Raw genomic sequence first — 288,358 nt, forward strand, 5'->3', positions numbered from 1 at the left:
TTTATCTGTATGGATTGCAATTTATCTTTAAATACTTTAGAAAAAAGTTTTGCTTGTGCAGAATACTTAGTAATACTATTATTTCATGCAAACAATTTTGCTCTGAATCAACACTAAATCGTCCACATATAGCATAACGATTATGATTGCACTGGCACACAGCCAATCTTAAAGGAGAACGATCCATCTGCATTTGGGGTGTTCCGTATTATAAGGAACAAAGGCAAGTTTCAACTGGAACGGCATTCCTTAAATACCCCTACTTTCATGTAACCTTCTACCTACCGTATATACTCGAGTATAAGCCGAGTTTTTCAGCACATTTTTTGTGCTGAAAAAGTACCCCCCTGGCTTATACTCGAGTGAAGTGTAGCGCTGACCGGACGGAGTTCGGTCAGCGCTACACAGCACAAACACACAGCCGCCGGAGCCGGCAGCTGCGTGTTTGCTGTAATCATCAGCCGCTGAGAGTCTGTCGAGACTCTCAGCGGCTGCTGCTGCTCCCACTGCGGGAGCAATCTTCCGGCTCCCGCAGTGGGTAATGGGAGACACGTCGTCATGACGACGTCTCTCCCATGCAAAGCGGCCGGAGGAGCGGATAGGGGCGGGACCAGGAGCGGGAGTTTCAGGTAAGTGATTTTTTTTTATTATCACATCTCTCTCTACTGGGGGGGGGACTACCAGGGGGCGATTACTACAGGGGGCACTAAAAGGGGGGATTACCACTGGGGGAACTACCAGGGGAGGATTACTACAGGGGGCACTACCAGGGGGGGATTACTATAGGGGCACTAAAAGGGGGGATTACCACTGGGGGTACAACCAGGGGGGGATTACTACAGGAGGAACTACCAGGGGGGGATTACTACAGGGGGCACTACCAGGGGGGATTACCACTGGAGGCACTGAAAGGGGGGATTACCACTGGGTGCACTACCAGGAGGGATTACTACTGGGGGCACAACCAGGGGGAATTACTACTGGGGGCACTACCAGCTGCTGCCATTTCCCACACTAGGCTTATACTCGAGTCAATAAGTTTTCCCAGTTTTTTGGGGTAAAAGTAGGTACCTCGGCTTATATTTGGGTCGGCTTATACTCAAGTGTGGTTACTTGATCTGTTCTGAAAGGGTATTGTTTATTTGGCCATACAAGTTAGCTTTAAGTTTAATTTAAATGGGCAGTAGTCTTATATCTATTTTACCCTGTGCCCGTACATATCAGGGACTTTAGCAAACATCTCTTTAGAATAGACTTTCAATGTTGACAACATTAATGAGATCTCTTGATGCGTGTTACTTGTAGAAATTTTTCTAAAAAGTCTTGGATTGGAAGCTAAAATCGCTTCCCCATCTTTGTATTCTATTGTGGCATTTTAATGCTGACAATAGATCTGCCCCTATCAGATTAAGTGGGCAGTCATCAGAGACTATTACACCATTATTTACAATAATCTGCAACAATGGATTTGTCTTTTGTAAATTCTGTATTTGACCATCCAAGTTAGTGGTCGGGACTATACAGGAGGTCAAATGTTCTGGTGAGATTACTTTGAACTGAATAACATTTTTAGCAGCCCCAGATAGATACAATATATTGCGGGACTTTGACTGATCACATTGAGAGGTAGATGATTCTGAGGGCTACAGTATCTTCCTATGATCGTTTGGCTATGCATGTTCTATTCTAATACACATACACATAGGTTTACTGAGATGAGGACAATCCTTATGTTATTAATATTATCTTCTCAATAACTTACATTTCAACACTTATTGTTAACACTTCAATGCTACAATCTAACTTACTCATTATGGGTAACATATATGTAAATAACAGTAGCTTAATAAATCACTTGTGTAGGATCAAGGAAGAGGTGGACAGCACACTGTCCCCATAATACCATAACCATACAACACTCTGTTTAAGTTACTTTTAATCAGGTGTTGTTCCATAAAAAGTAATATAGACTCCAGTCCAGTATACTTAAGAATTTGTCATTTTATTAATTAATTAAATAGATCAAGCCCTTAACTGGGAGAAATAATGTATTCCCCAGGGTTAATGCAGCAGTCAACAACCATGGACATTGTCTCACAATATTTATACCCTATTACAATATTCAGGTAATACGCCCTCCTTATACACCCACTAACATTATCAGATAGACAAAGCTTGTTCTTGCTAGCTCCTCCTTGGCAATCAGAATCGAAACTGAATTCTTTTAAGAGATACTCATTGCTTGGGGTATCTCTATATTTGGTCCGAGTGTTGTTCTCAACACAAGCATACATATATGGGCATGCTCTTGTTCACTGTGTTAGATAAACAGTTTTCCTTGGGAGTGGCCTTAAAGACACACACTAATTTCCATTTAAATGTGAGCTTGGACAGAGAAACAAAATGGACGTACATATGCCCTATTATATCTCATGAACTGCTTCATTATATAGCATAAAGCATATGTAAAGACCTGCGTTAAACCGAGGAAAAACAGAAGGAGAAAAAAGGTCCATCACGCAACAAACCCCAACAATCTAAAGACTCAGACTACAACTGGACTCCCTGTACAATCACGGCAAGAACACTTCTAATGCTATTAATAATGCTGGCCTACTGATTCTAGCATACAATTCAATGCTTATCGTACTTTTCCCCATGTCAGTTTATATCTATCAACTTTGAAACGCTGTCCTTTATCTCAGCTCTCTTGCCTAGCCTCACATCCTCTGTCTGCTTACAATCTGCGTTATTTTTCACATTCTGCACACTTTAGAACCCCACTTTTATTTCTCCCTATAACAATCTTGTTAATCTGCATACATATTGATACACTGTTCTTTGATACGTCACTGTTTTCTTACTTGCATTCCTACAAATCTCTTGCACTCATATCTCATTTAAATTTCCAAATTTCTTTCCTCTTGTTTACTTATAAACACCATGACAAGGTTTTCGTCAACTCCCTCCTTCCCTCTGTCTCTACCTAATCCTCTGTTCTGCCCCCTGCTTCCACCTTTATCCTTTCCCCCTTATCTCTTCCACCTCCTCCTCCCCTTCTCCCCCCTCCTCTGTCTGCCTACTCTTCACTCCTCACCCATTACTCCACTTTCTTCCTGTTCTACCCCCCCTCTGTCCTACTACCCCACCACCAAACCCTCCTCCTACACTCCTCTCCCTGTCACTTCACCCCACTGCCATCCACATCTCCCTCCCTGCCCACCTCCTATTGGTTCCCTTTCCAGCTCAGGTGCCCGCACCATCACTAAACTCTATTCATATCGGTCCCCCAAATTAATCTCACCTCCACGTTACAGCAACCCGGACAATCTCATTCACATCTCCCCCACAAATGCTATCTCTCTATCCTGTGCCCTCTGGAACGCCAGGTCAGTCTGTAATAAACTGGTCCCCACCCATGACCTTTTTATCTCCAACTCTCTGAATCTCCTAGCCATCACTGAAACTTGGATCTCACCCTCTGACACCACTTCTCCTGCTGCTCTATCCTCTGGGGGCTTTGCCTTCTCCCACACCCCCCGGCCTGGGGGTCGCCATGGTGGTGGAGTTGGGGTCCTTCTATCCACCAGTTACTCATACCAGCTAATACCCTCTGAACCATCCCTTACATTCCCCACATTTGAGGTTCATGCTATACGACTCTTCCAACCAGTAAACCTCAGAGTAGCTGTCATTTACCGTCCCCCTGGCTCTCCCTCCAAATTCCTTGACAACTTCGCTTCCTGGCTCCATCACTTTCTCTCCTCAGATCTTCCCTCCATTATCCTAGGTGATTTTAATATTCCTATTGACATTCCCACAGAATCCTCTGCAGCTAAACTCCTTACCCTCACCTCTTCATTTGGTCTCGCCCAATGGACCTCCTCACCCTCCCATGTGAGTGGGCACTCACTTGACCTGGTCTTTACGCACCGTTGTGATATTTCTGATTACTCCAATTGCCCATTCCCCCTCTCTGTCCATCACCTTCTCTCTTTTAACCTATCCCTCTCTCCTTGCCCTCCTCTAACTCCTAAGGCTACCATTACTAAGCGTAATATTGAGGCTATTGACACTGTTGCTTTTTCCTCCCTGCTGGACTCTCTTCTCTCCCCTATCATTTCTCTCTCCTGTCCTGAACAAGCTACTTCCCTGTACAATTCCTCCCTTGCTTCTGCTCTTGATTCTGTTGCTCCAGCAATAACCACTCACCCTCGCAGATCCACACCACAACCCTGGCATTCCAAATGCACCAGATACCTACAAAAGTGTTCAAGAATTGCGGAGCGTCAGTGGAGAAAGTCACGCTCTAAGGCTGACTTCCTCCATTTCAAATTTATTCTCTCCTCCTACAGTGCTTCCCTGTCTCTCTCCAAACAAACATATTTCAAGAACCTCATCTCCTCCCAGTCCTCAAACCCCCGGCGTCTCTTTGCCACTTTCAACTCCCTACTCTGCCCTTCCCCTCCTCGCCTTCCCTCCTCGCTCTCTGCCCTCGACTTTGCCACCTACTTTACATCTAAAATTGACTCCATACGTGAGGACATCATATCCCATCAAACCCTTAGCACTCCTCTCCCTCCTTGCCCTTACCACCCCTCCCCTTCTGTCTCACCAACTCTGACATCCTTCTCCCCTGCTTCTGGAGAGGAAGTCTTGGCCCTCATCCGGTCATCCCCTCCTTCCACCTCCCCTCTTGACCCTATCCCTTCCCGTCTCCTCTCCCACTTGTCTCCTTCTGCCTGTTCCCATCTGGCTCACCTCCTTAATCTTTCCCTATCATCTGGCACTGTCCCTTCTGCATTCAAACATGCTCTTGTCTCCCCCATTCTTAAAAAACCTACCCTTGATCCTAACATACTTTCAAACTATCGACCCATCTCTCTTCTCCCTTTTGCTTCCAAACTCCTTGAGCGTATTGTCTACAACCGCCTTACCACCTTTCTTTCCTCCCACTCCCTCCTTGACTCATTTCAATCTGGCTTCCGATCTCTCCACTCCACGGAAACTGCCCTCACGAAAGTCAGCAACGACCTCCTTGCTGCCAAATCCAAGGGTCACTACTCTCTGCTCATTCTCCTTGACCTCTCTGCTGCATTTGACACTGTAGACCACCCTCTCCTCCTGCAAATCCTTTACTCTCTCGGTTTACGTGAAACTGCCCTCTCCTGGCTTTCCTCCTACCTCTCTGATCGTTCCTTCGCTGTGTCCTCTCATGACTCCTCTTCCCCTCCACTTCCACTAAAGGTAGGAGTTCCCCAAGGTTCTGTTCTTGGACCTCTCCTTTTCTCCCTATATACATCCTCTTTAGGTGAACTCATTAACTCCTTTGACCTCCAATATCATCTCTATGCAGATGATACTCAAATTTACCTTTCCACCCCTGAGCTCACCCCTGAGCTCCTTACCCGTATCTCCAACTGTCTCTCTGCTGTCTCTTCGTGGATGTCCCAGCGCTTTCTTAAACTTAACATGTCTAAGACTGAGCTGATCATCTTCCCACCCTCTTCCACTACATCACTTTCCACAATTTCGTTATCTATTGATGGCACAACTATCTCCTCTAGCCCCAAAGTGCGCTGTCTTGGAGTTATCCTAGACTCCTCCCTCTCCTTTAAACCGCACATTCAGCACATCTCTCAGTCCTGCCGTTTTCACCTAAAAAATATCTCCAGGATTAGACCCTTCCTCACCCAGGATGCCACTAAAACCCTCATCCACTCACTGGTCATATCCAGATTGGACTACTGTAACCTTCTCCTAGCTGGCCTCCCAGTCTCTCACCTCTCTCCACTACAATCTGTTCTCAATGCTGCTGCTCGGCTCATCTTCCTCTCCAGACGTTCTATATCTGCTTCCCCTCTCCTTCAAGCCCTACACTGGCTCCCCTTCCCCTTCAGATGCCAATTCAAGGTTCTTACATTCACCTACAAAGCCCTCACCAAATCCTCTCCCGCATACATTTCTGACCTTCTCTCCCTTCACACTCCCACCCGCCCACTTCGCTCAACTAATGCATGCCGCCTCTCTTGCCAACTGATTACTTCCTCCCACTCCCGCATCCGAGATTTTGCCCGTGCTGCTCCCTACCTTTGGAATGCTCTCCCTCTCCCTATCAGACTCTCCACCTCTCTACAAATCTTCAAACGGGCTCTCAAGACCCACTACTTCATCAAGGCCTTCCAGCACTCCTCCTAACCCACCTCATGCTCTTTCCTTCCTATCTTCCCCTTCTGTGTCACGCCTGTCTGTCTGCCCCTCCCCTTAGAATGTAAGCTCTCATGAGCAGGGACCTCTTCCCTCATGTGCTTCTCTTTACATTTTCTTCTACTCTCTACTCCCCATTAGGGCACCTAACACGGGACCGCCAACTCCCGGCAGCTTATTGTGAGTGCTTTAATCACTATTTCAGCAATGTATATAAGTTGTGTCCCTGTCCTGCACTGTAATGTACTGTAAGTTACTTGTTTCTTGTTCACTTATTAGTTCTATGTACTATGTAAGGCGCTGCGGAACACTTGTGGCGCCATATAAATAAAGGATAATAATAATAATAATAATAAATATGGAATTATGTAAATTAGTCTTTGACAGCTCCACCCTTAGATAAACACATTAATTAGATGTGCTATATCTCATCTCCATTTCTTGTATGTTTTCATTTTTTTTTTTAAAGTAGCCATCTGAATACAGGATAGGCCAATTACAAAAAAATCAGGATTACGATTCAAGAATAAACTTTGTCTGTATATAAAATATGTTAAAAAAAACATTTCTAAACCTGAAAATCAAAACTAGTATCTAATCATGATCATCATAAATCACTTTAGAGTCTTTATCATAATATATTCATAGAAATTCTTCTTTAATAATATAAGCCTCATTTATGTAATTGATAATAATGCCTTCTTCATCTGTAGTATCATTGGTCAAATAACTTCAACATTGAATTCCAAGATTTGTATAAAAGTTCGATAATATCCTCCAGTCTGTACAATCAAGCAATCAATTATGGGCGGTGTTGTAGTAACAGTTCATTCCAGAATATTTTAGTAAATGTCCAACATATATGAATGTCTTATCATATAAATTCCAATATCATTGTTAATAAATTTGTCCAGTTCAATAATTTCATGTTGATTATCCAAATATCCCCAATTATCATACGTAGGGACAGTGTCGGACTGGGGCATGAAGGGCCCACCAGGGGAATGCAATGGCAAGGGCCCGCAGGGGCATGACCAGCCATTGGGTACATGTGGTCATGAACTAGAGGGGCGTGGCGATCCCACAAAGGACACAACATAGTCTTAAAATAATCTGTGCCCTTTTAGTCCACTAAATAATATGTACCCCCTCTATTAGAAAAGTAATCATATGTGCCCCCTTTAGTTTTTAAACATAACGTGCGTCTGTATCAGTGTAATACACATGTTCTCAAACTCGGTCCTCTGTCTGTCTATCTATCTCATATCTCTCATATTTATCTCTCTATCCATCTCATATCTATCTACTTTATATCATGTGTCTCTCTGGGCAGGATGTACTAACACTGTGCGGTACATCCCGCCAGTAACAGCATCCTTACTGATCGCATATGTACTAACATATGCGATCAGTACCACAGAGGACAGCTCTTCCGATAAGAGCTGTCCTTTGCAATCAGCGCTGCGCAGAGTGATGTGTGGCTGCAGGGCTTGCTGGGAGGGGGGTCTGATCGGATCCCTCATACCAGCGCGATGCCGAAGAAGCCCATAGGCGTCGGATCCCCAGCTGCCAGCCAATAGTACATATGGAAAATGCAGTAAAACCATGAAAACAAGGGTTTTTATTGCATTTTCATTTAGTACATCCCGGCATATATCTCATCTCTCTCCCTCTCTCTCTCTCTCTCTCTCTCTCTCATATATATATATATATATATATATATATATATATATATAATGCACATTTTCACCTGCAATTGTAAAAATTAAGTTATCGGGCCATTCATCAACAGGGTAAAGCAGGAGATATCACAGATATCTCCTAATTACCTTCCTCTTGCGGACTGGCCCGCTGTCCCCATACACTAGTATGGGGACAGAATTCATCAAGCTCCGAATATATAATATTTTCAGAACTTGACTGTGGGAGCACTGCTGCTCTGGGCTCGAAACCCGCTCCTTCCCTATGGTAAGAAGGTCTGGTTTGCGAAGAGGGATCCTTTCAGATCCCTCCGCCACTCTCCGGCTCCTTCCACCGAACGTCGGGCTCTTTTGCGCATGTGTGACCTGTAGGTCGTGCATGCGCAGTCCCGTCACTGCTCCTATATGAGCATTGAAAAGATTCACAAGTCGCTTGCGGGGACAGCTGATTTTGGATCAGCTGTCACCGCGCCAAAGCAATGATGAATTGCTCCGGTACCCACGTGAGTTAGAATGTTAATTATCGAGGTCTGTTCGGTCCACGATAATTAACATCATGAATAGGCCTCTCTCTATCTATCTCTCTGTCTACCTATCTTTGTAGTAGCTTTAAAAATAATAAACTCACTCTGCCGAACCACCACTAGGACATACTACCCTGCTCACACCCATGTATTATCCCTTGCAGCACATGGAGTTACTGAAACAATCACACATAATGACACATGTATTTATTACTGTATAGCAGGGTGCACACTGAGCACTTTAGATGCAAACGTGCATCCGCCTGATGTCAGTGTGAGTGTGACCGCCACGGCAACTGATTAAGGCAGTCCCATGGAGGAGGAGGTACTGAGATGGACAGCAAGTAAAAATAAGAGGTAAAGGGGAAGAAGACATAGGAGCCCATTTATTAATGATCGCATTTTGAAACGCGATCAGGGCATGCAGTACCGCTCATGATCGCATTGCAAAATGCAATCATAGCGGCCGGATGTATTATCCGGCACATGCAGGGTGACGGGCTCCGAGGAGCCCGTCCCTGCGATGTGGCCAGACTGCATTCGGGGCCGCTGCGCATGCGCAGTCCCGCGGCCTGCACATGAGCGGCGCCCATTGCCAGCGGAGGGATCTGGGAGATCCCTCCGCCGGCTGATATGCGGTAAGTTGCCATAGACAATGGCGGCTAACTCTATCTTCAGATGGCGTTAGCTGCTGGGGCCAATATCGGGAATGAGCATTCCCGATATTGATACATTTGGCAGCATCGCATCCCCCATAGAAACCTATGGGTGAGGCGGCTGCCGGCGGCAATGGAGGGATTGCAGCAGGTATCGGAGATAGCTGCTGTGGTCCCTCCTTCATACATCCGGGGGATACTTAGTATTTGAGGTAAACCCATGAAAACGTGTGTTTTCGGGGATTTTACCTCAAATATTGAATGATAAATGGGCCCGAGGGGCAGATGCAACAGAGAGGGACAGGAGCAGCACTACAGAAAGATAAAAGAGAAAGGGGGTATATAGAGACAGTGTAGCTGGAGAAACAAAAGTGAGGAAAAGAAATAGACAAAATGGAGAAGAAGAGAGGGATGGGGAAGAGCTAGCATGGAAAGACCAAGTACAACTGCTAGTATAGTTAAAAAAAAATGTAATATCTGCTCCATTTTTTTGTTGTAAAACAGTACTTTTAAAATATAGTACTTCAACATATAAAAAATAGCATTCATAAAGGCACATTGTGTTATGTAACTACCCTAACACATAAATCTATTCATAAGTACCAAAACAAAAAACAATTAGCCAGAGTTGCATGAAACAATGACATAACTTCAGCCCCTGCAGTGCACCAATAGCAGCACTATTACAGTATACAGTATATTCTTTATATAGTCCCCTTTAATAATTGTTTAACCATATTTCTGTAGTGTAAGGAACTGAACCTTACCCCCCTCCATCCATCCTCTTAAACCCCCTGCACTTTTTTATATACCTTAGGCTTCTCTTGCTTGTTTCCTCAGCCTTCCAGTTTGTCCCTTCCTGGCAGCTTCGTTCTGTGACAGCTCCTCCCAGCAGGTCCTGCATCCCCGCTGCGCCCACATGCAATCTGAGACTGTCACTCTCAGCTGTGTGTGGCTGAAGGGGATCACACATCAGGTGAGGAGATCCAGACATTACCAGTTGCATAATTTGTGATCCGACTGCAGATCCACAGGCTGCTAGGTATAACAGGCACCCTGTTGAATGGTGATTGCCAGGGCTGTGATTTTTAGGCCAGGCTGTATGTTGTCTGGTGGGGCGGAGCTTAGTCTCCGCATGAGGAAGTGGACTGTGCCGGAGGGAACTGGGAAAGTGAATGTACAGGGCTCCTGCCTGCCCCCACCCACCACCAGCCGAAGGAGTCACACTTGCTGGGACTGTCATGCTCTGACAGTGAGTGGCCCAGAGAATGGATGACAACAACCCCCCACCCCCGCTCGCGGCCCGCTAAGCCCCGCCCCCTCGTGGAAAGGGGCGTGGCCACAAAGCACTGGGGCCCACCAGGGAAATACCCGATTCCCCGGCAGCCCAGTCCAAGCCTGCGTAGGGATGTTAGCAAAGGTGTTTCCAACATAATGTCTCACTGAAGTATCAGGGAAATTTATTTTTATTCACTGGATCAATATCTCTTGTAAAACATCTGGCATCCTGCAAAAGAACTTATCACAAATTATTATGAGTTATAACATAAAATGGTAGTATCATTTTGCCTAAAAAGGAAATATCTTCTGAATTAATTGGCAATAATTTGTAAGCATACTTTCCTCATAGGTAATAAAGATCATCTGGTAACAAGAAAATAACATCAAACCCAAATATCATGGTAGTAACTAACATTCCTAATATGTCTGAACTATATGATCTGTATCACTATTTGGAACACTCACTATTGGAACTAATCCCTAGCAGTGTATAATCAAATGCCTCATTGTAAAAATATATTGTACATTAATAAGCATTTAGTCCTTTTAAAATCTTCCTTACATTGTTCAGTATAGCAAGGAACTTAAGGTTTGTACACAGTAAAGATTTCTACTTGTATTGGACTAGTAACCTTTCCTGCAGTTATTCAAATCTGATGTGTAGTCTGCTTCATTTCATATACTTTCTTATTAAAACAAAATGGAATACGTTCACTTACATATGAAAATAACATAATTACTAGTGGTTTTGTCAAGTTATAGTTATCAGTAACCCCTTTTCCTTTTCAATTTTTTAATTACACAATTCTCACATGTTTTTATGTTAATTATCTTAGTATTTTCAGTATATTTCAACTCAAGAATGGTAGCAATGGTAATACTTTACCCATCAATTAATATTTTTGTAGAATTGGATAATCTTTTGAATAATATCCATACACCATAGTATGCATCTTTCTTCTGGTTTAGTACAGTAAATGCAAATGCACTTTTTAATAGATGATAAATCAGATTTCTGATACCGATCATTTTCCCTGCTTAGAAAAGAGGAAGGAAAGGACTTATTAGAATAACCCCATCATCTCAATGTTCCAATAAACATGATTGTTTCCATCACGCAGCTAAGAAAAATGTAAAAGTTTTCTTTGTCATCAGCATAGTCTATTGTAAACAATAATCTCCATCTTGATTGAAGAGTTCTCATAAATGCAACTTAGTCTTATATCACAGTATTTATATCAGCACTTGAGTCTGAGAATAAGTCCCCTTTAAGCTCGATCACTCTCTGACCTTTTTTTCAATGCGAGCCATGGATCCAGGTGTCCTTCTCAGCAACCTTTATAGCTGTATCTGTTGTCAGCATCACTTTGCCATGCCAAGGACCATTCCATTGATCTGTAAGGGAACCAGAATGTAACAAACTTCTCATCATACCATCATAGTCTCTAGACTGTATTTCATCTTCTGCATCAAATGCTGATGTTGGTTGAATATCCTGTTGAGCTTCCCCGAAAGTCTTCTTGTTGTAGCTGCTTAGACAATTGTATAAATATTGAACAGTCAAATCATGTTGTAATCTCAAATCAGTCTTTGGTTTAGTAACACATCTTGATTGTAGTTAAAAAAAAACAATTAATAAGGAGAGAATGAGATAAAGCTCAGGTGTGATTCTATTACTATGAAGCACCAAATATAGGCCTTCAGACAATGCCATTCCTGTCTCTTTTGTAAGTTTAAACCATTTGTTTTTTATAACACCATTGTGTGTAACTTTGATTCTATTCCCATCATTTCACTTATTTGAAAAACTTCCCCTGTAACTTTCATTAACACTTACAGTAAGCAAACTATACCTTACATACAAATTCCTCCAAAATCTCTTCTCTTAGCATTACGGAGCTATGAATTCAGTAAACTCCAAAAACATGCTAACACCATATTTTAAAACATCCCGAAACCTTAACAAGAACATACTTTAATCCTCTTTTTAATCAACATACTTCAATCCTTTTTTAATCAACATACTTCAATCCTTTTTTAATCGACATACTTCAATCCTTTTTTAATCGACATACTTCAATCCTTTTTAATCAACATACTTCAATCCTTTTTAATCAACATGCTTCAATCCTTTTTTAATCGACATACTTCAATCCTTTTTAATCAAACATACTTCAATCCATCTTTTTTTCTTCATTGGTAACTGAATAAAATCAATTATCAATAGTACTTTGAAAATGTTTTAGTAGGTACCATTTTCTCTACATTATTTATCAACCAAATTACATAAACATTCACATTTTCACTTTATCTCTGGCTCGAGCATACCAGTAAGATTGTACAATGCGATTCATATTGTCTGCTCTTAAATGTACTAACCCATGAACAACCTCTATAAGGCTTGTAATAATTTCAATTCCACTCAAATACCCATTATCATCCTCTCTTGTAACAATGCTTTAATTTCCAGACATAGGCCCTGATTCAGAGCCGGACGCTCTGACCAGAGCGCTCGCTCTGAATCAGGGCCCACCTCCATAATTATGGAGCATCCTCCTGGACGCTCGTATAGCTGTGGGTCACCACCCACAGCATATACGAGCGTGCAGGTTGATGGTCGCGATGGTCTTGACCATCGCAACCATCGAAACTGCGAGCCGAAGCCTGCGGTTGAGTTTCTCAACCGCAAGGCCCGGAGTGATTTTGGCTCTATCAGAGCCAAAATCACTCCCACTGACATCACTAGTGATGTCAGTGGGGCCGGCTTCTGACGGTAGGCGTTCCCTTGGGAACGCCCCCGTCTGGGAGGCACGCCCCCGGCATGCCCACCAAAGGAGGCGTGCTGTCAATCAACATCGACAGCACACCCCCTTTGATCAGACACAACGAGCGAAGGAAAGTCCTTCGCTCATCGCGTCTCGCGCATGCGCACCATCGACCCACTTGCGAGCGGACAGCCGCTCGTGAGTGGGTCTGAATCAGGCCCATTGACCTCATTGCGAGAAGTATTTTCCTGATATTGCTTTAATTGGTCAAATTGTGATATTCTTAAACAACATCAACTGAGTTTCTATAACTGGTTCATCATATGTACTTAAAATTACCTTTCATACTACCCTGTAATATGTTACCCATGAAAATAATATCAATCTCTTTAGTTTGTGCCCAACACTTAACTACTGCAACTTATTTTTAGTAAACATATTGCTTCTTTCAGTTCTTTAACTGTTTGTACATGTAAAATTGTAGTTCCCAGAAGCTATGCAGTAACCCCTATGCTTACAATTGCTATAATCAATACTGTACATTACATCCAGCTAACTACATTGAATGTGGTAGTTACTGTAATGCATACCCTGTAACCAAAAAAAACATTATGTATCTGTCTGAAAAAGCTATCATCAGTAAAGAGAACTAAGGCCCTCATTCAGAGCCGTACGCTCTGACCAGAGCGCTCGCTCTGAATCAGGGCCCACCTCCATAATTATGGAGCATCCTCCTGGACGCTCGTATAGCTGTGGGTCACCACCCACAGCCTATACGAGCGTGCAGTTTGATGGCCGCGATGGTCTTGACCATCGCGACCATCGAAACTGCGAGCCGGAGCCTGCGGTTGAGGTTTTCAACCGCAAGGCCCGGAGTGATTTTGGCTCTATCAGAGCCAAAATCACTCCCACTGACATCACTAGTGATGTCAGTGGGCCGGCTTCTGACGGTAGGCGTTCCCTTGGGAACGCCCCCGTCAGGGAGGCACGCCCACCAAAGGGGGCGTGCTGTCAATCAACATCGACAGCACGCCCCCTTTGATCAGACACAACGAGCGAAGGAAAGTCCTTCGCTCGTCACGTCTGGCGCAAGCGCACGACGGAGCTCCCGCCGTCGTGCGCATGCGCAGTGCACAACATCGACCCACTTGCGAGCGGATAGCTGCTTGCGAGTGGGTCTGAATCAGGCCCTAAGTCAGGATTATCTAATGAAACTTTCCATTACTGAAAAATAATATTTTTATATTTTCATTATTGCAAACATATTCATTGTCTTCCTTTTCCTCACCATTAACTATTATCAACCATATTCCCCCCTGTTGAGGATAAAGAAGATCAATGTAGCACAAATGAAAATATGACATATGTAAGATTGATATGAGTCTAAAATATTATCCCCCCTCAAGGATAATTTTTAACTTTAGCATTATTAAACATCTGAATAACAGTATGTAAAACAAATAGATGCAATTCAACTTAATCAAATAATGCCACCCTTTAAGGATATAAATGTCTTCGAGCTGTTGGAAAACAACGTCCTGTATATTTAAAATTATCAGTATACAGTTGGATTTTGTCCCATTAAACTATTAACTTGCTTCTGCGAAAGAAACACAATTGTTAATATTTCTTTTTAAAGTTTAAAATAACTTTGAATATAACCACAGCGCACTGTTAGATACGGACCGAGTTATCTGTAAGAACAAAAACAATTGCAGATTATTCATCATATTTATGTAGTATCACTAAAACAAATGTCTATAGCAAAAATAAAAACACTTTTTGAAACAAAACAAAGGCTCATATTAAAGTAAACACAATTGTGATTTGCTTTCTGGCTGGTGAAATGACAAAACTCAGCATTCACGGAGATTTTGCACTGAGCTTTTTTGTGAACAATTATGTCATACTTTCAAATCTTTGAATATCTCATTAACATCATATTTAAATGTCATTGAATATACACCTTAATTTATGTATCTTCTACGTTAACTACGTATTAAGATCATTAATTCTCATCTATGGATTTTAACATTTTGTTTACTTTTCAGCATTTTCATTCTGTACAGTCCTTGTACATTACAAGCTCACACCCCCTCCCCCTCCCCCTCCCCCTCCCTTCAGAATGTTTTAAAAGGAGACAAATTAAATTCCCAGACAAACAATAAGCAAAACTTCAGCATCTGATTTAAAATCAATTTCTTTTAAAACTTAACCATTATATTGTATGGACATCCCCAAACACATAGGATTACACTGAAATATTTTAGCACATTTCTGAAATCTACCTTTTGCAATTTGTACATGCACTTATCTTTACATTTAATCGACAATTTAATCGAGGATTTTCACATTTCTATGTATTTTCTAATCTTTGGTATCTTTTCTGGGATCAGTATATGATACCTTCAGTTTATAAACTGAACAATTTACAGCATCACAATCCAAATCATCACATGCTTTATAGTCTATATAAAGACATAGCTACTTTTAGCAATATTCTTTACCAAACAATTTAGACCTACTGTCCTTACAGATGTTACTTCAAAATAATCCCTAAAGTACATAGAATTAATTTCTTTTGACTCTTTCTTTAACAAGATCTGGGTTCACAGTTTTAGCTAATTCAAAGTTACTCTTTATGCAGGAGCCATGCAACTTACGTATCTGTTGTAATTTTAATCGGATCAAGTGTGCCATTTCCATTCCTTCTGTCACCCCAGGAAAACTCCCCTCTGTGTGACTTCTACAAACCTCTATCCTGGTAGGTTTTACCAAAACTCTACAGTGGGTTTATCTAAACTCCACTCTGTACCTGGTAGGTTTTACCTAAACTCTACCCAGTGGTTTTATCCAAACTCCACTCTATTCTTAGTAGGTTTTATCTAAACTCTACCCAGTGGGTTTATCCAAACTCCACTCTATACCTGGTAGATTTTATCTAAACTCTACCCGGTACTCGGTACTTCTATTTAGAGGCAGAAACCAGACACAGATTCTTTTATACCATTTCTGTTACTAAGGTGGGTCTCCTTAGTAGTCCTGGGCACACTATTACCGTACGTTTGGGATGTAGATTGAATGGCAAAATTGTTATAAACAAATCCCAATACTATAGTCTGGAGATCATCTCCACCAATATGGCAACCTACTAACAAATAAAATGTACTTCTATGTCTATTCACTCTGGAAGTATAAAGATCACAAGATGAATCAAGGGACAATACTTATGCTAATCAGGTAAACAAATTATCAGACTGTTAAACACAATAACACATTTACATTTCTCATATGTAAATCTATAAGGATTATTAGCTGTATACATTTTTAAAGATTCATTGGACATGTCATTTCATAAAATAAAACCTAAAACAGAAAACAAAATCAAGAATCTCAGATACACAGATTTCCTTACCTTAATCCCCAAACAGACACGGGAGTTTCCCAAAAAAGTGCAGTCCAGTCCATGGATCAGGGTTAGAAATCTCGGAATGGGACCTCCAAGTGATAGATCAAAGCTAATCTATTGTGATGAATCACCAGCCCAAGTTCATTAGACTCTTGAATTACTGAGACTCAGGAGACAGAATCACCTCCACCACACTTGGCTTCAAGATTCTCTCTGGCTATATTTTGTGTAGACCATAATTAAAAACACAGCATTCATTAAATTGCAACATATCAGAATATTCACATATTATATCTCACTATAGCAGTCTTTGTTAGCACTATCTGTACATGTGGGAGTGTTAGGGGGGTTTAGGAATACACAGTCTTGATTCATAAGCTTATCTTACTAGGACACACCTGCTGATGCCAAGGTCTTCTAAAACTCAGACTAGTAAAATCATTCTTTGTGCAATATTACATTTAAAGCGAGGAATATTATTACAGGCTCAGATCATCCATCTTGTTACAAGATGGAGTGTTATGTGGATAACAGATTCATCAAAAGTAAATATCTGAAAGCAACCTTAAATTATATATTGAATAATTTGTCAGTAACCATAAATGTCTATATAATCATCTGGGTACATCGATCTAATATTAAAGTATTGAGTCCAGTAGTTACCAGACAGGACCGCAACCAAGGTGGTGTGACCTGTGGCCTGGTACAGGGCACCGCAGGGCAGGGGGAGCTGTTTGGGCCTGTGTTTCTTAACATTCTCACTTGTATCTTCCTCTTCTTTTATCCCCAGGATCTCCAGGCCTCCCCTATCTCTTCCCTGGCCCTTCCCCATGAGGCCATGGCCCTTTTTGAGATGCACTATCTTATGTCCCTATTTAAATAATGGGCTGTGGGGGTGCCAATGCTCTCTCTGGCACAGGGCGTCAAATAGTCTAGTTATGGCTCTGTTCCCAGTACTCTTGTCCCTAAATAGAATTACAATAAGTAATTTAAAGTAAGCAGGATTCTTATGAACAGTGCAATAAATAAGTTTATATATTTACCACTGTGGGGATAGTTTTGATCAGCTGGAAGTAGAGGTGTGGCTATTAAATGATCCACTTGTTTTCCTAATATGTCAGTTCCAGATGTAAAGAGCTGGTGCTGGTATTCGGCCGTTCTCACTCACAGAGGGTTATCTCTACCAACTATCTCCCTAACTCCTTGTTAGGCACATTCACTATGGTGAGAAGCACCTGCTGCAGGTAAGGCTCAAATTCTAGTGACTGCATGTAAGGAATGTAGCTGTTCAATGTCATTATACTGGGCTGTCTCACAGATAACAGCCATGATAGTCTGATCGTGCTGATAATAACTCCCAGCTGGCTGTCAAAGCTGCCTAGCCTGTCCCTGCAACCTATCGACTCGGGACCCACAGACTAGTCAATCTCCCGAAGCTAATACCCTCTATCCAGCGGAGGTACTTCTGCCCTTCTCGAACCGGCTCTGGGACCATCAGCTCTTCTGGCAAATGCCAGAAGTGTCAGATGGCCAATCCGGTTATATATATATATATATATATATATATACTGTATATATATATATATATATATATATTATATATATATGTATATATATAAGTCCAGCACTCCCTCCAGCAGCCTGGTGCCTTTCTAAGTGTAATGTAAATCCCAGTGTATAGGGATGGCACCCGGGTCTCAGCAATGTTAATAAACCACACACAAAGCAACGCCAGTATTGTAATGGTCAACGTTTCAGAGCTAGAGCTCTTTTATCAAGACATGATGTTGCCTGTGTTTTATTAACATTGCTAAGACCCACAGTGCCATCCGTATGCACTGGTGTATATATATATATATATATATATATATATATATACATATATACAGTCAGGTGCATAAATATTGGGACATTGACAGAATTTTCATATTTGGGCCTCTATTCACCACCACAATGGCTTTGAAATGAAACAAACAAGATGTGCTTTAACTGCAGACTTTCAGATTTAATTTGAGGGTAATTACATCCAATTCAGGTGAACGGTGTAGGAATTACAACGCTTTCTATATGTGCCTCCCACTTTTTAAGGGGCCAAAAGTAATGGGACAAACTAAACAATCCTAAATCTAACTTTCACTTTTTAATACTTTGTTGCAAATCCTTTGCAGGCAATTACAGCCTGAAGTCTGGAATGTATAGACATCACCAGACGCTGTGTTTCATCCCTGGTGATGCTCTGCCAGGCCTCTCCTGCAAATGTCTTCAATTCCTGCTTGTTCTTGGGGCATTTTCCCTTCAGTTTTGTCTTCATCAAGTGAAATGCATGCTCAATCGGATTCAGGTCAGGGGATTGACTTGGCCATTGCATAACATTCCACTTTTTAGCCTTAAAAAAACTCTTTGGTTGCTTTTGCAGTATGCTTCTGGTCATTGTCCATCTGCACTGTGAAGCGCCGTCCAATGAGTTCTGAAGCATTTGACTGAATATGAGCATATAATATTGCCCGAAACACTTCAGAATTCATTCTGCTGCTTTTGGCAGGAGTCACATCATCAATAAATACAAGGGAACCAGTTCCATTGGCAGCCATACATGCCCACGCCATGACACTACCACCACCATGCTTCACTGATGAGGTGGTATGTTTTGGATCATGAGCAGTTCCTTTCCTTCTACATACTCTTCTCTTCCCATCACTCTGGTACAAGTTGATCTTTGTCTCATCTGTCCATAGGATGTTGTTCCAGAACTGTAATGGCTTTTTTAGATGTTGTTTGGCAAACTCTAATCTGGTCTCCCTGTTTTTGTGGCTCACCAATGGTTTACATCTTGTGGTGAACCCTCTATATTCACTCTTGTGAAGTCTTCTCTTGATTGTTGACTTTGACACATATACACCTACCTCCTGGAGAGTGTTCTTGATTTGGCCAACTGTTGTGAAGGGGTTTTTCTTCACCAGGGAAATAATTCTTCTGTCATCCACCACAGTTGTTTTCCATGGTCTTCCGGGTCTTTTGGTGTTGCTGAGCTCTCCGGTGCATTCTTTCTTTTTAAGAATGTTCCAAACAGTTGATTTGGCCACACCTAATGTTTTTGCTATCTCTCTGATGGGTTTGTTTTGATTTTTCAGCCTAATGATGGCTTGCTTCACTAATAGTGACAGCTCTTTGGATCTCATATTGAGAGTCGACAGCAACTGATTCCAAATGCAAATGTCACACCTAGAATCAACTCCAGACCTTTTACCTGCTTAATTGATAATGAAATAACAAGGGAATAGCCCACACCTGTCCATGAAACAGCTTTTGAATTGATAGTCCCATTACTTTTGGCCCCTTAAAAAGTGGGAGGCACATATAGAAACCTTTGTAATTCCTACACCGTTCACCTGATTTGGATGTAATTACCCTCAAATTAAATCCGAAAGTCTGCAGTTAAAGCACATCTTGTTTGTTTCATTTCAAAGCCATTGTGCTGGTGAATAGAGGCCAAAATATGAAAATTCTGTCAATGTCCCAATATTTATGCACCTGACTGTATATATATATATATATATATATATACATACAGCGATGTCCCCGGCACTCTAGTACAACAGAAATTGGTCTGCACCGGTGCCCTCCATGGGTATGGCAACCCCACATATGCAGCAAACAAATGGCGGGACTCCAGGCATCTTTCAAAAAATAAAAGATGGGAATTACAGCGCTTTAGATTATTTGTTGGAATCTCTCTAGCTGCTCCACTTATAGAGATATCCTGACCTCTTACGGAAAACATAAACTAAAAATACAATAGTGGTGTGCTCTGGGGTTTTCCTAATTCGTGGTGTGTACTGTTATATGTATCCGTCAATATTTGTGATCAAGTATTGTCCTGTACCCTTAACAGCAATCCTGAATATTATTCTGTAGGTAGGGTGTTCTTAAAGAATAACCATAAAGTCTTAATATACCCCTGTCCCTGAACGGGAAATGTCTCTAAATGTGTCCACAATTGTAAATAAACCCTTGTGGAGAAGGGATCATGGATAGTCCCAGCAAAGTGTTCTCGTAATGGCTGTAGGATGGGTGTTCTGATGTAAATGTTATGGCTCTTTGTTCTCCTCTCCACCTCAAATATAATACAGTAGCACAGTATCAGGGACTTGGTGAACACGATATTGCAGGATAGGTAAGTAATGGCTTGTACTTACCAAATAATGTGGTTTGTTCCTGCTGGTTCTCCTCGTCCCGATGCTTGCAGAGGTTGTAATGAGGAATGATATGGGGGTGATATTACTAGTGCTATACAATATATGTGAGACTTTGGACTCCAGTCTGATTCATTACTTTTATTCTCAAAATATAAGCACTGTGACTCATCAGAGTCTTAACCATAACTATTAAAATATCCTAATAATGGTAAAAAAGTATCAAGGTGCAGCATGCACACATAGGGCCTGATTCAGACCCGCTCACGAGCGCTGAGTGCTCGCAAGAGGGTCGATGTTGCCCAACTGCGCATGCGCACGACGGAGGCGGCTCCATCGTGCATTTGCGCGAGACCCGAATAACGATGGCCAAGCCGTCGTTATGGGTCTCGCACCAAAGGGGGCGTGCTGTTGATGGTGATTGACAGCACGCCCCCTTTGGTGGGCGTGCGGGGGCGTGGCTACCCAGACGGAGGCGTTCCCATGGGAACGCCTACCGTCTGGGGCCGGCCCCACTGACATCACTAGTGATGTCAGTGGGAGTGCTTTTGGCTCTGATAGAGCCAAAAGCACTCCAGGGCTTGCGGCAGACGAGACCCTACCACAAGGGTCTCGTCGCAAGCCCGATGGTCGCGATGGTCTTGACCATCGCGACCATCATTTTGGCCGCTCGCTATAGCTGTGGGTGGTCACCCACAGCGATGCGAGCGGCCAGGAGGCCGCTCCAAAAAGTAAGAGGGACGGCCCTGATTCAGAGCGAGCGCTCTGTCAGAGCGTCCGGCTCTGAATCAGGGCCATAGTCTGTTATAGCAGTCCTGTATATAAGGGGGTGATGAGGTGAGTACGCCTTGGGGATTATTGCCTTGTTATTTATTATATGTATAGATGTTTAATGTTCAGAGTGTTGTTATTCCTGATGACGGGCATGAGCCGAAACGTTGAAAATAAATTAGAGCACATTTTGCATTGTTTGACAGATGCCTGGAGTGCCACCATTTGTTTGCTGCATGTGTGGGGTTGCCATATCCATGGAGGGCACCGGCGCCGATCAATTTCTATTGCACTAGAGTGCCGGGGACATCGCTATGTATGTAAGGAAACCATTCCGTTTTCTATCCCAAGTCACCAAGAGAACTTATCGGGTAATTTCTTATCCCTTGCACTTGGCACTTATAGTGCAGATTTGGACTATAGTGCACTTATAATGCAGATTAAGGAACCGCTCTACGTTTCTGATTATAAATATGTCAATAACAGAGGATATACCAGAGTTGGGCAATCCGTTTATGCACATTGATACTGGAGAAACATTCAGTTATTCTGACATAGGAGCATAAGCTATTCTGTTCAAGGAGAATTTCAGCGAGGATTAACTAAGGATGAGTTATATATAGAATGGCTCAAATTGAAGAAAAGAGAGCTCAACTATCTTTACCATGGCATTACTCTTTCAACATATTATAAGCATAAACAGATACCTAGGGGTTTCCGGATTCGGAATATGCCCACCATTGGCTGCCATAGTGTCCCTTTTTGTCGCCAATGGGTGGGCATATTAAATAAATGCTTGATGGATCTAATCCTACTTGTAGTTGAAGAGTCAGCAAAGGAGTTGGAAGAAACAAGAAGTAAGATCGGCATATTTGAGCATACACATAAACCAACATTGATTCAGGATCCTAATACTAAGTGGTAGAGAAACTGCAAAAACAAATAGAGCAGTATAAGACTGATCTTGTTAAATTTAAGAATATTTATCCAACACAGAGTATATCCCTGGTTAAACGACACTAACAGGAATAGGAAATACCCACCACGCTCTTTTAAATCTAGAGCGCCTTCAAGAACACAAGATGGATCCAGTACGTCATACAGTGAATCAGAGAGTATTCCTTCAACTTCGAGGACACGCCAATTACCCCCTTTAGGAGTGATAACAAGAGCTGCCAAAGACAGCCCCATACCAAATATACTAGGGAGGGGCAGGCAAAAACAAATAACCGCCGCACAAGAGATAGGAAGTGATCTAGTCTTCAACTTATCCAGCAGTTCCCTTTCGCAAATGGAAACGAAGGTTTTAGGCAAAGGCCTTTCTTTCATTCCAACTAACAAACCAGATACATTCCAGTGGCAGGTGAACTCTTATTGATTACAGCAAAACCTACGTTTGAGAGACTATTTTGGTAAGAAAGCCGATGTTGTAAATAAGAATACCACATTTACAGAATTACCATCACAATTGAAGAAATTCAAAGCCAAATCGAAATTTTACCCCACTACAACAAATCCCTCTATCAAGACTTTCTTGACACTTTTTGACCAAAAGGTGACTAACTCGCCAGCAGATACTAAATATGCCAACAATTTGACACAGGAAGAATTAGAAGCCCTTAGAGACCTTGAGAGTAGATCTGATTTAGTTATCAGGAAAGCTGATAAGGGAGGAGCTGTAGTAGTCCAAGACCTTACTAAGTATGATCAAGAATGTCTAATGCTGGGTACACACTGGCCGATCAATTGATCGGCCAATTTATCGTGCACCTGTCAGCCAGTGTGTACATATGATATGTCTGTGAACAACGTCGTTCACAGCCATATCGCATTGGCTGTGCTGCACAGCCAATGAACAGATATGTCTGCAGACATATCTGTCCATCGGCAAGTGTGTACGGGCGATCAGTCGATCGCCCATACACGGGGCACCGAGAGGGGGGGGGAGCCACGAGCGGGTACTACTTACCTGGGTCCGGCACAGCTCCCCATCTACAGCAACCCACGCTGCTGTGTGCTAGGCTGCACTGAGAGACTGTCCGAGGCTACCAAAGCAGCAGCCCGAGCAGTATCCTAAGCCAAAGGGGGGCGTGATCACGCTGATCACGCCCCCCATTGGCTGTGCGCCGGGCTGTGGGGCACACAGCACCCCCCCTCCCCAGTGCGCAGCGTCGCAAATGTTTTTTGTGAAGGGGTCACGCCTTCCTCAATTAGGCCACGCCCCCTACCTGCCCCCAGTCCAGCCTGACCTGCTGCAGCATGCAGATGATGGTTGTTCAGTGTGTATGAATGACCATCATCTGCAGATATATCTGCAGATCACTCGATCTGTAGATATATCGCTATAGTGTGTTCCCACCTTAACACAATTATCTAATTCAAATATCTATGAATTGCTTCCTAGGGACTCAAGAAAGAATTAGATTTAATATTATCGCAGGCAGTTCAAGAGGGATTAATTTCCTCAGAGTTATTGCAAACTCTTACTGTACAATTTCCTGTAACACCTCTTTTTTATACTGTCCCTAAGGTTCACAAAACTTTGTTTGAACCCCCTGGCAGACCGATTATTTCTGCCAGGGGATCACTTTTTCAACCGATTTCGGTATTTTTGGATTGTCATCTTAATCCTTGTGTACAGGGCACCAAAATCTTAAGGATACCACTGACTTACTAATTAAATTACAGAATGTGGGTATGTTACCAGGTAATGCCATCCTATGCAGGGCAGATGTGAATAGTTTATACACGAGCATTCCGCATAGTGAGGGTATTAAGGCAGTAGTGACCCTTATTGAAGGTAACCCCTTATACAATGGACCACCGGTATCTTTATTTGTGAAGCTATTACAATTGGTATTAACAAGAAACTATTTTGTCTATGACAATAAGTTTTATCTTTAAAAAGAAGGTTGTGCGATGGGGTCGAATGTGGCCCCATCGTACACCAATGCGTACATGTGCATGGTGGAAAAATCTCTGCTCTTTGATAGACCAGAGATTTCTAAAAACCTAATTCTGTATTCTCGGTTTATAAACGACCTGTTGTTAATCTGGTCAGGATTGGAGGTAGATCTTAAACACTTTTTGAAGTACACAATGTAACAGGTCATCCAGTTGGGTTCACTTATACTATTAAAAAGGACCAGGTAAATTTTTTGGATGTGGCCATAAATAACTGTGAGGGTAGATTGGGAACTACGCTGTTCATTAAAGAAACAGGTAGAAATACTTTCCTAAAATATGACAGATTTCACCCTTTGCCACTATGTAAGGGATTGCCATACTCCCAATTCTTGAGAGTAAGGTGTATAGTTAGTGACCCTAAAGATTTATTGATGCAGATGAATAAGATGTTTGAGAAATTTGTTAGATGAGGTTACCCAGTGGAAGAACTGGAGAAAACTAAAGAAAAGGTTCTAACTATGCCGAGGGAGTGGACATTTAGTTCTGTCCGGAACCAGCCGCCACAGAACCAGTAATCCCATGGGTTAACAAATTTACCACCAATAGCATACATACCGCCAGTATTGTATAAAAACTGTGTCCGATAGTAAATTCTGATAATGAATTGCCACAATTGCGCAATTCTAAGGTTATGCCATGCTATATGCGAGGTCGCAATCTTAATGAGAGAATGGTTAAGCTGGATATAGGTAGACTTAAATCCAAATATAAACCTAGCCATTTTTTAACCCAGAGCAACGGATACGACCGCTGTTTGGGTTGTATAACATGTAGGTCAGTGATTGTAGGGAATAGATTTACTCATCCCTACACAGGTAAAATCTTTCATATTACACATCCGGTCTCATATAGTACAACTTTTGTTGTGTACCTTCTGTCTTGCCCGTGTGGGTTGTATTACGTGGGCAAGACAGAGAGACAGTTCAAGGAGAGGGTGGCTCTCCATAGATTGGCGATCCGGGCAGCATTACAAAGTTGCTCGAGTGATCAACCGGTAGCACATCACTGTTTACTAATGAAGCATGGAGTACGGGATATACGATCTAAAATAATCGACCATATCCCTCTTAATATAGGTGGGGAAATAGGCAGAGACAATTGCTCCAATCAGAATGTAGGTGGATTAGCAAACTAGACACATTGTCACCTAAGGGGCTCAATGAGTCGCTAGGCCTTCAATGCTTTCTGTAATAAATATGTGTGTGATCATTCTAATATAATATATTGTAAAACATATAGAATACTATAGGCAGCTTATCAGGTTCTCACATCGTTATAAGTTTATTTGAGTAAGAGTGATAGATTCCTTAGATTTATGTCCTTTTAAAGTTTTTTCCTTTGATGATGTAATTAATAATTTTTTATTATTTGTTTGCTTGGTTACCTAGGTAACCGCCAGGGCCGGGTCACGCTGGCTCCATGAGATGACGCGCCACACTTACGTCACCGGTAATGCGATGCCTGAGATCGTAGGCGCACATTACCGAGGACGACTTGTGGAGAGCGGCGTCTCGGGTGAGTACGCCTTGGGGATTATTGCCTTGTTATTTATTGTATATATAGATGTTTAATGTTCACAGTGTTGTTATTCCTGATGACGGGCATGAGCCCGAAACGTTGAAAATAAATTAGAGCACATTTTGCATTTTTTTAAAGACGCCTGGAGTGCTGCCATTTGTTTGCTGCATATATATAATATATATATATATATATATATATATATATATATATAGGCTTGCCATATCATATCACCTATGCATTACACTTTCTGTGGCTGGCTGACTTCATTCACCCTGGTTTTAATCAGCCACAGAATCTGTGTAATATAACAGGTGTCCCTAATTAAAATTAAAAGGATGACATGGCAAGGCTGTACATAGGAGGTATGAAAATAAACATGCAAGCCTATATGTGGGCCCTTTTATTTCCACTGTATTACATGAATGAATATATATATATTTATATATATAAAATGTCCAGTGGACCGGCACTCAGAAGGCTGTGCTGTTGCACATAAAATGCTCCGGTGCCTTTCTTTAGGGTTTAGCAAAACTCCAAATACTTATCCAGGAAGGCGTCACTCAGAGACTTCAGATCAAGGTGAAACAGTCTTCAGTTTTAATGAATCGACGTTTCGGAGGATGAACATCCTTTCTCAAGACACTGACATATGTGGGAGCCACGGGGTGACTGACCATGGTCACCATTGGTGGTTAACCTCGATGGTAAGAAACCATTGATGAGGAACCATCGATGGTTTTGCCCACCGATGGTCATCCCTGCTCTCTTACCGGGCAGTGGGCCAATCAGAGTTGGGGCAGGGCTTTGCGGGGGACACGTCGGGGCCGGAGCTTTGCAATTCATGGCGGTGAACCACTGGATCTTTGCCATTGATGGCAAAACCATCTAAAATCGGTGCTTCACCATCGATGGTTGCAGCACTTCCATAAATCAGTATGAATGTCCTGACTATGGTACAGTCTTCAAAATCGGGACAGTCCCACCAAAGGTGAGGTGGTCAGGAGATATGTAGTTTGCAATCCCTTTGGAAGTACTGTACTGCACTCTGGGCCTGATTCAGAGCCACTCGTAAGCGGCAGCTTGTTCGCTCCGAGCGATGTTTGCCCAACTGCGCATGCGTACGGATCGTTATACGCATGCGCGAACCAGTCAGTGCAGTCGAAATTCATGTGCTCGCAAAATAGCGAATGCCTGCTATTTTGAGTGACAGAATGAGGCGTATGTGGGTGGTAACAGGGGAAGGTGCTTGAAAACGGGGAGTGGAAATCCGATCGCAGGCGTGCTTAAAGGTTAAAACGGGCGTTTTAAGGGAGTGCATAATTAATCCAGCAGCGTCATTGAGCACGTCACTTGGTTTTTTTTAGGGATGTGCAGGCTCGGATAGGTTCGAGTTTGCACGTGGAGTTCGGATTTTTCCCTCCAAAAAAACGGAACTCAGAACGAGGCAAAACGTCATCTTACATGGACGAACATCATCATTCCTGGTCTTTTGTCCAGGAATGATGATGTTCGTCCATGAAAGATGACGTTTTGCCTCGTTCTGAGTTCCGTTTTTTTGGAGGGAAAAATCTGAACTCCACGTGCAAACTCGAACCTATCCGAGCCTGCACATCCCTAGTTTTTTTTAACTCAGAACTGCTCGCAAAATAGTGGTTGAAAAAACCAACCACAAGAATAGCGAGCAGTTCATACGCTGGTCGATGTACTCGATTAATCTAATAAATAGCGGACATGACGTATGGTGCGAGCGGCCAGGGGGTGTATTTTTAAAATTTACGTTTGCATGTTTTGCTCGCTCGTTCAGACTTAGAGGCGTGAACAGACCGCAAAGTGCGAACGGTTCATTTGAATAGTCACCCCTTTTTAGAAAACGAACGACCGCAAATAGCGAGCGGCTCTGAATGAGGGCCTCTGTCAGCAACTCTTTTTATGCTGTGTATAAGCTCCTTGGATCTGACCCCCTTACACAGTGAGCACTGTCCGGGTGTTCCAAGTCACTTCTGGTGAGGTAACAGCATGAAACAGAAATTAATCTGGTCATTAAGGTGCAAGCTATCTCTGGTTTTAATATCGTTTGCATATGCATGTTCTATGTGATCACATTGAATTTGGGAGTTAACTTTAGCATTAAAAAATGAAAACCTTATTAGAATTGAAATGTGTCTCCTTCACAGTATTGTATGCTGATGGGTGTGGTCACAGGAATACAATGGTAGCCACACTCAACTACCAGAGACAACTTTTCAGACCTGCGAACAGAGAAAACAGGTAGGTAAAAGTCATTAAGTATGTAAAATGTCACTCATTATTAGTTAAAAGACCTAAAGCTAAATATTTAAGGTACATTCTACCAAATGTTAGTTCTCAAAGCACAATTATATGTTTGGGTTCCAAGTAAAATCAGACACATATGAACAAAGTGGACATGTTTCAGATATATTCTGTATATTAACATACAGTATTTTATTTTATATATGTTTGGTTCTTAATAGCTCATTTGGCAACTGTGGTGAATTATATTTATATTGATGAGAGCGGTCCATATTTTATCTGAATACTTATAAAAGGTTAAAATGTAATCGTGCAAAATTTAACATGCCCTTATTTTCATATATTAATGCATGGTGCTGTCTAAACACTTTCATTGTCATTACAAAATCAAAGCATGTTGTAATCTACAGTACTATTAGCAATGTATAGTGTTGCACAATATAAGTCACTGCAGCCTGAATACGTTTGTACCAGCTGATACATGAGAACAGTGATAAGTGGCGGATTTGCTGCATGTAACTGATGTTTCAAACTGATTGGCAAAGGTTGTAGGTCTACACAGAGCTGGATTAGGAAGGTTGATTATGGAACTGCAGTTCCAGGCTTCCTTCAGACACAGGCCCATGAGGGGAACAGTGCACTTAAAAAAAATAAATAAATAAATAAATTTGGCATAGCTGGTGTTGGGGGGTGGAAACAACAGTAAAAGTCTGGGAGTAACCTTTGTACCTAGCTCTTTATTTAGTACATATTTGATTGTCTTCCTTATGGCAGAATATTTGAAAAGATGCGGGCAGGGATTGATGACAAGATCTGCATTGTCAAGTGGGCAGGGCAAGGTGTATGATGTAGTGCTGTGTGACGACGTTGGAGCAGGAAGATGGGTACCTGCACCTTTCTATGTAGCGAGATGGAAAAGGCGCAGCGGGTAATGGGAGAGACGTCATGACGTCTCTCCCAACCCATAGTGCAGAGCGAGAGCGAGCCCGGAGGCGTGGACAGCGGCAGACGTCGGCAGGAGCGGGGAACAGGTAAGTTGCTTTTTTTTTTTTTTTCTGTGTGTTTTTTTTCTGGCACAGCACAGGGGGGGTGTGTGTGGCTACTAGGGGGCACTGTATAGGGGTGGCCCCTACTGGGGGCACGTTATGGGGGGGAATGGCCACTACTGGGGGTAATGTATAGGGGGGACTACTACTGGGGGCACTGCATAAGGGGGACTACTACTGGGGGCACTGCATAGAGGGGAGTACTACTGAGGGCACTGCATATAGGGGACTACTACTGGGGACACTGCATAGAGGGGACTACTACTGGGGACACTGCATGGGGGGGACTACTACTGGGGGCACTTCCTGAAATTATGGGGGGAGGGGGGCACCAGTCCATTACCTTGCCAGGGGCAATCGGATCCCTAGATACACCCCTGTGTGCCGCCCCCTCAGCCTTGAACCCTGGGCCGTTGCACACCCCTTGTTATGGCCCTGGTGTGAGGTTGCAAATTGCATAAAAATCAAATGACAATCGTAATATATATGACTTCTAATAATGTAACTGAGCTGGAGTGGCAAATTCACAACCAGCCAATCAGAAGAGACTAGATAGTAGAGATGTGCGCTGACCCCCGTGTTTTGGTTTTGGATCTGTATCTCCCTTGGTTTTGGATCTGGATTGGTTTTGCCAAAACCTCCCTTCTGTGTTTTGTTTTTTGGTTTTGGATGTGGATTTTTTCTTAAATTATAAAAACAGCTAAAATCACATAAAATTGGCCTCTTTTTGTTCCTACAGTATTATTAACCACAATAACATTTATTTACACTCGTTTCCAGACAAGTTTGACCACCTCACAGCTCACTATATTGTTTTCATCCAGCTTAGGCCCAAAATTTGCACCAAGCTAGCTGGCTGACTAAGCTAAGTGGCAACAGTGGGCTGGACAAACACGTTGCAGTTTAACTTCCAACATGGCACATCAGGAAACAAATGTTTTTATTATTCAAAAGAGGCCTGAGGGAGTTGGAGTATGTATGTAGTTGAAGGCAAGGACAGGAAGGGTTTGGTAGTAAATTTCATTTATTATTTTTATTCCGAAGTAAATTTATGAGGAAGAAGGGGAGGGGAGGCATTTACAAAAATATATTTTACTCATTCACATCAGTCCTTGCCCCAGAAGAATCCTTGAGTGCCATGCCTGCTGCTGGGAGAGGATTTCTCATCCCAGAAGGGGACCAGAAAGACTTCTAGTAGTGCTTTCCAAAACAATTGACTGTTAAATAATCCTTTGCATAGCTTCCACATGAAAAAGCATTTCCCAACCTGTACAGGGACATTAAAAAAACTTAGTTAGTGGCCTCCAAACTGCCACTTCACTTCAAAAACTCTCACTTTAGTAAATTACATTTACCCATTAAGGTCTTACGTTGTGTCTTTCTTGAGAATCCTGCGCTTGCTTCTGCTGCTAGGAGTGGATTTTCATCCCAGAAGGGGACCAGGAAGAGTGCTACTGCTTTCCAAAACAACTGACTGTTAAATAATCCTTTGCAAAGCTTCCACATGAAAAGCATTTCCCAACCTGTACAGGGACATTAAAAGCATTTATTTATTATTTATTACCAGTTATTTATATAGCACACACATACTACTCAGCGCTTTATTTGTCCATTCACATCACTCCCTACCCTAGTGGAGCTTACAATCTATATTCCCTACCACATGCTCACAGTTTTTGTCCATTTTCCGGCGTTTGGGAGCAAATTGCTGATTGTCATTTGCTTTCATACCTTACCAGATTTTCATTCCAACCAATCAACTAGTTAGCTGGTTGGACAGAAAATCTTTAGGTATGTACCCAGCCTAAAGGTGCATACACACACAATGATTTTTTTAATGATTATCGATAAACTATATAGTTATCGTTCAATCGTTGAAGAAATTGTTCACTTTCTGAGTTAAAATGATGAACGATTATCATTCATGCGTGTTCACATTTGTAGTTTGTAGTTCAGTCAGACTGACCAACTTAACGATTTTCAGTAAGGGAATATGCAAAAATCGTTTGTAGTTAAAAAAAAAATCGTTCATTACATTTAGTAAATGAACGATTTTAGTAAATGATTTTTGTTCATTTTTCCCTTGAAAAAATTAATGAAAATCGTTTACTAAAATCATTCATTTACTAAATCGTTGTGTGTGTGTGTGCAGCTTTAGTCTTGCGTTGTGTCTTTCTTGAGAATTCTTGGGCACCATGCCTGCTGCTGGGAGTGGATTTTCATCCCAGAAGAGATGGAGACATTGTTTAACCTTCCCAATGGACACAGATCTGAAGAGATGTAAAGAACTACTAGCAGGAAAAATAGGCAATTTGTAGGCCCTTACACAAACTGCCTTTGCTTTACTTGAGCTGCCCACCTTCCAGTGTGTACTCTGAAAGAGTTTTCAGCACAGCAGGGCACCTTGTCAGTGATCGGCCTGAGACTACATCCCCAAAATTTGGAAAAAGTGATGTCCATCAAAATGAACTACAAATTCTACGAGAAAGACCTTTACCGTCAACTATGTGCAAAAATTACAGAGGCACCTGTAATGGTGGATTCCAGCGGGGACAAATTAATATTGTGTGAGGAAGATGATGTATAATCCTACAACAGCTGGAGCTAGCCTACAACAGCTGGAGCTATATATATATATATCAATGTGTGTGTGTGTATATGTATATATATATATATATATATATATATGTGTGTGTGTATATAATATATATATATATATATATATATATATATATATAATATATAAGTGATGGTTCCTGGATGGCGCTCCATATATTACCCTGAATTGTTTCTTTCGGTGTGAGTGTCTTTAGGTGAAAATGAAAGTTCCAACACCAGAATCCTTCTAATAAAAGGAGGCAGCTGTCCTTTCCATGTATCTGAATACAGGGGAAGGGGAATATACAATGGATACATAAAGACAAAATTAATAGGAGATATGAAGAGAGAAATTGCTTATCTGCAAAGGTAGTAGCCAAGGTCCATATAGCTAAGGCTGGCAGTGTATCCATTGTATATTCCCATTGTATATTCCCCTTTAATAAAGCCCCCTGTTTTAAAATACACCACTGATGATGGGTCTTTCTTTGAATCAAAAGACCACCATCTAAAAACATGGAATACTTTGGGGTGAGAGGAATACAGGAGTACAGACGAATAAAGAACCTACCTTTACATTCCTATACAAGACTCTAATTGGTGCGCACAATAATTATTAGCCACGTATTGTGTACTAGACTTACTACACTATATTTTCTCTCTTCTATCTGGCTCTACTATGAGCCTTTTTCATTGAAGGTCCCCTGTGAGGCACCAAATATCCGGATACCGCTATAACCGCATCCGGCTGACAATTCCACCCAGATAAGCATTAAAGAATTTATTTCTGGTACGCACAATTCCATTTGAGCACAGATACGCTATCTTGTTTAAATTTTAAACACTATGTGGCGCATGCTCTTTCCACCCCACTATATATATATATATATATATATATATATATAGATATAATTTATTATTCTAATACAATTATATTGAAAAGGGTCTCCACAAGTTTACTGCCCTGGGCACCCAGAAACCTTAATCCAGTTCTACATGGCAGCAGCCGGTCTTGTTAGCTGCAGCCGATGCCTATTATCCCCACCCCACTATGACTCAGCAAAGACGCATATCCAAAGCTCTCCTCCTCTACTCTCTCCTCCTTCCCTCTTCCTTTGGGGAAAGGAAACATGACTGATTAAGAGCCAGCTGCCAGGCTGACAAAAGTTTGCATTATGATTATAGATGTGCGCCCACCCCCGTGTTTTGGTTTTGGATCTCCCCTGGTTTTGGATCTGAATCTGGTTTTGGATTTTTTTCCTTGGTGTTTTGTTTTTAGGTTTTGGATCTTTATTTTTTCAAAAAAATGATATAAACTGCTAAAATCACATAATTTGGGCCTGTTTTTGTTCCTACAGTATTATTAACCTTAATAACAATCATTTTCAGACATTTCTAGGCATTTTTACCCACCTCACAACTCACAATACTGATTTCACTATTTTTCACCAATATAGGCCAAAGGCTGCAGCGAGCTGGCTGGCTAAAGTAAGTGACAGAGCAGCGGCACAAATGCACGGCAGTTTAAAAAAAATATTGGACCTCTATGAAACATTGCCACACAGCAGTGCAGACAGGATGGCAGTTTAATAAACTATAATAATGTCAGTCGGCAAATGCCCCAAATTGTGCCAAATGTAAAGGAAAGAGGTGCAAGATGGAATTGACCCTCCCACCCACTCTTATGTGGGATATTAAAAAGGACATGCATAGTTTAATAAACCAAGCACTTTAGCCACTAGAACTGACACTTTTGTGGCGTGGTACTAATGACAGGCGTCTAAATCTAGACGCCTGTCATTAACCAGACGCTGGAAGACTGACGCCCGGCATCCCGATCGAAGTGATGCCAGGTGCGGACAGCCGCGGGGGGGACTTAGGTTTAGGGCTCCCGGGGGGACTTAGGTTTAGGCACCCCCCCGGGAGGTTAGGGTTAGGGGGGGGATTAGGTTAGCGTTACTTACCTTAGGGACGATCGGGATTTTCACCCTTGCCGGGCTGCCACTGTCGGTATTTGAATAATACCGACTACACCCGGTAGCTGATACTGGACCGCTTGTTACTAATTTACAAATTATAATTTTGTTAAACAAATTGCATGAACTTGCTGCAAATGACGTAACAGTGAGGAGGTGCCTAGAAGGTTAACGTCCTTTCCTCTGCTAACTTTAGCTTTACAAATGGAACAGATGCCAACACAAATGTTGTCAGAATTTAGATTAAAATAATTCCACACCCGAGACGTTGCTTTTTTGGCTTTCTTTTTATCATTAGCAAGAACTGCTGCCACTGGTGGCTGATTTACGCAAATCACATCCTTATCATCAACATCCACATTAGTATCAGATAGGACACAAATTTCCCCCTTATCCTCCTTTTGCACTTCCTCCACACTATCATCCTAATTTTTTATTATTTCACCATCTAATACTAGCACAGCCGTCATGGCGTCAGTGATCCGCTGTGAAACTGGGTGACAGCTGTTATACTTACTTCCTCTATCAAAGGACTGTTTAATAGTCAATTGTTTTTTTAAATTACTTCTGATCACGAATGAGGATGTTGATGATGATGATGATGATGATGCAGGTGTTGGAGATCAAAGGCGCTTGGATTCCACAGAGAGGGAGCAGGTAGGTGACACTGAACTTGTTACGTTTTGAGTTTTGGAACTTGGCGACATACACTTTGATATTTGATTAATGCGCTCCAAGTGACGTAACAAGGATGAGGTTTCTAGGTGGTTTAGGTCCCTCTCTCTACTCACTCTTGCTTTGCAATGGTTACATATGGCTTGACAACTGTTGTCCGGATTGGGGTGGAAATAATTCCACATGGGAGAAGTGGATTTTTTTTGTCTTTTGCCGTGGCATGACAACAATGGGCTTTGGCTTTTTCAATCCATGGGCAACAGCTGTTGCCTTACTTACACAAAGGACATCCTCAGCATCAACATCTTCATCATCAACATCCTCACCATCCTTAGCACCTTCAACTACCAAAATATCCTCCTCCTCCATGTGCAATTCTACAGAAGCATCCTCACTGACTGCGTCTGCAAGATGTTGACTGCCTTCCCCACATTTACAGAGGTCACACAAATGTTGGAACTTAAAGGATCCTCCAGTACACTAGTATTTAGGTCTGGCTCACACATGGCAACCGCAGACACACTTGCACTCTCCTCGGGGATTTGTGATTTCGATTTCTCAGGGCACACAGTTGTTTTTTCGAAGGGCTATCAGAATCAGCAGTCTTCCTAAAGAAAGGCCAAGGCCTTATCCTTTCCTTGCCACTTTGTGTAGTGAAGGGCATATTGCCAATTTTTTGTTTATCTACAGGCAAATTTTCTTTACATTTTTTTATCTTAACTTCAGTACAAGTAGCTTTACCATATCGATGGCGTGACTTAAGCCCTGGGGCATGGGCCTTCATAGAGGACGAGGAAGTTGACGGCCTTGCACTGCTGGCGGCAGCTACAACATGTAGTTCTTGGCCTTGCTCTCCTGTCATGTGACAGCCCTCTATATTTTCTGTGGTATTGAAGCAGTGTCACAAGCACCAATAGTGTAGCCAAGGTGCGGTTCACACACGTGCAGTCGTGCACACACACAAAAATATTAGACAAAAAAAAGACAATTGATTTTTTTTTTTTCAGCTCCAGAACTTGAGCCCAGAGCACCGATTGATTGCGACTGGAGTCGGGCAGCACTAGGTTGCAACTTGCGTTGCTGGCTGGATCTTGTACAGTTAAGCCTATTTTTTTTTTGTTTTTTTTGAGTCCAGAACTTGGGCCCAGATGGTAGCAGCAGAGCCCAGATGTATTCTGCACCAGCCCAGATGGACACAGCAGACAGCACAGTAGCACCACCAGCTCAGGACACAGCAGACAGCACCAGCCCAGAATGGATCAGCAGTGCACCAGCCCAGGACACAGCACAACACCAAACAACACCAGCAACTCTCCCAGCCCTACACTAACCACCCTCCCTGTTCAGTCTCCACAGCCGGATTGAAATGGCGTCTGCCGCGTGGTCCCTATATACTACATTGATCATAGAGACATAAGCTCGTGAACTGCGAGATTTCCGACTCTATGGTTTTGCCTTTGTTTTGAGATCCGAGTCAGGCGGGAAACCCAGGGCCTGATTGGATCTGACTTGGATCTGCTAAATTCAGGTGGGTTCGGATCTCTGAAATCCGAACCCGCTCAACTCTAATTATGATACTGTGGACCACAGCCTGTGATGATATGTACTTGTGCAAATGTAACTGTGTATGTGAATATATGTGTACCTATGGATATCAGTGTATGTGTACATATATGTACCTATGTATATCTGCTATCTGTATATGGATATATGTGTACATATATGTGTGTGTGTGTGTGTACCTCATATGTGCCTACCTTTTTAATTTTATATCTCCGGGAGAAGCCTGGGGAAGAGAAGCAGGTGGGCGGCAATGGGGGCGGGACCTGATGTGTTGTGTCGTTAAGCCCCTCCTCCTTGCTGTAAAATACTGTGAATAGCACATATTTAAATAGGGGTGGGGCCAAATGACGCGATTCTTATAGAATTGTCAGTAAGCCCCACTCCCTACGCCAGGACCCCGATCTCCTTTAAAATTCTCCCCAATTCACTAGGAAGTGGGCAGAAATGCAGGAGAAGTGCCTACGCTACCAGGGGTGCGGGGTTTACCCGAGAAATTGGGAGCCTCCCGCGACTTCCAGGAGAGTAGGCATGTATGGTGTACCTATATGTTTATCTGGTAACTGTATATATCTGTACCTACAGAATGTTCATGTGTGTATATATAAGTACCTATGTATATTGATATGTGTACCTACAGTATGAGTGTGTTTATGTATGAGTATATGTGTACCTATATAATGAGTGTACAGTATCCATTAATAAACAAGCGGCAGCATGTTTTCCACTATAAAAGGAAATATATACAGTTTGTATATGAGTCTCTGTGTTTCTATTTATATGAATGTATGTACCTATGAATCTTAATATATAGTTTATATGTATATGAGGATCTGTATGTTTATCAATGTATATGAGTGAATGTATATGAGTATACTGTATGTGTCCCTATGTAATAAGCATATAGAGTATAATAAGAGATAACATGTGTTCCAGTTCAGATGTTTACTGCAATACATATGAAATAAGCATGTACAGTATAAATAAGAGGCAGTGGGCAAAATTTACTAAGCAAAGGTTTCAAAACCTCAGCGGTTTGGCGGCGGCTTTTCTATCCGTAGATTTAATAAGGCCAAAACTGCCTTCAAAACACATTAGAGTTAGGGCTAAAATTAGTAGTCGGCGGCTTTGGTGTCATTTAGAAACCGCCACCAAAACGCCGGGGTATAGAACCTGTCGCTTAGTAAATTTTGGCCAGCACGTTTTCCAGTTCAGAAGTTTACCGCAGTATATATGTAATAAGCATGTAGTGTATAAATAAACAAGAGGCATCATGGTTTCCACTTCTGCAACACTCCGCCCCCAGTCGCTGGTGCGTGCGCTAATGTAAGTTTTCATATGGCTTCAAACGTTCACAGCCACAACTGTTGTCATCCTCATGCTAGGTACAAGAGATCCATCAGAAGCAGGCTTCCCTTCTCTATATGCACAACCCAGAGCAGCACGGACCTCTAGCTACACGCCCAGACACTGGCACAAGACCCATCTATAGTGTGTACACATAGACGCCGCTTAATGGCCACCCAGTATTAATTCCACCTTACAGGTTTATTAGGCACTGCTATTTTTTTAATAGCTTATACATAACTCCCACAACATATTTGTTTACCCACCACTCACCACCCCATGTTTGTGTCTTGTCAGTATCCTTTGCCCACTTTCCCATTTGTTTCACTTTCTCTAATGTTTCTCTCTCCTCCCTCTGTCTATGGAATGTCTGCTGCCAGCTTTCCCCTGGGCTTTAGATTTTTCAGACTCTCTCCCCTCCGCTTAGTATAGTGATGTTTTACAGTCTGGTGTAACGTATAGTGGGGTCAGTAATGTAGTGTAGGGTATAGAGGGGTCAGTAGTGTAGGTTATAGAGGGGTCTAACAGAGTTACAGTACAGATTTAGATGCACGAAGTGTCTTAGAAATGTGTTGGGTGGTTACAGCGTGTTGGTTAATCAGATGCTAACCCTAACCGACACCTCCCACAGCCTGACCTTAACACCCCCACCCCCGCCCCGCTCATCAAACACCCTACCATGTTTTCATACCTCCCCTTTACATCTCCCACGGAAGGGTAAGAAGACCATGCAACAAGAGTGTTGCCATTGTATAAATTACACTTTTTTTTTACCTTATTATGTAACTGTTTACTGCCTATATAAAGCAATAATCATTTTATTCTGGATGTTTGCTGGGCAAATTTTATTTTATACATTTTTTTTATTTTACATTTTGCCCCTTGTTTTTATTATTATTAGAGATGTGCGCCGGACCATTTTTGCTGGATTTGGATTTGGCTCTGATTTGTTGTCTTGCCAAACTGCCGTTACTGGTTTTGGATTTGGATTTTTTACAAACATTTACAAAACAAGCTAAAATCACATAATTTTGGCTTTTTTTTGTTCCTATAGTATTATTAACCTCAATAACATTAATTTCCAGTCATTTACAGTCAATTTAGACCACCACACAGCTCACAATATTGTTTTCACCATTGTTGGCCAAAGGCTGCAGTGAGCTGGCTGGTTACTAAGTAACAGAGCAGCAGCAGAAACACCGCAGTTTAAAGCACATCTATGAAACATTGCCACACATCAGTAGCAGAAATGAAAGGTAGTGCAAGATGGAAATGTCCTTGGGCTCTTCCACCCACCCAGTGGGGTATGGCCAGTAGAGTGACAGTACTTGTATACACAGTGGGCTACAGCCCAAGGAGTCACAGTGCTTGTATACACAGAGGGGTACAGCCCAAGGAGTCACAGTACTTGTATACACAGAGGGGTACAGCCCAAGGGTTCACAGTGCTTGTATACACAGAGGGCTTCGGCCCAAGGAGTCACAGTGCTTGTATACACAGAGGGCTACGGCCCAAGGAGTCACAGTGCTTGTATACAGTATACACAGAGGGTTATGGCCCAAGGAGTCACAGTGCTTGTATACAGTACATAGTGGGATACAGAAAAAAAAGTTTTTTTTAATTCTTATTAATTTTTTTTACTTTTTTTTTTAAGTACTTTTTAAAAAAAAATATTTTGCTTTTTTTTTTACTACACTGGAGCAGATGGGCATGAGTACAGCGCAGCATACATCAGCATCCCTTGCACACACAGCCACTTGTGAGTCTGGACACTAATCAGCAGCAGAGTATAGCGCAGCACACATCAGCGTGCCGTGCAGTGTACCCCCCTATAATACAGCACAGCCACTTGTGAGTCTGGAGTCTGGACACAGGCCACAGCCACTTTAATCAGCAGAGTAGCGCAGCATACATCGGCGTGCAGTGTGCCCCCCTATACACAGTCACTTAACAGCACAGCCACTTGTGAGTCTGGAGTGGCCCCCGGCTACTACAGCCACTTTAATCAGCAAAGTAGCGCAGCATACATCAGTGTGCAGTGTGCCCCCTACAGTCACTTTACCAGCACAGCCACTCTGGAAAAAGCCACTTTAACATATGCAGAGACATTGCAGAGCAGTCCGCAGCATGTAAGTGAACAGTGAAATTGCGCAGAGTCCCGGTCACGGCGCCTTATATAGAAACGATGTTTGGAGTGGTTCAGATTCCACATCTCTTATTATTATTTTTTATCCAACAATTTTGATTTTATTGCTAGAAATATCAGAAAAAGGAATACAGTACAATAGTCTCTCAAAGAGGATTGTAAAATCTATACAGTTCCATAGGTATAAATAAAACGAAAAAATTACACTCAGTAGAAAATGAAGGTAGCTTAAAGAGGAAGATTAATATCACTCAAGTGTTCAAGCTGACTAGACCTATAGGAACATCTATGATGCGAACATCTGAGATTAATATTTATTAATATTATTATTATTATTATTATAGCTCCTTTGTTAGAACTTCAACATAATGTACTGTACCACAATTATTACTGACTCTGGCTCCACCTAGTGAGTAAAAACATAATTACAGCTATAATTGCCAACTGAGTACAGTAGATACAAACGCACAATACTAAAGCTGGGTACACATTAGACATTGAACTTCCGGATCACCTATAGTTATTACAGGGCAATTGGAGTAGAATTCGTAAAATTCTACTCCAACCCCTAAGTATCACTTATTTTTAGTAAGCAGATCGCATTTCCCATAATTGTAATGGTAAATGTGATCCGACCAAAGTTACTAAAAATAAATTGGGAAAAAAATACCGGGGAAAGCCCTATGATAATAACGCCACCTGGAGGTGGCGTTATCCAGGGTCTCCCCCGGTTAAAGGACTCCTACTCTGCTCTAAAAGGCAGAGCAGAGCCAGGAGCCGTTCCCAGTGATCAGCTGTGTGGTCTGAACAGACCGCAAGCTGATCTCTGCTAAAAAAAATAAAATAAAAAAAAAATTCACCTGATTCCAGGGACCGGTGGTGTTCCCCTTCCGGTCAGCAGGTTTCCCAAGGTGCACTGCGGCCCGGTCATCAGGTGATCGGGTCCCAATGCATTATGGGATATCAGCTGACCGGAGGCATGGAAGACATCACCGGAGCACCGATGACTGCAGGTAAGTGCTATTAAGGGAGGGGGGTCCGCGATCGCGGGGCTTAATGACGTGGCGGGGCTTAGCATCGGGGGTAGCAGCAGCGGCTGGTCGGTGCATGCGCGGGCACTTTGTCACGGTATTTTTTGGGAAAATACAGTGACTAGTGTGCGTAAGGGATTCGCAGGGACAGAGCTTTCTCGCAAGCTCTGTCCCTGCAAGGGACTTGTAGTAAATCCCTGTGATATTGCCTGAATTCGCAATGCGAATTCAGTCGATAATATCACACTACAATCTGCATTACAAATGCGGATTGTAGTAAATTGAGCCCATAGAGTATACACACTGTGCAATCTAACAATCGACGGAACGATCTATATCGTCCATCATTTGGTGGCTTAGTGGCGGGATATACTAAACGGAAAATGCGGTGAAAACCCTGTTTACTGCATTTTCCGTATGCATTATTCTCCTGGCCGCTGGGCTCCGATGCAGAGGGTAATGCCAGCTTTTGCTGGTTTTACCCTATAGAAGCCTATGGGCTTCTGCCGCATCTCGCTTCTATGAGGGACCCGATCAGATCCCTCCCAGTATGCACCGGGGCCGCTGTGTCACTCTGCGCATGCGCAGATGGACTCCCGGGTCATAAACCCAGAAGTCCACGGCGCAGGGCAGATCGAAAAGGACAGCTTTTATCGGAAGAGCTGTCCTTTGCTGTACTGATCACATATGTTAGTGCATATGCGATCAGTACAAATGCAAAGCATGGCTGTAAGTGGCACACTATGTTAGTGCATCCCGCCCTAGATCTTTTACTATATAATGTTAACATATTGCCTGGTCGTTCAGTAGAGCATTCACACTGCACGATGTGGTAAAAAAAAAAAACGTTAACGAGATCCTCAGATTGAGCAGCATGTAGGGAGCCAAAAGACGAAACGAACGTCTCACAGAAGCGCGCAATAGTGCGTACACACTGGACGATTTGAACAATTTGTCGTTCCGAACCATCGTAAATCATCCAAAATATCACTTAATGTGTATCCAGCTTAACACTGCAGGTAACAGTCTAATGATGTTTGAACGTTTCTTACTACAGCTACCAACCCTTATTTATGTATTTCCAAATTGTATCCAAAAGCTGCAATTATGGAACCATACAGAGCCAAAACAATGTGTGTGCTGAATGCTACATTGACATTTTACTTTAACTCAAGTTGTTTCATACTGACAGGCACATGTCTGACTCATTGTGACACACAGTAGTGCCCCTTTTACACAATGCACTCATTAGTGCCCCTTATACACATGCCCACAGCAGTAGTGCCCCTAATACACAATGCCCACAGTAGTAGTGCCTCTTATACAATGTCCACAGCAGTAGTGCCCCTTACACATAAGGCCCAGTGTAGTGGTGCCTCTTATGCAGTGCCCCCAGTGGTAGTGCCCCTTATGCAGTGCCCCCAGTAGTAATGCCCCAAGTAGTAGTGTCCCCATTATTAGTGCCCCTTACACAAAAAGAAACACAATACTTACCTTAAGCCCCGCTCCTGCGTCCACTGCTCCTCGGAGCTATGGCAGAGACGTCCCTTCAACCACTGTGGGAGCTGGAAGGTGGAGCTCAGGAGTGAACTCCAGCTTCCAGCTTACACTGTAGGGTAGGAGCCGGGCGCCCGCTGGTAGCAAAATCTCAGCAGGTGCCCAGCAAATGGAGTAACCCATGCTGTCAGGTTAGTGTTCTGTGGTTGGCTGGGGCATACAGTGTGGGGATCAATGTGTTCTATTTTTTTTCCTGTAAGGGGCTAATGGATTTGTTTTTTCTGTGAAGGGACCATGTGTTTTATTTTTTTTCTGTGGGGGCTAATGTGTTTTTTTTTTTTTTTTCTTGTGTAATATTTTTTGCCAGCGCATGTATCTAAGTTGCACCATGCATACATCCCAATGGTGTTTGTACAGAGTTGCAGTGCAGATTTGAACACACGCACGAAGATGTGTATTAGAAATGTGTTGGCTGTTACTGGGTGGTTACAGCGGGTTGGCTAATCCGACACAGATGTAATGTAGTATGGGAGTGTTAGTTTGAGTGGGGAGGCCCTAGCAACCCACAGCCAGGCCGCCGCCAGCACGTGCGGAGACATGATAGACCAGCTACCCCATCAGCTATCACTGCACTGTCGCCAAATAGATGCCATCCAGCATCCCCGGGAGTGCTAGATACCTTCCCAGATTGATGTATATTCAGGTGTACCCTGAGGCCACGCCAATTTTTTGGGTTCTGTTTGGTGGCGTTTAGGTTGAAGACAGGACCAGACTTTCCTACTTCCAAGAAATATTTCCCTTCTATATCTCATTCAAGGCATACAGCACACTCTGTATATGCCACTCTGTATATGGCTGTATGGAGAAAGAACTGTTGTAATGATCCTGCACCAGGTGGTCGCTTTATCTTCTCCTATGCTTTCCAGTGAGACACATGCTGGCACGCACACATGTAGAGTGCTGAGTGACTCAATTGTAAAATCCCCCAAACAGTGCATGTTTTCCAGGTCTCCTCACAGAATCACAAGGGGAAAAATTAGCTCCACCAGTGGATCTTTTTAAATGTGTAAGCGAGTAATGAATACACCTGTGCACCTGCTAGGTGACCTACAAAACGTGACCTGTGTGGTCCTGAGGACCGAGTTTGAGAACCACTGCTATATACTAAACCGATAACGGCTGATGTTACACTGGTTCTATGAGTGCTAGTAACTCCTTATGGTGTTCCCTTGTTTAAAAGTGAAATAAATTGATAAACTGTTCATATTTCGATGCACCGTATACATTTGTATAAGTACCAACAACACCATGATCCCTTATGTGAAGTTCCTATATGAGTTGTCCCTAATATAAGAACTTTACAAAAGGGCTCAAGGTGTTGTATGGTACTTATACAAATATATACTGTACATCTACATTTGAAAATTGTATAAGTTATCACTAGAATAAGTTTAACTGCTAGAGTATTTCTTGGCCTTGCACTTACTGCATTAATTTATGTATATAACAATAGTGCACTCTTTATCTGATTCCCCCAGACATTGATAACAATGTTATCTGGCTTCCTAGTCAAGCTGAGCTGCACAACTTTCAGGTGGGTCCCTCTGCCATGTTACAGGACAGCTCCTACTGCCTAGGGATGGTTTTGCCACCAATGGCGGAGATCCAATGGTTCACTGCCATCAATGGCACAGAGCCTAGCATTGTTTTTTTTTTCCTTTATGTGCCAGGACACATAGCTTAGCTGGTATGCAGTCGGGAAGCCGGCAAACCTAACCCTGACAGTCGGCTTCCCGACTGTCATATCCCGGCAAGGGTCTAAAGACAGATGTCAATGTGCCAACGCCTGTCATTAGACATACGCCGGGAGCCCGATGCCCAGCATCCCGATCGAAGGGATGCCGAGCGCGGATAGCCGCGGGGGGTTAGGTTTAGGGTTCCCGGGGGGGGACTTAGGGTTAGGCACCCCCCCGGGAGGTTAGGCTAGGGGAAGGGGAGTTAGTGTTAGGCACCCCCCTGGGGGACTTAGGTTTAGGCAGCGGGGAAGGGGGGCGCTGGCTTTCATTTCAACCATATCCCATTCCTGCAGTATGTCCAGTGGGGCTGGTGTGCGCCTTTGAGCAGATGCATGGCGAACGGGGTGGGGTATTGTTGATGCATGAGGATGGATCCCTGGTTACGAAATACCAGTTTTGTCATGTTTTGAAGCGTTGTTTGGCATTTTCAGGGCTCGAGCCGGGTGAGTTCGGTACTCACTCATTTAGAATAGGAGCTGCTACATCTGTGGCTTCTGCTGGCTTATCCAATAGGGATATCGAACTCCTTGGTCGGTGGCGTTTTGCTACCTTCCGATTATATGTTCCTCCGGGTTTAGCTATTCTGCTCCAATGTAGCTAACCGGAGGCCTAACCACTCGTTGACCTACTGCGGGAGTCTATAAGGAATATTTTCTTTTTCCCCGGGGCCCAATTGGCTTCTGAATTATATGATATGGCGTGATGGTTAGTTTACTCTGGTTTTTTTTATGTTTTTTGCCTCAAGTCTGGTCAGCTACATTGTTCCCCTCCCCCTTCCCCCTTCTTGTTACATTTCTATGTCTTGTCGATATGGTGTGTCTGTGGTTCGCTACTTTGTGGTTTTTCTTTCCGTGTTATAAAGTGCTGCATCTGGGTGGGAATGATTTAGGTCAGCGCACTGTGTTGGATTTGTGCTCTATTGTCATTAGATCCATTTGATAGCAGAATGCCTTCCTGCAAGTTGTTGTGGTCCTTCATTGTCCATAGGAGTGTTTGGAGGTATACTGTTTCTGGTGCACGGTTGGATGTGGCTAGGAGGAAGGTCAATACTGCAGCGGTGAGGTACATGTTGGAGAATGGTGGTGTTGTAGTGGAACATGTGTTTATTCAATTCTGGGATGCACATTTGTATCATGGAGATGGCATGCATTTTAGTCCTGTGGGTTTGGCTATTTTTTCTGAGAGAAATTTTTCTGCTGGTTGAGTTGTTTCTGGTTACAGGGTTAAGTTATGGTGGCGGCGCATCAGTTTAGGCCTCGCTTGGCGGAAAAGAACGGCACTTTGAGTTACTTTATGTTATAGTTAGACTTAGTGGGTACGCTCTACTTGAAGTGGAGTAAGGCAACAGCCAATTGTCCTGGATGGGAAATGGCTATACCACCTGGACCGGTGGTTGAAGGTAAAGGAGAGTTGATGACCAATGCTTGGCTTGTGTGTGTGTTTGATTGAGCTGTTTGGTTGTTATAGTCCTGTGCGTTCTTTTTGTGCCATCACCATTATTAGTATTAACTTATAGTCTAAAATTTAATGACTTTTCAAAAATAAATTGACAACATTTTTTAAATGCCAACACTGTTGTCTGTGTCTTTATTTTTAGAAGTTAAGTTACATTGTATTTAAGAAGGTTATTATATGGTAACAAGATAATACACATTAGTGAGTTTAGATCTTTGGACATTATAAGCACATTTATAGTCGCATGCTGCATCAATTTACAGGCTCTATATCCACAGCCTGAACCTATATTGGTAAAGCTGTTTTTTCATTAGGTACTTTATGACTCAGGAAGGATCAGATCATGAGACTTTCATGGGACTTTTTATATGTATTCATTACTGGTGTATATTATATGCATACTTGCCAACTCTCCCTGATTGTCAGAGAGACTCCCTGAAATTGTAGCAATCTCCCTGACTCCCTGAATAGTCTAGCAATCTCCCTGATTGTACCTTACACCCATTATGAAGCTGTTATATAAAAGAAAAAACAGAGATATTTACATTCAAATGGGATGATTAGTATCATTTACCTGCATTGGTCACAATGATCCCTATGGCTACATGCATTTTCTGAAAAGTATCAATGTGTTTTCATCAACAAGTAGATCTTACTAACTGCTTTGGGGCTCGTTTACATTTAGATGTAAGTCAGTATTATGACACACCTCTCAGATGTAGCAGGACACGTCCACTCTAACGCGCGCACATAGGTGGAGCTTTCACAATCTCCCTGAAATACTTTTTCAAAAGTAGGCAAGTATGATTATATGTATTTATGCTGTCTAATTTTTAAATCTTTATTTTCGTTATGAATGGAATATAATGCCGGTCAGGCTTTTTTTAATCACTAATTTATTATTTGTCATATGAAATATAAATTATCATCTATACTGAGATGGAGAATCTTGCTATTTACAGTACATGTATTCTGAGCTCGATATATTTAATACTATAATCTGGTTAAATAAATATTTACTGTTTTTAAATAATATTGTTGTGGCTGACCTTTTACGGATCCATACTCTGTCTACCCCATGTTGTCCCCCAACCCCTTTTTTTCTCCCAAGAGATAGAAGTAAGCGCTGTGAACTTTCACCTTCATATTTACCAATAATCTAGGAGAGGTAACTAGGCAATTCGAAGCTGCAACCTATTTCTTTAATAATCATTGGAATTTGCGTATATTGACAACACAAAACTCTCCATGTCTGCGGCTGCCTGCCAGTACGCTGGTGACCTGCAACAAATTCACCTGCTGATGGCACAGAAGATGCTGGATGAACACAGGGGGGTGAAAGGTTATAAGGGGCATTACTGTGTGTGACATAATGTGTAAGGTGCATTAGTGTGGCATAATATACTGTGTGAATGAGCTCTGTGTGGCATAGCGTGAATGGTCTCTGTGTGGTGTAAGAGAAACCGAAAGATTGCATAAGAAAAGAGGTGTTTTAAACCTCTAGGATGGGGGCAGGCATGTATGCAAATTACTTGTGGGAGTTAGCCTATGGCAAGCAGGGGCGGGTTTGTAACAGGAACATTATATAGTGGGATAAAAGTGTGGGCCAAAGCCTCTTTGTTCCAGATTCCTCCAGGACAGGGAAGTGCATTTTGTCAGTTGTCACTTTCCTTAATAAAACTCTTAGTGCTTCTCCTTCTTCTCCTTCTTCTCTCCTCCTTTTCCTTATTGTATTTAGTCTCTTTTCATTTACTTCATATCATTGCTTTTACTTTTCCTTTCTGTCCTCAATCACTGTCTTTTCTGATTTCTTGTTCTGCTGGGGGTGGGTGTAGCTATGTCCTGCCTAGTAATGAGCCTCCCCAGACCCTGGTCCCTGGCTCCACAGTGCCCCCATGTTATTAGGGGCTGCAGGTGTGGTTCCCCTATTGATAGTTCTATCCCCCCTCAGGCTGCTGCAGCAGCTTTGTGGAAGGTGTGCCAGTGCGGGGGAGGGGTGCTTCCCTTCAGTCCTTAATGCCCCTGGTCAATATCATCTTTGTGGCTGCAGTGGCCAGCACCATAGGCAAATGCAGGAGGGGTTTATGTGCCTTGCCTGAACCCCCCCTCAGCACACACCATGATGACTACAATAGAAATAGCATATAATACTAAAGTTGCATGTTTTTTAGGATCCCCTCAGTGTCACAAATGAAATAACTAGCACTACAGTCCCTGTTGATCTTTTAAATGTGTCAGCCAGTAGAAAAAGTTAAAAGCCAGTAATGAATATTGTTGTGCACCAACTAGATCTGGAAAACATGCACTGTACGGGGTGCACTGATATGGATCACCTATTGGATCAATTATTAATACTGGATAATACACCATCCAGTACATAAGGGGACCAATCTGTGCATCTATGTCCAGGACAGTGCATGGTTTCTTTTTCTGCCCTCTCCCAGATTCCCCAACTTGCTCATATGATCTGTAAAGGAGCCTGCACATGAAATAAAAAGATTCAGCTCAGATAGGATGGCTCTACTTCTACATATAATTGCTTACTGTGTCTGCTGGTCCTGTATATGCCAGAATTATATCATTCAGTACATTCGTATGATGTATTTTATAGATGGTCTAAGTGCTGATTATGCCCTATTAATGGTAGAAAACAGTTGCAGCAAACAGTGTCAGTATTATGCTGGGCATTGAGGTATCATTGGGGGAATAGAATGCTTTATTGATGCGTTATCTGACAGTAAGGGGTAATGGCTTTGACACTGCTTTATTTATGTATGGCACCTTAGATCTAGCTTTTATCTCCTTTGAATCATATTATCAGTCAATAGAGGAGATTGTATTATATACTGTATTCTGAGCATTTAACTTACAAAATAGACAGAATACATGTGCTACAGTGAATTTCTACAGGGTGCACAGCTTATTATTGCAATCACTGCCCCAAGCAGCTATCACCGGGAAGCTCCATTCTCAGCTATGCTCCTACTTCGACAAATATACATTGCTGGAGGTCACGCAGCCTTCGCGTCCTGCCTATGAGGGGTACAACGCGAGCAAAGCAGCTAGTTCAGTTCGTCAGGGCTAACAGCAGGCGTCTGGGGAAAATGCTTCGCCTTTAATAATTCCACCTGTACGCAGGGACGAAAATGTCATTTTCGTCACCTCTGCTTGCGATGTGGTGGCAATCACCCAGTTGCCAAGTGTTTCAAGGGGGGTGCCCAGCAGCAGCCTGCACAGCCAGCAAAAGGCACAAGTGCTAAGTAAAGTTCCATCCCCTGTCCGTGTCACAGCTATAGCAAAATGGTTGAGTTGGTACCCGGTTCTGCAGGACGCAGAATTTTCGTTAAAAGGCTTCAGTTTTGGTTTTCGTTTACCTATTTGCAGGGATGTCGACACATATTCGCCTAGAAATTTGAAGTCTGCCTTTGAATTGCCTCACATTCTTAGGGAAAAAGTGGCTGGCGAGGTTAGCGTCAGGCGCATTGCAGGGCCTTTTGCAGAACCCCCATTAGGGATCTTGTGAATTCCCCGGTGGGAGTGGTTCCCAAGAAAATTCCAGGAAAATACAGGCTCATGCAACATCTGTCTTATCCGCCAGGCTCGTCAGTAAATTTTGCCATACCAGTTGAGGTTTCCTCGGTGGTGTACCAGTCTTTTGACGATGCTTTGGATGTCATTAGGTGTTATGGTCCGGGCGCACTGATGGCTAAGATAGATGTTGAGTCAGCTTTTCGTCTACTTCCTTTGCACCCAGAGTCATTCCAGTTTATGGGTTTTTAGCTTGGACAACGGATATTGCATAGACAAATGCTTGCCTATGGGGTGTTCTGTGTCCTGTGCGTTTTTCGAGCATTTTAGCACCTTCCTACACTGGTGCGCGGAATTTATTTATTTAATTTTTGCGGTAGTCATGGAATAGCCCACTATCTCGATGACTTTCTGTGTGTCGGCCCTTCCGGTTCAGGCAGATGCAGTTATCTTTTGTTTTCTTTACGAGCGCTGTTTTTTCATTTGGAGTTCCCGTTGCTGCGGACAAAACGGAGGGCCCTTCCCCTTGTCATTCCTGGGTATCGAGATCTGTACCTCAGCGGGTTCTTGTCGCATTCCTCTCGATAAGCCTGTCAAGTTGCGTAATGCCATAGCGGAATGCACGGCTTCCAGTAGAATTACCCTGCGGCAGGCGCAATCCCTCCTGGGCCTGTAAAGTAATTCCAATGGGCAGAGCTTTTTCACGTAAATTGGAAAGGGCCACGGCTGGTGTCACTAACCGAGACATTTGCTACGTTTATCCTCAGAGATTAAGCAGGACCTCTCTGTCTGGGTCTCGTTTCTTCGGGATTTTAATGGCGTTCGGTTGTGGATGTCTCCAGCCGCTGACAATTTGCAGCTGCAGCTGTTCACCGACGCAGCAGGCACCACAGGGTTCGGATGTTACCTTGATGGCTCCTGGTGCGTTGGCCGTTGGCTGGAAGAATGGGTGGGAAAGGGTTTGACTAAGGACTTACTCCTTCTCAAACTCTTTCCCATAATGGTTTCCTTGGAAATCTGGGGGGAATGGTTACGCAATCGCAGCATCATTATCAGGTGTGACAACCTGGGCGTGGTCCATGCGATGCAATCAGCAACATGCGGCTTCCCTGCTGGTTTTGCGCTTGCTAGCGCAGCTGTGCTCACATGTTTGCGCTGTAACATCATGTTTAAGGCAAGACACGTTCCTGGGGTGGAGAATGAGATAGACGATGCATTATCACGTTTCCAGTGGGCTAGGTCCCGATCTGTGGCCCCTGGTGCTGACGTTGTGCTTTGCCCCTCTTATGTTTGGCAGGTGATCGAGCCGGCATGGAGGGCTTAGCAGAACAGTCTTTAGCCCCCTCCACGTTGCGAGCATATCGGCAGGCATGGAATGAATGGGAAGATTATTCCCGTAGCAGCAAACAGGCAGATAAGAGTCAGCATCGTTCGATGCTTTCTTTTATTTGGAGTCTCCATTTGGCTGGCAGATCCAGGGCTTCTGTTGCGCGCTCTTTGGGGGGCATTGCATTTTATTGTAAATTGAAGGGCCAACCTGACTTTACTAAAAGTTTTCTGATTGTGAAGGCTTTAAAGGGTTGGGCACGGGTCTCCCGGCCAGTAGCTGACCTTAGGAGACCTGTGGACGCTCATCTGCTTCCGGCAGTATTAGGGGCGGTTCTCGGAGTGGCTCTTACTGCGTATGAGGCGGTCCTGATTCAAGTGGTGTTTTCAGAGGCTTTTCACGGCACCTTGAGGGTATCGGAGCTGGTGGCATCATCCAAATGGGTTGATGCCGCCATGCTCCTCTCGGATATCCTGGTCAGTGAGAGGTCTGTTCTCTGTAGGATTCGGCGGTCAAAGACCGACCAGACTGGTAGGGGTGGGTGGATCTCGTTGGGTCCATCTAGGTACGAACAGATCTGCCCCGTGGCACTAGCTATGCGGTATGAGTTATTGCGGCCGGATGTTCCTGGTTCATGACTCATGCATATGGACAGGACTCCGCTTACCAAATACCAGTTTGGTTGGTTTTTGAAGAGGTGTGTATCAGTTTTAGGCCTCCCGCCTCAAGATTTTGGTACACACTCGTTTCTGATCGGAGCCGCAACTTCGGCGGCAGCTGCGGGTTTCTCGGCATCAGAAATTAAGGCCCTAGGACGTTGGAAATCGGATAGTTATAAAGGTTACATTCGACCTAGGCGTGAAGGCCCTTTGTTTTAAAGTCATTTCACAGTCTGTTCCGGTTACGTTTATATTTTATGCTTGCCTGGTTTTTGTCTTGTCTCATGTACTGTCCTGTCTTGTCTGTTACCCCTGTCCGTCCTACTCGGGATTAGCTACTCGCCATTGCTGGCAATGGGAGTCTTGAGGGATTTTACAATTTTTACCTGAACTGACGGATTCAATTCGGCTATTCTCAATCATTTAATTAGGCCATAGTCCATCCCTCAGCAGGTTTTTATTTTACCTCTTGCCGAGTTCACCTGTTTTTTCCCAATTCCCCCCCACCCATTCTTCCCCTTTGTGTCTTCTGTTTGTCTCAGCCACTTCAAATAGTAAAGTCGGCGACCAATAGAAAATTTTTCTTTTTGGCAGATACTCACTTATGTTCTATCAGATCCCACTAATACACCATAAAATTTTATTGTTTTATGACAATTACTAATTTTTTATTTACTGCTTTCCTCCACCTTTAGGATTGCTCTTTGACACGCAGGAAATTTGGGTTATAGGCCACTCATATATTTTCTGGGCTGCTAGGTTTGAGTTCAGATCAAGCTCCAATTTTTGAATATTCAGCTAGGGTCCGTTGCATAGGTTCCAGAGGTATGAGATGGCATTCCTTTTGTCCTAAACTGTTAGAGTATGCAAGGCTTTTTGGTAGGCCACGTATTTTGGTGGCTTATTTAGGAGGCAACGACTTAGGGCAGAGGTCCACTGTAGAATTACGAGTTGATATTGTCAACGATTTGGCGAGGGTGCTATCGGCCTGGCCCTTGTGTAAATTAATTTGGTCTTGCATTGTACCTCGACAGGTCTGGCGTGGGGTTAGGAGTTTTCCTGCTACTGACGAAGCTAGGAAGAAACTTAATTTCGCAGTTGCCAAATTTGTGATGGCCAATTATGGCCGTTTCATTTACCATAAGAACATTCAATTTCGATTTAGTTATATGTATAGACCTGATGGAGTTCATTTAACAGAGGAGGGTTGGTCATTGTTTATTGGGGATCTTTTTGAGGAGTTGGCGTTATTGGGGTAGTACTTGGTATGGTGGCGGTGCAGCGGTTCTATAAGCAGAACCTTGCTGTGGCGGGAAAGAACGGCAGGTCGCCAGTCCGGGTGCAATTATGATTTAAGGGCGCTCCCTTCGTTGACTGGTAGTTGGCTGTACCAACCTAACGGGGGGCAGTATCACCACCTAAACGGGTGGGAAGTCAAGATGGGGGTGAGCGTTACCTTTTGTTGATGATATGAGTTACATGGTTATGTGTATGCACTCTGGGCGATCTACGCCTGCTATGCCTTTTGTTGTTTGTGTGTGGGCATAGCAGATCTGGCTGATTTCTGGCCGTCCTTTCTTTGCCACCATACATCCTTAAATAAATAATAATTATTGTTGCTCCAATAAATCGCCATCAAGTTATCTGCCAAATCCACGTCTCAGTGTCTTTATTTTATGTTAGTATGATAAGTGGTTTGCACACATGACAACACCTCATCCGATAGAAGGTTTATGTGACTAAGGAACACTACTGTGCAATGTAATGTGACAAAGGGGCACTACTGTATGGCATCATTTAAATTGGAGCTACTATTGAGTGGTCGCGCCCCGTCCGTGCGAGGCCACACCTGTTTTTTTTTTCCAGCGTGTGCAAATACTTCAGTTGTATATGGCAGTTACAATACTCTTAATGTACACAGACACCAAATAGTGTAGTTACTGCTCTGCTTTAGTGTGCACATATGTGTAGTCCTCTGTGTTCAGCACCCCTGTCCTAAAAAAATCCTACAGTGATCACTATCTAATCCTCTACAACTGCTAAGCTAGGGCTTGGTCAATTGGAAAAATGCCTTCTCTTTTCTATGTGTGTGACCTAGACCAATGTAGTGCCAGCTTTACCTAACAGAACCAACCAAATACCAAATGTTTGACTATGGCACATGTTTGAATCCCCTGCAGGATGGACCCTGTTCAGTGTTATTTTAAAGCAGATAATGATGTACACTTGTATGTTGTTCTAATATTAATTATATTTGTAAGAGCATATAGTAAGGGGAGGAGTATATGCCATGAGCCAGGTGCTGACACAAGGTGGGTCTGTTTGGTTTAAATGCCAGGGCCTATTTTTAGTCCCAGTCCGGTCCTGGAAAGCCCCATAGAAAATGTTTGTAAGTGCCCTTATGTACCACCCAATGTTGAGAAATGTATATAACACTTGTAACTTTGACAAAGAAGATGGGCCCCCCTCAGCTCTGGGCCCCAGAGCAGCTGTGCCCCTTGCACCTATGGTAGTTATGCCCAAGCTGTCACCTATAAATATTTAAATGACAGTCCTAAAATTGTATATTGGTTCTTCTGGAACTTATCTTCCGGTCCACACAGATTCTGGTTCAGCCTCTACTGGTTTCCTATAAAGATCCTCTGTCACATGTTGTTCCAGCTACCAGTCTAATCCTAATATCCCATTTTATGTTCTGTTCAATAGAAATGCTTATTTTTGTTTTTGCATTGACACTTATGAATATTTATTTAATTTTGGTGAGCACTTGTGTATATACAGAGTGTGTATTATATATATATATATATATATATACATACATACATACATACATACATACGCACGCACACACACTTATTTGTATTTTGCAGCAGGAACTCCGCTCCAGAACCTCTCATTAATTATGCCGTAATGTCCTCGTCCAAAATGTATTTTCAGTAAGATAAACTTTATTTTAAAGTCTCCTTTGAGTGCCTTCCTTTCTGAATGCTAATATAGATATATATATATATATATATATATATATTATATATAATTTATTTTGTTTTTCTACAGCTCCACCCACAGTTCCTGAACCTATTTTTCCAGAAAAATAAATCTATATCTATACACAATTAGGGTCCATATACATTTGGACGCTGACACAATTTTTGTTATTTTAGCTGATTACCAAAAAGTAGTCAAGTTACAGTTGCATAATGAGTGTGGTTTTATTTTCTTATTTTTTTGATTAATGCAGCAAACCCGTGGTGTGTTTGATAACATCAATGTCCCGGGCACTGTGCATGTTCTGATGGTCCCGCTCTTGAGCACGAGTTTCAGCTGCATCTTGATTCATCTGCCGCGCTAAGGGATCTTGTGGAGGACACATACATGGTTACTATCCACCTCAAATGCAGCTGGTTGTTTCTTTGGGACAGGGACTATGGGAGGGGGGGGGGCAATTTATGCTGTGAACCTGTGGTGCGGCTCATAACAGCACTGTCCTGGGCACTGTGCGCGTTGTCCTTATGGTCGGGCTCTGGGGAACAAGTGTCTTTTTTTGTTTCCTCTGCTGCCCTCAGTGGTCTTGGAGGGGACACAGACACGGTTCCTTTCCACCCAGGTCTTGATGTTCTTGGCCTTGCTCCCATAGATCAGTGTGCTGCGAGAGTCTTCATACGCACTGTCCGCAGGGCTGATGTGTGCGATCATGACAGTTCTGGTGTTGCCTCTCAGTGTGCCCTTTAACAGCCAGGTCAACTTGCTGTCACGATAGTTGATATGGCTGCCTGGTTTCTCAATTAGCGCCATGATGCAATTTCTGAGGGTGAGAAGGGAGCAGTTGATGTAGCCACCTTCTTTCATGGTCTGGCCCCTGTTCTTAGTCTAGCTTGCTCATACTGATTCTGCCAGGTCTACCATGTACAGCCTGCCTGTGCACACTGCATCATTGCACATCTGCTTTACGGTGACCTGTAACACAGCATGGAAGCGGGATGAATTCTTATTGGTGGCTGTGGCTGCTTGAGATCGCCACTTATTTCCCTTCTTCAGCAAAGCCATGGCCTCTTCAGGACTGCTAGGGGAGAAGTCAGCAATCCCTTCTATTTTGGTATTGCCATAGGGATCCTCTCTAAGGGCCAAAGACCCAGAGGACCGTTTTAGCAGATCCCTTACCGTTTCATTGTAGATCTCAGCATAAGACAATGACACAGCAAAGTTCTCTGTCCTTCCAGTCTCCTCAATGGCCTTGAATATGTCCTTCAGGGTGCGAAATATTACTCCGGGCTCACGATCCTTACCCATCATAGTAAATGTCTTCCCTGTGCTTGTTGGACCATAGGCAAATATGGCAGCATTGTTGCCGGAAATCATATCACCCACTAAGTTCTTCAGTGAGGAATGATGCACATGCTCCTGGGTAGCTGCTTCATTGAACACTTCGTTAAACATAAATGTTCTTTCTCTTGTCCTGTTTGAGCGCAGGACGTCATAAGGATCCTCGCCAGGGTCCTGCAATAGCACTGTCTGCTGTCCGAGCTGGTGTGTTATGCATCGGGCGCTGTTCTAAATCTCTGTCCAATTAAATGGATGTATGCGCAGAGCGACAGTCATCTGATGTTCTGTAACGTGGTTATTTTTCTTCTTCTTCATCTTATCTCCAGATCCTTAGCTCAGAAAAGGGGGGGATCCGTATCTGTGTTGGCACTAGTCTAGCAGTATCAGATATAACCAGGGCGAGACTGGGACTAAAAATAGGCCCTGGCATTTATAGAAAACACAGGCCCACCTTGGCGTCAGCATCTGGCTCCTGGCATAGACTCCTCCCCTTACTATTTCTGACTCCTCCCACTTGCTCTTACAAATATAATTAATATTCGAACAACATACAAGTGTACATCATTCTCTGTATTAAAATACACACAACAGAGCTCATCCTGCAGGGGATTCAAACATGTGCCATAGTTACACATTTGGTATTTGGATGGTTCTGTTTGGTAAAGCTCATTGGTGTAGGTCACACTCAAAGAAAAGGGAAGGCATTTCCCCGCCTGACAAAGTCCTAGCTTAGTAGTTGTAGAGGATTAAACAGCGTTCACTGTAGGAATTTTTAGGGCAGGTGTGCTGAAGACAGAGGACGACACACCTGTACACACCAAAGAAAAGACATAACTACACATTTGCCCTGTTTACATAAAGAGCATTGGTGCCCCCCGCCACACCCGAAGGAAGGGAAAAGTGCGCCGTAAGCGCGCTTCGAATAAAAAGGGTGTAGTCTTGCTGGGAAAGGGCGTGACCACACAATAGTACCTTTAATTCAAATTATGCCACACAGTATTTCCCCTCAGTCACATTACACTGCACAGTAGCGTCCATTAGTCATATTGCACCACACAGTAGTGTCCCTTACACATTATGCCACACACCATAATGGCCATTACACACATAGGCAAAATTAGACATTTGGTAATGGATGGTCCCAGCAGGGCTGCCAAGACACTCAGCAGGCCCAGGTATGGTGGGAAGGCATGACTACATGGTAGGGCATGGTAACACCCTCTCATTTATAGCAAGATTATAGTGTGAGATGCTGTGAAGCAGAGGTGTGAGTTGAGTTGTGTGTGTGGTTGCTGCATATTGGAGACATTGGTTACACATCTCCTGTAGTCCCATGCCCCTAAAGAGACTTAAGGGGTCTATTTACTAAGCTGTGTTAGGAGATAAAGTAAACGGTGATAAATTACCAGCCAATCAGCTCCTAACTGCCATGTCACAGGCTGTGTTTGAAAAACGGCAGTTAGGAGCTGATTGGCTGGTACCTTATCACCGTTCACTTTATCTCTTAACACAGCTTAGTAAATAGACCACTTTAGTACTTTGTACCCATCCTCCTGGGTCCCAGTTCCAATCCATCACAAGAACTTTTGTTACCTGGACAGTTTGCCACCCTGTCTTATGACCATTACGTAGGTAAAGTTTTCTAGCTTCAACTGTAGTCTCTGCGAAGTGTTATGCTGGGCATAAACTATACAATTATCGGGGCGATCCACCCAATACCAGCAGATCGTCCTGATAATTGCACTGTATGGGCTGGCGATCGAGGGTAAAATATCGATTGGTCGGGCATGGGCCCCTGTCATTATCGGCGCTGCTATCTAGATAGTAGCGCCGATAGGCAGGGCTATGTATGAACGGTCAGTTCGCCTGACCGTTCCGCCCGCTGCAGATATCGCTATCGACAGCTGCAGCCTGGCGATGCCATATTCCTATAGCAGGGACAGCACTGTCCTTGCTGCATGGGCTGCCGGCTCCAGGGCTGCACGCGGGATCCAGGGCTGCACGTGGGATCTCGCGCATGCTTAGTGGAGCCGGCCGGGACTGAGACACAACGCATTATCGCTAGGTGGATGTGCTGTAGTCTCACCATGGTAAAGAGGCGAAGCAGGAAGCGTTATAGCAACACGATAAGTGCCGCTATAATACATCTCTCCACCGTTCCATACCACAGACACGCTCCACACGATACATAGATCCACCAATTATACAGTGCCTTGCAAAAGTATTCACCCCCCTTTGCATTTTTCATGTTTTGTTGCCTCACAACCTGGAATTAAAATGTATTGTTTGAAGGTGGGCATCATTTCATTCACAGAACATGCCTACAACTGTGAAGTTGTGTTTTTTTTAATATTGTGAATCAAACAACATTTAGGACAACATAACAGAAAGCTTCAGCATGCATAACTATTCACCCCCCTAAAGTCAGTACTTTGTCGAGCCACCTTTTGCGGCAATTACAGCTGCAAGGCGCTTTGGTTAAGTCTCTATGAGCTTGCCACATCTTGCCCCTGGGATTTTTGCCCATTCCTCAAGGCAAAACTGCTCCAGCTCCTTCATGTTGGATGGTTTCCGCTTGGAACAGCAAACTTCACGCCTGACCACAGATTCTCAATTGGATTGAGATCTGGGCTTTGACTAGTCCATTCCAACACATTTAAATGTTTCCCCTTAAACCACTCGAGTGTTGCTTTAGCAGTATGCTTCGGGTCATTGTCCTGCTGGAAGGTGAACCTATGTCCAATTCTCAAATCACAGGCAGACTAAAACAAGTTTTACTCAAGAATATCCCTCTATTTAGCACCATTCATCTTTCCCTCAACTCGAATCAGTTTCCCAGTCCATGCTGCTGAAAAACATCCTCACAACATGATGCTGCCACCACCATGTTTCACTGTGGGGATGGTGTTCTTGGGGTGATGGGATGTGTTTGGGTTTGCTCCAGACAGAGTTTTCCTTGGTGGCTGAAAAGTTCAATTTTAGTCTCATCTGACCAGAGCACCTTCCTCCATACATTTGGGGAGCCGTCCATATGCCTTTGGCAAACTCAAATCGTGTCTTCTTATTTTTATCACTAAGTAATGGCTTTTTTTCTGGCCACTCTTCCATAAAGCCCAGCTCTATAGAGTGTACAGCTTATTGTGGTCACATGCACAGATACACCAGTCTCTGCTGTGGAACTCTACAGCTCCTTCAGGGTTACCTTTGGTCTCTGTGCTGCCTCTCTGATTAATGCCCTCCTTGCCCCGTCTGTAAGTTTTGGTGGGCGGCCCTCTCTTGGCAGGTTTGTTGTGGTACCATGTTCTTTAAATTTGATGATGATGGATTTGATGGTGCTTCGGGGGATCATCAAAGATTTGGATATTTTTTTTTTTATAACCCAAGCCAGGATTGTACTTCTCCCTGACTTGTTTGGAGAGCTCCTTAGTATTCATGGTGTGATGCCTCTTGCTTAGTGGTGTTGCAGCCTCTGGGGCCTTTCAGAAAAGGTGTGTTTATACTGACAGATCATGTGATACTTAGATTTCACTAGGGGTGAACGGGTTTGGATTTCTGAAATCCGAACCCCCCCGAGCCCCCCCGATATGAAGCCGATCCGAGTCAGGCTCGACTTTTCCCGCCTGACTCGGATCTGAAATCGAGGCAAAACGTAATCATCCCGCCTTCCGGGTCTCGCGGGTTTTGCATCCTATATAAGGTACCCGCGTCGGCGCCATTTTCTCACTCGGCTGTGGACAGTGAAGAGGGAGAGTGGGAGTTAGGGCTGGCTGGGCTGTGTAGTGTAGTGTAGTGTAGTGCAGAGTAGTGTGTCCACTACTTCAAAGTCCATAGGGGCTGGCTGTGTTGTGTTGTGCTGCTGTTGTTAATAGGGGCTGTGTCCACTACTTCAAAGTCCATAGGGGCTGGCTGGACTGTGTGGTGCAGTCAGTTGTCCATAGGGGCTGTGTCCACTCCAAAGTCCTATGCAGTGTCCCAGTCCTAAAGGGGTGCTGTAGTGTTGTCCAGGGGGTGCTCCCCCCAAGTGCTAAAAAAAAAAATATTTTCTGTGTTTGTGAATTGTGTGCGCAGTAGCCGTACGTGCATCAACAAAGTAGTGCCAAGCGTGCGCCTGTGTCATAAGTAAAGGGCCGGCTGGCTTGACCGTTAAAGGGTGCTGTAACCCCCAAAGTACACTCCAGTCCAAACCGAAAAAAAAATTATTTTCTGTGTTTGTGAATTGTGTGCGCAGTAGCCGCACGTGCATCAACAAAGTAGTGCCAAGCGTGCGCCTGTGTCATAAGTAAAGGGCCGGCTGGCTTGACCGTTAAAGGGTGCTGTAACCCCCAAAGTACACTCCAAACCAAATAAAAAAATATTTTCTGTGTTTGTGAATTGTGTGCACTGTGGCTGCACATGCATCAACAACGGAGCAGCGCCAAGCGTGCGCCTGTGTCCCATAAGTAAAGAGCTGGCTGGCTCATTTCTTAAAGGGTGGTGTAACCCACAAAGTGCACTACTCTCCAGCAAAAATAAAAAAATATTTTCTGTGTTTGTGTGCGCCTTAGCCGCACGTATATATCAATATAACATAAATGGAGGACCAAACTTTCTCCGATAAAAATAAAATAGGGAAAGATCAAGAACCACTTCCTCCTAGTGCTGTTGCTGCTGCTGGGAGTTGTTCATCATCCCAGAGAGGAAGTAGGAACACCACTACTTTTACTAAACAATTGACCCTCCAACAGTCCCTAGCGATGAGGATGAAGTACGACAGCAGTCATCCTGAAGCAAAATGTATAACTGAGGCCTTGACTGCTATGTTGGTGTTAGACGTGCATCCGGTATCCGCCATTAGTGCAGTGGGATTTAGACAATTGATGGAGGTAGTGTGTCCCCGGTTCCAAATCCCATCTAGATTCCACTTGCATCCTCAAAGCAGCAGCGACAAGATTGCGTCTGTCTGTTAAAGGGTGGTGTAACCCTCAAAGTGTGCTCCACAAACAATAAAAATATTCTTCTTTTTTTTTCTGTCTTTGTGAAATGTGTGGGCTGTAGCTGCACCTGCATCCTTAAAGCAGAAGCGACAAGCGTGCGTCTGTCTGTTAAAGGATTACATCGGTGACAGCATCCAAGTAGGCATGTCAGACAGTCCGTACCTGTACTGGCAGGAAAAAGAAGCAATTTGGAGGTCCCTGTACAAACTGGCTCTATTTTACCTGAGTTGCCCCCCCTCCAGTGTGTACTCCGAAAGAGTGTTTAGTGCAGCCGGGAACCTTGTCAGCGAAAGGCGTAGGAGGTTGCTTCCACAAAATGTGGAGAAGATGATGTTCATAAAATGAATTATCAACTCTTCCAGGGAGACCAGCCTCCAGAACGTACAGAGGGACCTGTGGTTGTGGATTCCAGCGGGGAGGAATTAATACTCTGTGAGGATGAGGATGTACACAACACTGAAGAGGGTGAGGAATCGGTGGATGAGGACAACATCTTGCCTCCGTAGAGCCAGTTTGTGCAGGGACAGATTAATTGCCAGCTTGTTTTGTGGGGGCCCAAACGAACCAATCATTTCAGCCACAGTCGTGTGGCAGACCCTGGCGCTGAAATGTTTGGTTTGTTAAAGTGTGCATGTCCTGTTTATACAACATAAGGGTGGGTGGGAGGGCCCAAGGACAATTCCATCTTGCACCTCTTTTTTTTCCTTTGAATTATGTACTGTTTGGGGCCTAGTTTTTCAAACTGCCATCCTGTCTGCCACTGCAGTGTCACTCCTAGATGGACCACGTGTTTGTGCCGCCCACTCGTATCTCTTAGCATAGTCAACCAGCTACCTCGGTGCAACCTTTTGGATATAAAAACACTATTGTGAGGTGTTCAGAATAGACTGGAAATGAGTGGAAATTAAGGTTATTGAGGTTAATAATAGCATAGGAGCATAAAAACCCACAAATTCTGTGATTTTAGCTGTTTTTATGCTTTTTTTTTGCCAAAAAATCCAGATCCAAAACACAAAACCCAGAACCCAAAACACGGAAGAGTGGTTTTGGCAAAACCAATCCAGATCCAAAAAACGAAGAAAGATCCAGATCCAAAACCAAAACACAAAAAGTGGCCGGTGCACACCCCTAGATTTCACACAGGTGAACTTAATTTCACTAATTATGTGGCTTCTGAAGGTAATTGGTTGCACCAGAACTTTTGAGGTGCTTCATAGCAAAGGGGGTGATTACATATTCACATGCCAATTTTCAGAATTTTATTTATAAAGATTCTTTTTTATATATATTTTTCTCATTTCACTTCACTAAATTAGACTATTTTGTGCAGATCCATCACATAAAATTCAGATTACAACCTGTAATTTATTTATTTTAATTTAACAAAAAAGGTAAAAAGCCAAGGGTGTGAATACTTTTGCAAGGCACTGTACTTGAAAGTAGACAAGATTTAGCAGTCCTTTAATATTTAATAATATTTATTAACATAAACAAAAGGAAAGACAAACCGTTACCAAAAAAAGAGACCATATTATGAAGGAAATGAAAAGATTAAACTAATTGCATTGCCTGCAGGGAATACATATCAGGTAAGTCACCCTCTGCAGCACAGTTACAGAGGGAACAGAACACTGCATGGCTGCATATGCTGTGCTGAGAACCTGCACACAGAGGCCCCGATTCAGAGCCGGACGCTCTGACAGAGCGCTCGCTCTGAATCAGGGTCGTCTCCAATGGGAACGCCTTCGTCTGGGCTGCCACGCCCCTGGCACGCCCACCAAAGGGGACGTGCTGTATCTCAACATCAACAGCACGCCCCCTTTGGTACGAGACCCAGAGCGACTGTTTGCCCGTCGCTAGCCAGGTCTCGCGCATGCGCACGACAGAGCCGGCTCTATCGTGCGCACTGGGCCACCATCGACCCGCTTGCGAGCGCTCAGCACTCGCAAGCGGGTCTGAATCAGGCCGAGAGGACACTATAGTGCACATGCTGTGCTGGGAACCCACTACACACACCACTGAAACCTGCCTAGGGAGAGGCAATGCCAGTCCTCACCTGCCAAGTTATGTGCACCCTCTGCACGGCCATGAGAACCCTGAGTGCCGTCATTGTGGACAGCAAGCTTCATCTTTCCCCCTGCACTGTGGGGGCGTGGTATAACGACAAGCAGCCAATCGTGCTGCGCAGAACACTGCTGACCACAGCTGAGCTGGGCTGGCCTGGCACCTTGGGTGCAGGAGGTGGCCCAAGCCCCATAGCAGCCACCAGTGGCGTAACTAGGGTATTTGGAGCCCAGGGCAAATTTTAAAATGGAGGGCCCCCCCACTATGTGCACGCACCGCAGACGTACGCAGCGAAAAATGGGCGTGGACACAAGGGGCGTGGCCACTAAAAAATGGGGCATGACATGCCCCTTTCTTGTCACTGGGGACATTTCTTTCCATTTGCACCTTAATGCAGGCCCCCAGTAGTCCCCCTTATATAGTACCCCCAGTATACAATGCCCCAGTAGTGGTCCCTCTTATGCATGCCCCCAGTAGTGCCCGTTATACACTACCCCCAGTAGTGGTCCCCCTTATGCAGCCCCCGATTAGCTCCCCTTATACAGGCCCCCAGTAGTGATCTCCCATATGCAGTGCCCCTTACACAGTTCCCCCTGTAGTAGTCCCCCTTATGCAGCACGCCATTAGTTCCCCTTATACAGTGCCCCCAGTAGTGATCCCCCATATGCAGCCCCCCAGTAGTGATCCCTATATGCAGTGCCCTTTATACAGTGCCGCCAGGAGTGATCCGCCCTTATGCAGGCCCCCAGTAGTGCCCTTTATGCAGGCCCCCAGTAGTTATCCCCCCTATGCAGTGCCCCCTGTAGTGGTTCTCCATTTTCAGTGCCCCCTGTAGTGGTTCTCCCTTTTCAGTGCCCCCTGTAGTGGTCCCCCCTGTGCAGTGCTCCCAGTAGTAAGCCCCTTATATAGTGCCCCAGTAGGAGTGCCCCCAGTAGTGGTACCCCCCAATGCAGTGCCTCCAGTAGTAGTCCCAACTATAAAGTGCCCTTTATATAGGGGCTGCCCCAGTAGGAGTCCCCCTTGATGCAGTACCCCCTGTAGTAGTCACCCCCAATGCAGTGCCCCCAGTAGTATCCCCCCAGTAGTAGTCCCCAGTAGTGGTCCCCCCCCCAATGCAGTGCCCCCAGCAGTGGTCCCCCCCAATGCAGTGCCCCCAGTAGTATCCCCCCTAGTAGTGGCCCCCAGTAGTGGTGGTCCCCCCCCTCCCTATAAATATACACGGGGGAAATGAAACAAATAAAATAAAATTCTTACCTGAATCCACGCTCCCGCCTCCGTCTGCACGTCAGTTTTCCTGGGCTGGCGCGCTCTGCATTATGGGAGAGACGTCATGACGTCTCTCCCATTACCCACTGCAGGAGCCAGAAGGGAGCCGGCTCTTGCAGTGGGCGCTGCGGCTGCAGCAGTCAATGAGAGTCTATCTGACTCTCATTGGCTGCTGTTTAACACACACATCGCCGCCAGCGCTGGCGGTGATGTGTGTGCAGCAGCAGCCAATGAGAGTCTGTCTGACTCTCATTGGCTGCTGGTTAACACACACATTACCGCCAGCGCTGGCGGCGATGTGTGTGTTAGCACAGCCTGAGCCCGCCTGCCTGCCACCCTCCTCCTGGCGCTATTGGGCAAGCGCTCAGGGGGAGGGAAGGGGCTCAGCTGAGCAGCACAGGACCGATGCTGGGAAGCCTAGCGCTGGTCCTGTGTAAATGTGTAGTGCTGACCGCACTCACTGCAGTTAACACTACACTGGCTAACTAGGGCGGGCCGGTACCGTGGCCAGCGGCGTACCCCCGCTCCGCCGGTCCCATGGCACCCAGGGCACGTGGCCCGCACTGCTCTAGTTACGCCACTGGCAGCCGCACCCCTGCAACCTACGGTAGTTATACCAGTGATCATAGCCAAATCACTTTTCCACAGGGCAAAGGCAGATGGTTTATCATTTGATTTTACACTTTCAGCAAAGCATTTCTAATAGGGATGGGTATACTAAAAAAACGTCCATTATTATTCAGCCTTCAGTGGACCCTTAACTAATGTGTGATTACCTCTTCTCATACACAAGGTATGATAAAAATGCACGATATGAACGATAACGATATAGATCATATCGTTATCATTCATATCGTGCATTTTTTGGCCCCTTTCAACCCCGTAACGACCTGCGAGGCGCTGGCACGTGTGGACAATATCGATTTCGACCATTGCCGTGCATGCAGACCAACCTGGTTGATATCAACCAGGTTACATAGGGACCTGCGGGTCAATAAGACCCATGACCCACCTACCCCTGAAGCCAATTTGTATAGCCATGTCAATTAGTGGGACACCTCCCACATCCCAAACCAGGAAGTGTATGTGTATATTAGAGGGGATGCCCATGGTCCCTGCACAATGGTTCAGACTACAACAGTAGGTTAAACTTACTAGTGCCACCAATAACCAATCTCCCCAAAGGGTATTAAAGAGACAAGCCTGTAGCAAAATAGAGGGGTTGAAAGCCTCAGCTCCGCCAACTGGAAGTGCCATGTATCACTGCAGGAAGTGGCAAGGCAGACCTAGCTAAGAAAACAAAGTAGGACATTGGCTAGCGACATAGCGCTAGAGTCAGGGACGCCCCACAACTGCTGTAATACTGCACAACCTCAGCAGAGACATCGGAGCCTATCATACCAGCAATAGAATAGACAATATAAAGAATATATGTAACACAAAGGCCCAGCATCCCCCATAGTGGGAACCAAATCACAAATCGCAATTCACACAGTTGCAAAATTAAAAATAGGTGTCTAACCATTACAAATTATGATAAAAAGTCTAATCAAATCGGCTCAAAGGGAAGGGACACGCCCACCATAATACCATATGTAGAAACCATTATTTATACAAAAACACATATAGTTAAAAAAGAAACAAATAAACTATAATTCTAATAACAAATTGCGGAAAAATAAACAAAATGACAATAGAAAATCTAATAGAAAATCTACACAGTATATGTAGAAAAATCACTAAGTTTGTGCCAACATTGTCATCTTTACCCAAAAAAATATTATATGGATAGTACTCATTCAGGCCCCTTGGGGCCACGGTGTCCAGCTTAAAAAGTTGCCTGAATGAGTACCATCCGTATAATATAAACACACACACATACATATACTGTGTGTGTGTGTGTGTATATATATAATATATATATACACTTTTATATTTACATACTATGAAATCCTAATTAAATCTCCCTGTGGCTGTTGTTGCCAAGTGGCCCACCTTGCATATGGCGATACTCAAATGTGGATGCACAGTGTACGCAACGTGTGACGCATACGCAATACCTTCCCTTATTGTAACACCACCAGTATGTGTAATAGTCGCCATCTTCGTATCAAAACACAATGTGAATTACAGTGCAATATATATATCACAGTATAATAATCTTAGGTGAAAACAAGTGAACACACACACCAGTTTCTGTGGTCCAACACACAAAGGTAAATATTGTATTAAAAGGATATAACATTATTATCGCAAGTTATACAGTGGTATAAAACAATTCAGGAAAAAGGTCAGAGTTACAAACCAGTATACATACATTCGCATGCACTCCCTGGATCCAGAGTACAGTTGTCACCAGATGACCGGTAGAATACAGCTGCTACTCTGTGGACCAGGGGAGCCTAATTTATACAGTTAAATTATGGGTGTGTATAATAGCAGGCTGTGTCTTCTTCCATTAGTCCAGGGGCAGGATGTTTCCAGTTCACTGTGGGTCATTGGTTGGTTCAAACAGTAGGCGATGCCTAGGCTCAGGATGCTGTTGCAGATGTTCACCTCTGGGTTCCGGCTGAAAAGCTAGTTCAAATCAACCATTGTTATATGCTATATTAAACATAAATTCGGCATTGCTAATATCTGCTTGCCGCAATGTGCGACAATCTATTCACAACCAACAGCTTACTGCTAACACAATTCTGTACATTATGACCCCAAACACGATGTTATGTGGTCCTGTCCCTGGACTATATGTATAGCTGGTTTTCTTCTCTACAATTCTCTACATTTGTACTTTGGTGTAAACCATTGGTTGTATGTGTGACTACTATGTGTAAATTATTGAGTAGGAGGTAGGTTTGTATTGAGTGAGCCACGAAAGCCAGGATATATATAATACATTGGACATGTCACTATTAATTCTAATATAAATGTCTGATCTGTACTATATATACATCTTGAATACAACTTATAGTAAAATGTACAGATAATGGCATGCACAGGGTGTGTCAAACAAAATGCAGTCAGGAGCTACAATTAAAGATCTGCATATCCTTAGCATTTTGTATGGTATCTGACCTTCTTGTTTTTCACCAACAAATTCCAGTTGTCTAAGCTAACAATTGAAGCAAACATACGGTATTTACACTCCCAATCAATCCAAGGTCTATTTTAAAAGTTTTTGGACAGAACAATCTGATATTGTGTTTTAGGCCTATTTGAAATGTAAACTGGGATTTTGTTAAAGTCTGAAATATAAGGCATATTTTGTAGTGTATTTAATATTTATTACTTCAACAGTCCAAACCTTTGATAGTCTCCATAAACTATCAAACCTCAAAAAAAACAAAAACAAGTAAATACAAACACTAATTGATAACTTAGGTGTGTATATATATATATATATATATATATATATATATATATACACACACATTCCTATCACTATCTGATCATCATTTCAATTGTCGGATCATACGCCAAATCTGCCACATTTTCAACACTGCCCCTCCTCAGGCTCGTTAAATTTGTATTTCTGGTTGCCCACTTTTGCCGGGTCACAATTGGAATACATCTGAATATCAGGCCGATAAGTATGATGATACCTAGGATACAGAGTTGAAGTTTCCCTACATTCACCACCATTTCTTGTGCCCACTCTCCTAACCCAGAGAACCACTTGAGTGGGTTCAACCAGTTGACCCATCCAGTTAATTCCTTGCCCACGGCCACTAAAGTGAGGTTGTGCTTCTTCCTAAATTCCTACTTCAGCTGCAGTATTTTATCCATTTTCTGCTCAATCACCTCCTTCGGATCATCCATACTTTTGGTGATATAAGTGCAGCATTTTACTCCATACTGCGTTGCTAATGTTACACAGTATCCACTTGTTACAGCCGTGACATAGTTCAAAACCATCCTGTGTTGCACAAGCTCTTTCTTGTAGGCTTGCAACTCCCTACCAGTAAACCTGAAGGTGTCATCATACATCTCAGTGATATTATCAATCAAATTCGCCAACACTTGGATGTACCTATAATTTATAACTCCTCTGGCCATACGGGTGATATCTAAGACGATGAGAAATTGAATCCCGGTGGATTCCTGGATCAAATTTGAGGCTAAGGGTTCTCCCCTGTCTATGAGGTGTCTCTTATAAATGTGTTCATAATGAGTATGGGTATAAGGAGGGGGAGAGTTGTAGTGTATTTCTACCATTTTATCATGTGTAAGGGTCATGATTTCTGGTAGTACCCTTCCGAGATGGCATAAACCTTCAGAGTTCGGAGAGAGCCACTTGTACGCTTTACTTCCACATATGAAATACACCATCTGGGAGAACATAAGGAACAGAATGCATCATTATCATTGAACACATTATTTTGACAAAGAATCCTGTCCCCATCTCCCCCATTTGACCAGTACACGTTTCCGGTTGTATAATATTTGCACAGTACCCTAGTGATACTTTGCCAACCATTACTTTGTCGTATCTACGCGTGTACCTATACACTTGCAATAATTCTGCGTACAACTTCAGAATCGATAGGCTCATTATCAGCTCTGTGTGAATAGGTCATTGTCTGATTGTTCCAGATCACCTCCCAATTTCCTGGTTTTCTGAAATTGGTGAGGTTTAAACATACCAGGGATCTATCTACATGGTACTGGTGGAGCTTAAGACTTGGGGGTCTAGATATATTATATTTTCTGTCCACCAGTCTCCCCCCATGTAATTCAAGTACCTCTGCTAACTTTAATGGGTATGGCACTAATCCCGAATTACTCTGTCCTTGAGGTACTTGTGAGCACACCCAACACTCCGTTTGGTTGAGAACCTTACCCACTAATGAGTGGTAATCACTCAAAGGGTGTCTGTCAAATTCGACATTACTACTTGACTGACATCTTTGGATGCACTCATCCTCAATTATGGCTTGCAGTACTTACAGATACAGTATTCCTCAGACAATAGCCCATCACACTGTCTCCGGACTCTGTGACGACTAGACCTCTTACTTATTCCAGCTTTGATCAAAGTGATAGACTGATCCTGGGATTCTACTAAGTTCTCGTCTTCTCCATCAGAACCACCTCCAGACCTATACTCGACTTCTCGGGGGCTCTCACAAAAACAAAATGTCCTGATGAAAATAAAAGTTAAAAGGGAAAACAGGAACAAAACAATTCTTGATTGAAGACACTCCATCTTGAAATAACAGTCCTCCAATAACTCTCTGATACGCTCAGGTACAGTTCAATAGTGCTGCCTTTCAGTCCTCCCAGAACAGGTTCTCAAGCGATATTAGTGTGGATTCACCTTTTTCTACTTCACGAGTACTCTCCGGGTTAGCGACCTTCTTGCAATGGGAGGAGTGGACCCAAGTCTATCTCTTGGCTACTTTCAGTGATGTCGTGCTGGTCAACAAAACATGGTATGGTCCTTCCCACCTGTCTATTAGGCAACCTGAGTGTAGAAAATTTCTAATCATAACATAGTCCCCTGGTTCGATATCATGACAGTTAGTGTTTGGTAGGTCAGGTATCGCCAGCTTCAAGTTTATTTGCTGATTTCTCAACTGCTGGCTCATCCTGACAAGGTATTGTACTGTCACTTCATTGTTACACTTCAAATCGTCCTGGGGATCTATCATTATGTGTGGCTGTCATCCAAAACGGATTTTGAAGGGTGATAGGTTAAGTGGGGATCTGGGAGTGGTTCTGATGCTATACAATACTAGTGGCAGTGCCTCTGGCCACAATAATCCCGTTTCAGTCATCACCTTGCTCAATTTGTTCTTAATAGTGCTGTTCATTCTCTCCACCTTCGCACTGACTTGGGGTTGGTAGGGAGTATGAAGTTTACTATTAATGCCTATAAGCTTACACATGACCTGAAAGACTTCACCAGTAAAATGGGTACCCCTGTCACTTTCAATAATCTTAGGGATACCATATCTACACACAATTTCTTGTACAATTTTCTTTGCGGTAAACACGGCAGTATTTGAAACAGCAGGGAATGCCTCTACCCAGTTCGAGAATACATCAGTGCACACCAATACATATTTGGAATTCCTACAGGGTGGTAACTGCATGAAATCGATTTGTATTACCTGGAAAGGTCTGTCTGTACGAGGAATATGGGATGGCTCTGTTGCTTTCTTGCTCGCCTGAGAAGAGAACCCTGGCACACTCCAGTAAGCTCTTACCAATTTGCACATACCTTCCTTACCCAAATGAGTCAGACCATGTGCCGCCTCAGCCAAGCTTGGGAGATATGCTCTGGGGGCTACTGGCTTACCTTGTCTATCTCTCCATAGTCCTGAGGAATCTTGGCCATAACCATTCGCCTTCCAGACCGCCTTCTCCAGTAGGGAACACAAATCTCGTATTTCAATTAATTTCTGTGTGTCTATGGTATGAAATGTCATCAGTGGTGTATATGTTTGTATGCTGGTGCTTGCTGCCTGTTTAGCAGCTTCGTCTGCTCAGCTGTTACCAAGTGAGACCGGGTCTTGGTTGTAAGTGTGAGCCTTACACTTGATAACAGCCACTCTGTCTGGTTTCTGTATGGCCGTCAGCAGTCTTTTAATGTGTGACGCATGCGCTACTGGTGTGCCAGCTGCCATCATGAAATTTCTGAGGCGCCATAGGGCCTCGAAATCATGCACCACTCCGAAAGCATATCTAGAATCCTTGTATATATTAACTGACTTATCCTCTGCCAACTCACATGCCCTGGTCAGGAGCTACCAGTTCAGCGACTTGTGCTGAGTGGGGTGGCCCAAGGGGCTCAGCTTCTATGATACCTTCGTCATCTACAACTGCATATCCGGTGCACAGGTCTCCTGAGTCCATCTGTCTGTGACAACTACCGTCTGTATAGTACGTAAAGTCTGCTTTCACTAACGGGTTGTCACTTATGTCAGGTCTCGCAGTGAAGGTCTCATTTAAATATTCCATACAGTCTTGTGTATCAGTATCTGTACTAAATCCTCCCACCAGAGTTCTCATCCTCCACCCTTTGTGCATTACAAGGCACACTAGGCAAATATGTTGCAGGATTTAGTGTATTGCTCCTTTTTATGGTGATGTTTACTAGTGCCATCAGTGAGAACTCCCATTTCGTAAACCTTGCAGATGAGACATGCCTGGTTTGTGCTGAATTTAGCAAGGCTGATACTGCATGAGGTGTATGGACTGTCAAGTCATGTCCTAGCACTACATCTTCACTTTTACTTACCAGCAAAGCTATTGCAGCTACACTTCTTAGGCAAGTAGGGAGAGACCGTGCTACAGTGTCCAATTGTGTACTGTAGTAGGCTACTGGTCTGCTGGCATCACCATGTCTTTGTGACAAAACGCCTGCCGCACACCCAGCAGACTCTGTACTGTATAGGTCAAATGGTTTCTCATAATCGGGCATTCCCAGTGCAGGTGCTCTTGTCAAGCACTCTCTTAGTTTCTCAAACGCCAGCTCGGATTCTTCAGTGTGAGAAACTTTTTCGGGTTTGTTTGAGACCATTTCCTGTAGTGGTAATGCTAAAATAGAGAAACCTGGAATCCAATTCCGGCAACATCCACACATTCCTAAGAATGTACGGATTTGTTGCTGGGTTTGTGGCAGTGTCATGTCATGTATGGCTCGTATTCTGTCTGTGGTCAGATGTCTCAGTCCTTGTGTCATGCAGTGTCCCAAGTATTTAACCCTTGTCTGGCACAACCGCAATTTATTCTTTTGAAACCTTGTGTCCTGTCTGGGAGAGATGAAACAGAAGCTGTTTAGCGTCTGTCAGTGAGGACTCAAATGAATCAGAACATAACAACAAGTCATATTGTATCAGGACCGATCCATTCTCTGGTTGAAAGGATTGTAAGCAGTCATGTAAGGCTTGGGAGAAAATACTTGGGCTGCCAATTAATCCTCGGGGAGGCGGATCCAGGTGTACTGCACTCCCCTGTAGGAGAAAGCAAAGAGGTACTGACTGTCAGGGTGAAGAGGAACAGAAAAGAAAGCGGAGCAGAGGTCAATAACAGTGACATAGGTAGAGGTGGAAGGGATCTGCATTAGGATGACAGCTGGATTAGGTACTATGGGGAATTGGCTCTCAACTATTTTGTTTACCCCTCTTAAATCCTGCACTAACCTGTAGCCCCTCCCACCACTCTTTTTCACAGGGAAGATGGGACTGTTGGCTTTACTGGATGTTCTGACCTGCATTAAATGCTGCGGTAGACGTTCATTGACAGGATACACCCCTAACTCCACCTCTGGTTTCAGAGGGTATTGTGGGAGCTTTGGAGCTACTCTACCGTCTTTTAATTGAACATCTACTGGAGCTACATCTGCCATCAATCCAATGTCTTGTCCATCCTTAGTCCATAGGAAACCAGGTATTTGTGAGATCATTTCCTCTACCTGCGATGGACATGAATCTAGAAAGGTAGAATGCAACATTAGTCTTTGAGGAGTATCTAACATATCTTGCACTTCCTGAGCGTGATTTCCAGGGATATCTGAAAACACACCATCAGGTGTACAATATATTATACATTCCATTTTACACAAGAGATCTCTGCCGAGTAAGTTAGTCGGGGCTGCTGTAGCCAAAAGGAAAGAATGTTTGGTATGCAGAGGCCCAATCGTAACTTCTGCAGATTTAGTCAAAGGGTAATGTTGCATTTGTCCCGTTACTCCCATTGCCGAAATTGTTTTATCCATAGTTATTAAACCTAGCGAAGATATTCTAACAGATTTGGCCGCCCCTGTATCCGCAAGGAAAGTTTGTCTTTTACTGACCACATTAACTATGACCTCCGGTTCTTCTTTAAGGTCTCTAGTCAATCTAATCGGCTGTATGACACAAGTGTGACCTAGTCCCTATTGTTGGTTTATGTTTTCCTGCAGAATATTGGCAGCTATGCTATGTGGGGGTACTAACTGTGATGGTTCGGAGTCCTGCCAGTCTCTCCTGGGTGGGTATCTATGTGTTTCCCCTCTATGTAGTTCAAAGTCCCTCTTATGGTTTTCATAATCTCGTCTAGGTGGCTCATAGTGTTTTCTATGTGCTTGGTAGTTATGTCTAACTGGTTTGTTCGGTCACTGTCGGATGAAATGTCCCTCTTCGTTACACCTATGACATTTGCCTCTCTTTACTCCTTGTTCCCCATATGTGTTATTTTGTAGTGGTTGTGTGTGTGTGTTTTCCAGAGCCTGGATACTTACCGTCATTAGCCTCTCTGCTCTTTCTTCCTTGTGCTTACTTATGTTTTTATCATGTTGGAAGGCAGATTCCCTAAGGGCATCTACAGTTATACCCCTCAAATTGGGCAGTGAGGTTTGTACCCTTGTTTTCAAAGATTCTTTAAATCCATCCATTAGTACTGATACGGCTACTTCCCGGTGACGTATATCATCTTTTATGTCGGCTACCCCAGTATATTTAGCCATTCCTTGTAATGCCCTTGTAAAATAATCCATTGCGGTCTCATTATCTTTTTGTTTTATAGTAAAGATTTTCTTCCAGTCCACTGCAACTAGGAAGTATGTGGCCAGTTGGATTGTTATTTGCCTTACATTACTTTGGTTGTCTGCATCAGATAAAGATTTGTCCTCTTCCAGTCGACAATCTTCAATACATTTTTGGATGTCGATACTGGTAGGAAGACAAGCTTTCAGCACTATCCACCAATCTTTATTAGTATGCTCATCAGCATTACCCAAGTCCTTGATAAAAATTTTTGCAACCCTTCAAATCTTTTCTGGGGTCTGTAAAATCTGTGATAATGGACCGCAATTCGGACCTAGTCCAAGGGCAATACATGTCTACATTTGTAACAGGAATTACCCCATGCCTGTCCGCTTTCCCACTGGGAACTGTTATTGTGCGAACAGGGTATATTCCTGCTACTTCACTATTTTCCAAATTAATTCCGGGCCTTACCGTCTCAGTACTATGGATGGCACCATACTTACCTGCTTTGCTGGTCCCAGCCACTTCTTCTGCATCTGCTGAAGCCTCTCCTTTACTTTGGGAATATTGCCCTTCTTGGAAGCTGAGAGCATGAGAAATGGCCGAGACCAGGGTATGGTCATCATCTCTTCCTGAATAAAAACTTTCCAAATTAGTTAGTACAGGGTATAGGTTACAGTTATTTTCATTTTTTGTAGTTATACTGGTTGTAACTCTTTCTCCTCCCACATATGGTGGCGGTGATGCACTTGCTTTCACTCTTTCTAAAGTGACAGTTTTCTGCTCCTTACTCATTTCTCTTTGAATTTCCCATTCTCGTTGCCACAAGTTCAGACAATTATGTTTCATCCTCAAATTGCGTGATTTTAACAGGCGTATTTGATTTTGTACTATATGTAATGGATCAACAGGGGTAAGTGCGAGCACTCTGAGTTAGAATTATGGATATGGTTGACCAATGTTGTTTGTGATGCCAAAGGTCTAAGTCATGGGCATACGTGAGATTAATGAAATGGGGCGGGGGGGATTGGGGGAGAGATGGAATGTGTAAATCCTGGGGCGAACCACCGTGTAGACTGTAGGTAGGGTGTTCACTTAAACATCAGTTCAGTCACTTTGTAATCCCCCCCAAAAAAACCTAGGTCAGCAATAACTTGTGGCAGTATGTTCTTATAAGACCATCCACTGGTCTTTCTATGGACAGTTATTAATGGTATGTGATAAGCAAAAAAAGTTCCCTTTTGTCCACTGGTATAATGTTCGGTCTCCCGGCTCGCCTCCTCAAACGTTGCCCATATGCAAAGAAAAGGAGAACCAGAGCATCAGGTGCAGGCAGGCAAGAGTGGTGTAAAATATGGTGTATTGGTAAGGACTTACCCAGATTCTGCCGCGGTTCCGCTAGTTCACCTGCAGTCCTTGCTCGACGGTCCAATGTGTGTGGGTATGGGGGTGGCTGTCAGTCCGGCTAGACCATATATACACTATTACATGGACTCAATGGGAGTGAAAATAAAGTTTTTATTGCCTGTCCACATACAAATTGCTCCTTGTGGTACAGGTATATAAGGGTAATATAAAAATGACAAGAAACACATTCACTGGTGATGTGAAGGTTCAAGGTTAAAAGGTGGGTCGCTGTAATGTCCCCAACGCGTTTCGTCCCCTGTAGGGACTTTTTCGAGGGTAGGTGGTCTGGAGGGCACAGTAACTGGCTTTAAATACCTGCATTTAGCCCCACACGTGGTGAAGATTAAACCACTTTCGCGCTCTCCACTGCGCGTCAGTCACGTGACTAGAGTGTGCCTGACCTAGTACACAACGCGCTGACTGCGCATGCTCACTGTAGTGAGAGCGGACATTTCACTTTAGGTGATATTATAATACATTAAGGATCAATATATCTTACCAAAGACCAAGTAACTCAATGCAACCTTTTAAACTTTCCAAGTTTATTCCGGCAGGAAGGATAGCAGGATCATACATTTACATCTACTATGATCCCATATCACAAGTTAGGAGGTTGGGATTTGATTGAGGACTTTACTGATTATCATTATTGGAAGAGTTCCCCTTTCCCTTTCCCCCCCCTCCTCCATCTCCTCCATCCCCCCCCTCCCCCACGTTCTGCACGGCATTAGACAGAGTATCATATTAGTATGTATCTTACATCAGTAGATAGACTGATGCATTGTTAATGAGAACTAGCAATGAGGTATATACACATGTGATTACCAGGAACATCAATGTGATTAGCTTTAAAGTGTACAGTGTTCTTTCACTGCAAACACGTCTCTATAGCAGGATTACATTACAACAAGTCCTACCCAAAATGGCCGCCCACAGCATACAGACAGGGGAGACCAATTCAACTCTATTACTAACTGGGAGACGTACGGAACACCCTGATCACCCTACTTCTTTAGGATACCGTAGGGGATTCTTTCTAAGTACTCCCATAGAACTTCTTCCCGTCAATATGCAACTGACCGTTCTACAACAGGCAACGCATATAGCGGGGGTACCTACCTACTTTGGTTTATTTCCACTAGAATTCCGGATGGGAAACGTCACCAACCCATTCAGTGGACTTCAACCAGGACTTTTCAACCGAGAGAATCAGTGAAATTTCCTTTCTTTTACACAGATCACGCTTGCATATTATACTCTATGCATATAATACACAAACGTGCGGTCCAATCGCAAGACACACAGTTACTGGTTATCTATGTGTCTTCAATTACAGAGGCAGTTTAACTAGGACATGCCCCCTGCACCTGAGGTCTGAATAAGACAGCCTCACACCTGGAAATCGATTTCAAATAGGACACATTTCCTGCACCTTTCAACGTGTGGTTGCGATCCTTACACGCAACCGGAATCTCTCTTTGTTCAGCGTTTTACTGCAGTACCTTTCTGGTTCACACACTTATGCAATTCTCTTTCAACTGTTCACACACAAAAGAAACTATATTTTCTGTACAGAAAAATCACTTCACAGAAACAGTACTTTCCCAGAGGTTTTACACTTTGTTGTAAAATATTACAGTAATCCTGTTCAAATCGGATAGTTATTTTTGTCAATATACATATATATATACACATTCATTTTTTAATGTATTAACCCATTGCTAATAGTGCTGCAAATTTACGCACTCTCAACCGTACTTGCATTTCGCACCGCTTGTGCATCTCTACGCAATCCTATTCAAAACGATAGTTATTTTTGTCAATATACACACACATATATATATAATATATATAGATAGATAGATACATTAATTTTTTGATGTATTAACCCAGTGCTAATAGTGCGGCAAATTTACGCACTTTCAACCGTACTTGCGTTTCGCGCCGCTTGTGCCTCTCTATGCACCCATGCACGTACTGTTGCCATGTGTGTGTCTGTGTACGCATGCACGTGTATCGTTGCATGCCTGTGTACAAAACTATCACACGTTAACAATCAAATCTGGCAATAAAATGTAAACTGTATTCTTATTGCTGTTAATGATTGGTACTTTTATATGCTTCCACGTTCCCCATAAGCACCGGAAGTTACCCAGGCGGACAACTTCCGCTGCATGCTACCTAAATGTTTAGGCATGAACTGAGCTTTTGTTATCTCACTATGCGTAATTTCACACCAACAGACCAAAAAAAAAATAGCTTTTCTTTGTTGTCCCTTGGTTCGCACCAGCACCTCTGAGACTATACAAGACAGACGTGGTTTAACAACATTAGATAGTTTTAAAACAAAAATTGTTTTACCTTATAGTGACACGTCTCCACCCTTTGTTGTAAGACCAACATCTGAGTAGTCCTGTTAGTCCGCGAGTGTGAGATGGACTGGACAGAGGGCCCAACTGTGAAATCCTAATTAAATTTCTCTATGGTTGTTGATGCCAAGTGGACGCACCTTGCGTATGGTGATACGCAAATGTGGATGCACAGTGTACGCAACGTGTGACGCATACGCAATACCTTCCCTTATTGTAACACCACCAGTATGCGGAATAGTCGCTGTCTTCATATCAAATCACAATGTAAATTACAGTGCACTATATATATATATATATATATATATATATATATATATATAATCTCACAGTATAATAATCTTAGGTGAAAACAAGTGAACACACACACCAGCTTCTGTGGTCCAACGCACAAAGGTAAATATTGTATTAAAAGGATATAACGTTATTATCACAAGTTATACAGTGGTATAAAACAATTCAGGAAAAACGTCAGAGTTACAAACCAGTATACATACGTTCACATGCACTCCCTGGATCCAGAGTACAGTCGTCACCAGATGACCAGTAGAATACAACTACTACTCTCTGGACCAGGGGAGCCTAATTTATACAGTTAAATTATGGGTGTGTATAATAGCAGGCTGTGTCTTCTACCATTGGTCCAGGGGCAGTATGTTTCCAGTTCACTGTGGGTCATTGGTTGGTTCAAACAGTGGGCGATGCCTAGGCTCAGGATGCTGTTGCAGATGTTCACCTCTGGGTTCCCGCTGAAAAGCTAGTTCAAATGAACCATTGTTATATGCTATATTAAACATAAATCCGGCTTTGCTAATATCTGCTTGCCGCAATGTGCGACAATCTATTCACAACCACCGGCTTACTGCTAACACAATTCTGTACATTATGACCCCAAACACGATGTTAATATGTGGTCCCGTCCCTGGACTATATGTATAACTGGTTTTCTTCTCTTTCATATACTTGTACTTTGGTGTAAACCGTTGGTTGTATGTTTGACTACTATGTGTAAATTATTGAGTAGGAGGTAGGTTTGTATTGTGTGAGCCACGATATATATAATACATTGGACATGTCACTATTAATTCTAATATAAATGTCTGATCTGTACTATATATACATCTTAAATACAACTTATAGTAAAATGTACAGATAATGGCATGCACAGGGTGTGTTAAACAAAATGCAGTCAGGAGCTACAATTAAAGATCTGCATATCCTTAGCATTTTGTATGTTATCTGACCGTCTTGTTGTTTTTCTGCAGACCAGAGACAATTACCGCACCGGGTTTATTTGATCACCAACAAATTCCAATTGTCCAAGCTAACAATTGAAGCAAACATACGGTATTTACACTCCCAATCAATCCAAGGTCTATTTTAAAAGTTTTCGGACAGAACAATCTGATATTGTGTTTTAGGCCAATTTGAAATGTAAGCTGGGATTTTGTTAAAAGTCTGAAATATAAGGCATATTTTGTAGTGTATTTAACATTTTAGAGTTCGACAATACATATATAGCATTCCCGCTAGGCTGTTTCTAAAGGGCAGAAAGCACCATGACCTCTGACGCGGTGCCCCTGTGAAACAGCCTGCAGGTTTTGTCCCCACCAGCGGGTAGGGAAAATGGCGGTGCAGCGGTCACTGCCAGTAACTGGATGCCGGGCACCAGGCATCCATACACATTGACCACAGCACTTGGGAGCTGCCCAGCATGTCCTTAAGTGGCGGGCACGCACTCAAAAGTGACGAAAATGGGATGGGGTCATAAAGACACGCCCCCTTTTCATTGATCGCACCCCCTTTCGGGCGCGCGTGCACAATTGCCCTTTTTCTAGGTCTGACGCCCTGCCCGGCGCTGGACCTAGAGTGAATACTACATACATATATACATAATAACACACACACATATATATATATATATATATATATATATATATACACACATACATACATACATACATATATATACATATTAGAAGCTGCTGGTATAAGGCCACCTTCAGGGACTTATGCAGGTATCTAATGGGAGGTGCTTTATATAGCTCTAACACAGATAGATTGGCAACCAGACTATTGGTTGTGCACGTGTGATGTAACATCACTCTATACAGTCATAGACCATAATCCGGGTTTACAGGCCATAGAACATGTCCTCACGATGGACACCAAACTACACATAGACCAAAGAGATTTCCTTATCACAACTATTCAGTTTATACTTCAACACAACTACCTCTGGTTTGACAATCAATTTACAGACAGACGAGTGGCACCACTATGGGGACCAAATTCGCGTCAAGCTATGCGAATCTCTTCATGAGTACATGGGAACAAAATACCATCTGGTCTCAATGCGGGCTTGACGCGAATTTGGTCCTTTGGCGGCGTTACATTGATGATGTAATTTTCATCTGGAAAGGGGACGAATTGTCCCTACAGGACTTTATAACCTACATAAATTTGAATAACCTCAACCTGATTTTCACGGCAGAATACAGCCGCAGCCAAGTAAATTTCTTGGATATTACCATCTTTTTCCAAAATGATGTCTTATAAACAAAAAGTTATCAAAAAATAGTCGATGTAAATAGCTATATTCTATCATCTAGCGGACACCACCCCAATTGGATAGTCAACATTCCATTAGGTCAATTCACCCAGGTCAGATACAATAGTACCCAAGAGTCTGACTATAAAGAACAAGGGAGCAAAATGAGGGACCAATTTCTAGCTAAAGATTATGATCCCACACTGGTAGATAATGCTTTCCAGCAAGCACTTGCATTAAATAGAGAACCATTATTAGCTCCTGAAGAGACTAAACACTAGGCAAATTTGGATAACAAGTACAAAACCTGTATGGTCACCCAATTTAGCAGAGGGGCTAATCCATTGAGGAAAATACTGCAGAGACACTGGCTTGTCCTCCAACAAGATGTACAACTTAAAAATTTCCTTCCAAGCAAACCGAACCTGGTGTTTCGGAAGGCACCTGACCTTAACCGTACTCTTAACAAGAACCACATTCCACCGAGACTACAGATACAAAAAGCATTAACTAATCAGAGACCTCAAGGAGGTTTTTTCCACTGCAGACATTGCAAAATGCAGAATGAGCCCCATAACCACCAAAGGTATAACTTCTTTTACATCAGCAAGAACCAATAAACAATTCATTATTTAGGAGCATATCACATGTGACACAAGATTGGTCATTTACTTAGCAGAGGGAGAACCACTAGGAAACTACCCATAAGAAGTGCTGAACATGTAAGGAATATCCAAAATGGTTGATCACACATAATTTGTCAAACCATTTCAAGGTGGCACACAACGGTAACCCCGTGGGTTTAAGACTAATAGGATTAAAAACCCTTACACCAAACTGGAGAGGGGTGATCTAGAAGTGAGATTAAACAAAGAAGAGCTAAAATGCATCTTTACACTTAAAACACAGAGGGCCTGATTCAGAGCCGGACGCTCTGACCAGAGCGCTCGCTCTGAATCAGGGCCCTCCTACCTAAAAATGGAGCGGCCTCCTGGCCGCTCGCATAGCTGTGGGTGACCACCCACAGCTTATGCGAACGGCCAAAATGATGGTCGCGATGGTCAAGACCATCGCGACCATCGGGCTTGCGACGAGACCCTGTGGTAGGGTCTCGCTGCCGCAAGCCCAGGAGTGCTTTTGGCACTCCCACTGACATCACTTGTGATGTCAGTGGGGCCGGCTCCAGACGGAAGGAATTCCCATGGGAACGCCTCTGTCTGGGCTGCAATGCCCCCGGCATGCCCACCAAAGGGAGCGTGCTGTCAGTCACCATCGACAGCACGCCCCCTTTGGTGCAAGACCGATAGCGGCAGCTTGGATGTCGCTATGCGGGTCTCGCGCATGCGCACGACGAAGCTCCCTCCGTCGTGCGCATGCGCATTAGGGCACCATCGACCCGCTTGCGAGCGCTCAACGCTCGCTAGCGGGTCTGAATTAGGCCCAGAGCCCATTAGGCCTCAACATCGATAACGAGGTAAAATCCATTATAACATCATAAGATTACATACCATTAGTCGCATTACTACTGGTTAAGTTAATTAACAGAACATCCAGCATTAATTGGTTAATTACCTTAGAATAACTACATAATGGGTTTAGGCCCTCATTCAGAGCCGTACGCTCTGAGCAGAGCGCACGCTCTGAATGAGGGCCGCCCTCCATAATTATGGAGCGTCCTCCTGGACGCTCGTATAGCTGTGGGTCACCACCCACAGCCTATACGAGCGTGCAGTTTGATGGCCGCGATGGTCTTGACCATCGCGACCATCGCCACTGCGAGCCGGAGCCTGCGGTTGAGGTTTTCAACCGCAAGGCCCGGAGTGATTTTGACTCTATCAGAGCCAAAATCACTCCCACTGACATCACTAGTGATGTCAGTGGGCCGGCTTTTGACGGTAGGCGTTCCCTTGGGAACGCCTCCGTCAGGGAGGCACGCCTCCGGCACGCCCACCAAAGGGGGTGTGCTGTCAACCAGCATCGACAGCACGCCCCCTTTGATCAGACACAACGAGCGAAGGAAAGTCCATCGCTCGTCGCGTCTGGCGCATGCGCACGACGGAGCTCCCGCCGTCGTGCGCATGCGCAGTGCACAACATCGACCCACTTGCGAGCGGACAGCCGCTTGCGAGTGGGTCTGAATCAGGCCCTTAGTGCTCAAATTGCACACCTGGTTTTATGCACATTACTTATGTGTGACAAGGCTATTAATTGAGCCATGCAGTAGATTCCATAGGAGGCTGCACAAGTTAAACAACTTTGGTCAGGACTTGATTATGCATATTGCATATGTTGCAGCAGACCTCATCCATTAATATCCCAGACTATAGACCATTCCTATGGGATACAGGGCATACCCAATATAAATACACCCAATGCAGATATACGCCCAGGTGCCATTACGTCATCATGGGTGATGCTATATAAAGCACCTCTCATTAGATACCTTCATACGTCCCTGAAGAAGGCCATTATGGCGGCTACGCATTGGACACATTGGACTACGTTTCCAAGCACACCCCACGCCTCCACTTCCGCATTCGGCCTCCTGCATGAGGCGCCACACATCCAGCCGCATGGGGTGTAACGAGGCACGCCCCCGGATTGCATCGCCACGGACCAGTCTCCCATGAAGGGAGTCGAACGACCTGTGAGAGGCAGTGGACGGCGGAGGATCACGTGACCTCACGGGATCATGAGACTCAGACCGCCCTGCCGCTACAGGTGTTATCTGATAGAAGATTCTCAGCGGTTGTACCATCCATCTCGCAGGAGCAATGGAGAAGGGAGCAGAAGATAAGGGTAAGTTGTCAGACTGGAGGGCACGGGACACCACCCCTCCAGAGCGCAACACCCCAGACTTGTGTACAGCAGTTCTGCAGACATTTTTTACATATATATTTCCTGTTTATTGTATTTTGCATCGTTCACATACCCCTGGACTGTATACAACCTTCCGGTTAGGAAGGTGAACTTGGACCAATCCTGAACTATATCACCCCTATTTTTTCACCCATCCCCTTCCCCTCATCCAAATTCATGTGCCCTTTTGTAGATTCAGTGGGAGCAGGGTAGTACTGTGACTACCTACAGATCCCATTTCTGTCTGCTATTTACACCCATCCCTATAAAATAAATAATTTTCAACATTTGAGTTATACATTGTGTCTATTGCACAAACAACTTTCTGTTTATGTCCTGATGAAAAGGCCTATGCGCCTTGAAACGTCGACACATGTATTTGTTATGATGTCATTTATTTAATACATATTGACTTTATTCATCAATTGGAATGCCGCTTTCCTTTAATAGTGCTGGGTGTATACTCAGGCCTAAAGGATTCCTTCATACATTCATTTTTAGGATGGCACCTGCTTTGTAGCCAGATTCTCCTGAGTGCTGGACAAATTCTACTGTGTGTGTACCGTATGTGTGTGTGTGTGTGTGTGTGTAAGTATATATATATATATATATATATATATATATATATATATATACATACACACACAAAACTGAGCATTGAAGAAGGTTCCTACCTGCAGGTTAGTGCTGCTGTGATCATCAGGCGGGGGGTGCTCCTGTGATCGTGGGAGGGGCACTCACTGAGAGAGGGGCTGTTGTGATCCAGGGAGGGGGGGTACCCGCGTGGGGGGAGGATGCTGTTGTGATCGCAGGAAGAGGGGGGCACCCATGGGGGGTGGCTGTTGTGATGCCGGGAAGGGTGTACCCGCAGGGGGGAGGATGCTGTTGTGATTGCAGGAGGGGCGGCACCTGTGGGGGGAGGGGCTGTTGTGATTGCAGGAGGGGGGGAGGATGCTGTTGTGATCACATGGGGGGGCGCGAGGTTGTTGTGATCGCGTGAGGGGGGGCGGATGCTGTTGTAACCGCAGGAGGGGGGGGCATCCATGGGTGGAGGGACTGTTGTGATCGTGGGGGGGCCACCCACATGGGGAGGGGCTGTTGTAACAGCGGGAGGAACTGTTGTGACCCCTCCACCAGTGGAGGGGCTATTGTGATCGCGGGAGGGGGGGGGGCACGGGCTGTTGTGATCGCGGGAGGGGGTATTGGTGCTCTTGTGACCCCTAGGGGGTGGATGCACCTGTGATGAGCAGCAATAGCTCCGTCTCCAGCCGGGCAGACACTAGATTCCACCTATCTCTTTGGCGGCCATTTTGGGAGGGATTTTTCTATGTTATTTTATCACTTGGTTCAGGAAGGGAGATATGTGACTGCCAGAACGGCCCATCTTGGCATCGGCCCTTCTGGCATTTGCCAGAACTGCCAGATGGTCAGAGTCCGGCCCTGGATATAACCCAGGAAACAACCAGATGCCTGTTAATACCCATCACACCTCACAATTGTGGCATCATCACTTGCCACTTTGACATCACTAGGTGCCCTGTGGCAGAGGGACACTTATGTATCTCAGGCAGAACAGTGGGGTATTATAGTAAATACAATGTGATGAATACATGCCAGTAAATCAAAGCACATAATTGTGACGAACAGAAATATGCAATGTTTGTTGCACCGTGCATACATCCCAATGACATTTGTACTTAGGCGAAACTGAGGGGTGGTCCGGGGGTGCACAGGACGACCATTAACCCATTTCCGCGACATACCATTAAGTCAGCAGTGCCACGGGCGCTGTTTCACTATGTTATTTTTACACAACAGGTCTGCCAGACACGAGCTGTGATTGGCTCGCGGCGGCACCATGTTTGAAATGCCACCGGTGTGGCGCCGCTGTTTCACCGTGCCTGACTTGCTGCAGTGCAGCAGGTACATTTGTTTATACCCTGCCCCCTGTGCACCAACTGTCCAGCCAGTCCTGCCCTGCCGCCCCCATCATAGTCTAGTTCTTTTCTGCCTTTGTGCCCCCCCCCCCCCCGGTCCAGCCTTCCCTGTCTGTCCTGTAACCCTCCATTAAGGTCTAGCCTTCTACGGCCCTAACGGTGTGTAGTTTGTATATTCTCCCTGTGCTTGCGTGAGTTTCCTCCGGGTGCTCCGGTTTCCTCCCACACTCCAAAAGTATACAGGTAGGCTAATTGGCTCCCAGCAAAAATTTAACCCTAGTGTGTATGTGTGTGCGTGTACATGTGGTAGGGAATATAGATGGTAAGCTCCACTGGGGCATGGACTGATGTGAATAGCCAAGCGCTGTGGCATATGAAAAGATTGTGGCTCTCAAAACCACGCCCCCTATTTGAGTGACCACACCCTTTTTGGGGGAGAGCGCAAAAATAATTCCCTTTTCTCTAATAGACACCCTGCCCCATGCAACTCTAGATTATATATACATAATATGCTGAAACTGGGACCACCCATTACCAGATCTCTAGTTTCGCTATGGTCAGTGATGTAGTGTAGGGTATAGAGGGGTCAGTGATATAGTTTAGGGTATAGAGGGGTCAGTGATGTAGTGTAGGGTATAGAGGGGTCAGTAGTGTAGGGTATAGAGGAGTCAGTGATGTAGTGTAGGGTATATAGACAGTCAGTGATGTAGTGTAGGGTATAGAGGGGTCAGTAATGTAGGGTATAGAGGGGTCAGTAATGTAGTGTAGGGTATAGAGGGGTCAGTAGTGTAAGGTATAGAGGGGTCAGTAGTGTAGGGTATAGAGGTGTCAGTGATGTAGTGTAGGGTATAGAAGAGTTAGTGATGTAGTGCAGGATATAGAGTCAGTAGTGTAGGGTATAGAGAGTCAGTGATGTGTAGGGTATAGAGGAGTCAGTGATGTATAGAGGGGTGAGTAATGTAGTGTAGGGTAGGGTATAGAGGGGTCAGTAATGTAATGTAGTGTAGGGTATAGAGGGTCAGTAATGTAGTGTATGGTATAGAGGGGTCAGTAGTGTAGGGTATAGAAGCGTCAGTAGTGTAGGGTATAGAGGGGTCAGTAGTGTAAGGTATAGAGGGGTCAGTAGTGTAGGGTATAGAGGTGTCAGTGATGTAGTGTAGGGTATAGAGGAGTTAGTGATGTAGTGTAGGATATAGAGTCAGTAGTGTAGGGTATAGTTGAGTCAGTGATGTATAGAGGGGTGAGTAATGTAGTGTAGGGTAGGGTATAGAGGGGTCAGTAATGTAATGTAGTGTAGGGTATAGAGGGTCAGTAATGTAGTGTATGGTATAGAAGCGTCAGTAGTGTAGGGTATAGAGGGGTCAGTGATGTAGTGTAGGGTATATAGACGGTCAGTGATGTAGTGTAGGGTATTGAGGGGTCAGTAATGTAGTGTATGGTATAGAGGGGTCAGTAATGTAGTGTAGGGTATAGAAGCGTCAGTAATGTAGTGTAGGGTATAGAGGGGTCAGTGATGTAGTGTAGGGTATATAGACGGTCAGTGATGTAGTGTAGGGGTATAGAGGGGTCAGTAATGTAGTGTAGGGTATAGAGGGGTCAGTAGTGTAGGTTATAGAGGGGTCAGTGATGTGGTGTAGGGTATAGAGGGGTCAGTAATATAGTGTAGGGTATAGAGGGGTCAGTAGTGTATGGTATAGAGGGGTCAGTGATGTGGTGTAGGGTATAGAGGGCTCAGTAATGTAGTGTAGGGTATAGAGGGGTTAGTAGTGTATAGTATAGAGGGCTCATTAGTGTAGGGTATAGAGGGGTCAGTGATAAGGTGTAGGGTATAGAGGGATCAGTAATGTAGTGTAGGGTATAGAGGGGTCAGTAGTGTAGGGTATAGAGGGGTCAGTGATGTAGTGTAGGGTATAGAGGAGTTAGTCATGTAGTGTAGGATATAGAGGAGTCAGTAGTGTAGGGTATAGAGGAGTCAGTGATGTATAGAGGGGTGAGTAATGTAGTGTAGGGTAGGGTATAGAGGGGTCAGTAATGTAATGTAGGGTATAGCGGGGTCAGTAAGGTAGTGTAGTATATAGAGGGTCAGTAAAGTAGTGTATGGTATAGAGGGGTCAGTAATGTAGTGTAGGGTATAGAAGCGTCAGTAATGTAGTGTAGGGTATAGAGGGGTCAGTGATGTAGTGTAGGGTATATAGACGGTCAGTGATGTAGTGTAGGGGTATAGAGGGGTCAGTAATGTAGTGTAGGGTATAGAGGGGTCAGTAGTGTAGGTTATAGAGGGGTCAGTGATGTGGTGTAGGGTATAGAGGGGTCAGTAATATAGTGTAGGGTATAGAGGGGTCAGTAGTGTAGGGTATAGAGGGGTCAGTAGTGTAGGGTATAGAGGGGTCAGTGATGTGGTGTAGGGTATAGAGGGGTCAGTAATGTAGTGTAGGGTATAGAGGGGTCAGTAGTGTAGGGTATAGAGGGGTCAGTAGTGTAGGGTATAGAGGGGTCAGTAGTGTAGGGTATAGAGGGGTCAGTGATGTAGTGTAGGGTATAGAGGAGTTAGTCATGTAGTGTAGGATATAGAGGAGTCAGTAGTGTAGGGTATAGAGAGTCAGTGATGTGTAGGGTATAGAGGAGTCAGTGATGTATAAAGGGGTGAGTAATGTAGGGTAGGGTATAGAGGGGTCAGTAATGTAGTGTAGGGTATAGAGGGGTCAGTAGTGTATAGAGGGGTCAGTGATGTAGTGTAGGGTATAGAGGGGTCAGTGATGTAGTGTAGGGTATAGAGGGGTCAGTAGTGTAGGGTATAGAGGGGTCAGTGATGTAGTGTAGGGTATAGAGGAGTTAGTCATGTAGTGTAGGATATAGAGGAGTCAGTAGTGTAGGGTATAGAGAGTCAGTGATGTGTAGGGTATAGAGGAGTCAGTGATGTATAAAGGGGTGAGTAATGTAGTGTAGGGTATAGAGGGTCAATAATGTAGTGTATGGTATAGAGGGGTCAGTAGTGTAAGGTATAGAAGCGTCAGTAGTGTAGGGTATAGAGGGGTCAGTAGTGTAGGGTATAGAGGAGTTAGTGATGTAGTGTAGGATATAGAGTCAGTAGTGTAGGGTATAGAGAGTCAGTGATGTGTAGGGTATAGTCTAGTCAGTGATGTATAGAGGGGTGAGTAATGTAGCGTAGGGTAGGGTATAGAGGGGTCAGTAATGTAATGTAGTGTAGGGTATAGAGGGTCAGTAATGTAGTGTATGGTATAGAGGGGTCAGTAGTGTAGGGTATAGAGGCGTCAATAATGTAGTGTAGGGTATAGAGGAGTCAGTGATGTAGTGTAGGGTATAGCTCGGTCAGTAATGTAGTGTAGGGTATAGAGGCGTCAGTAATGTAGTGTAGGGTATAGCAGGGTCAGTAATGTAGTGTAGGGTATGGAGGAGTCAGTGACCTCACAACATTTGAAAAAAAACAAAGGTCCAATGCAGCGCGCCGGAGGGGATGTGGCTTACACGATCGGTGGGCATGGCTTATACGCTCAGTGGGCTTGTCTTGTTACACCCACTGAGTATCATGTAGCACCCAGTGGGCAGTCTACTGTTGTGTGTAGCATGCTAACAACCTTTTTTCATGTTTGGTCATACTGTCAACTTTTGGCTGATTGGAGAGACTAGGCTGTACACAATAGCACAAAAAAACTTTTATTGAACATATCAGAGATTATAATTAGCAATAGTGAAGATGGAATAAGGAGCAAATTATTCATGTAGAACAATAGAATGAGGGATGAAATGCTACTTTTGAAAATTACTTTGGAGGAGATTGGAGATGGGTGGTCTGCTCCACCCAAAGGACGTGTGTAGTTCCACCTATGGGTGTATATATTCCTATAAGCTCACACACACACTTGCATGAATAGATTCCCACACACACTTACATGAAGATTCCCACACATACACAGTCTCACACACACACACACTTACATGCATAGATTCCCACACACACACACATACATTCATAGACACACACACACACACACACACACACACACACACACACACACACACACACACACACACACACACACACACACTTACTTGAATAGATTCCCACACACAGTCTCTCACACACACACACACACACTTACATGAATAGATTCCCCCCCTCCACACACACACACACATCACTTGAATAGATACACACACACACACACACACACACACACACACACACACACACACACACATCGATCTCCCTCCCTCCTCCACGGCCCCTCCCTCCTCCACGGCACTGATATGAATAGTTCTGGCAGGAGCTACAGTGAGCTCTAACACTCGGGCCTATTCATCAACACTAAAATAACGGTTTTAAGGACATTTTCCTTAAATAACGTTATTTTGGTATTCATGTAGCCACTTAGCACTTTGCTAAATTCCCCTGCGTTAATTTCCACACTCCCCATACATTATTATGGGGATGTGGAAATTATGGTATTCATCAAATTCCGAAAATTATCAATTTTCGGCATTTGATGCAGTTACTATTCGCCACTGTGAGGTGGCGAATAGCAGAATCCACTTACCTGTATCAGTGTGTGCAGGTCCCCCGACGAGTCCCTCCGGCGCTCTGCTCCGTCCTCAGGAAGCAGAGCGCAAGAAAGTTTAGAAAAAGAAATTTTTTTTATTTTTTTTGCTCTAATCTGTCATGTGATCTGCTGGGAAACCACATGACAGACCAGCAGGACGGAGCCGGAGGCTGCTGCGCGGACAGGTAAGTCGGGGGGGGGGATCGGTAGGGGTAGGAAACTTAACGCATCTGTAGGCAGTGCTGCGCATGCGCTGGTTTTACAGATGTAACAGCACATGCGCAGCACTGTTTCCAGATGCGATAAGGTAGTGTAGGCAGGGAAAAGTATCTATTACCCGAAAAGCTGTCATCGCAAAAATGACAGCTTTTCGGAGTAGATACTTATAGAGAGGTGGAATGATGAATTCCACCTATAATTAGCTAGAACTCCATGAGAGTTCTAAAGCTAATTATCTCCAGAGAATTTTAATGTTTAATGAATAGGCCCCTCAGGCAGCTTCTCGGCTCTGTCTTCAGTGTCCACTGCCTGTCCTCCGGCGTTGGCTTCTCCCCCCTCCGTTATCTCAGGCTGGCCAGGGAATGATGGGAGCATCAGTCTCTCCCAGCAGCAGTCTGTGAGCAGGGGAAGGCGTGCCCATGAGACCTCCAGGCCAGTAGCAGCCACACTCCTGACTCCCTGCACCCGGTGAGTACCCCCTGCGTCCTAAGCTCAGGCCCCGCCCCCTTTGCCTCTGGACTTGCGCATGCGCAGTCCTGATTTTTATGCAGGGCTTTGTGAATGTGGGGGATTCAGCCTCCTTTGCGGGGTGGCGGGAGCTCCCACCTTAATTCGGGAGGGTAGGCAACTCTGATTTCAGTTTGATGAATCCAATTTAAGATCCTCAACAGTCTAGCATTAAGCAATGCTTATTATGTGTGTCAAACTTCTTGATCGAGATATCTCTTTGAGGTATATCAATTGATAGTCAGAGAAAATAACACTGAGACAGGACTCCTTCAGTGTAAAAGCATCTCTGTGTATTATTCAAAAGGTAAACACGTCTTATTATAACGTTTCTTACAAAAGAAGGTTGTTCAGGATAAATGTAACATGAATATTATCAATAATTACAAACATCTATTGTTCTACAAGGTTAATAAAGGGGAGTCTTGGTATGGGTGTGTATGGGAGACACAGGCACAGCCGTTTAGAATACATCCCCATTCATAAGCTTATCTTGCTAGACACCATCTGGTAAGCTCAAGGTCTACTGAAACTCAAAGACTAGCAAAATAATTTTTCTACTGTTCTGCATTTAAAGTTGTAAATACCTTACAGGCACACTCCATCTTGTAACAAAATGGAGTCTCATGTGTCTTATGTGAATTTGCTAATATCAGATTTCTCAATATGCATGTAGAAAATTAAACCCCAAGTCTGTTTGTGGCTGCCCCTGGACAGGCAAGGGTTACAATTGTTTGTAAGCTGTTTGGTAGTGAAGCTTCGGGCCATTTTATGTTAAAATAAAACTAGTACTACCTGTTATATGGAATCTCAATCTAAAATGCCAGCCAGAGCAGTGGTCGAAGTGGGGCGGTATACGGCGGTATGACATACCGCCACTTCCCGGCCCCACTTCATTTTAGCCACAGAAGGGAATGTACCAGCGCTGGGATCCAGAATGGGATCCCAGCGCTGGAACAGCGGCGGCAATGTGTAGAGATGTGTCCCGCAGGGGACACATCTCGATCAACTGAGGCGCTGGCATGTAGCAGCCGGGACAGAGCATTAGGTCCCGGCTGCATTGTAAGGTAACAGGCGCAGCATGCACTGGCCGGCTCGCTGGCGGCTAGCCAATTGCAGGGCTCACTGGCCGCCAGCCAATTGCAGGGCTCGCTGGCGGCCAGCCAATCAGCAGGGCTTGCTGGCGGCCAGCCAATCGGGGGGCTCACTGGTGGCCAGCCTATCAGGGCTCTCGCTGGTGGCCAACCAATGAGAAGCAGCCAAGTGGCAGCTTCTCATTGGCTAAGAAGCGTCACTGGATTAAACTGCAGCAACCAAGAAGACCCGATGCTCCTGGTGGCTCCTTTCCTGCAATGCAGGTCAGTAGCAATTAGAGAGAGAGGAGGGTTGAAAGAGGGAATAGGGGACAGACAGAGGGAAGCAGGTAGTTAGTATTGTAGGTGGTGAAAGAGAGAGGGAATCATTTAGTGAGAAGGGCAGGGTGCGAGAGAGGGGAGTAGGCAGGGAGAAGTACAGTGGGGGTGAGAAGAACAGTGGGGTGATATGGAAGCAGGGGCCGGAGGGGGGGATTCAATCTCCATATCTCCATACCCCCACCTCTAAATTCCCACTTCAAGCACTGAGCCAGAGAGTATACCGCATAGTATTTACAGCCAGCTCCAGTAAAGCAGAAGACTCTGCCACTTGCTGTCAAGCAACGGTTGGGGGCATGGCCGAGCGGAGGGTCTTCTGCATTGTGCGTTACGCTGATAGACGTGCCAAGCCCTATCAGAGCTGCTAGGTCTCCCACAGCATTCACTGCTGCTCTGATAAGTACAGCTGCAGTGACGGAGAGCGCCCACCCAGAACACTATGCTGTTAGGCAATAGTTGGGGGCATTGCCGGGCAAAACATCAACAGCAGAGCTGCCAGGCCGCCCACAGCATCTACCGTTAGGATTTGGTGCACGGCAAAGTTTCACTGCTGAGTGCGCTGATGAGCACAGCAGCGGTGACAGAGAGCTCCCTACCAACCTCCGCCTGTGGGACACTGCGGCCCACGAGTGGGACAGCTCCCAAAAAACGGGACTGTCCCACAAAAATCGGGACCGTTGGGAGGTATGGTGATGTAGGGTATAGAGGGGACAGTAATGTAGTGTGGGGTATAGAAGGGTCAGTGCCATGCCTTGCACCATGTGCAGGCTTAAACTGAGAGGTGTTCATTTTGTTTTATGGAGGAAGCGGGCGGCGCCAATAAAAAACAAAACACATTTTGCCCTGGGCTCCACTTGATCTAGAACCGACCCTGGTGGCCATATACTGTGAAATATCTCATAGTATTTGGCTACAATATCTGCTGGTGTCAGGTTACCAGATAATATGTCTGCCGGTCACACCTTTATCTATTAGTGTATGCCCAGCATTAGCAACCTGTCCAGTGCATTGCTGAGCAGTGTGAGCACTCCACTTCCTGCTTCAGTAACAGCCAATCTCTAATCAGATTACTCCCTGGTGTAATGTAACTGCTTCATAAGCAAGACAGACAGGAATATAATTAGCTGCAACATTTAGGCATAGGTGAGATTCTTGGCTGGGATGGAGGATGACAAAAACTCGGCTACCTTTTTATTCATGTAGTTTTTGCTGAATGTTGATAATTTGATTTGTGGCACCATTTCCAGACCCCAACGGGTGTTGGCAGCATGGCAGAAGAGTCTCCAGGAAAGGGGAGGGTTGTTGGAAGAGGCCTGTGCTTCAGTGTGCAGCAAGGTAGGGATGGCCATTGACCATCAATAGTTATGAATAATCGATGGTTAACGACTGATGGACGATTGTTTTGCCATCAATGGCAGAGATCTAATGGTTCTCTGCCATCGATTGCAGACTGGGAACTGATTTTTTTTTTTCTGGTTCCCAATGTCACGGAGCTGCTAAGCCCCGCTCCCAGTGCTGATTGGCCCGCTGTGCCCCACGGCAACGGTTGTCATCGAGAGGTGCAAACCATCGATGGTTCACCATAGATAGTGTTGTGCCATCAACGAATATCACAAATGGAACCATCGATGGTGACCATTGATGGGCAGCCCACCAATGTCCATCCCTACTGCAGGCATGCTTAACTCATACCTCCCAACACTGTGGGGAGAGGGGATGTAAGCTGATAGGGACTATGGGCCTGATTCAGAGCCGCTCGTAAGCGGCCTCTCGTTCGCTCCGAGCGATGTTTTCCCAACTGCGCATGCGTACGGATCGTTATACGCATGTGCGAACCAGTCAGTGCGGTCGAAATTCATGTGCTCGCAAAATAGCTAATGCCTGCTATTTTGAGTGACAGAATGAGGCGTATGTGGGTGGTAACAAGGGAAGGTGCTTGAAAACGGGGAGTGGAGATCCGAACGCAGGCGTGCTTAAAGGTCTAAACGGGCGTTTTATGGGTGTGCATAATTAAAACAGCAGTGTCATTGACCACGTCACTGGGTTATTTTATAGCCAGAACTGCTCACAAGATTGTGGTAGCAAAAACCAACCACAAGAATAGCGAGCAGTTCATACGCTGGTCGATGTACTCGATTAATTTAATAAATAGCGGACATGACGTAGGATGCGAGCGGCCAGGGGGCGTATTTATCCAAAAAACGACCGCAAGTTTTGTTCGCTCGTTCAGACCTAGAGGCGTGAACAGACCGCAAAGAGCGAACGGTTCATTTGAATAGCCACCCCTATTTTCTGGACGAGCGAGCGCTAATTGCGTCCGGCTCTGAATCAGGTCCTATGTGCGTGTCTAGTTCTGAAAGCACTAGGCTTCCTCTTATTTCTCTCTAGTTACCCTGCTATAATTTCTATGCTGCATGCACCAGTATCAGGAAGATGCGGCACCTGTTTACCACTGCTCTGCTATGCTGTGCAGCGCAAATGGGTCATACCTGCCGACTCCAAGGCAAATCCAAACAATGCAGGTCTAATCTTGACAGCTCTCAAATAAGCACTGTCCTACTGAAATTGTGAAGGTTGGGAGGTATGTTAACTGTGCAGACTTACAATCAATGTTGTGCAATTAATTAAAAGCTGATTCTATGTACTTCATATCATTTGATTGATGTGGCCATATGAACCAATAGGAAGCTCAGGGTTAAAGATGATGGGCATTCACCACTACCATAATTTTTAGTACTATATATATATATATATATATATATATATGTGTGTGTGTATATATATATATATATATATATACATACAGTGTGTGTGTGTGTGTGTGTATATATATCATACATGCCTACCCTCCCGATTCGTCTGGAAGCCTCCAGAAAATGTGGTGCTGCTCTTGGCCCCAAGAGAAAGGATGGCAAGCTCCTGGCAGCCGCCTCCCCCGCAGTTACAAGGGAAATGATGACGCGATTCATGCTGAATCAGGCCGCCTGCCTCAAAATACAGGTAATCTTGGCATTGCGTAGTGAGGGGCAGGGCCAAAATGATGCGTGGCCACACCCCGCTCCGCCCACAAATGCCTGGTAAGCTGTCCGGCTGCGCCCCCCTATGCCGGCCATGCCCCCCTGCTATGCCAATCTGGCTGCTCCCTCCCGGAAGAGGTGGCCAGAATAGTCAGTGTTGACGACGATGCTTGGAGCATCCTGAGGCACTAGGGGGGAGGTCAGATTTAGGCATCGGGGAGGGGGTCATAGGTTTAGGGTACGGGGAGGGGGAGGTTAGGTTTAGGCACTAGGGGGGAGGTTAGGGTTAAGCATCGGGGAAGGAGGATAGGGATTATGAAAATACTTACCAACCGTTCTTATGAGTGACGGGATTCTGGCTGTCTGGATGCCGCTGTTGGTATTCTGACCAGCGGCATCCCGACAGCCGGGATTTCATACCCAACCCGCTAAAAATGTGTGACTTTGCATAGTATGTTAAAAACTCAATGATGACTGCCATTTTAGTGTAGAATAAACAAAATAAATTAACATGCATGCCTCCGTTATAATCAAATACTTCAATATGGTGGAATACGCCCAGTTACACTCCAGGCCCCTTCAACAACTGATTCTCTCCCGGTGGAACGGACTGTATCATCTCATCCGGTCCCAGACAATCCTCCTCCCTCCAGAGGTTTGGCTTTCCCTCTCATGGTGGCTACAGACATTCCATCTGGACAAGGGTCGCCCCTTCTGGATTCCAGATTGGGAACTTCTCACGACAGATGCCACCCTTTGCGGATGGGGTGCAGTAATCGGTCATCAAACCTTTCAGGGACGGTGGACAACTCAGGAAATTCGTCTGCCCATAAACATTCTAGAGCTTCGAGCAGTGTACAGTGCACTTACTCAGGTGCAAGATCTTCTCTGGGGCAGGCTGGTCCAGATCCAGTCCGACAACGCAACTGTGGTAGCGTACCTTAACCATCAGGGAGGCAAGTGAAGTCGGGTGGGACTTCACTCTCACTTACCTGTTTCCTCCAACCTCCCTCCTCCCGAGGGTACTTCGAAAGTTCAAGCAAGAAGGCGGCACAGTAATACTAATAGCCCAGCCTGGCCCAGGTGACATTGGTTCACCAACCTATGGAGTCTCTCCATAGACACTCCCTTTCCACTTCCTAAACGGCAGGACCTCTTGACACAGGGCCCTTGCCTGCATCCAGACCTTCTTCAGCTGTCTTTGAAGGCATGGCTCTTGAGTATTCCCTCTTAAGAGTCAAGGGTTTCTCTCAGCCCGCATCTGTTACAGAGTTTGGCACTCTTACTTTCAATGGTGCTACCCCAGAGGCTATGGCTCTACTCTATTTCTTCAAACTCGATAGGATCCACAGGGCACCCACCCTGATGCACCTGGCCTCATTGGGTATTTTCTCTCGATCACTGATTCCTTCATCTTCTAGGAGAATGTTTTTGAGAGTAATGTTCTTCCTTCTCCTCTTTCCTGCTCCTGCCTTGGGCTTGTTTACAAGCTGTCTGCCTGTGGCTGGAGGCAGGGTATATGTGGAGGAGGACCAGTGCATCCTGGGAGCTAAAGCTTAACTGTTTGGTGCCTGGATTACTTCATCCACACACCCCATGGTATCCCTGTGGATCCTATGGACTTCAAAGAAATAGAGTTGACAAAGGTAGGTCTACCATAATTCTTAATTTATTTGATAATTCTGGTCACCCTGTAGTATGTAAGGGGGGGGAGGGGGCTAGGGCAATTTTGGGACATTTTTGGAAGGAATATTAGCCAGTTAAGTGTGGTTAAATGAAGATTCCCCAATTTCCTTGTTCACAATTTATTATTTACCTAAATTCACACAGATCTTCTTGTTAAGATAAACTGTATCTTTATGACACAAGTAGAATAATCTAAAGATGATATGACAAAACACAGAATAAAGAAAATAAATTAAAAACTAATATGGGTTAACACAAATGGTGATGGGAGCAGGCTCTCCTCATCAAAAATCTCAATTAAACAATCAGGAGCAACTGACAGCAACTCAGTACCATGCAGTAAACATGAAAGTCAGCGGACATGTAGAAATCTGTAGCAGGTTACACTATAGAAGTGTCCTCCTGTGTGTGGGGATCTGGTAAAACTGAAAGCGTGCCGTTAGCACTGTAAGTTTGTGCAGCTTGTTAGGCAGGTGAGCAGTAAGATTGCCAGTTGATGGTATCTGAATGGTGCTAATGGGATTCGTGAACTGTCAGTGGTTGCAGTGTCCCGCTGGAGAATAGTGATGGTTGCCCGGGATGCGTTCTTCCTGGGGTAGGAGTAATACAGGATTTCAGCCTGTATTAAAATGAATGAAATCTATCAGATCTGACTGCAAACACATCAGATGTCAGATATCGTTATCTGACAAACAAACGCGCATCGTTTATCGTTGCAGGCAACGTCAGATTTTCTTTCAGATATGAACGATTGAATGATTTTTAAAATCGTTATCGTTCAAATCTGAAAGAAAATCTGACCGTGTATGCACCATTAGACATTTTCAGTGCCTGATGGTTTCCATTCATCATAGCCTAGTGATTAATATGAAATAATGCTTGTTTCCCATTGTTTAGATTTCAATATAGAACCCATCATATGGTGGATGGTTTAAACGCCAGATGACTAGAGAATAATACAGAGCCCCTTCCCTTATTGTCAGTGTACAATAGTGCCTATTCCCTCGTGGTCCAGTTGGTCAAAGACTGGGTGTGGACACACTCTTGCCACTTGTTATTGTCATTTGCTTATTTGGCAGAGTCTAAATGGACTTGCGGTCTTCCAAAAGGGGGTAACAGACTTTGGAGCAGGATAACCACAGGCCTAATGCCTCAGGTTAGCCCTGCTATACAGCAAATGGCACCGCCTGGATGTAAGGGATGTGACCAGAGCCGGCCCTAACCAATTTGGTGCCCTAGGCAAGATTTTGGATGGTGCCCCCTAGCAGATAATCGCACCACACTACACTCTGCAGACACTCTCCCCCACCTCTTCATACATACTCTTCCTTTCTTTAGGAGTCTGGCAGAGGACATAAAATTGTGATTCATTTGCCCCCATTTTATGTATCTAGTACATCTCTCTCACTCTCTCTATAGATACATATATAGCTACATGTACACACATACAGTGCACACACTGATCCAGTTGCTGCCCATCTCATAGCACCCCATGCCTCATCCAGCACCCCACATCCAGAATAGCTCCACTTACCTCATTATGCACCCTTTATTCAGCTGTCAGCAGCCCTCATTCATATAATGCAGAGTGCGTTACAGTGAGGGTCATATAATGCAGAGTGCGTCACAGTGAGAGCCATATAAAGACAGAGAGTGTCACAATGAGAGCCATATAATGCAGAGTGCGTCACAGTAAGGGCCATATAATGCAGAATGCGTTACAGTGAGAGCCATATAATGCAGAGTGCGTCGCAGTGAGGGCCATATAATGCAGAGTGCCTCGCAGTGAGGGCCATATAATGCAGAGTGCGTCGCAGTGAGGGCCATATAATGCAGAGAGCATCACAGTGAGGGCCATATAATGCAGAGAGCGTCACAGTGAGGGCCATATAATGCAGAGAGCGTCACAGTGAGGGCCATATAATGCAGAGAGCGTCACAGTGAGGGCCATATAATGCAGAGAGCGTCACAGTGAGGGCCATATAATGCAGAGAGCGTCACAGTGAGGGCCATATAATGCAGAGAGCGTCACAGTGAGGGCCATATAATGCAGAGAGCGTCACAGTGAGGGCCATATAATGCAGAGAGCGTCACAGTGAGGGCCATATAATGCAGAGAGCGTCACAGTGAGGGCCATATAATGCAGAGAGCGTCACAGTGAGGGCCATATAATGCAGAGTGCGTCACAGTGAGGGACATATAATGCAGAGTGCGTCACAGTGAGGGACATATAATGCAGAGAGCGTCACAGTGAGGGAAATATAATGCAGAGTGCGTCACAGTGAGGGCCATATAATGCAGAGAGTGTCACAGTGGGGAAATATAATGCAGAGAGTGTCACAGTGAGGGACATATAATGCAGAGTGCATCACAGTGAGCCATATAGTGCAGAGTGCGCAGCAGTGAGCACCATAAAACACAGAACAGTGATCCGTGACCCACACATAACTTATAAAACAGACCCCTTACACACATACACATAAAATGAATATACCCACACACACACACACACACACACTACATTAATACACCATGACCATACCCCTAGATGATACTGGCACTTATCTGTCTTAAAAGAGGATGTGTGGTCCCTGCTGGGGCTGGGCTCCATGGCACAGGAGGAGAGGAAATAGAAGAGCTTGTGAGATGATGACAGAGAAGAGGCTGGAGAGGAAGGGGCGGAGACCTAGGGTTAGGGGGTGGGGTCTCTGGTAGGGAAAGCAGTGTGCATGTAGAATAGACAGGGGGCGGAGACCCGAGGTTAGGGGGCGTGGTCTCAGGCAGGGAAACGAGTGGGCGTGTATGTAGTATAGACAGGAGGGGATGGGGACTCGGGGGTGGTCTCAGCCATAGTGACAGCCTGGTCAGAGCGAGGATAAGAAGGAGCCACAGTCAAGACTGCCCGAGGCCAGCCGCAGCGCAGAGTACGGTAATGAGTCAGTGTGTGACTCATCAATAGTACTGCCGGCTGCAGGCCCTTTAATTGCCGCGGGACCCAGTGCATAGCACCGCTAACAGTACTGAGCCGCTGGATGCCCCTTAGGCATTTGCCTAGAATGCCTATGCCTAGGGCCGGCTCTGGATGTGACCATTCTGTTTTAAATTTAATCTTCTACCTACATGTTCCGATTCTAGTGTTTATCGTCAGCTAAGAGTTGTACTATGGTCTGTAGGGATGAGATGGATATTTAAAAATTGTAAAAGTTAACTTTTAGCTTATTTTATAGATCACACAATTTGTAATCTCACCAGCACTAATAATAATAATAATATTTTACAGCTTTTCATGACATAAAAAGCAAGTGTCACAAGTATCAGCTTGATATTTTACTTTTGTACAAAGCCCTGATGGTGATAGTTTCTTTCAAATAAGTAAAATGAACTTGGTTGTGTGTTTCTATTGACTTGGGGTGAATGTAAGATTTCAGCCTGTTTGTTTTCCAACCAGGCTGTCAGGTGTTTGTCTAGTATTTAGAATATTCTTCATGTACCAGTAAATCTAAGACCAGATTAAGGCGAAATAATGACTTACAAATGCAAAATAACAAGAAAGTGGAGGTAATTCAGATGTTCAAGATTATCTTACAGATGGAATGGACCTCCAACTAATGACAAGGATGTTGCAAAAATCTGTAAGAACGGTAGTAGTAAACCTCCCATCGTCTGAGGATTGACCAGTGCGGGAATCATTGACAATAAAACATACTCAATTGAAATAAAGACACAGAGACTTGTATTTGGCAGAATTGTTAGCTATTTTATTTAATTAACAGATAATGAATTAATTACTAAAATTAATTAAATGAATTTAAATATGGTGGCAAAGAAAGAACGGCTAACAGCCCAAGCCTAACACTATAAACACTCCAACCACAACACATACACTCAAGCCTTCTACCTTGACTACCCACCCGGAAAGGTGATGATGCTGCCCCCGGCGGGGTGGTCCAGCAGACTTTAACAGTCAACGAAGGTGAGCGAAACAAAAAGTAAACCAATATTCACAGTGCTAATAGGTAACCTGCCGTTCTTTCCCGCCAAAAGCAAGGTTCTGCTAACAGAAACCTTGCACCGCCACCATAGAACTAACGCACAGAAACCACAACCTCAAACAGATCCTCAAGAAAAAGAACCTAACCTTCCTTAGCTAAGTGTACCCCGTCAGACCGAAAAAGGTAAGTATACCTAAATTTAATCCTAGGATGTTTGACCACCGCCCCGCCATTTCTCAACACATATTTTGAAACAGCCAAGTTCACTTTTTTCCGAGCTTTATCAATGGCTCTGCCGTCAACCACACCACGCCAACAATCTAGGGAACATGAAAGCCCAGACTATTTTGCAAGATGGCCAAGCCATCATAATCTGACCCAAATCATCCACCACCGCCATAGGGATAACACAAATGAACTCGACCGGAGAGAAAATGTAAAACCTGCTGAGGGACATATAATTATCATAGTGAATCAAATAGTCGAATTAAGTCCGTCAGATCAGGTAAAAAAAATCAGCAAAACTCTCCAGACTCCCACTGAAATCAATGGTGAGTAGCTAATCCCCGAGTAGGAAAGACAAGGTAAGAACAGACAAGACCAGGACCAATGACATTTCGTAAACACATAACAAACCATATGTAACATGCATGCCCGACATTAAACCTCAATGATTTGGCCAAATGTAACGCTTATCACTGGCAGATTTCCACCTGCCCAAAGCCTGAATCTCTGACTCGGGAAAATCCCGCAGCGGAAGCGGCAGCACCGATTCGAAACGACTGCGTGCCGAATTGCCCTGGTGAGAGGCCCACGCTGCAAAGACATCGCCGCAGCATCCAGCTAAACTGAAATTTTGTCAGTGGAAGCCCATCGCAATGCATCAGCCATGAGTCCTCCGCTGAAGGTCTAACCGATGCATAACGAGTGGCCAAGCCGACCGGACAAATTCGACCATCCGCCGAGGGGACCAATGTTATCCAGCGACCCCTGCCTAGCTGATCAGTCTTAGAAAAGACGCAATCTGCACAGCATGGACCTCTCACCCACCTTCACATCCGAACTAAGCATAGTTGAATCCCTCCATTTGGAGGGAGCAACTAATTCTGACACCCGGAAAGCACCATGAAAAGCCATGGAGAAAGCTAACTCAAACAAAAGCGTTTCGAAACCGGAAACCGCCACGTTCTCAACTGCTCCTAGGATGGACGGTGACAAGGAAATGTCTATGGGCCGTCTTTTATCGGGGGTAACTGGCTCAGCGCGCGCCCATCCTTTCAATGCCTTTGTGATGACAAAACTCCTTGTAAGGTCAGGGATTCCCTTCAATTTAGAGAAAACGAAATACCTGCCAGATACCGTGAGATTACTGCTCTTGACCTGCCAGATACGTACAGCTGCCAAATAAAAGAAAGCATCAATTGATGCTGACCCTTACCACCGAGGCCTTGTCCACGGGAAAAAACTTCCCACTCTCACACGCAAAACCCGCAAAAACTTTGCTCTCTGACCATTTATTGCATGCACCACGCCCAGATTGTCACATCTGAACAAAATGCTGCGATTGCAGATGCGCTCGCCCCAGACCTCCAAGGCCACCATTATTGGGAACAAGTCTAAGAGCAGCATATCTCTTGTCAAACCTGTATGAACCCACTCCTCCGGCCAAGTTGCGATGCACCAGGATCCTTTCAGGTAGCAACCGAACCTCGAAGATCCTGCTGCGTCAGTAAAAAGCTGCAAATCCACATTGTCCACAAGAGGGGATACCAGACCCTGACCCCAGTAAAATTCGCCAGAAAGGAAACCCAAACTTTCAGGTCTCTTTTTATTTTTGATGATAAACCGATCAAATGGTGCGGTCTGGAAACCCCCGCCGTGGCCCTCTCTAGCTTTCGGCAAAGTGCCTGTAGAGTTATACCAATGAGTATGGCAAAGTTCATACAACCCAAAAGCGATTGGGCCCGCCGAAGACAAATTTTACGCGCAACCAAACACGCTGAAATGGATTTTCGCAATTTGTCAACTTTATCGCACGGAAGACGACAGGAGCCGGACAAGGTATCAATCCTGATACCTAAAAAACGACAAACACGAGAGGGGACCCTCTGTCTTCTCGTCTGCCATTGGTACAAGAAAAAAGAAAAAACAGCGCTCTCATGGAACCAAGTAGCTCGTTACAACGCTCTGAACCAGCGGGCCCCACGCAGAGGAAGTCATCGCTATCCCATGATCCCCACAAGAAAAATCCACGCACCAATGAAGGAAGGTGCTAAATTTTCAAAAAATGCGCAGGAAATCGAACACCCCATAGGCAAGCACTTGTCTATGAAGTATTCCCCCCGAATGTGAAAACCCCTGAACCTAAACGATTCAGGTCGCAAAGGGAGCAAACGAAAGGCTGATTCAACATCCATCTTAGCCATGAGGGCCCCGCATCCATATGCTCTAATGATACTGAAAGCATCATCAAAAGACTGATACCTCACTGAACAGTATTCAGGAGGTATAGCTTCATTAACCGAGGACCCCGATGGATAAGACAGATGCCGGATCAGCTGAAATTTTCCTGGAGTATTCTTGGGCACCACCCCCACCGGGGAAAGAATCAGATTCCCCACTGGAGGATGTGTAAAGGGACCCGCCATCCGTCGTAACTGAACTTCTTTCTCGATCTTTGCCTGAAGGACTTCAGGAAAAACTCGAGCAGATTGTAAATTCCTAGGTGAACAGACTCGAACTTTGCCTATAACGGGTAAATGAAAACCCAACTCGAACCCAAAAAACGAAAATTCAGCGTCCTGTCTATTAGGGTACCACCCTAGCCACCTGGACATAGCATCCAAACGGATAGGTGTTGGGGCCCTATTTAGCGCCTGTGCTACCTCCCGCTTTGGGAATAGCTCCTCCTCCCGACTTGGATCCCTGTTGGGCTGACAACCTGAAGCAATTAGAGGCGGGGTGCGATCCGTTGCAACGCAAGCAAAGGTGTCGAAAACGACACCGTTGGCCCTGGGAACAGGAGGCATTATTAAAGGCAAAACATTTACCTTTAAAAGGCGTCTGCGCAGAAAGCCGACCGGGGCCCGTCTGTCGACGCCCCGGGGAGGGATCAGAACTTGGGCGCCACGCCCCAGACCCCCCCTTATGAGTATCCCCGCCTACCCGAGAATCCTCCGCTCCACCTTTTGGTAGTTGCGTGACATCAAGCCACACTTCCACATCCTTGCACCCGAAATCTAAGCGTTTGGATCCGTCCTGCTTGCACCTAAACTCCCCATCAAAGGTCCTCCAGGCGTTGCCCCTGGACTTACGCTCCATCCCATGAATCAGGTGGATATACCGCATTACGTTCAGGTGCTCCCCTGGGCGGTCTTTCAGGTAGCATGCTGCGAATACGCAAAACCCAGCCAGCCAGTTATCATAAGAGCGAAAAGCTTCCACCCCCACACCACCTTTAAGCTTAGCTGCTTTAAAATCTTTTTTGGCTTGCTCAGTTAAGATAAACATGGCCACGTAATCGCCCTTCCTAATTTTCTTCTTGCAACAAGCACGCAAACCATACAAAACCGCTGTATTGTCGCAATACACCACACCTGGCTGACCCTGGCGCTACCTGGACTTACGCAAACTATTCCCCTTACGCCACCGTTTTGCCCTCTTATCGCGCCTTGCCGCCTCTCGTCGTGCATATCTAGCAGCCCTCTTCCGCGCCTTCATCGCGCTGCTGGCTGAAGAAACCAAGGAGGAAGAGGACGACGACAAGTCCGAAACAGAGGAGAAAGAGGAGGCAGAATCAGAAATATCATCATCAAAAAACCTCTGAGGTCACACCTGACGACCCAGCCTTGTCACCCCCGGAAGCTGCCGATGATGACGCCTCCTCGACGCTGTAATCCTGCTCCATAGTCCCGCCATCAACAGCATCTGAAAAAGACAGTAAAGCTGGCCCCAGGGCCGAAACCCCGGACCCAGCAAACACGGCAGGAGAATACACAGCAGTAGGCGCCGCAGACATCCCCGGACCAGCTGCCAACTGAGCAGCAGCGGCACCCATAGCCCTGCAAGCCTGCATGAACTGATTTACAGCAGGCCCCAGATTAGCAAGAACGGAACGCTGCCCTTGATCTACCCCCGCACTAGCTGCATAGTTAGGACCCAATGCCGCCACCATGGGAGCAGATGCCATAGATGACATCATGGCCGCGAATGCTGCAGGGTCGAAAGCCTGACTAGGAAGCCCACTACTGGACTGCATATCCACCGAGCCGGAAACTGCAACCGCAGGAATGCTTCTCCCGCCCCTACACGCTGAGCGCTGACCAGCAGCAGTGGATTCTGGCTGTACAACAGGACCTGACAGGCTGCTGCCATCAGAGCTGTGCACAGCCTGCCAATCATCCTCCATATTGTCTCCTAGCCCCTCCCCTCCTACGCCTGCTCCTACTGCCCTGTAATGGCCGCCAGCCTCCCTGCCTGACCTAGCCCTTACACTACTGACAGGGCCAGGTCTCTCACCTCCCTCACTACCTGAACTGCGGGGATGATCCCCGCTGCCCATCCGGGCACTAGCCCTACTCCCTACACCTCTATAGGAGCGTGCGCGCCCCTGTGGGCTCTACACCCGCGTGGAGCGTGCATCCGCTGACCTCCCTGCGGTAGCTCTGCCCTCCCGCGGGCTCACGAACTGCTGCTCGCGACGGCTCTGAGCCGCTGCGCCTAACCTCTGGGGGCGAGCAGTCGCCGGCCTCATTGCGGCGGCTCTGCCCGCCCACGGGGTCTCTTCAGGCTGCTCGCGGCGGCTCTGAGCCGCCGCACATGACCCCCGCTCACGGCTGCACAGCGCAGCCGCGCCTAAGCTTTGCCGCCGCAGTGGCGCCGGGGACTCCCCACTGGCCACCGCAGTACCATCCTGCCGATCAAGAGCTTCCACTATGGCGCCAGCGTTAGCCTTCGATACCCGGTAATGGGCGGGGGTCCGCGCTGCGTGCCTGGGGCGGGGCATGACACAATTGGGGGGGGTTGTAATTTTGGGGCAAGGAAATCAGGGTCACAAAAATAGGGAGCACAGGATATTCTTTTAACACGATAGAGATAGGATGTGGAATTAAAGAAAGAAAGAAACACAGGCAAATGGGGGGAGGTTACAGAAGTAGGACTATGATATAAACTGCCCAGCAACACAGAGCTCAGTAAAAACACTTACTAACTCTGAAGACAGGAACAAAAGAGGCTGACTCCGCCTCCAACAAACTCTAATATCCCTGCTACCACCTACAATCCTAAGAACCCATAGGCCCTAATTATCACATGATTCCCCACACTGGTCCGCCCCCATCCTAGGAGGTTTAATCCTCTCCACTCCTATACAGTCATTTCGTTTATCTTTTATTAAAACATACAGTATGTAGATAAGTATAATTACATTGATTTTTACCCTATCCCCAGTATTCAGGTTCAGTATGAAATAAATTTAGTTTAATTTTTTATTGATTGTGAATGGAAAGATATAAAAGAAAAAAAGATTTAAACAAAATGCTGATCTAGAGTAGATAGCAAGGGAAAGAAACGGTGATCAGGTGAAAAGTAATGGATCATGATAAAAATGTAGGTGAATGGAGGATGGCACATTAAGCCCATAGAACTGATGAACAAATTGTTAAAGATTAGGCAAGACCATACTCTTGCATATAAAAAATAATTATAGTATAGTTAAGAATATATCTCACTATATATATTTTTACATATGTATATGTATGAGATGTAGATATTTAGAATGTATGTATTAGATAGTCAGTATGCTGACAGCCTCTCTGAAACTAGCTGTCCTCTCACTACAGGCTGATATGTCACCTGATCAAAGACATCCCACTCACTTCATTCAGGTTCTGATTAACATGACGTCTGGAGCAATGGGTAAGTGGTACTTTGTCATCAGCAGAGCTGTGAAATTGTCTTTTATTATTTATATTATCCTCTATTTATAAGGTGCCAACCCCTTGTGTAAAATTGCACAAGTTGCTAGACGTTACCTAGTATTACAGACATTGACCAAGTAATACAAACCAACAGTAAAAGTTTTAATCTCCGTCTGTTTCATTGGCTGATTAGATGAATGGCTCAAAGTAATTATTAGCACCCAGCATACATAGAATGGAACTTATTGATAAAAGTATTGAATAATAGTATAATTTAAGCAAGGTAAAGCATGCTGGTACTTGTAGTTTCACAAAAGCTGGAAAGCCACAGATTGGTCAGGTTTGCTCTAGGTCATACTTGCCTACTTTTGAAAACTACTTTCAGGGAAATTGCAGATGGTAGTAGAATGCGCAGTGCGCCGCCAAGTGGGCGTGAACGGTTCCACCCAAAGGGTGTGGCTAGCTCCACCTATGGGCATATCTATTGCCACTATGGGGAGTGTCCTGTAGTGGAAGTTGAAACCTATAGTAATATGAGCAGCATGCTGCCAGAGCAGGTGTGTGTATGGGTTGTAACTAAGGACATATAAAAACCTGGAATTTATACATCAGGAATATTAAAGTCATAAGCATATAAGAATGTGTTTGCAATAGGTTCCAACCACAACTCTGCTACAGTATATACATCAACTGGTATCAAATCATATAAGCCTATAGTCTAAGTACTCAACAATAAAAACAGCTGGGTACACATTAGACGATGTGCAAACGATGTGATGGACATCCCGATTTCCCTTGAACTGAGCATTCTGAGAGACAAACAAGAGTGCATACACACTGAGCCATCTTCAAAACGACCAAACTATATATCTTGCATTGTTCGGTCTTTAGATCGTTAACTACAGTATATAAAGTTATCATATTTCCTGGCTGTCCGTTAGTGTGTACACACTGCACGATTTGCGGGAAATAGTTGACGCATGTACCGCATGTCTGAAGATGCAAAGGATGACACCCTTATGCGCATAGTACATAAACGATTTGAACAATTTGCCGTTCTGATCTGTCGGAAAATGACAAATCGTTTAAAAAATCGTCTAGTGTGTACCCAGCTTTACACCTGCTATCTAAAGGTGCCTACACACATAGCGATGTGCTCACAATCCCACGAAGTGTACGATTTCCCCCTGAACTCTCCCCGGGAGCTCCTCGGCAGTCGTGGGAACAATTTGGTCTGAAAAAGCTGCCAATGTGACACACGATCTATCGTACCTCCTAAACTATCCAGTGCATCGTGCCTTGAGATTGTCAGATCTGCCCTACAGCACGGCAGATCTGAAGATGCGATGTGTGACCTGTGGGGACGCGCATCGCATCGTGAGTGGGGACTCATGAATTGGGCATATTTTACGCGATCTGTCGCTTCAATGCGTAGGAATCGGCCAGATCGGGTAAAATATCGCCATGTGTGTAGGCACCTTTACAGCAGTTTATACACAACCAGTAACCCGGGTGTACCTACCCAAAGTCAGAAGAATAACAGCATATGAAAAGGGGTCCTGGTAAATGGAAGTATCGCCTAAGTCATTGCAAATCTGACACATGCCCCATCCCCTCCTCATTAAAACTCAGTTTCCAGATCTGACATCCCCTTCCTACTCAGTTTCAAATCAGACCCCACATCAGCCTCCCTCAATTATGATCATACCCCACACATGACAAACCCCCTCCCTCAACTGGAAACCTACCCTAGTCCTCACAATCAATGTACTCTACTCAATGTACTCTATAATCAGCTCAAACTTGACAACTCCCTCAATTAAAATCTTATCCCAGAACTGCCCCCAGACCCTTCTCCCTTAACTAATAGCATGTCCCAGCACTGCCCCCCCACTCATACCTGACAACCCCCCTTCTCCCTCACCTAATAGCATGTCCCAGCAGTGCCCCCCATACCTGACAACCCCCCCCAAGTAATAGCATGTCACAGCAGTGTCCCCCCTCATACCTGACAACCCCCCCAACTAACAGCATATCACAGCAGTGCCCCCCCATGCCTGACAACCCCCCCAAGTAATAGCATGTCCTAGCAGTGTCCCCCCCATGCCCCTCACCTATTAGCATGTCCCAGCAGTGTCCTTCCCTTACCTGCCACACCTCCCCTTTCACCCTCAATTAAAATCATGTTACAAGTGCTTTTAAAACTGATTGAAAATCACATTTTAAATGAGACCTCAGTACTCACCATCCTTCTGCTGCTGCTGTGGTCTGACTCCTCCCTCCTCTCTCTGACTCCGGCATTCATCCATTCAATGTGGCTGCCTGCACTGCAGCTTTCACTAATAGGTGGATAGCTCCAGCTATCCACCAATCAACGTTTAGATGCTCCTATAACTGTGATTGGTGGATGGCCAGCGCCATCCACCAATCTATATGCTAGCAGCCTGGCCCTGTAACGCTGCATGTCAGGAGGAATGTGGAAATGGCAGGACCCTGGGAGGCAGGCAGAGAATGTTGTTTGGCTGCTGCAATCGCGGTTGGGGAGCGTCCTCTGCCTGACTCCTAGTCGTAGCCCCATATCTTTCACAGTGTACCAGCCAGTGGGAAATATGCCCTACTGCCCAGCACGCTCTCTACTTACATTTATTTTTAATAAGATGGTGGGCAGGAGGGGCTTGGGCTGGCTGCTGGGGAGGAGAGACGCTACCGCTGCTGCCATCATGCAGATTCGGAGGGCAGTGACTCACTGAATGATAGTAAGTCACAGGGGCAGGGCTAGTCTGCCACCGCTACTAGCAACCCCGCAGTGGCCGGCCCATCGTATTACATGAAATGACATCACACGTTGTGACGTCCTCATGCCTGGGACCCGTTCCCGCTACAGCAGACTTGCGCATGCGCAGTATGTAGTTAAACTGGGCAGTGTGGAAATCCGGGGGATTCTTCATTCTTTCCGGGGTAGTGGGAGCTCCCAGCCCATAGCGGGAGACTCCCGCGGAATGCGGGAGGGTAGGCAGGTATGCTCTAGGTTCTGAAATGTAATCATGTTCTGCAGTGTGGAAAGAATTCATTCCCATGGTTACTATAAAGCAGTTCAAAGTTACAGCCTTAAATTCACAGTGGCTATAACACCCACAATACCTTTGTCAGGAATTACCAAAGATCATCACAAGCAAATAATTTATCTGTCCGGAGTCTGTATGGGAATTCACGGATTTCATCTGGCTCAAGGGCCTGATTCAGAGTCGGATACAATGTGGATGTTTTTGCAAATGGTTGAAGTTTTAATTACTTTCCATGTGTCTGAGCCGCACAGTGCATGCGTCACGATGGATTACTATTGTCGCTCACACTGAGGATTTATTTGCAAAATGATTGACAGGCAGGGACTATTTGTGGGCAGCAACAGGGGGAGGGGGGTAGCAGCTCAAACACAGGAGTGCCGTGACCATTTTCGGGACGTGTCTCAGCCTGCGACTTCGATCCAATGCGCAGTTGCAAAGAATCCTGCATCTCCGCTCCACCAGCCATTCTGTGCAACCATAGGGTTACTCAGAACTCTGATAATCTACTGGTCTGTGTCAGATGCTGTGTCTTGGCACACAGTCCGATTAATTTGCAAAGCCGCCCGTGGGCTCTCAGTACAAATCCTGGTGGCTGCGAAATTTAATATTGTCCCACAGTCACTGCATACAAAGACACAGTCGCGATTGGATTTGCGTACATCTCTGAATCAGGCCCTAAATGCACTAAGGACATGTACCTGCTCCGCTCCTGTCCTCAGGCCTCTTGTGATTCTGTGGTCGGTTTTATTCCTTCCTGAACCGCAAACTGAATGGTGAGGACAGACAACATGGAGGCCTTTGTTATTCCACTGCCAGCATGAAAACCCATACCTCCCAGACTACGTCCATTGGAGGGGGCCATGTCTTGATGATGACCATCTCCATCTGTTGCCTTAACCTTCTTTTTCCAAATCATCCATTATGGACTTCATGTCCAAAAAGTGTAAGTAGGATACAGAAAGAAGATCTAGATGTCCCTGATTACATTATGGAGAAAGAGGAGTGTCAGATGGTGGAACAGGGGCTCCCACCTATTTGGCTTCCCGCTAGAGAGCAGTGCTCTGGAGGTCAGAGCTAAAAAGTATTCGCTGTTTTTTGGTAAACACCTCTCAGGAGATGGCAACGATTACAATAATAAGTTGGCATCCAGCCTTATCCCTTAACAGCAATGAGGCCCATGTGGCTAATTCATAATATGACACCCAGTTTGCAACCTCCTTTCCCTTATGACACTAAGTTGCCATATTTGATCCATCAGACATGTGTGATCTACCAAGTTTTTGACCTTCTACGTTCTAACATCATATATAACATACAACACATAAAATATTTACCTTTTCTTACTTTTTTTGCATAGAAAGTTTTGAACAGTTTTAGAATTTGATGTTTGTAAATATATGTTTTAGTTTTCACCAGCATTTAACAGTTTACTAGCTGTTATTACATTTCTGCTATGTTTAAGGCAACAAAAATTGTTTTTACCCCATAGCTTTTAAAGGAATTTACATTGTAATGTTAATGACAGCTAAGACTGATATGAATAACCCAAAACTCTCTGCATAATATAATTTATATTAATAAATAAATTAAAAAAATTATCATGGATGACAAGAAAATGATAGTCCAGACTCCAGGGCTACTGGCACTAGCAGCAGACTTCCTATTTTTTGGCTGTATTACGTTCTCTTCCACGCTCCCTAGGTGTTCATCATGGGCATCTTCATCAGGAAGGACTAACAATAGGCATACTACCTGGAATTTTTTAAAACTGTGCATGATGCATGGGTTCCAGAAGGAAAGTTTTACTGCAGTGAAATTTGTTCTGGTGTATATTTTCTGCCAATAAAGTATTTAAGACCTGGACACCAGAATAAAAATGTAGAAACAGAACACGTACTTGAATGTATGTTCTCGTGTGTCACACAGAGAATCACCTTATAGAAAAGAGACACAACGTGGGGTCTTCCTGCCATAACCTTATCCAGCCGCAAACTGGTCAGCCCAGGGATGAAATCCCTTGTGAAGTGGGGACCTACAAAATATGCGGTTACCCCTCCTGTGCAGCAGAGCTGCAGCACAGTCTGACTGGGTCACTCCATCAAAACTGTTAAAAGTTTCAGGTTTGCTGGGACCTGTAGGCTGCCTGCAAAGAACAATATTAAGGGGCCTATTCATGATGTTAATTATCGGGGTCCGAACGGATCCCTATAATTAACACTCTAACTTGCCGCGGCCACCAGAGCAATTCATCGTTGCTCCGGCGCGGTGGCAGCTGATGTGAAATCAGCTGCCCCCACGAGCGCCTTCACTGCTCCTTTTCAGAGCAGTGAATCTTTTCACTGCTCCTGTCGGAGCAGTGACGGCGGTGCGCATGCGCGACCTACAGTTCACGCATGCGCACAAGAGCCCCGACGTCCGGCGGAAGGAGCCGGACAGGGGCGGAGGGATCCAAAAGGATCCCTTCTCGCAACCCCGTACCCTCTTCCCATAGGGAAGAGCCGGTACCGATCCATAAGCGGGGGTATTCGCCATCTGAAGATGGCGAATGCTCCCGCAGTCAAGCTCCGAAAATATAATCTTTTCGGAGCTTGATCTATTCTGTCCCATACTAGTGTATGGGGACAGTGGGCCATTCCGCAAACAGAAGGTAAGTAGGAGATATCTGTGATACTAGTGTATGGGGACAGAGAGCCATTCCACAAGAGGAAGGTAAGTAGGAGATATCAGTGATACTAGTGTATGGGGACAGCGGGCCAATCCGCTAGAGAAAGGTAAGCAGGAGATATCTGTGATACTAGTGTATGGGGACAGCGGGCCAATCCGCAAACAGAAGGGAAGCAGAAGATATCTGTGATACTACTGTATGGGGACAGCGAGCCATTCCGCAAACAGAAGGTAAGTAGGAGATATCTGTGATACTAGTGTATGGGGACAGCGGGCCATTCCGCCAGAGAAAGGTAAGTAGGAAATATCAGTGATACTAGTGTATGGGGACAGCGGGCCATTCCGCTACAGAAAGGTAGGCAGGAGATATCTGTGATACAAGTGTATGGGGACAGCGGGCCAATCCACTAGAGCACAGGTTCTCAAACTCGGTCCTCAGGACCCCAAACAGTGCATGTTTTGCAGGTCTCCTCACATAATTACTAGTGAAACAGTTAGCTGCACCTGTGGATCTTTTAAAACGTGTCAGTGAGTAATGAATACACCTGTGCACCTGCTGGGTGACATGGAAAAAGTGAACTCTGTGGGGTCCTGAGGACCGAGTTTGAGAACCACTGCGCTAGAGAAAGGTAAGTAGGAGATATCAGTGATACTAATGTATGGGGACAGCGAACCATTCCGCAAACAGAAGGTAAGTAGGAGATATCTGTGATATCTCCTACTTTACCTAATTAATGAATGGCCTGAATACTTAATTTTCACAATTGCAGGTGACAATGTGCTTTTTCACCTGCTTTTGTGACAATTAAGTGATGATGAATAAGCCCCTAAATCTTTCATTACAATTAACCATGCCCAGGGCTGGTTGTCCCTCAGGAGGGGGACACGATTTTTTTTAGGGTCCTGACTTTCCAAGGGATCTTTTTCCTGTCAGCACTGTCAGCCTCCAGCATATCCTGTGGGCCTATTTTCATGGGGGGCCTGGAGCTGCAGCTCCACTTGTGTCACTGTTAATCTGACCCTGTGAATTCTACCTTGTTAAAACTTGCTTTAGCTGGTGACATGGCTGGTCATATTTGTTTTGCAGATGGTGCTATTTTCTATAGGCCGTTGAGAAATGCGGAAAGCGCCCTGAATTTTACGGGCTATGGAGAGCATCTCCTGCACAGACCTCTGAACCACTAGATTTATTGTGTAAGCAAAGCATGGCATGTGTTTAAAATTGTCCATTAGAATTGCATGTAGGCTACATTATCAGATATGAGAAATCCAGAGGAGAGTTTTAGCAAGGTGAGCCATTTGAATATAATATTAAATTCTGCATCAAGTTTACACTGTCATGTGTCTTTGTGAAGCCAGCAATATATAAAGTAGCTTCCCTGTGAATGAGTTGGCTTTGTGCTAGCACTGCTGTGCTGACTGGATGCGGATGATGATGATACTACTGCTGGCACTGCTATCCAGTGGGCAGTCGCGAAAAGGGTGCATGACCTAATTACCATAGGCCATGCCCCTAAGTGACGCTAATTGCGGCATGCCCATACGGCACGGAATGTATTCCTCTTCTCCGGGATCGGCACTGGCCCGCAGAGCTGCGGTGGTGAGGGTGCCCAACCTCCAAACCACCAGCGGGCACTTCGCCCCGTGGGTGGAACAGCGAGGCAGTGTCCGAAAAACGGGACTGTCCCACTGAAAATCGGAATGGCTGGGAAGGGTGCACTCTCTTTGGGGTGGCGCCCCTGTTCGACCGCACTAGTCGAACATGCCTCGATCTGGCCCTGCATTTACTGCAGGTATTGGACGCAGATCAAGTGAAAATGTGACTGTCGTAGCTTTGGTAATGCCCTGTGCAACATGGTGATGGCTGTCATCCTTGCTTCCACTTTCAAATGATTGTTGGACAGACAATTGATGGAAACTAGTCTTACTCTGGGTCCCCTACTTAGATGATAATCTAACCCCAGAGATTCTTCTTGGGAATGATGGATTGCATTACAGGAGTCAGATTGCATTTGCTCTGATGTTACAGGACTACTTAATACTGTTGCTGAAGAGGCCAATGATGAGGGTGTTGGCAGTGAAGATTGCATGAGGAATGTAACCATGCTGCTGGTAGATGTTACTGGACTGCTTATTGCACGTGATTTCACTTTTTGTGATGAACCACTTGCAATTCATAAAAATAAAATGCCAAGGTAGTACCACAAACAATTGTAGATTCCTAGGTAATCTGTGATATAACTCAGCACACAATAGAAGTACAAGATTTTTTCAGTGATTTATTTTCAACAGTGTTTTGGGGGGGTAGATAAGTTCACTGACAAATACCAGCGTAATAGCACAACATTTTGAAGCTTTCTAGGCAAACTGTGATATAACTCAGCACATAATATAAGTACAATATACACTTTTTTATAACAGTTTTGGAAACATAAATTTAGAGTATTGGAGGAGTTGCTGTGGTTTTTGGATCTAAGGGCCTGATTCAGAGCCGCTCGTAAGCGGCCGCTCGTTCGCTCCGAGCGATGTTTGCCCAACTGCGCATGCGTACGGATCGTTATACGCATGCGCGAACCAGTCAGTGCGGTGGAAATTCATGTGCTCGTAAAATAGCGAATGCCTGATAATTTGAGTGACAGAAAGAGGCGTATGTGGGTGGTAACGGGGGAAGGTGCTTGAAAACGGGGAGTGGAGATCCGACCGCAGGCGTGCTTAAAGGTCAAAACGGGCGTTTTATGGGTGTGCATAATTAATACAGCAGCGTCATTGACCACGTCACTGGGTTATTTTATAGTCGGAACTGCTCGCAAAATTGTGGTAGGAAAAACCAACCCCAAGAATAGCGAGCAGTTCATACCCTGGTCGATGTACTCGATTAATCTAATAAATAGCGGACATGACGTAAGATGCGAGCGGCCAGGGGGCGTATTTTTTCAAAAAACGACTGCAAGTTTGGTTCGCTCGTTCAGACCTAGAGGCGTGAACAGACCGCAAAGAGCGAACTGTTGAATTGAATAGCCACCCCTATTTTCAGGACGAGCGAGCGCTAATTGCTTCCGGCTCTGAATCAGGCCCTAAGTTTTGACTCTGTAGAAGAAACAATATGAGATATGGTAAGAACTTACCCTTGTTATCTCTATTTCTACGAAGTCCATAGGGTTCCACAGGATACCTTGGGGTATAGGTGTGACGTCAGTCGCAGGGCACCAAAGAGTTAAGCTTTCAGCCTCCCAGGATGCACTAGGTCCCCCTCCTATACCCAGCCCCCGGGCCAAGGCACCTCAGTTAGTTACCAAGCCATAGGCCGGAGGAGGAGAAGGAAGAGAGAGAACAAAGATCTGGACACATACAAGAATCACATTCTCACCAGAGGGAGACGGAAAACCGGTGACCAGAGCAAAGCCCATCTGCAGCACAGGTGCGACAGGGCGGGAGTCCTGTGGAACCCTATGGACTTCGTAGAAATAGAGATAACAAGGGTAAGTTCTTACCATATCTCATATTTTCTACTTCAGGGTCCATAGGGTATCCACAGGATACCTTGGGGATGTCCCAAAGCAGTATCCTTTAAGGGTGGGGACGCTCCTGTGCAGAAAGGAGAATCCGCCGCCCGAAGGAAGCATCCTGAGAGGCGAAGGTGTCAAACCTGTAATACCTCACGAAGGTATGGACAGAAGACCACGTAGCAGCCTTGCAGATCTGAACTGCCGAGGCACCACGTCGAGCTGCCCACGAAGGACCCACAGACCTAGTGGAATGAGCCTTCAGAGAAGGAGGGACCGGTAGGCCTTCATGAAGATAAGCTTCAGAAATAGCCATACGGATCCAGGCTGCCAAAGTTTGCTTTGAAGCAGGCCAACCCTTTTTACGGAAGCCAAAGAGGACAAACAAAGCGTCCGACTTCCTAAACGAAGAAGTGCGGTCAACATAAGTCCTTAAGGCCCGCACAACATCCAAAGAGGCCTCACCCACGGAAAGACCCGGTGAGTTAAAGGCCGGAACAACTATTTCCTCGTTAATATGAAACTGGGAAACAACTTTGGGAAGAAACTCGGGCCGAGTGCGGAGCACTGCCCTGTTCCCATAAAAAACCAAGAAAGGGGGTCTACAAGAAAGAGCCCCTAACTCAGAAACACGTCTGGCCGAAGCAATGGCCAGAAGGAAAACAGTCTTAGCTGTTAGCCATTTAAGATCCACTGAGCCCAGTGGTTCAAACGGCGGTCCTTGGAGAGCCCTCAGGACCACAGCCAAATCCCAAGGCGCCACAGGTGGAACAAAGGGCGGCTGAATGCGGAGAACACCCTGCATAAAGGTGCGCACATCCGGGATTGTAGCAATCCTACGGTGAAACCAGACAGATAGGGCCGAAACCTGTACCTTCAAAGAAGCAAGGCGAAGCCCATGATCTAGTCCCGCTTGCAGGAAGGCGAGAATCCGAGACAGACGAAACTCCCGCGGTGCATAACCTCTCGGTCGACACCACTGGAAGAACGTATGCCACACGCGATGGTATATCCTCGCGGAAGACGGTTTCCGAGCTCGCAACATGGTACGCACCACAGAGCTGGAAAACCCCCGGGACCTCAGCATGGCCGTCTCAACCGCCACGCCGTCAAAGACAGCCGAGTCAGGTCCGGGTGAAGGCAAGGACCCTGAGACAGAAGGTCCGGTCGTAGCGGCAACCGCAGAGGAATGTCCACGGACAGACCCTGAAGGTCTGAGAACCAGTGCCGTCTGGGCCACGCGGGAGCTATCAACAGGAGCGTCCCTCCTTCCTGTTTGAATTTCCGGATTACCCGTGGAAGAAGGGAGACCGGAGGGAACAGGTATGCGAACCGGAACGTCCACCGGACGGACAGAGCATCCACCAGAGACGCCCCTTCGTCTCTTGTGCGAGACCCGTACACCGGCAACTTGTTGTTGTGCCGGGACGCCATGAGGTCGATTTCTGGAAGACCCCACCTGTCCACCAGTAGTTGAAAAACATCCGGGTGCAGGGACCATTCCCCCGGATGAACGTCCTGGCGACTTAGAAAGTCCGCCTCCCAATTGAGCACTCCCGGGATGAAGACCGCTGATATGGCCGGAAGATTGTGCTCCGCCCAAACCAGGATCCGAGAGACCTCTACGAGAGCCGCCCGACTGCGAGTTCCTCCTTGCCTGTTTATGTAGGCCACGGTGGTAGCGTTGTCCGACTGGACCTGCACCGGGCGACCCTGGAGAAACCGCTGTGCCTGCTGGAGAGCATTGAAGACCGCACGGAGTTCCAAAATATTTATTGGAAGCTCCGCTTCTGTCGGCGTCCACCTGCCCTGGAACAAGTGTGGACCCGAAACTGCTCCCCAGCCCCGAAGACTGGCGTCCGTTGTCAACAGGACCCAATTTGGAACCCAGAACGGACATCCCTTGTTGAGGTGGGTCGTCTGTAACCACCACGTAAGGGACAGGCGAACCTCCTGGGTGAGCACAATCGTCTGGGACTTCAGAGACTGAGTCAGCCCGTTCCACTTGGACAGGATCAGGTGCTGCAGAGGTCTGGAGTGAAACTGGGCGTATTCCACCATGTCGAACACCGACACCATGGAGCCCAGTAACCTCATCGCCGAGTGTAAGGACACCCGGCGGCTGTGCAGACAACTGCGCACCCTTGACTGTAAAGCAGAGATCTTGTCCTCCGTCACGAAGATCCTTTGCTGTCCCGAGTCCAATAAGGCTCCAAGATGCAGAATCCTCCGAGACGGGATTAGAGTGGACTTCTGCCAGTTGATTAGCCAGCCGTGCCGTTGCAGCAGTGCAATGGTCAGGTCCAAGTGGCGTAACAGGAGCTCTGGAGATCCTGCCACCAATAACAGGTCGTCCAAATACGGCAACATGCGGACTCCCTGCAGCCGCAGAGAAGCCGCCATGACCGCCATCACCTTGGTGAAAACACGTGGTGCTGTTGCCAGGCCAAAAGGTAACGCCCGAAACTGGAAGTGGTCGCTGCTGATTGCGAACCTGAGGAACTGTTGATGGCGCCAAAGAATAGGGACATGCAGGTAAGCGTCCTGTATGTCCAATGACACCAAGTAATCCCCAGGTTCCAGCGCCAGAATGATGGACCGTAGGGTCTCCATCCGAAACTTCGGGACCCGCAAAGACTTGTTGAGTGCTTTGAGGTTGAGAATCGGACGATATGACCCATTGGGTTTCTGTACCAAAAATAGATTTGAATAGAAACCCTGGCCCCTCTGGGAGAATGGAACCGCCACTATAACTCCAGCCTGGAGCATAGTGTGCAATACCTTCCGCAGCTCCGTAGCCTTGTTCCGGTCTGATGGGAGACCCGTGGTGAAGAAGCGAGCCGGGGGTCTGTGCCGGAAGGAGAGGGCGTATCCGTGAGAAACCACCTCCAGAACCCAAGTGTCTGTCGTAGTGGTCGACCAACACTGGGCGAACTGTAGCAGGCGGCCTCCCACCCTGGGATCCCTCAAAGGGAGGCCCGGACCGTCAGGCCGCAGGCTTGTCATCTGGCTTGGGGGCCGGACGTCTGGTACTCCATGCCTGCTTCCGGGGCTTGACCGATTTCTTAGGGCCAGCCTGTCGAGGAAACGACTGTGGTTTGGGCCTGCCCTGGGCCCTAGATGACCGAAAGGACGATGGTCCCGAACCAGAAGGAGCAGCGGCCGACGGGAGACAAGCAGATTTGGCTGCCGTCAGCGTGGCCACAATCTTATCCAGATCCGGACCGAAGAGAACTTCTCCGGTAAACGGCAACGCTTCCAGACCTTTCTTGGAATCTGCGTCCGCCTTCCAGGATCGCAGCCACAAGGTGCGACGAGCAGCTACCGCTGCTGAAGAAATTCTAGACACCAGAGTACTAATGTCTAGAGCCGCCTCGTTGATGTAGGTGGCCGAATCACGGAGATTGCCAATCAACTCCGCCTGATCGGCCGGACAGTCGGATTCAAAAGAAGCCTCTAATGAATCCGCCCAGCGCTCCATCGCTCTGGCAACCCAGCAAATGGCCATAGCCGGCCGTGCTGCCCCCCCTGCAAGGGAATAAGCGGACTTCAGGCAGATTTCTACCTTGCGGTCCGTAGCATCCTTAAGGGAGGACATGGATGGCATCGGCAATGTGGCACTACGGACAAGACGGGTCACGTGAGAATCCACCTGTGGAGGGGATTCCCACTTCGCAAAATAATTATCCGCGAACGGATAAGCCACCGCCAGGCGTCTCTGCGGCTGGTATCTTTTGCCAGGTTGTTTCCACGCCTCCTCTAAATGGTCCACCAACTGACCCGAAAGAGGAAAGACTGTGGCATCGCCCTTCACATCTTTGAAAAAGGCATACTTAGATTTAGCCGCTGGGGGAACTTCGTCCTCAATCACCAAGGCTGTGCGGACCGCCCGAATAAGCCCAGGAATATATACTTTGGACTTAGCATCAGCGTCCTTAGTATGGAGAGGTTCCTGATCGTAAGGATCTAGAATCTCCCCATCATCAGACGTCCCTTCGTCATCCTCATAAGGAGCGGACAGAGACGCCACCGGCCTTTTATGAGACCGCATCACAGACTCCCCTTGCAACACATCCGACAAGTGCTGTACAGAACTCGTCAGGGAGTTAACCCACGCTGGCTCCTGAGAACCCGGGAGCGGGGAAATAGGGAGACTGTGGGGTACCACCAATTGTCGTGGGAACCCCTGCATGGGTGACGACACCACAGACTGCTGGGACAAACCCATCGGAGTAAACGCGGGCTGCGGAGCTAACTGGCCCACTAAAGCTGTTAACGCCTGAGCGAAACAAGCCCAGGGCGGCTCCTGTACCGGTGCTGTAACCGTAATAGGCCGCGCCATGGACAAACACTGCCGGCAAAGGCCCTCCGCGCTACCCTCCCCCTCCGCTAACGGTACTTTGCACGTGGTACACTGTAGCCGGAGGGGAAAATCACTTTCAGACATGATGGCACCACGTATGTGACCTCTCTCACCAATTAAGTATTAAATAGGCGAGAGACCACCCTGCAGCACCGCACCGCAAGGGCTTTAGCAGAAAGAACAGGGACAGTAATAAAGCTGACAGTTTAGATGAAGAAAAGATTACAGGCAGCAGCGCTAGCACAGTCACATACAATGCAGAGAAATAACAATTCCTGCACTAACAGCGCTGATCACTCAACTACACAGACACAGGGCCTGGTAGGACACAGCGCTGCATACACAGACCTGACCACAGCGGAGGAGAGGTATGCGGGGGGACCCAGACCACGATGCTTCCGTCCAGCGCTTCCAGCAGCGTTCACCATGCGTTCTGGAGAAGATGGCCGCCGAGGAGCAGAGAGGAGGCTGGCCTGGGGGAGGAGCGCTGCCACAGGACCAGTCGGCAGCATGCAGAGAGGGCTGTGTGCAGCGGGGGAGGCGCCGGCTGTGAGACAGGGAAGGCGCGCTCCCCTGGCATGCATTTAACCCCTGGGACGCCGCAGCGCTACCGCTCTGCTGCGGTCCGCTGTCCCAGGGGGTAGTGGAAGCGCAGGTTGGTCGCCTGGCTCCACGCTGCAGCCAGTCCCCAGGGAGCCCCCTGCCTGGGGACTTAGGACCATGTGATCAGCGGGGACCCACCGCGGGACCCCGCTGCTTACCTCTGTCCCCCTTGAATCCGGCCATGGTCCGGAGCATCTGGGGTCACCGCTAGCTGTGACCCCAGACGCCCACCAGCATCCCCGGATCAGTACCGGCGTTCTGGTACCGGCGGGGTGTAGGGAAGACAGCATGGACGTCAGGACTGACTGTCCATGCTGTACATCCAGTTGTGCAGCCACAGCTGCATGAAGAATAAGCTTCAGGGGCTCTTCTAGCCCCCACTCCAACAGGTGCACCCGACTCCGGCCGGGCACCAAACTAAACTGAGGTGCCTTGGCCCGGGGGCGGGGTATAGGAGGGGGACCTAGTGCATCCTGGGAGGCTGAAAGCTTAACTCTTTGGTGCCCTGCGACTGACGTCACACCTATACCCCAAGGTATCCTGTGGATACCCTATGGACCCTGAAGTAGAAAAAGGGGGTCATTCAGACCCGCTCGTGAGCGGCAGTACGCTCGCAAACCGGTCGATGTTCCCCCACTGCGCATGCGCACGACGGCGGGAGCTCCGTCGTGCGCATGCGCGAGACCCGGCGAGCGACGGGCTCTCCATCGCTCCGGGTCTCGCACCAAAGGGGGCGTGCTGTCGATGTTGATTGACAGCACGCCCCCTTTGGTGGGCGTGCCGGGGGCGTGCCTGCCAGACGGCGGCGTTCCCATGGGAACGCCTACCATCTCAAGCCGGCCCCACTGACATCACTAGTGATGTCAGTGGGAGTGATTTTGGCTCTGATAGAGCCAAAATCACTCCAGGGCTTGCGGCAGCGAGACCCTACCGCAGGGTCTCCGTCACAAGCCCGATGGTTCCCAAAAAACTCCCAAAGCTCCCAAAAAACGGGACTGTCCCACAAAAATCGGGACAGTTGGGAGGTATGGTGATGTAGGGTATAGAGGGGTCAGTAATGTAGTGTGGGGTATAGAAGGGTCAGTGCCATGTGCAGGCTTAAACTGAGAGGTGGTCATTTTGTTTTATGGAGGAAGGCGGGAGGCGCCAATAAAAAACAAAACATTTTGCCCTGGGCTCCACTTGATCTAGAACCGACCCTTGTGGCCATATACTGTGAAATATCTCATAGTATTTGGCTACAATATCTGCTGGTGTCAGGTTACCAGATAATATGTCTGTCGGTCACACCTTTATCTATTATACCTCTTTTCCACCAAAAACCCAGGTCCGACCTGGGTTTTTGGACATGGTTCCAACCCTGGTCAGACCCATTTACACTGCACCTTTGATCTGGGTTACTCCCAGGTCGGCCCTGTTCACACTGAAATCAGGTCTGCCCTGCTAAACCTGTGAGGTCATAAAAAGTGGGAGGTGAATGCTCCACAACCACCATCCTGGGTCCAAACCTGGTAGCTACCTGGGTTGGATTGCAGGGTCACTTGACACAGGTTATTTTTCAGGGACCCTTTTACACTGAGCTGCGACCCGGGTAGACCCAGCAAAAACCCAGGTTTTTGCTCTGGTGTAAAAGGGGTATTAGTGTATGCCCAGCATTAGCAACTTGTCCAGTGCATTGCTGAGCAGTGTGAGCACTCCACTTCCTGCTTCAGTAACAGCCAATCTCTAATCAAATTACTCCCTGGTGTAATGTAACTGCTTCATAAGCAAGAGAGACAGGAATATAATTAGCTGCAACATTTAGGCATAGGTGAGATTCTTGGCTGGGATGGAGGATGACAAAAACTCTGTTACCTTTTTATTCATGTAGTTTTTGCTGAATGTTGATAATTTGATTTGTGGCACCATTTCCAGACCCCAATGGGTGTTGGCAGCATGGCAGAAGAGTCTCCAGGAAAGGGGAAGGTTGTTGGAAGAGGCCTGTGCTTCAGTGTGCAGCAAGATAGGGATGGCCATTGACCATCAATAGTTATGAATAATCGATGGTTAACGACTGATGGCCGATTGTTTTGCCATCAATGGCAGAGATCTAATGGTTCTCTGCCATCGATTGCAGACTGGGAACTGATTTTTTATTTTCTGGTTCCCAATGTCACGGAGCTGCTAAGCCCCGCTCCCAGTGCTGATTGGCCCGCTGTGCCCCACGGCAACGGTTGTCATCGAGAGGTGCAAACCATCGATGGTTCACCATAGATAGTGTTGTGCCATCAACGAATATCACAAATGGAACCATCGATGGTGACCATTGATGGGCAGCCCGCCAATGGCCATCCCTACTGCAGGGATGCTTAACTCATACCTCCCAACACTGTGGGGAGAGGGGATGTAAGCTGATAGGGACTATGGGGGTCATTCAGACCCGCTCGCGAGCGGAAGGATGCTCGCAAGCGGGTCAATGTTCCCCACTGCACATGCATACGACGGAGGGAGCTCCCTCGTGCGCATGCGCGAGACCCGGCGAGCGACGGGCTCACCATCGCTCCGGGTCTCGCACCAAAGGAGGCGTGCTGTCGATGTTGATTGACAGCACGCCCCCTTTGTTGGGCGTGCCGGGGGCGTGCCTGCCAGACGGAGGCGTTCCCATGGGAACGCCTACCGTCTCAAGCCGGCCCCACTGACATCACTAGTGGTCTGATAGAGCCAAAATCACTCCAGGGCTTGCGGGAGCGAGACCCTACCGCAGGGTCTCCGTCGCAAGCCCGATGGTCGCGATGGTCAAGACCATCGCTACCATCATCATGGACGCTCGCTATAGATGTGGGTGGTAACCCACAGCTATGCGAGCGTCCATGAGGACGCTCCAAAAAAAGGTAGGAGGGCCCTGATTCAGAGCGAGCGCTCTGGTCAGAGCGTTCAACTCTGAATCAGGCCCAAAGATCACTGCAGACTGTGGTGTTTAAATTTGTGGTGTGTCATTTACAGCAAAAGTTTGGATGGAATGCAGAGCTCCAGCCCATGGACATCTGTACTTAAAGAAAAAAAAAGAAACGCAGGCACAAATAATTATGGGAAAATTATGTTTTAACCTGCTTCACTTCGGTATAGGATTTTGCAAGATTTCTAGGGAAATGGCATATTGCCTCGTGACAGTCTTATTTTGGCACGCATATTCCAGTCATGACTTGGCTCTACTCAGTGACCCTAAATTCAGTTCTATTGGATTTCTCAGAGTCAGGGGCATATCTATAATGGGTGCAGGGTGTGCGGGGCAGGGGGACCCCGCACTGCACACCCTGCACCTATATTATACTTACCTCTCCGGAGTCCCACATCGACGCCAGTGTCTGCGCTGTAAAAAAAACAGCTGGAAAATGGCCACCGTGGCCATTTTCCCATCGTTTGTGCACGCACAGTACAGGGAAAATGGCCGCCATGGCCATTTTCACTGTGACCTGCACATGTGCTATAGACTCTGGGCACACTCTAGTGCCCAGAGTCTATAAGTGCGGCGCTGACCACGCACCACTCAGTGCGCTGCCGGCCGCAGACGGAGAGGAGGGGTCCCGTGACGGAGACTGCACACGTGCCCCCTCCTCTATAGAAACTCCCCTGGAAGGACTTTTATGCTAACACGTTCCCTCTGATCCGCCAAGTCTGCTGCAAACTACAAAGCAGGTACATTCTCTGACACCTCCTGCTTAAAACCCAAAAAGTCAGAAGGATCATGAGTTCAGGATTGTTTATATGATCCTGAAATCACCATTTCCCAATAGAGTTAATAAGAAGAAACCTTGGCATTTCCCATTGGTGCTGTAGTCCAATCTCGGCTGTGACTAACCTGCAGTTTTATCCTGAATTTCGAAAAAAAACTTCCACCTCCTACCATGGGTCAGACAAAAAATGCCCGATAAAGTTTGTGCATTAATGAAGTTCGTAGCCAATGAAATAACTTCTTATTGTCCTACTAGTAACAACATACCTGTCCTGCCTGCTGGCATGAAGAAACTATAGTATCTGAGATTTTGTCAGTTTTCTCTATACTATAGCATAAAATGTATATCCAATATATTCTCCGGCTAAAACTTAAATAAGTATAACAATTCTCTTTCTTAAGCTGCCCATACATCTATGGCCCCTATTCCTCGTTTTGCTGATCCCTGGATCGGCGGTAATCCCTGATTGGTGATCCGTCAGTGGATCGGGGAAATTCAACATGTAAAAAATCCCCAACTCGCAGTTTCTGACCATTTTCAGGTCGGGATTTGGGAAATAATATTTTTCAACATTTTGAATATCCCCGAACCCTGTCATCTGCAGAATGGGGAATTGCAGAAATCAGTAATCGCAGATGTACAGTATGGGCCTCATTACTGACTCGCATACGCAGTGGAGCTAAAAGCCCACATTTGGGCTCTCAGCCCCACTTGTTAACAAAAAAGTAGCAAAACAATTAGAAAATTGCTAAACTTTTTCACATTATATAAATAAAATTTAATAAAGCATTTTTCTTTAAATGATTTTCATATGGTAACCCTTTTATGTATAGGACAAAGCAATAATAAAAAGCCTATAGCTGGCCAAAATGGGTGTTTTCTGCCTTTCCCTCAAACAGCCTTTAATGGGGATATTTGGTTCTCAGTGATGTCCGTAGTGAAGCACAATCGGAGCATCCCCAACATCCCCTATTTTCTCTCCCACCACATAGAAGTGCTCAGAAAAATGTGCAATGTTGTGCTTCCATAATTTTCAAATACGTGCACAGCCAACCTAACCTCAAAAAATAGACAGCAAAGAACGAACATCCTAAAAATAGTTATTGCAATACTCACATGTACCACAAGATGTCATATGAGTACATATGTTCCAAATTCCATATTATACTACAAATAAGAGAATTGGGCTAATTTTTCAAATCCTCAAATCCTATGGGGCGAATTCAATGGTTCTGCCGGCGGCTTTTTTTTTTACGACACCCGACAGAGCAATTCAATTGTTGCTCTGTCAAGGCGCGATAGCCGCCGGCATTTCTACGCGTACTCAGGAGGGTGCGAGCAGAAATGTGTCTGAAACACCCTGGTTAGGGCGCGCTAACCGCAGATATCGCGCCCTAACCAGAAATTAAGATGGGTTTAGCCATTTTAGACGGCTAAACCTCATCTTTTAGGCAGCGAAGAGGGCGATAATTAATGAGCGCCCAGAACAATTGAATATCAAACTGGGCGCTCATTAATTACCACGCCCAAAAAAACATTTGAATCGCCCTTTGGGTACATAATGTACTGTACCTAGTATTACTATTTGTTACTTACATTTTTGTCCCTGGAAATCTTTCTGGCACTTCCCATGTCTTTATGTCTGGAATGTACTTATTGGCACCTGCTATTTTGCAGACTGCCTGCCCTGCATCACCGCTAGCAGGTTGCTTAGGATACCTAAGTTTTTTCCTGGCAGCCCCAGTTGCAGGAGAAAATGAAGAAGGAGCTGTTGACGTGTCAAGTTCCACTTCAGCTGACAGTGTTTTCACCAGCAGGTCTTTGCACCTCTGCAGGCTTGTGTCAGCCGGAAAGAGAGACACCACATAGGCTTTAAACCTAGGATCGAGCACGGTGGCCAAAACGTAGTGGTCTGATTTCAACAGATTGACCACCCTGGAATCCTGGCAAAGTGAATGAAGTGCTTCATCCACAAGTCCCACATGCCGAGCGGAATCGCTCCGTCTTAGCTCCTCCTTCACTTTCTCTAGCTGCTTCCGCAAAAGCCTGATGATGGGAATGACCTGACTCAAGCTAGCAGTGTCTGAACTGACTTCACGTGTGGCAAGTTTGAAGGGCTGGAGAACCTTGCACAACATGGAAATCATTCTCCACTGCGCTTGAGTCAGGTGCATACCCCCTCCTTTGCCTATGTCATAGGTGGATGTATAGGCTTGAATGGCCTTTTGCTGCTCCTCCATCCTCTGAAGCATATAGAGGGTTGAGTTCCACCGCGTCACAACCTCTTGCTTCAGGTGATGGCGGGGCAGGTTCAAGAGTGTTTGCTGGTGCTCCAGTCTTCGGCACGCAGTTGCTGAATGGCGAAAGTGGGCAGAAATTTTTCGGGCCACCCAAAGCGTCTCCTGCACGCCCCTGTCGCTCTTCAGAAAATTCTGCACCACCAAGTTTATTGTGTGAGCAAAACATGGGACGTGCTGGAATTTGCCCAGATGTAATGCCCACACAATATTGGTGGCGTTGTCAGATATCACAAATCCCCAGGAGAGTCTAAGTGGGGTAGCCACTGGGCGATGATTTCCCTCAGTTTCTCTAAGAGGTTGTCGGCGGTGTGCCTCTTACTGAAACCGGTGATACACAGCGTAGCCTGCCTTGGAACGAGCTGGCGTTTCTGAGATGCTGCTACTGGTGACACTGCTGCTGTTGCTGCGTAAGGTGATACATCTACCCAGTGGGCTGTCACAGTCATATAGTCCTTAGTCTGCCCTGTTCCACTTGTCCACATGTCCATGGTTAAGTGGACATTGGGTACAACGGCATTTTTCAGGACACTGAGGACACTTTTTCTGACGTTTCTGTACAGTCTCGGTATCGCCTGCCTAGTGAAGTGGAATCTAGACGGGATTTGGAACCGGGGACACACTACCTCCATCAATTGTCTAAATCCCACTGCGCTAATGGCGGATGCCGGACGCATATCTAACACCAACATTGCAGTCAAGGCCTCAGTTATACGTTTTGCTTCAGGATGACTGCTGTCGTACTTCATCCTCCTCGCTAAGGACTGTTGGAGGGTCAATTGTTTAGTAAAAGTAGTGGTGTTCCTACGGTGGCTTGGAGCGGCATGTAGTAGGAGCATACCTGCGTGCTCTCCTACTATCTATCCTTCAATAATCCTGCAGGAGCGGTTCCCCGGGCTTTTCACTTACCCAGGGGCGCCGAGAGGGGTGGGGAGCGGGTACAGATTACCCGGGCCCGGGCTGCCTGAGGGGCCCGGCGGGGGCCCGGTTCCGCTCCCCCTCCCTCACAGTAGCCCAGCACACAGTGGAGACTGCTCCACTGAGCAGCAGCCACAGCAGTCTCCTAAGCCTGTGGGGGGAGCGATCACACTGATTGCACCCCCCCTGGCTTTGCGCCGGACTGAGGGGGCTCAGAGCGCCCCCTCTCCCCAGCGCACAGCGGCGCCTCGCGGCGCTGCATATCTTTTTTTTTTTTCCGGGAAGGGGGAATGGCCACGCCTCCCATGATTAGGCCACGCCCCCTATTACCCAGGCCCGCCGCAGCTCTCAGCGGGCCTGCACTTACCTGCCTTGTGGGTGAGTGTCTGCTGCTGCCCCTGGATCGGTGCTGAAGCGTTTCTCCTCTTCTCCCAGGCACTGGCTTGTGGATGCACGCTGGTGTTGCTGACTGGCAGTGTGTTCCTCCTCGGCTGGTCACGTGAGCGGTCGCGGCTCCCGCTGTCTCTCCCCGGCGGCTGCTAAGTGCAGTATCTCCTCCTGGCTCTCTGATCCTCTGGGGATACGGTTCTCCTCTCCTGCTGGGTGGACTGGTGACCGAATTGCTTCTCCCTTCTGCAGGCTGTGGTGCTGGCTCCTGGTGTCTCCTGTTGACGGCGGCCATTTTGGATTTGGGCACACAGCAGTGCTGCTGCCAGTTTAAGGGTCAGTGACTTCCTGAACAACCTGTGCCTTTTATTCTCTCTTGCTGCCTGATCTACCTGCAGAGGTGTCTACTTTCTAGTGGTGTAGACTTGCTGGATCTTAATTAATTTATGTGGGTGACTGGCTGGGACCTGTAGTTCACCCTTTTGGATTCCTGTTGTGTGGTCTGTATCTCCTGATTTATTGCTGGGCTGCAGTCTGATTATTCTACAATTCCTGGAGTTTCTGTCTGCATTAAAATTCTACTTTCAAGTATCCTCTGGTGATCCCTTTGCTATATAATGGGGAAAACTGGCCATTCCTCTGGGGCTGCCGCTAAATTGGAGCGCTTTGCCCGTACCCCTACGCCACAGGTTGAACCTCCTCCTTTCATTCCGCCACCTCCTCCACCTACTACTTCGTCTGATTCTGCAAGTGACTCTCATCTTTCACATATCTTACACACTATTGCGGAGTCAGAAAAGAGGGTCACTGACAAGATAGGCGAAGTACAGATTGATATCTCCCTGATCCGTCATGATCTTCAGAAAATAAGGGAATGAGTTGGGGAGGCGCCAATACCTGGGCAGATTGCGGCCCTCTCCACTGAAGTGGCTGCCTGTCGTTCCAAGCTATCCGATTTGGAGGGATGCCTCCGAAGAAACAACCTGCGCTTTGTTGGCCTGCCGGAGCGGGCTGAAGATTCTGCTTCTGAGAAGTTCCTGGAGGAGTGGTTGGTGAAACTCTTTGGTAAAGATGCCTTCTCTTCGCAGCTTTCCGTTGAACGGGTCCATCGCGTGCCTGCTAGGCCGCCGCCTCCGGGAGCCCCGCCGAGGACATTTATTGCCCGCATGCTTCATTACAAAGACCGTGACGCAGTCTTGCAGCTGGTCCGTCTCCATGGTCCTCTCAAGTTGGATAATCACTCTATTTCAGTGTTTCCTGATTTTGCTGTTGAAGTACAAAAAAGCCGTTTATGCCTGTTAAACGCAAGCTACGGGAGCTCCAACTCCAATATTCCATGCTTTTTCCTTCTCATCTGCGTGTGGTGGCTGATGGAATCACTCATTTTTTCAATACACCTGCAGATGCTGAGGCCTGGCTGGCTGGACGTCCGCGGCCTCCACGTTGACTTTTTTGCCTTGGACTCCTTGCTGTTTCCTGATGCCGATCTGGGGGTTCGTGAGTCTGTTACTGGTTTCCCCTGTTTTAAGTGCTTCCCCTATTTTGTTTGATCATTTAATGTATTTTATTGTATATTGTGGTTCATCTGCTGTTTTGTCGTGATTTTTTCATTTATTCTGTGGTAACGGGGGAAGTTGGGACAGTTTAGTGGACTCTAGTTTGTTCTGAGGGGCTACCGCTCCTCTATAACTATTTGGAGGGTCTTGCTAGCTTATTTAGTCTGTTTGTTAATTTAGTCTAGGGAATTTTTCTCTTTTTTTTTTTTTTTCGGGATTAAGTATACCTTAAGTTTGGCAGGGTATGCAGGGTTGGTTTTGGATGTGGGTTAGTTTGTTATTTTTCTTATGTTATTTTTATTTGAATTATTTTTATATGTGTTGCAGTTTTTTTTGCTATTCTGATATGATGGTATATGAGCCGACCTCTATATTGCTTGCGCATGGGGATGTCTTTATTGTCTTTCTGTCTGTTTTTTTTTTTTTTATATATCCTTTTTGCTCTCTTATGTGATTTATTATTATTATGGCTGCTGGGGATAATTCTGGGGGCATTCGTTTGCTCACCTGGAATGTTCGGGGCCTTAGTGATAAGGTTAAAAGAGCCCTAGTTCTGTCACAGGTTAAAAAATTAAATGTGGATATTGTTTGTCTTCAGGAGACTCATCTCTTTGGTAGCCGTATAATGGCTTTGAAAAAGCCCTGGGTGGGATGGATGTACCATTCCACTTTCTCTCATAATTCTAGAGGCGTTTCTGTTTTGATTCACAAGCGTCTTCATTTTAGTCTTGATACAGTCCAAATTGATCCCATGGGTAGATATGTTTTCCTGAGAGCATCTGTTAATTCTCTGTGCATATGCGGTCTATATCCCCCCACCATATTCTAATGATGTTTTGGGTAAGGCTGCTGCCTTTATTGCACTTTCTCCCTCTACCCCTGTTATTTGCTTGGGTGATTTTAACAACGTAATGTCTCCATCCCTGGACCGTTGGAGAGAGTCCATTTCTTCGCTACCTCCTTCCCCGTCTCCCTTTTCTAAATTGATTGCTGAATTGGGCTGGTTGGATGTCTGGTGTGTCTGTTATCCTGCTGTCTCTGCTTTCTCCTGTCGGTCCTCTACTTATCGTACTTTTTCCCGTATTGATATGGTTTTTCTCTCACCTATTTTGGCTCCCAGAGTTTCTGCAGTTGATTATTTGTCGAGGAGTGTCTCCGACCACTCTCCGTTGTGTATTACTGTTGGTTCCTCCCTTTCGGACGGTGCCCATTTTTGGAAGCTTAACCCATTCTGGCTGGACCTAATGGGTGCTGGCTCTGAGTTGGAGGCTGCTTGGGTGTCCTATTTTGAAGATAATGCAGGTACTGTGGTTTCTCTCCTTTGGGATTCCTTTAAGGCTTTTTTAAGGGGCACCTTTATTAAGCGTATTGCTAACATTAAACTATATCATAGGCAGCGGGAATCTATTCTGGAAACTGCTTATAGGGATGCTGAGGCTCGGTACCTCTTGTCCAGAGTGATCTCAGATAGGGAGACTATGCTTCGTGCCCAGTGGGAGTGGTCGGATCACCTGTTTGATAAATCCAAGTGTAAACTGTTGTTTTCGCGTCATAAGCAATATTCACAGGCGGATGTTGGGGGGAGTTAGTTTGCCTTTTTGGCAAAAGAGGATGGTGCTTCCAGAACGGTCTCTGGTATCCTTGATTCTTCTGGAACGTTGCATTCCTCTGCTCCTTCTATAACAGATGTATTTTTGCAATATTACTCCTCTCTTTATGCTACTAGGGTATCATATTCTCCCTCCCAGCTTTGTGCTTATTTAGAGGCAGTCCGTCTGCCCCTTCTTGAGATTGAGGTAGTGAATTTATTAGATGCTCGTTTTACAGAGGAGGAATTGGAGGTTGCTATCTCCTCCTTTCCACACTGTACAGCTCCCGAAGTTGATGGTGTCCCGATAGAGGTGTATCAGAAATTTAAAAACTTCTTTATTCCGCGTCTCATTGAGACTTTTGATGCTTTTTTGAATGCTGGTTGTCTCCCGCCATCCATGTCGGAGGCCTTGGTTGTAGTGCTCCCAAAACCTGGGAAGGACCCTCTCTATCCAGACTTATAGACCTATTTCCCTTCTTACCACTGACATTAAAATATTGGCTAAACTGCTGGCTATTCGTCTTAATTCTGTTATTACTTCTATTATACATCCTGACCAGACCGGCTTCATGCCTGGTAAATCTACTACTCAAAATATTTGGCGATTATTTTACCATATGCAAATGTCCCATGGGGATACCTCTGACGCGGTGGTGATCTCCTTAGATGCAGCCAAGGCCTTCGATTCTGTGGAATGGGAGTATTTATGGGAGGTCTTGTCTAAATTTGGTTTTGGTCCTCGTTTTATTGGCTGGGTCTGTCTTTTGTACTCTTCCCCGGCAGCCAGAGTGTCTGTGAAAGGTTGTGTCTCAACTTCTTTTCAACTTGGGCGTGGCATGCGCCAGGGGTGCCCTTTATCCCCTGCATTGTTTGCACTGGCTATCGAGCCCCTGGCGTGTCTCATTCGCTCAGATTCCGATATTCCGGGTGTGTGAGTGGGCCATGTAATTGACAAAATAGCTCTTTATGCGGACGATATGCTCCTGTTTCTGGCAGACGCGGGCCCAGCTTTGGATCGTTTGATGGACGTTATTAAGGATTTGGGGTTTTTTTCAGGGTTGCTGATTAATTGGTCCAAATCTAATATTTTTCCTTTAAATGGCTCCCTGCCTCTATCCCCCTCTCTCTCCTGCCCTTTACAATGGACTCTCTCCTTTCGGTAATTGGGTGGCTCCATTTCACCTATCCCTGCTGACTTTGTAGAATTAAATGTGATGCCCATTACCTCAGCTTTTAAACAAAAGATTTCCGCTTACAGTGACAGGTCGTATTAACTTATTTAAGATGTCCATTCAACCTAAATACTTGTATGTTTTACAGCATTCCCCTGTATATATTCCCAAAAAAGTTTTTTCTCATATTGATTCTATTTTATCTTCTTTTGTGTGGGGGGATAAGAGACCACCGATTGCTCTCCGTACACTTTGTAGATCTAAATCTTCAGGTGGACTGGCCCTTTCTAATTTATGTATTTATTATATGGCTTCACAGCTGTCACAATTGGTGCCCTGGTTATCTGCTGGTACTGATACCACTTTGGCGGGATTTCAGTGTGCAAACAGGCTTCCCTTTAGCTCCTCTACAAATTTTGTTATCTGTAAAATTGCCGGGTAGATCTCCCCGCTTACTTCGACAGGCTCGACTGGTTTGGCATTTTGCTCGGGGATTATTTGGGAATGAGGGTGTGGATCCGGAGATCCCCCTGTGGTATAATGGTGGTTTTTCTGAGCTAGGAGTGCTGGGATCGGAGTCCTTCTGGATTTCATATGGTATCAAATCCCTTGGCCATTTGTTTCATAATGGGGTGCTTCACTCCTTTGATTATTTGTGCATGGAGTTTGGCCTTCCCCATACGGCATTTTATAGATACCTTCAACTTCGTCATGCCCTGCACTCCCAGTTTGGATCTGACCCTGTTTTATTATCACCTTCTCTTCTTAAACTTGCACTTATCAAATTACCTGTTCATAAGACAGTCTCCTGGCTGTCTTTATAGTGATCTTACCTCTCATAATTTGCCAGATGCCCTTCTCCCCCTTAGGAATAAATGGGAGCTAGATTTGGGTTCTCTTCAGGATGAACAATGGTCTCAGTTGTTGGGCTCTATAAGATACACTTCCCCTTGTGTTCGTTTCCAACAAATCCATTATTTTATTTTGCACAGGTCTTACCCGTCCCCTGTTTCTATTGCACGTATTGATATTAATGCTCCAACTAATTGCCCCAAATGTCATGCTCTTGGTTGCGATTTTTGGCATTTGTTATGGGATTGCCCTAGAGTTAATGATTTTTGGACCTTGGTATTGTCTGATATACAGTTTACTTTCCCCTCATTACCTCCCTTAGAGGCAAAACTTTGTTTATTCGCATTGGATATTGAGGAATTGTTTAATTCAAATATTTATCGTTATGTTTTAGGCTTATCCACTTTAGCAAAAGTAATTATTGCCCGTTCTTGGTGTGCTCCAGATCCTCCTGATATACACAAATGGAGGGCACTTGTTAATGATACCATTGATCATGAAAGGTATGTCTATACTAGTCGTAAAGCCCTTTCTAAATTTCACAAATTATGGGATAGATGGGCTCTTTCTTTTTTAGGCCTTCGTAGACCAATTGGGGATCCTTCCGTGTAATCTAGCCTCTTCTATTCTCCTTTTTCTTTCCCTTTTTTGTTTTTGCCCCGTTCTTTGTTTTGTTTGCTTCCTTATTGTTCTATTATTTTATTTTACTTCTACGCGCGAGCTGTTTATATGTCATATTTGTGATCTCAGGTTTGGTTTACTGCTGATTCTTCTTTGATTGTATATTTTGGTATTTAATTGACCCACTGTACTTTACTTTTTTATTGGCAACACTTATTTACTTGTTTATCTGTTTTTTGTTTTGTTTATAATATGTAGAAAATTTTCTAATAAAAATGTACATGATTTAAAAAAAAAAAAAAAGTAGTGGTGTTCCTACTTCCTCTCTGGGATGATGAACGACTCCCAGCAGCAACAGCAGCAGCGGCAGCAGTAGGCGTAGCAATGCAGGATCCTCCGGAGGAATCCTGGATAGGAGAGTCAGTCATGCCAGTGACATGGCCTGCAGGACTACTTCCGATCCTGACTAAGGAGGAAATTGACGAGGAGGGAGTTGACGGTGTGGTTTGCAGGTGCTTGGATACAACAGGACAATGGGATTTAGGTGTCCCTGGACTGCTTACGGTCTTAGTCAAAGTTTCTGAACTTGACAGTAACTTTTTATGAACGCGCTGCAGGTGCCGTATAAGGGAGGATGTTCCTAGGTGGTTATCGTCCCTACCCCTACTTATTTCACCTTTACATATGGTACATATGGCAAGACAATTGTTGTCCGGATTTGGATAGAAATATTGCCAGACCAAAGAGGTGGAATGTTTGGTCTTCTGCCCAGGCATGACCGTGATGGGCTTTTTCATCCCACGGACAACAACTGTCTCCCCCGAAGCCTGATTTAAACAAACCACATCACCATCAGAATCCTCCTCGCCAACTTCCTCCTCAGCGCCAGCTACACCAGTATCCTCATCCTGTTGTACTTCAACAGTGACATCTTCAATTTGCATATCAGCAAGTGGATTGTGGGTGCTCCTTTCAGCACTTGCAGGGGGCGTGCAAATGGTGGAAAAAGCCACCTCTTCCCGTCCAGTGCTGGGAAGGTCAGGCATCGTAACCGCCACCACACTTGGACTCTCCTTGGGGATTTGTGATATCTTCTTAGAACGCACAGTTCTTAACTGTGCTTTTGCCAGCTTAACTCGTTTGATTTTTTTAGCGGGAGGAGGGCTTCCATCGTCATGTGAAGCTGAACCACTAGTCATGAACATAGGGAAAGACCATAGCCGTTCCTTGCCACTCCGTGTCGTAAATGGCATATTGGCAAGTTTACGTTTCTCCTCAGATGATTTAAATGTTTTTTTTAAGGTCATTTTCCTGAACTTTGTCATTTGGGATTGTATGTGCCCTCTACTATGACATTGGGTATAGGCCTTGGCAGATGTTGATGGCATGTTATCGTCTATGTCATGACTAGTGGCAGCAGCTTCAGCACTAGGAGGAAGTGGTTCTTGATCTTTCCCTATTTTATTTTTATCGGAGAAAGTTTGGTCCTCCATTTATGTTATATTATTATATACGTGCGGCTAAGGCGCACACAAACACAGAAAATAATTTTTTATTTTTGTTGGAGACTAGTGCACTTTGTGGGTTACACCACCCTTTAAGAAATGAGCCAGCCGGCTCTTTACTTATGGGACACAGGCGTACACTTGGCGCTGCTCCTTTGTTGATGCACGTGCAGCTACAGTGCACACAATTCACAAAGACAGAAAAAAAAAAAGAATTTTTTATTCTTTGTGGAGCGCACTTTGAGGTTTACACCACCCTTTAACAGACAGACGCACGCTTGTCGCTGCTGCTTTGAGGATGCACGTGCAGCTACAGTGCACACAATTCACAAGACAGAAAAAAGAAAAAAAATGTATTCTTTGTGGAGCGCACTTTGAGGGTTACACCACCCTTTAACAGACAGACGCACGCTTGGCGCTGCTGCTTTGAGGATGCATGTACAGTGCACACAATTCACAAACACAGACGAAAATGTTTTCTTTTTGTTGGAGTGCACTTTGGGGGTTACACCACCCTTTAACAGACAGACGCACGCTTGGCGCTGCTGCTTTGAGGATGCACGTACAGTGCAGACAATTCACAAACACACGCTTGGCGCTACTTTGTTGATGCACGTGCGGCTACTGCGCACACAATTCACAAACAAAAAAATCGGGGGGGGCTCGGGGGGGGTTCGGATTTCAGAGATCCGAACCCGCTCACCCCTATTAATAACTGTATAATACTAGCCCATTATTTAATACCTGTATAATACTAGCCCTGTTATTTAATAACTGTACAATACTAGCCCTATTATTTAATAACTGTATAATACTAGCCCTATTATTTAATAACTGTATAATACTAGCCCTGTTATTTAATAACTGTATAATACTAGTCCTATTATTTAATACCTGTATAATACTAGCCCTGCTATTTAATAACTGTACAATACCTGCCCTGTTATTTAATAACTATAAAATACTAGCCCTATTATTTAATAACTGTATAATATTAGCCCTATTATTTAATAACTGTATAATACTAGCCCGGTTCCAAGACACAACACCGAGGAGTGCTCTCCTGCTTCTATTTAGTTACTGCCAGCAGCCAGTAAGAAGCTTATGATAATGAGCCTCATTCAGAGATGGACGCTAATGCGATCACAGCTGCGATTTTGCACAGAATGCAGCTGCGAAAATATGCAAACAGTTCCAAAGCCTAACCCGAGCATAAGGACGCCCACTGCTGCCGTCTCATATGCGTACGATGTAACTTACCTGCGTAAATATCGGTAACATCGGGTGGCTATCCTGCCCTTGTGGCATGTCTCACCTGCCGCAGAATCGGCAGCTCTCCTGACACGCAGAGGTCTCTCATGCTGCCTAGGAGATGGCAAGGGCTAATATATACATACCCAGGAAGGGCTTAAAGTGGTCCTGGAAAGGAGGTGGTACTCATCACCCCTACCACCTACTATCCTCCCACCCCTCTCCCATGCATGGCGGAGCCACTCTGAGAGGCCAGAACCACTGTGAAAACTGTTCTTTACACACACACTGTTGTGTATAGGAAACTTTAAATTGATTGACTGGGGGCCGGGTGGTCGCCAGAAGCTTTGGGGGCTATGACAGTGTGAAATACATTTTAGATGCTTTTTTAGCACTCCTGCCATCAGCTAAGACTACATTGTTAGGTCACTTAAAAAGAAAAGAAAATGTTCTATAACATCAGTGTAATTCTTAATTATTTATCTGTTGTGCTTCTGAGTTTTTTTGATGGGGTCCCAACAAACAAGTCAATGTCACTTGGATGCCTAATGTTTTTTTGCAACACCTATGTATCGCCTTCACTTGAGTCTTTTCTTACCTAATTTGAGCCTCCCTAGGCAGACAGTCTTGAGCCAGTATTCAGTATGCACATAGGAGATCACGTGGTATGGTAGCCACCGTTTTAGGTAGGAATAATATTTCATCTTCATACAATAGGTTCAACCAGATAATGCATAGTAATATATGTTTTGAGGTAGGGCAAATGCGAACTTCTCTGATCAAACATTCTCCTACGTCTCTCCAGCGTCACCTCCTTGCATCTCTACAATGCCACCCGTTGCGTCTAACCAGCATCATCCCCCCCTGCATCTCACCAGCTTAATCCCCCCTGCTTCTCCCCAATGCCATCCCCCTATCGTCTCTTTAGCACAATCTTCCTGTGTTTCACAAGCATCAGCCCCCCTGCATCTCACCAGCACCATTCCTGTGTCTTCACTCCAACACCATCCCCCTGTCTCTCCAGCATACCCCTTTGTGTCCTTCCATCAGCTCCTTGCCCCTGTGTCTCCCACCATCAGCTCCCTGCCCCTGTGTCCCCTACCAGCAGCTCCCTGCCCCTGTGTCTCCTCTCCCACCAGCAGCTTATACCCCCCAGGGTCCCTCTAGCAGCAGCTCCCTGCCCCTGTGTCTCCTCTCCCGCCAGTAGCTTATCCTTCCCCAATTCCCTCTAGCAGCAGTTCACCTTTGTGCCTGCGTCGTCTTGCCTGCCCAGGCCCCTGCTCCTCTTCATGGCTCCTCCGTGCACTATGCAGCAGCAGTGACGGCATGTTGTCACATACGCCGTGCCGCAAAAGTAGCCGCCAGGAAGCAGCCCGGCACCACAAAGTGAGTGAGAGGAGGAGCGGGCCACGGGCGGAGGAGGAACATGGAGCCGCAAAGCGAGGAGAGGGAGGCGGCCGCTGCCAGTAGATTGGCTCAATGGCTGTGGAACTTCTGTGCAGGGATGTGGTGGAGGCGGAACTAGTTCCGCCTACCATTAGAGGTGACGGAACGCAGTTCCACCCCGTTCCGGCCCACTTTAACCCCTGCACCCATGTAACAGCGTTTAAACGGTCAGACATGCCTGCGTTTTTCTGACCACCTCCCTGTTGCCACTTCCAAGCGTTGACAACCTGTCACTCACTTTGCGTTGGATTCCTCTGTGTGTCCATAATCGCAATGCGGCTTATATGCATGTGCAGTGCGGCTTATACACGTATGTGCGATGACAACAATTGTTCCATCTGCCTACATAATCACTATTGCCTCCATCTCTGAATCAGGCCCAATATCTTATGACATGTTGCTCACAGCTACTTGAAACCATGAAGCTCAGCCCCACTCTCCCCAGAGAGAAAATATTGTATACAAATATTCCGTTTGCACCACCATGATAAGCCCACTAGGTGCACTGAGGGCACAGCGGATTGTCTGGCCCTATATGTGTCCTGGATTGTCCTGGCCCTATATGTGTGCAGAAATGCACAGTGACTTCTCTCTGCATGCTAAGAATAAGTGTAGCATATGGCTAAAGCAACCCACAAATGAATGTATTTTTATATTTTGAAGTGCACATGGTTCATGTGAAGCGAGATGGTTTGTGTTAATAACGTATGACACTATGGGTTGTGTCCCTAAGTTTTGCCTTCATATTTTTATGTGTGGTTAAGGAATGGTTTCCCATAAAGAAGTCGGAGAAGTTGTATCATGTATGGTGCATTTTCAAGAGAGAGTCTGTTAATTGGGTGGTTGCTAATGAGAAATTGCTGCCAGGACAGGTTTCCTTAGATCTATATGCATATTGATTTTATGTGTGTGCATATATAATTATAATGATTATGTTCACTCAGCAGCGCTCCTACCCTCTTGAATAAGGGGGGCTGCCACTGTCCAGAGAGGAGAAAACAGTCCCGAGCCAGCCGGGTCCCAGCGCCTGTACAATGGTTTTGGCAGGTGACGGGACTGGCGTCAGTGGGACAAACACATAAATATGTACGTGAACTAGTACTTCCCTCCTAGTAGCTGCTCCTAAGGGGGACATCCTTCCCCATCATCAGTACTTCCCTCCTAGCAGCTGCTCCTAAGGGGGACATCCTTCCCCATCATCAGTACTTCCCTCCTAGTAGCTGCTCCTAAGGGGGACATCCTTCCCCATCATCAGTACTTCCCTCCTAGTAGCTGCTCCTATGGGGGGCATCCTTCCCCATCATCAGTACTTCCCTCCTAGTAGCTGCTCCTACGGGGGGCATCCTTCCCCATCATCAGTACTTCCCTCCTAGTAGCTGCTCCTACAGGGGGCATCCTTCCCCATCATCAGTACTTCCCTCCTAGTAGCTGCTCCTACGGGGGGCATCCTTCCCCATCATCAGTACTTCCCTCCTAGTAGCTGCTCCTACGGGGGGCATCCTTCCCCATCATCAGTACTTCCCTCCTAGTAGCTGCTCCTACGAGGGGCATCCTTCCCCATCATCAGTACTTCCCTCCTAGTAGCTGCTCCTACGGGGGGCATCCTTCCCCATCATCAGTACTTCCCTCCTAGTAGCTGCTCCTACGGGGGGCATCCTTCCCCATCATCAGTACTTCCCTCCTAGTAGCTGCTCCTACAGGGGGCATCCTTCCCCATCATCAGTACTTCCCTCCTAGTAGCTGCTCCTACAGGGGGCATCCTTCCCCATCATCAGTACTTCCCTCCTAGTAGCTGCTCCTACGGGGGGCATCCTTCCCCATCATCAGTACTTCCCTCCTAGTAGCTGCTCCTACGGGGGGCATCCTTCCCCATCATCAGTACTTCCCTCCTAGTAGCTGCTCCTACGGGGGGGCATCCTTCCCCATCATCAGTACTTCCCTCCTAGTAGCTGCTCCTACAGGGGGCATCCTTCCCCATCATCAGTACTTCCCTCCTAGTAGCTGCTCCTACAGGGGGCATCCTTCCCCATCATCAAGAGTTAAGTGATCTCTATAGTAAGTGCACACAGGAAAAGAAAACTCATTGGTGTAGCGTATTTATATTAAATATAATGTAATAAATAGCCAACTTGCATAATTAATCAAAGCTACATATCAATATGTTCCTCCTCACAATGGGCTCCAGACACACACACAAATAATCAGCTTATGCATTGAGAACATGTCTCCCACTGCTTGCAAACTGTGACCACAGAAGTGAAAACCATTCTGCTAACTGTACTTGTGTATCCTATAGGTGGTGTGGCATGCGTGCTCAGTGGGCAGCCCTTTGATACAGCCAAGGTGAAGATGCAGACTTTCCCATATATGTATCGAGGCTTCCTGGACTGCATAGTCCGCACATACCACACAGAAGGATTCCGTGGGTTTTATCATGGCACCATTCCTGCTTTGGTAGCGAATGTGGCAGAAAATGCTGTGTTATTTGCATGTTACGGGTTTTGTCAGAATCTTGTGTCTCACACCCTGGGGATGCAAGATCCAGCACAACTCAGGTGTGTACTGATGTGTTACCTTATTGCCTTCTTTTCATATGTCTTATTTTTGCTTTTGCTTTGATAACTGTGTGTGTTGACGTCTGTCTATGCTTTTGTCCTCTTTCTGTTTCACATTTAGGCACCTGTGACTCTACAACTATTGTTACTATTACCAATACCACCAGTGGCAGAACTAGAGAGTGGTGGGCCCAAGTGCAAGAATATGCTTTGGGCCCCCCTATGCAGTGCCCCCAGTAGTGCTCCATATACAGTGTCCCCAGTAGTGCTTTCCCTATGCAGTGCCCCTTATACAGTGCCCCCAAAAGTGGTCCCCCCTATGCATTGCCCTCAGTAGTAGTCCTGCCTATACAGTGCCCTCAGTAGCGCCCCCCTATGCTGTGCCAGTTCCCGTGTCCCCTTACACACAAAAAAAACACAACTTACCTGAATCCCCGCTCCTGCCGCGACCACCGCTGTTCGCTTTTCCCGGCCCACTCTTCTGCACTATTGGAGTGACGTCAAGACGTCTCTCCCACCACCCGCTGCGGGGCGAGCCGGAAGACTGAGCTCATGAGTGAGCTCCAGCCGGCTCCCTCCGTGGACGCAGCAGCCAATGAGAGTCTGTCTGACTCTCATTGGCTGCTATAGCAAACACACAGCCACCACTGACGGCTGTGTGCTTGTCACTGTGTAGTGCTGACCGCTCTCACTGCTGTCTGCATTACACTTGTGGGGCCCGGGGGACACTAGCAGCGGGTGCAGTGGTGGCTATGGGCCCCTACATCCACAGAGGTCCCCGGTGCAAGCCGCTAGTTCCACTACTGAATACCACTGACAACAGCTTGAGTTACAGGTTCCTAACTCTATACAGTGTTTCCTTTAGGGTACTGTTAATAAATGGGTGTGTCAGAGAGGTCTGCTGGTTATTACTGATAGCTCTTTCCCCTACCCATGAACATAGTGTAGAGATGGGGGAAGAGGTGCAGCGGTTCTCCTATACACTATCCACCAGACAGGTGTCTGCTACATGTTGGCCACTAAACTGGAGTCTGCTGTTGATTATACATGAGAATGAAGGTCTGCTGACCACTAGCCAGCAAGTTGGAGATCTGATGTTCAGTATCCACCAAATTGGAGACCTGCTTTATACACTGGTCACCAGACTGGAGATCTGCTTTCTAGACTGGCCAGCTACCGGACTGGAGATCTGCTTTATAGACTGGTCTGCTACCAGAATGAAGGCCTGCTTTATAGACTGGTTTTTTACCAGAATGGATGCCTGCTTTATAGACTGGTCTGCTACAAGACTGCAGGCCAGCTTTATAGACTTACCCCCACCAGACTGGAGACATGCAATATAGGCTAAACAGCCACCATACTGGAGGCCTGCTTTATAGACTAGATGGCCACCAGCCTGACGACCTGCTTTAAAGACTGGCCCGCCACCAGATTTGATGACTGCTTTATAGACTGTCCAGTCACAAGACTGGAGGCATTCTGTGTGCACTACCTGCAACTTTTAAAACTGGGACATTCTAGACAAACAGGAGACAAAGTGTAAAGTGCTTTGACCTAGGCAAGAACACCCTAAAAACTGTTGACATAAATAAAATAAAAACATATTACTTTTCATAGGAGAGAGATATTTAATAATGATACCTCAATTAATTCTGTAGAACAAAATTATTTCACTAAATTTGTCCTGGCAACAGGTTTCATATTTTTACAACCTAATAACCTGATATTTTTATTAATCACATCAACATTTAGGTAATGTACTTACATTTCATTAAATGGATTCTACAGAATTCAGGAGGCCAACTCACTTATGTGTGTTGTGTTTTCTACATTTTGTGTAATTACTGCACTTGTGGAGGTGGTTTGTCTTGTACCTGCACTCGAGGCAATGTGGAATTGAGAGCAGCTTTGACTTTTTGTTTGAAATTTAGTAAATTCTATCATGTCTATTTCTGGTTTCCTGTCTCTATCATACCACCTCAGTCCACCCTTCATATGTATTTTCCGCTAGGGATTACCACAAGGCCACTGCAGGTTCTTTGGCTTCCGTCTTCTCTTCCTTAGTCCTATGTCCAACTGAACTGGTAAAGTGTCGCATGCAGACACAGCATGAAATGTGGATATCTGGTCACAAGGACATACCACTTAAAAGGTCAGTATGTATTATGGAGTCCAAATATTAAGGAAAAGCAGAATGTTTTAATGCTACAGAAAATCTTGTACACAGAGAAGCAGCAATATTATAGTTTTGGTGCATTGATGTATTGAGCTGGTAACACGCAACCACCACCACCCGTGTAACTGCTGACCACCACCACCCGTGTAACTGCTGACCACCACCACCAGTGTAGCTGCTGACCACCACAACCCGTGTAACTGCTGACCACCACCACCTTGTAACTGTTGCTGAATTTAGAATGATTTCAAAGCATGCAAGACAGTGAGGGCCAAGTGTTTTGTTAAGTGTATTTTGTTTAGTCTAAAATGAGCGTCACTGATAACTATTCATGTTACTTCCTAACTCTTAGCACGCCATGGTCCATTGTTTGCGATATCCTAAAATCGGAAGGTGTGTTTGGTCTGTTCCGCGGCCTTAGCAGCACGTGGCTTAGGGAGATTCCAGGATACTTCTTCTTTTTCGGTGGTTATGAGCTCAGCAGCAGTATTCTTAATCAAAGTTCCACACGTCAACCAGGTGAGGATAAAGGTACCTGTGGACTATGGACCTGATTCGTTCGCTCCGATCGATGTTTTCCTAACTGCGCATGCGTACGGATCGTTATACGCATGCGCGAACCAGTCAGTGCGGCCGAAATTCATGTGCTCGCAAAATAGCGAATGCCTGATAATTTGAGTGACAGAAAGAGGCGTATGTGGGTGGTAACAGGGGAAGGTGCTTGAAAACGGGGAGTGGAGATCAGAACGCAGACGTGCTTAAAGGTCAAAACGGGTGTTTTATGGGTGTGCATAATTAATACAGCAGCGTCATTGAGCACGTCACTGGGTTATTTTATAGACAGAACTGCTCGCAAGATTGTGGTAGGAAAAACCAACCACAAGAATAGCGAGCAGTTCATACGCTGGCCGATGTACTCGATTAATCTAATAAATAGCGGACATGACGTAGGATGCGAGCGGCCAGGGGGCGTAGTTTCCCAAAAAACGACCGCAAGTTTTGTTCGCTAGTTCAGACCTAGAGGCGTGAACAGACTGCAAAGAGCGAATGGTTCATTTGAATAGCCACCCCTATTTTCTGGACGAGCGAGCGCTAATTGCGTCCGGCTCTGAATCAGGCCCTGTGTTCATTAGACCAGTGTGATCTGTCTTTGCTTTGGGTCTTTTGCAGGTGCATTGGTGGTCACAGTGAGTGGTGGTGTGGGCGGAGCCTGTTTCTGGCTATCTGTGTATCCAGTGGACTCTGTAAAGTCAAGAATCCAGGTTCTGTCAGGAGCATCACACCCTGAGGGCTTCTTACTCTCCCTGTTGCACATACTGAGGACAGAAGGTCAGAATCCACATGCATATGGGCAAATGGTCTGGCTGGGTGAAGTGTGTGACTGGAAGGTCTGGGTGCAGTGTGTGACCATGGAAGAAGGTCTGGGTGCTGCGTGTGACTGTAGTAGGTTTGGCTGGGTGCAGTGTGTGACTGGAAGGTCTGGGTGTAGTGTGTGACTATGGAAGAAGCTCTGGGTGCTGTGTGTGATTGTGGAAGGTCTGGGTGCTGCGTGTGACTATGGAAGGAGGTCTGGGTGCTGCGTGTGACTATGGAAGAAGGTCTCGGTGCTGCGTCTGACTCCCCTGTGAGTAACAAATGATTCCCCTGTGAGTAGCAACTGTTCTGTGATGATATACATGGGGCAAAATTTACTAAGCGGCGGTTTCTATTCTATTCTAAACTCTGGCGGTTTGGTTTTGCCTCTAAATGACAGTCCTGTTCTATTCTATTCTAAAATGTGTTTTGACTGTGGTTTGGTGGCGGTTTTGCTATCTGCAGATTTACTAAGGCTAAAACCGCTGCAAAACTGCCATCAAAACAGATTTTAGAATAGAATAGAACAGGGCTGTCATTTAGAATCTGTGGAAGGTCTAGGTGCTGCCAGGGCCGGTGCAAGCTGTCTGGGCGCCCTAGGCAACATTTCATCTACGGCCCCTTCTCCCTCCAAAACTATGCCATATTATGCCACATATTAGTGGTGCCAATATATAATATGCCACACAGCAGTGTCCCAAATTTATAATATGCTATATAGAAATGCCCCAACTAATATGCCACACAGCAGAGCCCCAAAATCATACTGTGCTTCATAACACTGCCCCAATTCATAATATGCCATACATCTGTGCCGTAAATTCATTGTATGCTACACAGCTGTATCCCCAATTCATAATTATGCTACACATCAATGCCTCCAATACATATGCCTCACAGCTGTGCACAAAATGTATTGTATGCCACATAGCCATGAATTATGCTATACAATGCCACTAATACATATGCCACACATGTGCCCCAAATTCTAACACACACACACACACATGTGCATAAGGCTTGGTCATCAGTAGACCCAGCCGGGACTGAAAGAGACATTCTTGCTTTTTTTGTGGACTCAGCGGCGCCTTCCAGTGGCCGCCCCCCTAGGCAGCCGCCTAAAGCTGCCTAATGGTAGCACCGGCCCTGGGTGCTGCGTGTGACTGTGGAAGGTCTGGTTGCAGTGTGACTATGGAAGAAGGTCTGGGTGCAGTATGTGACTGTTGAAGAAGGTCTGGGTGGGTGCAGTGTGTGATTGGAAAGTTTAGGTGCTGTGTGTGACTGAGGAAGGTCTGGGTACTGCGTGTGACTGAAAGGTCTGGGTGCTGCGTGTGACTGGAAGGTTTGAGTGCACCGTATGACTGGAAGAAGGTTGAGGTGCAGTGTGTGACTATAGAAGAAGGTCTGGGTGCAGTGTGTGTGACTGTGGAAGAAGGTCTGGGTGGGTGCAGTGTGTGAGTGGAAGGTCTGGGTGCAGTGTGTGACTGTGGAAGGTCTGGGTGCAGTGTGTGACTATAGAAGGTCTGGTTGTAGTATGTGACTATTGAAGAAGGTCTGGGTGTTTTGCATGTGACTGTGGAAGGTCTGGGTGAAGTGTGACTGTGAAAGAAGGTCTGGGTGCTGCGTGTGACTGTGGAAGATCTGGGTGCTGCGTGTGACTGTGGAAGATCTGGGTGCAGTGTATGACTGTGGAAGAAGGTCTAGATGTTTTGCGTGTGACTGTGGAAGGTCTGGGTTTGCAGTGTGTGACTGTGGAAGGCCTGGGTGCAGTGTGTGACTATGGAAGAAGATCTGGGTGCTGTGTGTGACTGTGGAAGGTCTGGGTGCAGTGTGTGACTGTGGAAAGAGGTCTGGTTACAGTGTGTGACTCTGAAAAGTCTAGGTGTTGCATGTGACTGTGAAGGGTCTGGGTGCAGTGTGTGACTGTGGAAGGACTGGGTGCAGTGTGTGACTGTGGAAGGTCTGGTTGCAGTATGTGACTATGGAAGAATGTCTGGGTTTTGCGTGTGACTGTGGAAGGTCTGGTGCATTGTGTGACTGTGGAAGGACTGGGTGCATTGTGTGACTGTGGAAGGTCTGGTTGCAGTATGTGACTATGGAAGAATGTCTGGGTTTTGCGTGTGACTGTGGAAGGTCTGGTGCAGTGTGTGACTGTGGAAGGACTGGGTGCATTGTGTGACTGTGGAAGGTCTGGTTGCAGTATGTGACTATGGAAGAATGTCTGGGTTTTGCGTGTGACTGTGGAAGATCTGGTGAAGTGTGTGACTGTGGAAGGTCTGGGTGCTGCATGAGACTGGAAGGTCTGGGTGCTGCATGTAACTGTAATGTCTGGGTGCAGTGTATGACTGGAAGAAGGTCTGGGTGGAGTGTGTGACTGTGGAAGAAGGTCATGGTGGGTGCAGTGTTTGACTATGGAAGAAGGTCTGGGTGTTGCGTGTGACTGTGGAAGGTTGGGTGCAGTGTGTGACTGTGGAAGGTCTGGGTGCTGCGTGTGACTGGAAGGTCTGGGTGCAGTGTGTAACTATGGAAAGTCTGGGTGGGGTGGTGTGAGCAGGAGTATCAATTAAAACCTGCAATCATTGTCCTCCAACTGACACACCCCTATCCCCACCTCCAATTTAAAATGGCAGACAAATTGATTTGACAGTTTTAGCTAATTGACAAAGCCATGGTAAAATGGCTGTATGGAGCTGTCCCTGGGGGATGCAGTCAGAATGTTGACAATGACATACAGTTGTTTGCAAAAAATGGGGCTTCTGATAGGGTGTGGAATATGGTAGTGTTTTATAGTAGGGGTAGTTTATAGTAGGGGTAGATCTTTCTCTTGTTCTGTGCGATAGCAGTAACCTTCTGTATCTCTTCTATGATTTTTACATTTCTGAGGATGATGTACAAAACAACAAATTGTCTTTTTTTAAATATCTTTTTAAGTGCAGAATCCATGTACTTTATATAGCCTGGTCCTTGTGCTGCCATTCAGATTGCCGGCCTTGTGCAGGTGTGAGTGCAAATTACAGCCAGGAAAGGTCTAGTGTTCAATTAAGGAACCATAAAGGCTGGTTCCTGTTCCTTGCTCCTCTACATCCTATATACTGTATACACAGTGGGCTTGATTCAGAGTTGTACACAACAAACCCATTGGTCTGTGTACAACTCCGATGTTGGAAGATCTGCACATGTGTAGGACCTGTATTGCTCATGTGCAGATCTCCTTCTGCACATGCGCTCACTTTGCCTGGACGCCGCAGCCTGATTGAAAGGCTGCGGCCATTTGGTTGCAGAGCAGGGGTGGCGTAAGGCAGCGTCCCAGAAAACAGGGGCTAATTGGCCCCATTTGTAGGGCGTGCCGAGGCCAGTGGCTGCGGTCTTGTATGGAGCTTCGCTGGCTTCAGCTGTGTGAAAACACCGGCCATCCATTAGTATCCTGGAGGTCACTCAGATGGGTGGTGTTCATGTAGCGTAATTCGATGTTGCAACCTCGGAAGCTGGCAGGACGCGTCTATTTACACAACACGCCTCCTGTGGCATTAGCATGATTTCACATTGCTGCTGTGTACAGAGAGGCATCGGTGATGCCATTAGCGGACTTCTCTGGAGAAGACCCAGTGTTTGGTGTGAAGGCTGTGTGCTAACTTGTAAAAGGAAACCTTATGATATTATGTGACATTATTTTCATGCATGATAGAAAGGCCCAGTTAAATGAATGGGTTTTTATAAATGTCTTCCAATTAGTATAACTGATCCCCCTGTGAGTAACAACTGTTCTATGATGGTATACAAGGGGCAAAATTTACTAAGCGGCGGTTTCTATTCTATTCTAAACCCCGGCGGTTTGGTTTTGCCTCTAAATGACAGTCCTGTTCTATTCTATTCTAAAATGTGTTTTGACTGTGGTTTGGTGGCGGTTTTGCTATCTGCAGATTTACTAAGGCTAAAACCGCTGCAAAACTGCCATCAAAACAGATTTTAGAATATAATAGAACAGGGATGTAATTTAGAAACTGCTGCAAAACCAAACCCCCGGGGTTTAGAATAAAATAGAAACCGCCACCAAACCCCCGGGGTTTAGAATAGAATAGAAACCGCCACCAAACCCCCGGGAATAGAATAGAAACCGCCACCAAACCGCCGTGGTTTAGAATAGAATAGAAACCGTCGTCAAACCGCCGCTTAGTACATTTTGCCCCATGCTGTCAGTTTGACTGTCCTGACATCTCTCCTCTCTGTATACAGGGATCCTCTCTCTGTACAGTGGCCTAATGCCCACAGTGATTCGGGCATTCCCCTCCAATGCTGCTCTCTTCCTGGCCTATGAGATGACAAAGAGGACTCTTACGGGATGGTCATACAGGCAGAGCTGAGGAGAAGCCTCTGTGAATGCAGGATTTGCAGTACTCTGTTACTCTTCTCACAGCTATACAAGCTCATCTGTCTCCGTATACTATAACTGCAGTGTATTAGCCTTGTCCTAGGATCTCTTAGAATTGCTGCCTCTGTCTCTTCTCAATCGTTATTGTTTTCACACCTCCAAAACATGGTTTATATATTAATACAATATTAAATATGGTTTATACAATAAAATATTGGCTACAGAATACAGTGTGACTCTTTCTTCTGTGGGACTTAACGATGAAATTGGGTTCGATCATCTTTCAAATTGTTAATAATTTATTGCTCTCCTCCCTTATTTATCACACGCTCTTTATTCATATCATCCATGTCTGTCTATTAACCATTTAGATATCTGTATAATTGTCTATTTCTTCTCCCTAGTTTTGTTTGATAGACATTCATCTCTGTCCAATGCTGCCTGTGACTGGCATTCTCTTTCCAGCTGTCACCATTGCTCAGCTCTCACCATTCTTCTTTGTACCTTTTACAGATTTTTTCCCCCCAGACCCTACTTCCATTCTCCAGGTCCTTCATGTCATTTCCTAAGCGTTTGGCTTGTGTTCTCGTGCCTGTCACCTGCCACAGCTGTTGACATTCTTCTTTCCATCTTTGGAGCTGGGCTGGGACCCACCGACTCTAAAAATAGAGCCACGTGTTAGGCCTCTTCTGTGCAGTCCTCTATCTGGTCATTCTGTTCCCTGTTCTTACACTGTTACTATCGCTACACTCCAGGTACCAACTTCTGGCTATTATAATCTGTCCCAGTCACTTTGGCAGTATTTTGTCTTGCTTTATACTATTGCTGTTATCATGTATTAGTGATACGAGTATAATGTATGCTATAGTGTTAGATACCTTTGCTTATCTTTACTATTGGTAAAATACTGTATATTTCATGTCTACACGTTCTCTGTGTTTTCTCTGCTGCTGGTTTTATAGAAATCCTGTGTGTTCTTTTATTATTTGGTCTCATAAGCTCAGCTTACTGTGCTGTCCCGGCATCATGAGCTGTCAGGATTTGTGTGTGACTAACACACAGGATACTTCTGAGAAGTCTGTACTGTGCTATAACAAAGGCTGCGGGCAGCAATTTCTCCATGTAAACAACTCTGCAGGTAAGTGTCTGTATAATCATTGCATGTAACTATATGGGTGGGAATTTTGTATTCCTTGTTAGATTGCTAGTGATATCAGTTGTGTGGAAGTAATTGACTTACTGAATGAACACATGGTCAGGATAGGGATGGCAGGCTACTTTAAGTGCATATTTCTTTTCTATAGACTCTTGTCTCTTTCATCCGGGATACCCAATTTTTCATGATGCCCTAAAGGTTAGTGTGTGGTGCCTACACCTATAATGATTGTATTGCTCTCAGGTACCCAAATGTTCTTTGTTAATATTCTTCCCTATCTTCTCCTCCCATAAGGGCTGGTCTTGCTGCAGGAAACGCACAACAGACTTCTCTGAGTTTCTGGATATTCAGGTAGAGTTTCTGCACAGCTGTCTTATTACTATAAGTGTTATAAAAAGGTTCTAGAATATCTATCTGGTAATACCATTTACCATCTAAGAGCAAAATTAAATTCAGGGTGATGTACGGCATTGCACATCAGCAGGAGTTATGGTACCCCAATATTGATGTTTTTCTTGCGCACATCGGGTGTAATGTTGGTGATAGTCGGGTGCCGGAGTTCCAACCGTTCCACTGGCACTTTACAGCCATTGCTTCTAATTAAATTGCCCCCTAAATGTCTCCATTATTACATCGCTTACTCGTCACTCCCTCCCTTCCGTCCTGCACTACACAGATTTCCTCATCCTATTATACTCAACATCCATCTATCCATCTTTACAAAAAAGTATCTTTTGTAAAATGATTGTTTATAGGCCCTTTGTTTCTGTCCTTAGGGCTGCACTAAGGGTTTTCATAGCAATGAGAAACCATTGGAACCTGTAAAACCTGACATCACTGGAAGTAATGCCTCCAATGACAGCGGATCCAAAAAATGTATCGAGATCATTATGCAGGGACCCAAATCTGCGGAAAAGATGCAGAAGGAGAGGCCGAGGTAACAGTGACAGCACACAACCTCTGCAGCAAATCAGACTCAAAAGTAATAATTCTATATTAAGTATATTCAAACAACCAGCACAACACATTTCATAAGAGGGTAATATATATTTAGAGCATGTTACACATACAGACCATGTATTACATATAAACAAAAACATTTATCTGTTCTAATTTTATCTTTGATACATGTTTTATTTTAACTTTGTAATCCTTTCAAAAATGTGTTCCTTTTCACTAAAGGACGATCAACCTTAAAACTGCAGTTGTCTTAAGGCACCACACATGTAATAACAAATCAAAGGATCTTCTCTCAAATCATCATTCAGTGAATGATTTGTACACACACAGAACAATCTTATGTTGATAATTTTGATTCACTGATTGTGCACAGAAAAAGAGAGAACTTCATACTAAGGGGTCCATTTATCAATAATCGCATTTGCAATGCGATCTGAGCGCGATATTGCAGGATGCGATTATGCCGCCCAGATGTATTAATTGGCATGCGCTCAGAGTAAGGATAACATTAGCGGTCTCTTCACTCCTATGCCAGGACATCTGCGCATGTGCGGTGGCCATTGCTGTGGAGGGTTCTGGAGGACCCCACTCCCGGTAAATTTTATGAAGTGTAGCCCATAGGCTACAGCAGCACAACACCATCATCAGATGGCATTTGCTGCGGCCCCTGGTAACTCCAACAGCATCGCATTCACCATAGAAACCTATGGGGGCTTCGGCTGCTGTCAGAAATGGAGGAACCGTAGCAGATTTCAGAGATATGTCCTGTGACCCCTCCTTCATACAATAGGGTGATACTAAATATTTAGTACCCCCCAAAAACACCCGTAAATATTTAATGATAAATAGGCCCCATAGCCATACAAAAGGTTCTCGGCACTTGCTTACCAAAATGTTCATACTTGGAGGACCATATTTCTCAGCAACCATTTACAGTAACAACTTTTGAATAAGTTCCATCCAAAGCGATAATTGAGTCTTATCTAATATAATTTCATCAGGAGAAAATATTGTTTCATGTTTTAGCACCTTTTTCTATAAAAATCACCCTCAGATATTTGAAAATGTCAGAGGCTTTAGAGAACTTATTATAGTTTAGGTAAAGAATGTTATTGTGGAGGGAAGTATTGTCCTATGCACACAGGAAAGCCTGTCTTAGTATGTAACATGACACCGCAGCCTCTGTACACTGAAAAAAGTGCTTATTTAATACAGAAAATAATCTGCTAAATAATATCAATCCTTACATAGATCTATATTATGTTTATGCATGCTTAGTTAGAGGTACCGGTAAAATCGAGCATACGCAGTTAAGAGGAATAAAAAATAAAAGCCAACACATGCGCAATGGGGTTGTAAATACCAGATGCTTCCACATTGTGACTGATTTTATTAGTACATCATCATGTATCCAGAATTGATCCAAAAGCCATGATGCATTGGGCATAAACAGCTATTTAAATTTAAAATAAATAAATAAAGATCGATGCCCATCCCTAACCCTGGCTGTGATGTCCTCTGTTTTTAAGGAATATAATCTATTCCCCAGTATAATTGAATAGTATTATTATAATGTCCGTGATTGTATTAGGTAGGCATACTATGCAGTGTATCTGGGAACTGTGAAATCTGCTAAATAATGTTATGTTATAGGACAGTATTATCCTTTCTTTGACCTGTGCATAATTTGGGCAATCCTTTTCTTCACCCATTTCATTCACTATAAAGCATAATGACTGACGGCTTCACTTCACTCTCCCGCAGAGCAACAAGCAGTTACCACTTTACTGTGTGTATGAGGGACCTGAGATTCTTGACACACAGCTGAAAATGGTTGTGAAACTGATATGTGGTGGAGATTGGTGTGTGGCAGTTATATTGGGCTCAAAGATGTATAAATTGGGTATATGATGTATGTGTTGGGAATGAAGCTGTTATGCAGGGCACTGAATCTATATGGAGTAAATGGGCTGCGATCCTGAGCACTGGGCTTTGTGCTGGCTGTGGGTTTTATATGGAGTGTCTACTTTTTTGCTATACAATAGTTACTCATTTTGTTACGTTATGCATAGCACAAGAAGTGAGTTTTTTTCATTCACCATACCAAGTATGTGCATTTATTTTTGCATCATGCTATGCATGGCACACCTTATGCAGCCTTTGTTCTGTATCATCAATGTATAATATATTATCTCCATACTGGGTGCCCCACGCTGTCTAGCCCTTCATCATGCATGGGCCAAATAATGCAGCTCTCCTTACAAAACAGAATAGGAATGCCTTAGAGTAGTGCGCAATAAAATACAGGTGTGCAGCTAAAAATTGCATAAATAAGTGTTCATCCAGGTACACCAGAAATACATCAAACAAAAGATAATTATATGCAATGTTGGAGCACTTCCTGCATAACAAATCCTTTAGACACCAGGCGCCACATTTATGTGAAAGACAAATTAGTGGATAAATCACCCAGCAGCAGTCAGGTGGTGTCCAGCAGCAATCAATGCAATAAGAGAAGGCAGATTTATAGGGATAATTTCAATCCAATGAATGTGGAAATGTGGTACACACTCTCCTTCTTTCTCCTTGTATACAGTATATCTGAAATGACATGTCTCTCCTTTCCGCCGATGTCAACAGAGGAGAGTCCCAGTCGGAGCCTTTGCTTAACGCATTTCTGACCTCTCAGGGTCCTTCATCAGAAGTTTGACAAGGGTCCTACCTTATCACACAATCATGGGGTGACCCAGCACAGCACCTCACCCAGCACAACACCTCTCACCCTGGTCCTCACTCAGCACAGCACCCATCTCTCCCAGTACAGCATGATGTCAGCACCCCTCACTTGATCCAGCACCACTATCCCAGCACAGCACCCCCTCTCACCCAGCACAACAACCCTTATCCAGCAACCCGGCCCTCACCCAGCACAACACACCTCACCCTGGCCCTCACTCAGCACAGCACCCATCACTCCCAGTACAGCATGATGTCAGCACCACTATCCCAGCACAGCACCCCCTCTCACCCAGCACAACAACCATTATCCAACAACCCGGCCCTCACCCCCAGCACAGCACCCCCCTCTCATAGCACAGCATGGTGTCACCACCCCCTCTCACAGCACAGTGCCAGCATCCACCCTTACCCATCACCCATATCCCAGCAGAACACCCCTCTCCCAGCAGTGAGCATCACAGTACCCTGGTCCTCATCCAGTTTCAGACTTACTTTACTTGAGCGCAGCCTGCAGAGCCGTCCGACTCGAGGTACAACAAGCCGTGGGTGGCAGACCTGCTTTTTCTTGGCTCAGGCTGGCAGGCCACAACTGTGTGTGATGATTTTTGGAGGCGGAGCACGTGAAGTGTGACTCACTGCTCCGCAAAGGCCCATGGGAGGAGCTGTTGCGGGTGCAGCAGCCCTCCCGCGGCCATTTACTTATAGTTCTGAATTAGCCTCTACCCATGCGCAGTAGCTTATTGTGCTCGTGGTAGCGGACACCACTGTACCGGTGCGTGCCACCACAGAGCCGGCCCGGTACTAGTCACTAGCTGCCGCCCAGGTGCCCCTCCCCCAAAAACCGCAGGCGGCTGTACTGCTGCTGCTCGCTCACTGTTTACTGATACCAGGCCTGATCGGAGCTGTCAGCTGAGCTTCAATCATGGACGCTGCGCAGCGGTAGTAGCAGCTGCCAGAGTTTCTGCCAAGCCCGCAGCAGGTGCCCCAGCCGTAACTGCCCCAAACCTATGCTGGACCTAGGCGAGCTTGGATGCCCTTAGGCATTTGCTCAAGGGCCGACTCTGCATAAATGCCTGTCCTAACGAGTTTGGACAGCACTGGCTCAGAAAAATGTACAAATACATTTGAAATTGTTACAAGATGACTAGGTCTATTTCTTAATATACAGATATAATTCTGATTCTCTGTTGCCACTTGCTGGAATCTGAACTGTCCTACCTAAGTCAGGACAGTTGGGCGGTCTGACTCTGCCATGTTCACATTAGTAGTGTTTATTTAAACTGGTACAAAAAAGGTGCTATTGCCTATTGCTTACTGAATATTGTCTTTACTTTAATTCTGAGATCTGCACTGCTGGTAACCACTATACAGAAGATTGGGAGAAACTGTTCACTATTCATGCCCTTGAGCTCTAGGTCTGATTTTGATTTGGAAGCAAATCCAAGAGCCGTCACACCCAGCAATTATCCGCAGACTACACATGCGCCAAAGAGGGCAATTGCAGACTGCCATGTGCTGTACCATGAATATGGTGCTTTCTGTGCATGACCGCTTCTCTTCGTTCCTGATCTGGATGGTTCACAAGGAACAGATCCATCTTGTGGGTGTGGAGCGCTACCTCTGTGCATGTTTGGGGTGTGTGGATGGAGATTGGATGCCTGATTAGATGGGTCCTTTGTACCCAACATGGGGAGGGTGTAAGTGCCAATACTAATAATGATGGCTGCAGATGGAAAAACAGTGGGCGATGCGAGCAAATGGCTATGCACATAGATAATGTAGTGAATCTGGCTGTCATGGGCTTTGGAAATTGTGGCCTCTTTGCTTCCAACTCAGGATCAGGCCCTCTATCTGCTAGCCATACAACTAATAATGCAGTCACTATATGGTTACAGAGCAGCCCTGAATCCATCCACAATGTAATGTACCTGAAATACACCTGTGCAGAACTCATTGGGCTCTTCTGACTATTTCCAGTACGCAGGAGCAGATGCTTCCTCTTGTGCTCAAAGTGTCTCGGTCACTTGAACAAGAGATGCAGAAACTGACACTGGAGGCAGCTAAGGAGCCTGAGAAGATAGGTCAGTACTAGTAGTAGGTGGCTGCTTTCAGGTGTGTGTGGATCTAAATGAAAGTTTGTGTCCAGCAACTCAAGTGACAGTTTAACTTTTCAGTTGATGCTGCAGAGGCCACACTGGGAACCAGATGTAAACATTCGGGCTGTAAGGAGGTGAGTACATATATTTGCCTAGAGATGAATGTACGTACGTACGTTGTGGTGAACAAAGATATGGTAAACAGACTGCTAATGTTTCTCCTGCAGAGTTATAAAGGGCCGGAAAGTGAAGCAGGCGCTTGTGTGCATCACCCAGGGGTGCCGGTCTTTCATGAGGGGTAACAAATATTCCCTATTGTATTTTAAACCGCAAAAAACGTCACCTTTTCGTGCAGTATATATTGTATAAGTAAAATATTATGTGCATTTGGTTCCATGCAGTTTGCTCACTGTTCAGTGTACACTTACCAAATATAGATAGAGGGATCGACAATCACTATGGGCAATAAATTCTTTACAACTACATGTAAGCTGGCCACATACAAGTCACTCCTGTCTCTTGGCCCTAGAGCCAAAAGCAGGATCGGTTACCATTATGGCCACACAACATAGGCTGCCAGATCAGATTAGTTTGCTTGGAGATCAGGCCAATTAATTGGGTTACATAGGAGCCTGTGATGGGCAGATAGCAGTTGTCCGTTACATGACATATATGACCATTGCCATTTGGCTTATTTTCGGATATCTCTCATTTTGGTTTAACAACACTACAATTTTGAGCCAATTTGCTAATATTACCAATAATTTTTCTGTATGTGTGGACTGCCTTGAAGTCCAGCATGCCGAGGACACACAAACCGCACTAATAATTTGTTATTCACTAAGCTAGGACCTGATTTACAGTGCACATTGTACTCACAGCAACGGCACCAAAGCAGCTAGATGGTCTGTCTGTACAATGCACATTAGGATGCATGCCTACTCTCTAGATGAAAAACCTCATTCATAATTTAATCTTGTGTGACTGAGTCTGGTTTCCAGATTTATGCTAGTGGCACCACCTCTGCATCTTTGCAGACAGTGGCTGTACTAACATATGCAAAGCTGCAGGAGGCATCTTAAATAAGAAAAACGCCCACTGCCGACTTCTGCCGATCCAATGGCTGCTTCCAAAGACGCAGTATCAGATCCTCTGCGTGATCATTAGACATCTGGGTAACTCGGGATGTCAGTCTAATCATGCTGCCGGGGCCAGTGAAGCCATGTCTAAGGACGCAGTCACTGGCTTCGGCACGCCCAGGAAATGGGGCAGACATTCTGCAATTTTCAGGAATGGTCCCATTCGCTTCCCCAAATGCCAGCAGTATGTGAATCAAGCTTCGGCTTTTAGAGTACTATAACCATCGACAAAGGACCTGCGTCTCCTGCGCATGTGCAGATCATTAAACATCAGAGATTTGCGTAATTGGATTTGCAGAACTCTCTGAATCAGGGCCTATGCTACATGTTGCACATATGTGTTTGATGCATTTTGTTTACAATTTGTATAGTGCGCCTAAAAATCTACTTCTCCCTCAAAGTGCAGCTGCTTTCCCTTTAAAACTATAGTATGAGACCTGGTTAGTAGTGTGGACTAACTTGTTTTTTTCTTCTTCTGTGGTCGCACACTTTCTATGTTTCTTCCTTATATAGGGGCCTAGTCATCATGTTAATTATCGGGGTCCGAACGGACCCCGATAATTAACATTCTAACTTGCTGCTGCTACCGGAGCAATTCATCTTTGTTCCGGCGTGGTGACAGCTGATGCAGTGACGGGAATGCGCATGCACGACCTTCAGGTCACACATGCACACAAGATCCCTGACGTCCGGTGGAAGGAGCCGGAGAGGGGTGGAGGGATCCATAAGGAAGGAGCGGGTTGCAATGCCGGAGAAGGAGCCATTGGAAGATGGTGAATGCTCCCTCAGTCAAGCTCCGAGAATATAATATTTTCGGGGCTTGATGAATTCTGTCCCTGTACTAGTGTATGGGGACAGCGGGCCATTCCGCAAGAGGAAGGTAAGTAGAAGATATATGTGATATCTCCTGCTTTACCCTCTTGATTAATGGCCCGATAACTTAATTTTTACAATTGCAGGTGACAATGTGCTTTATCACCTGCTTTTGTAAAATTAAGTGATGATGAATAGGCCCCTCAATCATTTATGTTGTGCACACTGTCCCGATTCCTTTCACTTGTGACCATATACAATAAATGTCCACATATCTACTATTTACATGCACACAATAGACTTTCATTATTAGATAAACATCCTACCTGTTTAACAACCGCTTGGACTTGGGACCAACACTCCGGTCAGCTGGAACCCATAGTACAATGACTAAAATGTTACTCTGAATGTCTTTTTTTATATAACTTTAATTGTACTGTACAGTATGTAACAGTTACAGCATGAAGTTTGAGTTTCCTTTAGACATTTTCTTTATTCATAATAAATAAAAATGATTGGCTGTATTAAGTATATGCTGCTCCTCGTTTAGCGACCTAGTCGTAGGAACGGAACTCTGTCGTTCAGTGAGGAGCATCTGTATTACACTTTATGCTAACGATACTCTTTTGGTTATATTTTTGGTTTGAATGTTCTGTGTGTTCTTTTGCACTTATATTAATCACTTACTATATATGTTCTCTTTTTTACACTGTTATTCTGCAGAAGGTTGAATATCTCTTGTGGTGCTTACAGACCTCTAACTTTGATATCATCTTTACAGAATGAAGTTCTGGTCGTGTTGTTCCATTAGAACAAGCGACTTCAATGAATTTTTGGAACAGAAAGGCTGCAGCGTAGGGAAACATCTGTGGGTGCAGCTGCCCGGGAAGCAGGTGAGAAAATTAGATTATTATATCTTGTTTCCTTATCTCCTGGATGACTGAACATCTGGGCACAGGGCTATGTGTTTAGGTGCATAGAGAAATTTCTCGTGGTAAAAGGTGAATGAAAACAAATCAAACTGTAACCAAAATAAGTATTTGTATTCCTTTTGTAAAATGTAATTATCAGTATATAAAATGTAGATATAATTGAAACTTTGCAGTGCCATTGTCAGGATGATACGCTACCCTTAGGGCTAAACCATATTGTTGTTTTCTTTGATTTCTTTGAAATCATAAACCTGTGCGGCAGTGACATAAATGGAGTGGTAACAATGTAGGGTACACATTAGGAAAATACGACACCTGCTGGAGCTCCTTCTCCTGTAATAATGTGTCAAGAAAAGTAGTTGTTTATTCTGATTGCACTGGTCCCTAAGGTGTTTTTAATGATATATACATGGATACTTTTCAGTGCAGGGAGATCTAACTGAATGAGTGACAAATGATTGCTGTGAATAATAGTCGTCAGACACTGAATCACCCAGCACATGCTGCATAGCCAGGCATGTATTTGCCTCAAATGATATCTGAAACCTCTGAATACAGTGCTCACAATGCAGGGCTGCAAAGAAAGTATTACAAATAGTAGTGTTAATAAAGAAATGACAGGCATCTAATAAACTATACAGTATAGAAGCTGGCAGAGCAGTGTGGTATATGCTACAGAAACGTTTTATTTCATATTTTTAGAGAATTTCACATATATCTGTTATACAATATGTACTGTCATTTTGATAACAAACACATATCAGTTGTGTATGGGGCATGGGCGCTGATATAGTGGGTGCAGGGGGTAACATTACTATGGAGCACAGAGTAGGGAAGCCAATCCCACCAAATTTTTTCAAACCCGGGATTTGGGTTTGAAAAAAATCTCAATCCTGGGATTCCCAGGATACCCGGGATTCAGTTGATCAATGAAAATATTATTATTCTTTACTCCACACTAAGAAAAAAAAAACATTCAATTGACTCACCCAGAGGGCCTGATTCAGACCCGCTCGCAAGCGCGTTGCACTCACAAGCGGATCGATGGTGTCCCAGTGCGCACGCATGAACCCCAGAGCGAGCGCAAAAAGCGCTCTCTCCGGGACTCACTACAAAAGGGGCGGCTGTCGATGTTGATCGACAGCTCGCCCCATTTTGTAGGTGTGGCGGAGGCGTTCCCATGCGAACGCCTGCCGTTTGTGGGCGGTCCCACTGACATCACCAGTGATGTCAGTGAGAGAGCTTCCGGCTCTATTTGAGCCAGAAGCTCTCTGTGGCTCGCGGCCACGAGACCCTACCACAACGGACTCGTCGCAAGCCCGATGGACGCTCGCAATAGCTGTGGGTGGTAACCCACAGCTATGCGAGCGGCCAAGAGGCCACAACTAAAAAAACCTGCACCCGCCCTGATTCAGAGCGAGCGCCTCTGAATCAGGCCCAGAGCACTGTACTCCAGTCCAGTTAAAGGCAGCAGCAGTGCAGCACACACACAGTCTCCTCAGCTTCAGCAATCAGTCCACTTGCAGTGCTAGTGCAGCACAATTTGGTAGAGCAGAGTGCAGGCAGGCCAGCCCAGGCACTCCACTGGCACAGCAGGTAGCAGATACGCGGTGGTGACTAATAGTCTGTGACAGTCCATCCAGTCCTTCTCGCTCCAAGCCACCCACAAGGCACTCAGAGCAGTAATGGTCTGGTCGCAGATGCCGCTAAGCCGCCCTCAGAAACGGGGACAGTGTCCCACACCAGTCACCACATGGCACTCACCATCTCACCTCCGCTTAAGTGGACAGGTTGATATGGCTGTTGAAGGGGCTGCGCAGCGTGATCTCTGATGTCACGCACAGCAAGCCCGGGCCAGTGCAGAGCGCTCTGAGCCGAGTGCTGAGCGCTGCCCGCCTAGACTGCGCCTGCACACTACAATCCCGGGATTTGAAGCACCTATCCCGGGGTTCAGATCCCGGCTTTTTCTGGCTGAAATCCTGGGATTACGCAGATTCCGATCCCAGGATTGTCTTTCCTAGCCCAGAGGCTTAGGAGGCCCCAGACCTAGGTCATATAGTTGTCTATCAAGTTCCCAAAAATGCTTGCTAAGCAATTGGGTCTGGCTTGAAAAGGGAGACTCGTCAGAGCTCATATAGAGATAGCAGCCTCTATTTCTCCCTCTCAGTAAAGCTCCCCACCAATATGATCCATTTCCTGCACTCCCATTTCGCCCTCACTGGTACAGCTAAGTTAATCAGGGAGAACGGCACTGTCTGTCTGTGAGTAGACTTCTCCTTGATTCTTTGTGAATTGAGCTGTGGGTTGATCTTTGATATTAAGAAAATCTCCACTCAAAGTATAATTTCCTTCATTAGGAGGTATCCCCCTCAGGTAGGAGCTGGTTGGTACCAGAGGCATATCTTCCTATTGGCCAGGATGGCACTCGCCAGGGGCGCCGGCTGGTTGGGGGGCGCCGGTGCCGCCCGGCAGTGCCACCCGCGGCCAGTTCTGTCTGCAGGACCGTAACTAAGGATGGGCACCGTTACCGCCCCACGGCCAGAACCCAGCGATCTCACCCCCCGCTGCTGCAAACTATATTGCCGGCACCTGCTGTGATGTTATGCTAGCCAATTGTCTCCAGGCTCCTCTGTAGCAGTGGGACAGCCATCCAGCACTGCAGCAAGCAGCACGGCCCCGCAGGATTTGTAGTTGCTGAGGCTGTCATGCTTCCTAGTGCAGTGCTCCAGCAGACTACAATTCCTAGCATGCATTGCACCACGAGCTCCTGGGCACCCAGAGTGAAGGAAGTAGCGGTGCCGCTGACAGTCCCTCCCCCCAGCAGTCTGTCTTGCAAAGTCTCCTGCCACAGCCAGTGTGTTGCCCTGGGATGGGGCATTCTTGGGCAGATACATCTAATTCTCATTGGACCCCAGCGCTCCCCATTATCTCAGCTCCCTGCTGCTGTTCATTCTGGTAAGGGACTAACCTGTCATATACATACAGTATATGGTGAATTCAATAAATATATATTATAAATATACAAATATGGGGGGCAGGCTGTATATGGCAGTGCATGGGAGATGAAGGTGTATATGGGGGATACAGGGGGCAGTAACGCTGTGGATGCCGGAGTGATATCAGTGTCTCCTGTGCTAGGCTGTATTTGGGGGTACGGGGAGAGATGCAGGCTGTATATGGGGTACAGGTGGGATGCAGGCTATAGAGAGTGGTACAGGAGAGATGCAGGCTGTATATGTGGTACAGGTGGGATGCAGGCTATAGAGAGTAGTACAGGAGAGATGCAGGCTGTATATGGGGTACAGGTGGGATGCAGGCTATAGAGAGTGGTACAGGAGAGATGAAGGCTGCATATGGGGTACAGGTGGGATGCAGGCTATAGAGAGTGGTACAGGAGAGATGCAGGCTGTATATGGGGTACAGGTGGGATGCAGGCTATAGAGAGTGGTACAGGAGAGATGCAGGCTGTATATGGGGTACAGGTGGGATGCAGGCTATAGAGAGTGGTACAGGAGAGATGCAGGCTGTATATGGGGTACAGGTGGGATGCAGGCTATAAAGAATGGTACAGGAGAGATGCAGGCTGTATATGGGGTACAGGTGGGATGCAGGCTATAGAGAGTGGTACAGGGGAGATGATGGCTGTATAGAGGGATTAGTGTGGGGGAGAGCCTGGTGCGCATCTATGGAACGTGACTAATGTCCCTTTTCAAAAAAATGGGGAGGGGAGAGCGCTGATACTTTATCTGGCATAAGGCATCAAAATCTAGTTATGGCTCTGTCTGTCTGTTAAAAGTCTGTGCTGCTGCTGATCTCTAAGTCAGAAGCATCAGCGCCGGATGACAAGGGAGGGGTGGGGAGAGGAGGTGAGGGGGCGATCGCAACCTGTACAGCCACCAGGTTGTCTGTTTACTAACTGCCAACAGGAAGGGGCACCAGTCCCTTACTTTGCCAGGGGCGCTTAGACCCCTATATACACCCCTGGTTGGTACACCCCACCTCTAGTGACTTTCAATTTTCAGTGAGTGGTGTGTATAGTGTGTGCTATAATATTAAGCTGGGTGTGTGTAGTGGATGTTATAATGTACAGGACACTATAATATGGCACAAACTGAATTGGGGACACTGTAATGTGGCATAACATGAAATGGGAGCACTTCTATGTGGCATTATATGAACTGGTGATACTGTAGCATAATGTCTACTGGCAGCACTACAATGTGGCATATTGTGAACTGGAGGCACTACAATGTGGCATAAGATGAACTGGGGCCACTGTGTGGTATAATGTGAAGTATGGCACTGCTATGGGGTACAAAATGAACTAAGGCACTACTATGGGGCATAAAATTAACAACTGCTGCAGAGAGAGGTGTCTCTCTAGAACCATTATGGCGGGGGGCTCCTTCATAATATTGCTATGGGGCCCACAAAGTTCTAGCTATGCCCCTGGTAGATAGTCTATTTACAGGCATTGAAATATTGTACCAAATGACCCACAAAAGTGAACTTTCTCATGCATACCTGAGGATAATTTCATGTAGATTTAATACATAATCCATTTCTGTGTTTTAGGAAAACACAAATGCTGCAGGCCAAAATGTATAACTGCCCGCAGGGCCGTAACTAGGGGGGGGGGCTAGAGGTGCATGTGCATCGGGTGCTGGAATGTAGGGGGTGAAAAAGGGCTGACTCAGCCCCTGCACAACCCGCGTAGTCTTGTAGTGCGTTGTGATTTGGGGGCTGCAGATTCCATGCGGACTAGCCATCCGCATGGGCTCTGCTGAAAACGCCCCTCCAAAAATGGCCGCCGCCAAGGAGGAGACAGATGCTAGAGGTCCTACTGGACCTGTAGTGTCTGTTAGGCCAGTGCAGCTGCTGGGAGAAGATGCAGAAAGCTGCATCTTCTCCCGTAAAACCCCCTGGCGACTAGCATGAAAAACCCCCTGGCAACAAGCATGGAACCCCTGGTAATGAGCATAAAACTCCTGACAACAAGCATGGAACCCCTGGTGACAACGAGCAGGTAAATTTAAAGTAATTAGAAGCCTTACTGTGGGGCATAAAATGGTGTCAGGTGCAAATATGTTAGTGGCACTTTGGTAATAGGCATTACAGTGTGTTGCATAATGTGTAATGGGCATTATGGTGTGTGGAATAATGTAAGTCACTATACCAGGGACGTCTGACTACTGCACTGCCTTATGGATGAGCAAGGACAAAATCCAGGTACGGGAAGGGAGGGGGCGCAAAATTACTGCCTTGCACCGGGTGACCGATATCCTAGTTTCGGCCCTGCTGCCCGCTACATTTGTTCCTGTGTGTGATACAGCACCATTTCATCAGTTTGTCAAAATAACCAGAAAAAAAAAATCTGACTCCTTGGAATAAATACTTTAGAAATGATGCATGTATAGTATATGTTATTGAAATAGTTATGAAATCCATCATACTGTACCATTGCTCTTCTACAGTAGGTCCAATGTGCACTGGGCAGGGAATAAAAGCGAGCATCCTGAAATCCAGAGAGAAGGATTGAGCTCACCCAGTAAATGTGATGTAGCTGTTTATACATGCCATATAGTACATGTAGTAAACATAAATGACACGCCTTTGCTTAATGATGTAAATGGGATATGCTTTAAATCATGTATCTTTCTCCTTCTGTTTCTTTCTAAGGAAGTCTCATGCCGCTATGATTGGCACCAGACGAGCAATCTTGTCGTTATTACAGTTTATGCCAAGACAGCTCTACCAAGTCTCACCAAGGTTGAAGCCAATCGTACCCAGGTACGGGGTTAGTAAAGGGAAATAACCTGATAATTTGCTCAAAGATGTACCTGAAGGTTCTCAGTGGAGTTAGTGAATGGTTTAGGATAGAGATGTGCGCCGGGCCATTTTTGCTGGATTTGGATTTGGCTCTGATTCGTTGTCTGGATTTGGATTTGCCAAACCTGCCGTGACTGGCTTTGGATTTGGATTTTTTATTTACAAAAAAACTAAAATCACATAATTTGGGCTTTTTTTTATTCCTAGAGTGTTATTAACTTCAATAACATTAATTTCCAGACCACCTCACAGCTTAATATTGTTTTCACCATTATTGGCCAAAGGCTGCAGGGAGCTGGCTGGTTACTAAGCGACAGAGCAGCGGCAGAAACAGCGCAGTTTAAAACACATCTATGAAATATTACCAGACAGCAGCGGCAGAAATGAAAGGTAGTGCAAGATGGAATTGTCCTTGGGCCCTTCCACCCACCCAGTGGAGTACGGGCAGCAGAGTCACAGTGCTTGTATACACAGTGGGCTACGGCCCAAGGAGTCACAGTCCTTGCTTACACAGTGGGCTACGGCATGCAGAGTCACAGTACTTGTTTACACAGTGGGCTAAGGCCAAAGGAATCATGGTGCTTGTATGCACAGACGGCTACTGCCCAAGGAGTCACGGTGCTTTTCATTTATACACAGAGGGATAAGGCCCACGGAGTCACAGTGCTTTTATACACAGAGGGCTACGGCCCAAGGAGTCATGGTTCTTGTATACACAGTCAGGCCCGCTGAGAGCTACAGCGGGCCCCGGGTAATAGGGGGCATGGCCTAATCGTGGGAGGCGTGGCCACGCCCCCTTCCCGAAAGAAAAAAATGCGCGCTGGGGAGGGGGGCGCTCTGGGCCCCCTCAGCCCTGCTCAAAGCTAGGGGGGGCACTATCAGTGTGATGCCTCCCCCCCACAGGCATAGGAGACTGCTGTGGCTGCTGCTCAGCAGCCACGAGCAGTCTTCACTGCAGCTCAGTACACGCTGTATGCTGGGCTGCTCTGAGGGAGGGGGAGCGGCACTGGACCTGGGCCCCCGCCGGGCACCTCATGAAGCCCGGGCCCCCGGTAATCTGTACCCGCTCCCCCCCCTCTAGGCGCCCCTGTACACAGTGGGGTACAGCATCAAAAAAAATTTTTTTTTTCTTTTCAAACTTTTAACTTTCTTTTTCTTGTACACACAGCCACTTGTGAGTCACTCTCGACACTTTAATCAGCAGAGTATAAGCGCAGCGTGCCCCCTATACAGTCACTTTACCAGCACAGTTACTTGTGAGTCTCTGGACACAGCCACTTAATTAGCAGAGTATAGTGCAGCATACATCAGTGTGCAGTGTGCCCCCTATACAGTCACTTTACTAGCACAGCCACTTGTCCCTGTCACAGTCAGTACATAAGCAGAGCAGTGTGCAGCATGCAGAGCGTGGAAGTGAATGGCGCCGAGTCCCGGTCTCTGTGCCTTATGCAGAGGCGAACTCTCGCCTCTCGCGAGAATCCGGCACACTCGCCTCTCACAAGGGTCCGTCATCAGGAGGCTGATGTTCGGCCTCGCAGTGAGATACGAGTCGGTGGGAACATCCGAGCCGCGGCTCGGGTGGACTGGGATCCCCGATGTTCAGAGCGGTCCGGATTCCACAGAATCCGGACCGCTCATCTCTAGTTTAGGACTGTGGTAGGAGTTGTATGGAGCTGTGGATTAAGAATTGACCAGCAGGTCAAACTGGATGCAGAATTGTTTCAGCTGTTGCATGGACACTAGTTGGCAAGTTTGACTGGGAAAGAAGTGAATATGCTCAGAAAATAATGGACATCTCTCTTCACAGCTGGACATTCAAATTTCCTTCCAAGTGAAAAAGGAATTCAGAAAGCATGTGGAGTTGTGGGGTGTAAGTATGGGATTAATAACCTAACAATCACCGCGGTGTCATCCTTTTATTGATCAATCCTAATAATTTATCATGTAATTTAGTATTATGGCCTCCAAGTGTACAACTTTCCCGTCATCACCTCTGTTTTGTCCTTTAACTGTTGTGCTCAGTCTTGTGATACCTGTAATATGTCAGAGTGGTGTCTTCTCTCGTGTATGACACATTTCCTTATGGCTTTGTAGGTTATTGACACGGAAAATAGCTTTGTGAATTTGCTGCCCACAAAAGTGGAGATCACACTTAAGAAATCAACACCTGTAACATGGGGCCGACTGGAGCTCTCGGTCGTCCCCCAACAGATGACACATGAAGCAGAACCACAACAAACAGTCGCGGCCCCTCCCGAGGGTGCTGATGATAATTCTGATGATGACCTGAGTTGGTCAGAAGACGACGAAGAATTTTGTGCATGAGAAGGTTGATTTAGAATGTTTTCATATGAAATATGCGACAACAGTGCGGTTTATTTTAAATAGTTCCCTTGTACATTTTCACCCACTTTCCTATGTTGCATGTGATATATCACCTCTCCATATTACATTTTACCTGTTTGTCCTGTTCACTGTGTTTCTACTTACATATTTCTATTTCCATCATGCTTATATTCATGCTTTGGACACTTTTTTTTTTAATTAAAAAAATAAGTTTCTCCCTTTTTCTTTATTTTTGCCCAAAAATACTGCTACATTTTCCCACTCACCTAGTTTTTTGTTTTACTATTTTTTTTTCTTTTTAGAAATAAATATTTGTAGTAATTTGTGTGATAAGGAGAAACATTTGTACCCTTCTACAACAATCGAACCACTTGGGTCTGACTTTTCATGTTAGTAGCTCATCAGAGAATTCCCAGAATATGCCATGTTTATTAATTACAGCCATATTTATATGACAGATTTAATCTCCATAACATGAATATTTTGATAATATACTTGTATGAGATCTGTTATCCAGGAATCCATTATCCATGAAGTTCCAGAGAGAAGAAATGAATCAGTAAACAATAGGTACTTAATTTTTTGTCTTGTAATATTGTCACACAGAACAAAATAGGAAAGAGGAAGACTCTTTTGTTTGGGGGCACTTAAATAAATGGTTAAAACTTAACTTTTAAAAAGTCAGATTATCAGTTAATAATTTTATAGATACTATTTCTTAATCGTTTGTTAATATATGTATTAAATATTAATCAAAACCTAGTGACTGTTCTGCAATTAATCCTGTGTTCAGACTAGTATATAACCAATACCTGTTGACTATACACCTGTATTCGTATAACTGTCTATCGCTTTGTTCTAGATATATACCTGAGGTAGATAGTATTTAAATAATCAACATTTAACTATGCAAGGTTGTCAATAGAGTTCTGTATACGTATCACATATTCAGAAACATTAGCATTCGTAGACACATTGCACAGCGGGAGTCTTGAACGCATCCCACCATTTGTTGGTGAACCTGTGTGTCGCCTGTTTTGTAAAGCACTCATCTAATGTGACAACACCTTAAACATCTATTGATGTCTCAGAAATTATATTGCTGTGGCTTCATTAGCAAGAAGATTCTGTGCCATGTAGTGCTCCAATCTTCCCCGGGGTTAGGGATTATTCACTGTTCAATATATGTTGATTTTACCCTTCATAGTGTATATATGTCGCCTATCAAATAAGTGTTCTCATTTCAGTAAGAGACGCTGCACAGCTGCAGTTTTGACCACATCTCACTGTTCACTGTTCAATATATATCGATTTCACCATTCATAATGATATACAAAAAAGGGTGTTTAAAGACAGTATTGAAAAGCACATGCATATAGTCGGAGTGGGATGCAGTCATATTGCCGGTGGACGGAATGCCGAGTTTCGATATACCGCTGCCCGGCAAGAGTGGGATGCAGTCATATTACTGGCGGACGGGATGCCTGGTGTCGATATACTGCCGTCCGGCAAGATCCCAAAGTGGGATGCAGTCATATTACCCGGTGGATGGGATGCCAGGCGTCGATATACCGCCGCCCAGCAATTTGCTGACATCGATATCCCAAATGAGAACAGGATACAGATGCCTGCATCTCGAACCGCTGGAATCCCGATCGTCCGGACAGATAACTGCTCTGTCCTCAGCAAAGGGGGGGTTAGGTTAGGGTTAGGCACCCCCTGGGGAGGGTTAGGCTAGGGGAAGAAGGGCTTAGGGTTAGGGTTCACCGGGGGGAGGTTAGGGTTAGGCACCCCCCCGGAAGAGTTAGGTTTAGGGTGCGGGAAGGGGGTTTAGGGTTAGGCACCACCAAGGGAGGGTTAGGGTACTTACCTACCGCTGTCGGGATTCTGCAGTATGCGGGCTACCAGTATCGGGAGTTCATATTCAGCCACCGGCATATCATACCGATCCCAGGGATCTGCTTTTAATTATGCATATGATATAAAAGATTTCCTGCATCTGCTGTCAGCCTCAAGATGTGAAGCTGATGAGAGTACAGATAGTAAGTCAAACAGAAGGTTATAGTTCTCAATTAAAGAAGTCACAGCATATATTATAAACAAACTAAAATCTGGGTGAAAAGTATTCATATATCAGATTATATTAGTGTAGTGGAATAATTCACATTCACATGACAGCACATTGCCCTCATTAAATAAATCACAATATTATCCACAATTGGTTATATGCATCCTGCAGGTAATCTCTCCCTTGTTGGAAAGGATAAATAGGAGTAAATGAAGAGAAGAAAAGGAAAATGAATAGATCTCCGTTCCAGTCCAAAGTGGCTCTGACTGGGCATGTGCATATATGCAGTGGATGCTCCATGGAAGTAGCCAGCTGGAGTACTAGGAGGAATAAGCTATAACTCCTATGAGGTATGACCTTACTACCTCTAAGGAGAAATAGAGAAAAGACAGTATGTCACAAATTTAACCTTACTGCAGGATGTGTAGGAGAGAGCTGCTGTCTGTAAGTGGGGACCCAAATATGCGCATACCGGGCATTCCCTGGTGGACCAATGCGCGTTTTACCCCTCGGGCTTGGTCAGAGTTCCGTAACAAGTAGGTATTCTTGATATTACCGGTTACATATTTGATGTCACACTTACTGTCATGTGAACAAACCTGTGCACAGACCACTCCCTATATATTGTATAATATTATCACACACAGAAATGGTCATGCAGTTTTCTCATACTGGGGCCTCTGCATTAAGCTGAATGGGCCCTTTACACTAGTTTCCGCATGTTTTAAGTAATGAGCCCATTCACCATTGGTGGTCAGATGTGGCTGCCTGATATTCATCAAACTCTGAAAACTTTCAGTTTTCGGAGGTTGACTGGGGAAACGGACACCATCTTCAGATGGCGTTATTTATCAGAGCTCCGCTCCTCCCAATGGAACGAGGTCCAGGATGCGAAGATGGATCTTTTCGGATCTCTCCACCTCATCAAACCCCAAGAGTGCGCTGTGCAGTAACACTGCTAGATCAAACCTGACAGAGTAAACTTTTGCCGCTACTAATTAGTTGTGAGAGTAATGATTGTACTCACACAGGGGTATTCAATATGGGTGCGAAACTCTATTTTTGCGTTAATATCGCACCTATGACGTCATTATCGCAGGTTTTAGTTTTACACCGTATTCAATTTCAAAGACTTTTCGCAGGTTGGAAAAGTCTTTGATAAAAAACGGGGATAACTTTTCACCATTGAATAGGTGTCGAAAAAAAGTGCAGAATTGGGGTTTAGGGGTGCAGGCTTAAAAAAAATAGCCTGCACCCCTGGGAATGACATTTAAAAAAGAACTGTGTCAAAAAAAGTTTTAAAAAAAAATTGGGAGCCCCAAAAAATTAATTTAAAGATTGGGGTGTAAAAAAAAAAAATGGGAAAAAAATTGTTTAACAATAGGGAAATAAGTTCAGGGCTATTCTGCAAGTATGCGGCAGATGTTTTCTAGAATAGATTTATAGCGGCAGGTGCACAATTGCAGAATTTTTAAAAACTTACTTTAGGGACATCAAAATATGCTAGTACCCATTTTCATGTACCCCAAATTTGATGGGACCACTTAAAAAACGAAAAAAATAACCTAAGTGCTCTTCTGCATCACTTCTTCAATGTCGGGAAATAACACCTGCTGCGGCTATTTAAATCCCTGACTTTCATTTAAAGGCTAAAAACGGGGGTACCCATAGTGATCCCCCATGTTTTTACAGCTTTAGGGGGGTCCTACAATTTTTTTAAGGAAAATTTTGTAACTTTACGCAAACCCAACTTCGCAGGCTTTTCGTTAGTTTCATATTGAATACGGGGATAAGCGGGCGCGCGCCCGATACTTTATCCCATGTAAAAGCTCCGATATGAAGTAAACTTCGACAGCGAAGTTTATGTTTCATATTGAATTCCCCTCACAGAGACAGTGGCTCCTCAAAAGCAGGTGGTTTGTGTGGGCACAGTTAGGAATATGCCCCACAGTCACTGTGTAAAGAGCTGGTACACTTCTTAAAATGACTACTGGAGGTGTTGCTCATAGCAATCAGTCAGATCCGAATATCATTTTATAGAATGTCCTAGTTACATTTATAACTAGAAGCTGTTTGCTATGGGCAACATTTCCATCAAGTGAGGAATGCTGGATCATTGTGGGGAAAGAAGGAGTCATATTTAAATGTCACTGTGTTTATGATTTGTGATTCAAATTCTGTGAACAAACTTTGAGAAAATCTAAATACCAAGCTTTATAGAATAGATCCCATTCTATTTTAAGATTTTAGCAAACTATGTAATATTTCATGTATTGAACCCAAATACAGAAAGACAGATGTGTACAACACGCATTGCGGTCTGCAGTTTAGATGCCCAGCACACTGTAGTCATGACATGGAATCATCTGTCTGCCTGATTCTTCCTATAAGTTATAAAACGTTATTATTAATCCTACATTACAATGACAGTTTGTAATTTCTGTAATCTTGCATTAGCCTAGTCCCATGTCAGTTACGTTTGTGATGTCCAGTGTGTAATCGCATTTTGTCCTCATGTCTATGTGGAATTCTCTCACACAGTGCTGAGTACACAAAGTAATGAGTTATATGCAGAGTAAGCAGTTAAGGGGTCAGTTAGCCCCCTCTAAGCCTCCTAGCAGACAGTGCCATGAGCTCCCCAAAGAGAGAGTTCCTCTGTAAAGTACTGGTAGTGGGTGACCTCGGAGTTGGCAAGACCTCTATTATACAGCGATATGTACACAATATCTACTCTCACTGCTACAGAGCTACTATCGGGGTGGATTTTGCGCTGAAGATCTTGAACTGGGAGAAGGACACTCTAGTGAGACTTCAGCTGTGGGATATTGCAGGTGAGTGGACTAAACGATAGTTCCTGTGTATTCTTCACTGTGTCCAGACATTCATGACTGCCAGAATAAGCTCCTCTATAGATGCAAATAATGAATGCATAGTAAATTATACTGTATAAAGAAAAAATATTATAATGTAGTAATTCCATGACGGATACAAACTAGTTTCCTTTTGGTCATTCTTATAATTTTCATATAATCTTTCAGTATTTAGCCCAGAGGGCAGGTCAATTGTGGAGTTCATTAGGAAAGACTGAGATGGCAGGTAGTGTTATTTAACGTCTGAATGTCTTTTGGTGTATGGCAGAAAGACAGTTTATGGTACATTGCTGACATTCACTACCCCATCTGTGGTAATTATTCTAAAAGAAGATCGTAATCATATTCTTAACATATGACCAGGGCATGGATAGGCTAAGAGAACTGCAAAATAAAGAAAATATTAATACATAGAGAAGTTCATGTGGATATATGTGCAACTACTACTCCTAAATGCTTACTCATATACAAAGTGCAGTCAACACAAAAATACTAAGTAATACAAAAGTAAGAAACTGCTCCCAGCAGAGAGTGTTTGTATAGCTTTCCTTCACATTGAAAATGCTCTCTTTATATTATTATTGAAGTATTCTCTTTTATTTATAAGGCACCACAAGGGTTCTGCAGCACTGCAACATATAGCACCATAGAAAACATCACATATATAATATATTATTTAATAAATAATAGCAGCAGCAAATCCAGACAGATGAACAATACCCAACCAATTTCACGTGTACTGTATTTCCTGTGCACCACTTCTACTCCACAAATCTCAGGTGGATACTGTCACTTTTGTGCTAGTCTTACAAGCAGAAACTTCCTTGGTGGTAAAATGGGAATACAATAAAGCAGACCCACAAAGGGGTGTGGCCAAATACTGGAGGAGGTGTGGCCATCTAGACTGCGCAAAAGTGTTGGTATAATCAATGACATATATCTACTCCTGTGCATGGCAATCACCTACCCTCCAACATGACCCATTCCATTAGGTACAAAACACTCTGCCCCTGGACTTACCACCTAATGTATGACTGCAGTCACCTGTGTTGATCTAGGTAATTGATGAGACAGGTGTCTCTGCACAGGTGTCTGCAATCATAAATTAAGAAGGAAGTCCAGGAGCAGGGTATTTTGTACCTAATGGAACAGGTCATGCTGGAGGGTCTGCAATCAGTTATGTAGTTAAGGGGTCATGGAGGCAGGGCAGAGAGCTAGTATTTGGTATGGAGGGGTCAGGGCTAGCACAGACTTTAGAGAGGTAGTGTATGGTATTAAATGGTCAGGTGCATAGGTGTTGGAACAGGGGGGGGATTGAGCCTGCCCCCACCAAACATTTGCAAGGCGCCAGTGAAGTGGCAGCTAGGGAAGGTCAGGGGCTGTGCATTGTGCAGCCTATTGCTATAGTGTACAGCCCCTGACCTTCCGTAGCTGCTGTTCCAGTCCTGACATTGCGTCCTGCTGCTCAACGACAAGCAATAGATAAGGTGGAGGGAGGCGGGGGGGGGGGGGGGTGAGCAAAATGAAATTCTATATTGCCCCTCCATCATAAAATCATTCCGATGCTCCTGGTCAGATGGATAGTCCAGAGTGGTAGTGGTGAGTATGCAGGTGTCAGGGAGGCAGTGCAGAGTGGTAGTGGTGACTGGTGAGTATGCAGATGTCAGGGAGGCAGTGCAGAGTGGTAGTGGTGGGTATGCAGGTGTCATGGAGGCAGTGCAGAGTGGTAGTGGTGAGTATGCAGGTGTCAGGGAGGCAGTGCAGAGTGGTAGTGGTGAGTATGCAGGTGTCAGGGAGGCAGTGCAGAGTGGTAGTGGTGAGTATGCAGGTGTCAGGGAGGCAGTGCAGAGTGGTAGTGGTGGGTATGCAGGTGTCATGGAGGCAGTGCAGAGTGGTAGTGGTGAGTATGCAGGTGTCAGGGAGGCAGTGCAGAGTGGTAGTGGTGAGTATGCAGGTGTCAGGGAGGCAGTGCAGAGTGGTAGTGGTGAGTATGCAGGTGTCAGGGAGGCAGTGCAGAGTGGTAGTGGTGAGTATGCAGGTGTCAGGGAGGCAGTGCAGAGTGGTAGTGGTGAGTATGCAGGTGTCAGGGAGGCAGTGCAGAGTGGTAGTGGTGACTGGTGAGTATGCAGGTGTCAGGGAGGCAGTGCAGAGTGGTAGGGGTGAGTATGCAAGTGTCAGGGAGGCAGTGCAGAGTGGTAGTGGTGAGTATGCAGGTGTCAGGGAGGCAGTGCAGAGAGCTAGTGTTTGATAGAGGGATCAGGGAGATAGTAAAGACTGCTGAGAGGTAGTGATTGGTATGGATGGGTCAGGTGGTAATGCAGAGTAGTAGTGATTGGTGTGCAGGGTCAGGGATATAGTACAGACTGCAGAGAAGTAGTGTTTGGTATGAAAGGGTCAGGGGTTGTACAGATGGTAGTGGTGAATATGCAGAGGTCAGGGAGGTAGTGCAGAGGTAATGTTGGTCATTAAGGGGTTATGGAGGCAGGGCAGAGAGCTAGTGTTTGATAGAGGGATCAGGGAGATAGTACAGACTGCTGAGAGGTAGTGATTGGCATGGATTAGTCAGGTGGTAATGCAGAGTAGTAGTGATTGGTGTGCAGGGTCAGGGAGGCAGTGGTGGGCATGGAGGGGTCATGGAGGCAGTGCAGAGAGATAGTGTTTGATATAGAAGGGTCATGGGTATAGAGTCATTACTAGAGTTTTTGGTGCCCTGGGTCAAGAAGAGAGTTGCCCCCCCCATTTTTCAAATAGGGACATAAGGATACTCACCTGAAAAAGGGGTGTGGCCTCATGGAGAAGGGGTATGACAAATCTGATTTGTCCCGTATGATGATGACCAATCCAGTTGTACCACTGTTATACAGGGAATCAGTATGTAATGCCGACAGCATCAGGTAAGTATTCTAACCCTCCCCTCTCCTCCCCCAACCCTCCCTTAGGGATGCCTAACCATAACCTGCCCCCTTAGTACCTAACCCTAACCTCCCCCCATTAGTGCCTAAACCTAACCTCCCCACCCTGTACCCTAAACTTGACCCTCCCGGGTGGGGTTTCTAACCCCCCACTTTCCCTACCCTAAGTCCCACCTGGCGGTCCCTAACACTAACCCCCCCCCTCCCACGGCTACACACTGAGACACACGGCTTACCTTCGTTCAGTAAGCTGAGTGTCGGGATTTAGTAGTGGGGACAATGATAGGAGTCAGGATATCGACGCCAATCTTTAGTCTCATGTCGGGATATATCGGCGGGTGGGATACCTCCCACTGGTATCCTAACTACATCCCTTATACAGGTGTCACTGCTAAACAGTGTGAATCCAATGGCTGCAGTGATGATACAATAATTATGCAGTATAACTCACCAGCTCTAGATGTAGGAGAGCGCTGGTGTAGCTGCACCTGCAGCAGGATTTGTCTGTCAGAACAGCCGTGCAGTCGGGAGCCGGCAGTGTAGATCACCAACTGAAGATGTATAGAAAGTGCTGCTTGTAGTGTATATGCAGCAAATATCAGCGGTGGGGAGATCCATATATGTACCCTGTGCCGGGCAGCTGAACTCACTGGCAAAGGTGTGATAGTAACACCTGACTGAGAGGTCACAGGTTTGAGCACTGTGTATGACCAGATTTTGAAATGTGTGTGTTAAAAAAAAAAAAAGAGGATACGTTTGGCCAGGGAGGTGATAGGGACTAACAAGAGATAACAGGGATAAAGGAAAAGGAAGCTGCAAGTGAGAGTGATTAAAAACAGAAAATTGGCCGGCCTGAGCAGCGTCCCCTCCCTGTGGTGCCCTGTGAGGTGGCACATGTGGCACCACCTTAGTTACAGCCCTGGATAGGGCAGAGAGGTAGTGCTTGGTATGGAGCTCTCAGGGGGATGATGTGTAGAAATGTGGTGGTGGAAATTAAGGTATCAGGTAGGTAGTGCAGAGAGACAGTGTTCAGTAAGGAGGGGACAGAGGTGTAGTGCAGCTAGGTCAGTGTTGGCTAACCTTGACACTGCAGCTGTTGTGGAACTATATATCCCAGCATGCCCTGCCACAGTTTTAGCATGCCCTAATAGCAAAACTGTAGCAGTGCATGCTGGGTTATGTAGTTCCATAACAGCTGGAGTGTCAAGGGTAGCCAACACTGAGCTAGGTAGTGGTTAGATTAGTATGGAGGGGTCATGGAGGTAGTGTTGAGCTGCCCAGTGACCATTGCAAGGTCAGTCCTAACCCAGATACAGCGTTTACCTTCCTGTCTCAGTTTTTATTCCTGGCTCTGCCTCCTTCCGCCTGCCTGATGTCTGTGTAGAGTCTTTAGGGTCCGATCTCCTGCTGATATAAGTGACTGAAGAGCTGCCTGTCCTCAAGATGTGACAGCCTGCCCCCCAACTGACATGAGTGACACTGGGCAGTGCACTTAGGCTCCGCCTCCCCAACACACCCCTGATGTCCATGACAGCTCAGAACTGTGACGGCACCTGCTGGTCACTGTCACTGCATTCTGCAATCATTTGTGGCTATTTAGGCTCCACTCCTTTGTGCTAGTGGATGGAGATATGAAGCACAGGGGCCCACCAGGGATTTCCCCAGCCCAGGTCTCAGCCTCCTAGTTGCAGCTAGCCATAAGTCAGCCTTGAGACCAAAAAAAAAAGATGCAGATTGCAAATTTGTTGCACTGCACAAGTAAAACGCAATTTGAGACTGAATAATTCTCAAATTAATTTAAGACTGACTGTGAATAAGGCTGGCTGGGCCCAATTCATATTTGGGAAAAGAGTAAGATATAGCAAGTAACTGTGTATCTGGACAAACCATGTTGCAATGCAATGGGTGCGAATACAGAATTTTTTTTGCTTGTGGGGTGAATTTTTGCATGTAGCCCACAAATGCTGGACAGCTTTATTTTTACACTGCAATTTAGATTTCAGTTTGGACACCTCCCTCCCACATCTAATCTCTCTGCACATTTTGCTGAACGAATAGAGCTTGAATGGCAATGGTCAATTAAACTTGTTGTATAGTTGGGGTAGGACTGGGAGCACTAAAGACCAAATACAGTGAATGATCAGACTGGGCCAGTGGGGAATCGGGGCCCTTCCACAAGTAGGTGGGGCTTACCGTTTCCTGTATCTACAGCATCACATATTGTAAAATAATAAAAAAAGTGTTGCTGCAATATCCCCTGTGCTGTGACTGTGTAGATGTTTCTTCACCCTTCCCTCTCTGAGGCTCTGCCCCTTTCTCCTGTATACCCACCCCTTTCTCCTGTATATCCTATCTCTGCACTTCTCCTCCCCAGTCTCCTTCCCTAGTGCCTGTTCCTGCTTCCTTTCCTCCCCCTGGCCTGCCAGCCTATCTAGGGATGTCATTGGTAGGTTAACCATCGATGGTACCATTGGTGGTTGACATTCTTGGTATGAAATAGGGATGTGCAGGCTCGGTTCTACTCGGTTCCGTTCGGTTCTTTTTACCGGATCTTATTGGGTTTCAGCTGTCACGAGTTTTGGATAGCCAATAAGATTCGGTAAAAAGAACCGAACGGAACCGAGTAGAACCGAGCCTGCACATCCCTAGTATGAAACCATCGGCTGTGAACCATCCAAGGTTTCATCCACCAATGTCAACCCTGTTTTTAATATTGGCTGGGCAGCGAGCCAAGCAGGGAGTGGGGGCGGCGCCTGTGATTTCTTTTTGTCCTCTACCTGTGTACGCCAAGTTTGGGCAAGGAGGAAGCACTAAGATGTCGGCATGCACAGTTACTGCACTCTTTTGCTTGTTTTCTGGATACTACTTGGAGTATTGGTTTTCCAGGCTTTCTGTATATTAACTGCTATCAATGTGCACCCACATTGAATTATTTACGTTTGTGTGTGCGATTCTCCCGGGTAAATTGTATATTTCTACTAGAAGTTGTTTTTTTCTCTCTACTTCTTCCTGTGTCTCTTTCCTCTTCTGTTTTTTAGCCCTCCCATGCCACTTTTTTTCTCCTCCTCTCTCTCCCCTGGTAACGTCATATCTCTCTCCATCCTCCTCTGTCTGGTTCTATTTTTCCCTCTGTCACTTTTTACTATTTTTCTCTCCACCTTTATTTTTAGTAACCTCTTTCTCTCTGTCCCCCAACTCTATCTCTATACACCCATCTCAATCTTCTCATCCTGTGTTGCTGTTTTTCCCATCCCCCTCCTGTCTCTCTGTCTTACCTGCCACTCTGTCTCTCGCTCTTCTCCCCCTATGTGTCTTAGGCCTGCCACCCTGTCTCTCGCTCTTCTCCCCCCTATGTGTCTTACCTGCCACTCTGTCTCTTGCTCTTCTCCCCCCTATGTGTCTTAGGTCTGCCACCCTATCTCTCGCTCTTCTCCCCCCTATGTGTCTTAGGTCTGCCACCCTATCTCTCGCTCTTCTCCCCCCTATGTGTCTTAGGTCTGCCACCCTATCTCTCGCTCTTCTCCCCCCTATGTGTCTTAGGCCTGCCACCCTATCTCTCGCTCTTCTCCCCCCTATGTGTCTTAGGCCTCCATTTAACAAAAATATTTCTTGTAGTATAGTAATTATTTAATGTATAGAAGATACAAAGTTAAACACTTGTACATAGAAGCAATATTAGTAAGGCATATCCATAGTTACTGAACTGCTCATGGAAACATGAAAATCTCTGGAAAGTTGCTTCACTCTCTGGATCAAGGTGTTCTGTTAACAGTTGATCGTCACCATCTGACCAGTTTAGCTGCAGTATTAGCATCCTCAAGGTATCTCTACCTCTCTATATATAAAATAAAGTCCCCGGTTTAGGGGTCTGCATGTTTGATCGGGCTAATCTCATGAACCATTGGACGGATTATGATGGGGTTTTCACTATTCTATACAGCATTGGTTGAGGAAGGCTTGAACGATTCACCTGTGACAAAAGGGAGCTGAGCAGTGACGATTTTAGTGAATCAAGTCATAGGAAAAAAAATCTTGCACCAAGCTGCTGTATAGGAGCTGGCCAGGGTGCTGATACAGTAAGAGAGCATTTGAAACTGAGGCAGTGAGGTTTGGAATAAAGCAAATCACAGAAAAAAATGTTGTGCAGTGACTGACTGCTGTTGCACGGCCGGGGGCTGCACTCTGATTGGCTCTCTGAGACAGTGAGAGACAATCAGAGATAGCAATGTGCCCTGTTGCTCAGCAGCAACGTAGAGAGGGGAGAGAGTCAGGGACTTAGTAGGGTCACAACTGAGGCAAACAGTGAATGAGAGACAGATTCCAGCAAACCCATGAAGATGCCCTGATGCAGACACAGTAGCCAGGAAGGAGGCACGGGAGGCATAGTTCTAGGAAATGTTAAGAAAAAAACCCATTCGATGATGTCAATCATCAGATTGCCAACTAAATGGTAAAAACACTACCATCGGAACACTCTTGCACTGGGAAATGCTCCCTCTCTGGCATGTTGTTCCTGCTCAGCCACACAGCCTTGGTGAACAGTAGGCACCTTCCATGGAAGTCGGTGCTGTTCTTGGACAGGGGCACCACAACGAGGAAGCTCAACAGGAAGCACAGGAAATACAGGGTACATTGTGCAAAGAGGGTTTTGCTCATCAGCATGTTCAGCAGCTGGGTAGGGGTGCACATGGAGGCGCTGCGAAAATATGCAGAGGTGCCCCAGGGACATCCTGCTGTTAATGCTTATGGTAGCTGCAATATAAATATCTCATAAATGATTCTCCTGCCCTTCCCAGCACTGCCCAGTGGGTGGGCCCCAGCCAGCTTCAGGGCAGCAGCAGTAGGGGTTGTGACGACATGGGTGAGATGCAGGAGTAAGAAGCAGGGGTTGTGGTGAGATGCAGTGGAGTAGGCACCTCCCATGGAAGTCGGCACTGTTCTTGGACAGAGGCACCACGGCGAGGCAGCTCAACAGGAAGCCCAGGAAACACAGGTTACATTATGCAAATAGGACATTGCTCATTGCCATGTTCGGCAGTCGGGGAGGTGTGCGAATGGAGACTGGGGAAATATGCACAGGTGCCCCAGCCCCTGGGACATGCTGCTGATAAAGCGTACGGTAGCTGCACTACAAATCTCTCATCCATGATTCTCCTGCCCTTCTTAGCACATCTCAGTGGCCAGGCCCCAGCCAGCTGCAGGGCAGCAGCAGGGGGGGTTGTGGTGACATTGGTGAAATGCAGGTGGCAGGGGTGAGATGCATGGGACTGTGGTAAAATGCAGGGGGCATTAGTGAGACGAAGGCTCTTTTGAGATGCAGGGGGGCAGTAGTGAGAAGCAGGAGGCTGTTGTGAGATGCAGAGGACTATGGTGACTTGGGGTAGGTTGTTATGAGATGTAGGGGGCTATGGTGACATGACGTAGGTTATGAGATGCAGGGGACTGTGGTGACATGGCATAGGTTGTTACAAGATACAGGGGACTGTGGTGACACGGTGTAGGTTGTTATGAAATGCAGGGGACTGTGGTGACATGGCATAGGTTATGAGATGCAGAGGACTGTGGTGACACGGTGTAGGTTGTTATGAGATGCAGGGGCTGTGGTGACATGGCATATGTTGTTATGAGATGTAGGGGGCTGTGGTGACATGGCATAGGTTATAAGATGCAGGGGACTGTGGTGACACGGTGTAGGTTGTTATAAGATGCAGGGGACTGTGGTGACAAGGCATAGGTTGTTATGAGATGCAGGGGACTGTGGTGACATGGCATAGGTTATGAGATGCAGAGGACTGTGGTGACACGGTGTAGGTTGTTATGAGATGCAGGGGTCTGTGGTGACATGGCATATGTTGTTATGAGATGTAGGGGGCTGTGGTGACACGGCATAGGTTGTTATAAGATGCAGGGGACTGTGGTGACACGGTGTAGGTTGTTATAAGATGCAGGTGTCTGTGGGGACATGGCATAGGTTGTTATGAGATGCAGGGGACTGTGGTGACATGGCATAGGTTATGAGATGCAGAGAACTGTGGTGACACGGCGTAGGTTGTTATAAGATGCAGGGGACTGTGGTGACATGGCATATGTTATGAGATGCAGGGGACTGTGGTGACAAGGTGTAAGTTGTGATGAGATGAAGGAGACTGTGATGACATGACATAGGTTGTTATGAGATGCAGGGGACTGTGGTGACACGGCGTAGGTTGTTATGAGATGCAGGGGACTGTGATGACACGGCGTAGGTTGTTATGAGATGCAGGGGACTGTGATGACACGGCGTAGGTTGTGATGAGATGCAGGGGACTGTGATGACACGGCGTAGATTGCTATGAGATGCAGAGGACTGTGGTGAATTGGTGTAGGTTGTTATAAGATGCAGGAGGCTGTGGCGAGATGAAATTATTCCCATGTGAACAAATTCATCTTGTCACAGTCTAATGCAAAACTCACCGATCATGCAGATATTATTACAGGAATTTATGCATGCACTAACATCACTTGTGTATGGTAGAAATATGGAATAAGATAATATATGTGTTTTGATTACCATTTTCTCTATGGTCTTTTCTCAGGTCAGGAGCGATTTGGACACATGACTCGGCTATATTACCGTGAGGCAGCTGGTGCTCTTGTGGTTTGTGACTTGGGACGGGCTGCCACACTGCAATCTATTCAGCGTTGGAAGGAGGACCTGGACTCTAAGGTCTCCCTAAATAATGGAAATTCCATCCCAATGATCCTAATAGGGAACAAGTGTGACCTGATCCCCCATGGAACAAATAGCCAAAGTGTAGAGGACCTGGGCCGGGAGCTGGGTTTTACAGACTGTCATATGACTTCTGCTAAGGTAACAGCCCTTACCCCTAATAACTAGGGGTGTGCACCGGCCACTTTTCGTGTTTTGTGTTTTGGTTTTGGATCTGGATCTTTCTTCGTGTTTTGGATCTGGATTGGTTTTGCCAAAACCACCCTTCCGTGTTTTGGGTTCTGGGTTTTGTGTTTTGGATCTGTATTTTTTTTTAAAAAAGCATAAAAACAGCTAAAATCACAGAATTTGTAGGTTTTTCTGCTCCTATGCTATTATTAACCTCAATAACCTTAATTTCCACTCATTTCCAGTCTATTCTGAACACCTCACACCTCACAATAGTGTTTTTATGTCCAAAACGTTGCACCGAGGTAGCTGGATGACTATGCTAAGCGACACGAGTGGGCGGCACAAACACGTGACCCATCTAGACGTGAAACTGCAGTGGCAGACAGGATGGCAGTTTGAAAAACTAGGCCCCAAACTGTACATAATGCAAAGAAAAAAAAGAGGTGCAAGATGGAATTGTCCTTGGGCCCTCCCACCCACCCTTATGTTGTATAAACAGGACATGCACACTTTAACAAACCAATCATTTCAGCGCCAGGGTCTGCCACACAACTGTGGCTGAAATGATTGGTTCGTTTGGGCCCCCACAAAACAAGCTGGCAATTAATGTGTCCCTGCACAAACTGGCTCTATGGAGGCAAGATGTCATCCTCATCCTCCTCATCCACCGATTCCTCACCCTCTTCAGTGTGTACATCCTCATCCTCACAAAGTATTAACTCGTCCCCACTTGAATCCACCACCACAGGTCCCTCTGTACCTTCTGGAGGCTGGTCTCCCTGGAAGAGCTGATAATTCATTTTGATGAACATCATGTTCTCCACATTCTGTGGAAGCAACCTCCTACGCCTTTCGCTGACAAGGTTCCCGGCTGCACTAAACACTCTTTCGGAGTACACACTGGAGGGGGGGCAACTCAGGTAAAATAGAGCCAGTTTGTACAGGGGCCTCCAAATTGCCTCTTTTTCCTGCCAGTACAGGTATGGACTGTCTGCCATGCCTACTTGGATGCTGTCACCGATGTAATCCTCCACCATTCTGTCAATGGTGACAGTATCATATGCAGTGACAGTAGACATGTCAGAAATTGTTGCCAGGTCCTTCAGTCCGGACCAGATGTCCAAACTTGGTCCTGCCTGCCCTGCATCACCGCCAGCGGGTTGCTTAGGATACCTAAGTTTTTTCCTGGCAGCCCCAGTTGCAGGAGAAAATGAAGAAGGAGCCGTTGACGTGTCACGTTCCGCTTCAGCTGACAGTGTGTTCACCAGCAGGTCTTTGCACCTCTGCAGGCTTGTGTCGGCCGGAAAGAGAGACACCACATAGGCTTTAAACCTAGGATCGAGCACGGTGGCCAAAACGTAGTGGTCTGATTTCAACAGATTGACCACCCTGGAATCCTGGCAAAGCGAATGAAGGGCTTCATCCACAAGTCCCACATGCCGAGCGGAATCGCTCCGTCTTAGCTCCTCCTTCACTTTCTCTAGCTGCTTCTGCAAAAGCCTGATGAGGGGAATGACCTGACTCAAGCTGGCAGTGTCTGAACTGACTTCACGTGTGGCAAGTTCGAAGGGCTGGAGAACCTTGCACAACACGGAAATCATTCTCCACTGCGCTTGAGTCAGGTGCATACCCCCTCCTTTGCCTATGTCATAGGTGGATGTATAGGCTTGTATGGCCTTTTGCTGCTCCTCCATCCTCTGAAGCATATAGAGGGTTGAGTTCCACCGCGTCACAACCTCTTGCTTCAGGTGATGGCGGGGCAGGTTCAAGAGTGTTTGCTGGCGCTCCAGTCTTCGGCACGCAGTCGCTGAATGGCGAAAGTGGCCAGAAATTTTTCGGGCCACCCAAAGCGTCTCCTGCACGCCCCTGTCGCTTTTCAGAAAATTCTGCACCATCAAGTTTATTGTGTGAGCAAAACATGGGACGTGCTGGAATTTGCCCAGATGTAATGCCCGCACAATATTGGTGGCGTTGTCAGATATCACAAATCCCCAGGAGAGTCTAAGTGGGGTAAGCCACTGGGCGATGATTTCCCTCAGTTTCTCTAAGAGGTTGTCGGCGGTGTGCCTCTTACTGAAACCGGTGATACACAGCGTAGCCTGCCTTGTAACGAGCTGGCATTTCTGAGATGCTGCTACTGGTGACGCTGCTGCTGTTGCTGCGTAAGGTGATACATCTACCCAGTGGGCTGTCACAGTCATATAGTCCTTAGTCTGCCCTGTTCCACTTGTCCACATGTCCGTGGTTAAGTGGACATTGTGTACAACGGCATTTTTCAGGACACTGAGGACACTTTTTCTGACGTTTCTGTACAGTCTCGGTATCGCCTGCCTAGTGAAGTGGAATCTAGACGGGATTTGGAACCGGGGACACACTACCTCCATCAATTGTCTAAATCCCACTGCACTAATGGCGGATACCAGACGCACGTCTAACACCAACATAGCAGTCAAGGCCTCAGTTATACGTTTTGCTTCAGGATGACTGCTGTCGTACTTCATCCTCCTCGCTAAGGACTGTTGGAGGGTCAATTGTTTAGTAAAAGTAGTGGTGTTCCTACTTCCTCTCTGGGATGGTGAACGACTCCCAGCAGCAGCAACAGCAGCAGCGGCAGCAGTAGGCGTAGCAATGCAGGATCCTCCAGAGGAATCCCGGATAGGAGAGTCAGTCATGCCAGTGACATGGCCTGCAGGACTACTTCCGATCCTGACTAAGGAGGAAATTGACGAGGAGGGAGTTGACGGTGTGGTTTGCAGGCGCTTGGATACAACAGGACAACGGGATTTAGGTGTCCCTGGACTGCTTACGGTCTTAGCCAAAGTTTCTGAACTTGACAGTAACTTTTTATGAACGCGCTGCAGGTGCCGTATAAGGGAGGATGTTCCTAGGTGGTTGACGTCCCTACCCCTACTTATTTCACCTTTACATATGGTACATATGGCAAGACAGTTGTTGTCCGGATTTGGATAGAAATATTGCCAGACCAAAGAGGTGGAATGTTTGGTCTTCTGCCCAGGCATGACCGTGATGGGCTTTTTCATCCCACGGACAACAACTGTCTCCCCCGGAGCCTGATTTAAACAAACCACATCACCATCAGAATCCTCCTCGCCAACTTCCTCCTCAGCGCCAGCTACACCAGTATCCTCATCCTGTTGTACTTCAACAGTGACATCTTCAATTTGCATATCAGCAAGTGGACTGTGGGTGCTCCTTTCAGCACTTGCAGGGGGCGTGCAAATGGTGGAAAGAGCCACCTCTTCCCGTCCAGTGCTGGGAAGGTCAGGCATCGCAACCACCACCACACTTGGACTCTCCTTGGGGATTTGTGATATCTTCTTAGAAAGCACAGTTCTTCGCTGTGCTTTTGCCAGCTTAACTCTTTTGATTTTTTTAGTGGGAGGAGGGCTTCCATCGTCATGTGAAGCTGAACCACTAGTCATGAACATACTAGGGATCGACCTTAGCCGTTCCTTGCCACTCCGTGTCGTAAATGGCATATTGGCAAGTTTACGTTTCTCTTCAGCTGATTTAAATGTCTTTTTCAAGGTCATTTTCCTGAACTTTGCCATTTGGGATTGTATGTGCCCTCTACTATGACATTGGGCATCGGCCTTGGCAGACGACGTTGATGGCATGTTATCGTCTATGTCATGACTAGTGGCAGCAGCTTCAGCACTAGGAGGAAGTGGTTCTTGATCTTTCTCTATTTTATTTTTATCGGAGAAAGTTTGGTCCTCCATTTATGTTATATCGATTTGATATATACGTGCGGCTAAACACAGAAAATAATTTTTTTTTTGGTTTGGACTGGAGTGTACTTTGTGGGTTACAGCACCATTTAACGGTCAAGCCAGCCGGCCCTTTACTTATGACACAGGCGCACGCTTGGCACTACTTTGTTGATGCACGTGCGGCTACTGCGCACACAATTCACAAACACAGAAAATAATTTTTTTTTGGTTTGGACTGGAGTGTACTTTCGGGGGTTACAGCACCCTTTAACGGTCAAGCCAGCCGGCCCTTTACTTATGACACAGGCGCACGCTTGGCACTACTTTGTTGATGCACGTGCGGCTACTGCGCACACAATTCACAAACACAGAAAATAATTTTTTTTTGGTTTGGACTGGAGTGTACTTTCGGGGGTTACAGCACCCTTTAACGGTCAAGCCAGCCGGCCCTTTACTTATGACACAGGCGCACGCTTGGCACTACTTTGTTGATGCACGTGCGGCTACTGCGCACACAATTCACAAACACAGAAAATAATTTTTTTTTGGTTTGGACTGGAGTGTACTTTCGGGGGTTACAGCACCCTTAACGGTCAAGCCAGCCGGCCCTTTACTTATGACACAGGCGCACGCTTGGCACTACTTTGTTGATGCACGTGCGGCTACTGCGCACACAATTCACAAACACAGAAAATAATTTTTTTTTGGTTTGGACTGGAGTGTACTTTCGGGGGTTACAGCACCCTTTAACGGTCAAGCCATCCGGCCCTTTACTTATGACACAGGCGCACGCTTGGCACTACTTTGTTGATGCACGTGCGGCTACTGCGCACACAATTCACAAACACAGAAAATAATTTTTTTTTGGTTTGGACTGGAGTGTACTTTCGGGGGTTACAGCACCCTTTAACGGTCAAGCCAGCCGGCCCTTTACTTATGACACAGGCGCACGCTTGGCACTACTTTGTTGATGCACGTGCGGCTACTGCGCACACAATTCACAAACACAGAAAATAATATTTTTTTTGGTTTGGACTGGAGTGTACTTTGGGGGTTACAGCACCCTTTAACGGTCAAGCCAGCCGGCCCTTTACTTATGACACAGGCGCACGCTTGGCACTACTTTGTTGATGCACGTGCGGCTACTGCGCACACAATTCACAAACACAGAAAATTATTTTTTTTTGGTTTGGACTGGAGTGTACTTTCGGGGGTTACAGCACCCTTAACGGTCAAGCCAGCCGGCCCTTTACTTATGACACAGGCGCACGCTTGGCACTACTTTGTTGATGCACGTGCGGCTACTGCGCACACAATTCACAAACACAGAAAATATATTATTTTTTTAGCACTTGGGGGGAGCGCCCCTGATGGACAGAGCACCCCCTGGACAACACTACAGCTCTCCTTTAGGACTGGGACACTGCACAGGACTTTGGAGTGGACACAGCCCCTATGGAGAACTGACTGCACAACACAGTCCAGCCAGCCCCTATGGACTTTGAAGTAGTGGACACAGCCCCTATTAACAACAGCAGCACAGCACAACACAGCCAGCCCCTATGGACTTTGAAGTAGTGGACACAGCCCCTATTAACAACAGCAGCACAGCACAACACAGCCAGCCCCTATGGACTTTGAAGTAGTGGACAACAGCAGCACTACACTACACTACACTACACAGCCCTAACTCCCACCCTCCCTCTTCACTGTCCACAGCCGAGTGAGAAAATGGCGCCGACGCGGGTACCTTATATAGGGTCCAAAACCCGCGAGACTCGGAAGGCGGAATGATGACGTTTTGCCTCGATTTCAGATCCGAGTCAGGCGGGAAAAGTCGAGCCTGACTCGGATCGGACTCGGATCGGGGGGGCTCGGATTTTAGAAATCCGAACCCGCTCACCCCTACTAATAACGTTATTTAATTTAAGTGCCTTATTTTGAGACTGAGCGGTCGCTACACCTGAGATTGTGGGTCCCTCTTTTCTGGGAGAACGAAATGACTATTTGGTTGCGCTGGGATTCCGGAATGGGCACATGCATGCCGGATGGAGATGCCCTGCATGCCATCTTTCATATAACAATGGCCAACTTGTGGCTTAACTCATTAATGTGAATAAATATGCAAACATATATAAACAAGCAGCTGCAGTCATGGTCATGCAAGTGAGGAGCAATAGACAGTAGCCAGGGAAGGTTCCCTCACACTGCAGTTGTTTATAAGGTAATAGGGAACAAGTCATTCCAGTTTGGGGCTATTTAGGATTTGAAGTATGAAATTCTGCACTATATAATGTTTCCTCTTCTTTATCCTGCAGGAGAACGTGAATATTGATGAAGCAATGTCCTGTTTAATTAAACAAATGATTGCAAACAAGGAGGATCCTGAATCTGCAAATGATTCAAACATTGTTAAACCATCTCTACGCCCTCTAAATTTGCGTTACACCAAAGGCTGTTCACAGTGTTGCCGCTTCTAAGCTTTGACAGTTTGTGTCGCTGTGTAAATGCAGCTATTACAAGAAAATACGAGGATTAATGTATTTGTATGTAGAATGGATATGTGTGTATATGTACAAAATGAGTTGCGTGCGAATTCATAGAAATCCAAAATACCAATTTTATTTTAGGTCATTTGATTTTATTAATCTGTTCATGTGGGTTCTATTTGGTTATAACTTAGTTTAACCATTTACCTATATATTAATGGTGAGCACAATTGTGTGTTTTATGCTGTATGTATGCATACATCTTTTATTACTTGTATGGGTTCAGATTGTGTATGCTTATATAAATTGTGATTGATGCTACATTATCAGGAGTCAATATTGGTATTTTTAATAAATTCACACATAGAAATATTTGTATTGTGTGCTGTTTACTGGTTTGTGCAGAGCCGCCCCCACTCTCTTCTTTTCCTCTTGCTGCTATTTGAGAGAGTTTAGGCAATCTCTCAGGTGGTGTGCGGCAGCATATAATACAGGTACTTGGAATAGAATTGGTATGGATGACCGGCGGACGGGATGCTGTCAGTCAGTAGACTTACAGTGGCATCCTGATGTGCAAAATACCGACAGGAGCCAATAAGAAGACTACCCTCCCCCTCTCCACCCCTAACCCTAAGGTATGCAGTCGGGAAGCCGGCGGACCTAATCCCGACAGCCAGCTTCCCGACTGCTTTATCCCGGTGAGGGATAAATGACAGAAGTCTAAATCTAGACGCCTGTCATTTTAACGACGCCGGAAGACCGGCGCCCAGTATCCCGATCGCAGTGATGCCGAGTGCGGACAGCCGCGGGGTGGGGAGGGTTAGGTTTAGGGCTCTCGGGGGGGACTTAGGATTAGGCACCCCCTCGGGAGTTTAGGGTTAGGCTAGGGGAAGGGAGGGTTAGGCACCCCCGGGGGGGGGACTTAGGGTTAGGCACCCCCCTGGGTGACTTAGGTTTAGGCAGTGGGGAAGGGGGGGATTAGGTTTAGGCACTTAGAGGGGGGATTAGGGTTAGGCACTTGGGGGAGAGGTTAGGGTTAGGCACCCCTAAGAGAGGGTTAGAAATAGGTTAGTGAATACTTACCTTCGACGATCGGGATTTCCTCCTCTGCCGGGATGCTGCTGTTGGGATTCCAACCGCCGGGCAGGGGTCCGGCGGTAAATCATACCGATTCCAACCCTAACCCTCCCAGGTGGTGCCTAACCCTAACCTTCCCTCGGTGGTGCCTAACCCTAACCCACCCCTTCCCGCACCCTAAACCTAACCCTCTCGGGGTGGTGCCTAACCCTAATCCCCCCTCCCCGTAGCCTAACCATAACCCACCCCGGTCGATGCCTAACCCTAACCCACCCTGGGAGGTCCCTAAACCTAACCCCCTCCATCCCGGGCTAACGCTAACCCGCATACTTACATTTGGGATGCTGGTGGTCGAGATGTCAACATTGGTATCTTGATCTCTTCGAGATAGCGGCGTCGGCATTCTGACGGGCGTCGGGACTCCAGCGTCTGTATCCTGGCTTCACGTCCACCGGCATCTTAACCAGATCCCCTTGGAATTTTAGTTTGGCACTTGGTACATTCCCTTTTCCTATTTAGTTAGTGTAGAATTTGTGTATTACATTGTCTATTACTGAAAGTCAGCATTTTATTAGAAGTATTATTTATGTTATACTAAAATTTTTCAAAAGGGTAAATTAATATCGATAAATAAATGGAAGCATTGAAATAAATTACATTTATTTAGTGGAAAAAGCATCACCCAATAAAGAAAACACAAAACTAGTGACTTTAATCACAAAGATGCAAAACTATTTATAAAATGCCTACTGTAGTAGTGTGTTTTTTTATTTGATTTGATTTACACCATAAACAAAAAAAAACTGTACTATTCGCTTTCCATATGTCCACTATTTAGATGAGTCCGTGTGTTTAAATATACTGTGTGTTATGCTAACATATGTATCATTTTGTGTACTTTGTAAAGAGATGTTAAAGTGCATAACTGTAATTAGAGTATGCATGTGTTTTCATGCTATAATAAAATAAAATAATGAAAAAAAGAAGGTACTCCCATAGTTTGGTAATTCAAATCCAAAAATGTATATAAATGTGTAAAAGTTATATATTTATGATACAATTCAAATTGAAATTATATGGTGTGTGTGTTGGTACGGGTGTACTCACTGTTATTTATTTATTTTCACTCCAACAAAAAATGATGCACTTTCCAGGGTGGGATAGTGGCTGCCAGATGTCACCCTATCATGATGCTCTGCAACATAAATGGCCACAGGTAGCCTGCGCACTGTGCAATCAGGGACGGTTCTAGGAGCGGGCTAACAGGACCATTGCCCGGAGCGCTAGCCCCTAGAGGGCGCCACTGAGCCCCTAGAAAAAAAAAAAAGAAGCTGGGCCGGTCCCCGCACAACCTGCTAGCTGCCTCAGGGAGGCTCCATTTACCGGGTGCCTGCTGAGATTTGTTACTAGCGGGCACTCGGCATCTTCCCCGCAGCGGCAGCCGAAAGTCGGAGCTCGTTCCTGAGCTCCAGCTTCTGGCTCCTGCAGAGAGCACTATGGGAGAGGGAATCGGTATGATTTACCGCCAGACCCCTGGCTGGCGGTTCAAATCCCGACAGCGGCAGCCCGAACAGGATGAAAATCCTGATCATCCCCAGGTAAGTATTCACTAACCTATTCCCCCCCCTAACCCTCTCTTCTGGGTGCCTAACCCTAACCTTCCCCCACAGTGCCTAACCCTAATCCCACCTTTAAGTACCTAAACCTAACCCCCCTTCCCCGCCGCCTAAACCTAAGTCCCCCGGGGGGTGCCTAACCCTAACCTCCCCCCGGTGGTGCCTAACCCTAACCCTCCCTCCCCTTAGCCGAACCCTAACCTCCCAGAGAGGTGCCTAACCCTAAGTCCCCCACGGGAGCCCTAAGCCTAACCCTCCCCCCCGCGGCTGTCCGCAGCGGCACCCGGCATCACTTCAATCGGGATGCTGGGCGCCGTTCTCCCGGCGTCGGTAAAATGACAGGAGTCTAGATGTAGACGCTGGTCATTTAACCCTCACCCGGGATAAAGCAGTCGGGAAGCCGGCTGTCGGGATTAGGTCCACCACCTTCCCAACTGCATACCATGGGAGAGACGTCATGACGTCTCTCCCATTGATCTGAGTAGCGGTCGGACCGGACGCCAACGGATGCAGGAGCGGGGCTTAAGGTAAGTAGTGTGCTTAATTGTATTTTTTTAAAAGCACTAGCACTGGGGGTACTACTAATGGGGGGGATTACTACTGGAGGCACTACTATAGGGGCACTACTAATGGGGGCACTACTATAGGGGTAATTACCACTGGGGGCACTATTATAGGGGGCATTACCACTGGGGGCACAACAATAGGGGGCATTACTACTGGGAGCACTACTATAGGGGGCATTACCAATGGGAGCACTATTAATGGAGGCATTACTGCTGGGAGCACTACTATAGTGGGCATTACCAATGGGGGCACTGCATAGGGGGCACCACTACCTGGGGCATTGTGTAAGGGGCACTACTACTGTGGGCATTGTGTATAAGGGGCACAAATTTGGGCATTGTGTATAAGGGGCACTACTGTGTGTCATAACATGAATAAGGGACTACTGTGTGGCATAATTTGAATATGGGATAATGTATTATAAAGGGCATTACTGCATGTGGCATAATGTGTTATAAAGGGCATTACTGCATGTGGCATAATGTGTTATAAAAGGCATTACTGCGTGTGGCATAATATGTTATAGAGGGCATTACTGTGCAAGACATACAGTACTGTGCAAGGCGCATTACTGCATATGGCAATTATTCACCATAAAGGGGAGAGCTTGGGGGAAGCCTAGCACCTCTGTAAGTGCTGGGCACACTCCTGTAAGTGCTGGGCACACTCCAAAGTGTGATGAATTGAGGGCATTCCACAAGGACATACCCCCTCCTCGATCGACCATGCCCCCATTCCAGAAGTGCTAATGTGTTTTAAAGGGCATTACAGCTTGTGGCATAATGTGTTATAAAGGGCATTACTGTGTAAGGCGCATTACTGTGTATGGCCATTTTTCATTATGAAGGGAGAGCTTGGCGGAAGCCCAGCACTTGCTGGGCACGCCCCACAGTGTGATGAATTTGGGGCATTCCGCATGGACACGCCCATTCCTCGATCGGCCGCACCCCCTTTCCGGAAGCTGGCGCGTGCAGAGGAATGCCGTCTATAAAATGTTATTTCTCTTTTTTTGGGGGGGTGGCGCAAGTGGGAACAATATCTAGAACCGTTCCTGTGTGCAATGTCCTCTGAGTGGCCACACTCCAACATCTTCACAAGGTGCGGTACCAGAATGTGGAAGAGCAGAGCCACTGAGTGAGACACTACAGCAGGAAAATAATTTTAGCACATTGTTACAGAAGGGACATATGGAGGAATCCATTTAATCGGGAATACATATAAATTACACAGTTTCTGTAGCTGGCAGACTTGAAGTCTGCATTTTAAAAGGTTTCAATCAGCCACAAAACCTGTGTAATTCCTATATGCTCCTGCTTAAAGGGATATTATAGTCTGGTGGCACAAAAGAGGCATGTGGAAGAGTCTGATGGCACAAAGAGGCATGTGTAGGGGTCTGATGGCACAAAAGAAATATGTGTAGGGGTCTGATGGCACAAGAGAAGCATGTGTAGGGGTCTGATTGCACAAAAGAGGTATGTGTAGGGGTCTGATGGCACAAGAGAAGCATGTGTAGGGGTCTGATTGCACAAAAGAGGTATGTGTAGGGGTTTGATGGCATAAGAGAAGCATGTGTAGGGGTCTGATTGCACAAAAGAGGTATGTGTAGGGGTCTGATGGCACAAAAGAGGCATGTCAAGGGGTCTGATGGTACAAAATGGGCATGTGTAAGATTCTATTGGCCCAACAGAAGTAAGTGGAGAGGTCTGATGGCATATAAGAGGCATGTGGAGGAGTATTATATTGTATAAGGGGCACGTGGGGGGGTTTGATGGGCCGGGTTGGGTACGAAATACCGGCGGCTGAACATTTCAAATCCCGACCCCGGAAGCCCGACAGCTGAACATCCTGACGGAGGCTGGTAAGTACCCTATCCCTCCCCTCTCCCCCCCAACCCTAACCTTCCCCTTGGTGGTGCCTAACTCTACACCCCCCTTCCTGCACTCTAAGCCTAACCCTCCCAGGGGGTTGGCTGACCCTAACCTCCCCCTGTTGGTGCCCAACCCTAGCTCCCCCCATCTCCACAGCCTAATCCTAATCCTCCCTGGGGGGGTGCCTAAACCTAACCCCCCCCCTCACGTCTAAGACTTACCTGGCTCCGGTGTCTTACAATCGGGATGCCGCCTGTTGAGATTCTGAAGCCGGTATCCTGATCTGTAAGGAGATAGCGGCGTCAGCATCTCGTCCGCCATGATATGCACTACATCCCGATGGGCCTTATACATGTGAAAAACCTGGGCCTGGATGTAGAGGGGGAGCTGCGCTGTGCATTAATAGTTCTGCTTAGCAGAAATATATGCTTGGAAATAATTTTCTAATGTTGGTATCTATATGCTCATTAAATGCATGAAACATTGTAATTCCTGCACGGATTCACATAATTTCACAATACAGACATTTTTCAAACCTGTGAAATATTCATATAGGTTTTCTGTATAGTAACTATCATGATGTAAGTGCTACAGTAACAGTATTGCTATTATTTTCAGTAAAAACTTGTCAGGCCACTTAGAAATATTAGAGCAGAGTACCATCTGTGTGTGACTGGTAATACCAGAGGGCGCAATGTTCTGTTTTAAAAGGGAATTTCTAATTATCTGAGATTCTCAGCCAGTGAGAAAACTTTGAAGCTAAGGTGTAAATTCCACATTGGATTGTTACACTGGTATTTCTGGGGTTAGAATAACACTTTTCCTCTTAACCTTCTGTCCACTCTTGTCACCGAGCACACTTGTTGCTGGCCATTTATTTCACATTACATTCCTCTTCGTTCTATCTACTTCCTCCCACTGTCTTAGTGTACCTGCTATATAAGATGAGAATGCTTTACACAGGAAAGATACAGAGATACATAACATTGGAATGCTTGGGGCTCTATTTATTAAATTATGTTTACTAAAATAAAGTGAAAAAGGGTGTTTTCACACCCTTTTCACATTATTTTAGTATCACTTAAAGTTACTAAAGTGCAATTGGAGTAGAATTCGTAAAATTATTCTCCAAGCCCTAATTATCACTTATATTTAGTAAGCATATAGCATTTCCCATAATTGTAATGGGAAATGTGATCTGGCCAAAGTTACTAAACATAAAATGTGGGCTCTATTTATCAACATTATTTTTACTAAAATAATGTGAAAAGGGGTGTTTTCACACCCAATTCACATTATTTTAGTATCACCTATAGTTATTACAGGGCAATTGGAGTAGAATTCGTAAAATTCTACTCCAACCCCTAAGTGTCACTTATGTTTAGTAAAGCAGATCGCATTTCCCATAACTGTAATGGGAAATGTGATCCAACCAGAGTTACTAAAAATAAAATGTGAAAAAATACCGGGGAAAGCCCTGTGGTAATAACGCCACCTGGAGGTGGCGTTATCCAGGGTCTCCCCCGGTTACCGGCCTCCTGCCCTGCTCTAACGGGGAGAGCAGAGCCGGGAGTCGGTCCCTGTAATCAGCTGTGTGGTCAAAACAGACCGCAAGCGGATTACTGTAAAAAAAAAAGAAATGTACTTACCTGTCTCCAGGGACCGGTGATCGGGCCTCCGGTGATGACTCCCCTCCAGTCAGCTGGCCTCCCATAGTGCACTGCTGCTCGGTCATCAGGTGATCGGGCCCCAGTGCAGTATGGAAGATCACCTGACCGGAGGAATGGAGAACATCACCGGAGGCCCGGAGCATGCAGGTAAGTGCTATTAAGGGGGGGAGGGGAGGGGTCACAGGGGGGTTCCGTGATCGTGGAGGCGGGGCTTAGCACCAGGGGGCAGAGCTTAGCGCCGGGGGGGTAGCAGCGGCGACCGGTCAGCGCATGCGCGGGCACTTAATCACGGTATTTTTTGCAAAAATACCGGCATAAGGCTCCGAAGGGAATTTGCAGGGACAGAGCTTTATCGCAAGCTCTGTCCCTGCAAGGGATTTGTAGTAAGTCCCTGTGATATTTTCTGAATTCGCAATGCGAATTCACTCGGTAATATCACACTACAATCTGCATTCAATATGCGGATTGTAGTAAATAGAGCCCAAAATGTGAAAAAATACCGGGGAAAGCCCTGTGATAATAACACCACCTGGACGTGGCGTTATCCAGGGTCTCCCCCGGTTACCGGACTCCTGCTCTGCTATAACGGGCAGAGCAGAGCCCAGAGCTGGCCCTAGTGATCAGCTGTGTGGTCTAAACAGACCACATGCTGATACATTGTAAAAAAAAGAAATAGTAAAAAAAAGAAATAAAAACTTACCAGGGTCCAGGGACCGGTGATCGGGGCTCCTGTGATGTCCTCCCTCTGGTCAGCTGGTCTCCAATGCTGCACTGGGGCCCGGCCATCACCTGACCGAGTACCAGTGCAGGATAGGATGTCAGCTGCCCAGAGCCACGGAGGACATCACTGGAGCACCGATCAATGCAGGCAAGTGTAATTAAGGAGGGGGTCGCAATCGCGGGGGCGGGGCTTAGCAACGGAGGATGGGGTTTATCGACGGCTGGTCGGCATATGCGTCGGCACTTGTCAAGGTATTTTTGTCAAAAATACCGTGATAAGGTTACGAAGGGAATTCGCAAGCTCTGTCCCTGCAAAGGATTTTAAGTATATCCCTGTGATATTGCCTGAATTCGCAATGCGAATTCAGTTGGTAATATCACACTACAATCTGCATTCAAAATGCGGATTGTAGTAAATAGAGCCCTAGTCAATAGACCAGGAAGTGTACTGTATCCATATCATACATGCCAGCATCCTGCGGGAGTCTCCCGTTTTACCCACCAGTCTCCCGCTGCCCCGCAAAGCCCTCTCAATCCCCTGGAATCCCTGAGCACCGTCTTAAATCCAGACCGCGCATGCGGGATCCCAGCGTCGGCGGGGGCGGAGCTTGGTGCGACCATGCAAAATAGGTCGACCACGCACCGCAGGTCCGTAGGCAGCGCTGGCCGTCCAACCAGCTGTGCCTGTGGGTGGCCCAAATAAGGCAGCAGTGATTCTTCTGTGGCAGCAGCGGCGGCGGATCCCTCCTCTTCCCCCTGCGCGTTTGGAGCCTGGGGAGTGAGACATGCGGGCGGATCCCTCCCTCTCTCCCACCTGCATGTTTGGAGCCTGGGGAGTAAGACATGGAGGAGTGATAGGGGAGCTGGCTGGGTGCGGAGATAGGCTCTTGTCTGATGGGAAGATTCCTGTGCAGTGGCGGCTTGGTCCTGGAGCTCAGTGGAGTGGCTGGAGGAGGACAAGTGCATGGTCCCAAGGTGAGTGTTTTTGATTCTACCCCAGCAGCTCCATGGCACGGTCCTGTATGTGTGTGTGGTGATGGGGGCTGGCACTAACCCCTGTGTATGTGGGTGTGGGGTAAGGGGGGCTGGCACTAACCCCTGTGTGTGTGTGTGTGTGTGTGGTGAGGGGGGCTGGCACTAACCCCTGTGTGTATGGGGTGAGGGGGGCTGGCACTGACCCCTATGTATGTATGTGTGTGTGGTGAGGGGGGCTGGCACTAACCTCTGTGTGTGTGTGTGTGTGTGGTGAGGGGGGCTGGCACTAACCCGTGTGTGTGTGTATATATGGGGTGAGGGGGGCTGGCACTGACCCCTATGTGTGTGTGGTGAGGGGGGATGGCACTAACCCCTGTGTGGGTGTGTGTGTGTGAGGTGGGGCTGGTACTGACCCCTGTGTGGGTGTGTGTGGGGTAAGGGGGGCTGGCTGGCACTAACCCCTGTGTGTGAGGTGAGGGGGGCTGGCACTAACCCCTGTGTATGTGTGTGTGTGGTGAGGGGGGGTGGCACTAACCCCTGTGTGTGGGGTGGGGCTGGCACTGACCCCTGTGTGGGTGTGTGTGGGATAAGGGGGGCTGACACTAACCCCTGTGTGTGTGGGGGGTGAGGGGGGGCTAACACTGACCCGTGTGTGTGTGTGTGTGTGTGTGTGGTGAGGGGGGCTGGCACTTTCCCCTGTGTGTGTGTGGGGGGTGAGGGGGCTGGCACTAACCCCTTTGTATGTGTATGTGTGTGTGTGTGGGGGGGGGATGGTGACTGGCACTGACCAGTGTGTGTGTCCTGTGTGTGCGTAGGATAGCACAGATCCCTGTGTGCGCAAACAGTGGAGGTTATAAAAAAAAAAAACTTTGTTAGAAGACTCGTTTTGGTTGAGGCAATGATCACATAAATTTTGGATAATTTGTGACTGCACATGCCACCCATACACAAACCCACCCTGCCAGCGTGCTGCACTTAGTAATTTCGTTTCCAACTGCCACCGCAGGACACCACACTGAGTGACAATAGACACGCCCACAGGTGGAGCTAGACACACCCTTTGGGCGGAGCATGACAAGTCGTGCCCTCAGCGGTGTGCCGTGGGAACTCTCATGCCATCTAGAATCTCCCTGAAACTAGTTTCCAAAAGTAGGCAAGTATGATCCATAGGTGTGGCCTAATGTGAAAGAAACATGCAGGCTATTAAAATTACCAAAACTCCTCTCCCCATCTACTTAACCTCTCTCTAACAAATAATTCATTTAAAAATGGAGGCAAAAGAAAGATCTTTTTAGCCCATTTACTTGCTATTTGGAGTATTCAACACTTTGGGGCCAAACATTGCTGCCTTATCTTTGAGCCAACATTGTTGGTGATGTTATTGGTTAGTAGAACTAGAAATACAGTATATCTATATAAAAATCCTACAAAGTTTGTCCTGGGAGCTGAGGTGTGCGCCGCGGCTAGGGTAAGTGTAACACTAGCACATATATATACTTGACGGACATCTGTCCTGTCTGACATGCACTGTGAGAACCATTAGAGAGGAAAGGCCAGCAGCGGGGGTTAGTATAACGGGGATTGGGCAGGGGCAGAGCCGGAGGTGTGCACAGACCATAACATCTCGTCATATCCCTGAGAAGAGGAAATGTCCAGCCAGCCCAGTGAAGAGACAGAAAAGGAAGGAGAGGAAGATAGAAACAGAGAAGCCCCAGCGACTGAACCAGGAACCTGCATAGAATTGGCAATGACTAAAAAATAGAAGTTTACTTTCCTCTTCAACAATGAGCTGTTAAGTGATGTGAAATATGTTGTTTAAAATAGCAGGCAGGGCCTTGAGACAGGCTTGTACGGAGCCAAAATGTATTGGACCCAGCAGACACCTACCCACACATCTGCACTGCCCACTGCCAATGATCCTGCCCCACCCTGTCACACGTGCCGATCAGAGGTGAAGGATTCAGCACTGCCCCCCGCATGCAGCATATACCACATAGTGACTGGAGTTAAAATAGGACTCAACCATCCATGTACAACTACCTGACAACTGTCTGGAACAAAGGACTGAGGGCCTGATTCAGAGCCGGACGCTCTGAACGAGCGCCCGCTCTGAATCAGGGCGTGAATCAGGGTCTCTTGGACGCTCGCATAGCTGTGGGTTAGTTTATGCGAGCGTCCATGATGATGGTCGCGATGGTCAAGACCATCGCGACCATCGGGCTTGCGACGAGACCCTTGCGGAAGGGTCTCGTTGCCGCAAGCCCTGGAGTGATTTTGGCTCTATCAGAGCCAAAATCACTCCCACTGACATCACTAGTGATGTCAGCGGGGCCGGACCCACACGGTAGCTGTGGGGAACGCCCCATGGGAACGCCTCCGTCTGGGCAGCCAGGCCCCCGGCACGCCCACCAAAGGGGGCGTGCTGTCAATCACCATCAACAGCACGCCCCCTTTGGTGCGAGACCCATAACGACGGCTACCCCGTCGTTATTAGGGTTTCGCGCATGCGCACGACAGAGGCGCCTCTGTCGTGCGCATGCGCATTTGGGAAACATCGACCCGCTTGCGAGCACTCGCGAGCGGGTCTGAATGAGACCCTGATTCCCTGGTACATGGGTCTCCTTACACTCCTAGAAGCAGAACATAAAACACATGTCTGGATAAATATATCATAAAAATTTATCTTCTCTGCCTTTTGAAAAAACCCCTGGCAAGGGGGAGAAACGTGTCAAGGATTCAGCTGACTGCAGTCTTCAAACACCTATTGTGTGGTATTTCTGGATTTACACACTTCAATTACTGGCGGCAGTTGCCGTATTATACATCAGTATTTGTGCTTGGATACATCTGCGGCCACACACGTGGAGTCAGCAGTTGTCACTTTGTTTCATCTTTCCGGAGTCTGCATGCTGAGGTGAACTCTCCGCACATTGGGCCTGATTCAGACCCACTCGCGAGCGGCTGTCCGCTCGCAAGTGGGTCGATGGTCTGCACTGAGCATGCACACGACAGAGGGAGCTCCGTCGCGCGCATGCGCCAGACGCGACGAGCGAAGGACTTTCCTTCGCTCGTTGTGTCTGATCAAAGGGGGCGTGCTGTCGATGTTGATTGACAGCACGCCCCCTTTGGTGGGCGTGCCGGGGGCGTGCCTCCCTGACGGGGGCGTTCCCAAGGGAACGCCTCCCGTCAGAAGCCGGCCCACTGACATCACTAGTGATGTCAGTGGGAGTGATTTTGGCTCTGATAGAGCCAAAATCACTCCGGGCCTTGAGGTTGAAAACCTCAACCGCAGGCTCCGGCTCGCAGTTTCGATGGTCGCGATGGTCACGACCATCGCGGCCATCAAACTGCACGCTCGTATAGGCTGTGGGTGGTGACCCACAGCTATACGAGCTTCCAGGAGGACGCTCCATAGTTATGGAGGACGGCCCTCATTCAGAGCATGCGCTCTGCTCAGAGCGTACGGCTCTGAATGAGGGCCATTGTCTCATCATCCCTGGTTCCCATAGTCCGGTCGGGAGCCACCGGAGCAGTGTGACACAGCCTTACAGTCCGCTCGGGAGCCACCGGAGCAGCGCGACCTAGCCTCTCAGGTCAGTCGGGAGCCGCCGGAGCGGCGCCACCCTGCCTTACAGTCTGGTCGGGAGCTGCCGCAGCGGCGCGACCTAGCCACACACATTGGCTGCACTACCATTTTGGGAAACCCTGACAGGGTAAGGATTTGGGGAGCTCGTTCCAGCCTACAAACTAGTGGGATTAAGGATTCAATTTGAGGTTGTTAGGAGTATCTCTGGCTCCAGAGTCTGCAACCTTATCAATTTTCATTTTATCATAGGATTTATTCATCCGTTTAAGACATCCCTTCTATGTGCTAGCAGGTTCTGTTTTTGGACACGTTTTTCATCTAGTATCAGAATCACTCACTATGTATTACAGGTGATAACGGATGCTGGGAATATAGATAATTGCCTAATTTCCAGCTTCATTTAATCAGATGTCCTATGTACTGTCACAGTGCAATATTGGTATGTCGACTTGGATGCAACAACATATTTAGTCATTTTTTTCTATATTGTACATTGACAGTACTCAGATATATTTGTTTGTTTTTTTCTTTCTATGTGTGTATATCTAATTGTATTATTGAACTGCAGTTCATTTATATATTCTTAATATATGTATAAATAAATTGTTATGATATATTTATCCAGACATGTGTTTTATGTATTGACATCAGCGCAGACACCTACTGTGTTGTTTATTTAATTTTTGTGTGAGGTCATTCTGCAGGAATTCCTCTGGTGTCAGCTGCAGGTGTTTATACTAGATAGTATCTGAACAAAAAGCGCGCCATATTTTCTTTTATACTCCTAGAAGCAGCCCCAGCCTTGGAGAAACAGCGAGGCCCACCTCAACCTACCTGGAGCCCAGCAACAGCAGAAAGCTTGTTACCATCACTGCTTTGCTGAAAGGGTAAGGACATTTAAAGACTTTTGAACTTTACTACAGCTTATCTGCACAGCCCTGATCCAGCAACATGAAAGACCACACTGCCCGGCTACTATTTACCAATTGGAGCCAAGGACTGAGCCTCGCACAGACTTCACCCAGGGTGTCACATTACACCTGGGGGTATATTTACAAAGGTTTGATTTTGGATTCTGTTCGATTTTCCATTTGATTTTGGTTCGATTTTCTTAGAGGAGATTTACTAAAGCCCAAATCGAATGTCAAATCGAACAGAAAAATTTATTTAATTCAAATTGAACTTCTGCATAACATCGATTTTTTCCCATAGAAGAATATAGGATCCCTTAATTTACTAACATTCAATTTGCAAATCGAATGTAAAACGAACTCAAAATGAAACCCCCCAAATGAATAGAAGTGCTTCATGCTTTCGATTTTAGCATGAGCAATTCTATATGAGACAGTTGCATGCATGTATCTTAGTGTAAAAAGCTTGTTGTGTTAATTTAAAAAACAAATTGACGTGGGGTCCTCCCCTAAAAGCACAACCTGCCCTGGACTTTTCATAGCCAGTCCTGGTTATGTAAATACAGGGGAAAAAATGGGGATGTAGACAGGATACCGACCCGCTAAAAGCCCGACATGGGACTAAAGATAAGTGTCAAAATCTTGATGCCTATCATTATCCCCACGCAGAAATCTCGACACACCGAACGAAGGTAAGCCGGGTGTCTTAGGTTCTAGCCGCGGGATGGGTGTTAGCTTTAGGAACCCCCAGGGGGACTTAGGGTTAGGCACTCCACTGGGAGGTTTAGGGTTAGGCTAATGGAAGGGGGGGGTTAGGGTTAGGCACCCTCCCAGGAGGGTTAGGTTTAGGGTGCGGGAAGGGGGGGGGTTATGTTTAGGCACCAATGGGGGGAGATTAGGGTTAGGCACCACTAAGGGAGGATTAGGCATTACATACCGATTCCAAAAAAATGCATAGGGTTCTCCTGTACTTAGCACAACCAGCACCAGACTCTGAGCCGGTGCTGGTTCTCGAAATACAGGGGAAAAAAAAATGTGTTGGCTCTCTCAGCCAATGAACAGCTCCCACCATTGACTTCAAAGATGAGAACCACAAGGTTACTAAAGGTTAGCCTGCGGTTCTCACCATTGAAGTCAATGGTGGGAACCATTCAATGGCTGAGAGAGTTGCGGAGGCTCACCTCTCTCAGCCAGTGAACGCTCAGCCCCAGCACTTCTAAGGGAAATGCCATGGCTGCGGCCATCATTTGAGAGGTACCGTCCTTAGAGGACGGTACTGAGTTCATGGGTGCGACTTTGTTTTTATTATTTTCAGAAGACGGTGGATGCCTACATGGAGAAGAGGACCGATCCAGGTATTGTAGATGAGTATGTGTGAGTGTGTACTAAACTTATACTGTCACAGTGTGTCTGTTTTGTTTTTATTTTAACATTTCTTTACAGGTGATCTAGCGGTATCAGCAGGCCCTTAATGTCCCCGCATACTGGTACTTGTGGTTATCCAAGTACCAGCATGCGAGGGAGGCTTGCTGGGACCTGCAGTTCTACTGTTAAAGACACTTATATTTTTACACACATTTTATACAATCAACCTGGCACCCACTGCCCAGGGGTGCCAGGGATAGCCCTGGGCTATCAGCCTAGGCCTGGGGTGCCCTGGAGAGGGGGAGCCCTTTATTGGGGGGGTCCCCAGCTCCCTGGGGATCCTTGGCCAGGGCTGAATAGCTATCAGGGGTGATGCTTCGGCTGGGGGACACAGTGATAGGGTTTTCCTGGCTGTGGCATTACCCCCCCACTAGAAATATCCTGTTGCTGGTTTACAAAATTACAGGGGAACCCTACGCATTTTCCCCCCTGTATTTACAGAAACAAGACTGGCTATGAAAAGTCTGTGGCTGGTTGTGCTTTTAGGGGGGGACCCCACATCAATTTTTTTAAAATTAACACTTACCAAGCTTTTTACACTAAGATGCATGCATGCATCTCACTGATGTATGCATGCATGCATCTGTGTCAAATAGAACTGCTCATGCTAAAAATGAAAGCATGAAGCAGGTCTATTCAATTGGGGATTTAAAGTTTGTTATTGAGTGGTATTTGGTGTTCGATTTGTACATGAACTCAACATCAGCCTGACATTTGTTGTGATCAATGTAAGCATTTGCAACATTACTCACATCCAGTCTCATTTTGTATACACCACTCCCACATCAACTTAGCCATACTCCCTCAGTCACCTCTCCCAAACAAGATTAACACACACCACTTGACTTAGGGGAAGGGAAGAGGCCAGGATCTCCATCGGCTGACAGAGATTCTTTGGCCTCTTCTGTGCATCTGTGGCAGCTTGAGTGAACCCATGGTCACTCATCCAGCCGAGGATCACGCAGATATTCCGATGGAATAGAATATGGATGCAGCTTGAATCAGTAATTAATGCAGGAGGCGTGATGCCTCCATCTGCATTACCATAATAGTGCTATCACAAATACCATGGTATCAGCTGCGATAACAATACAGTCTGAGGCTGAATCACCCCCACTGGTCTCTTCACCTGTCCCTTTTGTGTCCCCCCGTCGTTGAGACTCCAACTGTGCTGCTCTTTGTCTTTGTATATTGTTCTACAGATAAGGACAGGACCTTAATGGTCAGTGGTGTTATCAGCTTTTGGCTGGAAAAATGTAGCAGTCTATTTATAAAAATCAGAGATAATGATTTTTATTGCCACTACAGCTAGAAAGTCATGGTTTAAGCAGCAAGTAGCAGAGAAAAAAAGGAGAAGACAAATAAAAACAGCAATAAATAAGAGTAAACAAAATCACAGCAGAACACGGAGATACTGTGACAGTCACAATAGAAGGCGTTCTAACATTCACTTTTATCTGTCAGATTACTGACAGATAAAACACCGTTGTGTATGTTAGAAAGCAGGGCTCACCTGCAGTGTATTTATTAGACAGACTCACAGAAATTTCAAGTCGATGTTTCGAGTAATGTATCTGATGGATTTTGCTCTGTTTACTGCTGTACCCTATTGCTTTCACTTTAATCTTCTAGTATGGGCCAAAAAAAAAGAAAAAAATTATATATATATATATATATATATATATATATATATATATATATATATATATATATATATAGAAAGAACATGCGCCTGATAGTGTAGTAATTCAAAATGTTTTTAGGACGTGCTCGAATATAAATGTGCGTACCAGAAAATAAAACTTTAACGCTTATCTGTGGATCTTTTGCTGGGACCTCATATGGTGGGGTACACTCACAGCTTCAGGGTGACCAGGAACCTTAAATTGGATTGGCTCGCATTGAGCCAAAATAAGCACATAGAGTGTAGTAATTTACGTCCGAATAGAGTGGTGTGATAAATAGTTAAGAATGCGTACCAGAACGTCACTTGAATCACTGCATAAAGTACTAAGTCACCTCTTCAAACTCCCATAATGGCCCCAACATTACGTATGTAAGTGGAGTAGGTCAGCTTTAAAAAAGCAGAAAATAACCCTTACTCAGAGGAGCTTCATCAACAAGGGTTTTTATAATGACACTTAGTACATACGGATACAGGGTACACAAAGAGTTAAAAAACACATAAGTAACATAATGAGGTGCTTATCTGAATAATTAGCAGTGGAGAGGGGCTGGAACAGGGGTCCCAACGCGTTTCGTCCAAATGCGCGAGTTCTGCCGCGCGGCATCTTGGGATATGTAGTTTACTGTACAAGATGACCGCGGGCAGCTGCGCATGCACAGAACAGCGCTAGATGCAGTTTTTGGTGCTAATCAATACCTTACCAGTTACAGTATAAAAAGGGCACCCCAAATAGTTCACCCATACCCCTGAGGAAGTCTATTTGGACGAAATGAATTGGGACCCCTGTTCCAGCCCCTCTCCACACTGCTGATTATTCAGATAAGCACCTCATTATCTTACTTATGTGTTTTTTTAACTCTTTGTGTACCCTGTATCCGTATGTACTAAGTGTCATTAAAAAAATCCTTGTTGATGAAGCTCCTCTGAGTAAGGGTCATTTTCTGCTTTTTTAAAGCTGACCTACTCCACTGACATACGTAACGTTGGGGCCATTATGGGAGTTTGAAGAGGCGACTTAGTACTTTATGCAGTGATTCAAGTGACATTCTGGTACGCATTCTTAACTATTTATCACACCACTCTATTCGAACGTAAAATTACTACACTATGGGCCTGATTCAGAACCGTTCGCTATTTGCGGTCGTTCGTTCAAAAACAAGGGGTGGCTATTCAAATGATCAGTTCGCAAATTGCAGTCTGTTCACACCTCTAAGTCTGAATGAGCGAGCAAAACATACGCTCGTTTATTTGTTAAAAACGCCCCCTGGCCGCACGCACCATACGTCATGTCCGCTATTTATTAGATTAATCGAGTACATCGACCAGCGTATGAACTGCTCGCTATTCTTGTGGTTGGTTTTTGCTACCACAATCTTGCGAGCAGTTCTGGCTATAAAATAACCCAGTGACGTGGTCAATGACGCTGCTGTATTAATTATGCACACCCATAAAACGCCCGTTTTGACCTTTAAGCACGCCTGCGTTCGGATCTCCACTCCCCATTTTCAAGCACCTTCCCCTGTTACCACCCACATACGCCTCATTCTGTCACTCAAAATAGCAGGCATTCGCTATATTGCGAGCACATGAATTTCGCCCACACTGACTGGTTCGCGCATGCGTATAACGATCCGTACGCATGCGCAGATGTGCGAACATCGCTCGGAACGAGCGTACTGCCGCTAGCGAGTGGCTCTGAATGAGGGCCTATATGTGCTCATTTTGGCTCAATGCAAGCCAATCTTATTTAAGGTTCCTGGTCACCCTGAAGCTGTGAGTGTACCCCACCATACGAGGTCCCAGCAAAAGAACCACAGATAAGCGTTAAAGTTTTATTTTCTGGTACGCACATTTATATTCGAGCACGTCCTAAAAACATTTTGAATTACTACACTATCAGGCGCATGTTCTTTCCATACCCTATTTCCAGATCACATTCACCCTGATTGCCATTCAGGAACACGGGAAGACTGCTGCCACCTTCACCAGAGGGATTTAAGTGTCACACCTGTTAGCACTAACCGGTCTCCATCTTTGCACTACGGTGCAATATCAGTTGTGACTTGAACCAGAGCGCCATTCTACACATCTTATACACACACACATACACACACACACATATGGAGATAGTAGTTCTTGGATCACGCACAGTGTATTATCCTGATTGTGACATTAAAGTGCAGGTGTCATACATATGAATAGTTAATCAACCACTTGAATCCTTTAAATAAGAGGAGGCAGCAGTCCCTTCCATATGGCAGTCAGGCAAAATAGTAATCTGGAAAATGGGGTGGAAAGGACAAGCGCCAAATAGTATGATAAATTAAAAAATAATTGTGCCCGTGCTCAAATAATAATGTGCGTACCAAAGAATAATTCTTTAAGGCTTATCTATAAATCTTGTTGGTGGATGAAATAAACAGGGCTGGACCCGGGTTACTGGTGCCAAATAGGACCTTAATGAGAAGAGGCTCTTGGCAGAGCCAGATGGAAAAGAAAAATAATATAGTGTAGTATTTCCAAAATAGTGAGTCTCGTAATAAATGGTTATGCGTACCCGATCAATTCTTGTGTAAATGTATGTAGTGTTAACCTTAGTAACTTTATCCAGGTTTCTTATTTATTTTTCAGTCCCAAAAGTACCCACATAAAGTGGTGATGGTCTTCAAATGAGATAAATAACCATCAGCACTGGTGTACTTAAACAGGGGGACTTTATTACATATATAGGGTAATAGACAAAGTATGGGACAAGTTAACACAAAATTAAAAAAGAGAAATTGCTCATCTGTGAGGTGATGTCAAGTCTGTCTGAGAGAGGCTGGCAGTGCCCAACGCGTTTCGTCCTTTGGACTTCCTCAGGGGTAATGGTATAGGTGTAAATGTACAGCCTTACCTCCTATGGTGGAGGTAATCAGAGCTTTGAATTGGCGCTAATTGCCATTTAGCGCATGCGCAGTGCACCGCGCCCATCTTATACAATATAAAATATAAGGTAAAAAATTGTCCCAATTAATAACACTTAAAGGAATAATATAGGAATAAAAGTGAACTGAATTCATCAGAAAATAATGATAAATATAATAGAACATAATCATAAATAAATATAAAAATACCATCGGACGTTATAGTATCACATAGGGAATAGAAGTAAAAAGGGAAGACATATACAGAAACAAGTTTAAAAGCAATTTAAAGAAAAGGAACAATTTCATAATTGTCATTCAAGCCATGGCGTAGTAATGTATTTAATTTGAAAATCCAGTACATCTCTCGCTGAGACAGTTTTGTATCAAGATCTCCTCCCTTGTTCTTGTACCTAATTTGACAAATTAGGTACAAGAGGGGGAGATCTTGCTACAAAACTCTCTCAGCGAGAGATGAATTTAATTGGGACAATTTTTTATCTTATATTTTATATTGTATATTTTATCTGGTTATCTGTTTGAAATATCCTAACTTATATGTCTATTTATTAATTTATTATGTCAACATGATATTGACTATGATTATCAGACTTTTATATAATAAGTTTGGATTATGCATCCAGGCTTAGAACATACTCCTTAAGGTACTGTGTATCTGTATAAACCAACAAAATGGCCACCGTCTAAATTATGTCACCAGTGGAGCCTGTTACTAACCAACAAAATGGCCGCCGCTTACATGAGTTTCTAGGAGCACTGTGTTGCATCCTAATGACTAAGTCCTTTTGTGTACCCGCCGCTGGGTGTTTCCACTTCACCCACGCGGCACACAAGGCGGAACTTGTCATTACAAGCCGCTATGTACTTGCCGCGAGTCGCGCATGTGCGGTGCATCACACGCGGCATCTTGGGATACCTCTGACATCACAGATGATGTCACCAAGATGGCCGCGGTGCACTGCGCATGCGCTAAACTGCGATTAGCGCCAATTCAAAGCTCATTGATTACCTCCACCATAGGGTATATAAGGCTGTACATTTACACCTATACCATTACCCCTGAGGAAGTCCAAAGGATGAAACGCGTTGGGCACTGCCAGCCTCTCTCAGACAGACTTGACATCACCTCACAGATAAGCAATTTCTCTTTTTTAATTTTGTGTTAACTTGTCCCATACTTTGTCTATTACCCTATATATGTAACAAAGTCCCCCTGTTTAAGTACACCAGTGCTGATGATGGTTATTTATCTCATTTGAAGACCATCACCACTTTATGTGGGTACTTTTGGGGCTGAAAAATAAAGAAGAAACCTGGATAAAGTTACTAAGGTTAACACTACATATATTTACACAAGAATTGATCGGGTACGCATAACCATTTATTACGAGACTCACTATTTTGGAAATACTACACTATATTATTTTTCTTTTCCATCTGGCTCTGCCAAGAGCCTCTTCTCATTAAGGTCCTATTTGGCACCAGTAACCCGGGTCCAGCCCTGTTTATTTCATCCACCAACAAGATTTATAGATAAGCCTTAAAGAATTATTCTTTGGTACGCACATTATTATTTGAGCACGGGCACAATTATTTTTTAATTTATCACACTATTTGGCGCTTGTCCTTTCCACCCCATTTTCCATATATATATATATATATATATATATATATATATATATATATACACATATATACACACACACACACACACACACACACACACACACACACACACACATATTTATATATATATTAGGGGTGTGCACCGGCCACTTTTAGTGTTTTGGTTTTGGATCTGGATCTTTCTTCGTGTTTTGGATCTGGATTGGTTTTGCCAAAACCACCCTTCCGTGTTTTGGGTTCTGGGTTTTGTGTTTTGGATCTGTATTTTTTTTTTAAAAAAGCATAAAAAACAGCTAAAATCACAGAATTTGTGGGTTTTTCTGCTCCTATGCTATTATTAACCTCAATAACCTTAATTTCCAGTCTATTCTGAACACCTCACACCTCACAATAGTGTTTTTATATCCAAAAGGTTGCACCGAGGTAGCTGGATGACTTTGCTAAGAGATACGAGTGGGCGGCACAAACACATGGTCCATCTTGGAGTGACACTGCAGTGGCAGACAGGATGGCAGTTTGAAAAACTAGGCCCCAAACAGTACATAATTCAAAGAAAAAAAAGAGGTGCAAGATGGAATTGTCTTTGGGCCCTCCCACCCACCCTTATGTTGTATAAACAGGACATGCACACTTTAACAAACCAAACATTTCAGAGCCAAGGTCTGCCACACGACTGTGGCTGAAATGATTGGTTCGTTTGGGCCCCCACAAAACAAGCTGGCAATTAATCTGTCCCTGCACAAACTGGCTCTACGGAGGCAATATGTCGTCCTCATCCTCCTCATCCACCGATTCCTCACCCTCTTCAGTGTTGTGTACATCCTCATCCTCACAGAGTATTAATTCGTCCCCGCTGGATCCACAACCACAGGTCCCTCTGTACGTTCTGGAGGCTGGTCTCCCTGGAAGAGATGATAATTCATTTTATGAACATCATCTTCTCCACATTTTGTGGAAGCAACCTCCTACGCCTTTCACTGACAAGGTTCCCGGCTGCACTAAACACTCTTTCGGAGTACACACTGGAGGGGGAGCAACTCAGGTAAAATAGAGCCAGTTTGTACAGGGACCTCCAAATTGCTTCTTTTTCCTGCCAGTACAGGTACGGACTGTCTGACATGCCTACTTGGATGCTGTCGCCGATGTAATCCTTTAACAGACAGACGCACGCTTGTCGCTGCTGCTTTAAGGATGCAGGTGCGGCTACAGCCCACACATTTCACAAAGACAGAAAAAAAAAGAATTTTTTTATTGTTTGTGGAGCGCACTTTGAGGGTTACACCACCCTTTAACAGACAGACGCACGCTTGTCGCTGCTGCTTTGAGGATGCAGGTGGAATCTAGACGGGATTTGGAACCGGGGACACACTACCTCCATCAATTGTCTAAATCCCACTTCACTAATGGCGGATACCGGACGCACGTCTAACACCAACATAGCAGTCAAGGCCTCAGTTATACATTTTGCTTCAGGATGACTGCTGTCGTACTTCATCCTCATCGCTAGGGACTGTTGGAGGGTCAATTGTTTAGTAAAAGTAATGGTGTTCCTACTTCCTCTCTGGGATGATGAACAACTCCCAGCAGCAGCAACAGCACTAGGAGGAAGTGGTTCTTGATCTTTCCCTATTTTATTTTTATCGGAGAAAGCTTGGTCCTCCATTTATGTTATATTGATATATACGTGCGGCTAAGGCGCACACAAACACAGAAAATATTTTTTTATTTTTGCTGGAGAGTAGTGCACTTTGTGGGTTACACCACCCTTTAAAAAATGAGCCAGCCGGCTCTTTACTTATGGGACACAGACGCACGCTTGGCGCTGCTCCTTTGTTGATGCACGTGCAGCCACAGTGCACACAATTCACAAACACAGAAAATATTTTTTTTTTTGGTTTGAACTGGAGTGTACTTTGGGGGTTACAGCACCCTTTAACGGTCAAGCCAGCCGGCCCTTTACTTATGACACAGGCGCACGCTTGGCACTACTTTGTTGATGCACGTGCGGCTACTGCGCACACAATTCACAAACACAGAAAAAATATTATTTTTTTAGCACTTGGGGGAAGCACCCCTGCTGAACAGAGCACCCCCTGGACAACACTACAGCACCCCTTTAGGACTGGGACACTGCACTGGACTTTGGAGTGGACACAGCCCCTATGGAGAACTGACTGCACAACACAGTCCAGCCAGCCCCTATGGACTTTGAAGTAGTGGACACAGCCCCTATTAACAACAGCAGCACAGCACAACACAGCCAGCCCCTATGGACTTTGAAGTAGTGGACAACAGCAGCACAGCGCAGCACAACACTACTCTGCACTACACTACACTACACAGCCCAGCCAGCCCTAACTCCCACCCTCCCTCTTCACTGTCCACAGCCGAGTGAGAAAATGGCGCCGACGCGGGTACCTTATATAGGATCCAAAACCCGCGAGACCCGGAAGGCGGGATGATGACGTTTTTACCTCGATTTCAGATCCGAGTCAGGCGGGAAAAGTCGAGCCTGACTCGGATCGGGGGGGGTTCGGATTTCAGAAATCCGAACCCGCTCACCCCTAATATGTATATATATATATATATATATATATATATATATATATATATATATATATATATATATAAAATGAGCGGGTTCGGATTTCTGAAATCTGAACCTCCCCCCAATCCGAGCCAGGAACCACTTCAGGCTCGGGTTTCCCGCCTGACTCGGGCCTGAAATCGAGGCAACACATCATCATCCCGCTGTCGGATCTCGCAGGTTTAGGATTCTATAAAAGGTCCCCGCGTCGGCGCCATTTCTCACTCCAGCTGTGGACAGTGAAGAGGGAGGATGGGAGTTGTGCTGCTGTTGTCCATAGGGGCTGTGTTCACTCCAAAGTCCATAGGGGCTGGCTGGGATGTGTTGTATTGCTGTCATAGGGGCTGGCTGGGCTGTGTTGTGCTGTTGTTGTCCATAGGGGCTGTGTCCACTCCAAAGTCCATAGGGGCTGGCTGGACTGTGTTGTGCAGTGTCCCATAAAGGCTGTAGTCCTAAAGGGGTGCTGTAGTGTTGTCCAGAGGGTGCTTTGTCCATCAGGGGTGCTCCCCCCAAGTGCAAAAAAAAAATTTTTTTTTTTTCTGCTTGTGTGCGCTGTAGCCGCACATGCATCAACAAAGTGACGTCACCCACGCAGTGCATCACTGGGAATGCTGGCCTCTGAAGTGTTCCTGCTTCAAAGGCCAGTGTTCCCAGTGATGCCCTGCGAGGAGCGAGCCTACCCTGAGTCAGATCGACTCAGAGGCAGCGGTGGTGAGGCGGCGGGAGTGTGGTGAGGCAAGTACTGGGTTGGGGGCCTGCTTATGGGGCAAAACCACAGGAGGTACTACATAAGGGGCACTACTTTAGTCAGCACTGCATAAGGGGCACTATTTTAGGGGGTACTACATAAGGGGCACTACTTTAGGTGGCACTGCATAAGGGGCACTACTTTAGTGGGCATTGCATAAGGGGTACTTCTTTAGGCGGAACTGCATAAGGGGTACTACTTTAGCGGGCACTGCATAAGGGGCACTACTTTAGGGGGCACTGCATACAACCGGCAGCAGAAAACCAGGCACATATGCAGCATGTGCAGTTGCATATCGATATACAGGGCCATAAGGAGTGGTTTCTGGCCACACAGGGCGGGATCGCCAGGGAGTGGTACTAGCCGTACCTGCCATTCATTGCAGTCCGTGCCATCTTCCGGCTCACAGTTTCTGTACTGTATGGGGTGGGGGGGCCTGCCTATTTTGTCAGTCCCGGCCCCACAATTTCTGGTGGCAGCCCTGAGTAGCAGTGCCAAGCGTGCGCCTGTGTCATAAGTCAAGGGCCGGCTGGCTCATCTGTTGAAGGGTGGTGTAACTCCAAAGTGCTCCAAAAAATTAAAAATTATTTTTTTTCTCTGTTTGTGACTTGTGTGCGCATTAGCCGCACATGCATCAACAAAGTAGCAGTGCCAAGCGTGCGCCTGTGTCATAAGTCAAGGGTCGGCTGGCTCGTCTGTTGAAGGGTGGTGTAACCCCCAAAGTGCTGGAAAAAATAAAAAAAATATTTTTTTCTGTGTTTTTGGCTTGTGTGCAGTCTCCCATAAAGGCTGTAGTCCTAAAGAGGTGCTGTAGTGTTGTCCAGGGGGTGCTCTGTCCATCAGGGGTGCTCCCCCAAGTGCAAAAAAACCAATTCTTTTATTTCTGTTTGTGTGCTCTGTAACCGCACGCAGAGGCGTCACTTACCTCCATGGCACCCGGTGCGCGCGCGCCTGAAAGGGGGCGTGGCTTTGTGGAAGTGGGTGTGGTCTTATCTCGCAAAGCCATGCCCCCTTATGTGTGCCAATCTTGGGGGCGTTACCGCCTCCCATTCTCGGCACACAGTGGGCTTCCCCATCCCATGGTGTGACACCAAAATAGCAGAGCAACTATACTATTTTGGTGTCACCCCTTCAGATGGTGTCACCCAGTGCGGACCGCACCCCCCAAACCCCCCTAGTGGCCGCACATGCATTAACAAAGTAGCAGTGCCAAGCATGCGCTTGTGTCATAAGTCAAGGGCCGGTTTGGACATCTGGTCCGGACTGAAGGACCTGTCAACAATTTCTGACATGTCTGCTGCATATGATACTGTCACCATTGACAGAATGGTGGAGGATTACATCGGTGACAGCATCCAAGTAGGCATGTCAGACAGTCTGTACCTGTACTGGCAGGAAAGAGAGGAAATTTGGAGGCCCCTGTACAAACTGGCTCTATTTTACCTAAGTTGCCCCCCCTCCAGTGTGTACTCCGAAAGAGTTTTTAGTGCAGTCGGGAACCTTGTCAGCAAAAGGCATAGGAGGTTGCTTCCACAAAATGTGGAGAAGATGATGTTCATCAAAATTAATTATCAATTTTTCCAGGAAGACCAGCTTCCAGAAAATACAGAGGGAACTGTGGTGGTGGATTCCAGTGGGGATGAACTAATACTCTGTGAGGATGAGGATGTACACAACACTGAAAAGGGTGAGGAATTGGTGGATGAGGAGGATGAGGACGACATCTTGTCTCCATAGAGCCAGTTTGTGCAGGGACAGATTAATTGCCAGCTTGTTTTGTGGGGGCCCAAACAAACCAATCATTTCAGCCGCAGTCGTGTGGCAGACCCTGGTGCTGAAATGATTGGTTTGCTAAAGTGTGCCTGTCCTGTTTATTCAACATAAGGGTGGCTGGGAGGGCCCAAGGATAATTCCATCTTGCACCTCTTTTTTTTTTCATTGCATTATGTACTGTTTGGGGCCTAGTTTTTCAAACTGCCATCCTGTCTGCCACTGCAGTGCCACGTGTTTGTGCCGCCCACTTGTGTCGCTTAGCATAGTCTTCCAGCTACCTCGGTGTAACCTTTTGGCCTGAAAACAATATTGTGAGGTGTAAAGTGTTCAGAATAGACTGGAAATAAGTGGAAATTAATGTTATTGAGGTTAATAATTTAGCAAAACACAAAATCCAGAACCCAAAACACGGAAGGGTGCTTTTGGCAAACCAATCCAGATCAAAAACACAAAGAAAGATCCAGATCCAAAACACGAAAAGTGGCCGGTGCACACCCCTAATATTAATGAGCCAGTGAGCGTGTCTGCCTGTTTGTCCTCAATGCACGAACATAGGGCCTGATTCAGAGCCGGATGCTATTTGCGCTCGCTCGTTCAGAGAAAGGGGACACATATTTAAATAGAGCGCTCGCTCTTTGCGGTCTGTTGACGCCTCTATGTCTGAACGAGCGAACGAAACATGCATTCGCTATTTTTTTAAAAACACCCCCTGGCCGCTCGCATCCTACGTCATCTCCGCTATTTATTAGATTAATCGAGTACATCGAAAGGCGTATGAACTGCTCGCAGTGCTTGTGGTAGGATTTTCCTACTGCAATCATGCGAGCAGTTCAGGCTAAAAGACAACCAAGTGACGTGGTCGATGACGCTGCTTTGTTAATTATGCACACCCTTAAAACGCCTATTTTGACCGTTTGGCACGCCTCCGTTCAGATCTCCACTCCCCGTTTTCAAGCACCTTCCCCTGTTACCACCCACAAATGCCTCATTTTGTCACTCAAATTAGCAAGCATTCACTATTTTGCGAGCACACAATTTCCGACCGCAATGACTGGTTCGCGCATGCGTATTATAACCCATACGTATGCGCAGTTGTGCGAACATCGCTCGGAGCGAACGAGCGGCCGCTTACGAGCGGCTCTGAATCAGGCTCATAGTTTTTAACCTAGCTTGACCAATTTTGGCATGGTGGTGTAGTTTGACCAGGATTAGGGTTTGCCTAGGTTTGAACTTCATCAGGGCCGCACAACACAAAATCACTAAAAATAAGGATACTCTTCAGGCTCCAGTGGAAATTGGCAGTCTGCCAAAAACCTGTGAGAAAGCTACAAAAGTATCATTTTAACTTCAGTATGAGCAAACTTGATGACTAATGGTAGTTCATATTAAATCCACAGCCTCTGTGTTTGCATACAAGGGTGTAACTAGAATTTTGTGGGCCACATAGCAAGATCTTAAAAGGACCCCTCCCCCCAGAGGTAAAAAAATATATAAAATTCCCCCATACAGAGCCCAATCATGTTATGTCACACAGACCCCATTCAGGTTGTGCCACACAGTAGTACCCCTTATACACATTATGCACATAGTAGAAGTGCCCCTTATATGTTATGCCACACAGTGATGCCCCTTACACATTATACCACACAGTAATGCCCTTTACAGATTATGCTACATAGTAGCAGTGCCCCATATAACACATTATTCCACACAATAGTAGTGCCCTTTACACATTATGCCGCCCTTGAACTCACCTCCCCATGTCCCTCAAGCAGTCTCTCACATTTTCCTGTGTGCCATCAGCAACCAGCAGGTGTGGATTTGAGGCTGGACCGCCAGTTAATTACAGCTGGCGCAACGGCAGGCACGGAGAAACAGCACCGATGCAATTGAATCTGGCATCGGTCTCGAGTTAATCGGAGCTCGCGGACCATCAGCCAAACAGGAGCCGCCACTGCTGATTGGTTGACAGTCTGTGAACTCTGATTGCCTCACTACTGGCGACGCTGTCTCTCCATGACTGCCTGCCGCTGCGTCAGCTGTAATCAACTGGCGGGCCGGCACCAAATCAACACCGCTGACACCTTGGCCCCCCTCAGCGGCCCTGATTAGACCGAACCACCTTGTGTGCGTGATGGGGTACAGGGGAGTGGCGGGCCACAGAGGCTGCTCGGGCACCATAGCAGCCGCACCCCTTGCACCCACGGTAGTTATGCCACTGTTTGCATGCATGTTAGCAAACAGTGAGGTCCTTTTCAAGATCAATGAAATGGGGTTATAGGCAAGGACAATGTACTGTAAACAAATAAAGGCCGCAAGTGTACTTCAGGGTCCAGTCTTCATTCCAGGCAATGCTAGGTATCCCAGCTAGTATAAAATAGTAAATAGTTGGATGCATTTCATTAGAACAGAAAACAATAAAAATAATGTAAAAATCCACTTACCACAATGATGATGCAGGCTGCCAGTCAGTGTGTAGAACCCCACCCTTCGAGTTCTTGGTGATTGACAGTGCTGCTGAACTATGGAGTCCCCAGCTGAAGTCTCCCTTAATTTTAAAAAAAAGTTAATATATTTGCCGGCTGCAGCTCAAAGGAAGGATCAGGGAACATGGTGCTACAATGACATACAGTACAGGTGAGATTTTTACACAATGTGATTGTGGCCCCTGGACAGGATTTTCCAGCCAGGGACCCCAAATGTTTTGGGGTGACCCTTCTCCTACTGCAGGTGCTGCTTGCAAAGTTTGGAATGCCTGGGGTATCGGAGTCCCCAGCTGCTCCCCCTTCCTAAATTTAAGCAAAGTTTATCCATTTGGCTGGCTCTAGCTGTGGCCCCCTAATGTCGAGGGGCCTAGATTTTGCAGGAAGCATCCAAAATTAGTGTAAGTGAACCCTGGACATTTGGGGTGCCTATCCTGACGGATAGGGTCATCAGCCCTTGAAGGCCACGCAACAACCTTGAGTGAATTGACATGCAGGCCGAATGGTAGATTTTCACAAAATGTAGCTGGGCTGATTTTCAAGCCAGGGCCCCCAAATTTATAGGGTGACTCTTCTCCTATTGCAGATGCTGCTCGCAAAGTTCAAAAAACCCAAAACTACGGAGTCCCCAGCTGTGGCTCCCTAAATTTAAAAAAAGTTCACACATTCGCCTGCTTCAGCTCTGGTGCCCAATGACCTAGAGGCCCCAGACTTTGCAGTCTGCATCCACAAATTAGTGTGAGCCAATCCTAAAATTTGGGGCCTGCCTTCAAAGGAAGGATCAGGGAACATGGTGCTGCAGTGACATATATGCCGGATGGGAGGTTTTTACATAATGTGATTGTGGCCCCTGGACAGGCCTTTCCGGCCAGGGCCCTCAAATTTTCTGAGGTGACCCTTCTACTGCAGGTGCTGCTCGCAAAGTTTGGAATGCCTGGGGTATCGGAGACCCCAGCTGTGGACCCTCTAAATGAACCAAAATTCATCCATTTGGCCGGCTCTAGCTAAGGTCCCCAGAGGCCATGGAGTCACAGATTTTGCAGACTGCGTGGACAAATTAGTGTGAGCAAACCCTGAAAATTTGAGGGCCCCATCGTTAAAGGGAAGGATCGGGGAGATAGTGCTAACATTACATACAGGCCAGATGGGAGTTTTTTACACAATATGATGGTGGCTCCTGGACAAACTCGAGCAGACAAGATTCTTAGTAAATGTACCCCTAGGACAGTCATGAGTCCTGATTACCATGGTCTGTACAGCTGGGAAGCAGCTGTGCAATACTGTCCAGCAAATTTTAAAACACTGCAGGAGGCGTCTATAAGAAGCAGATGCCTCCTGACAGCAATAGCGATCTGAGTGCAGCATCCGCAGACGATGCGTCAGAAGGCGGCAGCACCAGTCAGTCTGTGTAAGCTGCCGCTTATTCAGACTTGTTTTGTCACTCCCAGAAAATGGATACGACACGCCCCCTTTTTCGGGAACTCTGCCTAGGCTTGCCCCACAAATGCTGCAGCATGTCAATCATGATGCAGTTTGGGGGATCTGAGAGAGAGACTGTAGGATCTGTACTACACATGCACAGTATGTGTCCTGTGCTTGCCCTGTTTTTCCAAAAATTTTAAAACTGCGTGAATATAATCACTAGGGTCCAGATCTGAAGCTGGCACTTAATCTTGAGAAGAGCACAATGGGTTAATTATCAGTGCCTGAAAACAATGAAAAAATAAATGGTAACAGTCCAACTGTCGTCATGGTGAAAACGTCAACAAACAAAATGTAGACACAGTTAAAATGTAAACAAAATGTAGACAGTCAATTTATCAAGGCCCCCATTTATTAACGAGTTTTGTCAGCAAAACGAGTGATAGATTTCAGTGTGTGTGATAAATGGTGCTCCAGCCAATCAGCTCCCAACTGTCATTTTCTAACAGTTGCAAACATACAAAAAAAACCTCCAACATTACTCATTATATATAATACATTTTGCAATAGCATTTTGCAAATAATAAAAAAGAGGTTTCGGCATAATCATGGCCATGGTTATGGGCCTACCCACCGCGCCCAGGTAACCTCTGAGGGTAGGTCCCTAACATACTGGGGTTGAAATCCAGAGCGCAGGACACCCCCAAACCAGTCCAGCTGAGCCACCCCAGGGCATCACTCCAATAAGGAAAGGTGCAGTGTAAAAAGGTGTAGGATAGATAAGAGCAGCTGCTGCTGCATGTAGGGAGGTGAGAAATAAAGATGTGAAAATAATACATATATATTAAACAAACAATGGAAGTGCTAAAAGTGCAAGAAAGGAAAAATGTGTATATAATGCGATGCCCAGAATCAGCCCAACCAAAGCAATCCAGGGGACCCAAGCCCCAAAAATCAACCCTTAGCTGCACTGCAGTATAAACATTTTTAGGACTTACCTAGATTGTGCCTCTTGTTAAAGTGCAGTCAAAATGCCAGATCCCTGCTTAAAACCAATAAGGGACAGGTGGGAAGGGGTGCTAGCCTAGATTGAAGGCGTCTCATACCTTCAAGTGTGCATAAGAACACACTAAATAGAATTTTTTTTTGTACGTTTGCAACAATAGTCTCCACAGGTAGCACCTACCATTATATATATATTTTCAGGGTGTGCAATCTAGGGTCCCCCTTTCCACATTTTCTAACAGATGACAGTTGGGAGCTGATTGGCTGGAGCACCATTTATCATACACAGTGACATTTATCACTCGTTTTGCTGATAAAACTCGTTAATAAATGAGGCGCATACATAGCTAAAACCAGTAAACAATTATCCTGTCATGTCAGACTGAATGCATTTAGCAACTCAGATGATACTACCCTTGTAATTCTAATTGTAATAATACTTACAGTCTCTGATAGTAATTAGCATATGACAGTCTGGGGTATATTTGCAAACATTAGATTTTGCATCTTTAGTGATTTGGCATTCGATTTGCATTCGATTTTGCATTTAGGTATTTACTAAAGGCCAAATCGAATGTAAAATCGAATTTAAAACAGAATTTTTCTCAAATCAAACGCAAATCGAATATCGGAAAAACATCGGTACTTTTACATAGACCAACACACAAACACCTTATTTACTATCATTCGATTTGAAATCGAACACTAAATTGAACAACAAATCGAACTTCAAATCGCAAAATGAATAGACCTGCTTCATGCTTTCGATTTGAGCATGAGCAGGTCGGATTGACACAGATACATGCATACATCAGTGACATGCATGCATGTATCTTACTGTAACAAGCTAAGAAAGAGTTAAAGTTAGAAAAAAAATTACGTGGAGTCCCCACCTAAAACAAAAACAGCCCCGGAACTTTTCATACCCAGTCCTGATTGTTTAAGTACAGGGAAAAAAATACGTAGGGTTCCACTGTACTTAATACAACCAGCACTGGGCTCTGGGAACGAGTCCTGGTTCTGGATTTACAGGGAAAAACTTGCATAGGGTTCCCCTGTAAGATACAGAACCAGCACCGAACCCTTTCTACAGGGACAAGTAGACCAGTCCAGGTAATGTAGGTGAGTATGTGTGAGTGTGTATGTATGTATTAAAACTGTACTTTCACAGTGTGTGTGTTGTCTTAAACATTTCTTTACAGGTGAACTACAGGTACTAGCGGGCCCTTAATGCCCCGCATGCTGGTACTTGTGGTTCCCCAAGTACCAGCATGCAGGGGAGGCTTGCTGGGACCTGCAGTTCTACTGTAAAGACAATGTTTTGAAACTACTTTTTTTATACAAAACCTACACCATCAGCCCGCCACCCACCGCCAAGGGGTGGCAGGGATAGCCCTGGGCTATCAGCCTAGGGTAGGGGTGCCCTGGAGAGGGGGACCCCTTTATCGGGGGTGTCCCCAACTCCCCAGGGATCCCTGGCCTGGGCTGACTAGCGGTCAGGGCTGATGCTGTGGCTGGGGGGCCCGGTGATAGGGCTCCCCTGGCGGTGGAATCAGTCCCCCACTAGAAATTGTCCGGTGCTAGTTCTGGAGCTTACAGGGGAACCCTACGCAATTTTTTCCCTGTAAATCCAGAACCAGGACTGGTTCCCGGAGCCCAGTGCTGGTTGTACTAAGTACAGTGGAACCCTACGTATTTTTTTTCCATGTACTTAGACAGCCAGGACTTACATTTAACTCTTCCTAAGCTATTTACAGTAAGATACATGCATGCATATCACTGTTGTATGCATATATCTGTGTCAATCCGACCTGCTCATGCTCAAACTCGAAAGCATGAAGCAGGTCTATTCATTTTGCTATTTGAAGTTCGATTTGAAGTTCAATTTGGTGTTCAATTTCAAATCAAATTATAGTAAATAAGGGATTTCTGTGTTGGTCTATGTAAAAGTACTGATGTTTTTCCGATGTTCGATTTGAGTAAAATTGGTTTCACATTCGATTTGGCCGTTAGTAAATACCCAAATGCAAAATCGAATGCCAAATCACTCAAAATGCAAAATCGAATGTTAGTAAATATACCCCCAAATGTACATTTTGTATCCACTCACCAGCTCCTTCGGCTGCACAAGTAAGTACTCTTGTCTTGTTGTCTTCATTATGCTGTGAAGAAAGCATTCATATTTCTATGTAGACCTCTTGTGTAGATCAATAGCATAGATCTGATTATGTATGCCCATATTCTCCACCATATGTCATATACTGGGGTAATTAGCTCAGGTCATTGGGGTAGTATCTAGGTGCATAATAAGGGTCCACATGCAGTTTTCAAGTTTAAATTAAATAAATGGAGCTTTACTGGTGTCAGCATGGAGCAACAAAATAACAAAATTCTAGCACCTAGTGGCGTAAGTACAGAGTGTGTAAAGGTGCACTTGCTAAGGGGCCTCATGGTTTAGGGGACCCGCTGGCCCAGCAAGCAACCTCCTGCACCCATAGGTGAAACTATAGGGTGGTCTGGGTGTGCACTGGACCACCGATTAAAATAGCTGTCGCTTCCTTTTTTTCTCTTTGTAAATCTGCATAGCTATGTGCTCAGCCTCAGACGATCAGACTGCTCAGTGCCATCAGTGGGAACACACACAGCGTTATGTGACATCATCGCACACGCCTACTCTAGTATGAAGAGGAGCTGAGGATGGAACAGCGATGGTGGCAGCAGCCAGAGGATGCTGCCAGTTACAGACAGCTACTGCTGCTGGAGGAGACAAGTGGCCCCGGTATATGATTTTGCAAGACTCCAAATCATAGGTGGGTTGATCTCTCTCTTACTAGTTACCCATAATAACTAGTTGACCACAATACTAGTTACAATATCATGTGGTGATTTTATTTTATTATTCCCGCTGCATCAGCCACTTAGAAGTGCCTTGATCTCTGGTTGAGACCTGAGTTGGTAGCCACTCAAAATTTTGCTCTGGGGCCCTGAAAGTTCTAGTTATGCCCCTGCTAGCCCCCATTCAGTGCACTACCTCACTGCTTGGCCCCTCTCTATAATGGACAGCTAGTCTGCAAACGTAATACACCTCCTGGCCTTAATAGCTCCAAGCAGAACCGTAACTAAAATCTTTGGTGCCCTGTGCCAGAAAGAGCATTGGCGCTCCCCCTCCCCATTTTGCAAATGGGGAATTAAGACGCACATCCGAAAAAGGGCCATGGCTTCATGGGGAAGGGCCATGGAAGAGATAGGGGCGGCCAGGAGATGCTGGGGATAAAAGAAGAGGAAGTTACAAGTGAGAATGATAATATATATATAAAATTGACAAGCCGAAACAGTGCCCCCTGCCCTGGCACAGGTCGCACCACCCTAGTTACAGCCCTGGCTCCAAGGCCCACTGGCCTGTCTTGGTTGGCACAACTTCATAAACTACAGTCAGAGATTTTGTGGCTCTCTCTATCATCTGCAGGTCTGAACATGGCCTCCCACTTACCTAGCTTGGCACACTGGGCTCAGTCTATATCTGCCTCAGTCCCATTTGGACTGTCTCCACTAGCAGCCTGACTGGTCTGCCTCAGTGCTCCTTGGACTGACTCCACTCAGTAGCCATTAGGTGTGGTCACACCTCATTTTTCTTCCGTATGCGAACGGGTCCCTCCAGTCCCATACAGAATACATGACTCACTATTGCCACCTAATTTCATTTTCCCACTATATATATATACAGCGGGTACAATAAGTATTGGACACATCAACAGTAAATATATCAGTAATGGGGCTATTGTAATGAAATTTTCACCAAATGTCAGCAACAAACCATGCAATCCACACATGCAAAGAAATCAAACCATTGATGTCCATAAATTAAGTTATGTGTAATAATGTGAAATGACAAAGGGAAAAAGTATTGAACACATGTAGAAAGGGAGGTGCAAAAAGGCATGGAAAGCCAAGACACCAGCTAAAATCTATCAGTAATTAGAAAGCAATCCTGCCCCTTGTCAGTGCAAATTAATATAAGCTGGTTCAGTCCCAACTGATGGCCTATAAAAAGGTGAATCGTTAACAAGGTATCACACAAGAAACATCTCATGATGGGTAAAAGCATAGAGCTCTCTCAAGACCTTTGCAACCTTATTGTTGCAAAACATACTGATAGCATTGGTTATAGAAGAATTTTTAAACTTCTGAATGTTCCAGTGAGCACTGTTGGGGCCATAATCCGGTAGTGGAAAGAACATCATTTCACTATAAACTGGCCACGACCAGGTGCTCCTCACAAGATTTCTGACAGAGGAGTAAAAATAAATAGCAGAAGAGTTGTATGCACACTCACCACACAAGACTCCATTGCTGAAGAAAAAGCATGTTGAAGCTTGTTTATAGTTTGCTGCACAATAATTGGACTAGTACAGGGAGTACTATGAAGTACTGGGAGAATATAGTTTGGTCAGATGAGACCAAAATTGAACTCTTTGGAATCCATAATACACTCCAGGTTTTGAGGAGAAATGGCACTGCACATCACCCCAAAAAATATGAGATATGGTAAGAACTTACCCTTGTTATCTCTATTTCTACGAAGTCCATAGGGTTCCACAGGATACCTTGGGGTATAGGTGTGACGTCAGTCATGGGGCACCAAAGAGTTAAGCTTTCAGCCTCCCAGGATGCACTAGGTCCCCCTCCTATACCCCGCCCCTGAGCAAAGGCATCTCAGTTAGTTACCAAGCCATAGGCCGGAGGAGGAGAAGGAAGAGAGAGAACAAAGATCTGGACACATACAAGAATCACATTCTCACCAGAGGGAGACGGAAAACCGGTGACCAGAGCAAAGCCCATCTGCAGCACAGGTGCGACAGGGCGGGAGTCCTGTGGAACCCTATGGACTTCGTAGAAATAGAGATAACAAGGGTAAGTTCTTACCGTGTCTCATATTTTCTACTTCAGGGTCCATAGGGTATCCACAGGATACCTTGGGGATGTCCCAAAGCAGTATCCTTTAAGGGTGGGGACGCTCCTGTGCAGAAAGGAGAATCCGCCGCCCGAAGGAAGCATCCTGAGAGGCGAAGGTGTCAAACCTGTAATACCTCACGAAGGTATGGACAGAGGACCATGTAGCAGCCTTGCAGATCTGGACTGCAGAGGCACCATGTCGAGCTGCCCACGAAGGACCCACAGACCTAGTGGAATGAGCCTTCACAGAAGGAGGAACCGGCAGGCCTTCATGAAGATAAGCTTCAGAAATAGCCATACGGATCCAGGCTGCCAAAGTTTGCTTTGAAGCAGGCCAACCCTTTTTACGGAAGCCATAGAGGACAAACAAAGCGTTCGACTTCCTAAACGAAGAAGTGCAGTCAACATAAGTCCTTAAGGCCCGCACAACATCCAAAGAGGCCTCACCCACGGAAAGACCCGGTGAGTTAAAGGCCGGAACAACGATTTCCTCATTAACATGAAACTGGGAAACAACTTTGGGAAGAAACTCGGGCCGAGTGCGGAGCACTGCCCTGTTCCCATGAAAAACCAAGAAAGGGGGTCTACAAGAAAGAGCCCCTAACTCAGAAACACGTCTGGCCGAAGCAATAGCCAGAAGGAAAACAGTCTTAGCTGTTAGCCATTTAAGATCCACTGAGCCCAGTGGTTCAAACGGCGGTCCTTGGAGAGCCCTCAGGACCACAGCCAAATCCCAAGGCGCCACAGGTGGAACAAAGGGCGGCTGAATGCGGACAACACCTTGCATAAAGGTGCACACATCCGGGATTGTAGCAATCCTACGGTGAAACCAAACAGACAGGGCCGAAACCTGTACCTTCAAAGAAGCAAGGCGAAGCCCATGATCTAGTCCCGCTTGTAGGAAGGCGAGAATCCGAGACAGACGAAACTCCCGCGGTGCATAACCTCTCGGTCGACACCACTGGAAGAACGTATGCCACACGCAATGGTATATCCTCGCGGAAGACGGTTTCCGAGCTCGCAACATGGTACGCACCACAGAGCTGGAAACCCCCCGGGACCTCAGCATGGCCGTCTCAACAGCCATGCCGTCAAAGACAGCCGAGTTAGGTCCGGGTGAAGACAAGGACCCTGAGACAGAAGGTCCGGTCGTAGCGACAACCGCAGTGGACTGTCCACGGACAGACCCTGAAGGTCTGAGAACCAGTGCCATCTGGGCCACGCGGGAGCTATCAACAGGAGCGTCCCTCCTTCCTATTTGAATTTTCGATTACCCGTGGAAGAAGGGAGACCGGAGGGAACAGGTATGCGAACCGGAACGTCCACCGGACGGACAGAGCATCCACCAGAGACGCCCCTTCGTCTCTTGTGCGAGACCCGTACACCGGCAACTTGTTGTTGTGCCGGGACGCCATGAGGTCGATCTCTGGAAGACCCCACCTGTCCACCAGCAGTTGAAAAACGTCCGGGTGCAGGGACCATTCCCCGGATGAACGTCCTGGCGACTTAGAAAGTCCGCCTCCCAATTTAGCACTCCCGGGATGAAGACCGCTGATATGGCCGGAAGATTGCGCTCCGCCCAAACCAGGATCCGAGAGACCTCTACGAGAGCCGCCCGACTGCGGGTTCCTCCTTGCCTGTTTATGTAGGCCACGGTGGTAGCGTTGTCCGACTGGACCTGCACCGGGTGACCCTGGAGAAACCGATGTGCCTGCTGGAGAGCATTGAAGACCGCACGGATTTCCAAGATATTTATGGGAAGCTCCGCTTCTGTTGGCGTCCACCTGCCCTGGAACAAGTGTGGACCCGAAACCGCTCCCCAGCCCCGAAGACTGGCGTCCGTTGTCAACAGGACCCAATTTGGAACCCAAAACGGACGTCCCTTGTTGAGGTGGGTCGTCTGTAACCACCAAGCAAGGGACAGGCGAACCTCCGGGGTGAGCACAATCGTCTGGGACTTCAGAGACTGAGGCAGCCCGTTCCACTTGGACAGGATCAGGTGCTGCAGAGGTCTGGAGTGAAACTGGGCGTATTCCACCATGTCGAACACCGACACCATGGAGCCCAGTAACCTCATCGCCGAGTGTAGGGACACCCGGCGGCTGTGCAGACAACTGCGCACCCTTGACTGTAAAGCAGAGATCTTGTCCTCCGTCACGAAGATCCTTTGCTGTCCCGACGCCAATAAGGCTCCAAGATGCAGAATCCTCCGAGACGGGATTAGAGTGGACTTCTGCCAGTTGATTAGCCAGCCGTGCCGTTGCAGCAGTGCAATGGTCAGGTCCAAGTGGCGTAACAGGAGCTCTGGAGATCCTGCCACCAATAACAGGTCATCCAAGTACGGCAACATGCGGACTCCCTGCAGCCGCAGAGAAGCCGCCATGACCGCCATCACCTTGGTGAAATCCCGTGGTGCTGTCACCAGGCCAAAAGGTAACGCCCGAAACTGGAAGTGGTCGCTGCGGATTGCAAACCTGAGGAACTGTTGATGGCGCAAAAGAATAGGGACATGCAGGTAAGCGTCCTGTATGTCCAATGACACCATGTAGTCCCCAGGTTCCAGCGCCAGAATGATGGACCGTAGGGTCTCCATCTGAAACTTCGGTACCCGCAAAGACCTGTTGAGTGCTTTGAGGTTGAGAATCGGACGATACGACCCATTGGGTTTCTGTACCAAAAAAAGATTTGAATAGAAACCCTGGCCCCTCTGGGAGAATGGAACAGGCACTATAACTCCAGCCTGGAGCATAGTGTGCAATATCTTCTGCAGCTCCGTAGCCTTGTTCCGGTCTGATGGTAGACCCATGGTGAAGAATCGAGCCGGGGGTCTGTGCCGGAAGGAGAGGGCGTACCCGTGGGAGACCACCTCCAGAACCCAAGTGTCTGTCGTAGTGGTCGACCAACACTGGGCGAACTGCAGCAGGCGGCCTCCCACCCTGGGATCCCCCAAAAGGAGGCCCGGACCGTCAGGCCGCAGGCTTGTCATCTGGCTTGGGGGCCGGACGTCTGGTACTCCATGCCTGCTTCCGGGGCTTGACCGATTTCTTAGGGCCAGCCTGTCGAGGAAACGACTGTGGTTTGGGCCTGCCCTGGGCCCTAGATGACCGAAAGGATGATGGTCCAGAACCAGAAGGAGCAGCGGCCGACGGGAGACAAGCCGATTTGGCTGCCGCCAGTGTGGCCACAATCTTATCCAGATCCGGACCGAAGAGAACTTCTCCGGTAAACGGCAACGCCTCCAGACCCTTTTTGGAATCTGCGTCCGCCTTCCAGGATCGCAGCCACAAGGTGCGACGAGCAGCTTCCTCTGCTGAAGAAATCCTAGACACCAGAGTACTAATATCTAGGGCCGCCTCGTTGATGTAGGTGGCCGAATCACGGAGATTGCCAATCAACTCCGCCTGTTCGGCCGGACAGTCGGAATCAAAAGAAGCCTCTAATGAATCCGCCCAGCGCTCCATCGCTCTGGCAACCCAGCAAGTGGCCATAGCCGGCCGTGCTGCCCCCCCCCGCAAGGGAATAAGCGGACTTCAGGCAGATCTCCACCTTGCGGTCCGTAGCATCCTTAAGGGAGGACATGGATGGCATCGGCAATGTGGCACTACGGACAAGACTGGTCACGTGAGAATCCACCTGGAGGAGATTCCCACTTTGCAAAATAATTATCAGCGAACGGATAAGCCACCGCCAGGCGTCTCTGCGGCTGGTATCTTTTGCCAGGCTGTTTCCACGCCTCCTCTAAATGGTCCACCAACTGACCCGAAAGAGGAAAGACTGTGGCATCGCCCTTCACATCTTTGAAAAAGGCATACTTAGATTTAGCCGCTGGGGGAACTTCGTCCTCAATCACCAAGGCTGTGCGGACCACCCGAATAAGTCCAGGAATATATACTTTGGACTTAGCATCAGCGTCCTTAGCATGGAGAGGTTCCTGATCGTAAGGATCCAGAATCTCCCCATCATCAGACGTCCCCTCGTCATCCTCATAAGGAGCCGACAAAGACGCCACCGGCCGTTTATGCGGCCGCATCACAGACTCCCCTTGCAACACATCCGACAAGTGCTGTACAGAACTCGTCAGGGAGTTAACCCACGCTGGCTCTTGAGAAACCGGGAGCAGGGAAATAGGGAGACTGTGGGGTACCACCAATTGTCGTGGGAAACCCTGCATGGGTGACGACACCACTGACTGCTGGGACAAACCCCTTGGTGTAAACGCGGGCTGCGGAGCTAACTGGCCCACTAAGGCTGTAAGCGCTTGAGGGAAACAAGCCCAGGGCGGCTCCTGTACCGGTGCAGTAACCGTAAGAGGCCGCGCCATAGACAAACACTGCCGGCAGAGGCCCTCCGCGCTACCCTCCCCCTCCGCTAACGGTACTTTACACGTAGTACACTGTAGCCGGAGGGGAAAATCACTTTCAGACATGATGGCACCACGTATGTGACCCCTCTCACCAATTATATATTTAAGAGGCGAGAGACCACCCTGCAGCACCGCACCGCAAGGGCTTAGCAGAAAAAAACAGGGACAGTATAAAGCTGACAGTTTAGAAAAAAAGTTACAGGCAGCAACGCTAGCACAGTCACATACAATGCAGAGAAATAACAATTCCTGCACTAACAGCGCTGATCACTCAACTACACAGACACAGGGTCTGGTAGGACACAGCGCTGCATACACAGACCTGACCACAGCGGAGGAGAGGTATGCGGGGGGACCCAGACCACGATGCTTCCAATGCTGGCTTCCAGCAGCGTTCACCATGCTTCAGAAAAGATGGCCGCCGAGGAGCAGAGAGAAGGCTGGCCTGGGGGAGGAGCGCTGACACAGGGCCAGTCAGCACAGTGCAGAGAGGGCTGTGTGCAGCAGGGGAGGCGCCGGCTGTGAGACAGGGAAGGCGCGCTCCCCTGGCATGCATTTAACCCCTGGGACGCCGCAGCGCTACCGCTCTGCTGCGGTCCGCTGTCCCAGGGGGTAGTGGAAGCGCAGGTTGGTCGCCTGGCTCCACGCTGCAGCCAGTCCCCAGGGAGCCCCCTGCCTGGGGACTTAGGACCATGTGATCAGCGGGGACCCCCCGCGGGACCCCGCTGCTTACCTCTGTCCCCCTTGAATCCGGCCATGGTCCGGAACATCTGGGGTCACCGCTAGCTGTGACCCCAGATGTCCACCAGCATCCCCGGATCAGTACCGGCGTTCTGGTACCGGCAGGGTGTAGGGAAGACAACATGGACGTCAGGACTGACTGTCCATGCTGTTCATCCAGATGTGCAGCCATAGCTGCATGAAGAAAAAGCTTCAGGGGCTCTTCTAAGCCCCCCTCTAGCAGGTGCCTCCGACTCCGGCCGGGCACCAAACGAAACAGATGCCTTGGCTCGGGGGCGGGGTATAGGAGGGGGACCTAGTGCATCCTGGGAGGCTGAAAGCTTAACTCTTTGGTGCCCGATGACTGACGTCACACCTATACCCCAAGGTATCCTGTGGATACCCTATGGACCCTGAAGTAGAAACACCATACCAACAGTGAGGTTTGGAGGTGGGAACATCATGGTGTGGGGCTGTTTTTCAGCATACGGTACTGGCATTCTTCATATGAATGAAGGAAGGATGAATTGAAAAATATAACGAGACATTCTTGATAAAAATCTGCTGCCATCTACCAGGATGCTGAAAATTAAACAAGGGTGGACATTTCAGCAAGACAATAATCCCAAATACACAGCCAAGGACACTCAATTGGTTTCAGAGATAGAAAATAAAGCTGCTAGAATGGCCCAGCCAGAGGTTAAAGTTGGCCGGAACGGGGCGGAACTACGTAACGTCACTTATTTTTGGAGACAGAACCAGATCCGCCTCCTCCGACCCACCTAACCCCGGAGCTGCAGGGAAGCTGCATTTGCCGGGCACCCGCAGAGATTTTGTTACCAGCGGGCACCTGGCTCCCTCCCCGCAGAACCAGCAGCAGCCGGAGCCTGTAGTTCACTCATGAGCTCCGGCTCCCGCTGAGTGCAGTGCACTATGGGAGAGACGTCATGACGTCTCTCCCATAGTTCAGAGGAGCAGCCTGGTGGACTAGGTAACTGCAGTGGACACGGGAGCAGGACTTAAAGTAAGTATTATTATTTATTTTTTTTGTATCGGCTTCACAATACGGGGCTGGGGGGCATTACTCAGGGGGCACAACTACAGGGGGCTTTTCTCAGGGGGAACAACTACAGGGGGCATTATTCAGGGGGCACTACTACAGAGTGCATTACTTAGGGGGCACTACTACTGGGGGCATTACTTAGGGGGCACTACTACTGGGGGCTTTACTCAGGGGGCACAAGCACAGGGGGCACTACTACTGGGGGGCATTACTTAGGGGGCACTACTACTGGGGGCATTATGATTGGGGGCATTACTATGGGTGCATTACCACAAGGGGCACCACTCCTGGGGGCACTGCATAAGGGGCACTACTACTGGAGGTACTGAATAAGGGGCCTTGCATAAGGAGCACCACTACTAGGGACACTGCATAAGGGGCCCCACTACTGAGGGCACTGCATATGGGGCACCACTATTGGGGGCACCGAGTAAGGGGCACTATCACTTTGGACACTACTTAGGGGGCACTACTACTGGGGGCATTACTCAGGGGGCACAAGCACAGGGGGCACTACTACTGGGGGGCATTACTTAGGGGGCACTACTACTGGGGGCATTACTATGGGTGCATTACCACAAGGGGCACCACTACTGTGGGCTCTGCATAAAGGGCACCACTACTGGAGGCACTGAATAAGGGGCACTGCATAAGGAGCACCACTACTAGGGGCACTGCATAAGGGGCACCACTACTGAGGGCACTGCATAAGGGGCACCACTATTGGGGGCACTGAGTAAGGGGCACTATCACTATGGGCACTGCATAAAGGGCACTACCACTACTGGGGGCACTGCATAAGGGGCACTGCATAAGGGGCACTACGACTACTGGGACCACTGCAAAAGGGGCACTACCACTACTGGGAAAACTGCATAATGGGCACCATTACTCAGGGCACTGCATCAGGGGCACCACTACAATGGGCATTGCATTTGCATAAGGGGCACTACTGATGTGGGCCTTGTATAAGGGGCACTACTACTATGGGCATCCTGTATAAGGGGCACAAATGTGGGCATTGTGTAAAAAGGGCACTGCTGTGTGTCATACATGAATAAGGGTCACTACCAAGTGGTGTAAATTAAATTGGGAATACAATTGTGTGAACACGCCCATTTATTTTGTGGACCACGCCCCTTTCTTTTGATAGCCACGCCCTTTTTTTCATCGCGTACCTACGGCGCACATTTTCATTTTTTTAGGAGGAGGAGGTTGAGTTCCCCCACTTCTCTAGGACCACTTTAAGCACTAGGCCCAGCCAATCACCTGACTTGAATAAAATTGAAAATCTATGGAAAGAACTAAAGATCAGAGGGTCTGATTCAGACCCGCTCGCAAGCGCTATGCGCTCGCATGCGTGTCGATGGCCGGGCAGTGCGCACACGCGAGCCCCGGAGTGAGTGAGAAATCACCCGCTACGGCGCTCGCATCCAAAAGGGGCGGCTGTCGATGTTGATCGACAGCTTGCCCCGTTTGATGTGTTGGGGGGGTGGCTGGCCAAATAGAGGCATTCCCGAAGGAACGCCTGCCGTTTGGGGGCGGCCCCACTGACATCACGAGTGATGTCAGTGGTGAGCTTCCGGCTCTATTAGAGCCGGAAGCTCACTGGGGCTTGCGACGGATGAGACCCTACCACTAGGGTCTCATCGCAAGCCCGATGGTCGCGATGGTCTCCGTCGTGCACATGCGCGAGACCCAGATAGCGACGGGCACTCCGTCGCTCCGGGTTTCGCAACAAAGGGGGCGAGCTGTCAATGTTGAGTGACAGCTCGCCCCCTTTGGTGGGCGGGCCGGGGGTGTGGCTGCCCAAATGGAGGCGTTCCCATGAGAACGCCTACCGTTTGGGGGCGGCCCCACTGACATCACGAGTGATGTCAGTGGGAGATCTTTCGGCTCTGTTTGAACCGAAAGCTCTCTTGGGCTTGTGGCCGATGGTTTTCACCATCGCGACCATCATCCTGGCCGCTCGCATTAGCTGTTGGTGGCAACCCACAGCAATGCGAGCGGCCAGGAGGCCGCTCAACAAAAAAAAAAAAAGACGCCCTGATTCAGAGCGAGCGCTCTGCCAGAGCGTCCGGCTCTGAATCAGGGCCTCAGTTCACTAATCCAAACCTACAAATCTGGTACAGAGACAAGCGTGACATCTCTATAGTTGGATTGATTTAAGCCTTATATCCAGGGCCATTGAGAGCAATGAAGGGCCTCTGGTGATGGGGGAGTCATGGTCAATTCATAAGTTTGTGGCCACCCCTTCTCCCCCCTCCCAAAATTAATAAAAACTACTATACACACCGAGGAGGGGGGCATTCTTCCTCCTGCACCACCGGCTCTGGCTCCTTAAACTAGTCTGTGCCCAGGTAATTAATACCCGCTCCTCTCCCCTTCTCTATGCTATAGTTGCCAACAATCTGGCTGCTCCCTCAGGGTCAGCACAGCAGAGGGCATGGTGAGGGGCGTTATTAGTGTGTCCACCGATGTGGCCTCGTCACTCCCGGAAAATGGGGGCGAAGCTCCCCCATTTCCGGGAACTCTGCCCAGGCATGCCTCCCAAATGCCGCAGTATGTCAATCATGCTGTGGTTTGGGGAATCTGAGAGCGAGATTGAAGGCCCCATACTGCACATGCTCAGTATGGGTCCTGCACATGCCCTGTTCTAAAAATTGTAAAACTGTGTGAATATAATGACTAGGGTACCACAGCGGTTCGGGCCACGTGGTCACATCTCTTCCCAAAAGGCCATGCCCCGCGCGCACATCGTCCCTCCCCACACCGGGTGACACCGTGGGGAGGGACGCCACTGGCCCCCACTGTCGTTCCGTCACTGACAGCATTGGCCAGTGTGTATGGACTTGCCAACGCCAGTACTCCCCACAGGCCCCATCGCTAGCGATATCATACTGGATACACATCATTTAGTGTGTTCCCAGCTTAAAAACACTTTGTTTTGGAGGGTGGGTGAAGTTGTCATGCTATATAGAATTTTAAAGAGTTAATGAATAGGATTTTTTTTTTTTAAATCATTGTCAAGGGTCCCATACTGATACAGCATCTGCTTATATTGATATGGCTTCCTAGAGGTGATGTCACAGTGTCTTATACTTGCCTACTCTCCAGGAATGGCCGGGATGCTCCTGAGCCACCAGGATTTGTATGGAGACACCTACCAGCGGATTTGCAAATCAAAGTGACTGTGTACATAGATGCAGCATCAGTCTCAGATCAGTCAATTTTCGGAATTCTGAATAATCCTTTGGTCGTGCAGAATGGCCGCGGGAACCGAGATGCCAGAGCCGTATTTACTACATTATAAATAGTAGTTGCTGACTACTACTACTACTGATTCACCGACAGTCTGCTGCCGGTCTCCATGCGGCATCGTAGACCTGTTTTGCTCACCCCAAGAACAGACATGACATGCCTGCGCAGATTCCCATTCATCTGAATAAGGCTCTGAGACACACCCCAAGAACAGACATGACACGCCTGCGCAGATACCCGATCATCTGAATAAGGTTCTGAGACACACCCCAAGAACAGACATGACACGCCTGCACAGATTCCCATTCATCTGAATAAGGCTCTGAGACACACCCCAAGAACAGACATGACACGCCTGCACAGATTCCCATTCATCTGAATAAGGCTCTGAGACACACCCCAAGAACAGACATGACACGCCTGCGCAGATACCCGATCATCTGAATAAGGTTCTGAGACACACCCCAAGAACAGACATGACACGCCTGCACAGATTCCCATTCATCTGAATAAGGCTCTGAGACACACCCCAAGAACAGACATGACACGCCTGCACAGATTCCCATTCATCTGAATAAGGCTCTGAGACACACCCCAAGAACAGACATGACACGCCTGCGCAGATTCCCATTCATCTGAATAAGGCTCTGAGACACACCCCAAGAACAGACATGACACACCTGCCCAGATTCCCATTCATCTGAATAAGGCTCTGAGACACACCCCAAGAACAGACATGACACGCCTGCGCAGATTCCCATTCATCTGAATAAGGCTCTGAGACACACCCCAAGAACAGACATGACACACCTGCGCAGATTCCCGATCTTCTGAATAAGGTTCTGAGACACACCCCAAGAACAGACATGACACGCCTGCACAGATTCCGATCATCTGAATAAGGCTCTGAGACACACCCCAAGAACAGATATGACACGCCTGCACAGATTCCCATTCATCTGAATAAGGTTCTGAGACACACCCCAAGAACAGCCATGACACGCCTGCGCAGATTCCCGATCTGCTTAATAAGGTTCTGAGACACACCCCAAGAACAGACATGACGCACCTGCACAGATTCCCGATCTTCTGAATAAGGTTCTGAGACACACCCCAAGAACAGACATGACACGCCTGCACAGATTCCCGATCATCTGAATAAGGCTCTGAGACACACCCCAAGAACAGATATGACACACCTGCACAGATTCCCATTCATCTGAATAAGGTTCTGAGACACACCCCAAGAACAGACATGACACGTCTGCGCAGATTCCCGATCTGCTGAATAAGGTTCTGAGACACACCCCAAGAACAGACATGACACGCCTGCGCAGATTCCCGATCATCTGAGTAAGGTTCTGAGACACACCCCAAGAACAGACATGACACGCCTGCGCAGATTCCCATTCATCTGAATAAGGCTCTGAGACACACCCCAAGAACAGACATGACACGCCTGCGCAGATTCCCATTCATCTGAATAAGGCTCTGAGACACACCCCAAGAACAGACATGACACGCCTGCGCAGATTCCCATTCATCTGAATAAGGCTCTGAGACACACCCCAAGAACAGACATGACACGCCTGCGCAGATTCCCATTCATCTGAATAAGGCTCTGAGACACACCCCAAGAACAGACATGACACGCCTGCGCAGATTCCCATTCATCTGAATAAGGCTCTGAGACACACCCCAAGAACAGACATGACACACCTGCGCAGATTCCCGATCATCTGAATAAGGCTCTGAGACACATCCCAAGAACAGACATGACACGCCTGCGCAGATTCCCGATCATCTGAATAAGGCTCTGAGACACACCCCTAGAACAGACATGACATGCCTGCGCAGATTCCCATTCATCTGAATAAGGCTCTGAGACACACCCCAAGAACAGACATGACACGCCTGCGCAGATTCCCATTCATCTGAATAAGGCTCTGAGACACACCCCAAGAACAGACATGACACGCCTGCGCAGATTCCCATTCATCTGAATAAGGCTCTGAGACACACCCCAAGAACAGACATGACACGCCTGCGCAGATTCCCATTCATCTGAATAAGGTTCTGAGACACACCCCAAGAACAGACATGACACGCCTGTGCAGATTCCCATTCATCTGAATTAGGGGTGTGCACCGGCCACTTTTCGTGTTTTGTGTTTTGGTTTTGGATCTGGATCTTTCTCCGTGTTTTGGATCTGGATTGGTTTTGCCAAAACCACCCTTCCGTGTTTTGGGTTCTGGGTTTTGTGTTTTGGATCTGTATTTTTTTGAAAAAAAGCATAAAAACAGCTAAAATCACAGAATGTGTTGGTTTTTCTGCTACTATGCTATTATTAACCTCAATAACCTTAATTTCCACTAATTTCCAGTCTATTCTGAACACCTCACACCTCACAATAGTGTTTTTATGTCCAAAAGGCTGCACCAAGGTAGCTGGATGACTATGCTAAGCGACACGAGTGGGCGGCACAAACACGTGACCCATCTAGGAGTGACACTGCAGTGGCAGACAGGATGGCAGTTTGAAAAACTAGGCCCCAAACTGTACATAATGCAAAGAAAAAAAAGAGGTGCAAGATGGAATTGTCCTTGGGCACTCCCACCCACCCTTATGTTGTATAAACAGGACATGCACACTTTAACAAAGCAATCATTTCAGCGATTGGTTCGTTTGGGCCCCCACAAAACAAGCTGGCAATTAATCTGTCCCTGCACAAGCTGGCTCTACGGAGGCAAGATGTCGTCCTCATCCTCCTCATCCACCGATTCCTCATCCTCTTCAGTGTTGTGTACATCCTCATCCTCACAGAGTATAAACTCGTCCCCACTGGAATCCACCACCACAGGTCCCTCTGTACCTTCTGGAGGCTGGTCTCCCTGGAAGAGTTGATAATTCATTTTGATGAACATCATCTTCTCCACATTTTGTGGAAGCAACCTCCTACGCCTTTCGCTGACAAGGTTCCCGGCTGCACTAAACACTCTTTCGGAGTACACACTGGAGGGGGGGCAACTCATGTAAAATAGAGCCAGTTTGTACAGGGGCCTCCAAATTGCCTCTTTTTCCTGCCAGTACAGGTATGGACTGTCTGACATGCCTACTTGGATGCTGTCACCGATGTAATCCTCCACCATTCTGTCAATGGTGACAGTATCATATGTAGTGACAGTAGACATGTCAGAAATTGTTGCCAGGTCCTTCAGTCTGGACCAGATGTCCAAACTTGGTCCTGTCTGCCCTGCATCACCGCCAGCGGGTTGCTTAGGATAGCTGTTTTTTCCTGGCAGCCCCAGTTGCGGGAGAAAATGAAGAAGGAGCTGTTGACATGTCACGTTCCACTTCAGCTGACAGTGTGTTCACCAGCAGGTCTTTGCACCTCTGCAGGCTTGTGTCGGCCGGAAAGAGAGACACCACATAGGCTTTAAACCTAGGATCGAGCACGGTGGCCAAAATGTAGTGGTCTGATTTCAACAGATTGACCACCCTGGAATCCTGGCAAAGCGAATGAAGGGCTTCATCCACAAGTCCCACATGCCGAGCGGAATCGCTCCGTCTTAGCTCCTCCTTCACTTTCTCCAGCTGCTTCTGCAAAAGCCTGATGAGGGGAATGACCTGACTCAAGCTGGCAGTGTCTGAACTGACTTCACGTGTGGCAAGTTCGAAGGGCTGGAGAACCTTGCACAACACGGAAATCATTCTCCACTGCTCTTGAGTCAGGTGCATACCCCCTCCTTTGCCTATGTCATAGGTGGATGTATAGGCTTGTATGGCCTTTTGCTGCTCCTCCATCCTCTGAAGCATATAGAGGGTTGAGTTCCACCGCGTCACAACCTCTTGCTTCAGGTGATGGCGGGGCAGGTTCAAGAGTGTTTGCTGGCGCTCCAGTCTTCGGCACGCAGTCGCTGAGTGGCGAAAGTGGCCAGAAATTTTTCGGGCCACCCAAAGCGTCTCCTGCACGCCCCTGTCGCTTTTCAGAAAATTCTGCACCACCAAGTTTATTGTGTGAGCAAAACATGGGACGTGCTGGAATTTGCCCAGAAGTAATGCCCGCACAATATTGGTGGTGTTGTCAGATATCACAAATCCCCAGGAGAGTCTAAGTGGGGTAAGCCACTGGACGATGATTTCCCTCAGTTTCTCTAAGAGGTTGTCGGCGATGTGCCTCTTACTGAAACCGGTGATACACAGCGTAGCCTGCCTTGGAACGAGCTGGCGTTTCTGAGATGCTGCTACTGGTGACGCTGCTGCTGTTGCTGCGTAAGGTGAGACATCTACCCAGTGGGCTGTCACTGTCATATAGTCCTTAGTCTGCCCTGTTCCACTTGTCCACATGTCCGTGGTTAAGTGGACATTGGGTACAACGGCATTTTTCAGGACACTGAGGACACTTTTTCTGACGTTTCTGTACAGTCTCGGTATCGCCTGCCTAGTGAAGTGGAATCTAGACGGGATTTGGAACCGGGGACACACTACCTCCATCAATTGTCTAAATCCCACTGCACTAATGGCGGATACCGGACGCACGTCTAACACCAACATAGCAGTCAAGGCCTCAGTTATACGTTTTGCTTCAGGATGACTGCTGTCGTACTTCATCCTCCTCGCTAAGGACTGTAGGAGGGTCAATTGTTTAGTAAAAGTAGTGGTGTTCCTACTTCCTCTCTGGGATGATGAACGACTCCCAGCAGCAGCAACAGCAGCAGCGGCAGCAGGAGGCGTAGCAATGCAGGATCCTCCGGAGGAATCCCGGATAGGAGAGTCAGTCATGCCAGTGACATGGCCTGCAGGACTACTTCCAATCCTGACTAAGGAGGAAATTGACAAGGAGGGAGTTGACGGTGTGGTTTGCAGGCGCTTGGATACAACAGGACAACGGGATTTAGGTGTCCCTGGACTGCTTACGGTCTTAGCCAAAGTTTCTGAACTTGACAGTAACTTTTTATGAACGCGCTGCAGGTGCCGTATAAGGGAGGATGTTCCTAGGTGGTTGACGTCCCTACCCCTACTTATTTCACCTTTACATATGGTACATATGGCAAGACAGTTGTTGTCCGGATTTGGATAGAAATATTGCCAGACCAAAGAGGTGGAATGTTTGGTCTTCTGCCCAGGCATGACCGTGATGGGCTTTTTCATCCCACGGACAACAACTGTCTCCCCCGGAGCCTGATTTAAACAAACCACATCACCATCAGAATCCTCCTCGCCAACTTCCTCCTCAGCGCCAGCTACACCAGTATCCTCATCCTGTTGTACTTCAACAGTGACATCTTCAATTTGCATATCAGCAAGTGGACTGTGGGTGCTCCTTTCAGCACTTGCAGGGGGCGTGCAAATGGTGGAAAGAGCCACCTCTTCCCGTCCAGTGCTGGGAAGGTCAGGCATCGCAACCACCACCACACTTGGACTCTCCTTGGGGATTTGTGATATCTTCTTAGAAAGCACAGTTCTTCGCTGTACTTTTGCCAGCTTAACTCTTTTGATTTTTTTAGTGGGAGGCGGGCTTCCATCGTCATGTGAAGCTGAACCACTAGTCATGAACATACTAGGGATCGACCTTAGCCGTTCCTTGCCACTCCGTGTCGTAAATGGCATATTGGCAAGTTTACGTTTCTCTTCAGATGATTTAAATGTTTTTTTCAAGGTCATTTTCCTGAACTTTGTCATTTGGGATTGTATGTGCCCTCTACTATGACATTGGGCATCGGCCTTGGCAGACGACGTTGAAGGCATGTTATCGTCTATGTCATGACTAGTGGCAGCAGCTTCAGCACTAGGAGGAAGTGGTTCTTGATCTTTCTCTATTTTATTTTTATCAGAGAAAGTTTGGTCCTCCATTTATGTTATATCGATTTGATATATACGTGCGGCTAAACACAGAAAATATTTTTTTATTTTTGCTGGAGAGTAGTGGACTTTGTGGGTTACACCACCCTTTAAGAAATGAGCCAGCCGGCTCTTTACTTATGAGACACAGGCGCACGCTTGGCGCTGCTCCTTTGTTGATGCACGTGCGGCTACTGCGCACACAATTCACAAACACAGAAAATATTTTTTTTTTTGGTTTGGACTGGAGTGTACTTTGGGGGTTACAGCACCCTTTAACGGTCAAGCCAGCCGGCCCTTTACTTATGACACAGGCGCACGCTTGGCACTACTTTGTTGATGCACGTGCGGCTACTGCGCACACAATTCACAAACACAGAAAAAATATTTTGTTATTTGGTTTGGAGTGTACTTTGGGGGTTACAGCACCCTTTAACGGTCAAGCCAGCCGGCCCTTTACTTATGACACAGGCGCACGCTTGGCACTACTTTGTTGATGCACGTGCGGCTACTGCGCACACAATTCACAAACACAGAAAATATTTTTCTTTTTGTTTGGACTGGAGTGTACTTTGGGGGATACAGCACCCTTTAATGGTCAAGCCAGCCGGCCCTTTACTTATGACACAGGCGCACGCTTGGCACTACTTTGTTGATGCACGTGCGGCTACTGCGCACACAATTCACAAACACAGAAAATATATATATTTTTTTTGGTTTGGACTGGAGTGTACTTTGGGGGTTACAGCACCCTTTAACGGTCAAGCCAGCTGGCCCTTTACTTATGAAACAGGCGCACGCTTGGCACTACTTTGTTGATGCACGTGCGGCTACTGCGCACACAATTCACAAACACAGAAAAAATATTTTGTTATTTGGTTTGGAGTGTACTTTGGGGGTTACAGCACCCTTTAACGGTCAAGCCAGCCGGCCCTTTACTTATGACACAGGCGCACGCTTGGCACTACTTTGTTGATGCACGTGCGGCTACTGCGCACACAATTCACAAACACAGAACATATTAGGGGTGTGCACCGGACACTTTTCGTGTTTTGTGTTTTGGTTTTGGATCTGGATCTTTCTTCGTGTTTTGGATCTGGATTGGTTTTGCCAAAACCACCCTTCCGTGTTTTGGGTTCTGGGTTTTGTGTTTTGGATCTGGATTTTTTCTTAAAAAATAAAAAAAACCCGCTAAAATCACATAAATGGGCCTTTTTTTGTTCCTACGCTATTAATAACCCCAATAACATTAATTTCCACTCATTTCCACTCTATTCTGAACATCTCACACCTCACAATATTGTTTTTAGGCCAAAAGGTTGTACCGAGGAAGCTGGATGACTATGCTAAGCGACACAAGGGGGCGGCACAAACACGTGGCCCATCTAGGAGTGGCACTGCAGTGGCAGACAGGAAGCCAATCAGCGTTATGGTGCCCATTTGCATGTAGCACGAACCCGGGAGATCCGTGCTACATGCATCTGTGTGATTGGCACAGAGCAATGACAGGTCCGTGAAACCCGTCTGTGCTGCTGTGGTAAAAAAAAAAAAAAAAACCTGTGTAAAAAAAGAAAAAAATGGCGTGCACCCCCCCAAAAAAGAGCAACCAGCCCCGGGCATTAGTAACCCAGTGCTGGGTGTGCTTAAATACAGGGGACAAACGACGTAGGGGTCCCCTGTACTTAAGCACAACCAGCACCGGGCTAGTCAGAACCAGCGCTGGTTGCCAAAATACGGGGGACAAACGACGTAGGGGTCCCCTGTATTCTGCGCAACCAGCTCTGGGCTCTGATCCGGTCCTGGTTCTGGAAATATAGGGGACAAAAAATGAGTAGGGTTCCCCTGTATGTTCCAGAACCAGCACTGGACTTTTTCTAGCGGGGGGCTGATGCCACAGCCAGGGGAGCCCTTTCACCGGGCCCCCCAGCCGCAGCATCAACCCTGACCGCTAGTCAGCCCAGGCCGGGGATCCCTGGAGAGCTGGGGACCCCCCCAATAAAGGGGTCACCCTCTCCAGGGCACCCCAGGCCCAGGCTGATAGCCCGGGGCTATCCCCGCCACCCCTGGTGGCGGTGGGTGGCGGGTTGATTGTGTGGTGTGGTGTAAATAAAGAATATCAAACATTGTCTTTACAAGTAGAACTGCAAGTCCCAGCTAGCCTGCCCCGCATGCTGGTACTTGGAGAACCACAAGTACCAGCATGCAGGGCATTAAGGGCCCACTAGTACCTGTAGTTCACCTGTAAAAAAAATGTTTAAAAAAACACAGGACACACACACCGTGACAGTATAAGTTTATTAAACATACATACACACACACACATGTACACATACTCACCTATGTAACCTGTAGCATCGGTCCACTTGTCCGGTAAAGTATCCCTAGGGGACCTGTGAAAAAAAACATACTCACCATCTCCTATGCGAGGTTCTGTCCTCTTCGTTCCAAAGTAGGCATCCCCGGACTTGGCAAAAAAAAAAAACGAAAACGCGATCCACGAACTTAGTACCGTTCTATAGAACGGTACTTCCCGAATAAGAGCTTAGCGGCGGGGTATCACCATGGAAACCCCGCTGCTAAGCGTTCATTGGCTGAGAGAGGTCATCTCCCGTCTCTCAGCCAATGAACGGCTCCCTCCATTGTAGTCAATGGTGGGAACCGAAGGGTAAACTTTAATAACCTTGCGGCTCCCAGCATTGACTACAATGGAGGGAGCCGTTCATTGGCTGAGAGAGACGGGAGATGGCCTCTCTCAGCCAATGAACGCTTAGCAGCGGGGTTTCCATGGTGATACCCCGCCGCTAAGCTCTCATTCGGGAAGTACCGTTCTATAGAACGGTACTAAGTTCGTGGATCGCGTTTTCGTTTTTTTTTTTTTGCCAAGTCCGGGGATGCCTACTTTGGAACGAAGAGGACAGAACCTCGCATAGGAGATGGTGAGTATGTTTTTTTTCACAGGTCCCCTATGGATACTTTACCGGACAAGTGGACCGATGCTACAGGGTTACATAGGTGAGTATGTGTACATGTGTGTGTGTGTGTGTGTGTGTATGTATGTTTAATAAACTTATACTGTCACGGTGTGTGTGTCCTGTGTTTTTTTTAAACATTTTTTTACAGGTGAACTACAGGTACTAGTTGGCCCTTAATGCCCTGCATGCTGGTACTTGTGGTTCTCCAAGTACCAGCATGCGGGGCAGGCTTGCTGGGACTTGCAGTTCTACTTGTAAAGACAATGTTTGATATTCTTTATTTACACCACACCACACAATCAACCCGCCACCCACCGCCACCAGGGGTGGCGGGGATAGCCCCGGGCTATCAGCCTGGGCCTGGGGTGCCCTGGAGAGGGTGACCCCTTTATTGGGGGGGTCCCCAGCTCTCCAGGGATCCCCGGCCTGGGCTGACTAGCGGTCAGGGCTGATGCTGCGGCTGGGGGGCCCGGTGAAAGGGCTCCCCTGGCTGTGGCATCAGCCCCCCGCTAGAAAAAGTCCAGTGCTGGTTCTGGAACATACAGGGGAACCCTACTCATTTTTTTCCCCTGTATTTCCAGAACCAGGACCGGATCAGAGCCCAGAGCTGGTTGCGCAGAATACGGGGGACCCCTACGTCGTTTGTCCCCCGTATTTTGGCAACCAGCTCTGGTTCTGACTAGCCCGGTGCTGGTTGTGTTTAAGTACAGGGGACCCCTATGTCGTTTGTCCCCTGTATTTAAGCACACCCAGCACTGGGTCACTAATGCCCGGGGCTGGTTGCTCTTTTTTTGGGGGGGAGGACGCCATTTTTTTCTCTTTTTACACAGGTTTTTTTTTTTTTTATTTACCACAGCAGCACAGACGGGTCTCACGGACCCGTTAGTGCTCTGTGTCAATGACACAGATGCAAGTAGCACGGATCTCCTGGTCCGTGCGTGCATCTGTGTCATTGAAATACTCAGCAGCACAGACGGGTCTCACTGACCCATCTGTGCTCTGTGTCACTGTCAATCACACAGATGCATGTAGCACGGATCTCACGAGTCCGTGCTACATGCAAATGAGCACCATAATGCTGATTGGCTGAGAGCCGTGACAGACGGCTCTGTCAGCCAATCAGCACTTTGCCCATTAAAGGCAAAGGCATTTTTTTTTAAATGGCCGCTCGAGGCAAAACCTCGAGATCCGACAGCAGATCTCGAGGTTTTGCCTCGGGAGAGGGATCCGGGGCAGACAGGGAGATCCGAGCTTGGGCTCGGATCGCCCCGGATCCCCGAAGTTCGGGTGGGTTCGGTTCTCAGGGAACCGAACCCGCTCATCCCTAGAACATATATATTTTTTTGGTTTGGACTGGAGTGTACTTTGGGGGATACAGCACCCTTTAACGGTCAAGCCAGCCGGCCCTTTACTTATGACACAGGCGCACGCTTGGCACTACTTTGTTGATGCACGTGCGGCTACTGCGCACACAATTCACAAACACAGAAAATATTTTTTTTGTTTGTTTGGACTGGAGTGTACTTTGGGGGTTACAGCACCCTTTAACGGTCAAGCCAGCCGGCCCTTTACTTATGACACAGGCGCACGCTTGGCACTACTTTGTTGATGCACGTGCGGCTACTGCGCACACAATTCACAAACACAGAAAATATTTTTTGTTATTTGGTTTGGAGTGTACTTTGGGGGTTACAGCACCCTTTAACGGTCAAGCCAGCCGGCCCTTTACTTATGACATAGGCGCACGCTTGGCACTACTTTGTTGATGCACGTGCGGCTACTGCGCACACAATTCACAAACACAGAAATTTTTTTTTTTTTTGGTTTGGACTGGAGTGTACTTTGGGGGTTACAGCACCCTTTAACGGTCAAGCCAGCCGGCCCTTTACTTATGACACAGGCGCACGCTTGGCACTACTTTGTTGATGCACGTGCGGCTACTGCGCACACAATTCACAAACACAGAAAATATTTTTTGTTATTTGGTTTGGAGTGTACTTTGGGGGTTACAGCACCCTTTAACGGTCAAGCCAGCCGGCCCTTTACTTATGACACAGGCGCACGCTTGGCACTACTTTGTTGATGCACGTGCGGCTACTGCGCACACAATTCACAGAGAAAAAATATTATTTTTTTAGCACTTGGGGGGAGCACCCCTGATGGACAGAGCACCCCCTGGACAACACTACAGCACCCCTTTAAGACTGGGACACTGCACAGGACTTTGGAGAACTGACTGCACAACACAGTCCAGCCAGCCCCTATGGACTTTGAAGTAGTGGACACAGCCCCTATTAACAACAGCAGCACAGCACAACACAGCCAGCCCCTATGGACTTTGAAGTAGTGGACACAGCCCCTATGGACAACAGCAGCACAGCACAGTGCAGCACAGCACAGCACAACACTACTCTGCACTACACTACACTACACAGCCCAGCCAGCCCTAACTCCCACCCTCCCTCTTCACTGTCCACAGCCGAGTGAGAAAATGGCGCCGACACGGGTACCTTATATAGGATCCAAAACCCGCGAGACCCGGAAGGCGGGATGATGACGTTTTGCCTCGATTTCAAATCCGAGTCAGGCGGGAAAAGTCAAGCCTGACTCGGATCTGCCTCGGATCGGGGGGGCTCGGGGGGGGTTCGGATTTCAGAAATCCGAACCTGCTCACCCCTAATCTGAATAAGGTTCTGAGACACAACCCAAGAACAGACATGACACGCCTGCGCAGAATCCCGATCATCTGAATAAGGCTCTGAGACACACCCGAAGAACAGACATGACACGCCTGCACAGATTCCCATTCATCTGAATAAGGTTCTGAGACACACCCCAAGAACAGACATGACACGCCTGCGCAGGTTCCCATTCATCTGAATAAGGTTCTGAGACACACCACAAGAACAGAGATGACACGCCTGCACAGATTCCCAATCTTCTGAATAAGGTTCTGAGACACACTCCAAGAACAGACATGACACGCCTGCGCAGATTCCCATTCATCTGAATAAGGCTCTGAGACACACCCCAAGAACAGACATGACACGCCTGCACAGATTCCCATTCATCTGAATAAGGTTCTGAGACACACTCCAAGAACAGACATGACACGCCTGCACAGATTCCCGATCTTCTGAATAAGGTTCTGAGACACACTCCAGGAACAGACATGACACGCCTGCATTTGAGACACCACTTCCCTGTTACCTCCCCCAAATGCTCCCTGTCTATCACGCTGCGGGCAAATACTTGTTGCGACCGCCAATGGTAATGAAAGTTGACACAGGTGCATGTGCAGACCACTGATTATCGCTCAGCTGAGTAGACATCGGCATTACGTCCATCTCTGAATCAGGCCCAAATATGTGGAAAAGAAGGAAACACTTTAACAAAGAGCAGTCACTGCTGCATGCCTCTGATCTAACAGACTAAACTTATACATACCACCTGACGGGATCACGCTCTCTAATCATTGTATCACCTGGATGCAAAAACAAGTGCACGCTTCACAACCTACACATTACATTTATTAGTGCAGTGGAGACCCTACCTGGACCGACTGGTAATAAACAGTAAATTAGTAGAAACAGTTTCACAAGACGGACGATACTCGCTACTTACGCTGGAGGTGATCCCCCTAATATTGTAGATGCCTGTGGCCTCTAAGTATTGGCTCTACCGGATAATTAACTTTCATGCGGTTAATTAGAGCGGAATAAGATGAACTTCATATTATTGTTACCATCTGTTCGATTAATATAATCTATCCTATACATGTAGCAGCTGCTCTTACCTTTCTTACTTTACACTTCACTTTTCTCATGAGTGCGATGCCCTGGAGTGGCTGAACTGGTTTGGGGGTGTCCTGCTCTGGATTTGAACCCTAGTATGTTAGGGACCTACCCTACAGAGGTTACCTGGATATGGTGGGTAGGCCCATAACCTTGGCCATGATTATGCTAAAAACCTCTATTTATTGCACAATTTTATTGCATAATGTATTTATATATAATCAGTCATTTGGAGTTGTGCACCTGTGATTTGTCTGTTTCTGTGCCTGCAATAATAGTCTCAGCAGGTAGCACCTCCCATTATATATATTCAGGGTGTGCAATCTAGGACCCTTTCCTATGGTTCATATTAAACCTAATTTACTGAAAGGTCTCCAGCATTAATTATTATTAACCAGCAGCGGCTCCTACCCTCTATGATGAGGGGGCTGCCGCCGCTGACAACAACAGTGTCACTCACCGATTCCTGCCTCCTCCTGGATGGGTCCCGGCACCTGCACAATCAATCTGTCAGGCACAGAGACGGCACATGCGCACTAGCGGCAGGGAGCCGCGCATGTGCATGTCACTGTCTTCCAAAGGGCTGCATTCCAATAGGAAGCTACTGCCAGTCACAGTGTAGCCAGTGCAGTCACAGAATGTCCTGACTACACTGAGGTGGTGGATTTTGCTGGGGGGCTGCAGCCATGCAAACCCTAGGCAAAATCCACCACTGTTACTAACCAATGTGATATATAGTTATACAGAGTGTTTATGCTTTTTTACTGCAAGTTTAAATTGTATGTTTTGTTTTAGAATAAATATTATTGTTCTTTTCGTAATAAGAGAAGCTCCAATAATTATTATCATAACGCAGATATAGACCACTTTTCAATAATCCTGGTCAGCGAAGTCAGATCTTTTTTAAACCCTTCTGCATATAAAAATATTTCCACAAGGTGGTGCTAGCGTGCCTGGTTCTAAGGATCTATTGCAGTATTGAGGCTACAGTGTAGTCTGACAGTCAGGCAAAGCTGCAGCACTTCCTAAAGAAGATCATCATAAAGGTTTATTCCTATTTATAAATCACCAACAAATTCTGCAGCACTGTACCATGAAAGATATAAGCTGAACATACCATTGTAACTTTGGAGACACATAAACATTTTAAATATGTGAAAGAATACCTGTTATACTACAGTACATATTGTCAAATACTCATTTACAAAAAAAACCCAATTTGAATTATATTCCATTATTTTATTTTAGGCACAGAAACAGACAAATCTCAGGTGCACAATTCCAAATTATTAATAATATATATAATTGCAATAAAATTTTGCAATAAATAGAGGTTTTTAGTCATGGCCAAGCTTATGGGCCTACCCACCATATCCAGGTAACCTCTTTCAGGTAGGTCCCTAACATACTAGGGTTCAAATCCAGAGCGCAGGAGCCCCCAAAAACTGCCCCAGCCAAGCCGCCTCAGGGCACCAGCATAGTAAGAAAAGTGCAGTGTAAAGAGATAGTTAGGAGCAACTGAAGCTGCATATAAAGAATGAAAATGAAAAAGTGAAGTACATATATATTAAACACACAGTGAAGGGTTAAAATATGTTATAATGGAAAATGTGTTATAATGCGGTGCCCTGAGACAAATCGGCCAATGCAATCCAGGGGGAACCACGCCCCAAAAATGAACCAAAGTTGCACTACAGTATATAACTTTTAGGACTTACCTAGAATTGTGCCTAATACAGTGTGCATATACATTACCATACTCCATGCTTTTAAACCAATAAGGGAGGGTACTAGTCCAGAATGAGGGCGTCTCATTTCCCTCAGAAGTGCAGTAAAGCACATTAAATGGAGCATATGGGAAAGATTTCTGGACTGCACAACCTGACTATATATATGATGGGAGGTGCTACCTGATGAGACTAATTGCAGGCACAGAAACAGACAAATCTCAGGTGCACAACTCCAAATTATTAATAATATATATAAATGCAATAACATTTTGCAATAGAGGTTTTTAGCATAATCATGGATAAGCTTATGGGCCTACCCACCATATCCAGGTAACCTCTTTCGGGTAGGTCCCTAACATACTGGGTTCAAATCCAGAGCGCAGGACCCCTCAAAAACTGCCCCAGCCAAGCCGCCCCAGGGCACCACCATAGTGAGAAAAGTGCAGTGTAAAGAGATAGTTAGGAGCAGCTGAAGCTGCATATAAAGAATGAAAATGAAAAAGTGAAGTACATATATATTAAACACACAGTGAAGGGTAATAATTTGGAGTTGTGCACCTGAGATTTGTCTGTTTCTGTGCCTGCAATTAGTCTCATCAGGCAGTACCTCCCATTATATATAGAGTCAGGTTGTGCAGTCCAGAAATCTTTCCCATATGCATTATTTTATTTTAGCCTACATGAGCAGCATCAGCTTGCATCAGACAAAGATGAACAGTGAGATATGATCATTTTATCTTTCAGCAATGCATATAACTAAAGTGTGGCCTAGGGCAGTGGTTCTCAACCTCAACCCTCAAGTCTTCCTAGCAAGGTCATGTTTTGAGGATGTCTGTATGTGAAAGCAAGTGGGATGACCCAGCAAAATAGATTCACTCCATACTTGCCTACTCTCCCAGCTCCCGAAAATTGGGGGCGCTCCCGGTCACCCGGAAAAGTAGGCAACTCCCCCGCAGCCGCCCACTTACAGAGCACAAGTTGGTGGTCTGGGGGGGATAGGGCGATGACGCAATTCGCTGTGAATCATGTCATCGTAGCTCCGCCCCAGCTATACAATGCCTGTTTTTGTCAGCACTGTATTGGGGGGGTCACGATGATGTGATCGTGCTGCCACGCCCCCGGGACCGCCCACTTTCCCGGCCACCACTCCCCCTCTGACCTGGCTGCTCCCTCTCGGAGGAGGAGGCAGCAGAGTAAGTAACCATGAATAACTCACCTGTGTGACATCCACAAAACATGACCTGTTGGTGGCACTTGGGTACTGCAGTTAAGAACCGTTGGCCTAGAGTTCTTATATTGCTCAGTCCCACAACTTCCAATGCTACTGGGCATATTTATTGTACACGCACAGCACTACATTACTGTCATGAAAAACAAGCACCTTAGTAAAGGGTCATTATACTTGTGATGGGCCTATATGTGGGCTCTGAGACTGCTGGGTTTTATTAAAGTAAATATAAGTGCTCCATCCCCATTTAAATTATTTAAAGAAGAACTCTACCTTCAGGAAACTCCAATATCCATACATTTTTGCCTGTGAAATGTGAACAATTGAATCTATGCAGAATGTCTGTAATTATGTCTATGTACAGCAAAATATATAAATCTGTCTCGTCAACAGAGTTCTTTAAAGTTGGGGGTTACCTTTCAAAGGGTTGACCTCCTTTGGATTACCAGTATAATGATCTTAAACTACAGTAAAGCAAGTTAAGTGCATGTAAATGGATGAAAAAAATAATTATTGTACAGTACCAAGTGACACTGTACATAATTGTACTAAATTGAATGTATCTTGTTCTAATGCAGTGTGTCTGATGTGCACCAATGCAGTTACAAACTTACATCTCAATGGGAACACGTGGCAAACACAACTATGATGCAGTCAAAAAGCATTTTCAATATGCCTTTCACAAGCGTCAAGTCCTAGTACTCCCTTCCAAAGTCTGTCTACAGGGTTGTCATTGGGGGGCACAAGCACAACTGTCATAGGTGCAAGCAGGGGCGTATCTATAATGGGTGCAGGGTGTGTGGGGCACATGGGCCCCAGGGTCCAGGGGGGGCCGCACCGCACACCCTGCACGCATAGCATACTTACATCTCCGGAGTCCCACGTCGGAGCAGGGGTCCGGCGCTCTAAAAACGACTGGAAAATGGCCGCTGTGGGTATTTTTCCGTCGTTTGCGCATGCGCAGTACAGGGAAAATGGCCACCGTGGCCATTTTCCTGGTGACCTGTGCATACTCTCTAGACTCTGGGCACACTCTAGTGCCCATAGTCTATAACTTCGGCGCTGGCCGCACACAGCTCACTGCGCTGCCGGCCGCCAGACAGAGAGGAGGGTGCCCGTGTCGGAGACTGCACACGGGCCCCCTCCTCTCTACAACCACCCCTGGGTGCAAGGGTGCCCTTACAAACTTTTGTTATGGGCCTTCAAATACCTAGTTACGCCCCTGTCAGGGGGCATGAGTGGTACTAATATACAGGGCCTGAACTGAAAGGGGGGTTGATGGCGCCAATGATCTTGGCCATGACCTGATCATTATTCATCTGAAGATGTCTGTCTGTGAATAAAAAGCCGTCTGCAGCCAGGATCATGGGTGTTTGCAGGTCCCCTGTCAGGTTGTTATGAACTGCTCTGATAGAGATGGATTTAAATGGGGGCAACGGGGTAACATGCCCCAGGCTCCCATCTCTTAGGGGGCTTCAGTCTGGACCACCACTTCTTGGCATGTGTACCTGTCTCCTTTTTACCTTACACCCCTGCCTGTTTCATAAGTATTTGTCCCTACATTTTCTAATGGCAGTCTTGTCTGTTCTACACACTTCAACCCAATCTTCCTTCCTTCTATTCTCCCCCCACCTCAACCCTTTTTTGAAGCTTACAATCTGAGAGAAATGAAGGATATGTGCCCTCTTGCTCAGTGTATCTGTACAATACTGATGTGTGTCTCCTGAATTTATATTCCATTATAATTGCTCAGAAATCCCCCTCACCCAAAGGAAATAGTCTAACCACTCTAAGCCCCATATTTTGAACCCAAGATGGATGATATGAAACTGCTAGATCGGTCATTTTGGATTCAAAAAGAGGCTGCCTCTTCCCTGGAGCCAACTGCGATGCATTGAGAAGCTTTAGGTAGGGGTTGGGGCTGTCTAAGGGGTGTGTAGGTGCACACCCCATGCTCTTGCCTATGTACACATATGCTGCGGAAATGGATCAGTTTGGGGACCTGGTGGCCACTTGAAGAAGGGTTAAACATCTTTGGTGGGTGTTCAAAAACTCATCTCACTAGGCAAAAGAGGATAAGTGATAGCAAAGGCAACTCCTTAATACCCTGGAAAAACTGCAGCAATTGGCAATTTGCTCTCTGACCCTAGACATTCTCCCTCTGGAACTGACAGCTCTCAGTGTGGTACTGTGATTTTGGTAGCCCTCTGAAATGGTGGTGCTCACTCTGGTAGTGCCACTGTCTGTAGTCTGGGCCTGGTGCTGGTTGTGCTAAGTGCAGGGATAACTTATGCAATTTATTCCCTGTACTTACGCAACCAGGACTGGCTACAAAAGTCCGGGGCTGGGAGGGGGAAGAGACCCACGTCATTTTTACAAAATAAAATTAACACTTAACAAGCATTTTACAGTAAGATATATGCATGCACCTCACTGTTGTCTGCATGTAGCTGTGTAAAATCAAATTGCTCATGCTGAAAATGAAAGCATGAAGCAGTTCTATTCATTTGGGGCTTTGAAGCTCGTATTGAACTGGGATTTGGATTTGGATTTGGTGTTCGATTTGTACATGAACATGCAAAATCAAACATCAATCATTGTTCAAAAACCAGATTCGATTTAGAAAAGGCTTCTTAATAGAATTTTCGTAAATGTGGGATTTGAAGAGGGATTTGTACATTCGATTTGATTCGGTTTGAGGTGAGCTAAATCGAACATCAAATCGAAAGTAAAAACGAACTTTGATAAATATACCACTTAGTGTTCTTCATGAAATCTTCACCAGTTAAACATATGCCTGTTGGAGATGTGGTTTTCATGTGGGAATGCTCTCCCATACCAGGTGGGACTGGCCCGGGATCACAGCTTTTTAGAAAATGGTAATTGAGATCTTCAAATGAAATATCAGGCCCAGAGATACCAAACAATCTGACTCTTTGGCTTTTTAACTACATTGATATATCTAGTTTTAAATACAAATTTTTTTATTTAAACACCTCAATAATGCCACAAAAGCAGTTATTCAGGTGTACTGGAAAAATACTAGCTATGCCCCAAATTGTGCTTGGTCTGACATAATAGACCACTATATAGAGATAAAGATATTACAATCCCCGCAATGAATGATATTTATCTCCACCTGATTGAATTGGCTACAGACATCTTTCCCCCCAGGTTCTTTCCGTCTGTCTAATCCTGATGTCTGTGTTTACTTTGTATTTACTCATCTTTTGATATGGTGACTGTCAGGGGTGTAAAAAGATGTATGGGGGCTCCACAGAAAAATTTCCTCGAGGCCCCCATAGGTCTACCTATACAGTGCCCCTGTAGTTGTGCTCATTATGCAATACCCCCTGTAGTAGTGCCCCTTATGCAGTGCCCCTTATACAATGCTCCCTGTATTTGTGCCCATTATGCAATGACCCCTGTAGTTGTGCCCATTATGCAATGGCAATGACCCCTGTATTAGAGCCCCTTATGCAATGCCCCCAGTAGTGCCCCTTATGCAGTGCCCCCAGTAGTGCCCCTTATACAGTGCTCCCAGTAGTGCCCTTATACAGTGCCCCTTATACAGTGCCCATTATGAAGTGCCACCTGTAATGCCCCTTTTGCTGAGCCACCGGTAATGCCCCTTATATGGGATCGGTATGAAACACCGCCTGATGCATGGTTCAAATCCCAACGCCGGAAGACCGGCAACAGACGATCCCGACAGGTACGTTTTTTCACTATTACTAACCCTCTCCCCCCCCCCCTAACCCTAATCCTCCCTTAGGGTTGCCTAACCCTAACCTCCCCCCCAAGTGCCTATCCCTAACCCCCCTGTAAGTGCCTAAGCCTAACCCCCCCTTCCCTGCAGCCTAAATCTAACCATCCCACGGGGGTGCCTAACGCTAATTCCCCCCCAGGAGCCCCTAACCTAACCCCCCCGCGCAGCTGTCCATGCCCGCTACCCGGCTTACCTTTGTTTGGTATGCCGGGCATCGGGCTACCGGCGTAGGGATAATGATAGGCGTCGGGATTTTGACGCCTATCATTAGTCCCCTGTCGGGATTGCACAGTCGAGACTGTATCCCCCTTATACAGTGCCCATTATGCAGTTCCCCCTGTAATGCCCCTAATGCTGTGCCCCTGGTAATGCCCCTTATGCTGAGCCCCTGGTAATGCCCCTTATGCTGTGCCCCAGGTAATGCCCTTTATGCTATGCAGCCGGTAATGTCCCTTATGCTGTGCCCCCTCCGCTGTGCAGTACTTACCTGTCTCCTCTGCTGTGCAGTACTTACCTGTCTCCTCTGCTGTGCAGTACTTACCTGTCTTCATGGTTGTCAGCGCTCCAGTTTCTCTCCGGCATCTGTGCCTGCCGGTGACTGGATCTAAGTAGATCCAGCAGGTGCATAGGCTGCTCACATGTCAGGTGATGCGGTTGATCAGCTTTCCCAGTTGCACCAGCAACTTGGCCGTCCGTGCTACAGAGGATGCAGGGGGACGCTTGCTGGGCTGGCAGGCCTCCTAAGCCACCGGGCCCCATAGCAAGCACAAACCACTGGTGACTGTCACTGGCGTTGTTAGAAAGTGTACCAATGTTTTTTCTGTTGTTGACTTTCGGCCTGATGCAGCAGCGATCGCAACTGCGATTATGCATACAATTGGCCGATTGTTGTGTTCTGCGCATGCGTATGCATTGCAGTGCTCGAACACTCCACTGTGATCGAGACTGCGATAGCAGTGACATCGCAGACGCATTGCAGAGTGATTGACAGGAAGTGACAGTTTGGGGGAGGTGATGGGGGGGCAAAATACAGATGTGCCAGTTCGTTTGAATGCAGTTACAGGGGCGTGCATGAATTAGCCACTGCAATGCCATACGCAGCTTGGGCTTTCACTGCGTGTGATGAGGTTAGAAATACAGTACCTGAGTAAGGTCAGATATTGTGCAAGTGTGCGTGAGGCTGCGATTGTACCTGATGTTGCCGATGGTTTGCAGTCTTGATAATTATTACGGATGTGTATAAGTTAAGGTGGGCAAATATATATAAGCATATTGTCCTTGCACCAAACTTGTTCCAGAATTAAAGGTCCACATATAACAGTCCCGAGACTAAACGATAGTCCACTTCACATTGCAGAGTAGTCCTCAATGTAGAAAATATGTAAATAAAAACAAAATATGTACAGATGAATAATAATGTTAGAATTCTAGTTGATGACACGTGTGGTCTAGAGCACAGGTTCTCAAACTCGGCCCTCAGGACCCCAAACAGTGCATGTTTTCCAGGTCTCCACACAGAATCACAAGTGAAATAATTATCTCCACCTGTGGATGTTTTAAAATGTGTCAGTGAGTAATGAATACACCTGTGCACCTACTGGGTGACCTATAAAACGTGACCTGTGTGGGGTCCTGAGACCGAGTTTGAGAACCTCTGGTCTAGAGACTGCAACTCAGAAAACTCCCAAGGAAATATACAGTATATATATGAAACACCAAGGTGCCCTCCAGATAAGAACCAGATACGGACAAATAGAGAATCTTCTGCATATAAAGCACTGCAGTGAAGAAATAAATATGGCTATCTGATGCTCACATAAAAGCTTACACTAAGAACCGTGGAATATTCATATCAAGGTACCGTATCTTTACCAAACACCAGGGAGAAAATGTCATGCAATAAACATACATATGAATGGATGATCACGTTGTGAAATATATAGATATGTGAAAAAGAAAACTTTTAATAGTGTAGCATCTCCAGTAAAAAATGTAATCATATATAACAACAATACAAATTGATAATAACAATAAAAATTGTCTCCGTACCAGATGACAGGATCAGCATATAAAGGATAAGTAGATGGATAGCACCTAGGTGTTTCTTACACTGTCAATGCCTCTGATCCTGCTGGTAGGTATAGTTAGACTCTCCCCCTGTCACTCCTCTGACATGTTTTGACACTGATAATGAAAAAACGGGGGGGTTTATGCCCCAAGACCAGAAGTACCAGACCGGAAGTAGTGCACATCAGTGTTTCTACATTGAATGGGTAAATGATCTATGAACAACCAAAACATAGCCCAAAGTAATTACCTATATGTGGACATATAACCGCAATCACCCTCCTCTCGTTATGCAGACATGTCACTGTCCGTTTTCGATAAGGTGGGCGTCCTTATGTTGTGCTATGACGGCAAAGCGATCGCAGAGGATTAGCATATCTCCACAATGAGACTACATGCGTAATCGCTATTGCAGTTGCAGATGTGATCCGTACTGAATCAGGCCCTCTGTCACTTGTTCAATTAACTATCGCTGGTACTTAATAAACGAAGGTTAAACAAAATCGTACCACCTAGGGGTCAGATGGCATTATGCCCCCGGCCCTGCCCGCCTCTGAGGGTAGGTGGAAAGGTATGAGCAGCGGCGAATTGGGATGTAAAACCAGTGACTGCCATATAATACAGAAAACATAGCAGTGACCTCCATATAATGCAGAGAGCATCACAGTGACCACCATATAATACAGAGAGCCTCGCAGTGACCCCCATATAATGCAGAGAACTTTGGTGTGAAACCATATAATAGAGAGAGCACAGCAGTGACTTTGAGATAATGCAGAGAGCATTGCAGTGAGCACCATATAATGCACAGACCAACATATAACACATACATGGCTAAAGTTCAGAACATGGGTTACAATAAGTTAGCATAAGTAAACTCATAACTTTATCCCTCTGACCGGGAGATCGACTCTCCGTGACTGACTCAGTGGCGTCCCTCCTCGCAGTGTCACCCGGTGCGGGGAGGGACGTTATAAGCCAGCACAGCCGTGCGTGCCATGAAAAGGGGGTGTGGACTTGTGTGAAGGGGCGTGGCCTCATGGGATGGGGGTGTGGCTTCACGACCCGATCCCTCTCCTCCCGTTTTTTTAATATTACTGGGAGGGAGTGCAGGGGGTGCTGACTGCATTGTGTTGCAGTGCCGACTCCCACACAGTGTCAGGAGCTGGGTGCTGCACTTAATACTACAGTGCAGCACCTGGCTCCTGTCACTGTGGGGGAGTGTCAGTCTGCACCTTGGTGTCACCCAGTAGCGGATTTACCGCTAGGCAACATAAGCGCCCGCTTAGGGCCTGGCGGCTCCCAGGGGGCCCGCTGACATGGCTGTATGGAGGCTTGTTATATAGTTTTATGCGGCCCCGGCAGACTGTCAGCAGCAGCTCATGATCGATTGGACAGCTGCCGCCGGGTGCCGCTCTGTCTGTCTCACTCACTCACTCTCCAGTCTCCTCTCTGAGCCCTCCGCCCAGCACTGTACCGCTTGTTACGTGACACGCTCAGAGAGAGGAGCCAAGAAGAAGCTGAGCTGAGGTGCCGCGCAGCTCCAGAGAGAGGGTACAAGAAGAAACAGATAGTGAGTGTCAGCGATTTCAGGTGGTTGATCGGGGCACCTTAGTTCAGCTGCAGCAGCGGTGGGTCGATTGGGGGGGAGAGGGTCCGCCGTGGAGGGGGGGCTGGCCGTAGGGGGGGTTGTCTGCGGAGTTGGTTGTTTCTGGCTGGGAGTCAGCATAGTGTTGGGTGGTGGATGGCAGTGTGATTAAGCAGCACTCACCAGCTCTAGTAGATATTGAGGGGGGTCGACCACGGTGGGGGGGGTGTCAGCCATGGGTGGTTCTGTCCATGTGGGGGTTGTGAAGTTGGCTGTTTCTTTTTGGCTGTAGTTTATCAGACTGGGCTAGACCATGTTATACACATTAAATATGCTCATTATTTCCTATATTATGTTATTCTCCAGACCCTTGATAAAATATGGAATACAATATAAACAGATAAACCTTATATGATAAATTAGTGCCCTTCTAATAAAGTACATTTTGGAACACAAAAGGCTATACTGTACTTCTCATGCTGAGTTATACAATGCTGGCCCCAATGCAGGAGTCTCAGTGTTTCTTTATAAACACTGTGGGCCTGATTCAGCAAGGATCACAAGTGCTAAGACGCATGCAATTGGACGATTGTTGCATACTGTGCATGTGTATGCATCGCAGTGCATGCGAATGGAAAAGTGAACGCAGAGGATACGCAGACCCATGGTACAGTGATTGACAGGAAGTGCCATTTGTGGGTGGTAACGGGGGGGGGAGGGGGTCGGTTGGGTGAGCTCATGCGTGCCAGTGCGTTTCAACGGTGTGCATAAATTAGCCATTGCGATACCATACGCAGCCTGAGGCCTCATAGAGTAAGCTGAAGTATGCAATTCCTGAGTGAGGTCTGACCTGCCGTATATGGATCTAATGTTACCGATTGTTATGCTATGTTGACAAGTATACAGATGTGAGTAAGGGGAAGTCTGCGTCCTTATGTCAGGCTGTGATCGCAATGCCAATGCAAACATTTACATAACACCGCTGATATTAGCACCTGCATTGCGGGCGTATCAGCAGAATTGCGATCCATAGTGAATTAGACCCTGAGCTTCATTGCTGCAGTGGAATAACATGAGACAACCCATTTAAAAACATGGCACCATTATATACAGTATGTTATATGTTACCGTGTGGCATAATATGTAAATGAAATTACTGTGTGGCATAATGTGTAAGGGACATTACAATATAAGTAGGAAAAATAGGGAATAAATCAGGAACGAAAATATATCATGGATTGTTTGAAGAAAGGGGCCACAAATCGGTGTCTTGCTTAGGGCCCCATTAGGTCTAAATCCGCCTCTGGTGTCACCCCTTTGCAGGTGAAACCCGGGTGCGGCACTGACCGGAGTTAATTACTGGCAGAGCTACTGGAGTTAGGACCGAATTCAGAGTTTTATGCTAACCTGATGGTTTACGTACGACTCCGATGGTTACTGATTGGTGCATGCGCAGGGTCGTTTTCTGTGCGTGCTAAGGCCAGTGGGGGTCATTCAGACCTGTTCGCGAGCAAAGGACGCTCGCAAACGGGTCAATGTTGCCCCACTGCGCATGCACACGACGGAGGGAGCTCAATCGTGCGCATGCGCGAGACCTGGATAGCGAAGGGCTCTCCGTCGCTCCGGATCTCGCACCAAAGGTGGCGTGCTGTCGATGTTGATTGACAGCACACCCCCTTTGGTGGGCGTGCCGGGGGCGTGACTGCCAGACGGAGGCGTTCCCATGGGAACGCCTACCATCTGAGTCCGGCCCCACTGACATCAGTAATGATGTCAGTGGGAGTGATTTTGGCTCTGATAGAGCCAAAATCACTCCTGTGCTTGCGGAATCGAGACCCTACTGCAGGGTCTTGTCGCAAGCCCGATGGTCGCGATGGTCTTTGACCATCGCGACCATCTTTTTGGCCGCTCGCATAAGCTGTGGGTGGTCACCCACAGCTATGTGACGGCCAGGAGGCCGCTCCAAATTTAGCTGGGACGGCCCTGATTCAGAGCGAGCGTCTGGTCAGATCGTTCAGCTCTGAATCAGGCCCTGTGTCTTCGTCTCTGGACGTAGCTTCACTGGCCCTATAAGGGTGAATTTCACAACCATCCTGTGTAACCTGAGAGTTACTCAGATGGCTGAAGTTCATGCAAGTGATCCGATGGCTGCATCTTCAGATGCAGCAGTGGATCACAGAAGCTGTCAGGAGGCGTCTACTTACACCTCCTGCGGCATTAGCATAATTTTGATTGACTCCGCATGCAGTGGCAATACAAATAACGTACAACTCTGAATCAGGCCTTTAGTTACCAGGGTTATTGTAGGAAGGCAGTGAGACGGGTGCTGCAGGAGACAGTATAACTACATGCCTACGATACACCCATAACAGATCTCTTGCGTGCGACCACAGAGTTGCTGCCTAAAAATGCCCATTTAATGAAATTAGAGATCCGCCCAATATACGTCCTAACTCTTGTGTCCATTGTGCAACGTCAAGATACATTCCTCTATTTATGTCCATTGTACCACTCCAAAGCTCTGTTTAGGGCACTCCATGAGGGGATGTAGTTTATATCCCGGGACGTGGGAATGCTGGTGCTCAAAATGCCGGCGCCAGAATCCTGACATGGCTCAGAATCCCGATGCCGGTACCCCAACGATAAGTACTGAGGTTAGGGGGGGTTTAGGTTAGGCATTAGGGGGAAGGGTTAAGGATTAGGGTTAGGCAGTAGGGGGAGGGTTAGACACCAGGGGGAAAGGTTAGGGGCTAAGGTTAGGCAGTAGGGGGAGGGTTAGGCACCAAGGGGGAAAGGTTAGGGGTTAGGCAGTAGGGGGAGGGTTAGGCACCAGGGGGAAAGGTTAGGGGTTAGGGTTAGGCAGTAGGGGGAGGGTTAGGCACTAGGGGGAAGGGTTAGGGTTAGGCAGTAGGGGGAGGGTTAGGCACTAGGGGGAAGGGTTAGGGGTTAGAGTTAGGCAGTAGAGTGAGGGTTAGGCACCAGGGGGAAAGGTTAGGGGTTAGGGTTAGGCAGTAGGGGGAGGGTTAGGGGTTAGGGTTAGTTAGTAGGGGGAGAGTTAGGCACTAGGGGGGAAGGGTTAGGGTTAGGCAGTAGAGGGAGGGTTAGGCACCAGGGGGAGAGGGTTTGGTTTAGGCACTAGGCAGGGAGGGTTAGGGTTAGGTACCAGGGGGGAGGTTAGGTTTAGGGTGCAGGGAGGGAGCTTTAGGGGTAGGTGTAGGAGAAGGGTTAAGATACTTACCAACAGCTGTCAGTTTCTTAACCCTTTAACTTTTAATAGTTATGATTCTAAAATATAGGTTTGACACACAACAAACATATAACATATATAAGTACAGACAAATAGTTGCCGGTAGAGGGGTGTCATGAATGGAAAATTATAAAGAACATAATCCAGAAACACTGGCATATTTTACATCTGGACAAGGATTTATCAACTACCTTGGGCGACAGTGTCTCGATGAGTTGGAGACGATCTCAAAACCTACGGGATAACCTCACCCAAAGTCATTACAGGCGTACTAACCCCTGTCCTCCTCCAGTGGAAGGCTCACATCCCTGTGGATCATGTAAAGCCTGTCCTCATATGACTAAAAAGAAACAAGTATTTGATAAATATGATCAGACCATTCCAATTAAGAACTACATTAACTGTAGAACCAGAGGAGTGGTTTATTGCATCACCTGCGAATGTGGTATGAGATATGTGGTCATGACAACGAGGATGCTCAAAGAAAGGATCCTGGAGCACATTGGTACCATCAGAAATGCCCATCAGGATCTTGAGGATGAAGAAACTCACGTCGGTGGCCAGGCATTTCTATCACACTCATTAGGGAAATTTAAAAAACTTCAATGCTTTTGGGTTAGAGGAGGTCAAATTTGGCATAAGAGGTGGTGATCTCACAAAGGAGCTACTCAGGAGAGAAAGTAAATGGACTTTTAAACTGGGAACCCTTACACCAGGAGGACTTAACGAATATATCAACTACAGTTCATTTCTCTAATTTCTCAAACCCGATACTGTACCTCCTCTCACATACTCATATACATGTATCTGTACATGCGTGTGTGTATATGTGGACTTACAGAAATACATATATGTGTATGTATGCACATCATATTCTGTACCCCGCCCAGCCAAGATTGTATAAGAATAATTAAATATTTTTTATTCAAATATTTCTATACATTTTTTATATTTCTTTCTTGGTCCCCGCAAAGAGATATATCCCTTTTTTCAACCTTTGATATTAATATCACTATTTTTATTATTTTGTATTTCTGTTATTATTATTGTTTTGTTCTCATTAGATACCTATTTATATTGACTCTTTAATTTTCATTAATATAATTTCTTTCTATATATCTCTTTCTATATATATCTCTCTCCTTTTTCTAATTCTGTAGAACTAATGTCCTGATATAATCCTGGACCTCCTTTATATATATTATATCTGTCTATACAAATGTCTATATAACTCACTACATTTAGGACTATTCTAATTTATTCTGTATAGGTATATATATATATATATATATATATATTAGGGGTGAGCGGGTTCGGATTTCTAAAATCCGAACCCCCCCGAGCCCCCCCGATCCGAGTCCGATCCGAGTCAGGCTCGACTTTTCCCGCCTGACTCGGATCTGAAATCGAGGCAAAACGTCATCATCCCGCCTTCCGAGTCTCGCGGGTTTTGGATCCTACATAAGGTACCCGCGTCGGCGCCATTTTCTCACTCGGCTGTGGACAGTGAAGAGGGAGGGTGGGAGTTAGGGCTGTGTAGTGTAGTGTAGTGTAGTGCTGCTGTTGTCCACTACTTCAAAGTCCATAGGGGCTGGCTGTGTTGTGCTGTGCTGCTGTTGTTAATACGGGGCTGTGTCCACTACTTCAAAGTCCATAGGGGCTGGCTGGACTGTGTTGTGCAGTCAGTTCTCCATAGGGGCTGTGTCCACTCCAAAGTCCTGTGCAGTGTCCCAGTCCTAAAGGAGAGCTGTAGTGTTGTCCAGGGGGTGCTCTGTCCATCAGGGGCACTCCCCCCAAGTGCTAAAAAAAAAATTATTTTCTGTGTTTGTGAATTGTGTGCGCAGTAGCCGCACGTGCATCAACAAAGTAGTGCCAAGCGTGCGCCTGTGTCATAAGTAAAGGGCCGGCTGGCTTGACCGTTAAGGGTGCTGTAACCCCCGAAAGTACACTCCAGTCCAAACCCAAAAAAAAATTATTTTCTGTGTTTGTGAATTGTGTGCGCAGTAGCCGCACGTGCATCAACAAAGTAGTGCCAAGCGTGCGCCTGTGTCATAAGTAAAGGGCCGGCTGGCTTGACCGTTAAAGGGTGCTGTAACCCCCGAAAGTACACTCCAGTCCAAACCAAAAAAAAATTATTTTCTGTGTTTGTGAATTGTGTGCGCAGTAGCCGCACGTGCATCAACAAAGTAGTGCCAAGCGTGCGCCTGTGTCATAAGTAAAGGGCCGGCTGGCTTGACCGTTAAAGGGTGCTGTAACCCCCGAAAGTACACTCTAGTCCAAACCAAAAAAAAATTATTTTCTGTGTTTGTGAATTGTGTGCGCAGTAGCCGCACGTACATCAACAAAGTAGTGCCAAGCGTGCGCCTGTGTCATAAGTAAAGGGCCGGCTGGCTTGACCGTTAAAGGGTGCTGTAACCCCCGAAAGTACACTCCAGTCCAAACCAAAAAAAAATTATTTTCTGTGTTTGTGAATTGTGTGCGCAGTAGCCGCACGTGCATCAACAAAGTAGTGCCAAGCGTGCGCCTGTGTCATAAGTAAAGGGCCGGCTGGCTTGACCGTTAAAGGGTGCTGTAACCCCCAAAGTACACTCCAGTCCAAACCAAAAAAAATATTATTTTCTGTGTTTGTGAATTGTGTGCGCAGTAGCCGCACGTGCATCAACAAAGTAGTGCCAAGCGTGCGCCTGTGTCATAAGTAAAGGGCCGGCTGGCTTGACCGTTAAAGGGTGCTGTAACCCCCGAAAGTACACTCCAGTCCAAACCAAAAAAAAATTATTTTCTGTGTTTGTGAATTGTGTGCGCAGTAGCCGCACGTGCATCAACAAAGTAGTGCCAAGCGTGCGCCTGTGTCATAAGTAAAGGGCCGGATGGCTTGACCGTTAAAGGGTGCTGTAACCCCCGAAAGTACACTCCAGTCCAAACCCAAAAAAAATTATTTTCTGTGTTTGTGAATTGTGTGCGCAGTAGCCGCACGTGCATCAACAAAGTAGTGCCAAGCGTGCGCCTGTGTCATAAGTAAAGGGCCGGCTGGCTTGACCGTTAAGGGTGCTGTAACCCCCGAAAGTACACTCCAGTCCAAACCAAAAAAAAATTATTTTCTGTGTTTGTGAATTGTGTGCGCAGTAGCCGCACGTGCATCAACAAAGTAGTGCCAAGCGTGCGCCTGTGTCATAAGTAAAGGGCCGGCTGGCTTGACCGTTAAGGGTGCTGTAACCCCCGAAAGTACACTCCAGTCCAAACCAAAAAAAAATTATTTTCTGTGTTTGTGAATTGTGTGCGCAGTAGCCGCACGTGCATCAACAAAGTAGTGCCAAGCGTGCGCCTGTGTCATAAGTAAAGGGCCGGCTGGCTTGACCGTTAAAGGGTGCTGTAACCCCCGAAAGTACACTCCAGTCCAAACCAAAAAAAAATTATTTTCTGTGTTTGTGAATTGTGTGCGCAGTAGCCGCACGTGCATCAACAAAGTAGTGCCAAGCGTGCGCCTGTGTCATAAGTAAAGGGCCGGCTGGCTTGACCGTTAAGGGTGCTGTAACCCCCGAAAGTACACTCCAGTCCAAACCAAAAAAAAATTATTTTCTGTGTTTGTGAATTGTGTGCGCAGTAGCCGCACGTGCATCAACAAAGTAGTGCCAAGCGTGCGCCTGTGTCATAAGTAAAGGGCCGGCTGGCTTGACCGTTAAAGGGTGCTGTAACCCCCGAAAGTACACTCCAGTCCAAACCAAAAAAAAATTATTTTCTGTGTTTGTGAATTGTGTGCGCAGTAGCCGCACGTGCATCAACAAAGTAGTGCCAAGCGTGCGCCTGTGTCATAAGTAAAGGGCCGGCTGGCTTGACCGTTAAATGGTGCTGTAACCCACAAAGTACACTCCAGTCCAAACCAAAAAAAAAATTATTTTCTGTGTTTAGCCGCACGTATATATCAAATCGATATAACATAAATGGAGGACCAAACTTTCTCCGATAAAAATAAAATAGAGAAAGATCAAGAACCACTTCCTCCTAGTGCTGAAGCTGCTGCCACTAGTCATGACATAGACGATAACATGCCATCAACGTCGTCTGCCAAGGCCGATGCCCAATGTCATAGTAGAGGGCACATACAATCCCAAATGGCAAAGTTCAGGAAAATGACCTTGAAAAAGACATTTCAATCAGCTGAAGAGAAACGTAAACTTGCCAATATGCCATTTACGACACGGAGTGGCAAGGAACGGCTAAGGTCGATCCCTAGTATGTTCATGACTAGTGGTTCAGCTTCACATGACGATGGAAGCCCTCCTCCCACTAAAAAAATCAAAAGAGTTAAGCTGGCAAAAGCACAGCGAAGAACTGTGCTTTCTAAGAAGATATCACAAATCCCCAAGGAGAGTCCAAGTGTGGTGGTGGTTGCGATGCCTGACCTTCCCAGCACTGGACGGGAAGAGGTGGCTCTTTCCACCATTTGCACGCCCCCTGCAAGTGCTGAAAGGAGCACCCACAGTCCACTTGCTGATATGCAAATTGAAGATGTCACTGTTGAAGTACAACAGGATGAGGATACTGGTGTAGCTGGCGCTGAGGAGGAAGTTGGCGAGGAGGATTCTGATGGTGATGTGGTTTGTTTAAATCAGGCTCCGGGGGAGACAGTTGTTGTCCGTGGGATGAAAAAGCCCATCACGGTCATGCCTGGGCAGAAGACCAAACATTCCACCTCTTTGGTCTGGCAATATTTCTATCCAAATCCGGACAACAACTGTCTTGCCATATGTACCATATGTAAAGGTGAAATAAGTAGGGGTAGGGACGTCAACCACCTAGGAACATCCTCCCTTATACGGCACCTGCAGCGCGTTCATAAAAAGTTACTGTCAAGTTCAGAAACTTTGGCTAAGACCGTAAGCAGTCCAGGGACACCTAAATCCCGTTGTCCTGTTGTATCCAAGCGCCTGCAAACCACACCGTCAACTCCCTCCTCGTCAATTTCCTCCTTAGTCAGGATCGGAAGTAGTCCTGCAGGCCATGTCACTGGCATGACTGACTCTCCTATCCGGGATTCCTCTGGAGGATCCTGCATTGCTACGCCTACTGCTGCCGCTGCTGCTGTTGCTGCTGCTGGGAGTCGTTCATCAATCCAGAGAGGAAGTAGGAACACCACTACTTTTACTAAACAATTGACCCTCCAACAGTCCTTAGCGAGGAGGATGAAGTACGACAGCAGTCATCCTGAAGCAAAACGTATAACTGAGGCCTTGACTGCTATGTTGGTGTTAGACGTGCGTCCGGTATCCGCCATTAGTGCAGTGGGATTTAGACAATTGATGGAGGTAGTGTGTCCCCGGTTCCAAATCCCGTCTAGATTCCACTTCACTAGGCAGGCGATACCGAGACTGTACAGAAACGTCAGAAAAAGTGTCCTCAGTGTCCTGAAAAATGCCGTTGTACACAATGTCCACTTAACCACGGACATGTGGACAAGTGGAACAGGGCAGACTAAGGACTATATGACTGTGACAGCCCACTGGGTAGATGTATCACCTTACGCAGCAACAGCAGCAGCGTCACCAGTAGCAGCATCTCAGAAATGCCAGCTCGTTACAAGGCAGGCTACGCTGTGTATCACCGGTTTCAGTAAGAGGCACACCGCCGACAACCTCTTAGAGAAACTGAGGGAAATCATCGCCCAGTGGCTTACCCCACTTAGACTCTCCTGGGGATTTGTGATATCTGACAACGCCACCAATATTGTGCGGGCATTACATCTGGGCAAATTCCAGCACGTCCCATGTTTTGCTCACACAATAAACTTGGTGGTGCAGAATTTTCTGAAAAGCGACAGGGGCGTGCAGGAGACGCTTTGGGTGGCCCGAAAAATTTCTGGCCACTTTCGCCATTCAGCGACTGCGTGCCGAAGACTGGAGCGCCAGCAAACACTCTTGAACCTGCCCCGCCATCACCTGAAGCAAGAGGTTGTGACGCGGTGGAACTCAACCCTCTATATGCTTCAGAGGATGGAGGAGCAGCAAAAGGCCATACAAGCCTATACATCCACCTATGACATAGGCAAAGGAGGGGGTATGCACCTGACTCAAGAATGATTTCCGTGTTGTGCAAGGTTCTCCAGCCCTTCGAACTTGCCACACGTGAAGTCAGTTCAGACACTGCCAGCTTGAGTCAGGTCATTCCCCTCATCAGGCTTTTGCAGAAGCAGCTGGAGAAAGTGAAGGAGGAGCTAAGACGGAGCGATTCCGCTCGGCATGTGGGACTTGTGGATGAAGCCCTTCATTCGCTTTGCCAGGATTCCAGGGTGGTCAATCTGTTGAAATCAGACCACTACGTTTTGGCCACCGTGCTCGATCCTAGGTTTAAAGCCTATGTGGTGTCTCTCTTTCCGGCCGACACAAGCCTGCAGAGGTGCAAAGACCTGCTGGTGAACACACTGTCAGCTGAAGCGGAACGTGACACGTCAACGGCTCCTTCTTCATTTTCTCCCGCAACTGGGGCTGCCAGGAAAAAACTTAGGTATCCTAAGCAACCCGCTGGCGGTGATGCAGGGCAGGCAGGACCAAGTTTGGACATCTGGTCCGGACTGAAGGACCTGGCAACAATTTCTGACATGTCTACTGTCACTGCATATGATACTGTCACCATTGACAGAATGGTGGAGGATTACATCGGTGACAGCATCCAAGTAGGCATGGCAGACAGTCCATACCTGTACTGGCAGGAAAAAGAGGCAATTTGGAGGCCCCTGTACAAACTGGCTCTATTTTACCTGAGTTGCCCCCCCTCCAGTGTGTACTCCGAAAGAGTGTTTAGTGCAGCCGGGAACCTTGTCAGCGAAAGGCGTAGGAGGTTGCTTCCACAGAATGTGGAGAAGATGATGTTCATCAAAATGAATTATCAGCTCTTCCAGGGAGACCAGCCTCCAGAAGGTACAGAGGGACCTGTGGTGGTGGATTCAAGTGGGGACGAGTTAATACTTTGTGAGGATGAGGATGTACACACTGAAGAGGGTGAGGAATCGGTGGATGAGGAGGATGAGGATGACATCTTGCCTCCATAGAGCCAGTTTGTGCAGGGACACATTAATTGCCAGCTTGTTTTGTGGGGGCCCAAACGAACCAATCATTTCAGCCACAGTTGTGTGGCAGACCCTGGCGCTGAAATGATTGGTTTGTTAAAGTGTGCATGTCCTGTTTATACAACATAAGGGTGGGTGGGAGGGCCCAAGGACAATTCCATCTTGCACCTCTTTTTTTTCTTTGCATTATGTACAGTTTGGGGCCTAGTTTTTCAAACTGCCATCCTGTCTGCCACTGCAGTTTCACGCCTAGATGGGTCACGTGTTTGTGCCGCCCACTCGTGTCGCTTAGCATAGTCATCCAGCTACCTCGGTGCAACGTTTTGGACATAAAAACACTATTGTGAGGTGTGAGGTGTTCAGAATAGACTGGAAATGAGTGGAAATTAAGGTTATTGAGGTTAATAATAGCATAGGAGCAGAAAAACCTACAAATTCTGTGATTTTAGCTGTTTTTATGCTTTTTTAAAAAAAAATACAGATCCAAAACACAAAACCCAGAACCCAAAACACGGAAGGGTGGTTTTGGCAAAACCAATCCAGATCCAAAACACGAAGAAAGATCCAGATCCAAAACCAAAACACAAAACACGAAAAGTGGCCGGTGCACACCCCTAATATATATATATATATATTAGGGGTGTGCACCGGCCACTTTTCGTGGCCGGTGCACACCAAAACACAAAACACGAAAAGTGGCCGGTGCACACCCCTAATATATATATATATATATTAGGGGTGTGCACCGGCCACTTTTCGTGTTTTGTGTTTTGGTTTTGGATCTGGATCTTTCTTCGTGTTTTGGATCTGGATTGGTTTTGCCAAAACCACCCTTCCGTGTTTTGGGTTCTGGGTTTTGTGTTTTGGATCTGTATTTTTTTTTAAAAAAGCATAAAAACAGCTAAAATCACAGAATTTGTAGGTTTTTCTGCTCCTATGCTATTATTAACCTCAATAACCTTAATTTCCACTCATTTCCAGTCTATTCTGAACACCTCACACCTCACAATAGTGTTTTTATGTCCAAAACGTTGCACCGAGGTAGCTGGATGACTATGCTAAGCGACACGAGTGGGCGGCACAAACACGTGACCCATCTAGGAGTGACACTGCAGTGGCAGGCAGGATGGCAGTTAGAAAAACTAGGCCCCAAACTGTACATAATGCAAAGAAAAAAAGAGGTGCAAGATGGAATTGTCCTTGGGCCCTCCCACCCACCCTTATGTTGTATAAACAGGACATGCACACTTTAACAAATCAATCATTTCAGCGCCAGGGTCTGCCACACAACTGTGGCTGAAATGATTGGTTCGTTTGGGCCCCCACAAAACAAGCTGGCAATTAATGTGTCCCTGCACAAACTGGCTCTACGGAGGCAAGATGTCATCCTCATCCTCCTCATCCACCGATTCCTCACCCTCTTCAGTGTGTACATCCTCATCCTCACAAAGTATTAACTCGTCCCCACTTGAATCCACCACCACAGGTCCCTCTGTACCTTCTGGAGGCTGGTCTCCCTGGAAGAGCTGATAATTCATTTTGATGAACATCATCTTCTCCACATTCTGTGGAAGCAACCTCCTACGCCTTTCGCTGACAAGGTTCCCGGCTGCACTAAACACTCTTTCGGAGTACACACTGGAGGGGGGGCAACTCAGGTAAAATAGAGCCAGTTTGTACAGGGGCCTCCAAATTGCCTCTTTTTCCTGCCAGTACAGGTATGGACTGTCTGACATGCCTACTTGGATGCTGTCACCGATGTAATCCTCCACCATTCTGTCAATGGTGACAGTATCATATGCAGTGACAGTAGACATGTCAGAAATTGTTGCCAGGTCCTTCAGTCCGGACCAGATGTCCAAACTTGGTCCTGCCTGCCCTGCATCACCGCCAGCGGGTTGCTTAGGATACCTAAGTTTTTTCCTGGCAGCCCCAGTTGCGGGAGAAAATGAAGAAGGAGCCGTTGACGTGTCACGTTCCGCTTCAGCTGACAGTGTGTTCACCAGCAGGTCTTTGCACCTCTGCAGGCTTGTGTCGGCCGGAAAGAGAGACACCACATAGGCTTTAAACCTAGGATCGAGCACGGTGGCCAAAATGTAGTGGTCTGATTTCAACAGATTGACCACCCTGGAATCCTGGCAAAGCGAATGAAGGGCTTCATCCACAAGTCCCACATGCCGAGCGGAATCGCTCCGTCTTAGCTCCTCCTTCACTTTCTCCAGCTGCTTCTGCAAAAGCCTGATGAGGGGAATGACCTGACTCAAGCTGGCAGTGTCTGAACTGACTTCACGTGTGGCAAGTTCGAAGGGCTGAAGAACCTTGCACAACACGGAAATCATTCTCCACTGCGCTTGAGTCAGGTGCATACCCCCTCCTTTGCCTATGTCATAGGTGGATGTATAGGCTTGTATGGCCTTTTGCTGCTCCTCCATCCTCTGAAGCATATAGAGGGTTGAGTTCCACCGCGTCACAACCTCTTGCTTCAGGTGATGGCGGGGCAGGTTCAAGAGTGTTTGCTGGCGCTCCAGTCTTCGGCACGCAGTCGCTGAATGGCGAAAGTGGCCAGAAATTTTTCGGGCCACCCAAAGCGTCTCCTGCACGCCCCTGTCGCTTTTCAGAAAATTCTGCACCACCAAGTTTATTGTGTGAGCAAAACATGGGACGTGCTGGAATTTGCCCAGATGTAATGCCCGCACAATATTGGTGGCGTTGTCAGATATCACAAATCCCCAGGAGAGTCTAAGTGGGGTAAGCCACTGGGCGATGATTTCCCTCAGTTTCTCTAAGAGGTTGTCGGCGGTGTGCCTCTTACTGAAACCGGTGATACACAGCGTAGCCTGCCTTGTAACGAGCTGGCGTTTCTGAGATGCTGCTACTGGTGACGCTGCTGCTGTTGCTGCGTAAGGTGATACATCTACCCAGTGGGCTGTCACAGTCATATAGTCCTTAGTCTGCCCTGTTCCACTTGTCCACATGTCCGTGGTTAAGTGGACATTGTGTACAACGGCATTTTTCAGGACACTGAGGACACTTTTTCTGACGTTTCTGTACAGTCTCGGTATCGCCTGCCTAGTGAAGTGGAATCTAGACGGGATTTGGAACCGGGGACACACTACCTCCATCAATTGTCTAAATCCCACTGCACTAATGGCGGATACCGGACGCACGTCTAACACCAACATAGCAGTCAAGGCCTCAGTTATACGTTTTGCTTCAGGATGACTGCTGTCGTACTTCATCCTCCTCGCTAAGGACTGTTGGAGGGTCAATTGTTTAGTAAAAGTAGTGGTGTTCCTACTTCCTCTCTGGGATGATGAACGACTCCCAGCAGCAGCAGCAACAGCAGCAGCGGCAGCAGTAGGCGTAGCAATGCAGGATCCTCCGGAGGAATCCCGGATAGGAGAGTCAGTCATGCCAGTGATATGGCCTGCAGGACTACTTCCGATCCTGACTAAGGAGGAAATTGACGAGGAGGGAGTTGACGGTGTGGTTTGCAGGCGCTTGGATACAACAGGACAACGGGATTTAGGTGTCCCTGGACTGCTTACGGTCTGAGCCAAAGTTTCTGAACTTGACAGTAACTTTTTATGAACGCGCTGCAGGTGCCGTATAAGGGAGGATGTTCCTAGGTGGTTGACGTCCCTACCCCTACTTATTTCACCTTTACATATGGTACATATGGCAAGACAGTTGTTGTCCGGATTTGGATAGAAATATTGCCAGACCAAAGAGGTGGAATGTTTGGTCTTCTGCCCAGGCATGACCGTGATGGGCTTTTTCATCCCACGGACAACAACTGTCTCCCCCGGAGCCTGATTTAAACAAACCACATCACCATCAGAATCCTCCTCGCCAACTTCCTCCTCAGCGCCAGCTACACCAGTATCCTCATCCTGTTGTACTTCAACAGTGACATCTTCAATTTGCATATCAGCAAGTGGACTGTGGGTGCTCCTTTCAGCACTTGCAGGGGGCGTGCAAATGGTGGAAAGAGCCACCTCTTCCCGTCCAGTGCTGGGAAGGTCAGGCATCGCAACCACCACCACACTTGGACTCTCTTTGGGGATTTGTGATATCTTCTTAGAAAGCACAGTTCTTCGCTGTGCTTTTGCCAGCTTAACTCTTTTGATTTTTTTAGTGGGAGGAGTGCTTCCATCGTCATGTGAAGCTGAACCACTAGTCATGAACATACTAGGGATCGACCTTAGCCGTTCCTTGCCACTCCGTGTCGTAAATGGCATATTGGCAAGTTTACGTTTCTCTTCAGCTGATTTAAATGTCTTTTTCAAGGTCATTTTCCTGAACTTTGCCATTTGGGATTGTATGTGCCCTCTACTATGACATTGGGCATCGGCCTTGGCAGACGACGTTGATGGCATGTTATCGTCTATGTCATGACTAGTGGCAGCAGCTTCAGCACTAGGAGGAAGTGGTTCTTGATCTTTCTCTATTTTATTTTTATCGGAGAAAGTTTGGTCCTCCATTTATGTTATATCGATTTGATATATACGTGCGGCTAAACACAGAAAATAAATTTTTTTTGGTTCGGACTGGAGTGTACTTTGTGGGTTACAGCACCCTTTAACGGTCAAGCCAGCCGGCCCTTTACTTATGACACAGGCGCACTCTTGGCACTACTTTGTTGATGCACGTGCGGCTACTGCGCACACAATTCACAAACACAGAAAATAATTTTTTTTGGGTTTGGACTGGAGTGTACTTTGGGGGTTACAGCACCCTTTAACGGTCAAGCCAGCCGGCCCTTTACTTATGACACAGGCGCACGCTTGGCACTACTTTGTTGATGCACGTGCGGCTACTGCGCACACAATTCACAAACACAGAAAATAATTTTTTTTTGGTTTGGACTGGAGTGTACTTTCGGGGGTTACAGCACCCTTTAACGGTCAAGCCAGCCGGCCCTTTACTTATGACACAGGCGCACGCTTGGCACTACTTTGTTGATGCACGTGCGGCTACTGCGCACACAATTCACAAACACAGAAAATAATTTTTTTTTAGGTTTGGACTGGAGTGTACTTTCGGGGGTTACAGCACCCTTAACGGTCAAGCCAGCCGGCCCTTTACTTATGACACAGGCGCACGCTTGGCACTACTTTGTTGATGCACGTGCGGCTACTGCGCACACAATTCACAAACACAGAAAATAATTTTTTTTTTGGTTTGGACTGGAGTGTACTTTCGGGGGTTACAGCACCCTTAACGGTCAAGCCAGCCGGCCCTTTACTTATGACACAGGCGCACGCTTGGCACTACTTTGTTGATGCACGTGCGGCTACTGCGCACACAATTCACAAACACAGAAAATAATTTTTTTTTTTGGTTTGGACTGGAGTGTACTTTCGGGAGTTACAGCACCCTTAACGGTCAAGCCAGCCGGCCCTTTACTTATGACACAGGCGCACGCTTGGCACTACTTTGTTGATGCACGTGCGGCTACTGCGCACACAATTCACAAACACAGAAAATAATTTTTTTTTGGTTTGGACTGGAGTGTACTTTCGGGGGTTACAGCACCATTTAACTGTCAAGCCAGCCGGCCCTTTACTTATGACACAGGCGCACGCTTGGCACTACTTTGTTGATGCACGTGCGGCTACTGCGCACACAATTCACAAACACAGAAAATAATTTTTTTTTGGTTTGGACTGGAGTGTACTTTCGGGGGTTACAGCACCCTTTAACGGTCAAGCCAGCCGGCCCTTTACTTATGACACAGGCGCACTCTTGGCACTACTTTGTTGATGCACGTGCGGCTACTGCGCACACAATTCACAAACACAGAAAATAATTTTTTTTTAGGTTTGGACTGGAGTGTACTTTCGGGGGTTACAGCACCCTTAACGGTCAAGCCAGCCGGCCCTTTACTTATGACACAGGCGCACGCTTGGCACTACTTTGTTGATGCACGTGCGGCTACTGCGCACACAATTCACAACCACAGAAAATAATTTTTTTTTGGTTTGGACTGGAGTGTACTTTCGGGGGTTACAGCACCCTTTAACGGTCAAGCCAGCCGGCCCTTTACTTATGACACAGGCGCACGCTTGGCACTACTTTGTTGATGCACGTGCGGCTACTGCGCACACAATTCACAAACACAGAAAATAATTTTTTTTTAGGTTTGGACTGGAGTGTACTTTCGGGGGTTACAGCACCCTTAACGGTCAAGCCAGCCGGCCCTTTACTTATGACACAGGCGCACGCTTGGCACTACTTTGTTGATGCACGTGCGGCTACTGCGCACACAATTCACAAACACAGAAAATAATTTTTTTTTTGGTTTGGACTGGAGTGTACTTTCGGGGGTTACAGCACCCTTAACGGTCAAGCCAGCCGGCCCTTTACTTATGACACAGGCGCACGCTTGGCACTACTTTGTTGATGCACGTGCGGCTACTGCGCACACAATTCACAAACACAGAAAATAATTTTTTTTTTGGTTTGGACTGGAGTGTACTTTCGGGGGTTACAGCACCCTTAACGGTCAAGCCAGCCGGCCCTTTACTTATGACACAGGCGAACGCTTGACACTACTTTGTTGATGCACGTGCGGCTACTGCGCACACAATTCACAAACACAGAAAATAATTTTTTTTTGGTTTGGACTGGAGTGTACTTTCAGGGGTTACAGCACCCTTTAACGGTCAAGCCAGCCGGCCCTTTACTTATGACACAGGCGCACGCTTGGCACTACTTTGTTGATGCACGTGCGGCTACTGCGCACACAATTCACAAACACAGAAAATAATTTTTTTTTGGTTTGGACTGGAGTGTACTTTCGGGGGTTACAGCACCCTTTAACGGTCAAGCCAGCCGGCCCTTTACTTATGACACAGGGGCACTCTTGGCACTACTTTGTTGATGCACGTGCGGCTACTGCGCACACAATTCACAAACACAGAAAATAATTTTTTTTTAGGTTTGGACTGGAGTGTACTTTCGGGGGTTACAGCACCCTTAACGGTCAAGCCAGCCGGCCCTTTACTTATGACACAGGCGCACGCTTGGCACTACTTTGTTGATGCACGTGCGGCTACTGCGCACACAATTAACAAACACAGAAAATAATTTTTTTTTGGTTTGGACTGGAGTGTACTTTCGGGGGTTACAGCACCCTTTAACGGTCAAGCCAGCCGGCCCTTTACTTATGACACAGGCGCACGCTTGGCACTACTTTGTTGATGCACGTGCGGCTACTGCGCACACAATTCACAAACACAGAAAATAATTTTTTTTTAGGTTTGGACTGGAGTGTACTTTCGGGGGTTACAGCACCCTTAACGGTCAAGCCAGCCGGCCCTTTACTTATGACACAGGCGCACGCTTGGCACTACTTTGTTGATGCACGTGCGGCTACTGCGCACACAATTCACAAACACAGAAAATAATTTTTTTTTTGGTTTGGACTGGAGTGTACTTTCGGGGGTTACAGCACCCTTAACGGTCAAGCCAGCCGGCCCTTTACTTATGACACAGGCGCACGCTTGGCACTACTTTGTTGATGCACGTGCGGCTACTGCGCACACAATTCACAAACACAGAAAATATATTATTTTTTTAGCACTTGGGGGGAGCACCCCTGATGGACAGAGCACCCCCTGGACAACACTACAGCACCCCTTTAGGACTGGGACACTGCACAGGACTTTGGAACTGACTGCACAACACAGTCCAGCCAGCCCCTATGGACTTTGAAGTAGTGGACACAGCCCCTATTAACAACAGCAGCACAGCACAACACAGCCAGCCCCTATGGACTTTGAAGTAGTGGACAACAGCAGCACTACACTACACTACACTACACAGCACTAACTCCCACCCTCCCTCTTCACTGTCCACAGCCGAGTGAGAAAATGGCGCCGACGCGGGTACCTTATATAGGATCCAAAACCCGCGAGACTCGGAAGGCGGGATGATGACGTTTTGCCTCGATGTCAGATCCGAGTCAGGCGGGAAAAGTCGAGCCTGACTCGGATCGGACTCGGATCGGGGGGGCTCGGGGGGGTTCGGATTTCAGAAATCCGAACCCGCTCACCCCTAATATATATATATATATATATATATAAAGTCCAGTATTAGTCCACACTCACGTCTGAAAATCCAATTGCTGGGGTAGCCACCCAAATGGGATCACCTGTATCCCTGCATACAAAAAATGAACAAAGGGGGTGCACTCACCAGTCTTCTAAAATGAGTTTTTATTTCATCTTTTTAAAAAAAATTTACAGCATCATAGTAAAGCTCCGACGTTTTGGTCCTAGCCATGGACCTTTGTCAGTTACATGGAAAGGACATGTTTTATGTCTTATGTCCTTAGATAGACCATTATTTATTACTAACTGTAATTTTGGGCATAGGATTATATGTCTAAATTGCTAATTAAACTATCTCTTACTATAACCAGGTAAGGTATAAATACTATCAGAACACATCACACTTCACTGGATGTGAACAACCCTCTTTGAAGGCGAAACGTATACGTCATCACTTTGGTCACGTGATCCAGAAGGTAGGGCACCCTCCCAGCTGACGTGCGGCTGGGAGGATTTCCTATGCACCTCACCGCCGCCCACACGCAGGCATTCCACGGAGCTGCTCGGCGATTTCATCACACCCACTCAGGACTCACAGTCATCCTCCGTAGAGTTGAGGCTTACAGGTACTTTTGTATCACACAGCCCTCTTCCAAGGAACAAGACAGCAACTAGGCATTATAGAGAACAGACAGATACACACAGTTCTAGTGCTTGCAGAACGCTGGGGTCAATCATATATTTCGCTCTGGGATACCATTTTCCAGTATATGTTCAAGTATATGCCCAGTATATGTTTAGCAAATATAATTATATCTACAACAAGTCCTGATTTTTTGGACTGCCAAACGGACATTATATTGGCAACCATAGCTCATTTAGAGCATAATCCAAATCTTATACATTTTGTGATTTAATTGTATTAAATTATCTTGTATACTTATCCTACATCTCTTTCACACTCTCTCATCAGCCGACCGGCCCTGCCTGTCCTGCAATGTCCTTTGATATCAGGATAGCCAGGGTTTGCGCACACTGACAGCAGAAGTGCCCATACCCCTTCCTTCCTACCAGCTGCCAACCCCACTCTCTCATCCCATGTCCTCTGTTTGGCACAAGACACGGTGACAGCAGAAGTGGGGGAGACAGGTTCTGGGCATCTTGACATATTGTCATAAATACGTTACCTTTAATTATTACTCATTATCGCTTTCTGCTTGCTACTGTTTACAAGAATCATTTGATATTGTAATATCTAACCCATTTAACCCCTTTAGGTGACAATCCACCATTACCTCTTTATTTTTAAGAAGTGGGGATTATATATTTTTACTTCATCATCTGCCAATTTATCTTGGACTACCAGTATGTGCCACTCTACCTAATGTCTCTCTTTATAGGCACCAGGATTTGACATGTGAGTACATTTATACATTATTGTCCTAACTGAACATATCAAGGAATTATTTGAGCGGGAAGGCATTTTGTACATACATCTACCTATGTGTGTTAGCCATTGTTTTGGTGTCTTTTTCTGATTTATACTCACTCATATTTGAATGTAATTATATCTTATTAGTGTACATTGTAAGTCATGTTATGAGCAGACTGACTTTTGTTTTTCAATATTTGCCATTGTTTTGGAGGTTTTTCTGATTTATACTCACTCATATTTGAATGTAATTGCATCCTATTAGTGTACATTGCAAGTCATGTTATGAACAGATTGACCTTTGCTTTTAAATATTCGCCATCATCCAGATTGCATTACTCTATGAGTATATATCTCTTATAGTTTCCTCTACCGGCAACTATTTGTCTGTACTTATATATGTTATATGTTTGTTGTGTGTCAAACCTAGATTTTAGAATCATAACTATTAAAAGTTAAATCTTAATTTTTTCACTTACATTTTGAGTGCCCCCAAGAAGGAGTCTTCTTTGTCTCTTATCCCAATATACCTTGTTGTTCTGACTCCGGGGAGCACCGCCAACTCTGAAAATGTATTATCCTAATAGCGGCATTGTAAATCTAACTAGTTGGCCCATTGAATTATACCTCTCACCATGCCATTTTTCTGTCAATTTCTGTACATATCAGGGTGGTGTTAACCAATGAATTCTACATCTATCCCCTTTTTAGTTGTGTCCTGTGCAAAACTCAACAAACCAAACTAGTTTCTTAACCATGTCGGGATGCCGGCATCTGGGTTCTGACCGCTGGGATCCCGAGCACCGTCATCCTGTGCCCAACCCATCCATGAGGACAGTATAAAATATTTGGCAGGTGCAGACCTACAAAGTGTTTGCACCTATAAAGAGGGTAATGCTGTGACCATGGTTTTTTCCCACCCACAAAGCTTCTGATGGTCTTATAAAGTCCTTTGAAAAATCTAGGTGTCATTAATAAGGTGTGGATTAATAAGTTTGCAGTAACTTAAAGTATAATATTTCAGGAAAACTTTTCATTTTAATGATGCTACTTCTTCCTATCCACAAGAATGTGTGCGCTTGCCAGCCTTTAAACTTAACACGAGTTTTAATTAAAGTCTTCTATAGATACTTTTTGTATAGATCAGCATTGTCTTAAGTTCTACCCAAATAGGGTATTTGGGAGGGGTGCCATGCAAAGGCAATGGCCTGTTGCACACTCTGCGCCACCCTATCTGGCATAGTGACTGGATTTGTAACTGTAGCCAGTAAATCATCAGTAACAATATGTTTATTGTGCATTGCTAAAACGTGCCCCTAATGTAAGTAAGACTTAGGAGTGCCTTGATGCATTATAAACTTGTTAAATTACAACATGACAAAAGGAGGCATTTACAATCTGCATTAGAATGCTTTCAGGGTGTTAGAGAAAATGGATGAAGACGTGTAGGTGTGTACAGGCCCTAAAGCTAAATCCACACTGACCTTTATAGCGTATGCAGATTACATATGGAATGGGTGGAAGGGTGAAACAGTTTTCACACTGCCCCTTCCCCCAAAAAGTGTTAGAGTGGCTCTAGCTATAAGCTAGCTAGTTGTTTTTAAACTATAAAATGTACAGCAGCTATAGTGCTCCATGACGTGTGTAAACTACACACAAAAATCTAAGAAAAATCATTTACAAATCTGTAACTGAATTTAGAAGAGCTATAGCTGTGAATAAAACATATATAATAATGATGCATTTGGTACAAGGTAGTGGTATAATTACATATTTATTGGTTTTAACACAAGTGTGAATATCACAGCTGAGCAATGAAACAGATTCTCATGAGTGTCTACATAGAAGTGCTTTTATTCTGGGCCAGAATTTCACAATGGCTTTTTGTGAATCAAAAGATAAACACTATATTTCTGACTCAATTTCTTAATCATAGTTTAGCAGTGAAGATTGTTTTATACAAGATTATATCTCCAGGGTGACTGTCTTATATGAATTCATTTGACATGGGACTGATTCAAATTAAAAGAACAAGAATTTCCTGAAAGAGAATCCTTACCAGCTCTGGTTAGGGAAATGGTTTCATTGTCTAAGTAAGACAATGTAAGACTAAGTAAGATTAAATAATTTTAGGCTTTATTAGATCCAGCAGATATATATTTATTATTAAATACTTTAATTAAACCATTTGAGATCTTTACTTTTAGAGCTCAGCTACAAACTGAACTTCTATTCTACAATATACTGTATATTGAACTAACTAGTTAAAAGAAAAAGCTTTGACTTATTTTATTTTAGTGCCTGCTATCAATGCATTCATAAGGGGATGCAGTCCTATTGCCGGCGGACAGAAAGCCGTGCGTCGATATACCGATGCCCGAATCCTGCCACCCGGCAATATGCTGACGCCGATGTCCCGAAGGTGAACAGGATACCGACGTCGGCATCTCGAAGTGCTGCAATCCGATCGTCTGGACGGGTAAGTAACGGCTGTGTCCCCGGGGAAGGAGGTCGGATAGGTTTAGCCACCCCTGGGAGGAGATTAGGGTCAGGCACCCGCTGGGAAGGGTTAGAGTTAGGCTAGGGGAAGGGGGGGTTAGAGTTAGGCACCACTGGGGGGGAGGGTAGAGTCAAGCACCCCCCAGGAGGGTTAGGTTTAGGGTGCGGGGTGGGGGGGTTTAGGATTAGACACCCCGGTGGGGAGGTTAGGGTTAGGCACTAGGGGGGAAGGTTATGGTTAGGCACCCCTAAGGGTGGGTTAGGGGGGGAAGGGGTAGGTAAGAGTACTTACCTACAGCTGTCGGCATTCTGTATCATGCGGGCTTCCACTGTCAGAATTTCAGCCAGTGGCTATTCTGCCGCCGTCATATCATAGCGGTTTAATTGGATTCCACCTCAAGTGCAGGTGCCATTCTAGTAAGTCATTTCCAACTAATGGGAGACAAATCATAACATTATATAAACCAAAACATTAGCTTAAGAGGACACTACTCATGAGAGCTTCCAAATATAATAAGTATTCAGCGTGTGGGCCGCCACCTGATTTCAATCTAAACATGCTTATAAAGGAACCGGTATGATATGGGGCAGAATAGCCACCGGCTGAACTCCTGACAGTGGAAGCCTGCATGATACAGAATGCCGACAGCGGTATTTGTCTCCCATTGGTTGGAAATGTAATTACCTACAAAAATGGCACCTGCACTTGAGGAGGAATCCAATTACCTGCAGGGTTTACCCAGTCGCTATTTACCTGTGCCGGGAGATTAAATTATCAGGGTTTACCCTCAGCGTTAATCCAGAGGTGCGAGGAAGAGACCGTGAGAAAAGCACATGTGGGGGGTTAATATGCGGGGAAAACCCATTTTACGCGGAATCGGTGGGTTAGCGTGCATTAACCCCTGGTTTTCCAAGCAGGGAAAATGCTGTTTTATTGAATAGCATTTCCCCACACGGTGTGGGTAATTAAATGCAAGGTGAACCCTGTTGTTATTTGAATCCCCCCTTTTAAGTTTACAAAAGCAAAACAGACAATGGAGATGCTATAGAACCAGAACTGCTAAATTTTCGCCAAAACAACAGGCAAAAACAGCAACAGGTGAAAAAAAAATGGAGAAAAGTTTTCTCCATCCCAGACCAGGAGAAAAAAAATGCAAAATCCCTATTTTGGGCTAAAAATGTGGGGATTTCTTTCAGAACCCTTTGGACACCGATCCCTAATGATAAATTACCGGAAAAAAAAACGTAAGTTGCGTACCTTGGCGAAAAACGACAACGCAAATTTTGGGTGAAAAAATAGTTGAAAATGGTTTTAATGTATTGGGACTGATTTTTCGGGGGGCGGTATGGATGCGTCAAGTGTTTTAAACATCGGACACGGTCGCAGCAGGCTTTTTAAAAAAAAATTTTAAAATTGCATTTTTTATGACACGAAAATATACTTGCACCCATTTTAATGTAACCCCAATTTACCTGGAACAGTAATTTTCTTTTCGCCCAAAATTGCAAGGTCATTTTTCAACTGAGTACACAACTTACAATTTTTTTTACCGCTAATTTATCATTAGGGGGGGGGGCGTCTAAAGGGTTCTAAAAGAAATCCCCACACTTTTAGCCAAAAATAGGGGTTTTGCCATTTTTTCTTCTGGTGTGGGATGGAGAAAACTTTTCTCCAGTTTTTTTTTCACCTGTTGCCGTGTGCGCCTGTTTTTTGTCAAAAATGCCACCTTTTTTGTCGAAAAACGTCCGTTTTCCCCGGTTATTGAATACGATCCTTGGTGGTTACTTGAACAGGCAGGGGCATTTCTAGAGAGGAGGGGGCCCGTGCGCAGTGTTCGACACAGGCCCCCTCCTCTCTGTCCGGATGCCGGCAACGCTGAGCTGTGCGCTGCGTAGTTATAGACTCTGGGCACTAGAGTGCGCCCAGAGTCTATACAGTATGCGCTGGTCATGGTGGCCATTTTCCCTGTAGTGCGCATGCGCAAATGATGGGAAAATGGCCGCTGTGGCCATTTTCCAGTCGTTTTTACAGTAGTTTTCACAGCGCCGGACCCCTGCGCCAACGTGGGACTCCGGAGAGGTAAGTAATACTATGGGCGCAGGGTATGCAGTGTGGGGCACCCCTGGACGCAGGGCCATAGCTAGGGTAGTGCGGCCGGTGCCATCGCACAGGGCACCACAGGGCAGGGGGCGCTGTTTGAGCCTGTCTAATTTCTGTTTATTATCATTCTTGCTTGTAGCTTCCTCTTATTTCATCCCCCAGCATCTCCTGGCCTCTCCTATCTCTTCCCTGGCCCTTCCCCATGAAGCCATGGAACTTTTTTGGGTGCATTATGTCCCTTTGAAAAATAAGGGGGGCGCCAATGCTCTTTCTGGCACAGGGCACCAAAAAGTCTAGTTACGGCTCTGCCTGGACGCAGGGGCCCGTGTTCCCCACACCCTGCACCCATTATAGATACGCCCGTTTGTGCAAAAAGATATGACACTGTTCAACTTGCTGACTTATGACAAGAAACCGTTACTACATGATGTCTTTGCTGAAGGACATCAACAGCTAGTGTCAACTAAAGATGAAAGGACAGCTCCTGGACCATGATGTCCATAAATTGGTTTAACTAGCAAATACAATATATAAACCACCCTCAATTGCCTCCCTGCAATTATTAACCCAGAGTGTTAGCAGACAGTGCAATCAAATACAGTTCTTAAAGGACTTTCCAGAGTTATGGGCAGCATGGTTGGCATAGTGGTTAGTATTACTGCCTCACAGCCCTCAGGTCATAAGTTAAATTCCTGACCGAGGCACCCTCTGTGTGGAGTTTGTATGATCTCCACATATTTGCATGGGTGTCCTCCAGGGGCTTCAGTTTCCTCCCACACGCTAAAAATGTACAGTACTGGAACTGTAGGTTCATTGGCTTTTGACAAAAATGAACCCTAGTGTGTATATTCGGTTGTCTGAAAAGACTGTCCTGCTCTGCCCACCTGCTATTTTCGGGCTGACCTATGGTTATTCCTCATATAATGCCATGATCAGATTATATAAGGTCAAATTTTAAGGATTTCCTTAATGTCTTTCTGCTTGCTGCATAACAGAAAAACGTTAAGCACTGTAGAGAACAATAACTTGCTGTCTATAATGCGATGTTGTAGGAGTCAGACATTACGGGAGAACATAATTGCATTATCTTCTCCGTTAACCCTTCCTACATAGCTGGGATACTTAAATCATGCAGAGACTTTTGTTTCCGCTTGATTTAAGTGAACTTTTGCTTGCTAAATAGACCCCAAAGTTCTTGTTCCCCCCATATTAACATTTTTATTGGTGTATGGGATGCCTTTGCTTGAGATGATTAAGTACCACACACTCCCCTAGAGGGCAAATAGAATAGCAATAGATATGATAGAGACTATTTATAAGTAATACGTATAAAGTATTGGACCTTTGGGGTGAGGTGTGTACCTATTGACCCAATTATGATGCCACAGATTGCATTCTATAATGCATAAATAGTGTTGAATTTAAGCAATGGTGTGACACAAACTTATATAAGCAATCAGTAATTATCCATAGTGGCAAAGAGATTAATAATAAATAATAGTTTTGGAGCACTGCCAGCCGGCAATGTAAGTTCAGTGAATAGATATAGGGCCTGATTCATGTCTGGATGCAAAGTCGTTGTTGCCATTACGCATGCGCCAGGGCCAATATTCGCTCGCGCAGCGATCACGCACACTTAAAGGACAGTGAGTGAGCATTTGCCTGGGCTACCGGGGGGTGGCTAGGCAAACACAGGTGTATTGGGACCATTTAAACCCTGTTGCATGGGTGTGCATAAATGTGCCATTGCAATCTCCTTTGCAGCATGAGCTCTCAGCATGTCAGGGAGAGAAGCAATGTTTGAAGCAGGTCACACTGCATGTCTACCCGATGTGCATCGATGTTACAGCATACATACCTACCCTCCTGGTTTTCGCAGGAGGCTCCCGATTTTTCGGAAGGGCAGGCAATTCTCCCGCATTTTGCCCACTCCCTAGTGAAGTGGACAGAATGGGGAGAATATTAGCGGGCACCAGCACGGTTCTGAGCATTGGGGGCGGGCCTAATGACACAATTCTGTGAGAATCATGTCATTTAGCTCCGCCCCTATGTTAATTATGTGTAATCACGTTGAATTCCCATGAGGGGGTGGGGGCTTAACAGCGCTATTTGGCTGGCCCCGCCCCCAACCTCGCCTACCTGTTTCACCTCCCAGGCTTTCTCCCGGGGAGGAAGATTCAATAGTAGGCACGTATGTGTTACAGATGTTTACATTATTGTATGTTGTTGGACAGATATGAGCAGACAGCAGTGGGCGTCTCTATGCTCAGGGAGGCTTTGCAGACATTAGCATATTTTAGCTATTGTGATCTGTGAGAGTTACCAGCTGCAATGGTATTTCAGTTCAGTCATGAAACAGGCCCAGAGTAAGAAACAGCAATTAACTGTGCATCTTGGTAGAACCATGTTGCACTGCAGGTGGGGAAGATGTATAATGTGCAGAGACATTTAGATGGCAGGGGTGTGTCCAAACTGACATCTAAATCAGTGGTTCCCAAACTGTGCGCTGTCGCACTCTGGGCTTCCGCAGGTTGTCACCAGGGTGCCGCGTCGATCAGTTGCCTAAAGAGGCCAGCCAGTATATATATTTTTTGCACAGGGGGAAGGGGGAAACCAGCACCCAGAGGAGCAAGAGGATGCTGCTACCCCACCATAAATAAGTGAGACTGGAGTACAGTCAGATCAATGAGGGACCCACTGCCGGAAAGAAGGGTGCTGTGACAGACCCTGAGTGCCCTTACCCGCAGCCTGATATACGTAGAGCCAGGTTCAGGTGTTCCTACTGAAGGGAGAAGACCCCCTTAGGACCCGTCACTGCTAAGGGCCCATTGCCGCCTAAGACATGGCCGCTGGACAGGGGACTGGAGAGCTGCCTTGCAAAGAAGAGGACCCCGGACGAGACCCAGGAAGAGTAGTTGACCACCAGAGAGGGAGAATACCGGAGACATCGCTGAGGACCTGCCGACAACGACCTGACCCTGTCTTGTGGAGAAGCCCATCTACCGCTGAGGAAACGACATATGGACCTGGATATCCCCAGCAGTGCATTTGACAGCCCCAACCAGCGACTGCCCAGCGAGGACCCCTGGAGACAAACAGGGCACTGGTAGGGAAATATCTCCGGAGCTGAGGATTTCCCCTGTTGCGCCTGACGAAAACAGCACTGGAGGGGTAGGAGAGAGTAGCAGTGGACAGTAACTGAATCGTAATTGCTCTGAGCGCAGACTGGTGCGGTGCTTTGCATCCTGGACTATGTCTGGATATCGGAGGAAGCAAAAGTGCCACAGCTTGGGGGTGAGACATCCAGTGCCCTTCCCGTATCCTGCCGTAGTGTTCCTCTCACATTCCCTTGCCACTCCCTTTCTTTACCCCTTCAATGTGGCTTCTCTGCTTAATGTCAGCTATCACCCATTGCCAGTTGGGATTAAGGGCCTCATTCAGAGGCGGTCGGAGGATGCAAGCGGTCGCTCAGAAACTGGGCGGCCACTTGCATCCTGACTGCCCGCCTCTGTCAGAGACCATCGCGACCATCGGGGCTTACGACGAGACCCTAGGGTAGGGTCTCACTTGTCATAAGCCCCGGAGAGCTTCTGGCTCTGTCAGAGCCGGAAGCTCTCCACTGACATCACTAGTGATGTCAGTGGGGCCTCCCCCAAATGGCAGGCGTTCCCATGGGAACGCCTCCGTTTGGGCTGCCACCCCCTCGGCCCGCCTTCCAAACGGGGCGAGCTGTCAATCAACATCGACAGCTCGCCCCCTTTGGAAAGAGACTCGCTACGACCGGCGCTGTCGGTCGTAGCGGGTCTCACACATGCGCACGAGGGAGCCGGCTCCCTTGTGTGCATGCGCACTGGCAAAACATCGAGGCGGCCGTGCGGTCGTAGACCATACGGCCGCCTCTGAATAAGGTCCTAAGTGCCCAAGGTTCAGTGTAGGGTCCCTTATTTGTTCCAGTTCTTTGGGTGTCTTCCCATTGGGCAAATGGAGAGACATGGACGGGGCAATGGGAGACACATGGAGGGGGCAATGGAAGAGAGGTGGAGGGAGAAATGAGAGGGAGACAGAAGAGGCAATGGGAGAGACATGGAAGGGGCAATGGGAGAGAGATGGAGAGGGAAATGAGAGAGAGACGGAAGAGGCAATGGGAGAGAGACGAAGGGGACAATGGGTGAAAGACGGAGGGGGCAATGGCAAAGAGATGGAGGGGGAAATGGGAGAGAGATGGAGGGGGAAATGGGAGAGACAGAAGGGGCAATGGGACAGAGACAGAGGGGGCAATGGGAGAGATGGAGAGGGCAATGGGAGAGAGACAGAGGGGCAATGGGACAGAGACTGAGGGGGCAATGGGAGAGATGGAGAGGGCAATGGGAGAGAGATGGAGGGGCAATGCGAGAGAGAGACAGAAGGGGCAATGCGAGAGAGAGACAGAGGGGCAATGGGAGAGAGACGGAGGGGACAATGGGTGAAAGACGGAGGGGGCAATGGGAAAGAGATGGAGGGGGCAATGGGAGAGAGATGGAGGGGTAAATGGGAGAGAGACGGAAGGGGCAATGGGACAGAGACAGAGGGGGCAATGGGAGAGATGGAGAGGGCAATGGGAGAGAGATGGACGGGCAATGCGAGAGAGAGACAGAGGGGGCAATGCAAGAGAGAGAGACAGAAGGTGCAATGGGTAAGAATAGCACAGTTTTTCTCTTTTTTCCTATTTCTTTTTAAAATATTTAGGTTAATTTGGCGCAACTACTTAAAACAGGACTGTTCGGTAATTATTTTGGCATAGGTACCATGAAAATATTATGGAGACCCTAAGGGCACCTCAAACTGAGAAAGTTTGGGAACTAAACTAAAATTGCAGTGTAAAAATAGCTGTCCAGTATTTGTGGGCTACATGAAAAAGCAGCCAGTATTTACCCCACATGGAAAAAATATATATATGTACAGTATTTACACCCATTTATTTACAACATGGTTTGTCTAGGTACACAGTTACTTGCTCTATATTGCTCTATTCCCAAATCTGAATCAGGCTCATTTGGGGGAATTCAATTAAGGGTGAATCCGTTTGCCCGCCCGAATCTGCGTGGCAGCCACCGTGCTTTACGGCAGCATGATCTCGCACTAATGTGTTTGCTACCCCATTGAGTAGCAAGCACTTTTGTGTGAATCAGGCATTCGGCCAGTGGGGCGATAGGTGCAAGATGGGCTGCCGTTGCTGGTGTGTAAACGCAGCGACAACGGCAATTTATTCCCTTTAGTGACAATTGAATTACCCCCATAGTCACTTGACTCTTTCTTACCCGCTGCAGGTCTTAGGATTGGTCTCTCTCACTCCTCCTTCCCCTGCTCTCACGTGGGTGAAGATTTCTTCTAGGACTAGGCAAGTTCCCGGTTCCTGGTCTCCTTGGCTCTTACATTCCAGTGTGTGTGTGAACCAGACACACCAGCAGGGACACAGAGATCGGGGGGGGAGTGGGCACTAATTAGCTGGGCCCAGGCCTAAATAAGGGGCCCGGGTCCAAACCTCGCCACCCATCTCTTACTATATTTATGGGAAATTAATGTTCCAAGGTGACAATTATGTATTTTTTTTTTTACCACCAATATTCCTTTAAATCTGCTGAATACCTGCATGTTATATCAGTTGAATGTCATGTATGAGAACACTGTCAGTGTTTATGGGGTGACTTGTGCTGTTTTATTTTGCAATTAATTACTTCATTTATATTACATGTGGCTACATTTGAGAGCAATTTAGTTGTGTTATCGTTCTGTCTATAAAATGTGGTTCTTTGATGTGTGTTCCGAGTATGTTTAATAGAAACTCTGTTTTTCTCAATTCAGCCAAAAAAGATAAATGCGTTTCTTGGCTAATGGTTGTTCCTGAAATGTAAGAAAAGAAATTGTGAGTGAAGGATTCTCTCTTCTATGTGACCGCTCTTTATCTGATCTGGAATCACTGCTGTAAGAGACTGTAGAAGCCGCATACCAAGACAGCACAATAATGTAGATTTAGCATGTGAATAATTGTGCAATTATGTGATGTTTTTCAGTCTTTTAGTTTAGAGCTATCTCCTGCTTGAAAGTCTATTTTGCACAATAAGTATGGTAATCTTCTATTAATTATTGTACTGTACAGTTTGTGTTCTGTGTACTTACTGTTTTGCAGGGTATATTACATTACAAAAAGCATTTTGTTACACTATAGAAGGGTGTAGTCTGACTCTTAATATGTTTGTGGTAGCTATAACAATGGCCGCCCCAAACAGAAGCTACTGAAGGTTTACTGGCTTTTCATTAACATAGTTTAGATTTCAAGCAGTTGTTGGGTCATTCTATCTGATAACAAAAACTATACGACAAATGATATTGATTTATTTTATCCATCTGTGTGCTCCTCAGTTTATTGCATACTTTCATACACAGTCATTCCACGGTTATACAGAGAGCTCACTGGATATCTGCTGCAAGTCCATGTATGCTGGGACAATAGCTCTCTGCACACGCCCCCGCACATGCAATCAGCATAGCTGATGTCTAAATCTATCAACAGTGCCAATTGTAGATATGAGTGCAAAGACCTGGGTGCCTCTAAAAATTGTCCTGGCATATGATGACTGGCAGCGGGTCCATGTTGATGCAGTCCAACTCTGCGGTCACATGGCCTGATTCAGAGATGGACGCTTTTGCACAGCAGCTGTGTCCTATATGTCACACATCAGTGTAATAATACATAATTTTACCACACATCATTACCCAAATAAATATTTTTTTTATACATTTTTGCCACAATACACAATATACCTCACATCAGTGCTCCCAAAACACAATAAGCCTCACATCAGTGCTCCCAATACACAATATGCCTCACATCAGTGCTCCCAATACACAATATGCCTTATATCAGTGTTCCCAATACACAATATGCCTCACATCAGTGCTCCCAATACAGAATAAGCCTCACATCAGTGCTCCCAATACACAATATGCCACACATCAGTGCTCCCAATACACAATATGCCACACATCAGTGCTCCCAATACACAATATGCCTCACATCAGTGCTACCAATACACAATATGCCTCACATCAGTGCTCCCAATACACAATATGCCTCACATCAGTGCTCCCAATACATAATATGCCACACATCAGTGCTCCCAATACGCAATATGCCACACATCAGTGTTCGCAATACACAATATGCCACACATCAGTGTTCCAATACACAATATGCCACACATCAGTGTTCCCAATACACAATATGCCTCACATCAGTGCTCCCAATACACAATATGCCACACATCAGTGCTCCCAATACACAATATGCCTCACATCAGTGCTCCCAATACGCAATATGCCTCACATCAGTGCTCCCAATACGCAATATGCCACACATCAGTGCTCCCAATACGCAATATGCCACACATCAGTGCTCCCAATACGCAATATGCCTCACATCAGTGCTCCCAATACACAATATGCCTCACATCAGTGCTCCCAATACACAATATGCCTCACATCAGTGCTCCCAATACACAATATGCCTCACATCAGTGCTCCCAATACACAATATGCCTCACATCAGTGCTCCCAATGCACAATATGCCTCACATCAGTGCTCCCAATAGGCAATATGCCTCACATCAGTGCTCCCAATACGCAATATGCCTCACATGAGTGCTGCCAATACACAATATGCCTCACATCAGTGCTCCCAATACGCAATATGCCTCACACCAGTGCTCCCAATATGCAATATGCCTCACATCAGTGCTCCCAATACGCAATATGCCTCACATCAGTGCTCCCAATACACAATATGCAACACATCAGTGCTCCCAATACAAAATATGCAACACATCAGTGCTCCCAATACACAATATGCCTCACATCAGTGCTCCCAATACAAAATATGCCACACATCAGTGTTCCCAATATGCAATAGGTCATACATCAGTGTTCCCAATACACAACATGCCTCACATCAGTGCCCTCAATACATAATTATGCTGCCCGTCATTGCAGAGGCGGAACTAGAGAGTGGTGGGCCCAGGTGCAAGAATATGCTTTGGGCCGCCTATGCAGTGCCCCCAGTAGTGGTCCCCCTATGCAGTGCCCCCAGTAGTGCCCCATATAAAGTGCCCCCAGTAGTGGTCCCCCTATGCAGTGCCCCCAGTAGTGCTCCATATACAGTGCCCCCAGAAGTGGTCCCCCCTATGCATTGCCCCCAGTAGTAGTCCCCCCTATGCATTGCCCCCAGTAGTAGTCCCCCCTATTCAGTGCCCCAGTAGTAGTCCCCCCTATGCATTGCCCCCAGTAGTAGCCCCCCCTATGCAGTGCCCCAGTAGTAGTCCCCCCTATGCAGTGCCCCCAGTAGTAGTGCCGCTATACAGTGCCCCGAGTAGTAGCCACCCCCCCATACAGTGCCCCCAGTAGTGGCTGTAGTATCTATATAGATAGTTTATGTGCATTGTCATGTAATAGTAAAATGAGGTAGTGTACCTTTAAGAATCCTGCAACATAGAATGACATGTGATGAGGAAATGGAGGGATATAGGAAAAAGTAAGAGAAAGGGGAACAGCCATGAGGAGATGATGTCTTATCTACCTGTACTATTGCAAGTATTACTACTAATAAATAAGTTACATAAACAGCATACTTGATGAGTCATTGCTATGAAGAAAGGTGCATCTGGATATCACAACTGGCGACGAGGATAAACTTTTCATTACTCACACTCAGCTACCTTACTCACAGTCACCATGGCTGACATGCTGGCATTAATTCCTCAGTTTCTGCATGTTGATACTCCTAATGCTGCAGAATTATGGAGACAATAGCTTGCATAGTTTGATCATATTATTGAAGCTATGGGGATACTGACAGCAAAAAGAAAAGCATGCTTGTTATCAGTGCTGGCCCTATGATTTATGAACTTTATGATACTATGCCAGAGGCAGACACCAGGCACTACACCAAATGCAGGGACTCTTTGACTAATCAGGATATAACAGCGGACCCCTATACAGTGCCCCGAGTAGCAGCCACCCCCCCACTATACAGTGCCCCCAGTAGCGCCACCCCTATGCTGTGCCAGTTCCCGTGCCCCCTTACACACACACAAAAAAAAGAAAAACATACAACTTTCCTGAATCCCCACTCCTGCCGTGACCGCGCTGTCCGCTCCTCCCAGCCTGCTCTTCTGCACTATGGGAGAGATGTCGTGATATCTCTCCCATCACCCGCTGCGGGGGGAGCCAGAAGGCGAAGCTCAAAAGTGAGCTCCAGCCAGCTTCCTCCGTGGACGCAGCAGCCGATGATAGTCTGTCTGACTCTCATTGGCTGCTATAACAAACACACAGCCATCACTGGCGGATGTATGTTTGTTACTGTGTAGTGCTGACTGCTCTCACTACAGTCTGCACTACACTTGTGTGGCCCTGGGGACTAGCGGCGGGTGCAGCAGCGGCTACATAATTATGCCACACAGTAGTGCCCAGATCATAATTATGCCACACATCAATGCCCACAATCATAATTATGCCACAAATCAATGCCCACAATACATAAATATGCCACAC

General features: G+C 46.3%; 3 protein-coding genes and 2 pseudogenes across 11 annotated transcripts; 3 read left to right on the forward strand and 2 right to left on the reverse strand.

The window, feature by feature from the left end:
• The first annotated feature begins 27,962 nt into the window (after positions 1–27,962).
• Positions 27,963–147,611, forward strand: LOC148507812 (mitochondrial ornithine transporter 1-like). 7 transcript variants are annotated; one of them, XM_088445477.1, is made up of 9 exons: positions 27,963–27,997; positions 28,169–28,262; positions 78,044–78,125; positions 105,358–105,433; positions 139,239–139,497; positions 141,509–141,649; positions 142,026–142,192; positions 142,844–143,002; positions 147,260–147,611. In XM_088445477.1, the coding sequence occupies exons 4-9, from the start codon at positions 105,364–105,366 to the stop codon at positions 147,385–147,387; spliced, it is 924 nt and encodes a 307-aa protein (XP_088301603.1). In that variant the 5' UTR covers positions 27,963–27,997; positions 28,169–28,262; positions 78,044–78,125; positions 105,358–105,363; the 3' UTR covers positions 147,388–147,611. The 7 variants fall into 7 exon arrangements, with proteins under 7 accessions (XP_088301603.1, XP_088301601.1, XP_088301605.1 ...); XM_088445475.1 differs by having other exon boundaries at positions 27,966–28,039; XM_088445479.1 differs by lacking the exon at positions 105,358–105,433 and having other exon boundaries at positions 27,966–28,039.
• Positions 54,414–55,541, reverse strand: LOC148507813 (kinesin-like protein KIF19 pseudogene; annotated as a pseudogene).
• On the reverse strand, positions 72,411–73,851 carry LOC148507814 (uncharacterized; annotated as a pseudogene).
• Positions 147,612–148,072: 461 nt separating the features above from the next.
• On the forward strand, positions 148,073–166,100 carry ITGB1BP2 (integrin subunit beta 1 binding protein 2). 3 transcript variants are annotated; one of them, XM_088445538.1, is made up of 12 exons: positions 148,073–148,150; positions 148,395–148,533; positions 148,700–148,749; positions 148,846–148,902; positions 149,328–149,488; positions 154,228–154,331; positions 154,425–154,480; positions 154,574–154,644; positions 157,080–157,191; positions 162,910–163,020; positions 164,867–164,929; positions 165,154–166,100. In XM_088445538.1, the coding sequence occupies exons 2-12, from the start codon at positions 148,422–148,424 to the stop codon at positions 165,382–165,384; spliced, it is 1,128 nt and encodes a 375-aa protein (XP_088301664.1). In that variant the 5' UTR covers positions 148,073–148,150; positions 148,395–148,421; the 3' UTR covers positions 165,385–166,100. The 3 variants fall into 3 exon arrangements, with proteins under 3 accessions (XP_088301664.1, XP_088301663.1, XP_088301665.1); XM_088445537.1 differs by having other exon boundaries at positions 148,086–148,150; positions 148,358–148,533; XM_088445539.1 differs by having other exon boundaries at positions 148,093–148,150; positions 148,400–148,533.
• Positions 166,101–170,102: 4,002 nt separating this feature from the next.
• Positions 170,103–187,037, forward strand: LOC148507816 (ras-related protein Rab-38-like). Its single transcript, XM_088445482.1, has 3 exons — positions 170,103–170,304; positions 179,831–180,105; positions 186,188–187,037. The coding sequence occupies exons 1-3, from the start codon at positions 170,103–170,105 to the stop codon at positions 186,347–186,349; spliced, it is 639 nt and encodes a 212-aa protein (XP_088301608.1). The 3' UTR covers positions 186,350–187,037.
• Positions 187,038–288,358: the final 101,321 nt, after the last annotated feature.

The sequence above is a fragment of the Taudactylus pleione genome, unplaced genomic scaffold, assembly GCF_031769625.1.
Source record: "Taudactylus pleione unplaced genomic scaffold, aTauple2 ptg000381l, whole genome shotgun sequence".
NCBI lineage: Eukaryota > Metazoa > Chordata > Amphibia > Anura > Myobatrachidae > Taudactylus > Taudactylus pleione.

What these genes read in the sequence shown, in the direction of transcription:
- LOC148507812 (XM_088445474.1), top strand. An exon ending in AAGTTCCACACGTCAACCAG is followed by an intron (nt 142,193 to 142,843) that starts GTGAGGATAAAG and finishes GGTCTTTTGCAG; the next exon opens with GTGCATTGGTGGTCACAGTG. An exon ending in GCACATACTGAGGACAGAAG is followed by an intron (nt 143,003 to 147,259) that starts GTCAGAATCCAC and finishes CTCTGTATACAG; the next exon opens with GGATCCTCTCTCTGTACAGT.
- ITGB1BP2 (XM_088445538.1), top strand. Translation starts at nt 148,422, where the DNA reads ATGAGCTGTCAGGATTTGTGTGTGACTAACACACAGGATACTTCTGAG. An exon ending in ATGCAGAAGGAGAGGCCGAG is followed by an intron (nt 149,489 to 154,227) that starts GTAACAGTGACA and finishes GACTATTTCCAG; the next exon opens with TACGCAGGAGCAGATGCTTC. An exon ending in GTGCCGGTCTTTCATGAGGG is followed by an intron (nt 154,645 to 157,079) that starts GTAACAAATATT and finishes TCATCTTTACAG; the next exon opens with AATGAAGTTCTGGTCGTGTT.
- LOC148507816 (XM_088445482.1), top strand. Translation starts at nt 170,103, where the DNA reads ATGAGCTCCCCAAAGAGAGAGTTCCTCTGTAAAGTACTGGTAGTGGGT. An exon ending in TCAGCTGTGGGATATTGCAG is followed by an intron (nt 170,305 to 179,830) that starts GTGAGTGGACTA and finishes GTCTTTTCTCAG; the next exon opens with GTCAGGAGCGATTTGGACAC. An exon ending in GTCATATGACTTCTGCTAAG is followed by an intron (nt 180,106 to 186,187) that starts GTAACAGCCCTT and finishes TTTATCCTGCAG; the next exon opens with GAGAACGTGAATATTGATGA.